Here is a 288,358-nt window from a genome sequence, read left to right as displayed (position 1 = left end):
TTGTATTTAGGAATGTGTTTTTGAGTGTTTAACATCTTTAAGCCTGCATTTTCATCTGCATTTATTAATTTTTTTTCTAACAGTAGTTATGCACCCAGTTCTTAATTTGGTCTACAACCTCACCCTCTTTTTAAACCATCAAACTTTACTTTTGGTGTGTGTGTGTGTGTGTGTGTGTGTGTGTGTGTGTGTGTGTGTGTGTGTGTGTGTGTATCAGTGACGTGCAGTTAAGGGAGGCACATCCTCACCACTGTCAGCATGAAAAGAAAAAAAATGTAAAGGGAAAAAGGCGAGAGCTGAGGTCAGACTGAGCTAGTTGCTGCCTGAGCCTGCCTCACTGTGGATGACAGCTTAACTGTTTAAAAAAGCCTCTAAAAAGTGCCCAGTACCATGAGGCAGGAGAACTGCGTGCCGCTCCTATGTCAGGAATTGTTAGGCTTTTAACCCTTAAGTTAAGCAAGGATTAAAAGCCTAAAAATTCCTGACATAGGGGAGGCACCCAGTTCTCCTGCCTCATAGTAGAGGGTGCTCGTTTGGGTGGGGCTTCTTCAGAGAAGCTTTGTGTGTGTGTGTGTTTGTTTGAGAGAGAGTTTGTTTGAGTGAGAGAGGGAAGGGGGTAGGAGAGGCAGGGAGGGCAGCCTGCCTTACCCGGCCGGAGGGGCGTTGCCTCCGGCTCCAGTCCAGCCTGCGGTGCTTGCAGCCCCTGCCAGCTCCTCCAGGGACTCCCAGGCTCGGCACCGGAGAGCTGCCACGAGAGAGACCGGCCAGGTTGCTCGGGCAGCAGCAGAGGTTCCCTTTGTTCTTTCAGGCGGGGGAAGTGGGGGGAGAGGCTTCCTCTGCTCCATCCATGCCCCACCTGCACTGCCCTCGCCCGACAAGCATGCCCCAGATGCCGCACAGCTCTGGCGGGCAGTGCCGTGGCTGAATCCCAGGACGGAGGGCAGCAGGGAGGCCGGGCCGGACTCTTAATGGGGTGGCTGGCCTCCCCTAAGCCGGACCGGCCTTGGTTGATCCCGACCAGAGGGCTCGGGTGCTGAGGGTGCAGTCGGGGGAGCCGGGCCGGCACCGCTTGGCTCTTCTCTGCGGAGCGAAAGGCAGGTGGCGGCAGGTGGAATCTCAGAGTCCCAAGAGCCCTTCCGCCGAGCACAGCGCTCCCTCACAGCTCCCGTTGTCCCATCTGGCAGGAGCTGCCGGCCCGGGAAGCAGCTGAGCTGGGGAGTCCCAGCCGGCAATTCAGCTTCCAGAGTGGGTGGTGAGGGCGCCGGTGGGCTCCTCCGGCCTCCCACCTTCCCAAAGCGCATCCCTGTTTTTGTGGAAAGCAAAAGAATGGAGAAGAAACGGGGAAGCTTCGGGTGTAAAATGAGGCCGTGGAAGAGAGTTTTGCCCTTTGCTAGTGAACGTGGCTTCATTTCACACCTGAAGCTTCCCTGTTTCTTCTCCATTCTTTTGCTTTTTGCAAAAACAGGGCCGCGCTTTGGGAAGGCGGGAGCCCAGAGGAGCCCACCGGCGCCCGCACCACCCACTCTGGAAGCCGAATTTACACCCATGCTGGAGGGATCCTACCCCGGGCTGGCTTTCAGAGACGTGAAAGGCTCTTTCCTCAGGCAGGCATCTTTTCCAATGAAACAGATTGAGACAGGAAGATCATTTTATTACATTTGAACATTCTGACTAAAACGGATTTTCTCATTCAAAGAGGGAACCCAAAGACCATCTTTCCGTCCCTTTTATCAAAGAAAATGCAAGAGAAAAGCTGATTGGACATGGCAAAAATAACTCCTCTTTTGCACTGTAAATCAGTACATGGAATTAAACACTACAATCCAACGTGTGTGTGTGTGTTTGAGAGAGGGGGGAGGGGGGGAGAGGGAGGAAGGAGGGGAAGGGAGAAGAAAAAGAAAAAGAAAGAAGGAAAACAAATTCTGTCGCTTTAAATCGGAACTGAGCATGCCTGGCTGTGGAATTCTGGGAGCTGAAGTCCACAAGCCTAAAAAAATTGCTGCCTCACCAGCCATAAACCTCACCGCACGTCACTGGTATGTATGTATGTATGTACGTGCACGTGCGCCCGCGTGCATACATACATATACATATATACATATATACATATGTACATATGTACATATGTACATATGTACATATATACATATGTACATATGTACATATGTACATATGTACATATGTACATATGTACATATATACATATATACATATGTATGTATATATATATATATATATATATATATATATATATATATATATATATACATACATATGTATATATATATATACATATGTATATATATACATATGTATATATATATATACATATGTATATATATACATATGTATATATATATATACATATGTATATATATACATATGTATATGTATGTGTATGTGTGTGTATATATATATATATATATATATATATATATATATATATATATATATATATATATATATATATATATATATATATATATATATATATACACACACATACACATACATATGTATATATATACATATGTATATATATATATACATATATATATGAAACTATCCTGCTAGTAAAATCTTAGTGTTGCCAGCAATATTTCACAATTTGACTTTGGCTTACTATCATTACTCTTTTTCAATTCAAAGCATGTGGCCAATTTATAGTTTAAAATACTTTTTCACACGCAACCCATATACAGTATATTTTCCACTGAAGTCTGTGCTTTTTCCGAGACCCACCCAATTCCAGGACAAGATTGGTGAAAATGCTAAGCGTTCTTGCTTCCATGCAGTGAATGGAAAAAGCCCTCCCCCCTTATTTTCCATTGCTGCACATTCTTGGAGAAAGGAGAGAAAAGTATCTAGGGGGATTTGGTTATACTTGTTGTCTGAAACTGGATGCATGAAAGGGCTAGTTTAGCTGCTATCTATGGAAAGATTGGTTGCAGGAAAGTCAAATATTATTGGAAACTCAGTAGGAATTCTAAAATAAAAAGAAGAGAGAGACTCTGCCTTTGAAATAACTTTAAATACGTGGAGAATGAATTGCCATGGATCTTTGTTTCTTTTCAGTAGTATGTCAACAATACCCTTGCTTTTGTTGATGTTTTAGAAAGGAGATGGAAAACACCAAAGTTCAAAAGGAGAAACCACAGAGTACTTTGTAATGAAATTAGAGCTTTCTTGTGCAGCTGCACAAACTTTCATTAATGGAAAAAAGAAAAAGAAAAATCAAGTCAATTATTGGAGATTATCAGTGAAAAATACAGAACTCCACTATCCTTTCCTTATGCCTGAAAAATGAGTTACAATAAAGTGTTATACAGCCTGAGATGAACTAGCTAATACTCCATATTTTCTAAAGACTACACCTTTCCCCACTACCTTTTGAATAGTATCTCAAGGAATGACTACCAGTTGCCATTGACACCGAATTATGAGTGAATACTTGAGTATTAATTGTTGTTGACATCTATCAGACTTGTATTGATGGATGGGTGCTTAATTTTTTAATATATTCTTCATCTGTTGTTGGCCACCCATAAAAAATTGAGGCAATGACATACAAGGATAGTAAAATAAAATAAAAATTTGGTGTGAATATCCAAGTCCTGGAGAAAATCATCTCCATGTTTTTTACTTTATATGTATGCATTGAATAGAGATGGATGCAAACTTCAGTTATGAGCATGAGCCTGTCCTTTAACTTTTCCTCACTTTTGGAAAATGAAACCAAACGTAAACATATATTTCCCATGGAAATAGGCAATAATAAAATGGAAAAAAGTCCAAGGATTTCCAATAGGGCCCTAGCCTAACCTTTTCAAATATCACATCTAAAATATGGGTGGATAATCTACTCCATGTAGATAACATGCAGCACTTTACTACTGCGAGTGTGATCAGCATATGAACTGGCCATCAAGATACTGATAAAAAGCTTTCTTATGCCATCATCTAATTAGCAGTTTGTGGACCAGGTAGCTGGTTTCTGACTGCTAACAGGAAGGCAATAATCTGCAGTATATTGCTTGGAGAGATGGGAACAAGTAATATGTCTGTGTGTGGTGCCGGCAGGGGTGTGTTCCTGCCAGTTCTAGCCTCTTCTATAGAAGAGGTTCCACAAATCTACAGTGCCGTTTAGAACCGGTTCCAGCTCTCCCCCCCCCCCCGTCCGCACATCAGCAAAATGAAGAGTGAGAGGAGGAATTCTGGGAGTTGAACTCCCAGAATTCCTCCTCTCACTCTTCATTTTGCTGATGTGCGGACGGACGGGGGGGGGGAGAGCTTAAAGCTGTCTTAAAGCTGTCAAGTTTGAACACCCCTGGTTTTTTTTTTCTCAAGGATTAGGGGTGCAAGGGTCTTGTAACTTGACAACTTTAAGACTTGCGTGCTTCAAATGCCAGAGTTTCTGAGCCAACATTTTGGTTGCTAAGCAAGAGCATTGTTAAGTGAGTTTCACCACATTTTACAAGTTGGCCACGCCCACCCAGTCACATGGCCAGCAAGCCACTCCCACAAAGCAGGCCACACCTACAGAAGAGGTTCTAAAAAAATTTGAAACCCACCACTGGGTGCTGGGTTGTCTTCTGTGCTTGTATGTGTGCCTCCAGACTGAGCAATCTCTATGGCTTTCAAGGTTAAAAAGTTGGTGTACCCATGACTTCAATAACTTTACACATTCTTCCTTTCTCAAGTCCATGATATCATCCAAAGGATAAGAATTTGAGACTGAATTTGAGGATGCAGTAACTTGGAGTATTTATAAGGTCAACTGAATTGGGTTATCCACTTTTTTAGGCTGTCCCTTAGCTACAGTACACCACAGTTTGTATGACCGGTTTCCAGGTTAGCTGGTTATAAGAAGTATATCCAACTTCTGCATCCTTCCTCACTTTAATATTCTGTCTCTATTCAACTAGAAGCCTGAAATCATAATGTTTTTGCCTTTTTATTGCATTATAAAATTTTTCATTAACAAGCAGGCCAGTAGTTTTTAAAATAAATAAATACACCATTGAGCTGAGATTAAGAAATTTGGAAATATACAAAATATGAGATCACCATTATTGCACCATGTAGAGCAATAAGATCTTATAGAACAGACCTTCTGTTCTTTCTTCTATGGGTCATGTCAAAAGATGTGAAGATTTAAATCAAGAAAAATTGCAAAGAAGCAGAGAGGTATCATAATACTCTTATTCCTAATAGCTCTGCTCAAGTAGCTTTTTGCTGGAGGACAAACAAAGAATTTGGAAGTAAAAAAAAACAGATTGCATGACTCAGGCACATGTGCTAGAAAGAAAGATTCAATATAATATTTATGTAAGTGGGGCAAATAGATATGAGCTTCTATTGCCTTGGTACATACAGCTAGTAATCCTGGGAGAGAGAAATTCTATTGCTTTCCCCTCCTATCAATTCCCATTTAATTGGAGGAGAGAGAGTTTGTTTCATTTTTTTAAAAAAAGATAATTTTGGAGAAATTGGAATGAATGGACAATTTTCTTTATATTTATTAAATTAATTTGCCGTCCATCTTGCTGCAAGGTGACTCTAGGTGACTTACAATACACTGCAAGTGTTCTTACATTTATTTATTTAGAAGGTCTCCAAAATATGTGAATAAACATTCTGTCTTTTCCTGTAAATAACCTCTTTAGCAGTATGCAGCTTTCTGGCTTTGAACAATTCCCTTGAATACCACGTGAGAGCACTATGAGAACATTGACTGTTTTCAATAGTACTGTTATTGTCACTGTTAAGAAGAAGTCCTGCTGTTATCAGAATGGGACCTTCAGGCTCCCAATCTTGGTCGCATCCCCTTCACCTCCAGCCTCCCACCTCAGTCCATTTACAACCAGCGTTCCTCCCCCACTGACCCTCTCCTGACCCTCTCCTGGCAGCCAAGGGTGGGAGCCTGAAAATCCTAGACCCACTGTTATCAAATTGTGGATTCTCTTTCTTCTGGAGAAAATCAGGGAAATGGTCCACCCAATTTTTGGCCCACAAACATTTGTGAGAAGGTTCAACAATCTTTGTGCATAAAATGGTCAATCACTTCAAAATCAGGTTGTATGCCTTTTTCCAGAATAATACATGCTATCACCTGAAGCATCTAGGGCAAAGGATAAGTAAACTTGATTTCGAATGTATTCATCCAGAATGTTGGCTGAATAACCAGGAACTCCACATTTATAGGCAGCTTATATTCTTCACTGAGTAACTAAAATACATATAAGGCAGGAGTGAACTACATACATTTCATTAAATTGAGTCTTAAGCCTTAAAATAGCTACTGCATTTCTTATATTTTTAGGAGGAGGAGCTTCCTACGAATGGCGGTCGTCCTCTGAGCTCCAGGAACACCATGGAGCTCCCGACCGGGTAGGGACTGCTGCCGGCCCCCATACCATCGAAGGGGGTCGAGAGTTGGACAGCCCGACCACCCAGGCATGTTTCAGGCTGATATTAGCCCGACAGGGTGGTCGGTGAAGAGCGGAGAGGAAAGAGGCTCGGAGGGCTGTAAACAGCAAGGAGAGAGCAATGGCGATGGCGTGGTGCGATTGCGCAGACGGCGCTGGCGCCGAAAACGCCGAAAGGAGAAGCCGAAAAGCCAGAAATGCCAGAAGAGGAGTAAGGAAGAGGGGGTGAGAGGCTCCGGAGGCCCCCAGAGACCCAGAGACATCAAAGGGCTTAAGGGGGAGCAACGGGATGCAACAGGACATTGGAATAATCAGCTGATAGGTGAGAAGGGCTGGGAAGCAGCCAGAGGCAGAGGCAGTCGGAGGATCAAAGGGAGATGCCTGCGGCGGCAGACGAAGGGAGGGAGCCGCAGCCAGGGACTCCTGGGTTATTTTATCATTCCTGGCTGCTCCCATACCCCTCCAGGCCCCCCCATCCATCGGGGGGGGGGGCTGTATCCACCTGGAAACAGCTAAGCTGAACTTTCATTTACCCTCCACTATTTTTGCTACCTTTGCCTTCCCCCTACCACCTGGGATATTTAATCATTTCTTGCCCTCCCCCCCCTGCCTCCAAGTACCAAGTACCACCTGGACACTGGAACATCCCCTACCCTCCATTGAGACTCTTCTATTTATTAACTTTCTACCCTCCATTCCACCGAGACTCTATTAATTACTAACTTTGCACCATCTGCACCCCTACCCTACTGGGACTATTACAACGTTTTAATTTATTTGAGGTCTGATCTGCTCCGCCTGCGGGAGGCCCCTCTTTCGCAGGTATGGCCCTTGGCTCTCTCAGGGGCCAGCCTTGATGACGGGTTTGTGAACCCCGAGAGGTGGAAGAAGAGGAAGCTGAGGGGCTTTTTAGCTAAATGTTTTATATTGTTTTTAGGGGGTTCTGGGAAGGGCGGGGGATAACCAGGCCAGGAGGGAAGCCAGTGCCAGACGAACAGGTGAGTCCAGGAGGGAAGTGAGCGGAGTGGGGGGGGGAGAGGGAACAAATTATTCCAGTAGAGGGTTGTTTGATTACAACGGTCGCGGGGAGGGGGGGATGCGAGGACAAAAGAAGATTACAAGATCGGTTGGGAGACCGTGGCTGTTGGCTACGCCCGGTCGTTTGTACCAACCCCCGCAACCTAGGTGGCCAGGAACTACAGAGCCCGGGCCTACGGCTGATGCTTTGCAATGCAAGGTCCGTAACCAACAAGGCCCCCCTCATTAATGAGCTGATCTCTGAGGGGGAGCTGGACCTTGCAGGGATAACGGAGACCTGGTTGGGCCACGAGGGTGGTTTACCCCTCGTGGAAATGTGCCCACCAGGTTTCCGCGCATTCCATCAGCCTCGGGCCCTGGGTAAGGGTGGTGGGGTGGCGGTAGTTATACGGGAAGGTCTAGAGCCGAGGGAGTTCACTGTTCCTCAGATATCCGGGTGTGAGTCCCTTGGTGTGACATGGGGCCCAGGGAGGCAGTTGGGTTTGCTGATTGTATACTTGGCTCCTCGCTATACATCAGCGGCCCTGCCCGAGCTCCTCGAGCTGATCTCGGAGACGGCGGTTGAGATCCCCAGGCTTGTGGTTATGGGGGATTTCAACCTGCCGTCGACGGGAGCAGCGTCTGAGGTGGCTCGGGAGTTCATGGCTTCCATGACAGCCATGGGCCTGACCCAGTTAATTCAGGGCCCCACACACGAAGGTGGCCACACATTGGACCTTGTTTTTGTATCTGAGCAGTGGACGAGTGATCTGGGTATAGGGGACTTTGTTGTTACACCCCTGTCATGGTCGGATCACTCATGTCTCCGGCTGGACTTCCCTGGCGCTACCCCCCACCGCGAGGAGGCGGGACCAGATGGTCCAAGCTGGTACCGCCCCAAGCACCTGATGGAGCCGGATAGGTTCCAGATGGAGCTTGGGCCATTACCTGTAGCCCTGACCCGCGCTCGGTCAGAGGACCTAGCGGCCGCCTGGAATAGGGCGGCGGCTGGGGCCTTGGACCGGGTTGCGCCTTTGCGACCTCTCCTGCGGCAGCGACCCACCCGGGCTCCTTGGTATACCGAGGAGCTGAGGGTGATGAAGCGCCATAGGAGACGTCTAGAGAGCAGGTGGAGGTCCTCACGCTCCGAATCTGATCGAACACAGGTAAGAGCCTATTTACGGACCTACCTTGTGGCATTAAGGGCGGCCAAACGTAGATATTGCGCTCCTCTTATTGCGTCCGCGGATAACCGCCCTGCCGCCCTGTTTAGGGTGACCCGCTCCCTCTTGTCACAGAGGACGCAAGGGGCACCCTTGCAGGGCAGAGCAGAGGAGTTTGGGGAATATCTGCAGGATAAAGTCGCTCAGATCCGGAGTGGATGGGCCCCCCTCAGTGGACCGGACGGGCCGCCAACAGCGAGTCTTGTGAGACCATCCTGGGAGGAGTTTGATTCTGTTGCCCCCGAGGATTTGGATAGGTTGCGTGGACGGCTGCGGCCCACCACATGTTTAATGGACCCGTGTCCCTCCTGGTTGGTACTGGCATCTTGGGAGGTGACCCGAGGCTGGCTTCTGGGCCTGGTGAATGCCTCATTGGGTGAGGGATCCTTACCAGCCGCCTTGAAGGAGGCGGTGGTGAGACCCTTACTTAAGAGGCCTGCACTCGACCCAATGGAGCTAGCTAACTATCGTCCAGTCTCCAACCTTCCGTTTTTAGCGAAGGTTGTCGAGAATGTGGTGGCGCAGCAGTTTCCACAACACCTTGACGAATCCGAGTATCTAGACTCACGCCAGTCCGGCTTCTGACCCGGGCACAGCACAGAGACAGCCTTGGTCGCATTGGTCGATGATCTCTGGAGGGCCAGAGATAGAGGTTGTTCCTCTATCCTGGTCCTATTAGACCTCTCGGCGGCTTTTGATACCATCGACCATGGTATCCTATTGCGCCGGTTGGAGGGGATAGGAGTCGGAGGTACCGTTTTGCGGTGGTTCGGCTCCTACCTCTCCGACCGGAGGCAATGTGTGTTGACAGGGGGACAGAGGTCGACCCCGAGGCCACTCACTTGTGGAGTGCCACAGGGGTCGGTCCTCTCGCCTCTCCTGTTCAACACATATGTGAAGCCGCTGGGTGAGATCATCCGTGGTTTTGGGGTTGAGTATCACCTCCACGCTGATGATACTCAGCTGTATATTTCAACCCCAAACCACCCCAACGAGGCTGTTGAAGTGATGTCCCGGTGCTTGGAAGCCGTCGGGGTCTGGATGGGGGACAACAGACTTAAACTCAACCCCTCCAAGACCGAGTGGCTGTGGCTACCGGCACCTTGGTTCAGCCAGCTGATTCCATCGCTGGCCATAGGGGGCGAACAATTGCCCCCTGTGGAACGGGCGCGCAATTTGGGCATCCTCCTTGATGCCCGGCTGTCAATGGATGACCATGTGGCAGCCGTGGCGAGGGGGGCGTTCCACCAGGTTCGCCTGGTGCGCCAATTGCGCCCCCTACTGGACCGGGATGCCCTACGCACGGTCACTCATGCGCTGGTGACGTCCCGCCTGGATTACTGCAACGCTCTCTACATGGGGCTACCCTTGGGACGCGCCCGGAGACTGCAGTTGGTTCAGAACGCAGCCGCGCGGGCTGTGATGGGGAGTACGAGGTACTCCCACGTAACACCTCTCCTGCGCGAGCTGCACTGGCTACCTGTGGTTTTTCGGGTGCGTTTCAAGGTGCTGATTACCATCTTTAAAGCGCTCCATGGCACGGGACCTAGTTACTTGCGGGATCGCATCCTCCCACATACATCCCTGCGGCCAATTCGCTCACACAGGGAGGGACTTCTCCTGGTGCCGTCCACTAGGCAATGCCAACGGGCGACACCAAGGAGTAGGGCCTTCTCTGTGATGGGCCCAACCCTCTGGAATGACCTCCCCCCCGACATTAGAACCACTTCTGACCTCCGCTCCTTCCGGCAAAAATTGAAGACTCACCTGTTCCGATTAGCAGGCCTGGCATAATTACAACTGTCCCTCCTGGCAAATGTATTATTATCTGGTTATTTTAGGGTTTTTAATCTGTTGTGTCCGTTTTAGGGATTTTAAAAAAAATTATATTTATTCAGCTTTGTACAGTTCTTTTAATTGCATTTTAACCTCCTCCAAACTGTACATATTTAATATTTAATTTTTTATTGTATTTTTGTGATATTCTCTATGGACTGTACACCGCCCCGAGTCCCTTCTGGGAGAGGGGGCGGTCTAGAAGCACAAATAAATAAATAAATAAATAAATAAATAAATAAATAAATAAATAAATAAATAAATAAATAAATAAATAAATAAATAAATAAATAAATAAATAAATAAATAAATAAATAAATAAATAAATAAATAAATAAATAAATAAATAAATAAATAAATAAATAAATAAATAAATAAAATAATAAATATTCTGGGCTAACTGCTTCTTAATAACGGTGATAGTATTCAGTGTGAATCTTACAATTATCAAAAAGACCAAAAAGTTTTAAAATGTCACATTCCCCCCTCCCCGTGCTTCCAAATTGTAATTAGACATGTTCCATACAATCACCTGGCAAGGTAGAAAGACATAGTGCAGCCCATCCTTGATCTGATGGATAATTGCAAATTATTCAAAACACAGCCAGCTAAGTTTTTTTAAAAAAATTATGCCTAGCAGATATTAGGAAAAATGTATGTCTAATTTTAGATACTTCACCATTTGAATTTGATAAAATTCTAGCTGACTTAAACAGCCATTGCAAAAGACTGAATTTAATCTTACCCATGAAATCCATTGGAAAGAATCATCAGAGTGCAACAGCAAACTTTAATTATATAACAGGTTTTAACCAATTCTCCTTTATGAGGGAAAGATTTGCAATGCTACATTTCAAAGGAACTCAAAATAAAAGCAAATGCATTATAATCAGCAAAATGATGGTGACATGAGGTTTGTTTATTTACATTCTATACTATCTTATCTTTATTACTTTTCTTTTATATCTGTCTCTGCTCAAAAGTTCAACAGTCTTAGAACTTCAGACTGAGACTTGAAATATTTGCAGTCAATAATATAGTCCAGCCCACTGTCGACAAAAGGATTTCCACTTTTAGTAGAACATGGTGATTGCAATTAACCATATGAATAGTTAATCTCTTGTTTCATTAATTTTACATCAAGGAAAGTGTGAAAGTACTATGGCATTTTATAAATCACGTATTGCAACAAAACAACAAATGGTAGCCGGTAACTAATCTTGTAGTATATAACTGGCTGATGATGAATATCAGGTGAAAAATTAGCATAATTCACACCTGAACACTAATAGTGCAATGTTTTTGTCCTGACTGGCAAATCAGCACAGTAAGAAAGGCCATTTATAATTTACAGATGATTGCTAAATCTAGATGTAAGGCACTTGTACTATGAATTGGGTAATCACAATTGTAGAAAATGGGATGGCGGAACCTGGGGGAGGAATGAAAAGGGAAATCAGCCTAGAATCCCTACAGCAGAGATCAACCCCCGGGCCACAGCATGCCAGAAAACCAGGCCATGCAAACAAGTGAGGCTCAATCTGGGAGATGCCGGCAGCACACTTCCCCTCCAGTCCACAAAAATACCTCTCTCCACAGAACCGGCCCCAGATGCCCAAAAGGTTGGGGGAGGGGACACTGCCCTACAGAGCTACAAGAGAACTAAGTTCACCACCACCCCTTGTGTGTCATTGACCCTTATCTAACTGTAAGCAGGTGCCAACAATTAGTTAAGATTATTGTGCATAGGTTTTTAGCAATAAATCTGTTTTCATTGAACCTTCATGTGTGGCCTTCTCTCTCATACCTAACACAATACAGTTTGTATTCAGACAGCACAAATGATCCTTCAATGGTAAGTGATCTGGAATCAATTTATTGGCTTTTCCCTTTGGGCATCTTTTCAGCTTAGGTGCAAACCTGGACAGAGACTTTAGTAGCTGGAGTTCACCAACAATCTTAATCTTCTTTTAATGATATGAAATACGTTAGTCTCCATTTGGACACGTGCATTTTTTCCCTTTTCCTATAAGATGTCACTTATAGGCAATTATAGGCAAAGTAGTTGATGGCAAAAAATCCAACACATTACCCATCTGAAAATCCCCCTTCCTTTTCACATGATATATCTATGTATTTGCTAGGCCAAACCCAAACAATAAACTGTAGAAAATAATAGTGGGAATGCAAAAGGACTTGAGCAAGTAAGCAAAAAGCAAAACCAGAACTAATCCTGGAACATCATGATCCTCCTCCTCCAAGTCATTAGCTGGTTTGACGTTGTGGAAAATTCCTCCCTGACCCCAAATATTGCAATCAATAATGTTCTAAGCAAAAATCATTCATCCACTTTTTTCCAATGAAAGATTTACTCATATATAATGTTAAGCCACTTCAATGCCTCTTGCTATGGAAACAATTGATGCCTTAAAATAAAAGGCATAAATCTGAAATAAACTTTATTTCAGATTTGTCACTAAATTAACATTTTCCACTAAAACCAATAGGATTTAATACAATACAATAATACAATAGTAGAGTTGGAAGGGACCTTGGAGGTCTTCTAGTCCAACCCCCTGCCTAGGCAGGAAACCCTATACCATTTCAGACAGATGGCTATCCAACATCTTCTTAAAGACTTCCAGTGTTGGGGCATTCACAACTTCTGGAGGCAAGCTGTTCCACTGATTAATTGTTCTGTCAGGAAGTTTCTCCTCAGTTCTAAGTTGCTTCTCTCCTTGATTAGTTTCCACCCATTGCTTCTTGTTCTACCATCAGGTGCCTTGGAGAATAGTTTGACTCCCTCTTCTTTGTGGCAACCCCTGAGATATTGGAACACTGCTATCATGTCTCCCCTAGTCCTTCTTTCTCTTAAGCTAGACATACCCAGTTCCTGCAACCATTCTTCATTTAAGTTTAGACAATTTATACTGCCCAAACATCATCTCAATATACAGGCCATGAAACTTGCCCCAGATTTGATAAATATATTAGAGTCAATTTCATTATTTTTATGACACACAAAAATGTGAATACGTGTAGTAGGGAAATGTAGGTTAACTATTGAATTGTATCAAGGTACGGTAAATGTATCACTGTCCATTTTATTCTATCCTGTAACTGGTCACCCTACTTTCAATGTTCCAAGCACATGCAGAGAACCTAAACACATATTTATATCGGTAAGGTGACTTTGTTTCTCTCATTTATAGATTTTAAATTTAATTTAATTTACTCTGGTGACTCATATCATGTTTCTACATGGGTTATTAGTGGGAAAGGGAGGGAGAGAGGGAGGAAGTCTTAATTACAGTACCTAGGACCATATAGATGTCAGGAAAGACCCTAGAATAGTGAGCTGTTTCAGAGGATGTGCTACCAACCCATTTTTCTTATAAATTGTTTCCTCTTGCAGTAGAGTAAAGCAGGTAATGTTGTCATAAATTGCAGTGGTGCGTTGAAAGAAAGAGAATAATCTGAAGCCCACAGACTTGTTTCATGTTGCCCACAGCTTAGCTTTACAAGCCTCTGCAAGAAGCTTTTTTTATAGAATGGGCTTCCCTTTCTCCAGTTTTCTGGAGATAGAAAAATAAAAGCAAGAGAAAAGAACAGAAAGAGAAGTAGCAAAAAGCGAAAAAGAAGGATCAATGTTTCCATTCACTTTTGCTTCTAATGCCCCCTGCAACTGCCGCTGAGACATGACTGCAAACCAAATGTGCTCTTGAAGATTAAAAAGAAAAAACCCCCAGAAAAGATGTACCTGGTTTAAGAAATAATTATCCAAACTGAAACATATGTATTGTTTGAGTTGCATGGTTTTATAAATCTTAAATATAGATAAATAGGTAAAATGTGTTGTAGCACCACAAGGCTATTTGGGTGAGTTGGAAAATATCTATTACTTATTCCCCTTCTCCATAATCACTTGCAGTTCCCACAGAAATGGAAAGGTTCTGCTTGAGTCTCTAATACTTCACTCATGAGTATATTTTCTTTCCAGGAGATTAAGAACAGAACAGTGGAATAACAGTTATCCAGTTTTTAACATATAATGGCTTCCATGAGATTGGGGATTTCATTTTAACTCTTTCATCATGCAAACATGTCTTCAGTATAACATACATCTTTTGTCGCTCTGTGTGTGTAACATACACATTCACATATGCACATGCACATTATTCTGTGTACCAGAAATAAAGAAAATATTGCAATGATCCCAATATGTTCTTAATTGTCTGAATTTTTAAAGAAAAAAAAGTGATTTGAAAACATGTTTGAGAATCTATGAAATAGTTAAATTTCTATTATTTATCTCTCAGTAGCTTGGCACAGTCCGAATCATGGTTTAGGTTTCTGCTAATAACCAGAGGCTACTGACTGTCTGCATTAGCTAAACATCACTCAGGCTGTAAAATTGAAGAAACTGCATTATCTGTAAAATCAAGCAAAAAGCAATCAAAAGAAAGTGTGGTGCCACTCTTGGTTGATGATTGTTATGTTTCTTTGCTTGAACAACTTTAAAGGGTCTGTTTGAACCTGTTTGAACCAAGCCTGACTGTACAGCATGAACCTTGGACACTTCTGGGCCAAAATTTAAAATCTGTGCGCAGGCTTCAAGCATGAGTTTATGATCTTTTTCTAGATTATTCCATGACAAACCCTGATGCATTGTTTTAGATTGGTCTGCTTTGCTCTGCACTTTGGTCACCAATAAACAATTAACCAATACTGTAACTGATTTGAATTACAATTCATATTATTTTTTTTAATCATTGGTCCTCTAAATCCACTGGAGGGAAGGAGTGGATGAGACTTCAACAACATTTAGAGTTCCTGTGTTTGGAATAACTAAAGAGATTATTTGTTCAATAATGCTGCAGGATGCCTTGCCTGAAAGGTAGAGAATAAAATAAGTATGCAGAATTAGAATTAAAAATTTAAGTTGTAGAACTCTGGGTTTTTAGAACTTTGAAATGCAAAGTTGCTGTTATGATTATCTTGGGTGCTTCCCAAAAAGAAATGCATGTAGAATGTTAGCACATCAGGGAGACCTGGACTACATTTTTTCCATGCTATGCTATCCTACTAAGTAGACAGATATTTTCAAAATGTGGCATATAAACAAAAAGGCATTGCTTACCATTTGCCTCATGAGTGGCTAACTTAGGAATTCAGAGACCAAAATATTTTGCATATATTGTATATTTATAATATGTAATGGTTCTTAAATTTTTCAAAGCACATTAATACATGGTGAATGGATAAAATTAACTCACAATGTACATGATGGGGCTGTCATGACATCATCTATGCTTCCAGAAGTGCTGTGATCACAGCAGCCATGCTGATTGGGAATTCTGCAAGTTGTAGTTCTGCGATAACCTGAATTTATTTATTTATTTTATTTATTTTATCAGACTTATTAGTCGCCCCCTCTCCCCACAGGGACTCGGGGCGACGTACACAAGCAACAGTCTACGGACTACAAAGGAGGAGGTAAAAATAAATAAATACAATAATCAGGGAAGTTAAAACCCCAATAAGAATAAAAGTTTAAAAGCTAACATTGACAATTAAAATTAACCAAGGGGTGGAACAGTTGTCGAGATTATGCCAGGCCGGCTAGCCGAAACAGGTGGGTCTTCAGTTTACTGCGGAAGGAGCGGAGATCGGTTGTTGTCCTGATGTCTGGGGGGAGGTCGTTCCAAAGGGTGGGACCCGCACAGAGAAGGACCTACTCCTGGGCACCGCCCTCTGACAGTCTCTAGAGGACGGCACCCGGAGAAGGCCCTCTCTGTGTGAGCGAATGGGCCGCAGGGATGTATGGGGCAGGACACGATCCCGCAGATAACTAGGCCCTATGCCATGGAGCGCTTTAAAGATGGTGACTAACACCTTGAAGCGCACCCGGTAGGCCACAGGAAGCCAGTGCAGCTCGCGCAGGAGAGGTGTTATATGGGAGAACCTCGATCTCCCCATGATTACCCGCGCGGCTGCATTCTGGACCAACTGCAGTCTCCGGGTGCACCTCAAGGGGAGCCCCATGTAGAGAGCATTACAGTAGTCCAGACGAGACGTCACCAGCACGTGAGTGACTGTGCGCAGGGCCCCCCGGTCCAAAAGGGGACGCAATTGGCGCACCAGGCGAACCTGGTGGAACGTCCTGAAGTTATTTGGTTTGGAAAAGTTTAGAGTATTCTCAAATGTTATTTCCGAGTTTGTTACAATAGATTACTTGAATCACCAACTCATTTGAAATTAGATCAAAAAACAAAATTAATCCCAACGGAACTGAAAAAAAGATAATTAACAATAGTTAAATATGATATATATTTATAGGGGGTGTAAATTCATATTTTATATTAAATATTTTACATTCTTAATCTAGAGCAAAATGGAAAATATTAATTTGCCTCTAAATTGGTTTAAGCATAGGTTTTACAGAATGAGTCAAAGATTTTAAAAAGTTGAAAAGGAATAAACGGCATTTACAGTTTAGATTTCATCTTTCATAAGCATGAAATTAAGATACCCGCATTTTCCAGATAAAATTTTGCTCTCATTACAATTAGCACAGAAATCTTGCAGAAAAATTCCTTATTCGTCTAAGGAATAAAGTTTCTGATCAAGTTAAGAAATGCATCCATTAAAGCTTATTTGACAAAATAAAATAAATGCACATGATAAAATGAGACATCTCTTCATAAATCAATGTCACATTACAGTTTTGTATTTGACACCACTTTCCAGAGACATCTCCATGATCAGTAACATGTCATCTTCAAGAAATATTGTGTTCTTTTAAAAAATAGCCCTGCATATCTTTACTATTCTTTTACAACCTGAACCTCATCAGCACTCAGCAGCCTTTCCTTTCCAGGATTGTTTATGTAAATGTCAAAAAAAAAATTAAATCCTTTGTTAAAGCAAATCTTAATATAAGAATAAAACTATGCAAATTGTTTTTCACTATCACCAAAGAATTTTGCATTCCTCTTCAAAATTATCTCTTACCTGTAAAGGAGCAAGGTTCAAGTTCCTTTCATGAATTTATTTTCATGACAAGCCTTCACTGAAAGTGGTAAAGTATGTATGGAGACTTTCAAAAGCCCTCCTTTTTCTCCTTTACCCACACTAACTCTCTTTGCATTCACTGTCAGTCAAAAACAAGTTGGTAAGAATCGGACTTAGAATTACCTGAATGAGGAAATAAGTGGGAGGGGAGGAATTTGAGAGGAGACTTTGTGATGTCAGCAGTATGTCTTAAGGAAACCTACTGCAAAGACCAGGAAACAATATAATTCCTTTAGAATTCCACACCCTTCTATAAGTTTAGCAAATACCTGTTTCAGAATAAACTGATGTACTTTTAGAGGATATCTGTTAATCTTTGAAGAAATTTGATCAAAGTCCTTTCAAGAATCTTATTGCCCAAATAAACATGGAAAAATGCTTAAAACAATTCTTAACATCCCTCTTGAGAAAGACAGAATAATAATGAATAGTGAATACCCTTTTTCTTAAAAGAAGGATGTTGATTCTGAGACAAGTCATACTGAAAATTTTGGAGTAATGGTATCTTATTATAATCATGTAGAGCAGCTGATATGCCAGCAATCTCAGCTGATTACTGGAACCATTGTTTCCAGCTCATTTCTCATGTTTGTCATTTCCTTTGTTATTTACAAGACATCAAAATTAAAAAGTGCAGAGGGGAAAAAAGAGGCATATTTTGACTCACCTAATGATTCCAGTAAATGTTACACACTTTGGATTGTGAGAGGTTTTCCAGAAGTATATCAGTATAAAGCAAATGGGGAAGCACCTATTGCTCAAAATAATCTAATTGGGAAACTGGTCAGTAATACATTTCCTTTCTCATATTAATTCTATATTAAATTGTTTTCTGTTTATAAACTGTGCTGATTTTCAGCCTTAAGGTTCAACAAGGAGAAAAATAAACTAAGAAAAGATATATTACAAGCGTGATCCATGAGGGAAAAATTTGGAAGCTAATCAAAATAAATAGAACTTAACAGCCTTCCTCAAACAGGTGCCCTTCTGTATGGATAAGACAACTGATATATACAACAACAACTCCTACAACATAGTCCTTAACTTATGACCAGAATTGGGACCAGAATTTCCATTGCTAAGGGACGTATTTGTTAAGTCAATCACACCTCGTTTTATAATCTTATTTGCTGCAAGTCACAGGGTTTCATCTTTCATAAGCTGTGCTTGTCAGAAGCCAGTTGGGAAGGTTGCCAGTGGCAATCAAAAGGCCCCAGGATACTGCAATGGTTGTAAATACATGCCAGTTACCAACCACCTGAATTTTGGTCACAAGACGAGGGGACACTGCGACAGTCTAAAATGTGAGTACTGGTTATAAGTCCCTTTTTTAGCACTGTTGTAACTTCAAACGGTCATTAGTGACTGTAAAGTGAGGACTACTTGCAAGCTGGTTTCTCAACTGCACTCTACTTAGACTGGTAAAACTGCCCTGTTTCTTTTGATTGACTAAGAATAATAGTAATTTATACAGTATGAAGGATTCAGAGAGAGATAAACTTTTTATAAGAAAAATCTCTGTAAAGTGAGGACTACTTGCAAGCTGGTTTCTCAACTGCACGCTACTTAGACTGGTAAAACTGCCCTGTTTCTTTTGATTGACTAAGAATAATAGTAACTTATACAGTATGAAGGATTCAGAGAGAGATAAACTTTTTTATAAGAAAAATCTCTGCAAAGAAAACAAATGCCAGGAAAACATCACTTCTTTCCAGGACTGTATCAGCAAAGAGACATGAATAATATCATTAGTATGCATCCATAGGAACCTGGCGGTCTGGAGTACTGCTGCTTTTATAGTGAAATATACTGATTGTGCCAAAATAAGCAGCTGCCTTAAATTTATAAAGATATAAGCATATTGTGACTCCCTCCCTCACTACACCACTTGCTTTGACAGACTTAAAAATATTGATACCATTCACACATGTTCCTCATCCAGCCTCTGAGAAGAGTGGATTTAGCCTTTGTAAAAGCAAGAGGTAGACAATGTAAACCATTCTTTAAAATGGTACAAGAAACACAAGCCAGGATTTTTCCACACTACTGTTTCAAGATTCTACAGTGTATCTGTGACAAATCAATTTAATGTATAATAATGAAAAAAGTAAGAGAATGTTCTGAATATTTCAAATTGATTATTTAAATGAAGGAAGAAATTACTTTGGAAAAAGACACAGATGGAATAAGTTATTTGGCTAGAAAGAAGGGATTCATATTGGTTTTAGGAATTGTAAAAGTCCCCAAAGATTGATGGGTTTGATCTGGTATATGATTGATTTGTTCTCTACATGAGAAACCTGGATAATGGGTTCTGGAGCCAATTTGGCAATCAGAACATTCATAATCAGTTACAAGGTAACGAAAATTCTACAAGGGTAAAAAAAGGTTGATGCCTTAAACTTAAAAGAAACACTTAAATATATGTTTATCCCTGAAATGAAGAATGGGTGAATGAGGTTGAGGTAGCACAATTATAAGTAAAGCTATGAACAATTATCATTGCATTTTTTACAATCAGCGTTATGTGGAAGTTTGATTCTAGATTAATGTCCTCTATGCTATGATGCCATGACCTTGTGTACTTATTTTTCCTATCCAACACTAAGCTTACTAATGGCAGCTATCAATGTAGCGTGGTGGAGCTCATGGAATACAAAAGGAAAAAAGCACACCATTTTGTCAAATGCTGCACTGTAAGATAATTTGAAGCTGAAATTGGGACAGAGTGCAGCTATCCACTTGCTTATCAGCATTACTGGTTCAACAACAACAAAAAAAAAACCTCATGTGGAGCTCCACTCTTTTTAGTTACAATGTCTTTGTCTAATTTCAGATCCTGGTAATATTGCATAAAGCTTTTTATGTCTTGTGCCCTTGTTATCTTTAAGGCCATCTTCTTCAATACAATCAGCCTAGCAACATGGCATAGTTGGAAGTAAATGCTAGAGAGATCAGGCAGAATGGACAAGGTCATTCTCAGTGGTCTCTCCCTTAATTTGGAATTCCCAAAGTTGTCTTTTAGCCTTCTTCCTTAGGTCATTCAGGGATTAATAGTTTAATTTAAGGCAGTAACATTTATTGCTGATTTTAATATATGCATGCTGCCTAGAGTAGATACCATACAAAATAATAATGTAGTGTATATGTTCATAAAATAACCTTAGCCACATGTACATTTTAGTTCAGGTTTTATATATCTAGAAAACTGGAATGCTATAGTCTGAAATAAAATAACACTTAAAATAACATAGAAATTTAACTCCAGTGTCCAAAAGAAAGAATAAGACAGACTACTATAGAAGTCTGACAAGAAAATTCACTGTTTATAGCAAACACCTTTGTCTAACAATCTAGAAAAAAATACTTATGGATGTTGATAGACAATACTGAAATCAAAGTGGGTATAGTCTCATTAACTAACCTCTTGCAAAAATTACAAATAAAATAATCAGACCAAAAACACCATAAAAACAGCAATATATCATATGATTAGACAGTGAAAATAAAGGATAGATTAAATGACATTAATTCAATAAATAGAGTATTCAATAAATAGAGTGTTCAGAGACGCATGGAGCAAAATTTGGATATCATTAAAGAAAATACAAAAACATTTCCAGATGCAAAAAGCAAACAAAGGCAAAATGGCTATTTACTGACATATTGGTAATATGTGAAGAAGGGCAGAAAAGATACAATAACAGAGACAGAGAAAAATGTGCCCAACTAAACATTAAATGTTAGAGCAAAACATCTAAATAAGTCATTCAAAGAAGTTAAGGAAGACACTAAATGGGAAAGATCTGAGATTTATTTAAGAAAATTACAGAAGCATGCTAAAATAAATTACATAATAAAAACAAAATAAGGTAAATACTGTATATGCTGAGAAAAAATGTATCAAGAGACAGCATGAAAGGACTGTATAAAAATGACCACAAATTGAAGATACATATAACAGTTGATCACTGGATTAGAATCAGAATTCTAAAATGTGGCATTAAATGGATGCTAGAAAAATTTACTAACAACAAAGCTGCAAAACTTAATGAAATGCTGACAGAACTGTTTAAATTCACAGAAGATTTTGCTCTTAAAATGCTTAATGTTTTTATAAGCAGATAAGGAAAACTAAACAGTGACCAAGGGACTGCAAGTTATCAATTTATATTCCAATATCCCCAGGGGAAAAATGTTCAGATTACCAAATTGATGTCTTAGTTCATTTTCTGGTAAGATAATGCTCAAATGTTGCAGTTCAGACTTCATTAATACACGGAATTAAACTCCTAGTTGTACAAGTCATACATTCTAATAACTGATGAGTAACTGAAAGGTAACAAAGTTCCAGAACAATGTCTATTTTTGTCTATTGATTATATAAACCCTTTTAAAAAGTAGACATTATTGGCTGGACAACACTGAAATCAGATTAAATCCCCTCTGAAAACAAGAATTGAAATTTTTCTATTCAGTCAGCAAAAACAAGTCCTGGTACTGGCTTCAGTCAAATCTTCTTTGAGCAAAACAACAACATATTTTAATGTATACATTTACTTTCCTATAATATTGTAGTCTGAGTACACCCCTCAGCAGAGATAGAGTATCATTCTATTATCAAATATTGGATTCCCAAATTCCCCCCTTTTAGTTTACTACAGTGAACAATGCATTCTTATCAGCAAAGTTTTTGTAGACCAATTAAAATGGCCTTTGTTCTCACTTCTGTCTTTATCATCATCAGCTAGAGAAGGAGAAAGGTTATCAATCTTTCTAAAAATGAATTTAGATGGTTAAGAACCTACCTCAAACTGGGGATTAAAATTAAATTAGTGATTTTTGCATTCTGGGAGTCTCACTACATGTGTCACTTGTAGATTAAAAGGAAGCATTTCCTTAAAAAAGAAACAAATGAACAAGGGGTCTGCAAAGTTTGTGATGTTTGAACTGGAAGACAAAATGGTTGTGAAAAAGCCCTTCCACAGTAGATTTTGTGGAGCCTCTTTTCTGTAAATGAAATTCTACTTCACTATTCATTAAATTCTACATGTTGATCCAGCTCATTGTGAATGCCTCAGAATCCAAATCAAACACAGAGCTAACCAGAGACAGCACCAATCCTCAACCAACCCACACAAGCCCCCCAACCAGCAGTTCATCTCCCAATGACTATCACCTGATCAGGGCCGGATTTTCCTATAGGCTAACTAGGCTTCAGCCTAGGGCCTCAAGATCAAGAGGGGCCTTTTATTTTTATTTATTATCCGTGCCACATTTTTTATAAAGGTTAGTACCAATTACAACATGTTTCATTTAATATATTGATATATATCACAGTAATGATGTATTTTATTATCTCTCATGTAATTTACAAACTTAAAAATGGGAGGTGAAAGGACCCCATAAGTGGAATAGCCTAGGGCCTCTTTTCATCTAAATCCGGCCCTGCACCTGATGTTACCTCCCCATCACAAGACCCACCACAAGACTCCAACTGAGGACTCACATCTGATCCATTACAAGACCCATTACAAGAACCCCACTTGACACACCCACACCTGACCCATCACAAGGCCTATTGACCACACAAAGCCCTTATAAATACTGACACTGACATCCCCTAAACTCCACTAAAGATGTTACCTAGCCTGGTAATGAAATGTTCAAAAACGAACCTACAAGCTCAGAGAATGAACTTTCACCCTCATCATTGCCTTTTATTAATGAGGTTCTCTCCGTTTGAATTCCCTCCTGGTTATCTGTTTTCTAGATTACTATTATTCACAGAGTAGCACTCAAGTGTCATCTATCTGCTATTTTTCAGAGTTGATCCAAACGTTTCTACCTGTAATGAAGATCAGTAGTGTCTGGAATTGTATTATTTTATCTTTCAGCAAAAGTTGAAATTAGGGCATGGTTTGTATGACTAAAGATTCATTTCCAACCTCAAGGTCTAACATAGAGCATATTAATCAATAAATATGATTCTTTCTGGAAATTTCAAATGAGCAAAAATAATATTTTTTCAAAGGAGATACTTATGCCCTTTGGACAAGATTAGGCAATGGCACTGCAGAAGCAAACAATCCTTGATATACTGTAGCTTTACAAGCAAAGTATAGTAAGCCCTCACATTTTCATGATAGAATGTTATGTTTAATTTTTACTGGCAGACAAGGACCCCCAAGGTAATTCCTGTCATTGCAAAGTTTGTTTTTGCATCTTGTAAAACTCATACAGCAAAACAGTGCAAGCATGATTGTATCTTTTTTTTTTTACCTTGAATGACTTATTTTATTTTATAACTATAGTCTGTAGGTTTTATTTAGTAACTCTTATTTAGTCCGAGTTGCTGACCTGTAACGAAAGTTTTGATTTGATCTGATCTTTTCTGAACTGCATTGCATCAGTGTTCACTATTATTAGTGTTGTCCGGCAGCATGGTCAAGATGAGAAAGAAACTGGAAATGAGCAAACAATTGCAGGAATTAATTGCTAAATTAAATTGAAAAGAAAGTAAACAAGGCAAAATAAAAGGGGAAAAAAATCTACTAGTGGTTATTGCTGCCAATATCTTAATTTTTATAGTCAATAAAAAGGCAGTATTTAGTCATTATCTAATCACTGAGAAGATTTATACTACTGTGAAATTAGCACACAGAAAAAAGAGACAAGTTGAATATGCTATGATGTAAAGAGGAAAGCTGGATGTGCCATGATGTAAAGCTATAATCTCCCGACTTCTTTAGACTAATTTACTGTGAGTGAAAATATCCTCATATTATTTAAAAACTCTAACCTCCAAGGAGTCCTAGTCATTCTAGTTCTAAGCCAGTGATGGCGAACCTATGGCACGCGTGCCACAGGTGGCACGCGGAGCCATTTGTCAGGGCACGCGCGCTGGCCAGCTGAGTTCACCTTTTTAAAAGCCATTTTTCGCCCTCCCCAGGCTCCAGAGGCTTTATAGGAGCCTGGGGAGGGCGAAAAGAGCCTCCGGAGGTTTAAGGGACCGTCCGGGGGCTTCCCTGATGCCTTCGGAGCGCTTAAAACAACCCTCCTTGCAAACCGGAAGTCACTTCCGGTTTGCTCGGAGGGTGGTTTTAAGCGTTCCAAAGGCTTCAGGGAAGCCTCCGGACGGTCCCTGAAGCTTCCAGAGGGCCTCCGGGGGGGCGGGGGAGGCTCTGTTCGCCCTCCCCAGGCTCCTATAAAGCCTCTGGAGCCTGGGGAGGGCGAAAAAAGCATGTAAAAATGGGGGGGGGTCGCGCGTTGCATTATGGGGGCGGCACGCCCGCGCACGACCCCCCTGCACTCCCCCCCCCTTGTGGCACCCGAGCCAAAAATGGTTCACCATCGCTGTTCTAAGCCATGCAAACATAAGTCTCCTAGGTATCACTAGAGCTGTGGTGGCACAGTTGTTAGAATGCAGTACTGCAGGTTAACTCACTGCTCACTCCAGGATCACTTCAATTCTGAGTGGATCAAGGTTGACTCAGCCTTCCATCCTTTCGAGGTTGGTAAAATGAGGATCCAAATTGTTGGGAGCAATATGCTGAGTCTGTAAACCATTTAGAGAAGGTTGTAAAGCTCTGTGAAGTGGTATACAAGTCTAAGTGCTATTGCTATTTTATTTCAGACCTGCTAAGGAAATTTGAAATATGCTGATACTCCTCCATCTTCAATCTCCTTGCATTGAGTCTTACTATCCTCCTCCAAATAATCCCAAATGGGGGAAACTTGTATAGTGATAGCTCCATCTATCTACATTATTTGTCTCTTTTCAGAAGCCCATGCATTTGTGTTAAAACAATGGAAATGAGCTGCTTGAATGAAAAATCTTAGGCAGATTTTTCTGATTTAAAGAAATCAATTACTCACTATAAAAAGTTCCCATTTTTAACTTCCTAAATAGAATCAACATATGCAGAGAATTATATATAGATGTACCCTCTTTGTACAGTATGTATACCCCCCCTCTCTCACACACATACATGGGAGAGAGGGAGGGGGTGAGAGAAGAGCTGAATGCAGAAGTAATATTAGAGATCAAACAAATCCAGAAATATCTGGCTGCCAATTGTTTCTATTATAAATTATTTCTAAGACACTGGAAAATGTTGACCTTAAGGGCATACAATATTTGATCAAAACATTTCAGGAAGCCAACTTTCTGGTTCTGATTATTGCCAGACATGCTTTTTTTGGGGGGGGGGGGCAGATTCTGCCCATTTCTTATTAATCCTTGGAATGAAAGTGCTGAACATTAGGAGAGGAAACTCATGTACAAATGAACAAATTTCAGAACAAATAAAAACTTGAAGTTAAAGTTTAGAAGTAAAGATAAGTTGGCCAGTAAAAAATGCCTTTTCCTGTATTACTTTACAATCTCTAATTAAATCTCACTATTAAATCTCACTAAAAATATAGAAAGCAATATACATTCTGAGTGTCCTGAAATGTTTTAATGAGATCAGTAAACTTCATGAAAGCACTTTTGGATTGTTTCCAAATTAAGGTATTTGTAATACAAAAATAGATTTCCTGTATTATGTTTCCAGGTCTTGGTATCATTCATGAATCCAAAGTTGATTCTTGTGCATATTTCATCAAGATCCACACTTAACACCGTTGTTTTGAAAAGGATATCAACAAGGATACAGATTTGTTCACATTTAATCACATTTGTCATTTGTGTAGGATGAAGCATATTATATGTCTTTGATATGAACAGTATTCATGGTAGAATTAAAGATCAAGGCTCCTTCTCCAGTTGTTCAAACACAGGTACATCAGAATGAAGGAAGACATGGTACATAGGAAACCAATTAGTTTTTCTCTCAGCTATATAAATTGTCTTCAGAAAGCAAAATAGGACTTCCAATTGGCACTGTTAAATTTAGTGTACCAAGTTTGACAGAAGTCAGGTTCCACTGGTTATTTATCTAATTAATTCTATCCACTTTTTAAAATGGCCCTTTAACATAAACAGCAATTGAATAATTAAGTAATAAAGGAACTGCTGCCTTTCACATAGCAACAGGACAAGAACTGTATGATTTAATTTCTTGTTAAATGAAGCAATCTGCATGGTACAAAAGGTTGCTAACTTTGTGTCAGAGTAACTGATAAGAATGTTCTCAGGGACCAGTACTAGCTCTGCCTCTGTGTTTTTCCTCTCCAGTTAAGGCTTGTAGATCCTTGTAGGTTGGTAAAAGGAGAGGCAATAGCAAAGAGTGCAGACATTCAAACAGGCCGCTCCCATTGTAGACTATCATTTTTGAATGCTTGCAATATTTGAAAAGGTTTGTTATCTCCATAAACCACCCCCTAATCTCAGAAGATATGACCTTACCTTCAGCAATGGGTCAGCCAATAGTTTCTGATGGAAAAAGTGGTTACAGTTGATTTACTAGTGTATGGGGGGGGGGGATGCTTAAGAGCATTTTTTCATAAGTATAAGTAAATTTTCCTCTGAGTTATTGTTCAATAGATGAACAAGAATAGTTATGAAGGGATTATAACTGCTAGATGTAATGGCTCTGGAAATGTGGGTGCTTGTCTGAATGTTATCTATGACATTGTGGCTTCCAAATTGGCCTTCCCAATCTAGGGGAGTCTAAGATTGAAAATCCAAACACTTGAATCATACTAATCTGAGGAAGGCTTTAAAAATAACAACAACAACCACAACCAATGTGATGGCTAAATTCTATACTTTTATTATGGAAGATAGTCCCATAGAGTTGTTTTCCTTGCTAATCATCTTATGGGCTGACCCTAGAAGTCCACTATATACAAGGTTTCATCAGAATGTGTATCTCTACAAAACAAATGCTTGCTTTCTCAATTTGTCTTCATTTACCCTAATCAGTGAACATCTATGGCACTGGTGGATAGTTAATCTGAAGAACCTGTCTAGGAAGCAGAAACAGAACACCTAAAGTTTCATCATGCATTGGTTCTGCTCAGTTTGTGACTTCTAGCCAAATGATCTTTTGTCAGAAATAGGTATACAGGAAGCACATGAACAAAAGAATGATATAGGCAAAGGTGGCATTGGACTCCAAGTCTAAATCTGAAAGCATTGACTCCTAATCTAGAAAGCTCTATACCATGTTTTTCAAACTTGCAACTTTAAGATGTGTTTGGAAGCTGAACCATGCCAACTTGACTTCTTTTCTTGTTGGTTCAAAACATTTCTAACCAACAAGAAACGAAGTCCAGTTGCCATGACTCAACTTTCAAACAATTCTACCTGGATGACTGAGAATCACCAACACAACTTTCTTTAAAAGGTGCATATTTCAACTCCCAGAATTCCCCAGGCTTGCTTGGAAATTCTAGCAGATGAGATACACACATCTTAGTTGCCAAGTTTGAGAAGAACTGGTCTCTACTGAAGGCTAATTTGATTAACAGCTGCAGCTCTTCAGACATGCTAGCCAGTGGTGAATTGCCAATTTTTTTTACTACCATTTTGGGCGCACTCCTGTGCACATATCCAGAAACATCTGGGGGGCAGAGCCTCCCACCACCGCTACTACTGGTTTGACTGATCTGGGCCAAACCGGGAGCAACCCACCTCTGATTCCAGCTGAAGATCAAATTGAATCCAAGAGTATCTTCATAAAATGCTTGTATTCTACCACTAATGTCTACCTTTTTCTTTAGCATTTTAAAACATTTTAAATTCTGCTCAGGCTATCAGAAAAGAACTGTTAGATTGTGGATTAGTATTATCTGGACATAACTGCTTTAGTTGTTCTTGTCTAAAACTAAGTTTCTCAAAAATTGAGAGATTAAATAATAGCAATACTTCATTTCTATGGCATCTGCATGTTCACAATCTAATTCTTCATAATTGGTTGATGTCCCAGTTTTGACCAAATGAAGATTGACTATAAAGTTTTCCAAAATAATTTTGCAAATGTATTTGAAATACGACTTTGTGTGACAAAAGATAGTGTTTATCTTGAAAACTATGCTCATTTTAAAAGAATTCCCACAAAAATGCATAGTAGATCATGTTTCTTGTTATTTTCAGCACCTTTGGCATTATTGCCAAGAATAATGAAGTTTGCTGATGAGGTCTACATTGTGGCACATTGTAGGATATTTTGTTGAGAGAGGGGCTTTTTCAAATGTATGTCTCAGCACTGATACAAAGTGTGTGTGTGTGTGTGTGTGTGTGTGTGTGTGTGTATGCTGGTCTTGTTGTATTCGGGTCTTTTCCCATGTACGAATCTTACACGGAATCTTACACGGAATCTTACATGGAAAAGACCCAAATACAACAAGACCAGCATATCTACACCCAAAGTTTTGACTGGATACATCTTGACTATATTGTAGATATTCCTGCTTTCCCAGTCTTCTTTTGTCCTGAATTGTATGTATGTATGTATGTATGTATGTATGTATGTATGTATGTATGTATGTATATATATATATATATATATATATATATATATATATATATATATATATATATATATATATATATATATATATATATATATATATATATATATATATATATATATATATATATATATATATATACACACATACATATACATATACACATACATACATACATACATACATACATACATACATACATACATACATACATACATACATATAAATATATAATCAAATGGCTAGAATTTGGTGCATTAGAGATAGAAATATTCATCTATTCTGGTCTTTATCAAAGAGTGAGACATAAACCTAATCCATAATTTTCCATATTAAAGAAATTAGCAAGTCTATTGAAATACTTTCTCAATAAGAATTGGGGGAATCTCCCATGTAGGCATCTCTAATTATTCAATCATGATTTTAATGAATGCTAGTTTATTTATTATGTAAAATAATTCACCAGTAGAAAAGCTAAACCTGCAAGTTCTCAGGGACAGTGTGCTACAAAACACACACAGTCAAGCCAACTAATAAATCTTAGCAGATGAAATATGATCCCAAAGCACTGAGCCAATTTCTTTGCCTTGTCTAGTCTACTTTATTATATTCAGTTGTTTATCAGTGTTTTTTCTGAGGTTTGTAATTTCCACTACGGAAAGCCATAGCATGATGAACCATATTTATATGGTTTTCATGTTTTATTTGTACACTGCCCAGAGTCATTCTATGAATGAGATAGATGGGCATTCCCCAGATAGATGATAGATGATAGATAGATAGATAGATAGATAGATAGATAGATAGATAGATAGATAGATAGATAGATAGATAGATGATAGATAGATAGATAGATAGATAGATAGATAGATAGATAGATAGATAGATAGATAGATAGAATAGGCAGACAGATACAGATAATCCTCATTCCTTGCTTAAGACAGCCATTGCATGAGAAAGAAAGGAAATTCTAGGGAAAAGGATCCTAGGGAAACTAGGCATGTAAGACAGGCCAAAAGATCTTGTTCTGTTTATCATGTTCAATTGATTTTTTTTCCTGTGCTTCTTTGTTACAGTTAGCAGATTCACTCATTCAGCTTTCAAATGGACACAACTCTTCCCAGTCCTGATGCCTCTAGTGTCAAATAGCAGATTAGGCAGTGAGAAATGTCATGCTAAGTAATTTTTACCAAAAGCAGTGGTAAGGAATTCTGTGTACAGAACAACCTAAAGGCAATTTTAGGACTCAGAAACAAGTGAAAAGGAATACGAGCACTGAAGTTCTAAATTGAAGATTTAGTATTTGGCTGTCTAGCCCAAATACTGTCCATTGAGACGGAATAGAGGCAGGGGTCGACACTGAGCGTCAGAGGAGCTGGTGTGTCCTCAGGGGGTATGACATGTCTGCAATGCAAGAGTTATGTATATGGCTGGAAAAACACACAAAAAGAACATATTTTAATTTCTCATATTTCAGGTAACACATCTTGTGACTATGGCTTCCAACCGGCTGTATACTTACTTGTTTGGGCTTGCTTTTTCCCCAGAATTGAGTTTCTGATCTTGCTAATGACTTCTGAGGCTGGTTAACTGGGGCACTGGGCACTCTTTATTTTTCTCAAAGCCTGCCTTTCTAACAATTGAGATGAAAGCCCCAGCAAAATCCATCCTCCCAATTCTTAGTCTCTAACTGATCCTCACTGCATCTTTGTCTAAAGTTTTGCAGACTTTGTGTCTCTGTGTTTATCAGTCTTCTGGAAACATGCTTACTTTTTGCTCAATACAAGCTAATACAATAACACTAGTAAGCGTGCAGAGAAGTCCAGCAGACAACTGCTTTATTTACTCAGGAATTAAATTACACTGAGGTGTAATGGGGTTCTGGGACCCTTAGCGTTATTCTTCACTTCAGCCAAAGAACCATGGAAAACCTAAGACTGCAGGTGTATATTTTCCAATCAATAAACTTGGCAGTGAGAAACACTGAAAAGTAACCTGGATAAGTAATACCGTTGCCTGTCATTCTAAATCTTTGCCTTCCCTCTCTAGGATTTATAATAATGGGAAAGTGGACATTAACCAGTTTTGACTCTCTTCTGATGATGATTATCTGCTGGACTGGAGAAGGAACTGAGGGAAGAGTAGAGCTTCAGCACCCCATGCTGAAGGGATTGGCTTCCACTTCAAATGTTCCACTACCACTATAACCTTAGTGTTTCATCTATTTTCTCTCCTAAGATTACTTGATTCCTTAGAAAATACATCCTTTTCTGTTTCTTTGAAGCCTTGCCCAAAAAGTCTTTGCCTCTTGAAGTGTGGATACATAAGGAGGAGAAAAATAACCAGATTCTTCTTTACACAATAAGAAACAGGGAAGAGGGATGGGTTGTGATGCTTCCAGGTCTAAGTTGACTTTTTGCTGCATTCTCCCTGCTAGACATGTTTTTTTTTAACACACAAGTCTAGTTTTTAAAAGAAAAAACCATTAAATCTATGTCTATAAGGATTCAGCATGAGATCTGATGTATGTTTTGGGAAGTGCTACTTAGGAATTATAAGAGTTAAGTATTACTTCGGCCACTGCCTCAGTGGAGTCCAGGTATCCAGTCTCTACTGCAATCCAATTCAAAATGGCCATTTTGATGCCAACAACCAGCTCTAATAGGAAAAAGGCAGATCCCAAACCTATCAAACACTGCCACTAAAGCATCTTAGATCATATAGAAGACAAAAATTCTGTTTGGAGATAAGGAAAAATACCAGTTTAAACTGGAACAGCAAAAAATGACTGTAAGCTGCCTCTGCTGTGGAGTGGGAAAAAGACAAAACAATGTCATAAAGACAAATCAGTAGAAGCTCAGGTTGTACATTGCTTAGAAATACATGATGGTGAACCCTATTAAACCACTGAAGCCCCATCCTCTGGCCAACACTTTGTCAACCACTTCTCCTTTGTGGTCCTTTTCTTTTGAACAGATTATTTGTACAGATTCTTTTGTACAGATTGTGTGACTAAGACAGACAAGGAGAAAGATTCTGATTGTATGTGTGGATTAAAGCTACTACTATTACTGTTTATATTATTTATTTATTTATGTACAGTTACTTTGTTATTACTACTGTGATTGATGTAACGTGGAGTGCAGTTCAGAAAAGGGAAATCAAACTTTACCAAAACAATAATTGTTGAGTTCCTGCTTACATAGTAACAAAACACCATGGAAAAATAAAATCTTTTTTACAGAAATTTGAACTGTACAGTGAGAGATTCGAGAACTTTTATTTGCTGTTAGGATTTTGGGACCATAGAAGGAAAATAGTTTTCTTGGAGAGTGCCACTTTATTACTAAGAAAAACCTTAGCAGCAACACTAAAGATTGCTACTGAACTCTTAATAAGAAACAATGGAATGCTAATGGAATTAGGTGCATCTTCAATTTACATAGAAAGTGTGTGGTATTATTGAGTTGTATTGTTGACTTTTCCCTTATTAATATTGCTTCATACAATTACTTGGGCCTATACTATTGTGTCCAGGCAGATGACGTCAGGGAATTCCCCCTAACAGCCGGCATCTGCACTAGCAACAGCCAGGTCGCGTCTGATTGGCTAAGACGCGACCTGGCTGAGAGCGGGGAAACTCTGGCTTGGGGATTGGCTGGTTCGTCTGACAGCTTCGTATAAATAGCTGTCAGACGAACTCTGCATTGATTCTCTCCTGTATATTTGTCGAGACTGTTGTGTTCAATAAAGACTGGTTAATTCTCCTCACGACTCCGCTCGCCTTTTGTGTCTATTTAACATATACCTCTGCTGTCAGTAGTCAGTTTCATTCCACCTTTGTTAAGGTTGGTAGTATTTCTTCTTCTTTTGTATAGAAGGAATTAAGAGACTTTGTCTTATGAAATAAATATTTATCTTTAGGCCTGGTTTAGGATTATGTTAATGGAAACTGGACCAATGTCTGTCATGTCTACAAGGGCCCTAATTGACCTTTGCATTCAAATCAATAAATAAAACAAAACTTGCTGTCATCCATCAATGACCTCCAATGCTGGAATTCAGCTATGCATTCAACTGTCATAGGTAAGTAAAAAAGGGTAGCGGGACACTTGGAAACAGGTAGTTTGCTTCTCCTCCTCCTCCTCCTCCTCCTCCTCCTCCTCCTCCTCCTCCTCCTCCTCCTCCTCCTCCTCCTCCTTCTTCTTCTTCTTCTTCTGCCATTTCCGTCATCGGACGTTGGTGATCATGTTGGCAATCCTATTTTTCTCAACAGCTGCATGAAAAAGTGCTGCTAAGTTTTGTCTAAACCAATCCCTAGGTTTTGAAACCATGATGTTCTTCTTCTGCCTCATTTGCCTTTAATCTTTCCCTGGAGGATTAAGTGAAGTATGCTCTATTTTTCTGGGTGTCACATCACATGTCCAAAATATTCTAACTTTCGCTTTTAATGGCTTTGATGATTTCCCTTTGCTTTCCCAGGCAGCTTATCACCTCCTCATTTGTGATTTTGTCAATCCAATTTATAGTAACAGTCTGTAAATTTCAAATATTTCTAATCTTGCTTTCTCTTACAGCCATCAATTACTAAGAGAACAAGTGTATATACACATACAACAACAAAATAGATCTTGTTCAAAGGGCAACTTGTTTTCATATCATCCATCAATAATACTAAAACAAATTGATTGGTGATGTACATTTCTGCACATCTTAGGTGACTGCTTAGAAAGCCTACTTACTCAGAAAGCCTACTTGCTTTGAACAACCTATTCCCATTGACCTTTACAAAGTTCAAATGTGTTCCAAACTTACAAAATTGTTCTTTGTTATTGTTTTTGTCCAATCTGAGAGGAGAAGGTAAAATCAGATAAGAGCTCAGAAAGTCAGCTATGTAGCTCAATAAACCATTAGTTATTACTTCTTGCCAGAGTCATATCTTGTGCAAGAAAATCTAGTTGAATACTAGTAAAAGGAAGATTAGAAAAGAGATATTCACAATTTATATCCTGTCTTTCTGTTCACAGGGTATATTGGAAATGCTCACCTATGCACTTGTTCTGTGAAGGTGAACTATGATCCTGAGGTCAAATATGCTCACCATGTCTTATTGCTCTTTGATGCCTGAAGAGCATCTTATCAAAAGGTGGCTCTCAGTAGCCCTTCTTATTTGAAAGGTTTTTAAATTAGAGGAGATAGATGAAGCTATCACGCTTGTCTTCCCCTCTTCTCCTAATATCCCTGTCTTGGCCTCACCCTTATAAAGTCCCCAGTGTGTTTTACAGTCCCATGAAGGGCTCTGCAATTCCAAAAACTGCATAATATACATAAATATAGCTTTCTCCAGCCCATTATCCCCAAGTGCAGGACTCAAAGGAAAACAATTTTGCAATTCGTTCTTGATGTTAATTCCTGTTTATTTAATGGTGGGGATACAATCATTAAACAAGACTCCAATGACTCGACAATAGTAAGACAACAAACACACTGTTCACATGCTTAAATACTTGTCTTTAATATAACTTCACCTTATATCTCAGGAAAAAAAATGCAAATCCATATACCTAATAATAATAAATAAAATAATAATAATAAAATTTATTTCTTAGCCGCACCCTCTCCCGAAGGACTCGGGGCGGCGTACAATAAAACACATAAAAACAATATGGACAATACACACACAAAATAAACGAATACGTGTACATGGAGGAGGTGGGAAGATGAATAAAGACAGTTAAAACACAATTTAAAATCCCCTAATAAAATTCCAAAAGTCACAAAATTAAAAAACCCGTCAGGAGCAGTGTGAACGAACTATAGTTGAGCCAGGCCAGCTACTTGAAATAGGTGGGTCTTGAGCTTTATCCGGAAGGCGCGGAGGTCAGAGGTAGTCCTAATATCCGGGGGAAGGTCATTCCACAGGGCTGGGCCCGCAACAGAGAAGGCTCTACTCCTAGATGCCGCCCCCCGACATTGTCTGGTGGACGGCACCTGGAGGAGTCCCGCTCTGTGCGAGCGAATTGGTCGCAGAGATGTATGGGGCAGGATACGATCCCGCAAGTAGCTAGGTCCTGAGCCATGGAGCGCTTTAAAGATCGTAATCAAGACCTTGAAATGCACCCAGTAGACCACAGGGAGCCAGTGCAGCTCGCGCAGGAGAGGTGTCACATGGGAGTACCTTGTACTCCCCATAATTACCCACGCGGCCGCGTTCTGGACCAACTGTAGTCTACGAGTGCATTTCAAGGGAAGCCCCATGTAGAGAGCGTTACAGTAGTCCAGGCGAGACGTCACCAGCGCATGAGTGACTGTGCGCAAGGCATCCCGGTCCAATAGGGGGCGCAATTGGCGCACCAGGCGAACCTGGTGGAACGCCCCCCTTGCCACGGCCGACACATGGTCATCCATGGACAGCCGAGCATCCAGGAGGACGCCCAAATTGCGCGCCCGCTCCACCGGGGCAAGTTGTACGCCCCCGATGGCCAGAGATGGAATTAACTGGTTGAACCGGGGGGCCGGAACCCACAGCCACTCCATCTTGGAGGGGTTGAGCTTGAGTCAGTTAACATGTCATAACAAAATAAAAGTGCCTTGCATTGCATTTTAACTTTGCAGTAGCTAAAAATGTATCTTCTCTATTGATGAAAAAAAAACCTTTGAGTCAGGAGTAGGATTGTCAAATGCTTACTGTCCTGAAAGGAGACAAATTTGCAAAGAGTCTGCAAGAAATATTAGATCCCAGCAGTGGTGGGATGCTGCTGGTTTAATAACCAGTTCGGTGAGCGCTGCTTGCACACAGCACTAAAAATGGAGCAATTAGAAACTCAGCTGTTTACCTTCCAAGTCAACAATGGTAAATAGAACAGCAAGGGGGGTGGGGAGAAATCAGTTGTGCCGCGCAATTGAGAAGAGCTAGAAAGCAGGAAATAAAGGACAGAATAGGACGGGGGCGGTGGGTGGGGCCAACTGATAATCAGAGCTACCGGTTCTCCTGAACCAGTCTGAACTGACTGAATACCACCTCTGGATCCCAGGCATCAATCTTCTTCTTATTGTGCCATGTCTGTCATTAGACGTTGGCGATCATGTTGGCGATCCGAATTTTATCAACAGCCTCATGAAAAAGTGCTGCTGAGTTGTGTTCAATCCAGTCCCTTAGATTTTGAAGCCATGATGTTCTTCTTCTGCCTGGACCTCATTTGCATTCAATCTTTCCCTGGAGACTTAATCAATCAATAATCAAAATAATCCAGCATACTGCACAAGATCAGAAGCAAGAAAACCAACAGGATGTCCTCCCAAGCTATACTAGCAATTTGGGGATCCAAACTCTTCTTACCCAATAGACAAAAGAATGCCTGCCAGAAAAAAATAGTTTATTGGACTGATATTTATTGTCTTTTGTATGCTTTGTTATATTATAAAAGGCAATAGGAACTTTCATCTTTTATATTTAATTGTTGCCAAGGAAACATCTGCCAAAACTCCTTAGATAAAAACAAGATAGGGAAAAGTTTGAAAGGGAATGATATAGGTCACTGATGGCAAACTTTTTTGACACCAAGTGCCCAAACCGGAACGAGCGTATGTGCATGTGCGTGTGCCAAAGCACCAGAAATGCAAAGACCAGCTGGCTGGTGTGCAGGTCTTCAGGTTTCTGGCATGTGCATGCATACTGGCCAGCTGGTCTTCGTGCGTGCCGTAGCATTTTCAGGCCGTATTTCAGGCCATTTTCACACCTTTTTTCGGCCATTTTGGGGCATTTGTTTTGGCCATTTTCGGGCCATTTTCAGGCCATTTTCTAGCGCTCCGGTGACCACAAAGACCAGCTGGCTGGCACGCATGTGTGCGCCAGAAACCAGAAGAGCAGCTGGCAATGGCGTTTGTGCCCACAGAGACGGCTATGCGGGCCATCTCTGGCATGCGTGCCATAGGTTTGTCATCATGGCTATAGGTCCTCTGACCCTGAAGGATTTTTTAAAAGAATATCAACTGTCCACTCATTCCAACCTGACAGTGGGGCTGTCAGATATGGGGAGGATTCTTTTTTTTTTTTGCGTCCAATGTCAAGTTCATGTTACATGAGAAGCAAGAGTTGATAGAAATATATTGGCAAATGCAACATTCCCCCTAAATCTTCTCCACCAGGTTATGATATGCTGCAGTTGAGAAATGTTTTCCTCCAAGTATTCATGGGGGAAGCCTCAGAGAGTATCTCTGTGAGAGAGAGAGGTGGAAATATTGATGGGATTTATCCTATGGAACCATGATGGCAGTTGTATCTTCACTGTGTACTCTCAAAGGTTGAGAACATTTTGTAATATTTCAGGCTGTTGAAAAACAAAACACTGAAGCCTGAATATAGCAACATTTTTCCTTCATTTAAAAGCAGCAACATGATGCCTGCATTTTTTAGAAAATGATTTTAAAGACTAAAAAATAAAGCATTTCAGTAAACCTTTTAGGATATAGTTTTGGCAATCTAATCCTCTTCCAGATATGACAAATTAAATTATTATGAGGTATAATAATTTTAATACATATGAAATGCCTACACTGGAATTTTAAAAGTGCGGTGCCCAAACCAATATTTACTCTTCTCACCAACAAGTTAATTATTAGCCAATCTGGATTTATTAACAAAGGTGAAAATGTTTCTGCATGAAAAAGTTTATCTTGCTCTAAAAGTTGATTGCCTAACATTCAACCATCATATGACATTTAAAACTTAATTCTAGTTTTAACTAGACGGTAGCAGCTTCCAACAGTTTTTTTGTTAGAATGCATTTCTTTATACATTTAAAAGATGTGCATGTCCACCGCTATGATATAAAATAATCCTAACAAATGATAAAACTATCTCTCTCTCAACCCCCACCCCCATTTTTAAAAAATTAAGCGTTGTTCTTAATTTGCATTTGGTTATTCCCAAACAATTGCTTTTGAAAAGGAAGTTACCAATGAATTAAATGACAGGCCATGTTGCAAAGATGCCAGAACAGTTTGATTGATTATGTACCAGCAAATCAGTTTCAACTCCTAGTGACCACACAGATATTTTTTTTTAAATCACAGTCAATCCCTAAACTAGTCTTTCAGGTGTTCCAACAGAGCACTTACTACCATCTATCTGAGTCCATTCACCTGTTGCTGGTCATCTCCTTCTCTTTCTCTCCACCTTTATCAGCATTACAGATTTTCCAGAGAGATAGGACTTTATGTAAAGTAGGATAATTGGATCCTGGTCATTTGCTAATAATAATTGACAGATCTGATCCTGACTTCCGGTTCTTGAAGGCGACGGACGTGCTGTCTGCTGCTCGTCTCCCCGGTGGGCTCCTTTTAGGAGCACAGGGGGTCTTGGAGGGATCCCCTGCCGTAGGGCGGCTTGCTGGAACCCCTGGATTGGTGGCAGCCATGGGGGGGGTCCAGCTTTGCCCCAGGAGCCGGGGAGCGGGGGGTGCATGGTGTAGCTGTGTGCCTTTGCCGAATGGATTCTGGAAGGAAATAATCAATTGAAGTTGCAGCAGAAGTGCTGAGGGTGAGAAATTTGCTCTGATCTCTTTTAACACCATTTAATTGATGAACAGCAGCTTTTTTTTAAGTTGTGGATTCAATCTATTTGAAGTTGCAAGATTGGAGGGGGATTTTTCACCCCCCTCAGGCAAAGCGGCATTTGGACTGTCTCTCTCTCGGAATGGAGAGAGAGAGTTAAAAGTTGAATTAGCCATCTGCATTAACTATGGAGAAAGATTTACATCACAATTACAAGAGGTGATTGCTGAGTTGTCTTAAAAAAAAAACCTTATGGAAACTTTGGATGTTTTGCTCCCTGGTTCCCTGTGAAAGGGAGAGCCAAGATGGCCTGCTTCCATATTCTTCTTCGCTCTTATAAATGAAACTTGCCTTTTGAAACTACATTTGAAGAATTTCTGGCTTTATACTATATTACCCCCCGAAGGTCTCTTGGAGCCCCCCTTGTTATATGGCCTTTCTGCATTTGGATTTGGATTTGGAACATTTGATTTTCTTCTTTTGGTTTGGAATTGTGATTGAGGATTAACTTTCACTTCTGGGCTTGTCTGCCTCCACGGTCTCTCTCAGCTGCGCATTCCACAGATGCCATATTTTTTTTGGGGGGTATAAGATTTAAAGTCATCTCTGAACTTAACAAATGGGGCCCAGAAAATCACCTCCTGGCAAGGTGGCTTCGGCACCGACATCTTCTACGTCCAGTCCAACGACTCGACAGACAAAAATATCTTCATTTTTACAACAGGAAGGGACTGGAGAGAGTGCAAAGGACTTAACTGTTACTCAAATGTTCCAGGCTCTTATGAAGGGTCAAATTGAATTGAAAAAAGAGGTGGCAGACTTTAAAGTTCAGCTCAGAGATGTACAGCAGCAAACAACAGAAAATAAACAAAAAGTTGGTGTGCTGGAGGAAGGGGCAGTTGGGTTGAGGGAGGAGGTTAAGGCAATTCAGAAGGGGAATAGAGAATTGGAAAATGTTATGGTAAAGATGGAACTTGAAAGAATGTCCCTTTTTCTCAGATTCCAGAACCTACCGGAGACAGAAGATGAAGTCTTTAAGGATACTATGTGTACAATCTTAGCAGAATATATTAAGAGAGATAAAGAACAGGTGCAGTGGGATATGGATCTGGTTTATAGGATTAATTCAGAATATGCCAGAACACACAATGTTCCAAGGGAAGTACATGTTAAATTTCTTAGGAAGACCACAAGGGATGAGATTTTAGGAGCCCAAAAGGGGGGGGGCACTAAAATACAAAGATAAAGAAATTGCCATTCTTAAACAAGTTCTGAAAAAAATAAGAGATAAGAGGAGGAAGTATTCCTCCTTATCAAAGAAATTATACAACAAAGGAGTTTGGTTTAGATCAGTGTTTCTCAAACTTTTTTTAACCATCGCCCCCTTAAGACACAATTTGATTTGCCACTGCCCCCTAAAGATTATTTAATTGTATAATATACAAAATGTATTAAATTGCAAAATGTATTACATGTAAATAAATTTTTCACCGGTAGATCTATGAACATGATGTCATAGAAGTATTAGGAAATTCCATTGATAACTCTATGGCTTTTTCTTCATTCTCATCGATGAATCATAGAAAGGTGACTTTGCAAGCGCCTCCAGCTGCATGCAAATTTGCGAACGGCTTTGCAAGCGGATTGGAGGTTTATGTTACATTGCCAAAAGCAAGTGGTTGCATTTTTTACGTTTGCGTGTGGCTATGCAAGCAGTTGCAAGAAAAGACGTTTTATGTTACAGGAATGTTTGCAAGTGCTTGCTATATCCTAGTTTGCAAGCAGCTTAGCTTTTATGTTACGAGCCCCAGAAACAATAGGCCAGCTTTATGACTGAACTCTATTAATTTATAACAAGATATTGAAGCACGGATGTTGTAATCTTGTACATCGACTTATACGAAATATTTATTTAAATTCTATATCAATAACAATAGTTCTAACGGTTAGAATGACCATAGAGGTGGTCAAACACTCACCTTATCTTAGGATGGCTGATAGTACAATTAATTTGAAAATCCGTCGATTAACAACATCATCATCCCGGTGGAAAAAGCCATAGAGTTATCAATAGAATTTTACAATATTTCTATGGAAATCTATTCATAACTCTATGACTTTTTTCCACCGGGTATATGACTCAAATTTCTGAAAAATCCCAGTAAAAAAATATTCATAGAAATATCAATAGAATACCACAGAAATTTGATGAAATTCTATTCATAACTCTATGGTAGTAATTACTGGGCATCTCCGACGTCTGACACACAAATGACGATCTGTAACGTGATTGGCTGTTCACACAGAAGGGAAGGACGTATCCGAAACTGGCATTTTCGCTCGTCAGATGTGCCAAGGACGCCTAAACTCTAAGGAAGAAGACCCAGCAACCCCAACAGCACAGCCATAGAAATTTAAATAGAATACCGTAGAAATTTGATCACCTTTCTATGAGATTCTATTGAAATTTCTATTCCTTGTGCTACTGGGGAAGCCTCCATTCCTGGCGCAGTGAAAGGAGGCTGACTCACACTGCGCGCGGCAAACACTAGACCCCCAGTAGCACAGCCATAGAAATTTGAATAGGATATCATAGAAATTTGATCAGCATTCTATGGGATTTTATTGAATTTTCTATTCCTTGCGCTACTGGGGACGCAATGTTAGACCCAAGACTGACTAAGGAAGTGCACATTCGCTCGTATGAAAGCCATGTTTCCAACAGCAACGATCGGTGTTGCAGGTTTGCCCACGTGCCGCGCGCAATGACTGCTGTGTGAGTCCGGCAGAACAAGTAATAAATAGAATTTGTTCAACGCCCCCTTCTGTACGTTCAACGCCCCCATGTAAGGCGGAACTTCCTACCACCCCCTTGCACTTCTTTAACGCCCCCCAAGGGGGCGGTACGGACCACTTTGAGAAACACTGGTTTAGATGGTTATTGCCAGAAGGAATGTTGATCTTTTGTGAGGGAAACAGAATTAGAATTAATACAGTTGTGGAGGCAGAGGTCTTCATTGTAAGCTCAAGTTGACAAACCAAATTAATGCAGTGACATTCATTAAAAAATATAGTGCCCTCCTAGAGGACGAAATTATAAGTAGTGAAAAAGGTGACAACACACAAGATATGAAGGAGGGAAGGGCCGCGCCTCTGCCAGAGGACAGGGGGGAGGGAGCAATATTGAAAAGACTCAGGTCACAAAAATAAATGTATCTGAAATAATTGTAATTGTTGATATACTAGAAAGTGGCAAAAGAGATGATTGAACATATGGTTGATACAATGTATAACAAGATGCTGCTTTTGTTTATCTTTTATCTTTTGTTTCTGTAAAAGGTGTGAGATTTGGAGGGATTTCTACCCATAGCACAATGTAGCTGCCAAAAGTTTTTGTATATCCACCTACCCTTTCCCATAAATGTCTAAAAACCAATAAAATTCTTTTATATAAAAATAATTGACAGATCTGATTGTAATATTTTTAGCTAGAACAGCATTTAGCTAGGACGCTCTCACACATGGCGGAAAACGAGGAGGCGGATTGGGATGCTTTCCTCAACAAATTTCAGGGCCTGCAGTGGTACGAGGGGGCCTTCGATCCCACGACGTGGGACCAGGAATTTGACCAGATTCCAATTTTCATGAAGAATGCTCCTACTGAAATAAATCCGAAACAAAATCCTGATCTGGCATGCCTTCAGTCTATCATTTTTGATGGAGAACAGAGTTCTGAAGAGCAAGCTAAGATGTATAAGAATGAAGGTAATGATTATTTCAAAAGTGCATCTTTCCTCAGTTTTAAGATCACTATTATATAAGCCTCATAAAATGAATCTGGTAGTTTCTTCATTTTTTTAAGTGCTACCTTATAAAGAACCAATAAAAAACTTTTTAATTAAAATATTTTTGAAAAAGATTCAATTAGGACTTGTTAGCAGACAAAATTTCACCATAATTGGAAGGAAAACTTTAATTTAAAAATAAAATAAACTAGGAAGGATGCACTAAATGAGCATTTCTCCCATGTTTATGTCCTTCCAAAAAAAACACCAGTACAGATAGTCCTCAACCATAACTGAGCCCAAAATTTCATTTGTTAAGTGAGTTTTGCTCCATTTTACAACTTTTCTTGTCACTGTTGTTAATGGAATCATTGCACTTGTTAAGTTAATAACCCGGTTGTTAAATGAATCTGTCTTCCCCATTGACTTTTCTTGTCAGAAGAGCGCAAAAGTTGGTCACATGATCTGGAACACTGTAAATGTCATAAATATGAACCAATTGCCAAGCATCTGAATTTTGATCACACGATCATGGGAATGCTGCAACGGTCATAAGTGTGGAAAAGGTCATAAGTAACTTTTTTCAGTGCCATTGTAACTTGAAAAAGTCATTAAATGAACTGTTGTAAGTTGAGGACTATCTGTAATAATCACCATGAACTGGTGACAAAATGGACAGAAGTAGTGCACTGAAAGATACCAGGATGATAATAGAGCGGGCCTCTCGGCAAAATGGAGATTAAGCTAAGGTTCACTTGGTGCCTGGCAAGGAGAGAAAGAAAGCGGGAGGGGGGAATGTTAAGCCTTAATAATGTATAGTCCAATTTCAGAACAGTTCTCTTTCTGTTCCTTATAGGATATAATATAGCTGCAGGGTATATCTCATTAATTAATTCTAAAGTTATTACCTGATGACGCTTTAGTGTAAGAATCCCAGTTGGGTGTTTACATCTGTAATAGTGATTCTACAGAGCTAAAAGCTTTTGTGTACTTGAATGTACTTTTGTTCTAAGATCACAATTTTATGTAATTCATGAATTACCAGACAGAATATATACATGTCCAGGGGAGAAGATATAAAATTCCATCTAAGTATGAAAACAGCATACTGTTCTATTGATTTTTTTTTGTATCAATTCCATATTAAAGAGTACTGTGAAATAATAAATGAAAAATACCAAACGTACTGGTGTCAAAAATTTAAAAGTTTATTGCAAACAATACTTAGGATCACATTTTATTTATATATTTATTGCACTTGTTTTCCTTCCTAAAGGGGTTTTTATTTTTATATTCCAAAGTCTCAATTCAACCTTCTAAACTCTCCAGGACTCCTTTCATTTCCTACTAGTGGTAAATGTGGCCATATATTTTAAATCATCACTAAGGAATTTTAAAAAATAATGAACAAAAGTAAAATTAAAGTTGCATTAATACATAATGCTACGGTGGTTTTTTCCTAGCATGGCTTGTTGAGTAGTAGCTTATTCTCGACATAATGCTAAACAATAATGTGGTTCATATATCACATTAAACCAAAAACAAATCACTTTTTGGTGATTTGCCCAAAAGAACAAAAACAATGGTAAAGATGATCAACCTAAAGAGTGATTGGTTGGTTAGTTAGCTGTGCCTTCTGTAAGTGACTTTTAGTATTGAATAAAATTGACTGTTGACACCAGCGAAACACTCAGATGTGTCTTGTAGTGATGGCTGATGCTGCTCAAAATGTATGAATTGCTGAGAAGAAGTTGGGGAAAGATATATTTACATCTAGTGATGATGGACTTAAATTGAGACTAATGGGACTTTGTTGGCCAGAAGTCAACAAAGCAAACATGAAGGGCAAAGATACATAAGATGGGAACAATTGAGGAAGATGGATCCACTTATTGGTGCAGAGTCCTGTCTTGCAAGTCAACTGCTCCTCTGGCAAATATTCATTTATACCATGACATAGATGAATCTGTAACCCTGGCATGTATTTCACAGATATGTTTGGGAATATATCCCTACCAGAAATATACCCTCCTACTTGTCTATGGTTGAGAAAGTGGTAGGAAACCAGCTACAAAAGATACTAGAGGAAGCGGAGATTTTCCCTGATCAGGATTCAGATTTAGTCATATAACAGAAATAGAGCTGGCCATTATGATCAATGATATTCCTACCTTTATATCCCCTTAGAATTCTTGGCAGCATTCATTATCATCATCATCACCTTCCTCCTGCTAGAATACATTTACCTTGAGGTATGCTTAGTCCTAACCCACCTTGTATTTTGTAAAGCTGTCTTTCTCCATTTGTCTTGGCTGGCTGAAGAATTCTGGGAGTTGAAATCAAGTTGAGAAACACCAAAAAACCATTCTGGTTTTTGCTTTTGATTTGGGATTGTTGTGGGATAACTGGCCTTATGTTTTTTGTATTGTGCTTTAATTGTCTATTTTAAAAGTTTTGGCTTTATGCATTTGTGGTACACATTCCAGATAGTCGGGGTGGATTATACAAGTGTTAAATTAAATAAGTATTACTATATAATATCAAATCTGTCCTGAAAGGTGGATCTAAATTCACTCTTGATGTCTGAAAAACTTCCTTGCTCACCTTATCTCCTATTAATATACTTTCCAAATTAGTATATCTTCTCTTAGGCAGTTTAAATGCACACATTTTCCTTGCTGTCATATTTCACAAGAAATGCAGTGGTGCAAGGGAGCCAAGGAGATGTGATCTTTGAGAATGAAAAATAAGCTGTGTGGACCATAGGACAAAACAAATCACTGAGCCTTCAGTCTTTCAAAGCCTTCTTGTTTAAACTCTTGGCAGCCTCCCCCCAAATATTAGAAGCCTTTGATTTTTTTGAATTCAGCATAAAAATTTTTGTCTGGCCGTTCCAGACTCAGTGCAAGAGTCACAAATGTCTGAATTATTTGCGCTTCAAAATTCTGAGCACAGCACATTATTTTAAGCAACTGCAACAATCTTAGTTGATAATGGTCATACTAATGAAAATGAAATGAACAGAAAACTAAACATTCAGTAATAGTACAATGAGCAAAAATTTTCCTACGCATTCAATGCAAAGGAAAATTAATAGTGAAACAAACTCTCTCGTACACTGAATTCTGTTTACAAATTTCTAGACCATAGGTACAATTTATCCTCAACTTCCACAGGATATGTTTCCACAGGATATGCTCCTTTCGCACAGAATGGTACATTGACGTCTTTAAAATGCTTTTTTAAAACACCAGAGTAATTATATTATTCCAGCTACTATCCACTGGAACCATAGTGTCTTTTTCAATCCATTTGAATGTTTCGATAGATAAACAGTCTTTAAAATAAGCTGATGGCTTTTTATATGCACTTGTTAACCACCGTGATATGGTAACATTACATTTCTGATTCCAAAACTGATTCCAGCAACTTTTTACAGAGATTTCAAAGAAGGTTACATTTTAATTTAGTTTTATTATTATATCTTTTACTCATAAAACACATCACAGCTTCCTGATAGCACTGGTTGACTAGAACAATAGAACCCTGAACAAGTCATGGCATATATCTCTTATCAACTATTCAGCGTAGGCATGGACAGAAGTGAATTTTCCTCAGGCTCAATAATAAATGAATATTAAGTTGCTCAGAGTAAAGGCTGAGTTCTAAGAGAATTGGGGTTGAAGTCTCCTATTAGCATTCACTTGTTATAGGAAATGTTTTTCTTTGTGCAAAAAAGTGAAGAAGAAAATGCAAGTGCGGAAAGAACTAATTATAGAATATTGAAAAGCAAAACTGGTGATTTATTTTAATAAATTTTAAAAGTTTCCTCTGACTATCTGTCTTATTGGGTTTGTTATGCAACCAAGTGACACTGAAAAAAATTGCATTAATAAAAAAAGGATTCCATTAGATAATTAGTGGTAAAATTAAAAAAAAAACAGTTAAGAGAATATCAGAGTTAGAAGGGACCTTGGAGGTCTTCTGATCCAACCCGCTGCTCAAGCAGAAGATCTTACGCCATTCCAGACAGGTTGCTGTCTAGTCTCTTCTTAAAAGCCTCCAGTAATAAAGTCCCCACAACTTATGAAAGCAAACTGTTCCACTCCTTAGTTGTTATCACTATTAGAAAATTTCTCCTTAGTTCTCTTAGGTTAGTTCCCTCCTTGATTAGTTTCCATCCATTGTATATTGTCTTGCCTTCTGGTACTTTACAGAATAGCTTGAACCCCTCTTCACTGTGGTAGCCCCTCAAATATTGGAACCCTGTTGTCAAATCACCTCTAGTCCTTCTTTTCACTAGACTAGGCAAACCCAATTCCTGCAACCGTTACTCACATATTTTAGCCTCCAGCCCCCTAATCAGTTGGAAGAACTCATTAATCTATGGGAAGGAAACTAAAGCATGGACAAAACTGTCAGTTCAACCTTCTTTCCCAACTATCAAGTTCTTTCCTAGCTATGAAGAAACGTGCATGTTTTAGATGGCCTATATGTTTAATGAACTAAAAGAATTTCCCAACCATTCCAATAAAAAAATTGGCTACTGAATTTATTTATTTATTTAAATAGATATCTGATGTATCATTCAGTGACTTGAAAGAATTGGTTGGATATAAATCATCATGGAGAAAGTCTATGTGGTTGCTAGGGATCAAAAAAAAAAAACAACTTATGGCACATAATCAATCAATCAATCTGTAAAACACTGTATTCTATTTGTCTTTCCACGGCTATATTGTTCCAGCCTGCAGAGATGAATTAAAACTGAACTGCCAGTTAAAAGAAAAAACAAGCCAACCTAAGATTTGATTTTTTTAAAAAAAAGTTCTTGGCTACACAGTGGTTTACAAGTCAGTCCATTCTTTGTAATTTGACATCTCCTCTGTTTTTGAAGAAGTTTGTGAATGTTGTGAAGGAAGGGAGGTATGATAAGCTCATGCTGTTCAAGTCAGAATTCATTCAACTTGGAAAAGTAGACCAGTTCAGTTATTAAACACAAGGAAGAAAAATAACAAGTGCTTAGTGCAATCATCACTGATGCCTAGATGGGATCAAGCAAGAAGAATAAACATGGGACCCAGGACTTGTCTGCAGCAGATCATAACTGAGTGGGTCAGAAAGTTTCCAGAAGGATAAATCTAAAACCACATGAAATTGATTCTATCCCTCTGTTAATGCACCCTAGGCCTGCATTGGCTTTTTTGGCAGTGCAGCTATTATAAGAGCTAAAATGCAAACTATAAAGGCCAGAGATGCCATCAAATGGAAATTACATCACATTAACAAAGGGTTTTCATTAAAAAAAATAATAGCAAGGAAATCTTAACAAAGTCAGGTATAGTTTCCCTCAAGCATAGATTGGTAATCAGTTTTGCTTCTGAGCAAGTAGTTAAAGAAATGTGCCAGTTTTGGTTTGTTCCTGGAACAGCTAGTATATTTTATTATATCTAAGTTCCACCTTTTTCTACCACTGTTATCACAGTAACATTTAAATAAATACAGATTAGCATTCCAGTCTCCTTGAGACTTGGTATATAAACTAAGAGGAGGCAGACTTTTGTGAGTTCCTTCCAATTAGTTTAGCAATGGGTGACTCACAGGACACAATTTAAAAAGTCACGATTGTGGCTGTGTCCAAATGATCAAAGCCCCACCAATTTCACATGTGACTCTAGCTGCTATGCTGGTCTTTTGACACCTGCTTCATGAACATCCTGCTGTGATGGTGATCATGAGAAAAGTGTACGTGGAAAAAAATATTATTATGTCTTAAGTAGGTTAACAAATCACAAAACGATACAAATTTGCCAAAAGGAATAAAAAAAGGGGGGTGGGTAATTGGTTGTACAAACATGAAAGAATGTGTTTGAACAGTTTTAACACAGGATGTCTTTCCTCGTTCAGATTTCTACTGGAGTTAATGTTAGATCGGTGAAAAGCAGCAGGCGAGGGGCGCAAGTGAGTTTCAGCACTTTTTATTTCAAGAGTAAGTGACTGCGCTCTGCCGGCTGGGCTGCCAGACTCGCCTTTTAAGGAGCTCCGTCAGACCAGCCGGCCAATGACAGTTGTCTAAACTTCCCGGGGTTTGGACAACCAATCCCCGGTGAGCATGTGAAAACATGTAAATTTAACAATGTACGTCTGTACGTAACAGTTAACATATTTCTATAATAGATGCTGACAATAATTCCCAGTTACTGGTGATAAAAAACTTATCTATACTTATTTGTATTCTTCAGATTTATTTCTTAAATTTCCCCCAACTGCACAGCTGAATGACACACAATTTCCTCACTTAATAGGACTATTGTTGGAAAATTGACTTCATACTTATCATTTTTGTGCTGTTAAAAGTGAGTATTGTTTAATCCACAGTTAATAGGATGACTTCTAAAATTCACAGTAAAGGCAGGAAGTGGTGGGCTAACAAAAAATTCATAATCATTGAAGTTTTCTAAATGCTTCAACAAACTGACTATTGAATTTGAATTTGAATTTATTAGATTTGTTAGCCGCTCCCTCTCCACGAAGGGACTCGGGGCGGCGTACAATAAATAAAAGCACATATTATACAATTAAAACATTTCACGGAGGAAGTATCAAAGTCGCACAATACAATACATAGAAATAGTCATAATAGGATTAAAAATTAAAATACCCCAATATAAAATTACAAATTTAAAAGATTGCCAGGAGGATAAAAATGGAACTATAATTGAGCCAGGCCAGCTAGTTGAAAAAGGTGGGTCTTGAGTTTTGAACGGAAGGAGCGGAGGTCGGTAGTAATCCTAATGTCGGGGGGGGAGGTCATTCCAGAGGGCTGGGCCCATCACAGAGAAGGCCCTGCTCCTGGGTGCCGCCCTCTGGCACTGCTTAGTGGACGGCACCCAGAGAAGTCCCTCTCTGTGAGAGCGAATTGGTCGTAGGGATGTATGGGGCAGGATGCGATCCCGCAAGTAGCTAGGTCCTGTGCCATGGAGTGCTTTGAAGATGGTAATCAACACCTTGAAACGCACCCGATAGACCACAGGGAGCCAGTGCAGCTCGCGCAGGAGAGGTGTTATATGGGAGTATCTGGTACTCCCCATAATCACCCGCGCGGCCGCATTCTGGACCAACTGTAGTCTTCGGGTGCATCTCAAGGGGAGCCCCATGTAGAGAGCATTGCAGTAGTCTAGGCGGGACGTCACCAGCGCGTGAGTGACTGTGCGAAGGGCATCCCGGTCCAATAGGGAGCGCATTTGGCGCACCAGGCGAACCTGAATAAAGATAAAGAGAAGCAAATTGAGATGTTACAGTTTAAAGCAGCATAGAGATGGAAGTGAATTAGATCTTCCAGTTGTGCAATTTTGAGTTACTGTGTCAGACAAAAAAGTAATGGTTGATATTCCATTTTTTCATAATTATAAAACATAGAGCTACCTAGATTTGTCTTCAGTCTTAAGATGCCTTCTTCTGAAGAGGAAGAAGTTAAAAAATAATAAAAAAAGAAAAAAGAAAGGTGACATTTATTTTAGCAAAGTTTTAATGCAAATTGAAGTTGTACACTGTTAACTTTTTATAAAAAATAAAAAGTCAAAATAGACTACAGTTGTTACCATTTCCAAAAGTAGTACAAAACATAACCATCAAAAACTGATGTTAATTCTCAAGAAAATATTCCTTTCCCTTTTCCTGAATAGGCTTTGACGAGATTTCTCATTGAATGCAGGTTCAGTAGTCTTGAAATAATCCACTAGATGGCACCTCAGTTCTTCAACCTTCGTATTAATGTTTTCTGTAGTTTTCTAGATCTATTTGCATAATCTGCAAGCTCTACGCTTTCATTTATCATTTAAAAGCCTGTCAAATGCCTTCATTACTGTTTCTGTGCTCAAATACTACATCATCCTTGATAAATGACTTTGCAATATTTTTTCTTATGAAGTGAAACACTGCTCAGACTATCTTCTCATATTTAACCAGAAGTAATGTCTGTAATTGGCAGTTCATAATAAAATCATTTGAAACGTAGGTGCTTACCGAAGATGGCATCCTTGCAAGATATTTTATTACTTACTCTTACAACAAATGAGCTGTACATTCAAATTTCTCATTCCAAACCATTAATTTTTTCCCTTCTATACTATTATGAAGGAGAAGGATGTTGTTATAAGTTTAAGTTTAATATGGTTTTCTTCAGAAGACTAAAAAGGAATATATAATACATTTTGCTTATCATAAAAACTGCAAATACACATCTATATTCATGATGGATTTGATCCTGGGCATAACACCCAAACTGCTATTACCCATTCTCTCTCTCTCTCTCTCTCTCTCTCTCTCTCTCTCTCTCTCTCTCTCTCTCTCTCTCTCTCTCTCTCTCTCTCTCTCTCTCTCTCTCTCTCTCTCTCTCTCTCTCTCTCTCTCTCTCTCTCTCTCTCTCTCTCTCCCCTCCCTCCCTCCCTCCCTCCCTCCCTCCCTTCCCTCCCTCTAACATTTTCCAACAAGCAGAGGGTCTATTTTTTTATCAACTGAATATTCATATGTTGATTGTGATTAACCAACCAGCTTGATTAACCAACCATGGGATCAAAACTTTCAGGACTCATAGCAGAAACTGCAATGCAACATCTAGAAATTACAGCATTCCCACGAATACAACCAAAAGTATGTAGATGACAGCTTTCCCATAACAAAAAACAAACAACTAGAGAAGACATATGAAACTATTAGCAACATATTCAAAGGGACAAAATTCACAAGGGGAAGAAGAAAACAGCAACCCATTATCCTTCCTGGATAGCCTTCTCAGCAGAGGAATGGGGATAATTAGAAATACAAATCTATGGAAAAACCACCCAGACTAATCAAGCAACCTCCCATAACAGGAACTGTATATGAACATTGTTCAGATGGGCATAAAGACATTGCAGCAAGCCAGAATACCAGAAAAGGGAAATAGTTTGCCTATACAATATTTTCCAACAAAATGGATACCCATGCAAATTTATCAAAAGATGCTTGATGGCTAAACGCATTATAGCACAGGGGGTAACATGAGAACGCTATGAGAAGAATAATACTGCCATACATCAAAAACATTTCAGAAATAACCAACAGACTGTTATAATCACATGACATATCCCATTCCAAGTGGAGTCCCATGCCCTAGCTCAGCCCGTGAAATCCTCTATCCTTCCTTCCTAGATACACAGTCCTCCGTTTCACGGACATATATCGTAACTCCTCCCAATTTGCACCTGGTTACACCTTCAAGATCATCTCAATGGTCTGGAACCATCCCTCCCTACTTGCTTTTTAAGAGGCCTTTGGTCACACCCTTTATACTGGTACATTCACCCTCATGTTCTTATCACCTATGCCAATTCCACCCCTGGTTAGCCGTTTTTATCTTTACCTTTCACCTGATACCTCGATGCTCGTTACCGTTACCCCTCACCGGGGTAGACATCCCAGTCCGGGTGGCCCATGATTCTTGGCCAGGCATATTCTCTATATGGATATATAGCACATGAACCAACTAAAGCCCTCCAAACATCTCAAGTAAACAAAAGGATTGAATAGCCTAACAAGAAAAACCAAGAGTCATCTACAGCAGGGGTGTCCAACTCACGTCATCACTGCAGTGTCATATGATGTATCAGGACACTTTTTCCCCTCACTAAACAAGGTGTGGGAATGGCCAGTGGTTGACGCAACTGGCCCGCAGGCCGGGAGTTTGACAGCCCTGATCTACAGCATACAGTGCAAGGATTGTAACAGCCATTTTGTAAGGTAGACTAGCAATGCACATTCAGAAGGCTTGGTGAAAGCTTCTTAATTTCCCAACACATGGACAGATTTAATCATAGTTTCAGCTAGTAGACTGGAAGTATCCTAGACCAAGCTAAATCCAAAAATTCTAGAAAATTCCTGAAACACTGGCAAGTCAGACGTCAGCCATCAACATACTGTACAAAGCAGTACAATGACAATGGGAGACAATGAACAAGGAGGAAAGGAGAACAATTTTATATGAATACAATTTAAAATAAATCTTTAACATAATTTCTTGAGTTACAGCAAAAAAAAAAACATTCTGATAGGTCCTTTCATGTATCAAGCTATTTGCCAATTAATTTTATTTTTAATGATACTTCATTAAACTTGCATACTGTCCAACTTTGGCATTTCTTCTCTTACATATTTGCCAGGAAAACTTACAGAATTGTAGGATCTATCCAAGTTGATCCTATCTGGGATTGATTAAAAAGTGAAGACTCTGAACTGAATTGTTTCCGAGATTTTCTCTCTGGATGCAAAATGCCCATATTCTGAGTAGCTACAAAAAAGATCCAGCCAGTACTGTTTTAAACAAACAGGAACTAATATGCAGTAACTAATATTATCAATATGCAGCAGTAATATTTCTATATTATACAGCTATATGCAAAAGGTGAAATCCCCACATGCCAAGCCAATCAATCTCCTATATAAAATTCCGTCTCAAGTCTATTAAAGAGCAACTTATATACTGTATGTCTATAAGTGATACAGAATCAGGCAGATGGAGGAGAATAGAAAAAAGAAACCTCAGCCTAGACTGTCTTTAAGGCTCAAAAATACTTAAATACAAGAAAGAATAGAGGGTGGACCAGCCTGGGAACGTCACTCTTCCAGTCTTCATTCCCAGATTGAGTAAAACCTAATCAGTTTCCTGATTGAAATTCAGGACAAAGGACCCCAGTGCAACTGCACTGCCCTTTAAGAGTAATCTTAATGTTAAGAGTAATCATTTCACATAGTCAGAAGACGTTCAACTCACTTCCTCCTCTTTCTTACTTTGAACTTCTTTTGGTTTTAATTTGAACTTAATAAATTGTGATAAATCTGTTCAGTGAACTATGAGAAGATCATTCCTATATAACATTTAATATTCCTGGGGGCAAAAAAATAAAAACCCTTTTAGCCCATCCACGCCCATTTCTTTTCGCTGTGAATTCTTCATTGCTTTTCATTCATTAATATCAATGGCTCAAAATCAAAAGTGTGTGGGAAAGCCAAAAAATATTAAAATAATTTGTAGAATTGCATCTGAAGTTATTACTTGTACACACTGAATGAAAAACATCAGTTTATGTTAGCATTTTATATATTAAATCATACCTTGAATGGAGTACTTCTAGTGCCTGAACCAAGAACTGCAAGAAAATTGTCACTTTGAATGTGTATTTGAAGGACAGGTGTGATGAGTATATAAGGCATCCTCTGTTGTCTACTAGAATACATTTTCCATTTGGCTGGGAATTCTCTTTCTTAAAGAAGAATTTACTCTCCATTTAGTTGGAAGTTCCTCTCAAATTCTACTTCAAACTCTCCTAATTCATTGTTATGACAAGCTTTATTTCTAGGAAATAGAAGAGTACAAATACTCTCTTATATATTCAAAGAACAACGTATATGTTAAGCACTGATGAAATCTCTGAATTTTGCAATGATTTGTATTAAACATTGCATAACTACAATTCTGCCTAAACATTTTCTCTCTTTTTAAAAAAAGCGATCTTTTCTCATATCTGCCAAATGTTTGGAATAATCGAAGAGCCCAAGTAAAATTACAGGCTAATACTTGAATTAAATCCCAAAGTTCTTCATGATGACTAACCAATCCACACAATCCAGTGGCAGGCAAAACTATTTTTTTTTCAAATATGTTTACTATCATATAATATGATATTTGGAATTAATGATAATTTTAAGAAACTGTGGTTTTAATGTTTTCTTTAGTGTGGAAAGGAGCACTCTGAGAATAGTAAACACTGGTTTATCCCCAGTTGTTAATGTCTCCTTGGGCCAAATTCCTCCATTTAGGATCTGATAGACAGAATGGCTGATGGAAAAAGGGGAGGAGCTAAAATAAATCAATACGTTTTTGCAACTATCTGTGCAACGCAATTAGAAGCAGAACAACAAAACCAAAACCAAATGTTGTTGCACCATGACAAAATCCCTGTCACTTTTGTGAATGTAATGTACACAACCTTGACACCAATGAATCTGTTTCTCATCCTAAAAATTTGGCAGATATGTCCTCTCCACAAGAAGGCATTGATGCAATAATGTAACCTGAAACATTTTTCATAAGCCTATGGAGTAAAGATCCATTTTGAAATCAAAGGTTATGCTCTTTGGTGAATCAAGATCTGTGTTTCAAAGCCTCTGAAATTAGTTTGACTTTTCAAGTGAAATCTTGAAAAAATATTAAAAACATAATGAAGGAAAATGTCACCATCTGCTTTCCGATTGGCTTGGAAAGTGAAGTTGTTAATGGAATTTCATTCCTAAGTGTTATTTAATATATTGAGTTAAAGCTAAAGCATAACTGAATAAATACAAATGAATTTTATTCAATGCATTTTATCTGACCATAGTACACAGTCGGTGTAAGAAACAAAATCATTCCCTGAACATTTTTCAATTAGTTATACAGTCTTCAAGTATACTTTAGTCAGCTTAATTTTATCATTTTGTGTTGTACCACTGCTACATCTTGTACCCAGGTAAAATATTTTATCTTATCTAGAATCTGATTGCATTGAAAGGCCATATCATTCAAGATTGCCCTTTTGTCCTATCAGCAAATTAAGTATTCTTAACACTCTTTGCATTACAAGCTTGAGCCAGGAAGAGGCAATAGGTCCTTGTAATGGTAGAATTTATCAGCATGGAAAGAGACTCCAATTTCTCTTCATAAAATTGAACAGAAAACTACAGGCACAGAATTTAAAAACATGTTCCTGCATCTACATTTGTTTTTATCTTCATATAACAAGTAGATAAATGAGAAAACAAAGGGATTACAGGTATATGTGGGAACAGGTGGCTTGAAAAATGTATGACTTGGTTGTGACATATGGAGAGATTTACCTAAACGCATCTGAATCTGTTGTCTTTTGGCAGCTACATAACATTTCTACTGAATATCAGAATTGTGTATCTTCAAAAATATTTGCAGACTATTTAGTGCTTTTTAATACTTTTTAGGTTTTTCAAAGAAACCTATTGTTGATATGAGTCAGTTTATGCATGTGTTTAATACGTTAGATGCATTTATGTGGGGAGCATAACATCTGATTATGTTCCTAAATACAAGTGTCTTTTCTTGGTAGCATTACTCCAACACAGTGACATGTTTGTTTTGTATCATCAAATGTCTAATCTCAGGGACTCCAGAAATCTATTCCCCAAAATGCTATTCTTGTCACTCCATGTTCCAATGATAGGCACGGATGGTAGCTGTGCTGCCCACCAACAGAGGTGGAACAACAAAAGGTGAGCAGATACATGTGCAAAATTGGTTGTGCAAACTTTGGGATAATAAATGTCCAGAGTTGTTTCAATACGAAATGGGTGGCAAACAAATTTAATAAATAAATAAAAGAAACTCATTTTTTCATCTTTGTAAACTAATAGAAGGTGGCTTACACAGGATCAAAATGAAGAAGCAAATATAACCAAAAATTCTAGTTTGAATACATGGACACCTAAAGGAGTGTTTAATGGTGTTTAATGTTAACATAAGATATCATTGCCATATCTTTTACTGAAATAACAAATTAACTTTAGTTAATTTGAAGACATGGACACCTAAAGGAGTGTTTAATGGTGTTTAATGTTAACATAAGATATTGTTGCCATATCTTTTACTGAAATAACAAATAAACTTTAGACCAATTGTTGCAGGTTCGTGATGTATGTATTCTGCTGGGCTATATTCATATTTTTGGGATATATTTTAGATTGTATCAATTGATTGTTTCCTGATTGCTTATTTGTACCCTGTGAGTATCATTAAGTGTTGTACCTTATAATTCTTCACGAATGTATCTTGTCTTTTTATGTACACTGAGAGCATATGCACCAAAGATAAATTCCTTGTGTGTCCAATCACACTTGCCAATAAAGAATTCAATTCAATTCAATTCTTCAAAAACTGTGTACCCAGAATAGTCAAAAGAATAATTGTAAAATGGTGCAAGTATAGATTTATATCTGATTTGTAGAAATGAACTATTGATATGAAGTGCCTGTCAACTTTGAATTGGGTTATTTACAGAGAAAGTAGGAAAGAAGAGGACTCTCAGGCAATTGGTCAAATTTCAAGGATTTTTCTTGTTGTTTATTAAACCATTTTCAGTTTTTTTTCCCCTTTTAATTTTGAAGTTATTTCTTTAAGGTGAAGAACTGACTGGTTAATTAGTTTGGTATAATTAAATAGTGATTTTCAAAAAATGCCTTGAGGCAGTTTGGGATTGAAAGTACAAGGAAGGGAATAATGCCATTGGGACTTGACTTGTTGTACCTTTTTGCAGCTACAAACACTGCTAATATGAACAGCACACTGTATGATTCACAGTTTGTATTTCTCATAACTAAGCATGCCTTGTGTTGCTCCAGATGATGTATGACCATAGGATATGGCCACATACACAAAAGTAATGTTATACTGACTTGTTGCATTATGTTTATTACTCCATTTCTCTAAACAATGAACTGTGTTTTCCACAATAATGTAAACAAAAATATTTTCTTTTGCTATATTCTCAGGGTGTTTCCTAGGATGTTCTTTCCCCCAGCAATGACTTTCTTACTGTGCTGATGGATTGGATTTTGTTGATATATTATTTCTGTAGATAAGGGGAAAAAATGGAGGCACCTAAGAAAGCAGACACAGAGCACTGAACAAAAACGCATATACTATTGTTAAGCTCAAATAATAATAGCAATGGGTTGTCACCTGGGTCAAGAAGGACTGTGCTAGGGGTTGGATTTGCTGGACATTTGGTGACAAGTGGTGTGTAGAACTCGGGGCTGTTGACTGAGCAGCCAGGGCCAGCAGCTACAGGACTGCTGGAAGAAAAGTTGCTTATCATCGCAAATATACAAAGACATAGAAACATAGATATAACAATAGTAATGCATGGGAATAACTGCAAGAAATACCTTTTGCTTGCAAGCAAGAACTGGTGAGGACACAAAACAGACTAAATAATAGAAAAGGAAGAAACTGAAGTGCTCTGCAACTTTAGAATTCAATCAGACAAGCACATGCCACACAACACTCCAGGCCTAATAATTAATAATAATAATAATAATAATAATAATAATAATAATAATAATAATAATAATAATAATAATAATAATAATAATAATAATAATATTTTATTTGTTAGCCGCACCCTCTCCCGAAGGACTCGGAGCGGCGTACAATAAAAACACATAAAATACAAATATAGACAGTACATACACATAAATATAGACGTATACGTGGAGGAGGTAGACAGATAGATGGAGATAGAATTAAGATTGCAATTTAAAATCCCCTAAGTAAAATTACAAGATTAAAAACCCGTCAGGAGCGATATGATCAAACTATGGTTGAGCCAGGCCAGCTACTTGGAAAAGGTGAGTCTTGAGCTTTGCACGGAAGGAGCGGAGGTCAGAGGTGGTCCTGATATCCGGGGGGAGGTCATTCCACAGGGCTGGGCCCGCCACAGAGAAGGCTCTGCTCCTAGGCGCCACCCCCCGACACTGTCTGGTGGACGGCACCTGGAGAAGTCCCTCTCTGTGCGAGCGAATTGGTCGCAGGGATGTATGGGGCAGGATACGAACCCGCAGGTAGCTAGGTCCTGTGCCATGGAGCGCTTTAAAGATCGTTATCAAAACCTTGAAACGCACCCGATAGACCACAGGAAGCCAGTGCAGCTCGCGCAGGAGAGGTGTCACATGGGAGTACCTTGTACTCCCCATAATCACCCGCACGGTCGCATTCTGGACCAACTGTAGTCTCCGAGTGCATTTCAAGGGAAGCCCCATGTAGAGAGCGTTGCAGTAGTCGAGGCGAGACGTCACCAGCGCATGAGTGACTGTGCGTAAGGCATCCCGGTCCAATAGGGGGCGCAATTGGCGCACCAGGCGAACCTGGTGGAACGCCCCCCTAGCCACAGCTGTCACATGATCATCCATGGACAGCCGGGCATCCAGGAGGACGCCCAAATTGCGCGCCTGCTCCACGGGGGCCAGTTGTACGCCCCCGATGGCCAGAGATGGAATTAACTGGTTGAACCGGGGGGCCGGAACCCACAGCCACTCCGTCTTGGAGGGGTTGAGCTTGAGTCGGTTGTCATCCATCCAGACCCGTATGGCTTCCACACACCGGGACATCACTTCGACGGCCTCGTTGGGGTGGTTCGGGGTGGAAATGTACAGCTGAGTATCATCAGCGTACAGATGATATCCCACCCCGAAACCACGAATGATCTCACCCAGCGGCTTCATATATGTGTTGAACAGGAGTGGCGAGAGGACCGACCCCTGTGGCACCCCACAAGTAAGGGGGCTTAGGGTCGACCTCTGCTCCCCTGCCAACACACGTTGCGTCCGGCCGGAAAGGTAGGAGCCGAACCACCGCAAAACGGTGCCCCGAACCCCCAACCCCTCCAGTCGGTGCAACAGGATACCATGGTCGATGGTATCAAAAGCCGCCGAGAGATCTAATAGGACCAGGATAGAGGAACAACCCCTATCTCTGGCCCTCCAGAGATCATCCACCAACGCGACCAAGGCCGTCTCCGTGCTGTGCCCGGGGCGAAAGCCGGACTGGCGCGGGTCTAGATAATCTAGATAATTGTTGATAAGAAAGTCAAGAAAGTTTGAATAGTGGACATTGCAATACCTGGGGACTGCAGAATAGAGCGAAAGAATTGTAAACAATCACTAAAGATCCACAAGTAGAAGTAGAATGACTGTGTGAAAAGAAAGCAAAACTAATATAAATAGGCACCTTGCGTACAATCCCAAAACATCTGGGGCACCAGCTAAATACCACTGGCATTGACAAAATAACTATCAGTAAATTGCAAAAGGTGGCTTTACTTGTAATAGCTTATATTCTACAACAATACTTTTAATACTATCAAACAATATATTGGGAAGGACTTGATAGATGACAGAAATGCCAAATCCAATCTAAACATCTGACTGACTATGCGACCAATCAAAATAATAATATTTTTGCAATATTTACTTTTGTCTAAATGGTAAATTGAATTGAATTGAATTTATTAGATTTGTTAGCCGCTCCCTCTCCACGAAGGGACTCAGGGCGGCGTACAATAAATAAAAAGCACACATTATACAATTAAAACATTTCACGGAGGAGGTATCAAAGTCGCACAATACAATACATAGAAATAGTCATAATAGGATTAAAAATTAAAATCAAGTGAAAGAGCTGAGACACTTTAATGGAGGACCTGATTGAGCTAGTGATGGAAATTATTCAATTAAGAAGTAGAAGACTTACCAGCTTTCTAAATTAATCTTTTCCCCATGCTCATACAGATATTGATCATACAAATTTTGTACAGATTAACAAAAGAGGTAACTTTTAATAACATGAAGCAGAAAAAACATTATAATAATTCAAATGAATTCTCCTCTAGAAAGGATCCATGAACAGTTTTTATTTTCATACTCACATTGTTATTGATCATTCCATTCTTGTGAAGGATTTAAATTTCTACTCAATTTCAGAGAGACTAGATGTTCTTCCTGTATTGTACAGGGGACCAAAGACAATATCAGATGAAACAACAGATGTGCCAAGCTAAACGCAAGTGCAGTACTTTTTTTTCCTTTTTATCCAAAATGATCTTCTATAGTAAAGACATTATGAATCAGGCTCTTTAGGTTGGCAGTGGATGAAATACTCACCTGCATAATCTTGTTTTCCTCTGTTCGTTGCCTGTGGTTATGTTAACTGCTGGGCAGAAAAATCCAAAGCTCTTGAAGGACTCTGAACAGCAAGCCGCCAAGAAATCGAAAGCTTGCAATAGATGGATGGAGTAGACTGACAAAGAAGTGGTTCTTACATTTATCTGGTTTGTCCTAGAATCTTTTAAAAAATCCTCCACATCAGATTTAACATTTTCCACAAATTGAAGATTACAGAAGAGAAAATTCCATAAAATCCACTATAGGATTCTAAAAATATATTTTCCCCAATCCATTGTTAGAGTTTCTGACATAGGGAAAATTGAATTCCATGGTTGCAGGGGGAGAAAGGCTTAGTGGTAATGTTGGATCTCTTTCTGTAAAATGTATACATTCTCAGTTTCATTTGACAAGTGGACATCTGATTAATCCTCTATGACGTAGGTCTATTTCCATTGTTCTTCATTCCCAGCCTTGTCTCCCATTAAGTAACAACATTGGTTTGCCTTCAATTTCATCAGTTTTATGGACAGTGCTCATGTTTCCTCTGTTCCCATATCTGTGCCACTCCATTTGCTCTGAAATAAAACTACCCGGGAGACCTTCATCCTTACATTGTTCTCACTTCATTTCTTTCCTTCATTCCTTCCTCAGTAATAAGCTCCTTTTTTTTGGCAGTGCCTTTCCAAAACTTCTACTCTTTCTCCCATATAACAGGCCAGTATCTAGTATATTTACAAATCACCAGGACAGAGCTATCTGATTTGATACATTAAAAGGAATTCTGTGGTTATATCAACATGAGGTATGGTGTAAATTCAAGTGACATTTGAAAACTCTGCTAACCAGGCAAACATCCAGTGGATTAGAAAAACCTATCACTTGAAAATAGAAGGAAACATAATTTAATTAATGTGAAAATGTCTTCTATTCCTAATCTTTTTGTAAAAGAGTGAGACTCTTTAATGGAGGGCCTGATTGAGCTAGCAATTATTCAATTACATTTCATGCAGAGCTAGAAGATTTAACAACCTTCTAAATTAATCTTTTCCCCCTGCTCATACAGATATTGATCATACCGATATTGAACATATTAACAAAAGAGGTTTCTTTTAAGAACATGAAGCTGAAAAAAAGCTAGTACAACTCTTAAAAGAGAATGATCATCTGAATGGTCATTTACAGTCCTTGGGCTTCATTTATAGGATATTCCCATTACAATTAGGAAAAAAATTGTTTAAAACATATTAATACCTTCAGCACATTTTCTTTTAGAAAATTATTGCAACTTTCTCTTATATTTTTATATATGGAATAATGTTTAATTTAACCATGAGATGAATGTGTCAAAAAAGAAAACAAATGAACACGGATAGGGTAATTTAACATCATTATAAAAAGGAAATGAAGAAGTCAATATGTTGTACTGTAAAGATTATGTAGGAGAGTATCTCCAAATTGAGCCATAATTTTGATATTTCTTTAAAAACTCAAACTGAGTTTGACAACCATTAGATAAAATTGATTCATTATGAACTGCTCAACAATTCACAGTTCCATATTCCGCTATATTATTTCACAGTCCTTGGGATAATTTACTTTTTTCGCACTGCTTGCTCATGGCTCTCTGAGAAAACAAAAGAAAATTTAATGTTTGCATACAAAGGAGGTTTCAATCACAGAAACATTGACGTGAACCAATTTGGATTATTTCCAACTTTCATTGCAAACAAGTATAGATACATTTAATAACTCTTCACCCCTATATGGTTAGAAACAGATATCTCCACATCCCATATCCCATTCTTTCTTTGGCATTGGTGACAGCTCTCCTATTAATGAACTTCCCCGCCTCCTCCCACACACCACGCCCCAAAGGCACTGTGATGGATTTTCAAAAGCTTGTAGGTTTTTCCAAAAGGCTTTTGGAGCTAACTGTAGAGCTACAGAAATATATGTATATGTATAGGTGCATATTATTTTCTTGTTATTTGATATTACTTACCTTTTTGTTATTAAAGTTTATTTTTTTAAAATTCCTGTTGCTAGTCTAGAATCCACAAGGATTGACATTGTAGATGAATTTTGGTTTTTGAGACATCTTTCTTTCCTGAAACTGATGAAACACTTTGATGAGAGTATGAGGATAAAACTTTGCAGTGAAGTAACTTTTCAGAGTGCCACGTGCTTTTAAATATGTAAGGTAATTTCTGCTTTTTGCTTTCACAACTGATTTTTGTGCTATAGATTTATGTGTGACAATGCTTATTCATTCAATTAATCATTTTTATCCTAATCCAAGTATTCTCTCAATCCAATTTGGATTACTTCGTGTTCTTACCCCATTCTTTGTTTTCATAATTTACCTATTCCATTTTTAATTCTGTTTAAAAATAGTATTTTCAATTGTGATAATTTTCACTTAGTCATTCTCCCCCCTTTTATCCTACATTAACTAGCTTCTGCTTTGTTCAGGGTTCTTTATTATGAATTGGTTTAAAATATATCTTTGTCTCTCTCCTTTGGTCTTTTGGCCTTGCCAAGGTGTTCCCCACAATCTGATCTGTCAGTCAAATTGAATCAGTCAAACTAATAGTCAGAGAAAATCAATTGCTAAATAATTTTTAAAATGTGAGAAGATTCACTAATTGGGTGAACTTTGAAACAAAGGAAGGGGTGGATCCATTTTGTCTTTCTGGGCTAGCTCAAATCAGATAAAGATACACACACACACACACACACACACACACACACACACCAAGCACAGAAAGTAAGTTGGACATTCAGGAAAAATATAATAAATTTCTCTATAACACATATGGAGAAGTGGAGCTAGATGCAAATTAGAATTGGGGGGTTTCATTCTATAGAAAATTATTTGAACAGTGTGCCTTAGTTGCATTTTCCTATTTGGGGAGTGAGTCTGTATCTATGTCTGTATGTATTCTTGGTTCCAGTTATTTTTTTTTCTCTTCTCCTTTTGCTTTTCAACTTCTGTTCCTTAAATTATATACTAATATTATATACTAACAGGGGTGAAATGGCTGATGGGGTGGAACAATTTGGGGAAACAGTGACCATGTTATATTAGAATTCACCACAATGCAGGCGCAAGTAAATGAATAAAGTCAGACTAGTGTCCTAGAGTTTAAGAGAGCTGACTTCAATAAAGTTAGACAGAAAATAGGAAATATTTCATGAGTGGTGATGCAGTAGTTAGAATGCAGTATTGCAGGCTAACTCTGCTCACTGCCAGAAGTTTGATCCTGACAAGCTCGATTAGCCTACCATCCTTCTGAGGTTGGTAAAATAAAGACCTAGATTGTTGAAGACAATATGTTGACCTGTAAACTGCTTAGAAAATGCTATATAAAGCACTATGAATTGGTATATAAGTCTAAGTGCCATTACTAAGTCCAATTCTTCTTCTTCTTCTTGTGCCATATCCATCATCAGATGTTGCCGATCATGTTGGCCAATTGCTAGAGGAAAAAAGGATACTTGGAAAACTCTGAAAACAAGATAATAAAGGCCCAAATAAAAACAATACCACAGAGGGGGGGAAAACAAGAGACCACCACAAACAGCTCTCTGACGAATAAGGGACAAAAAGGAAAAATATCAAAATGGAAAAAGGGGCACATAATTTGAACACAATACCAGGAAATAGCCTGAATCTGCAAAGATGGAATCAGGAAGGCAAAGGCTCAGAATGAACTATAATAATAATAATAATAATAATAATAATAATAATAATAATAATAATAATAATAATAATAATAATAATAATAATAATAATAATAATAATAATAATAATAATATAATAATCAAACAAATGCAAGTATTAGAAATAACAACTGAGATGGTCAAAAATCGAGTAAAAAAAGTAAAGAATTGGACATCACCTGGAAATGACCAATTACATGGTTTCTGGCTCAAATATCTGACCAGTTTACATGCAATATTGGCCAGGCAACTGAATGAAATTTTACAAAATGGTCAAATTGATGAATGGTTGACAACTGGAAAAACATACTTGATTCAGAAAGATGCAACTAAAGGAACAATACCTAAAAACTACAGACCAATAACATGCTTGCCAACAACCTTCAAATTACTCATAGGCATTATGGAAGATAATATTATGGATTATTTGGAAACAAACAACATCTTGCCAGTAGAGCAAAAAGGCAATAAAAGAAGGAGCAGGGGCACAAAAGATCAGCTCCTGATTGATAAAATGATATTAGAAAATTGTAAGAAAAGAAAAACAAACTTGAATATGGTCTGGATTGATTATAAAAAGGCATTCAACTCATTGCCACATAGTTGGATCATAAAATGCTTAGAAACAACTGGCATTAGCAAAAATATTACATCCTTCACTGAAAAGGCGATGAAACAATGGAGAACTGAGTTGGCAGTAGGGAATGAGAACTACGGAATGGTTAATATCAAGCGAGGAATTTTCCAGGGTGATTCACTTTCACCTCTTCTCTTCATCATCGCGATGATCCCGCTATCGGTAATTTTTTAAAAAATGAAATTAGCCTACCAAACAGCCAAAGAAGCTGAAAAAATTTCGCATTTATTATATATGGATGATTTGAAACTCTATGATAAGTCAGAAATAGAAATCCAATCACTGACAAACACAGTCCGAGTATTCAGCACCGATATTTCAATGCAGTTTGGCATGGAAAAATGCGCCACTGTATCCATAAAAAGGGGCAAAATCACTGCGTGTGAGGGAATTGAAATGCCCAATGGCCAACTAATTAAATACAGCGAAAATGAAGCCTACAAATACTTAGGCATTCTGCAGTTGGATAACATCAAACATGGAGAAGTAAAAACTATTGTCAGGAGAGAGTACACCAACAGAGTTAGGAAAATTTTGAAATCTAAATTAAATGGTGGAAATACAATCACGGCCATAAATACCTGGGCAATACCCGTTATAAGATACACAGCTGGTATAGTTAACTGGACACAAGCTGATTTGGACATTTTGGACCGAAAAACCAGGAAACTAATGACAATGCACTACAGTTTACATCCACGCGGTGACACTGATAGACTATACCTGCCCCGAAAATCAGGTGGCAGAGGATTATTACTGTCTTCCAGAGTCGTCTCCAGTGGTAGGCGGGGCGGCATGTCAGCCCTTGGGCTATCATTCATGGGGGAGCCTGTTCATTGCCACACCCGCTTGGCCATGCTTACACGCCACCAACACTGCCACATTGATGTTGACTCTCTGATGTTGGCGAAGCCTGTAGCTGCATGTGGCTCTGCAAGGCTTCCCTCACTATTCTGCAGTCACTCTTCTACTTGGGTGCAACTGCCTCCTCAGAAGTAATTCTTCTACTCGAGTGCAACTGCCTACTCTGCCATAACTCTTCTGCTTGGATGCGACTAACTAGTCTTGGGTGCAACTGCCTCCTCAGAAGTAATTCTTCCTCGAGTGCAACTGCCTACTCTGCCATAACTCTTCTGCTTGGAGGTGATGGGAGTGTATCTGGGTGAGCTGGGTGAGGTAATGGATATGAGTGATGGTGTTAACTTCTTACTTGGATTTGCTTAACTGTAGTGCATTGTCATTTAGTGCTGGTTATCACGTAATATTAGACAGAGATAAAGTTTTTCACCAAACAAACTGATTCTCTGTTTGTATTCAATATGAATGCCGGAACGTGACATCAGTATTCAATCATCTGATGGAAAACAGTTTGTATCCAATAGAACAAAAAGGAAATTATAAAAAATCAAGAGGAACAAAAGATCAGCTGCTCATAGACAAAATGGTACTAAAAAATGCAAAAACGAAGAAAAACAAATTTAAATATGGCGTGGATTGATTACAAGAAGGCATTTGATTCATTACCCCACAACTGGATTAAAACCTGTCTGGAAAACTTTGGAATCAGCAAAAATATCTGTACATTTTAAAGCAAATATGCAAAAATGGAAAACAGTTCTAATAACAAATGGGGAGAACATTGGTGAAGTCAACATCAGACAAGGAATCTTCCAAGGGGATTTACTTTCACCACTACTGTTCAACATTGCATTAATCCCACTGACAATAATCCTATGAAACACAAAACTGGGATACCAAATCTCAAGCCAACATGGCAAGATAAGCCATCTACTATACATGGATGACTTAAAATGTATGCTAAAAGCCCCACTGAACTTAAATCAATATTCAACACAGTTCAACTGTTCAGCAGTGACATCAAAATGAACTTTGGGCTTGAAAAATGTGCTATATTATCCATGCAGTGAGGAAAAATGGAAAAAAACAGAAGGAATAGAACTGGGAAATGGAAATATAGTGAAAGCATTAGCAAAGGATGATGGTTACAAGTACCTAGGCACATTGGAAGCAGATAACATCTTGAATGGAAAAGTCAAAGAGTCAACACAAAAGGAATACATCAGGAGGGTCCGCAAAATATTAAAATTAAAGCTGAATGCTGGAAACATAATTAAAGCCATTAATAAATGGGCAGTTCCAGTGATACGTTACTCAGCTGGAATCATCAACTGGACTCTGGCTGAACTGGAAAATCTAGATCAGAAAACATGCAAACTTTTGAATATATACCACGCTTTACATCCACAAAGTGAAATTGGCAGGTTGTACCTGCCAAGAAAAATAGGGGACAGGGGGCTATTGCAAATCCACCAAACTGTAGAAGAAGAAAAATGAAGTTTGAATGATTATGTGAACCAAAGTACAGAAAAATTGCTGCAGGCTGTGAAAACGGAGAACAGCATAAAAACAACAGAAACAAACACAGAATATAAGGAAAAGCAGCGGGATGACAGATTAAATAGATGGAAAACCAAAGCTTTGCATGGACAGCACTTGAAAAACATTGAAGGAAAATGTGATGACAAGTTGACATGGACATGGCTTGAGATGGGAACTATCAAGAAAGAAATGGAAGGTTTAATACTGTCTGCTCAAGAACAAGCACTACAAACTAATGCCATGAAAGCGAAGATACCAAAATCCATGGACAACCCAAACTGCCGACTTTGCAATAACAAAGTCGAAACTGTTTCACGTTTAATATGTGAATGCAGCAAAATTGCACAAACTGATAACAAAGCTAGACATGAGCGAGTTGCTAAATTAATCCAGTGGTCATTAAGTAAAAAATATGATTTACCTGTATCCAGAAAGTCATGGGAACATAAAGTGGAAAAGGTTATCAAAAATGAGAAGGTGAAGATCTTGTGGGACTTTCGAATACAAATGGATCATCATTTGGAGCACAACACGCCAGATATCATAGTTGTAGAGGGCTGAAGTGTACAGTTTATTGATATTGCTGTTCCTGGAGATGCCAGAGTCGAAGAAAAAGAACACTACTACTACTACTACTACTACTACTACTACTACTAGTAGTAGTAGTAGTAGTAGTAGTTTTCTTTCAATAAGGAAAAAGAAGAAAATCAAGGGAATGTGCCAGTCCACTAAGCTGAGCTGTTGCTTCAATCTTCCAAAAGAGGAAAAAAGTGGACCCAGGACTGGATCCCCATAGACTGAGGTTGGCAATTAGGTTGACATCAATATCTGGAAAAATCCTGGAAAAGATAATTAAGCACTGGATTTGTGAGTACATAGAAATGAACAAGGTGTACAAGGTAAAGTAACTAAATTAGTGAAATGCTGGAACATAGTATACTTGGACTTGGACTTCAGTAAGGTATTTGACAAAGTAGATCACAGTCTGCTTCTTGGTAAGATAGAACAATGTGGGATAAACAGTACCATCACCAGATGGATTTGCAGTTGGCTGACCAACTACACTCAGCATGTAGTCCTCAGTGGAACTACATGGAGGAAAGCATGTAGTAGGCTACCTCAAAGTCTTAGAACCAGTGTTCTCAACATCTTCATAAATGACCTAGGTCAGTGATGGCAAACCTTTTTGTTGTTGGGTGCCAAAAATGCAAGGGTGCATGTGCCAGAACCCATAACGCAAAGCGTGCCCCCACATGCACATGCATGCACATACACCCCTCACATGCGCTGAACTGCTCCCATGCCGGCAGAATATGGCTCCGTGTGCCACCTGTGGCACGTGTGCCATAAGTTCGCCATCATGGACCTAGGTGAAGAGATTGAAGAGCTACTCAACAAATTTGCAGATGACACAAAGCTGGAGGAAAATGTTAACACTTTGGAAGATAAGTCTCAAAATCCAGAAGAATCTTTACAGACTGGAGCATTGGATCCTATTCAACAAGATGTAGTTCAGTGGTGAGAAAATAAGGTCCTGCATTTAGGCATTTTATTACAGTCAAGACCAGCTTATAAAAATTAAAACACCCACATGCAATTCTAAAACCCAACAACAACTTATAAATTATGCAAGATATTTATTTGGTTATTGGGTCTGATGATAGAAAATCATTATGACAGGCACAGAATTTAGTAATTGCATGGGGAATTTCAGGGTGCTTATCTTTTTTTTAAAAAAAATCTAGATACCCTTTGTCTGCAAGGGCTATCTATTAATTGGGAGTGCAATTCCTTATAAAATATGTATCACAGAATGACTTGTTCTAAAGTTCAGTCTGGGCAGAGTCACAAAAGCATCTTCTTTGTGAAAGGCGTGTCTGGTACCATCCATGATTGCAGACAAAGAGCACTGAAGCTCTTTTTCTAGAGTTGGAGTTGGATAACTTGGATAATATGAAGGGTCTAGTTTTCTTTGTTTCATTACAGAGTTAGTATAGCCTTGAAGCAGTTGCAAAATTGTTCTGGAATTCCATAGTACCTATTTAATGACCTCTTTTAATTGATCAAATCTCCTGGTTAAAGGCAATCAAGAGACAGACTCAAATTAGGCAGCTTGCTGGTTACTGTTTTGTGCTATTTAGATTGGGGAGTTTGTCTTCTCTTTTGGGAGCATGTAAATCACAGATATGGACTTGTTGCATACTTTTTCTCTGATATTGAATTGGTTAGATGCCCATTGGTTCTTTGTAAGACTCAAGCTCTTGTTTGTGTGTGCAATTTATAGATAAACAGCAATGAGAGCCTATCTATGGTGTATTATGGGATTTATTTATCAAAGGCCATTTTCCAGTTTACAAAGGTTACACACAATTGTGTGTGAGAGCTACATGTATATTAATCAGCTGGTGTTGGAGGAGAAGAAATGATTTAAAGTTGATCTTCCTTCCCTAAAACTTGCTTGCTCATCTTCAGGATGCTGCCTTTCTCCAGCCAATTGCACTACTTCTTGCATAGATTTGTCTACAATGTGTTGATTATATTTAGAAAATTTATAAGCCTATAATTATCAGGGAGTGCCTCATCACCTTTTTAAAGATGGGCACAATGATAGCTTTACCCCCATCCTTTGGAATGTATGCAGAGGCATCTGGAATAATGCTCATTTGACATAAGTAGGAGTTACTTAATAACAGCTTTATGAAAGGCAGGCATGCCAAATATGCATATTTTAATACCATTGAAATGTGCTATCTGAGGAAGCATTAACCTGCTAATTTTATGCTTGTCAGCCAATTTTTAAAGGCACAGAACCTCTTCTGTCTAAGGATGGCAATAGTTCCAACCTTCCAGCTTCATCAAAATCCATGTAGTATCAAGTAAATTGATTGTATATTTTGTGGCTTTATCAAGGGAGCATCTTAAGAAAGGGAAGACTTTAATTTATTGGGGGGGGGATTGTTTAAAGAAAGCCAAGTCAATAGGAAATAGATGAAGAATGGGGAATCATCACTGAACTGAGCCTTAGTCGTAATCCTTGGAGCATACTAGAGAAGGAAAAATAACAATGCTTTGCAATTATATAAACACATCAGAGGTGGGTTGCTGCCAGTTTGGCCCAGTTCAGCTGAACCGGTAGTGGTGGCGGTGGGAGGCTCCGCCCACCCACCCGGATGCTTCTGCACATGACACAGAAGTGTCACATGCGCGAGTGTGAGCGCGAGCATGAGCGAACCGGTAGCAAATCGGTTAGCAACCCACCACTGAAACACACAATGGGCTTTTGAAATTCTACACTACATCAAAAAGAGTCAGCAAATGGGTGGTTACCTTTTCCTTTGAACAATATGAGGTCCGTTTGCTCATTCAATCCTTTGGCATGAATAACAGGACACATTAATTACTGATTACGGTGCAGTGTCAATCCTACTGCTGAAAATGGCTTAGAGAGGGGGAGATGATATTCTGGGCCCACACAGTCTTGGGATGGAGATAAATGTCAACAAGAGGCACCATTGGAGGAAACCATTATATTAGTTTAAACTTCTTTAAACTTTGCATGTTATACTTTGAGAGAATGCAAACACACAAACGTTTTAGTGAATTATCATCTGTACCCTGTAATCTGTGGGGTGGACGTTAACATTTTTCTTGTTGTTGTTGATATCTTATAGAAAGCTGTTTTTCTTTCTTGATGGGAAAATTGCAAATTATTATGTCGGGTATTATGTATAGTAATAATTTTCACAACTTCATCTTAAATTCCCTTACTCTGAATTTGAGAACAGTATGCATGAGGACAAACAAGTTAGCATATTAATGTTCATTTCCCATCTCTACTCTTTTCATTCCTTATGTGCAAATATGGGGGAAAATGGAGACTAAAAGAGCAGTTAAATCTACAAAGGAGATAGAAGCAAATCTCTTTGCCTATGTCATGTATAGTTGGAAGTTAAGGGAACATGATGCAGGCTTTGCAAAGTGCTGCAGTGTACTGCAGCAAATTTCAAAGACGGAAACAGTTTCCCTCCAGAGCAGAAGATGTACATTTCTCAATGGTGAGGAGATATGGTACATGAATACAATATAAGGATAATCTTTCTAACATCACTGGAGGTATGGAGAAATGTATATTATATTCTTTTAAAAAAAAAAAGTCCCTCACAAGTGCTTACAAATCCCTCATACAGATTAATTGATAATAAACCTCGCATCTAAGCCTTTTTTTAGGAAATGTATGTATCAAGAAATTACTCTGCTGATCCTTGGGCCATGCCTTTTTGCATTCCCACTATTAAGCCACCTGCCTATTTTTAAACTTCTATTTAACTAATTGAGGAAGGCAAAGGAAGGCAACTTTAAATGGAAAAGGATGTAACTGGATTATGCCCCAATGTTCTTGAAGTGGAGGGGACATGAAATCAGATGATCAGGGTGAATGTCATATAGTTATAACCCTGATCCTTGTATGACTCAGGTGTATCTTGCCACATATCACTATAACTGCATTCATTGTGACTTAATTCCTCCATAGATCTATCTACCAGGTTTGTACCAGGAGGAATTTTTGTACTGTGCATCCCATTGTCTCAGATTGTTTTTTTAATTTTAAAAGTGCAGCCTAATGGCGAGGTAGGTGGCAAATAAATTTAATAAATACATACAAATATATTCCATACATTTAAAGTGGAGTATTCTGTGCTCTACACAATGCAAAAGGACAGTCACAGTTTCTACTGATAGCTACCACAACAACCTCCATTCCTATATTATATGTAACATATCTCATTGTGCATATTTCTGAGTTCTAAAGCTTGACTATTTTCCATGATCCTTGTGTAAGAATCAAAAGATTGTCACTGCGTTAATTGTTTGCTAGCCGAGCTGAAGATATACTGCGCAGGTCATAGGTCTTATCAGCAAGTGATTTACTGTGCATGCTTCTTAACACGTTTCTTAATACATCACACATTCCAGAGACTTTTGATCTTTTGTTCGTCTGCCAAGAAGGTGGGCGACAATTGCTCTTGCCAAAATGTAACAATTAGATAGATTTGTTTTATTTTATTTTTATATTAAAGTTTGTTTTCATTAGAACATGTTATCAGGTTTTTTATTTCTTATCTGAGATATGCTAACAAGGAGGGCTGGCGATCCATACCTCGATCGAGGGGGAAGGGAAACTTTCCATTCCTTCTCAAAGATGATGTACATAGAACACTTGACAAGAAGACAAATTTTTGACACATACCTCAGTGATTACATGATCTTGCATGGAACAAATACTAATAGAAAACAACTTTCCAAAAGCACAGTTGCTTTGCCACCCTTGGAACATGCTGGATATGTTATATTTGTTTAATGACCACATGATTTTCCTCATGACCACAGCGACTTGCTTTACGATCTTCATAAAAATTAAATCAAGTCAGGTCACAGGATTATTAATTAAGGACCGCAATGTAATGACTGACAAGCAACATTTTGGGCTCAGTTGTGATCGTTTGTCAAGGGCTAGCTGTAATTCTGCAGTCTAGGCAGCTCATCTTGTGCAAATAAAAATCTATGTTCCTCTTGGAGGGAATTCTTGCTTCACCCCCTCCCTCACAGGCTGCAGTTAGCATTCCACACGAGGGAGGTCACACCTTGGACCTTGTTTTTGTCTCTCGCCAGTGGTTGAGTGATCTGGGAGGAGTGAATTTAACCATCACTCCTCTGTCATGGTCAGATCACTCACTCCTCCGTCTTGACTTCCCTGGTGCTACTCCTCGCTGCGGGGAGGCGGAACCGGAGAACACTAGATGGTTCCGCCCCAGGCGCTTGATGGAACCAGACAGGTTCCAGACGGAGCTTGGGCCACCTCCTGCAGCCCTGACCCGCCCTCGGGTAGAGGACCTGGTGGCCGTGTGGAATAATGCGACTACCGGGGCCTTGAACCGGGTGGTGCCTTTGCGGCCTCTCCGGCGGCAACGATCCACCCTGGCCCCTTGGTTTACCGAGGAGCTAAGGGTGATGAAGCGCCGCAAGAGATGCCTAGAGAGTCGTTGGAGATCCTCCCGAACCGAACTTGACCGAGCACAGGTACGAGCCCATTTAAGGACGTACCTGGTGGCATTGAGAACGGCCAAACGTCAATATTGTGCCGCTCTCATTGCATCCGCAGAGAACCGCCCTGCCGCCCTGTTTCGGGTGTCCCGCTCTCTTCTGTTTCAGAGGCCACGGGAGGCCCCTTTACAGGGCAGGGCAGAGGAGTTTGGGAAATACCTGCAGGATAAAGTCGCTCAAATCCGGAAGGATTGGGTCCCCTTCAGTGGCCCAGTCGAGACGCCAGTGGCGAGTCTTGAGAAACCTTTTTGGGAGGAGTTTGACTTGGTTGTCATCGAGGATTTGGACAGATTGCGTGGGCGACTGCGACCTACCACATGTTTGTTGGACCCGTGTCCCTCCTGGCTTGTACTGGCATCCTGGGAGGTTACACGCGACTGGCTCCTGGACCTAGTGAACGCTTCGTTGGGTGAGGGGTCTCTCCCGGCCGCCTTGAAAGAGGCGGTGGTGAGACCCTTGCTCAAGAAGCCTTCCCTGGACCCTATGGAGCTGGTCAATTATCGTCCTGTCTCCAACCTTCCCTTTTTGGCGAAGGTTGTGGAGAGTGTGGTGGCTTCTCAGTTTCCACGACATCTGGAGGAGAATGATTATCTAGACCCGCGCCAGTCCGGCTTTCGCCCTGGGCACAGCACTGAGACGGCCTTGGTCGCGTTGGTAGATGATCTCTGGAGGGCCAGAGATAGGGGCTGTTCTTCTATCCTGGTCCTATTAGACCTCTCGGCGGCTTTTGATACCATCGACCATGATATCCTGTTGCACCGACTGGAGGGGTTGGGGATCCGGGGCACCGTCTTGCGGTGGTTCGGCTCCTACCTCTCCGGCAGGACGCAACGTGTGTTGGCAGGAGAGCAGAGGTCGACCCTAAGCCCCCTCATCTGTGGGGTGCCACAGGGGTCGGTCCTCTCGCCACTCCTGTTCAACACATATATGAAGCCGCTGGGTGAGATCATCCGTGGTTTTGGGGTGGGATACCACCTGTACGCTGATGATACTCAGCTGTACATTTCCACCCCGAACCACCCCAACGAGGCCGTTGAAGTGATGTCCCGGTGTGTGGAAGCCGTACGGGTCTGGATGGATGACAACCGACTCAGGCTCAACCCTTCCAAGACGGAGTGGCTGTGGGTTCCGGCTCCCCGGTTCAACCAGATAATTCCATCTCTGGCCATTGGGGGCATTCAACTCGCCCCCGTGGAGCGGGCGCGCAATTTGGGCGTCCTCCTGGATGCCAAGCTGTCCATGGATGAACATGTGACAGCCGTGGCCAGGGGGGCGTTCCATCAGGTTCGCCTGGTGCGCCAATTGCGCCCCCTATTGGACCGGGACGCTCTATGCACAGTCACCCATGCGCTGGTGACGTCTCGCCTGGACTACTGTAACGCTCTCTACATGGGGCTTCCCTTGAAATGCACTCGGAGACTACAGTTGGTCCAGAATGCGGCCGCGCGGGTGATTATGGGGAGCACCAGGTACTCCCATGTGACACCACACCTGCGCGAGCTGCACTGGCTTCCTGTGGTCTATCGAGTGCGTTTCAAGGTTTTGATTACGATCTTTAAAGCGCTCCATGGCTCAGGACCTAGTTACCTGCGGGACCGTATTCTGCCCCATACATCCCTACGACCTCTTCGCTCGCACAGAGAGGGACTTCTCCAGGTGCCGTCCACTAGACAATGCCATGGGGCGGCGCCTAGGAGCAGAGCCTTCTCTGTGGCGGGCCCAGCCCTGTGGAATGACCTCCCCCCGGATATTAGGACCACTACAGACCTCCGCTCCTTCCGTGTTAAGCTCAAGACCCACCTTTTTCAAATATCTGGCCTGGCCCAACCATAACTTCGTTACGCTCCTGAGGGGTTTTTAATTTAGCAATTTTATTTAGGGGATTTTAAACTGTGTTTTAACTGTGTTTTTAGCTGTGTTTATTGTCTTTCACTTACAAGTCTACTCTCCTCCATGCACAAATGTAATTGTCCTTGTTTTTCGTATGTATGTGTGTCCTATGTGTATTTTATCCTTTTGATTGTACGCCGCCCCGAGTCCTTCGGGAGAGGGTTGCGGCTAATCAAATAAAATTTGATTTGATTTGAATTTGATTTGATTCCACTTAATTTAATAAGATGCTCTTGTAACTTTTGCTTCAGGGATAAGGCTTCCTGTGCAACTTTGCTGGATGTCAAGAGTTTACTGCCATGCCAGGCTTCACAGGGATTGCTGGAATGTAGCCTTTATACAGTTGATGCTATAATAGAGACCGGGCACCATTCTGAACTAAATGTTTTTGAAACTTTGCAGTGCATTAGTTACTAGCTTTAAAAATTAGTGTTTTGTTGGATCTATACAGCGCAGAACATCTTAATCATTGATCCCACTCCCTATTGTTAGGGTGTTTTCTTAATATTGCAAAACATCTCTTCTCACAAATACTTATCAAGAAAATAATTCCCAGCATAAATACAAGGATAGAGAGATAGTCATCCTGAAACAAATCCCAAAGAAAGTTAGAGATAAAAGAAAAAAAATATTCGCTTTTAGTGAAGAAACTATTTGAGAAAGGGGTTTGGTTCCAGTGGCTGCTGCCAGAAGGCATGCTGGTATTCTGGGAGGGCAGTAGAATCAGAATTAATACAACTACGGAGGCGGAGGCCTTCATGGAAAAAAACAAAGCTCTCCTAGATAAAGCGGATGACACTACACAAGACACACAAGACATGGGAGGTGCCAGAGTTTTGCTGGTTGGGGGGGGAAGAGGCAACATCGAGAAAACTTAGATCACAAAAGTGAGTTCGAAAAATAATGCAATTGCTGATACGGGAATTTTTTTTCTGTTTGATATAAAATAGATTGAATTTATTGGAAGATATAAGGTAAAAATATACTGTCAAAAAATTGCTAAGTAGTAATTATCTAATGTATTAACAAGTGAAAGTTATGAGAACCAGGGGGAGTGCAATTTCCTGCATAATGTAGCTGTCATAATTTGTAATTTTACCCATTACCCTTCTTCCTAAAAATTTTGTAAAACCAATAAAAAATTTTGTTCAAAAAAAGAAAGAAAAGAAAATAATTCCCAGCGTGATTCTTTCTTGGCTGTAGAAGAGAATGAAAGAATCACAGAACTATTTGTTTATGGATAAAAAACCCCAATTTGCTTTGCCCTAAAAAATCTGTTTGAGAATGTTCGATCATATTCAAAATGATTTGTGTTCAACTGTACAATGCCTTTGACCGAGCAGTGATGTCTGTCTAAGAGCATTTCTCCTAATGAAGACAAATTAAATGTTCTGAAACAGCACAGCTGGTGGGAGTGCAAAATATAGGAAATTCACCTTTGCAAGACAAGCATGCACGCTGCTTGAATACTCTTTCGAGGAGAACCTTCTGGAATTAAGTTGACAAATTTTACAACACGACAGACATGAAATCCTATGCTGCCATACTATAAGAAAGATAAAATGTACAGGAAGATTAAATAATGCTATGTTGTGCAAGGCTATTAGTTTGGTAACAACAGTATTTAACCACAAATGCTTATTTCCCTGATTTAAAAGGTTTCCCCAACATATAGATGTACTATAAATATTTCGCTGCAACATTTTCATAAATTATAACTAAGATTATCTTTACTAAATTGGCATACCACTAAGCAGGGATAGTTAGCCTTCTAAAATAAGACTTGAAGAATTATTTCTAGTTTTATAATTGGTGTAAAATAAATAGCAATGACTAAAATAATAGCATACGTGTGTGTGTGTGTGTGTGTGTGTGTGTGTGTGTGTACAAACACATACATATCCAAACTCGGTGCACTGCTTTGATTATCTCTGACATAGGGTGACTGCCTGAAATTTTTTAGTTCTCCATATGCATCAAGCAGCTGATTACAAAAAAATTGATTTAGAACTGAATTTTCCTTTTACTCCTATTCATTTCAGTCTTGGGTAGCAAATACTAGAAAATAACAGGAGGAATAATTGCAAGGGAGAAGAAAGAAACAACAATGAATTGTACCATTTTCTCTGTTCATTAATTATTTTGCAAATATTTTCTGCATTCTGCATTAAATATTGTGTGTGCATGTATGACCCATGCACACACAATATAGAGAGGTTGCCACTAAGAGGATGGAATAAACTTATTTTCCAAAGCATCAGAGGGCAGGACAAGAAACAATGGATGGAAACTAATCAAGGAGGGAAGCAACCTGGAATTAAGGAGAAACTTCCTAACAATGAGGACAATTAACCAGTGGAAGAGCTTCCCTTCAGAAGTTGTGGATGCTTCATCACTGAAGAGACTGGATAACCACTTATCTGAAATGGAATAGGGTCTCCTGCTTCAGCAGGGGATTGGACTAAAAGACCTCAAAGGTCCCTTCCAGCTCTATTCTGATTGATTGATGTATTTTCATGTCAGAGGTGGATTGCTCCCGGTTTGGCCCGGTTCAGCCCGGGTCGCAGAACCGGCAGCGATCCAGGCTGGCCACACCCTGATCCGGTTCCCCGGTCTCTTCTGCTGTTGTCGGCATGTTTCTGAGCATGAGCAGAACAATTAACAGTCAACGGCCCATACAGCGAACTGGTACCAGCTGGTACAGGAACTCACCCCTGGTTCATTTATGCAAGCAGACATTCAAACAGCCTCTGCTTCTTCCCTGCAAACAGTCTTTTCACTATCACTTTCATTTATTAGAGAAAAAGTAGCTGAAGTTTTCAGAGCAATATCTCCGAATATATTTCAGCTACATTTTAGAATCAGAGATTGCATTGATGATCTTCACATGAGAAACAAACTGTCATAGTTCTAATAAGCAAATTAAAATGGAAGAATATTTTCAAGCCCCTTTAAAATGTTTATTGCAGTTTTATTTCTTTGGATAATTGTGTTTTTTTTTAATGCTAGAGCCATATTTTGTTGTTTGTACCTGCATTGCATCCTACGTCTATTCAGCACTGCCTGGCTGACAGCTAAAATACTTTTGTGTGGGAATACTTCTTAAACACTGCGCATGAAATATATAATAACCTTGTCTACTAGGAGATGCAATTAGCTTGTTCAAAATAGAGTGCAAATGTGTTTTGAAAAAGTATACTTTAAAGTCTGGGCACTGAGACGAAGTTCATCTTTGTAGCTGTAGATTGTTTTTATATTGTCAATAAATAGCTGTTACTTCTGGCTGCAAGTTGGATTTCCTGGATAGAAGACCTAGAGTAGGGGAAGCCCCCTATACATTATTGGGAGCCTGCATAGGTCCTTTCTGTTAGAAGGCAAATTTTAAATTAGCTGCTTAGACAGTAGGCAGTAAGGTTAATGCTAGTCAGATTCTTTGTAGAATAAACTGCTGAAATGTATACTGTGGCAGCAGAGAAATTGCAGGAAAAAAATCTTATTAGCTTAATTCTTCTACAAATAGTTTTAAAGAACAAAGTAAGGTTTAAAATAAAGGTGACATTTAAATTGAATTCAGTTAAATGAGGTGAGGTGAGGTGAATTAGTTGGTTCAACTAATAGTATTTGGTGAATTACATTAGTGTACAAAGTATGTTTTACTTTTCATACTACAAAGCTATAGTTATTGATGGAGCTGATTTATTGCTCCCAGCTGACACAAAGCAAATTGATTAATGGACTCCCGCTCTGCTGCTTACCCTCACAGACCAATGAATTCATTTGTCAGTTTCACATTCTTTCACATTATTTTTTAAAATCTCAAGCTTTTTTATTGTTTATTACCCAAAACAAAACAGGATTCTTCCATAAGTTCTTATCAAGAAAAGGCACATTAAAATTCTCATTAGTCAAACTGCTAAGATCTAATTAAAATGGCTTTACAACTGACTGACACCATATAAACTGGATAATTTTACTTTCAGAAAATCCTTAATACTATACATTATAATAATACTTTATTTACAGTCACAGACCAAAACACGACCACTACAAAAGAGACACAGCAGCCAGTCACCAAGAGCCCAACTAAGGGAGGTTACAGCTCTCTCCTCTAATGGTCACAGCTCTCAAGAAAAACCTGGAAACCTGAGAGGTGATGTACGAGGAGACATCCCCAAGGCAATGCACAAACAAATCACAGCCATCAGGACCAGAAGGGACGATTTCAGGAAGAGACAGTAACCTAGATCTGTCCGCGCTATACATAGGGCAAAATAGAAGGACATGCTCCGCTGTCTCAACCTCGGCTCTGTCGCAAGGGGACAGCTGCTTATTAATCGGGAGCCTCTTGAAACGACCATCCAGAAGTGCTGAGGGCAAGACATTGAAGCGAGCTAGGGAAAAAGCTCTTCTATACTTGGGAATGGTTAGGGTATAAAAATAAGAAGCCATCCTCAATCCATAGTTATTAACTTGGTTGATACTATACATTTGTGGTTGATAGATACAGATAGCAAGGAACAAAACATTCATAATAAGTCTTTCACAACTTGGCATCCTTCAGCTAGAAAGGGATTGCAGCACTCAAAATTCCCAGGCATTAAACATTTAGTGCTTCGCTCTTACATTGAGAACATTCTGCAATCTCCCACTCATATATTCCATACCAGGGGGGGGGGGATTAATATTCCCAAAGGCCACAAGAGAAACTGAGAGTGTTGTGAAGAGCTGATACCCCTCCCTCCTCCTGTTCCCCATGGTACCACGGGCCAGACAGGGGCAACCAAAGGGCTGGATGAGGCCTGTAGGCTGTAAAATGATCAGGTCTGATCCATAGTATGCTATCCACAGAGATACTATATATAAGGAAGGATAAAGGTAACACTACCCAACTTCTAAGCACCCTATAATTAAACTTTTCCTAGGAATTTGGGTTATTTAACTTTATTTAACATAAAGTTAAATAATTCGGTGTGCTATGTATATTTTTCAACAAAATTTCTTTTTTAAAAAATTACCTGTGTTCTGGTAGATTAATATTCAATTGTTCCCTGCTGTCATTACAGCTCCCCACTTTTTAGTTTAAACGTAATATTTAAAAGTAGCGCATCTCCCAATATTTTTTAAAATTAAATACTAGAAGTTATCAAGCAATGCCTTATCCTTAATACAAAAATGAATATAATTAAATGTGTGAACAAGTATGTTAAAACTGAGAGGAAAAAGTTGTTTCACGCCTAGTATGTTTTTTTTTTAATGTGCCATTACATGCTCAATTTTCTAAACTAAAGCTTTGATAAAAGAACCTACATTAAAAATGTAGTATTTATTTTTTAGGAATCAACTTTCTGGGTTAACAATTCTTAAAACAAAAGAGCTCATTGGTCTGCTGAAGGCCAGATATCAAAGAATCCATTTCATTTGAGAAAAATGTTGCTTCATTCAAAATATAATATGTCAGTAAAATGTGAGTTCTGCCAGATAATGCAAATCAACCCACCTGAAAACATGTTTATTTATTTATGTATTTATATTTTGTGTTTCCAGATCACCCATTTCTCTCAAGGAGGGAATCTGGATGGTGTACGAGGAATTGTATGAAGCTTCTCATTAGAATCCATTACTTTGTTAAGTATGCTTACATAATTTATCCTCATTGTCTGCATCATGTTGTATCTTTTGCTTTCAGGACAGGAATGTCAATTATGTCAAGAACCTATTATTAGCTATCACCAAGCATTGGAAATGGTATTTATGAAGTTATGATAAAAATGGTAAAATGAAGCATTGAATTTACAATGCAGTGGTTATAAGAATCCTGATACTGACATGGGCAATCAACTATTGAAAGTACAGTAGCTTCATTGTAGTATGCAATAAAGATTCCTATCTAGCTGTGCCAGGTTGAGTATCTAGGTAATTTCAGCCACATTCAGTCCAGGGAAACTGAGAACACAATGAACAACAAAGAAAAAAACTAGCAGAGAAACTGAATATACAAGACTAAAGAGCTAAAGACATTATCTTGCATTGTTTCATTGCTGAAGGGACATTGTGGGCTTTGCTTTGCAGTTCTCTGGTCCCTATAAGATTTGCTTTCCTTGAAAACAGAAAAAAATAATAAATATAAAAGTATAGCTGAGCAAACTATATTAAGCATGTCAATAGATGGAGCTCAAATACACCTTGCAGCTCTTCTTTTTGAAATATATTTTTAATAAACATGTTTATGTAACTCTTGGAGATGATATAAAATTTAACATTTGTTCACCCTATTCCATTCTGCCAATTCATTTGCAAAGAAAAAACTGATATTTGATTCTGAGGTAGTATGAGGTCTGGAAAGCTGTCTGAGAAACAAGATTGAGGAAACTGAGGAAAACAAAATTAAACAGAGCTCTGTGAAATCTTGGAGACACCATGAAAGAAAGAGGTGTAAGAGATGTACACAAAGATATCTTAAGACAAGCTGCTAAGCAAGTACAAATGAATTTTGAGTAGAAGACATTTCATTTCAGGTTACTTGCGGATTATTGTTACATGTAATTGAGAGTGTTTCTAGAATTATAAAACAAGAAATATTCTTAGAAAAATTCCTGAAATAGTTAGATGCAGAAAAAAGCAGAGATCAAAGTTCTAAAGCAAATATTTTGGAAAGATACAAATTGGGATTTTCCTTATACTAGTTTCTTAGGCATAAGTTTATTTGATCTTTCTCATCATGATCATTGAACTGGTTTTAACAACTTTGCAACTCATCTTCAAAGCATATTTAATACACGGGATGTCCAAAGTGCTTTCACTTATGTTATCCTGACAACCAGCAAATCCAAAATATGTCCAGGGAAAAGAAGTTCAGACTCAAACAGAAAGACAGGGAACATGGTCAACAGCCACTCTTCCAAATGAAAAATAAAGGACAAGCACATGTGTTGCATGAGTAGAAAAGAAGCTGATCTTTTGGGGAAAGCCAGACCCCAGGATTTTCTCTAATCCAGTATTTCTCATCGTTAGCAACTTTATGATATACTAGCTTAGTAAATAAACTGTCTTGCCTTTGATTTCTTCATTTTATTATTCATTTTAGCCTTCTCGGAAGATATCTTCCCTACTAAACTTCAGATTCATTTGGAGAATTAGTATTTTATTAACAAAAATACCTGAGGGTATAAAAAGCATCTATCTTCTTGCAATTTTGCATCAATGGTATTTGGCATTCTCCCTTGTTGAATTCTAGAAATGATCCATTAAAAAGGAATCATTTGTAGTCCAAGCCTTTGTGCTTGGAACATCCAAGAGCTTTCCTTAGTGATATATTTACTGGTCTGAAGTATATTCCTAATTTTGATTTTAAATGAAATCTATTAAAAAAGAGTTGCTCCATTAAATATTCATTTTCAAACATCAAAATATCTACATTTTCTAATAGACCTTTATTAATAGACTAGCTGTACCCGGCCACGCATTGCTGTGGCCCAGTCTGGTTAAATGGAAAAGAAAGAAAAGAGAAAGCGCAAGTCCCCTGGCAGAGGCAGCCCCCAGATGGAAGTGAGCCACGGTGGCCCCTGCAAGAGCCGCCACGGAGGACGCTCCCACAGGCCCCGGCCTGGCCGAGCTGAGGAGGAGAGGAGGAGGAGGAAGCCGCCGTCCCCGACCTGGCTTCCCTCAGTGGTGGCGGTGAGAGGAGGCGGGCAGCATCCCCTGAGGGGTAGGAGGTGGAAGGAGCCGCCCTGGTGTTATGGACGCGAGGCAGCCCCTGCTGGCCATGGCTCCATCTAGAGACGCTGTTGGCACTGCAGTCGCCGCCTCACGGGGCACCCAGTGGGTGCCCCAGCCCCGCTGCACCTCAGGCTGACACCGCTGCCACCCCGTCGGAGCAGCCTTGGCGAGGCTATAACTGGCTCCCTGTGAGGGGGGTGGAGAGAGTGCGCAGCCAGCCGGGCTGAGGAGATACTCTGCCTCCACCTCCTCTGGAGCTCCACTGGGCTGGGCGGGGGGAGGCCAGCTTAAGGGTGGGAGGAGGGGGCCGAGGGATGGGGCAGGTGCTGCCCCACCACAGACAGCAAAGGCCTGGCAGGAGGAGAGGAGAGAGAGGGGAGGAGGAGGCCGAAAGGCTTCGGCTCCCCTTGGTGGAAATGGCACCCCGTCGGAGGAGGGGCGGGAAGGGGAAAGGGTGCAGCCGCAGCCTAGCCACACATATAAAGGGACCGTTGGGATGAAGCTGGAGAGAGGTCCGAACTGTTCCAAATATACTATACTCAAGAAATGAACGCTATACCATATACCATAGCATGTGTTGCTTTTATGTCCAGCAGATGGAGCTGATTTTCAAAAAAGCATGTTTTTACAAAAAAACATGTTTTTACCTGTCACAGGTGTGACATCTATATAATATACGTATATAAAAACATGCACGTAGTCGAATGCAACATATCAAAATTTCAAAGCAATTGGTGAAGAACTTTCGGAGATTTGAGATTTTGAACAAACAAACATTACATTTTTATTTATATAGATGCATTTCAATACCTAGCCAACTTCCATCCTACCTCAGACCTCCACCCATCTAATCTATAAGGTGCCAGCATTGTTTACCATGCAGGTTTTATGAATATATCAATTTTCTGTGTTTGTGTGGTGTGTGTGAATGTGTGTGCGTAAATTAGAGTGAAGGTCTCTGTATTTAACAAAGGAAAAAGTAGAAGGAATTTGAACATTTCATTTTAATTAAATTCCTTGCAAGCTGAAAGCGTATTACAATAATTCATACTTTCACTATTTGATGCCAAGGGATATAATCCTTGCACAGGTGCATTGTCTTCACATTACAACTTATTAAACTATAATTATTCATCTATCTAGTGTTTTTATAATGTCTAGAGGGACAGCTAAACTGATTTGCTCGAGAGAAAACAATGCCTTTTCAATAACTTGAAGTTTAGTAGGTTTCATAAAGCAAAGGTTTTGTGGACTTGTGCCATAATAAACCTAGATGTCTTAAAATTTCTATAATCTTAACAAAGTCATATAATTTGTCTCATGCCTTCCAGGCAGAGAAGAAATAAATTCATAAGCAACTACAAAAGAATACAAAACAATTATCTGGATAAACAATACACATAAAAATAATATTTGCTAACTAAAAAAATTAGCCTATTGAATAATGTGCTGGCCTGCAAATCAAGACATATTGCAAATATGTTCTATATATTTTGCCACTTTTGGTTTTTTTTCATTACTATTATTATTATTCAGATTAATTTTGTTTTATTTTGTTTTACAAGATTGGTTTGCTCTAGTTCTAGTAAACCATCTTGCAGGATCTTTTACTGTAGCTATTATTGCACTCTGTTTCTCCAACTCTGTTGTATTTAAAAATTCAGTCAGTGTTCTTTTTACCATGCCGTTTTAGATTTTATGCTGTTTTATAATGGGATGAGTTGCTTTCACTGATGGGGATCCTATATGTAATTATTTGCTCTTCATTTTGTTCATAGCTTTAATGCTAACTATTTATATATTGTAGGCTACCAATGTGATTGAAATTGAGGCAGCCCATAAGCTTGATTAAATAAATCTGACTCTTTGCTGATTTAAAAAAAATCAGCAAGAACCAAGAGCATATCACAATAACTTAGAAAAATAAACACCCCTGAACTCAGCAAAACGTTCTCAATATGCATTAGATTGATCGCGCAACATTATATGGTGTACAGTTTGGAGGTGTAGGAAAAAATAGTAATACTTTCTCATACTTCCAAAATTAAACTAGGCTATTGAATCAATCTGAAAGCACTGAAAGATTGAATAATAAAACTTGTCTTCAATCATTAAGAATTTGCAGTTGGCCTGACAAACAAAGCTTTTCCCCCCAGTGCCTAATAGTTAGACAACCTTCAGGCTTGTTATTAAGAGAGGATTGCATTGCATTTCTACAAAATGAAAATATGTCTCATATAGTTTTACTAAGAATTTAATTATGAACAATGTATAGGAGCTGTGAAAAAGCCAAACTTTATGTCTAGAACAGTGATGGCGAACCTATGGCACGTGTGCCACAAGTGGCACGCGGAGCAATTTGTCAGGGCACGCGAGGCGCTGCCCTGTCAGCTGAGTTCACCTTTTTAAAAGCTATTTTTCGCCTTCCCCAGGCTCCAGAGGCTTTATAGGAGCCTGGGGAGGGCGAAAAGAGCCTCGCTCCCCCCCCAGAGGCTTCAGGGACCGTCCGGAGGCTTCCCTGAAGCCTTCGGAACGCTTAAAACCACCCTCCGAGCAATCCGGAAGTGACTTCCGGGTAGCTTGGAGGGTCGTTTTAAGCGTTCCGAAGGCTTCAGGGACCGTCCGGAGGCTTCCCTGACGCCTTCGGAGTGCTTAAAACCACCCTCCGAGCAAACCGGAAGTGACTTCCGGGTTGCTCGGAGGGTCGTTTTAAGCATTCCAAAGGCTTCAGGGAAGCCTCTGGACGGTCCCTGAAGCCTCTGGAGGGCCTCCGGGGGGGCGGGGGAGGCTCTTTTCGCCCTCCCCAGGCTCCTATAAAGCCTCTGGAGCCTGGGGAGGGCGAAAAAAGCATGTAAAAATGGGAGGGTCACGCGTTGTGTGTGCATGCGCACTGGGGGGGTCACGCGTTGCATTATGGGTGCGGCAGGCCCGCACACAACCCCCCTGCGCTCCCTCCTTGTTGCACGCGAGCCAAAAAAGGTTCGCCATCGCTGGTCTAGAAAGTCTTTTATCTGATGTTCTTCAGTGAGAGAAGAATCTTCGACTAAGGGATTTCAGTAGTGCAGTTTTTGCCCATTCTATCCCTTCTACATTTCTTCAACTTATGATCTTCAGCCACAGTAACCATATTAGTGCAAGATCAGGCTAAGGAGAGAAGCAACCTAAAACTAAGGAGAAATTTCCTGACAGTTAGAACAATTAATCAGTGGAACAACTTGCCCCCAGAATTTGTGAATGCTCCAACACTGGAAGTTTTAAAGAAGAGATTGGACAACCATTTGTCTGAAATGATAGAAGATTTCCTGCCTGAGCAGGAGGTTGAACTAGAAGACCTCCAAGATCCCTTCCAACTCTGCTATTCTGTGAAACCTGACATACCATGTACCTTAATTCCAATACATTTAACAAGGAGATAGCACATCCAGGTATACATAATGGATTATACACTAGCTGCTATTTATTCATAGATAAATACATGGGTCCGCAGAACATTTTGTACAGCTGGGTACATGGCAGAATGCATTACTAGCAGGGCTTTTTAAAAAGAACAAAAAGGGGAAATGTCAAACTCCAAAGTGATTTGAGATTCATGGACTGGTGTGCCTGCTCCCATGACATTCTTGTTACACACTTGAATGCTGGACATAACTCAGCATTCATGAGGCAGTGACTGTAGGCTAGCATTGACGCACTGAAAACAGATGAACTTTTTGCAAATGTTTCCCAGTCTGTAGAAACAAGGTTTTCTTCTTCTTCTTTGCTTCTCAATCAGAAGAAATGTTTATATCTCTTCTGTTAGTTCTTTGAGTGGGAAAAAGTATTTCCCTGAATGTCCCTCTTGGCCAGCAGTAGCAAACCTCTGAAAGCATTCATAAACTTCAGGTAACTGAGAACAGTCCGAAACAAAGCAGACTGGGGATACTGTTAGATCTGGGCAACGAGAGACAGACTGCGGACACGACGTGACTTAACAGCTCTTTATTAGTAATAGTAGTGATCCAGCTTACTCTGTGGTCGGAGGGTTCCCCTTTTATAGGGATGAGGCACGCCCATTGACCAATCAGAGGAATACCTGTTTCCCGCTGTAGGAGCGGACCTGAGGGAAGACTTATCCCGATATATGCTAATATCTAACACCCCTCCCCTCCTAGATGGGACGTTGCGGTAGGTGACGTAGTCCTTTAGGTAGGTGGGTGTTTGTCTTGCTCGGGAGGAACGTCGGAGTTCAGGTTGTGTTGAAGTACTTGCAGGATTGGTTTCCTGTTGGGTTGAAGTAGTTGCAGGATCGGGTGCTTTTTCTGTTTCTGGAGGTCTTGCGTTTTCGATGCTCTTTTCCCTGGTATCTTGTTCGGCTGCGATGACGGGGGTTTGCTCAGCGGCTGTGATGACGGGGGGTTGCTCAGCTGCGTGCGTGATGTCCTGTCCCCCGCTTAGCTCGCCGGTGTCGTCGTTTCCTGGGATGAAGTTTCCCTGCGGTTGTCTTTCTGTGGACAGGAAACTTTCGCCCTCATCCCTTAAGTTGGAGTGTGCTAGGCGACCTCGAAGCTGATCGATGTGCCTTCTCCAATTCCGCCCATCTTCAAGCTCTAACAAATACGATCGAGGGCCCATGATGCCAATGACCCTTGCCGGTATCCACAATGTCCCCCCTGTGTAATTTTGAGCATAAACAGTGTCTCCTTCTCTAAAAGATCTGACCTTACTTGTAGAGTCTGGGGGAGCCGAGGTAGAATAATTCGGGTGGAGCCTGTCCAGGTGAGATCGTAGGCGGCGACCCATTAGTAGTTCAGCGGGGCTTCTACCCGTCGTTGCGCTCGGGGTAATGTGTTGAATGAGGAGGTAATGGTCAATGCGTGTTTGCCAATCCCCCGGGCCCATCCTGGCGAGGGCCTCTTTCGCGAACCGCACCATTCTTTCTGCCTGACCATTGGACGCTGGATGGAATGGCGCGATGAGGGCGTGTCTGATTCCCAACCCTGCTAAAAATGTTTCGAACTGCATGGCCGTGAATTGGGGCCCGTTGTCCGATACTAACAGATCTGGTAGACCATGGGTGGCGAAAAGCCGCCTAAGAACCTTTATAACTGCCTCTGCCGTGGTTGATGTCATTAGGACTACATCCAACCATTTAGAATAAGCATCTACAACTATGAGGAAGGTTTGACCCTGGAATGGCCCTGCAAAATCAATATGAATGCGTGACCAGGGTGCCTTGGGTTTCTCCCATTCTGTGGCGGGCGCTTCCGGGGGTGCTGGTCTCGACTCCTGGCATGGATCGCAAGTGGCCACCCACTCCTCTATTTCTTTGTCCATATTGGGCCACCACACATAACTTCTCGCTAACGCTTTCATTCTCACGATCCCCGGATGCCCCATATGTAAAGCATTCAATACCTTTTTTCGTAGCGCAAAAGGAATAACAACTCGATCCCCCCACAACAAACATCCCTGTAACACGGAGAGTTCGTCCCGTTTAGACCAAAACATTTTGAATTCCGGGCCCACATTTCCCTTTGGCCACCCCCTCCATACCCAAGTTTGCACTTGTTTTATTAAATTGTCCTTCGAGGAGAACCTTGCAACGTCGTAAGAAGAAACCGGTCCCGAATCCAAACAGTCAATGAGCAATACCGGTACTTCTGGAGTGGGGTCTGGCAAAATGTCTGGTAATGGGCAACGGCTGAGCGCATCTGCGTGCCCTAGAGTGGAGCCCGGTCGATGAATTAACTTGTAAGAGTACGCAGCCAGGAAAACAGTCCACCTGGTCATACGTGGAGAAAGGGAGACCGGAGTGGGGCGATTTCCCGCCAAAAGTCCTAACAGCGGTTTGTGATCAGTAATGAGTTCAAAATCGCGGCCGTAGAGGTATTCATGGAAACGTTTCACACCTGCAACGGCAGCCAATGCTTCTCTGTCCATTTGGCTGTAGTTCCTTTCGGCCGATGAAAGAGTTCTGGAGTAGAAAGCAATGGGTGCTTCTTTCCCGTCGGGCATCCTGTGGCTGAGGACTGCTCCAACCCCGAACGGCGATGCGTCGCAGGTCAATACCAGCGGGAGGGTCTGACTGTATTGTACAAGTAGTGAGTCAGTGGTGAGCAGGCGCTTTACCCCGGCGAATGCTGCAGCTTCTGCTCGTCCCCATCTCCATGGTGCGTTCCTCTGGAGTAGACGGTGTAGTGGCTCAGCAACGGTCGCCTTCTGTCTCAGAAAAACGCTGTAGAAATTAAGTAGTCCGAGGAAGGCCTGCAACTCGGTTTGATTTCGTGGTGTGGGGGCGTCCTGGATCGCCTTAATTTTCTTTTCAGTGGGGTGAATTCCCTGACCATCAATTCTATAACCCAGGAATTCTACGCTAGGCACGTTAATTTGGCATTTTTCTTTTTTCAGGCGGAGACCCTTCTCTCTGATTCTGGCCAAAACCGATCTGACTCTTTTGTTTAGTTGCTCCTCGTTTGCAGCGGACACCAAGATATCGTCAAAATATGGGACGACTCCCGGTATCCCTTGCAACAGTCGTTCCATGACGCTCTGGAACAATCCTGGAGCAATACTTACGCCGAATTGTAGCCGGTTGCATTTAAACGCTCCTCTGTGCGTCACTATAGTCTGGGCCTCCGCTGTGGCGCTATCTACTGGCAGTTGCTGGTAAGCTTGTGCCATATCTAATTTAGCGAAAACTTTTCCTGGCCCCAATGAGTGCAATAGGTGCTGTACTACGGGCACCGGATATGCGCTCTGTTGTAGCGCGACATTAATTGTGCATTTATAGTCTGCGCACAAGCGGACTGATCCGTCTGACTTAACTGGGGTCACGATAGGTGTCTCCCAACGCGCGTGATCTACCGGCTCCAGGATTCCTTGTTCCACTAACTTATCTATCTCTTTATCTATTTTTGGGCGGAGTGCAAAAGGCACTCGTCTCGGTTTAAGCCGGATTGGCGCCACATTTGGATCTAAATTGAACGATATTGGTTTGCCCACATACTTACCAAGACCGGAGCTGAACACATCCTCGAACTCCTTAAAGATCTTTTCAGCGCTGCTGTTTCTCACGGCGTTGATTCCGGTGACTTCTAATCCCAGGGCTTCAAACCAATCAAGCCCCAGGAGGTTCTGCAATGGCGCGCTGGAGATGGTCACGGGCAGCTGGGCTTCGATGTCCTTAAACTGGATGTGGAATGTGCCTTGGCCCACGATGGGGACTTGGTTCCCCTGGTAGTCTCGTAGCAGGACGTCAGGAGCGCGCAGTTGGCTCTTTCTGAGGCTGGGAATGGCCTGTTTCATGGATGCCCATGAAATGATCGTCAGGGTTGATCCTGTGTCAACCTCCAGCTCGCAGGGTGAGCCCTCCAAGAGGACTGTGACTTTCAGCCTTTTGGGCCGCTTAGGGCGGACCTGATGTATCGTGGTGAGATACGTTCGCAACTCCTCTCTCTGGGTCAACTCTATCTCATCGTCTATATCCTGAAAATACTCTCGTTGAGCGTCTTGGTAGAACGCTCTTTCGGCTCTCTGTGTGAATTCTCTCTGGGGATACGCTCGCTCACTTTCTTGTGAGTAATCTCTCTGGGAATACGCTCGTTCAGCTCTTTGGGGAGTTTCTCTCTGGGTAAACACTTGTGGATTTTTCTCTGGGCGCCCTTTTTGATTTCGCCAAGCCCCTGGGTTGGGCTTCTGTTGGCGGTACATGGGTGGCTGCCGTGAGGCAGGGACTCCGCTCCGGCACACTCGTGCGATGTGCCCAAGTTTGTTGCAGTGCGAACAAACAACGTTCCTGAACCTGCAAGTAGACCTGGGGTGATTCCCTCCGCAGCTTGCGCAGGGCGGCAAACGGGATCCGGGTTTCCCCCCAGGCCTCCAGTGACTGCTCTGCATTAGGTGACTGTCCTCGAACTCGGGATCCACGTAGTCGGGGCTTGCGTCTTCGTAGTGGACTCTGGTTTGTCTCGGTGCTGGCTGGGTTTCGTTGACCCTTCGTTGTATGGTCACTGCTGATTTCTCCGCTGATTCCGACGCTCTTGCTTTGTTCAATGCTGACTGTAGGGTTAGATTCGGGTTGGCTAACAGTTTCTTTTGCAACGAAATGTCTCTTACCCCACAGATGAATTGCTCTAAGATATGCTCTTCCAAATCCCTGTATTCACAGTGGGCTGCTATTCTTCGTAGAGCTGCAACAAATTGGTTAATGGATTCTCCCGCCTTTTGAGTCCTCATGTTGAACTCTTTGCGGCTGACATGGCGGGACGGTTTTGGCGCGTAATGTGTTTCCAAGGCTTGTTTCAGCGTCGCCCATGGTACTGCTTGTATTGGAGTAGGCGCGGTGAGGTCTCTGGCCGTATTGAAGACTTCCTTTCCGCAGTAGCCGAGGAAGATATTTTTCTTTCTTGCATCGGTGATCCCCGTGTACTCATTTGCTTCGAGGAAACACTCGAAGCGAATCATGAAGGCTTCCCATTCGTCGGTTGCTGGGTCGAAAGGAGCGGGGGGAGCATGCATCGCCATCTTCTCAGTTTGAATTTGCCGCGCTGCGGTGATCTGAGATGGCTGCCGGAATTTCTGCCGAATTCCTGGGCTGGATCAAATCCGGAGATTCTTGAAGTAGCGTTCTTCGTCCTATCTGTCTCTCAATCCCATCCTCGTCGCCAATGTTAGATCTGGGCAACGAGAGACAGACTGCGGACACGACGTGACTTAACAGCTCTTTATTAGTAATAGTAGTGATCCAGCTTACTCTGTGGTCGGAGGGTTCCCCTTTTATAGGGATGAGGCACGCCCATTGACCAATCAGAGGAATACCTGTTTCCCGCTGTAGGAGCGGACCTGAGGGAAGACTTATCCCGATATATGCTAATATCTAACAGATACAGTGCTTCTAATATGAATTCTCAGCCATATCAGTTATACAGCTAGTCCTCAACCTACAACCAAAAATGAACCGGAATTTCTGTCATAAATCCTTGCAGTGGAAATTAAGTTGAGATGGACCTGATTTTACTATTTGTACAGAAGTTGTTAAGTGAATCACATGGTTGTTAAGCAAATGCAGCTTCTCCAATGTACAAATGATAAAAGATATGACAGAAGGACACGACAACCTTTTGTAAATGTGAGTTGGTTGCCAAGTACTTGAACTGCAGTTATTTAACTGGGACTGGTGTGAGTGCAAGTATAGGTCATAGGTCACTTTTTCCAAGCTTGTTGTAACTTTGAATTGTTGTTAAATGGATACTCTTATGTTAAGGACTATCTGCAGTACGACAATACCCTTAAGCTGCAACAACAAATTAAATTGGTGCGATTAACTTGGTACAGGTGGGGGGGGGGGAAAGAAACAGCTAGAATATGAAAAATATAGGTAGAGCATTGTTAGTTCTAAAATATATTAAAGACTGATCTTTGAAGTATCACAATTGCCTGTTAATTCCTAGTTTTCTCAGGGCATATTAGTTATTGCTTTAATAACATTCAGTGGGTTTTGTTAAGATTCTACTTGCCATCTTATTGATGCAGGCAAAGCTCTCTCAGGCTAGATATGGAAAAGAATTTTAGGGATTCATAAAATCCTGACCTAAAAGGTTATGAAAGCTTTTCTACAGCTTTTTCTACAGCTTTTATTGAAAACTTTGTGAGGAGGAAAGTGGCACTCTACAAAACAATCCCACTCCACAACCTAATAGCCAGCCTAAGATATATGAAATCTTCTTTCATTTGCTAGTATTGGGTTTTGTTGACTTTTTAAGACTTTTGTCCTCCAGTGCAGGCCAATGGAGGTGAAGCTACTACACAGCTTGTGTGTACCTGTTATTAGACTTATGACCACAACTAGAGTTGAACTTTGGTTGCGATACAGTCACTAAGTATAAGTACAGACACAGACATAATGTGATCACACCCTGATTTTATAACTTTTTTTGGCATGATGTTATAAATGAATCACATGTTTACTAAGCAAATCCAGTTTCTTCCATTGATTCTGCTTATTGGAAGGTGAGTGGGAAAGTCACAAATGACAATCACATTATCATAAATACACACCTGTTGCCAAGTACCGAAATCATGATCATGAGACATTGCGAGAGGCATCAGTGTGACCACAGTCTAAGCCACTTTTTTCAGCAATGTCATAACTTTGAATGGTTGCTAAATGAGTGGTCACCAGTCAATAATGCAACAGGACTGAATATGTGCATCTTTCCAAGACCAAAACTAAAAAATCACCTCATGCCCAACATGATCTTGGGGAGGTTGCTTCTTTTGTCAGTCTGGTCACCTGTATAGCAAGTGGCATTGAGCTTCCTCTGTGGTAGCCACTCATTGTCCAGTGCAATAGAGGAACTGTCTTCCTTATTGGCCATTTGTGCAGCAAATTTTGTGCCATATGAATACCACTTACTGTTCCTACTAAAGCCATAACTTGTCAGTAGTACCCAGCTGCTCAAGTATTTTAAGGAACAATTTGTCATCAGTCTCACACCTCCACATTTTCATAATCTGCCTGATAGATTAGTGGCCCAAGAATGAGACATGAAACATCTCTCAATATATGTCATGAGGTGACATTTCATTATATCAACATTTCAACATGGTCTACAGCAATGTCTACCTTCCTTAGTATTACAAAACATAAATTTTCTGAAATCTGCATTCCATTCGTTGCACATTCTCCTACCTATCAATTACCCATTTACCCACAGATTAGTAAGCAAGTAAACATTATTACACTGTCATTTTCGTAACTCCTATTTATATGCTTTATATCCTTAACAGCTGCATTGTTTATCCAATATAAATTGCCATGGATCATGAAACTGAATAGACAATTTAACTTATCTTTGAATTCTGCCTTTTAAGCCAAAACGTTTTAACTTCATCTAGGCTTTCAAACCAGCATAAATTCTTCAGTCTAGAATAAATCAAATGGAAGTAATATTTTTATGTTGAAATAATTTTTATGAAATATAATAATATGCCATAGAACTGGATTCTAATGAAATCTCCTTTTGAGATGAGAGCTTTGGCGATTCAGCAGAGAATTAGCAGGGTGCAGGAAGAACTGCCCTTTCACTCAAAAGAATTAAGACTCTTTGACAATCAAAGAGCATCTCCACTGTTGATTTCTACCACTGCTTCTACTCTCTAGTCTCACAAAAAAAGCAGTGTGAGCTGCTTATGGCTGTCCTTATGGCCACCAGCTTCAAAACATAAAGAACCATAAAGCTAGAGGCAGGAATTCTTGCCAACGGAGTATTAGAGGCAATGTTCACCAAGAAGAAAACAGATTGCTCCAAAATTCTGTAGAGCTTCAATTTTGTAGTGCGATCTGAGATGAATTCTAGTTTATACTTCCTAAGGAACTGGATAAGGTGTTTTTTTTTACTGTTAGTTCAGGAAAATGTTTCAGAGAGATCATCCCTAGTTTTGTAGAATGTAAAGGTGAGTGGGGAGAGATGTACATTCAGACTTGCAAGATTCTGTTAATGTGATTACAATAAAGATAGAGCTAATACTCCTGGGTGTGCTCCTTGTCTGGACTACCTTGTAATAGTAGTCATCATCTGTGAAGGCCTTCATGGCATTCAACCAGGTTATTTGAGGGACTGCCTGCCCATTGGTATCACTTGTTTGTACCTTATGATCTATGATTGTAACTATGATTTATTATCTATGACTTATTACTTGGTTGTTTGTATATACTGTATACTGAGACCTTATGCACCAGAGACAAATTTCTTGTGTGTCTAATCCAGTGGTTCTCAACCTTCCCAATGCCGCGACCCTTTAATACAGTTCCGCATGTTGTGGTGACCCCCAACCATAAAATTGGTGTCTCGGTTCCTAAGGCCATCAAAAAAATGTGTTTTCTGATGGTCTTAGGCGACCCCTGAGAAAGGGTCGTTCGACCCCCCAAGGAGTCCCAACCCACAGGTTGAGAACCACTGGTCTAATCACATTTGACCAATAAAAAAATATCCTGTCCTGTCCCTCATTATTTCTGCCTGATGGGTATGTCCAGTTCAGTTGACTTGCTCCTGTTTCCTTCAATTAAACAGTGCCATCTCTCAAGACTTAGGTCTCATCTCACCTGACCTTTGAAGTAACATTTCCCCTGAAATTCATGTGACTCCTATGGTTTCCTATAAGATCATGAAGACCTGCTTGTACTCCCCTATCTTGGGTATTAAGGCAGATGTATATTTTATTTTATCTAAAATAACTGGATCCCATCTTCTTTTTTATTGTGTTTTTATTGTTTATTATATTGTGAACAACCCAGTTTTAAGTTGGATGGCACCTAACTATACATACATATAAATTACATGCATACCTAGAACAAGTTCCCTTCCTTCTCTCAAAAAATTACTTAAATTCTCCAATATCTTCAAGTATACCTTATCTTCGTCAGACCAACATTGATGTTCGAAAGGTCATTAAACAAGCAGTATAATTGAAAATTGCTTAACAAGTGGTAATTATTTATTAACTAGGACTTAATGATATATCTGATTAGCAAATGTTGAAAATGTTTAAATCTGTCTGTGAAGGGGTTTTCCCCCCTTGACCTTTGGTGGAACCCAGAATCTAGATTACATGAACTTTTATCTTATCCTAATAAGGCACATCTGACATTTTAAAATAAAAAAGCTAGATCCCATCCAATCGATATAGCCTTTCTTCTGAAACAGAAGAATTATCTGTCCATGCAAACATAGAAGTTTATGACTTTGAAAATATGAGCAGACAACACACAAAATCCAAATATAATCCAAACACAAAAAATGAAAATTGAATATAAATATGACCTTTTTTCATTCAGCTTTTTTTATCAACAGATCAAAATTTGGATGAAAATCCTTCAAAGTTCCATTATTTAAAATTTAGATAGTAATGGAGAATAGATTTTATGAAGAAAAGTAAACCAGAAATGAGCTAATAAAGTGAGACTGATACAGTTAGATTGAAGTATCAAGATGGTGCAATATCATAGACTGTTCCTCAGGATATTTGTCTGATGAAAAGGATAGATACATATTATTGAGGGGCATAGATGTTAAGCCCATGTATGTCCCAGTATCATTTGATATTGATCAGGATTTAAAGTGTTAAACTAATACTTGGGTAATCCATTTGGAATGTGTTAATGGACAATTAAGGAGCAGGAACTAGGAAATATGTTTGAGATTATGTACTCAGTGGAGATGAATAGGTGGGACACGTGAAATAACAATTTTTTCATAAGATATGCAGTGATAAATTGCCATGCTTTGTAGCTTTTTATGTAGCTTACGTCATTAACTTGTAACAGATCTTTACATATAAACATGAACCAGCACAAATATGTCTAATATAAAACAAGCACAAAGTCTTTGAGTGGAAGGGGAAATGTATAGCTAAATGGCAAATAAAACAAATATATTGCTTTTATTGTTTCACTGCTTTTTAAGCCCATTTTAAGAATGCTCCATTTCTTGTAGTAACACTTTATGTCTTTGAAAAAGAAACATTGAAATTATTCCACATTTTGTGCCTGTCTAATCTATGGATTTTTACAAGCAGATTTTGATAATAAAATGCTGCCTCGTCATTTTTTTCCACATCTTTGGCTACACTGTCCATGATATATATGCATCCTCAAATGCAAGTTAGATTTAAAAAAAATACAACAAAACAGTCTTAGTGTGAATGCAAAAGTCCTTACCTTTCCATTTGCCTATTGATTCAGAAAATGTTTTGTGTGTATCAGGCGTGGCTTATTCTCTGTAGCATGGTTTTGTTTAAGATTTACTGGTTAGAAAGGAATGCAGATGAACATTCACTGATTCTTATGCACCACCAGCCCAGTGAAACCCCAATATATATTGTTTGAGAGAATCTCCCAAAGTTAAAAGGGAAGGACGGTAAGAGGAGGAGAGAATTGCTCCATCAGTGAAATTTTCAATTCCTTACACATGATTAGAAGAAAGAATGATATTATATGAAAAAATGCTAAAGCAGAGGAAAGATTTCAGCCCAGCTTGCAGCTTTAAATTTGCTTATATATCAGAAGAGAAAGCAATAACAGCTTTTTCTGCCAACTCCTTCCCCCAGGTTCTCTCTCAATTTTAATAACAAAATTTCAGGTGCACTACATCTCCAGGTTGCAATCTAGTAACTCCATCTGTTCATTTATAAGTTGTCACAAGCGTTGGCTGCAAAAGAATTATTTACAAATGAATATAAATACAATCTTTTCTTACCAGATACCTGGCTTCAGCATCCTATGTTATTTAATATGAGAAGTGTTTAACAACTAAATAAGATGCCAAGGTCCTTATTTCAAACTGTCCATCACTAGTCCTTAATTATAAAATCAGGCTAATTAAATGTTAAAGCATTGCATATTTTGATTATCACTCATGCTTTGGAGATCCTAAAATGGCATTGTTGTCAAAGTATTAGCTAAAGGAATTACATTTAAATCTGTCTCAGCTTAAAACAAAAGCATTTATTTTTTGCAGCAATATTCTTTTTTACTTTAACTTGGGCAGTTTGGTAACCCTGCCCAAACTCAGTCTTACTCATTTTCAAGACATGCATTCAGGAAATTTTGTAAGAAAGGAAGGGAAAATACATTTGATTTTGCCAAAAGTAGTTGAGTGAACTACATAATCATATTAGTTTTGGGACAACAATAATATTTATCTCACTGAATCTAGGGCTAGCAGTCTATTCAAAAATGCTTCAGCATGTAGTTCCAATGGAATAACATACAATAGGATATATATTTAGATCCATTCAGTTGAATTTTTAGCTTGGAGCCAGTTTTAGTTGCAATTATTCACTGCCTGTGGCATAGCCATCTGAGACTAGTGGTCAATGTGGGATCCTTTCAAAGGCTCAGCTCTTGCACAAAGATCAGATAATAGTTCTGACCAAGAGGTCTTTGCATAAATATATATATTGCACCACATGTATGGACTGGGAGGTCCATCAGACCTCATGCCTTGATCAACCAAGATTAAAGTACTATAATGGGCTCTACATGGAGCTGGTCCAGAACTCAATGGTGCAGGTGCTGTATTATATAGAAGTGACCCCACTAGTTGGTGAGATGCACTGGTTATCTGGGTATAATTCATCATGCTGACTGATGTAATGGGAAAAGAGAATTACTTGAGGGACAGGAGGAAATACTTTTACCAAGACAACAGTCAGATAAAAGAAACATGAGTCCAGTGCAAAACTGTAACCTGAGAAAAAGTCTCAGACATGACCCTTCCTAGTTCTTACAAAGATAAAGGTCATAAGTGTTTTCAGACTATAAAGTTTCTGTTATTATAACCTTATAATAAAAGTAGTTTGGCCTGCAAGACTTTGGTTTTCCAGTCTGGTAAACGTTTACAATTATTATAAGATAATTATATCTTATAAATTTTATATGTGGGCCAAAGCAATTCCTTTTGACTCAATGCACTCCAGGTAAGCCAGAAGATTGGATACCCTTGGTATAGACCAGGGGTGTCAAACTTGCATCCTGCGGGCCAGATGCATCGTGTGCTGGCCATGCCCACCCCCATTTTAGCTAAGGGGGAAAAGTCATGATATGTCACATGACAACAATGTGACGCCACAAGTTTGACACCCCTGGTATAGACCAAAGACATGAGCTGCCAAGGAGTTGAAGGGGACACAAAAAGTATTATCAGTGTTTAACCTTTTCTTTCAAAAGCTGACTATGGTTCTTTATCTAATCATTGTTTCTTTTTGTTAACATAAGAGCATGAATACAATCTCTAATAATGGCTTTTGCTGTATTCCATACTGAAACAGTTATAATGTCAAGTCCCTAGCATATGAAAACAAACCCTACCATCTCCCTTCATTTGCTTAATAAAATCATTGTTATTCATCAAAACCATATTTAAAGTCCATTTGAAAAATGTGTGTGTGTATGTATGTGTATACACACACACACACACATATGTGAAAATATCCGAAAACGTTTATTTATACTTATATTTATATTATTTATATTTATATTTAAGTGTTATTTTCATGAAAACATGATGGTGGTGATGATAATTATATGCCATCAACCCAGATCTTACCAACTGCGTAGATCCTTTTTCTCCAGAATTACCTGTTCTTAACCTGGTCCTTCAAGTCTTCCAGTTGTGCACCCATCACCTGACAAAATTGTGGTCTGAAATAATTATAATAACGATATCAGATGACTTTAACTGCAATATCAGGAATAATTTAAATGAATCAATGTTATGTGCTGAAAAAGGAAAGTTTACCTTCACGTTGAAAATAAACCCTAAATATCCATTATGTTAAATTCATACATAGAATCCTGCAACATATTATTTTATATATATACACACACGGGGGGGGGGAGGGTTTGTCATGCACACATGTGCAAGGGTAGGGGCACACTGGGGGGGGTTCTCATGCACATTGTATTATGGGTATAGGCACGTACGCATGGCTATCATGCCTGCATGTGTGCTTTCAGCACGCGAGGACAAAAAGTTTAGCCATTACTGGGTTAGCGTCTGCTAACATTGTCAGAGTGTAAAAATTACCATTGAAGAAATATTTGCCTTTATCCATCATTGATCAATTTGGCCATTGCATGCTAGTCCCATCCACCCGTCTCCCACCTGTAATTAGTTCTATTGTTTTTATTTCAGACATGCTATTCGATGGAGGCTTAGCTCCTGTTGTTTCCTCCCCTATCTCATACAGCTTGGGCTGCTCATCCCCTATCTGGCAGTAGTGATCGACAGCATGCACCCTGCTTTGGGCATGCAGATTTGTCCTGCGGAGACAAAGCCAATCCGGGTAGAAAGCTGAGGGGCCTGGAAGAACTGCCTCAAGATGTAATAGACATGAACAATGAGGAACGAGCCACCCGGGTTACAAGATCACAGGCAAAACAACAAATGAATCTGGTTGATATATCAGATGTGCCTGTGAGGCAGAGGATGGGAGATGTGTGGGAGGGGGCTGGAGAGAATGGCTTTAAAGCAACATTGGACAGCTCAGCATCATTTCTTGGGGATGAGCAGCCCAAGTTGTATAAGATATGGGAGGAAACAACAGGAGCTAAGCCTCCATTGATTAACATGTCTGAAGTAAAAATGATAGAGCTAATTACAGATGGAAGGCAGGTGGATGGGCCTATCACACACGCAATGGCCAAATTGATCAATGATGTATAAAGGCAAATATCTCTTCAATGGTAGTTTTTACACTCTGACGATGTTAGCAGAAGTTAACGAAAGCTAAGTGGATAATATTTTTTAAGTTCCAGAGATCGCAATGTATGTCTCTTCTCTTATAGCTACACCTGGAACTCGTATTTTTAGGATAATTCACAGTGTGTGTGTGTGTGTGTGTGTGTGTGTGTTCTGAAGTACTCATATTTTTGTCTATCAATAACTCACACAATATCACATTCAACAAGTACTTACAAAATCAGCCCTCTTCATTTGAAATTATTTTTCAGTTATCAGCTTGGGACAAAAGTTGATTCATATAGAAAAATATTGCATGTTTTGAATTACCACATAAACCTATCTTCCTCACTCAAGTGTTCAGTAACAGCCGATTATCATTTGTGAACCTCTTTTAAGAAAACAATTTTATTTTCTATTTTTTTTTTACTTTCCAAAAGTTAAAAGTTACAAAAGGAACTGCCATTAAAATAATGTAATATTAGAAATAGAGAGCAAGGGAGGGAAGAAATTGCCAGATCCTTCTTGAATGTGCAAAATACATCAGTAAAATTATTCCACACCCCACATGGAGTGCTACAAAAAAAGGAAAAAAATTAAATACAAAATATATTTAAAACAAAATGACATTTAAACTATCCAACTGTTGTAGAGTTATTTTAGAAGACATCCTTACAGTCCTTGCACTCTTTAAGAAGATGAGTAGTAGCAGAAGTAGTAATAATAGTTATGCTATGGAGGCATTATGGGGACATTATGAACCTAAGGAGAAATTAAAGAGAGAGGGATAAATACCTTTTTTTCTGCTAAATGACTAATTAAAATTTACATATCTTTCTGAATTCAGGTGAGGAAAAAAAGAACAAGGAAAGGAGAAGGTGAAAAAAATCAAAATAATCCGAGTTGCAATTTTTTTCATTGTTTCTTGTTAGCTAAAATCAAGTATGCAAAATAAATAGATGCCTAACTACAAGCCAAAATCTTCCTTTATTTCCAAGGAGGACAAAATGTCTCCTTCCAATGGTATCTGGATGGGAATAGTAACAACAACAACAACAACAACAACAACAACAACAACAACAACAACAACAACAACTGATCAAAACAAATACTATTTTGAGTTTCTAAGATTTTTATCTGTAAACCACCAAGAATAGTGAAATGGCCAGTGCAGTGGTGGGTTTCAATCTTCTGTAGGTGTGGCCTGCTTTGTGGGAGTGGCTTGCTGGCCATGTGACCGAGTGGGAGTGGCTTGGCAGTCATGTCACTGGGTGGGTCTGGCCAACTTGTAAAATGTGGTGAAACTCACTTAACAACGCTCTTGCTTAGCAACCAAAATGTTGGCTCAGGAACTCTGGCATTGAAGTGTGCAAGTCTTAAAGCTGTCAACTTACAAGACCCTTGCATCCCTAACCCTTTAGAAAAAAATCTCCAGGGGTGTTCAAACTTGATAGCTTTAAGACTTTAAGGTTTAGATAGGACACTTAGAGGCGGGTGGGGCGACTGGTGAGCCAGCCAATCAGTGAGCGGTGGGCAGGGCAAGCGTGGTGCGGACGGGCAGGGGGAGGGAGCTGGAACCGGTTCTAAACAGCAGGGTAGATTTGTGGAACCTCTTCTATAGAAGAAGTTAGGGCTGGCAGGAACCCACCCCTGGGCCAGTGCCTAAATAAATAAATAAGATTCTTTAAAAATATTTATTTACTCCCCTGTAGCAATCCAGCTATTCTCTCAAGTCAGTTTATTGTGGTAGCTTTGATAAATGATTATCCAATTCTTTTAAATATGTACATGTTTACACACACACACACACACACACACACACAGCAAAAGTATTATTTTATCTTTTTGCCTAGTTTTAGAGTCCAATGCAGCCTAACTAGCTGCTCTCTAAATGTGTGAATTTCAACCTAGTGGATCATAGATTTGTGAAATTACATGAGTCTTCAAAGATAATCTTGTCCAAGTCTTCTATCATTGGCAATTCTAAGACATTCTGATTATCAAGACTTCTCAAGTCACTTTAAATGGTAGGCAGAGCCTTTATGCCTTTTACACACAAATTAACCCAAGGGGAGGCCTGGATCCAAACTGAAACTTATATATGTCATTTTTAAAAAATGACGTGCCCAATCCAAAAGACTTTGGTTGGCATATAATAAGAAAAATCATACAACCAAAATATAAAAATCCTACACATTGCAGAAGTTGAGTTTACAATCCCTTCCACTCCACAGTTTTAAGATTCAAAATAATTGTAACAGATGATACCATTCAATCACTAACTGGGCTAAAACATTTTTGGGGGTAAAAAAACAATTATTCCCTTCCAAAGGAAACTAAAGTAGCTAATGCAGAGAAGACACATCACCTTATATACCAACCCCTACACACACACACACACACACACACACACACACATTTCTCTGAAGGGAGGAATGTCTCAGTAGACCCTTTCTACATGATTGAACCAGACAAACAAATTCAGGTATATTAAAGTGTAGTCTGATATAGCCTGGTTCCATTAAATACTATTGTGAAAGAGCAACAGGTTAGCTTAATGAAGTAATATTCAGTGTATATGCACAACTACTACTTTATGGTGATTTTTGAATCAGTTATTCTGAGATAAAACCAAGACTGCAATCTATCTACACCAAATAGTAATGAATCCTGTTGAACTCATCTGAATAAACTTTCTGAACAGACATTAATTCTGAGCAAGAATTTGAATAAAGCTCTGTTTCCTGGTAAGTATATAAACTTTACCGCTGAGCTTTCTTAATACCAGTATGAGTCTTCTGAAATTTGTTTAGACCTCAATCTAGTTCACAAGTTTTCATAATTTCTATCGGTTTCTTCTTTAAGGTTAGATTCTTTAAGGTTAGATTCTGTTTCTATTTAGGAGTCTAGGCAGGATTAATTAGGCATGGATAGAGTTAAACTATTTTGAAAGCATGTACATTTTTTTTCAAAATCTTAAAATTCAGAATACTAATATTGTCAGGTTATATCATGTTTCTTCTAATCTTGTTTTGTCTTTGTTCCAGAAAATTCCTAGATAAAAATCTTAAACATGTACCTAGATTTACTAACAATATGTAATGAAGATGGAACCTCATGGCTCAAATTCAAAATTCTGCAGCCTAAACTGGGCCAAATAACCAAATATGAACCAAAAAAATGTATTGATATCCAGGGTGTAAAAGTAGTTGGAAAAGCATGCATAACGATGCAAGTAAGTGTGGAGAGCTTAAGAACAACAAGACTGGGATTTAAAATTATCTAGCTGTAACAGTGTTTGCTAAGGCAAACTTTTGCTTAGTTTATTTAGCTGACTGGTGCTTAGTCAGCCTCCTTCTTGGCAGAATATCTTTCCTGTTTTTGTCACTGCAAAGTAACTGATATGATACTCTATTTTACGTAAGTGCTTCTCCTGATAACCATTATCCCAAGAAGAAAATGTTAGCTCTCTAATGAAAATGAATTTGACAACGAAACTTGAATCTAATGTTAGAGTCAAAGAACTGTGGTTTTTTTGGGATAGAATTCAGGGGTAGTTTTGTTCCTGTAACTCATTGTTAGTAACATCCATATGATCTGTTGTATGTTTTCTTTTCTAATGCCCCCTCTGCAACCAGATGTCTGGGATTGCGGTTCCCAGGACATAAATAGCAGAGGCTATGTTGTTATATTTAAACGTTGATTTACAGAATTCCAGTTTCCCATTTTTAAATTACTTCTTTTTAAGTGAAAGAGTCAGGTGCGGCAGAAAACCAAATGAATACCAAAAACTCACATTGGTTTCCTATGGTCACTAGATTGGGGACCTCAAACCTAAGACAATCATTTCCAATAATTTTTCTCAAGGAATCTTACTCAGACACCTCTATAAATGATCTATTTACCCCCATTTAAATGTTTTAATACATTCCCCCAGTCTAAGGTCAAGTATTATATTACAGTTTCCTGCATGTGGTCTTTAGTGCACTGTTCTGTTTGTCTCTTAGGACAGATTTGTACTTCCTGCTTGGCCCATTACCACTATGGGCCCTTATTTCACTTCCTGTATACAAAAGTGGGTGGTGTTCTGTATGGGATCATACCAGTTGTTTTCTCAAATTTCTTCTTTTTCATCATCATCATCATCATCATCATCATCATCATCATCCAATGAAACAATAATCTGTGAAATCAATTAACTATCCTGACCCTAGAAGCTTGTGTTCCTTTTACCCTTGTTATCTCCCAATGAACGCCCTTTTTGTTTCGTCCCAGACTGGGTGAAATTTGTTTTTCTTGCTCCCCCACCCCACTCTAGTACTGTAGTTTTTCCTCGCTTAATTTAAAAAAAAACATCTTTACGTTGCACTTTATTGCTTTGTATAGTATAGCATTGGAGTCCCAATGGCACCATAAGGGAAAGAAACCCCCCAAAGAAACTATTTGTTACTGGCAAAGGGGAGATGTACAGGATGTAAAGGCTTGTATGCAAACATCTGGCAAAGCAAAGGAAGCTAGTGAGGAGGAAACAATTGCCAAAGGAAAAAGCAGACAGTAGTAGACTGAAGTTAGCTAGACAGCAGGACTTGCCTTCCCTGCATGGATTGGAAGGATAAGAAACAAGGGAATAGCCAATCAGGTGTTGTAGTGGCTAAAGTCTGGATAAAGAGCCAGACCCATTGTCAATCCAATCCAACTCATTCCAGACTAGAATTTCTGAAGGTGACTTAAGAAATAGTTGGGAGCAGAAAGGATATTTGACAGTGCCCTCTAACCTTTTGGGCTGTTCTGGTGGAGCAATTTTGTGGAGACAGTTTTTTTCCATGGACCAGAGGGGGCATGGTTTCTCATGCTGCCTGTGTCCCACAGTTGGGGCTTCACTTGTTTGTGCAGCCCAGTTGCTGGCATGCTGTGGACTAATACCAGTCCACAGACAAAGAGTTGTGGGGCCCTGGCATAAGATGCTGCACAGAATTGTCCTTAGATTGTCACTCAGCAGCTAAAGCAATACGATCACTTAATTTTCCTTTCTCCCTTGTCTCTTGACAGGGAGTTCTGCAGCAGGGACAAAGGCCAGCATTACACATTTGCAGCAGATTGCAACATGCCAATTGCCTCCTAGAATTTGCTGCAGGATCTACAAAGCTTCCAGTGTAATCAATAAATAATCATTCGCAGCGGCATAATCAACCTTCATTTCATCTAATGCTTTTCATCTTCAGTCCAACTTAACAGTCCTCTTCTGTCTTATGAATCCCTTTGAGGGTGTTCTGAATTTGTTTTGGTTATCTTTACAAAAAAAATTGCTTGGCAGGCTGCCAAAAGGATATTAGCAATATGAACCTCTTAGGCCCAAACTTTTTGTGTTCCCATATGCTCAATTAATCAGAACTGCAGCCTAAATATTGCTGAATTCTGCTGAGATTGTTGGCGAGTTCATTTTAAAAGGGGGAAAAAAGTATTTTTAATGCCCATGATACGAAGTTGTTTTTCCCGAAGGGAATTTTTCCACTGACTTTTTAATTTCCAGCTGTTTTCAAAATAAATAAGCTGAACCTTAAGAGTCATATGGAGCTGCTCTTAAAAGGTGTCTAGAAACTTCAATTGATATCCCAATGTTGCAATTCTAGTGCTGCCTAGGTCTGGCAGAACAGGATGTACTTTACATCTCCAATATTGAACTGACCAAACCAAGTTTATTATTTCAGTCAAATGTCTGCATGGGAAAACTTCTCAAATAAAAATAACAAAATAAAACTAGTGGTATGAATCCAATTTGACAATCTGTCATATTTGTATCAGTTGCTGCCACGTTTTCATTCAGCCACATAAAATATGGCTGAGTTGGTTAGAGTCTGAGACTTTACTATAGTATGTTTCTGCCCTCCCTGGGAGATGTTGCAGCAGGTCTATTCTCTGTAAAAATTACAATGAAACAAAACCTGTTGGGCAGTTTCTATCCCCCTAGAATCATATACAGTAGGCAGAAGTGGGTTTTTGGTGAAACTAAGCAATAGAAGCACATTGTGACCAGCTCTAAAAATACCTCCCATAATCTGCGGAAGATTAATATATACAAATAACTTTCAGACTGCCATGTATCTTTTTCTATCAGAGTTTTTATTTTGAAAAATGAAAATCATAAATCAAACAGAGAAGGGAAAAGTTGTGGGGGAGAGAAACATACTATACTACAAATAGAAAAAAGAGCTTGGTCAAATTTTTAGTACATAATTAAACTTTGACCATTCAGAATAATACTGTTAAGTCTTTCCATTACACCAACAGAGAACCACTATACAGTCAGAAAAATAAATATATATAATCAATCTAAGATTTCAATTTAGAGGTTGCACCATCTTTCCCAGTGGTGGGTTTCAATTTATTTTACTACTGTTTGCCTCCCGCCACCACCACTACCGCTTCGCCTGATCCGGGGCAAACCAGCAGAAACCCACTTCTGATCTTTCCAAAATCAAAGGATGCTTTGTTTGGTTTGGTTTTGTACTTGTTAAATCCACAGTTCATCACAGGGTGATACTTCCCATTTTTCAATATATGGTACATTTAACAGTTTCAATATAATACCACAGACAGACAGCTTTCTCCGAGGTATACAATAAACATGAAATACTATGTTTTTGAATTAATTTATTCTTAAAATAATGAAAAACATACTTTATCTGTTTATATGTTCTCCACTTCAAAACAGATGGTAACGTTGAGAATAATTCCAGAATTTTAGAAGTAGCTAATTCATCTGCATTAAACTGTGAAAACAAGAGTCCTTCTAAACAACTATACTGCTATTGATCTAAAGTATTAATAAAAAAATTACCTGCAATGTTCAGATTCAATTTCTTCCAAACTGAAATTAATCATGCAAATAAGGATCAATGTTATGCTTCCATCTCTACATCTCCAAATAATTACAGTCCTTCATGCAAGAAAAGCATTAACAATATTGCTTAAAAAGTGAATAGAGGCAGTTTGCTAAACCATGATTAAGCTGCTGGGCTAGAAGCTAGGAGACTCTGAGTCCTAGTCCTTCCCTAGACATGAATCCAGCTGGGTGATTCTAAGTCTGTCACTCCCTTTCAGCCTTAGAAAGAATGCAATGTCAAACCACTTCTGAAAAATCTTGTCAAGAAAATTGCATGTCAAATCTGTATATACTGATCTAAGTCCCATGATATAGAAGGGCTCATACATAACTTTCTAATTGCTCCTATTTATATCAAGTCGAATCAAGTCAAAATGTGATAAAACCTTACTTCAAAAAGGTTATAATCCATTATTAGATGCTGGCTATAATTTACGTAAAGAAAATCTAGGAGGTTGTCCTTCCTATAGAAAATGTTTTCATATCCTATTTCATCTTTATTTTTAGACATAGTTGTAAGTTTTATATGCTTTCTTAGAAAATAAGCATGATAGATGTGGCTGGAGCCAGGATATTGTGTTACCATTATATCTGGAAGGAAAATTGAGCTAAGCAAAAGCATCCAGAAACCTTTTAAATAATAGCAAGGTGTGTTGAAGTCAATCAATGCTTTGTGACTGCACTAATGGCATCCATTTGAGGAATAAAGAAAGTAAATAAACACACTAAGCAAGGCAGAGAATATACATTAATCATATGACATGCCCTTATAATTCAAAATGTGCCCACTGGCCTAAAAATGTTGGGAACACCCAGTTCAAGCCATAGTTTTAAAAAACAAAATTGTCAGGACAACAAGCATCTTAATATCAGAATAAACTATATTCTGGTAAAGTATGATATAAGGCTGACACGCTCTCTTATTCTTTTTCACTCCTGCACAGAGATAACTCATAGACTTTTTTCCAACACCTTTTATTTCTTATTGAAAATATGTTTAATGCAAAAACATACTTGCAGTGTTTATTATAAATTTCTCAGTACAGCTGCTCATGTCGCTCAGTATTTGTCAAAATTATAAAAACAGATTCCCCTAGTTTCATGGGAAAATGTGCCAATCTGAGTTTTTCTAAGGTGGTTCATACCTGTAAATGAAGATTATGCTAAAAGAAAATATATGCTTTATGATTTAAACAGTAAAAAATGAATCAATGCTAATGGATTGGAAAAAAAATCAAGAGGTCAGGAAACACAATGCCGACATAATCTCTCCTCATACCAGATTTATAAGCAGTCTGGTAGAACTTTTCCAACTAACAACTTTTATTTAAAGGCATTAAGCTTTCCTGAAATGCAGCCTACTTAGATATCAATAGCTTATGCCTTTTTAAATACAATGTATTAGTCAGAAAGGTCCTTCCAGACTCTTTTGAGGTAAGCCATAAATATGAATGTTTCTGAACCTTCTGATTATTTCATTGGATTTTGCAGCACAGAAAAGGGCAACTAGGCTCTAATTTGTATGAGGGATACAGAGATATCAGTGCAAGTTTTGAACTCCAGTACTTTTCCAAGTCACTTTTTTCCTTCTGTCATTGAAGAAAAGGGTGCACCACATTTTTAAAAACCCATAAAAATAAGAAGAAATAAAAGGTGCTCTTTTTGTCTTTTGCAAATAGGACAAACCATTAGAATTTTTAAACAGCTGAAATATATTCTTGCCTTTGTGACAGAAATAACTAGTATCTTAATAGGATTTCAAAGCAACTTTCCATGGAAAAATTAAGGACATTGGGTGGGGGAAATACAAATTCTGGTCCATTTCTGAACTTTCCTGCTTGAAATATGAGCATTCCAGACATCAGTGACGTGCGGTGAGGTTTATGACTGGTGAGGCACTGACACAGTGCTGGGTTTCAAATATTTTTAGACTTGTGGACTTCAACTCCCAGAATTCCACAGCCAGGAATGCTCAGTTCCAATTTAAAGCGACAGCATTTGTTTTTCTCCTTTGCTCCTTCTTTCTTTTTCTTTTTCTTCTCCTTCCCCTCCTTCCTCCCTCTCTCCCTTCCTCCCCCTCTCTCAAACACACACACACACACACACAAGTTGGATTGGACTATCTCTCCTACCCCTTCCCTCTCTCACTCACTCTCAAACAAACCCCCACATACACAAAATTTTGGACTGGATATCTTTTCCAGTGGCTTGAAAGCAGCTCCTTTGCCATCCCCCCCCCCCATTCCCCTGCTGCATTTCCCAAACAACTCCACCATTGCAAATGCAGCCTGCTGTCTGGGTGGGAAATGCCTGGAACACAATAAAGCCCACCCACCACCTCCTGCTGGCAGGCTGGGGTGAGAGGAGAGGCAGAGAAGCCGGAGGGGAGCCGAGCCGAGCCTTCCAAAAGAAAGAGGCTGGGGGGAAGTGTGTGTACTACAGCATGGCTCTTTGCCTGGCTTCCTGCCTCCTCCTGTGGTCTCCTCAGTGCTCGCTTGTGCTCTCCCTCCCCAAGTGTAGTTTGAGTGCAGGTGGAGCCACGTTGCCTTTTCAAACTTGTAATCAGTGAAGCTGGGCTAGATTTTTATATAGTTTTATCCAGCTCTGTGTGTGAGAGAGAGAAATGAATGGGGGCCTGGGGAGGAAGTCACTACACTTGGGGAGGGAGAGCACCAGTGAGGTTAAGCAGAGTCATCCACGGTGAGGCAGCAACTAGCTCAGCTTTTTCCTTTTACTTTTTTTTTTCATGGTGAGAGTGGTGAGGCTGTGCCTCACTTGCCTCACCTGACTGCACGTCACTGCCAGACATCATGTAGATGTGTTATTATAAATGACGATCCAACCATCCATTCTTACACACACATGAACACATGTACTTTATTAATTTTTTTCCAGTTTTGTGAGACTTATAATTGTGTGTGTTAAAGTTGATTAAGTATTCTTTTCTCTGATTTTTTCTTTCACACATTTTTATTTGTTCTAAAAATGTAAAATTAGCATGTTCAACCATTGTCGTAGGAGCTTGCTACAGCAGAATGTCTGTTTCAGAAGAGTAGAAATTACAGCAGAAATTGCTTCTGAAAGCTCTGTAGTTGGTTTATTTTTATTTTTTTTATATAAAAAGACAAAAAATAATAATTCTTCTACTGTGAGAAACTGAAACAAATAAAAAAATATATAATAGCTTAAAATGTACCACAATTATCAGCATGACAATTTTCCACAGCTAAATATAGTACACCCATATTGGTGAAAAAATTAGCTGAAAATGTTCTAATAAACCAGACTGCCCCTGGATGTGTGGGTGGAAGTTAGATAGAGAGAAAAACTGAATGCCTTTTTAATTAGTGGCTTATCTGCTATGTATATCAAACATCACAAAGCAGCTAATACAATCATAGTGTCAAAAAAGAGACAGATGTTACATTGATTTTCTTAGATTCAGAGAAAGCCTTTGACAATTTGAACTGGGGTTTCTCATTCAAGGTTTTTGAAGACATGAATTTTGGAGATAACTTTATGAAATAAGTAAGATCAATTTACGTTTCACAGAAAACACAAGCAATTATTAATTGAAATCTAATCAACACTGTGAAATACAAAAAGGAACAAGGCAGATATGTCCACTGTTTCTTTTCTTGTTTATTTTGATTCTTGAAATGCTGAACAGAGATACGTACATGACAAGATTAGAGGATTGTGGAAGTGAAGATTTAACATAAATTAAGGGCTTTTGCAGATGATCTGGGGCTGATTCTCAGCACAAGAAGTATTTTATGGCCAAGAAATAATAGAAAAACAGAAATGACAAACTTATTCTAAAATATTAGAATTGGTCATGTAAAATTACGTGTATAATGTAAAATAAAACTAAGAGGAAAAAAAGGTGATATACAAGGTAATTTTCAATGGTTTGTTCATTTACAGTTATTAAAAAGATTTAGACAAAAGAGTTTATGATTTTGAGAATTGTAAAAGTTAGCTTCAAATAGAACCATATGCAAATGATGAATCTGTAAATGTTAAAAGATATAAACTTTTATTGAAATTTGAAACAGAAGCAGAACAAGGGAAAGAATCTATGATGAAGTATTCTAAAGAGCGTTCCTAACTACTATGCAGCATTTATAGAAAAGCACAGTGAGAGCCATTGTACAATAGTGTCAAACCAAGGAAATTTAGCATTTTCTCAGCAGCTCAGTCCAGGCAAAAATCTTCCTAAAGATAATAAAGGCATTTTCTTTACTGCTGAGTTAATATGCTATCCACTCATTACTGTTGGTTTCCCATCTGGCTTTGCTGCAGTTTTCTTTTAGTAGCCAGAAGGGGAAATATCCACCAATCAGGACACTGCAGCAGGGATGGGATGACTTCAGCCTGCCTTCTTTAGGCTGTTTATACCTTTCACGGGAAGACTCCAGGAGCAGACTTCAGGAGGCTTCCTCTAGACAAACTTGGCCATGATAGTACAATTACAATTGGTTTTGTGTGCTGCCAAGAGTCCATTGGAGTTGGGCAGCTGTAATAAATTTAAATAATAAATAATTTATTTTTATAAATTATTTATAATTTATAAATTAATCATTCTGAATACTGAAAGAACCAAAACTCTGTTTGAGTTTGGGGGAAGAATTAAAAGTGATAAATATATGAACTCTGGCAAATAAGCCCAGAGTTATCTCTTTTTCCCCCCAAATGAAATAGTTGACATCTGCTTTCTTTTCCTCTAGTTTGTTTGAAGCTAGAGAGAAGTTGGTATCAAAGCAGGGGGAGATGACAGCTAGGAACATATATTGGAAAGTGAAATATTAATGGAGAAGGCAACAGAGGGGAGAGATTCGTTAAAATGGAGGCTGGATAGTGAATGGAGTGGACAGAAGTATACCCAATTCTCTCCAAACACATTTTCGATCTAGAATACTAGGGTATTCTGCTTTCAGCCCCATGACCAAGTGGCAAAGTATAACACATTTTTCTTACTTTGAGACTGTAAGAAAGTGTCAGAAAAAGAGAAAGAATATTGCTTTATATACATGTCACAGAGAGAAGGCAGGATATTGCTCCTCTGAAGGCAAGATTGTGCCGTGGTTCATTGTGAGGGAGGACAGGCTCAAGAGCTCACATTTGGGGAAAGAAAAGAAAGAAAGGAATATCTGCTGAGTTCCTACTGTGCTAGAAATGCATTTGCAAAATAAAAGGTTATCTGTTGAGATTTGTCCTAGGCTGCACTTGTGGTTGTATAAGTGATGGAAGACTCTGGTTCTGATAAAAGGAAAGCCGCAGAGCTTAATTCTAGAGGAGTCAAATGAAACAAACTGAATTCTTGTAGCAAATTGTTGTTACTACTGCCCTCTGATATCCATTTGAAAGGAAGAAAGGAAAACTCTCTTTCTTTTAAACCATCTCAGAAATACTCAGGATTTATTTACCACAAGGACTATAGAAAGCCACAACTGAAGGTTGAAAAAAGAAAAACAATAAGTTTATTCAAAAAAAAATATGCAATTATTCAGATGCAACATGAAAATGTTGGACATGCTCACCACACTTGTCAGCCCCTCCTTAAGGAAGCCATGCCTTTTCCTGGGCTCTCATTTACGTTGGATAAGTCTAGAAAAATAGACTCTTGAATTAATGTTGCAGTGTTACAAATTTGTTGCACTCTTTCGAAGCAGCCGCTGTTTTATTGTCTCCTGAATTCAAATGCAGTGCCTCCTGCCAGCCCAGGAAAAGGACTGCCCAGGTCCCTAAGGTTGAGCCCCTTCTTCATTTCCATGAAGTTGTACACTTAGAGAAATAAACCTTGTTTCACCACAATCATGTTCCAAATGCTCAGCAGGGCATTCGGCACTCCAAACCAGTCCCCTCCCTCCATGTTGCATTAGGCTGTTTCCCCCAGTTACAAGCAACTAAATTTAAGGCAGAGATTGCCTACCTTAATCCTATCTGATGCAGCATTTCATGTTTATAAGATAAAAGTATCTTTGATCACTGTGAAACATGTAAAGAGCAAAAGTCTTCTTTCTCAGCCCCCAGCAAAAGCTACTCTGTAATTTCTGGAGTGCTGGAAACTATGGGGAAGGCAACAGGGCAAGAATTAAAAGCAGGCAGTAGCAGTATTATGATTCCTGCCAATGCCTGAAAGCAATCCTCATATGTCTTGTGTTTTCAGAAAGTAGGTTCACAGCTTCCTTCTAGATTGTTGAATAAGTCTGGGCCCTGATCACCTCTGTTGGAAGCCCTTGGCTGTGGCTATGAATAGCCCAACTAGCAAGTGGCAGGCATTAGTATGGGAGAGGGACCAGGAATTAGTTTAAATATCTGATTGGCACAGGAAAAAGAACCAGCTAGAAAGATCTGGACTCTCCCACTGCCCAAGCAGAGGACAATTTCCAGAGAGAGAAGTATGACAGCAGCCTAAAGAATTGTTGGTAAAATATTCATAGAAAAAACAAACAAACAAGAGTAGAATAGAAAAACAACACAATTCGAAACTAGTATTTTAAAAGGTCTGTTGTTCTTCACTCAGGACAAAGTTCATAGAACCTATAGGCCAAAATTTTCCCTCCATTCATAATACTAATACTAAAATACAGTATTTTCATCCTGCTGCTTAAGGTAATTTGTTTCATGCCACCTTCTAATAGGAATTGATCAACAAATAAGTTATGGGTACCTTTTGACCATATGAGAATCTATAAACATTTGTATTGCTAGAAAATTTGTCATGTTTCCTTTTTAACAGAGTTATTTCACTGATACTTTTATTTGAACTTCCGGTAGAACATGATCAGAATGCAACAACCTAAACCACATCTAACTATAGCACCCATTGTTCTAAAAGGCAGCTTATGCTAAATGAGGCCACGTATAAGTAACAGATATTTAGATAAGAAACAAATGACAAATTCACTAGCTCTCATCAAGACTTGAAAAGGGAAAAGCAATGATGGACAAGATTCATCATCAGAAAATACAGCACATCTGTAGTTAGCACAATATGGAGGCCAACTCTCACCTTCTTTCACCATCTTAAGACTTTAATATAGCAATAAGATCAAAAGGTGAGAAATATCACTTCAAATATGAATAATCTGATATATGATTATGCGACATGTCTGTCAACTAGAACATAGGAAAACTATATGAGAAACAATTTTCCCCTTAATTTATCACCATTTAACCTTAATCCTGGAATGAAAAGAGCCAACCTTCTTTTCATTATCTATTAATGGTTGGTTAAGCTTGATAGGAAAGCAGATGGATTCTGTCTTTTTACACTGACAATATAATTTCCTAAGGGGTGAAACACATAGCCAGGTTATGGATATTTAATGTGGAACTATGGGAAGAGTTTAACTCTTTATTTGCATTCAATCATCATAGCAAAACTCCTAAATTCCTCCACAATTAAACACAAAAAGTAGATAACCCTGGAATGAAAATGTTTCCATGGTTCACCTAAAATATGGGGTAGATGTTTAAGAAATAATGGACAAAAGATTAAGAAAAAACCTTCTTGTACATTGTTGGAATCTGGATTTTCCTTTATTCTAGATATGATACAATATTTAAAATAGTCTAGGCCAGAGACTGAAGGCAGATATTTTAAGACCCTAAATAAATTCATTCACATTCTCCCTTTGCAAGTTTATAATTCCTCTTGTCTTTAAATATAAATTTGGGTGAAATAGAAAATAGAGAATCAGGATAAACAAAGCATTACTTACCTTTGAAGCAAAATCTGATAGGGTTTGCTTTTTTGTAAAAATCTGAAAAAGAAATTCCTAAATGATGCAAATTATCATATCATCAATTATGGAAGAGAATAATCTTGGAATAATTCTGGATTGATAGTTATCTAAAACATAGTGTGTGTGTGTGTGTGTGTGTGTGTGTGTGTGTGTGTATAATCCAAATATCTTGGATTAAAGCAGTTAACAGAAACAAAGAGTAAGTCCTACCAAACAAAGATGGCTTTTCTCCTTTTGCTGCTACTTCACACTTTGGTCAAACTTACAACCTTGGCTGCAGACCATAAGTGACATACAGTAAACAACAACAATAAACCCTACCCTCTTTCCCACACTTCTTCATTCCTCCAGTATTTGTTTTTGTTTTAGAGAGATTGACTGCTTTCCCTATCTTTGTTCAGTCAGAAACAATAAGGTCCATAAAGTTGTGGTTATCTATATTTAGCAAGGTGAAAATAAAGTGATTTACAGTATGTTGGGTTGCAAACAGAAAAATAGTGGTGTAATAGGGTTCAACGACTATAAAGTTTCATTTTCAAAAAAAAAAGTTGCCATTCAATCAGAGGGAAATGGTTGAATGGCAGCAAATAAATTTAATAAATTAAATAAATAATGAAAAACAGAAAAAAATTGATGGATCTAACCTTTTTTTCCCCTACTAACAAAATGCTTCAGGGACATGGTGGCTCAGTGGCTAAGATGCTGAGCTTGTTGATCAAAAAGGTCAGCAGTTCGGTGGTTGGAATCCCTAGTGCTGCATAATGGAGTGAGCTCTCGTTTCTTGTCCCACCTTCTGCCTTGAACCTAGCAGTTCGAAAGCATGCAAGAATGCAAGTAGAAAAATAGGAACCATCTTTGATGGGAAGGTAATAGTGTTCCGTGTGCCTTCAGCATTTAGTCATGCCAGCCACATGACCATGGAGATGCCTTCAGATAGTGCTGGCTCTTTGGTTTTGAAATGGAGATGAGCACTGCCCACTAGAGTCAGGAATGACTAGCACATATGTGTGAGGGGAACCTTTACCTTTTTAACAAAATGATTCAGTTGAATTTCTGCAACAGATATTTGTGTTTTTGCTCTTCAATGTTTACAATTATTTCTGAATAATGTCTTGTTCCTGTTTCTTTCTCTGGCAATTCTTCACTTTGGTTTTGATGTCAACTAAAAAGAACACAGCTCTATCTCTGACCTTACAGTGCAGCTCCAAAAAAGGATGAGTTCCGAGATAAATTCCTGCTTCTTTCTCTAGCTCCAAGCAAGCAAAAAAGTAATTTTAGACTTGAAGTTGGCAAAATGCTTATTTTTTGTTGTGTGCTTGCTTGATATATGGCACTAAATGGGTATACGTCCAACACAAGATGAATAGGGAAGACAGAGACTAGCTTTGTTTTGTAATCTCAAGGCATTGAAAATTCCAAACAAAGCCAAACACACCGGGCAATTACCAGAGGCCTGGAAAAGAGCTGATGTGGTTCCCATCTTCAAAAAAGAGGGAAAAACAGACCAAGAAATTACAGACCAATCTGCCTAACATCAACACCTGGGAAGATATTGGAAAAGATAATAAAAAAAGATCTGGAAATGAGTAAAGTAATAACTAGAAGTCAGCATGGGTTTGTTAAAAACAGATAATGCCAAACCTATCATTTTTCAAAATGATTAAATTAGTGGACCAGCGAAATACTGTGGACTTAAACTTCAGCAAGACATTCAACAAAGTATACCACAACCTACTTCTTGGTAAGCTAGAAAAAAGTGGGATAGATAGCATCCCCATCAGATGGATTTGTAACTGGCTGACAAACCATACTGAATGAGTAGTCCTTAACGGTACTACGTCTACATGGAGGGAAGTAAGCAGTGGGGTACCACAAGGTTCCGACTTAGATCCAGTACTCTTCAATATCTTCATAAATGACTTAGATGAGGGAATAGAAGGGGAACTTACCAAATTTGCAGACAATATTAAGTTGGCAGGAATAGCCAACACCCTAGATGATAGGCTCAAGATCCAGATGGATCTTGAGAGACTTGAACACTGGGCCCTAATTAACAAAATGAAATTCAATGTAGAGAAAAGTAAAGTCTTACACTTGGGCAAGAAAAAACAAAAGTACACATATAGACTGGGTGAAACCAGGCTTAATGGCAGTGACTGTGAGAGAGATCTTGGAGTCTTAGTAGACAACCAATTAAATATGAGCCAATAGTGTGTCGTAGCAGCCAAAAAATCCAATGCAATCCCAACTTGCATTAACAGAGGGATTCAATCAAGATCAAGTGAGGTACTAATGCCACTCTATAAAGCCTTAGTAAGACCACATCTAGAATACTGCATCCAGTTTTGGTCACCACACTATAAAAAAGAGTGCAAAGAAGAGCAACAAAGATGATTAGGGGACTGGAGGCCAAAACATATGATGAATGGTTGGAGCAACCAGGCATGGCTATTCTAGTCAATCAATCAATCAATCAAACTTTTATTTATAAACCGCACCCTTTCCTAAACAGGACTCGGGGCGGTGTACAGTCATTATTAAAAACCATATACATATCAAAATAGATGTGCATAAATATACATATACATAAACATAGACATAGACGGAGGAAGTAGAAAATATACTGTACCATATTTAGTTAAAAAATACAAATAAAATTAAAATTCCCTTAAAAATTCCACAATAAGATGTTTGCCAGGAGGTGAAAGATGGAGCTATAAATCGGCTAAGCCAGCTAATTGGAACAGGTGGGTCTTAAGCTTCTGTCGGAAGGAGCGGAGGTCATTAGTAGTTCTAATATCGGGGGGGAGGTCATTCCAGAGGGTTGGGCCCATCACAGAGAAGGCTCTACTCCTAGGCGCCGCCCGTTGGCACTGCTTGGCGGATGGCACCTGGAGGAGTCCCTCCCTGTGAGAGCGGATTGGTCGTAGGGATGTGTGAGGTGAGATGCGATCCCGCAGGTAACTTGGTCCCATGCCATGGAGCGCTTTAAAGATAGTAACCAACACCTTGAAACGCACCCAAAAAACCACAGGTAGCCAGTGCAGCTCGCGCAGGAGTGGTGTTATATGGGAGTATCTTGTTCCTCCCATGATGGCCCGCGTGGCCGCATTCTGAACTAGCTGTAGTCTTCGGGTGCATCTCAAGGGGAGCCCCATGTAGAGAGCATTGCAGTAGTCCAGGCGAGACGTCACCAGCGCATGAGTGACTGTGCGTAGGGCGTCCCGATCCAATAGGAGGCGCAATTGGCGCACCAGGTGAACCTGGTGGAATGCCCCCCTCGCCACGGCTGTCAGATGGTCATCCATCGACAGCCGGGCATCAAGGAGGACGCCCAAATTGCGCGCCCGTTCCACGGGGGGCAATAATTCGCCCCCTATGGGCAGTGATGGCGTCAACTGGTTAAATCGGGGCGCCGGTAGCCACAGCCACTCAGTCTTGGAGGGGTTGAGTTTAAGTCTGTTGTCCCCCATCCAGACCCGGACGGCTTCCAAACACCGGGACATCATTTCGACGGCCTCGTTGGGGTGGTTTGGGGTGGAAATGTACAGCTGCGTGTCATCAGCGTACAGATGGTATCCAACCCCAAAACCACGGATGATCTCACCCAGCGGCTTCATGTATGTGTTGAACAGGAGGGGCGAGAGGACCGACCCCTGTGGCACCCCACAGGTGAGTGACCTCAGGGTCGACCTCTGCTCCCCTGCCAACACACACTGCGTCCGGTCGGAGAGGTAGGAGCGGAACCACCGCAAAACGGTGCCCCCTACGCCCACCTCTTCCAGCCGGCGCAATAAGATACCATGGTCGATGGTATTGAAAGCCGCTGATAGATCTAATAGGACCAGGATAGAGGAACAACCCCTATCTCTGGCCCTCCAGAGATCATCTACCAACGCGACCAAGGCCGTCTCCGTGCTGTGACCGGGTCGGAAGCCGGACTGGCGCGGGTCTAGATAGTCTGTTTCCTCCAAGTGATGTGGGAACTGTTGTGCCACCACACTCTCTACAACCTTCGCTAAAAAGGGAAGGTTGGAGATGGGACGGTAATTAGCTAGCTCCTCCGGATCCAGGGAAGGCCTCTTGAGCAGGGGCCTCACCACCGCCTCTTTCAAGGCGGCCGGCAAGGACCCCTCCTCAAGTGAAGCGTTCACCAGACCCAGGAGCCAGCCTCGTGTAACCTCCCAGGATGCCAGTACAAGCCAGGAGGGACACGGGTCCAGTAAACATGAGGTGGCTCGCAGTCGCCCACGTAACCTGTCCAAATCCTCGGGGGCAACAGAGTCAAACCCCTCCCAGCATGGTGTCTCAAGACTTGCTTCCGACGTCTCCCCTGGTCCACTGAAGGGGGCCCATCCACTCCGGATCTGAGTGATTTTGTCCTGCAGATATTCCCCAAACTCCTCTGCTCTACCCTTCAAAGGGGCTTCCCGCGGCCTCTGTGATAAGAGGGAGCGGGTCACCCGAAACAGGGCGGCAGGGCGGTTATCGGCGGACGCAATAAGAGTGGCACAGTGTCTACATTTGGCCGCTCTCAGTGCCACAAGGTAGGTCCGTAAATAGGCTCTTACTTGTGTTCGGTCAGATTCGGAGCGTGAGGACCTCCACCTGCTTTCTAGGCGCCTCTTGTGGCGTTTCATCACCCTCAGCTCCTCGGTAAACCAAGGAGCCAGGGTGGTTCATTGCCGCAGGAGAGGCCGCAAAGGCACTACCCGGTCCAAGGCCCCAGCAGCCGCCCTATTCCAAGCGGCCACTAGGTCCTCCGTCCGGGAGCGGGTCAGGGCTACAGGAAGTGGCCCAAGCTCCGTCTGGAACCTATCCGGTTCCATCAGTCGCCTGGGGCGGAACCATCTGGGACTATCAGGTTCCGCCTCCCCGCGGTGGGGGGTAGCGCCGGGGAAGTCGAGCCGGAGAGATGAGTGGTCTGACCATGACAGGGGTGTAATAACTAGATCCCCTATTCCCAGATCACTCGTCCACTGTCCAGAGACAAAAACAAGGTCCAGTGTGTGCCCACCTTCGTGTGTGGGGCCCTGAATTAATTGGGTCAGGTCCATGGCTGTCATGGAAGCCATGAACTCCTGAGCCACCTCGGATGCTTCGCCCGTCGATGGCAGGTTGAAATCCCCCATAACCACCAGTTTGGGGGTATCAACTGCCGTCTCCGCAATCAGCTCGAGGAGCTCAGGCAGGGCCGCTGATGCATAGCGAGGAGCCAAGTATACAATCAGCAAGCCCAACTGCCTCCCTGGGCCCCATTTCACACCAAGGGACTCACACCCGGAGATCTGTGGCACAGTGAACTCCCTCGGTTCCAGACTCTCCCGTATGATTACCGCCACCCCACCACCCTTACCCAGGGCCCGCGGCTGATGAAATGCATGGTAACCTGGCGGGCACATCTCCACGAGGGGCAAACCACCCTCATGGCCCAACCAGGTCTCCATTATCCCTGCAAGGTCTGGCTCCCCCTCTGAGATCAACTCATTAATGAGGGGGGCCTTGTTAACAACGGACCTTGCATTGCAGAGCATCAGCCTCAGGCCCTGGCTCTGTAGGTCCTGGCCACCTAGGCTGCGGGGGTTGGTACAAGTGACCGGGCGTGTCCAACAGCCACGGTCTCCCAACCGACTACGAGATTTTGTTCGGTCCTCGCACCCACCCCTCCCCACCGTTGGAATAAAACAACCCTCTATAGGAATGTCATTTTCCCTCCCCCTCCCCACTCCGCTCACTCCCTCCTTGACCTCACCTGTTCGCCTGGTTAGTGAAAAGAAGGACCAGGGGAGATATGATAGCAGTGTTCTAATATTTGAGGGGCTGCCACAGAGAGGAGAGGGTCAACCTGTTTTCCAAAGCATTGAAGTCCAGACAAGGAATAATGGATGAAAACTGATCAAAGAGAGATTCAACCTAGAAATAAGGGAAATTTTCTTACAGTGAGAACAATCAACCAATGGAACAGCCTGCTTTCAAAAGTTATGGGAGCTTCATCACTGAAGGCTTTCAAGAAGAAACTGGACTCCCATCTTTCAGAAATGATGTAGGGTCTCCTGCTTGGGCAGGGGGTTGGACTAGATTACCTATAAATTCTCTCCCAACTCTGTTAATTTGTTAATCCATACACTATCTCCTTCCACTAGTTCAAAGTTAAAAAATCAAAGGCAGAGATCTGCTTGTCTCTGTGTTAAACAACAGCAAGCAGTGAACTAAAACAAAAAAAAACATCATTACAGGTAGTCTTTGACTTACAACCATTTGTTAGTGACCGTTCAAAGTTACAATGGTCATGTATAAAGTGACTTATGATTCTTTTCCACACCTACGACCATTGTAGCTGTCCCATGGTCACATGATTAAAATTTGGAAGTTTAGCAACTGGCATGTAGTTGTGACAGTTGCAGTGTCCTGGGGTCATATGATCACTTTTGCCACTTTCTGATAAGCAAAGTCAACAGAGAAGCCAGATTCACTTAACAACTAGGTTACTAATTTAATAACTGCGATAAGAAAGGTCATAAAATGGGGCAAAATTCCCTTAATAACTTAATAACTGTCCTGCTTAGCCATGGAAATTTGGTACTCGGTTATAGGTTGTTAGTCGAGGACTATATGTACCTTTATCACCACAACACAGGACGTTTCTGCATGTTTGAAACTGGGGAAGGGAATGATTTTTAGAGTTCAGCTCTAAGGATTATGAAAGTCAAATACTATCATGCTCACTGCATGTGACTATTTACTCTGGTGAGCAAAACTCTGGCTCATACTCTCCTTATCAGTAACTCATACTTTCATGTTTCACTCACATGGTTTCATGCTTAAAAATAGCAGACACCCACCAGCCTTGTTATATTTACATATATTTTTGAAGCTTCTTGGGTATAGGAAAAGATTAAAAATATTTTATAAGGTAAAAACCAAGGTTTACCATCAAAAGATAATTTATGTATTGTATAACTCAGCATGTGTGATTTATAGGTTATAATACTTCAAGCTATATTACATAATTCAAAGTAGGTTACATGATTCATGATATAATGATAGCTTTTATGTTCATCTTCTCTCTAATATGAGTGTCAGGTATCCAATCTAGACTAAAATTGTAATCTTGTAACAAGACATAAAAGAATATCTTGACTTGTATCTGCACATTCATACAGAATTATTCATCAGCACATTCAGAAATTTCTTATGAAATCCAAATACTTAATGAATTAGTTATTGCTAAAAGAGCTAAAATAATAGAAGATCTTGTGCTACCCCAGATATTAATCAGAATAAACAGTTGCATGCACATTTATGTGAAAGTATTTGCCACATTTGTTGAGTTACTCAGAAGAATTTTCTGGGGATTTTATAGATAAAATCACACATCTAAAATAGATCACACTTATCACACAAATTTTGTTGAGGTAACAAAGACTACATCATGGATCCCCAAACTTGGCAACTCTAAGACTTGTGGACTTCAACTCCCAGAATTCTCCAGCCAGAGTTGAAGTCCACAAGTCTTAAAGTTGCCAAGTTTGAAGACCTCTGGACTACATCTACTGAGGTTATTTGCAATGAATTTAAGTTTGTTGCTCCTTAAGAAGTGAAAAGAGTTCTTGTTCATATTGGCCCTGCCTCCTGTAGTCAGAATTTATGGAGAGTAAGGAAGAGATAGATCAGATCCAGTACCAAAGCAACAAACGTTGGTTTAAGTCCAATACAAGAAAAAGGTGTGCACAAGCAATTCAGGCAGACATTTTCGTAATTCACATGAGGTTGGAGCAGCAAGGAATAAAGCACAGTCAGACTTGCCAGACTCTGTTACTAGAGCCAATATTCATAAAAGTAGTTTTAGCTTTCTTGTGTAGTCAATTTCTTGGTTTGGTTGATATAATGGAGTTGACAGGATTGTTTTCTTTCCTAGTTGATTAAAGCATCCAGAAAGGTGATGAGAAACTGTTTACTACTGTTATGATAAATGCTTCCATAGTTGAGAGCTGGTATCATTTGGCTTTAAGATATGCAGTGGTTTTCCCTCTCGTTAAGAACACATTGTTCATACCAGCAACTTTGGAGAAGACCTATCCAGGTCTTGAGAAGGAGGTGGGCCTGCAATTACAGAAAGTTTTACATATTATCTTCAGACTAAACAGCCAACAGAGTCAAAGTTTTACCACAATGCCTGAAACGTTCAGGGTCTGGATGAGAAGTTGTAGTCTTAAATTCAGCAAGTTCCAGTAGGATAGCTATGGGTTCAGAAGCCATCTAACTCCAAGCATTTTTCACTTCCTTTTTAGGATGTAGTAATAGTTTTGAACTGAACAGATTTATAATGTGAGGGGTCTTTCAGGATTCCGTTCCTGCATGAAGGACTTATCATGTGTATGAGTCTTGATTATACCAGTTTTTAAAGTTCTTCAGCATAGGAATGTATTATCATTTTTGTTAATTTTTGTTAATGGTTGCTGTCTTTGGTTTTACATTTGTTGTAATTTAAATCCTTTTTATATACATTTGTATAGAATAGAATCATATGCACAATGTACAAGTTTAGTAAAACAAACAAACTAATAATGTTATCCTTTGGAAGTGTTCATATGTCAAATAAAAGAGTGAGATTGACTTTTCTTGTAAACTCTATCATAAGTAAAATATTGGTGTTCCATCCAATAAACATTTTAAAGGTAGCATAAGACTTGTTTTTGCTACACCAGCTGAATGGACCAAATTTTGGGACTAACTAGGATTTATAACATAAATATAAACTTTGTGCTCTGCCCAGAATACTGAAGTAGGAGAAAAAAGATTTTTTCTCCAAAAAAATAACATTGTTGACTGAGCAAAGAAAACCCAAAGCAAACATTAAGACCATGATATACATGGCATGCTTTCAATGCAGCAGTGTTCATCTTCATATAGACAAAAAAATAATAATCATTTCTTACTTGGAATATATAAATAATGGGCAGAAGGGGAGATGGGTGGATCTTTGGAGAGGGGTTACTTCTTCCCTAAAGGATTTCTCACTGGGACTTGTTTTTTTCTCTTCTCCAAAGCTCCTTCTCCTAACAATTATATAGTCCATTAAGGAGATTTATGAACGAGTTTGAGTTTTTCCTTCCTGATTTACTTAATGCATAGTAGTAAAAAAATGGCAGATGGCAGATAATTGTGAGACACTGACTTGAACTGAATAGCAGCATGATTGTTCCCTAGATATACTATCTAGTGTATGTATATATATATATATATATACATATACATATACATATACATACGTACTTACGTACGTACGTACGTACGTACATACATACATACATACATACATACATACATACATACATACATACATACATACATACATACATACATACATATATATATATATATATATATATATATATATATATATATATATATATATATTGTTCTGTGTAGGAGCACTGCCAAGATGATAACATCAGCCTCTTGTTCAGGATGCTGCTGATGTATAATTATCTGAATGCTTTACCAAGGGAGAAGTAGAGGTTCATTTATTAAGATCATTACTATGATATTATCTGAAACAAGCCAATTTAGTTTCTATAAGACAAAAATGCAACGTGGAATACATGCTTAAAGATCCATAGAACTTTGATTTATTATAAGGTAAATCTTATTCAAAATAAGAACTAGAACAAGTATAAATTATTGTTATACAGTAAAATTCATTCACAAAGAATGCAATTGTCTTTAAATGCTTTGATGAAACTATTCATACAGCTGGGCTAAGTAGAAATAGCTTTCAGAAGTAGTTTTCAGTGTTGAGTTCCATCTCTCATCAGCATTACTTAGCATGGGTAAGGAATGAAGAGACTTGCAATCTAATACTTACTCTTGGTTTATGAAGATGATTTGTAAAAAAAACAATTATGTGCCATCAAATCATTTTTATAAGTATGTGTTCAGATTTATCTTACAAGCCTCTTTCTTTATCTCACTCTTAGTAATGGAAGCATTTAATCACCTAACTAATGATTACACAAATTATGTTACTGGCACCTATCACACATCACCATTTCATTAAATATATGTTGTTGGACCATGCAGAATAAAACATTTTTACTTTATATTGCATCATGAACTCTAACTTCATATCACAAACATCAACTTCCATTAAGAGGATTGTATGTAAATGTCCCTTCGTGGAACAGGTTAGAAGAAGGAAATCTATCTCTTATCTCTTTGACATATACATGGGGTAGTTTTCAAGCCAGCTATTCTCTAGCTATAGTAAGAATAAGCACAATTGTGCTATATATTCCTGAAGTGAATATTGTCATATATATTTTGTTAGTTCAATATTATTGATGCAACTCAATATATATTGTCTTTTTAATAGTTGAATTCATTTTCCCTGACAATCCAATCTTTATAGTGCTATATAAACAGATATATATGCACTTAGAAAAACAACATTCTCATATCACTATTATCACTGTTATTCTCCTTTCATTATAAATACCATATATTTTTCCAGTCTTATTCCTCATTCCTCACTTTGATGTTTTTTTTCATTTTTAGAAAGAAAAAAACTCAGCAAACACTGGAACTTCTGCCACAAACATCTTGTGTTTCATTTATCTGTATTATCTATGTAAAGTTCTTATTAATTCATAAAGTGTATGTATGAGCTGCATGCTAATAGGAGCCTGGGAATTGCACAAAACTGAATGCTATAGTTCTCATAAGAGCAAAATGGTTCATGTTTCAATAAAGCACAAAACTGTTGGATAAATCATCAGTGACAAGATATACATTGGTGTGGCTGTTTATGAACACCAAGTTTTATGTCAATAAATACTATGTTATTTTCTAGCTCTCAAAACTTAGAACCTTTTCTGTTATTTATTTCAATACTGACTCCCTAAATCAAGGTAAACAATTGGTTGCCCTCTAGTCTAGATGTTTCCAGCCAACACTAGATGATATGGTTGACAAGAATGACATCAAGTTATTTCTGACTTAAAATATTGTCAGTTGCTATTCTGCAGCAATTGCCTTATTCTGAGATTCACCTGGGGCCTTAGAACTGAAGGTAGATATAATTCAATAGTCTGAGACTTGGTGAGATGAGTTCCATAATTGGAATATATAATTAAATGAGGTAGTTTGTTCAAAAGTGCAGAACAAATAGAAAGGAAGGAGCAGCTGCATTTTATGTGAAAAGCATCCATTCCATTCTGATTAGATATTCAAGTGAATTAATCTAGCAGCACCACAGAAAACATCTCAGTTAAAATGAGGGGAACAACAAATAAAGCAATATTGTGGTTGGCTACCACTACCATAAGTTCAACAAGGTGAAGATGTGGATGTTTCCTTCAGAAAACAAACTGCAACTCTTTCAAAAAGGTGTGAAAGCAAAGTGATGGGAGTAATGAATAATTCGAATATTTATTGCATTTTAATCTCTACTAGGCATGTTTTTTTCTATTTATGTGTAGTATTTCAATAAACAGCAGGAAACCTATTTTTGCCCTAGTTTTTCCTCAACGTTAGCAAATTGGATAACCCCAATCCAGCTATGATCTGACATGATTAAGGCTGAGTACCACAGCCCTCTAAGATTATGTCAATACCACACTTGCCTGAGATGTATGTCTCTCTGCATATACATCTTTCTTCAGATTTGGGAAGTAAGCTGTTTTAGGGCATATATTCTAAGAGGTACCTAACTCAAATCACTCAAGTCCTAGATAGTAATGGATGGAACTGTTTTGCTTTTCATAATGTTCCCACTTTTCAAATACAAGCTTGTGCCATCAGTGTCTGCATCAATTCTTAGATCCTTTAAAATTGGTATAAAACTTACACGCACTGTTTTAATAATTCAAAATTTGTACGGATTCTTAAATGCATTCTTTTAATGTATTATACAGTTTTTCCTCGTCTATACCAGTTTAATTTTTGTAAATCTCTAAAATGTATATTTTTATTGCAAAACATAAAATTCTGATGTGCAAAAGTTGTGAAACAAGCCCTAATTAGTATACTAATGTAAATTAAATTATTTAATAATGCATACCAAATATTCTTCCTCATCCCTAGTTATAGGAAAACAGCTCTTATTGTAGTCCTGGTTCTAACTGATAATTGGACACAGTGCTTTGGTGTAAGTTACTAATTCAGAAACAAGCATATTCCTCCAAAATGACCTTGTTGAGAAAGAATTCTATTTTAGGTAATTTATTATCATTTCTCAGAAATTGATTTCTTATAGGTAAAAAAAGTTAAACATAGACAACAATGGCTTTTTCAAAGTTAATAGATGAGTAGAACAGAGTAGAAATTTAATGTTCCTAAGAGGACATACAAGAATGCTTGTTGATGGTGATAGTGGTGAGTGGAAGAATAAACTAGAAACGTTTTTTTTTCTCTTCTTCCTTATAATGAGCTTTCCAAAGATAGGGAAAAGAGGGAACAGGAAGGTTTAACATCAAAAAAATAAAGCTGCAAAAAGATGTTTTCTATACTACTTTAACAGGCAGAAGCATAAGAAAGAGAAGTGCAAATAAAAACAGAATCAATAGCCAGTTGTCTTCTCCAGCAAGGCAATATCTGGAGGTTTTTTGGAGGCCTCTAAATTGTATGCTGGGGATACACAGTGGCCAGAGTAAGGGCAAAGTTAAAATAGATGTATCGTAAATGTGCATGTAAATATATAAATTAAAGCAGTAAATATGGTGCTCCCTATATATTTAATCGTTTCCCCCATCTGTAATCTTAAATTTGCACTACATCAGCAGCTTTTGAAAATGTTTTGGAGCATCTCATTCTTTGGAGTACATGACAGAATGGAGCAATTCCCCTGACCATTTCAGGAGAAGAAATGTAATTTTTCTTCTTAGATTAAAATTCAGATGTGTAAACTCTCTTGGTGTCCATAAAATACAAGGGACCAATGTTCTCTGTTGCCCCAAATAGGATTTCTGTTCCCCAAAAGCCTCATTGAACTTTCCCCCCACTTTTTTTTACAAAAGAAATTACCAATTATCCTGTTCAGAATAAGTTTCTTCTTTCAACATCTTTAACTCTTGTAGATAAAAGCAGACAACAATATAAAAATCTCTTCCTTCTCTAAAATTATTCTGAACAAGATCATTGGTAACCTCTCTTGTTTATGTAGTTGTATAGTTTTTATTTTTTTCTACCACCTTCTTTCAATAGCAGAATGAAATGACAGGCTACAAAATTTACAAATAAATAAAGGAAACCACACAGAGAATAAAGCTATAAATACAGAATGAAGAGTTTGCAATGCATATTTACATACAGAAGGTTCTTGGCACCCATTCACCTATGCTGTCTCTTCATCATCCAATATTATTTAGAAAACCTCCTTGAATCTCCAGAGATAAATAGTTTGTGACTGCCTGCTTCTGTAGCTTAGAGGAGGGGATGAGGAACTTTTATATCAGCAACTTCCTTAAGTCATAACTTATTTGACTCTTTAAAGACTCTTGAAGGTAATTCAAAGGAGACAAAAAGAAATGTGACAGGAGAGACGAAATATTGTTCAGGAAAATAATTAAGAAGGAATTAAAAATGGAGAAGGAAGGTAAGATGTTACATGAAGGGTCAGCAAATTTCTTTCAGACAGATAGAAAATGAGGTTGAAAGAAGATGAATATCATTTGAGGAAATTAATGGGAGATAATATAGTAGAGAAGCTGAAATGGAAGAAGGAAGGAATATAAATCTAATGAAGAAAAAACTAGGACAGTAATTTCCCTACAACCTCAAGCAATGGGAGAGTCCAGGAAGCATTAGATTTGCAGCTGCCAACTCATACCCTGTAGTAAGAAAGCTACTAGAACAGAGAAGAAAAATAATTTCTCTCCAAGCTCAAAATTGGAGAGTTCCAGTCCAGAATGCTTCTTAAGAATTTTTTACCACTTAGGGCCAAAATGCTTCTTGGCACACAAGTTCATCCCTTCCTCTCCAGAGGTTGAAGCTACTACCTTGTTAACATGCTTAAGCAAAGTAAAAATTACTTATGTGATATAGTATTCAGAAAGGTAACTATTCAAATCAGTTCTGCTTGTTCATTTCCATATTTCTCTAGCCCAGAAGACGTTTTGGTTCTAAATCTTATAATCACTGCATTTGATGACAGGAGAAACCTTCTGTCCATAGATAAATAAACATTGTTAACATTTCTGTGGAGAAAACTCTGACTTGCTGAATGAACATGGCTCAACTTTTTGAAAGAGGCAATGTTCCTTCCCTTTGCCAGAATCTTTTAACCAGGGATATTCAAAAGTCATTCAATGAATTTTCCACTTCCAATGCCATTTTTTTATCTCATAGCTGTGGCAACTAAAAACTGCAGTATACCACAACCTGACTTGGATACCTCTTCACCTTTGTGGTCTCTAATCCTATTACTGAAAAATTGGAGAGGAACATGAGGCCAAGTTAATGAATGCTGATCTATTGGGGGGGGGGGAACCCACTTCCTTTATTTTGAACCAGTCTGACTTTTCAAATTCGTTGTCTGCAGGGTACAAGCATAATGGAATGGAAGTAACAGAAGATGGAGAATCACATTTTCCTACTGAATAAGGAAAAAGGGGGACATGTCTGTTTTATTCATTTCTGTCCTTTTTTCAACATTAACAAACAGAAAAGAGAATAAACATGGAGCGATGCATCAGTCAACTGGAAGTTGCCAGATTCTGCAGCTGCTGTATTTGGTGTCTTCTTGCCTACATAAAGATGTGGGTTCTAGGCATGGGAAACTTTTCCATCTTAATAGGAGAACAAAAAAAAATATGATTCTGTGTGGACAACTAATTTTTTTTTTAAAAAAAAAAAAAGCTTTCCCACTGTATGCTAAAACTTTTATTTCTGAACATTCATTATTTTATTTGGGATGCGGTATTTTGTTCCAGTCAGGTGGCAAAAATAGTGCTACCAATTTTATTGCACTTTCTGCATACACTATAATCCTGCCTCTAAAAAGCATGCAATCACAGTGGTAGCACTCCAATCTCAGTTGGAGAAACATTTTCACAATAATGAAAGTTGGCTTCCTACAGAATGTGCCATTAGTTTTCTCTTCCAAATGTTTAGAGCTGCATTGTTTATTGCAACATAAACTTTCTAATACTGAAAATCTAATTCATAAACCGTAGCTTAATGGTACTACAAATGCCATTTTATTAAAAGAAAAAACAAATGTTCCTTCAAACTTTGTATCTTTCATCTAGCATTAACAGCTTTAATTATCCATCAGTAAAAATGAACTTGAGTAAGCATGCTGAAATGTAACTGTAAGAGGTAAAAAAAAAACTGTTTAATAGCTCTCCAAATCAATTCCTTGTATTTTGCTTCTATGCTGGGCATAAGTCAGCCAAGTAGCTTTCACATAAAATGCTGTTTTTGGTTGATGACATAGTCTTCCCAAGAATCATTTCCCTTTCAGTAATGCAGAGTACACTTTTAAGAATGCTAAACTGAGACTTTTTTATTTAACCCCAGAATTGCAACTATGATTTAGTTATCTGATAAGAGTCTCAACTATCAGTCCTGCCTTCTCTGCATGGATTGCAAAGGGTCTCGGTTTAATATTTTTAATGGTATATGTTAATTATGTTTATTATTAATTCAGCAAATGAGCACTAAATAGTCAGCATCCCATTTAACCAACAAATCCTCCTTTTCCTTCTGCTTAGAGAATTGATCATTTGAATTGGAGAAAGAAAATATTGCACATAGGAAACTATTACACAGACCTTTTAAGAAGCAGGGAAAGCTTAGAATAACCACATCTGTTCTTTTTAAAATCAGAATGACCACTAGATGTGAGTAAAAGATGTAAAGACTCCTAAATTTTTGCTGCTAGTGGTTATCCAGATTTTAAATTTTGCCTCTGCCTGATATTGCTAGTTGTTCCCTATAAAATTGCTGCTTTCACTTCATTTTTCAGCTATCGATTTATAAACCTGAACTTTATACACACAAGTGTGTGCACATATTCATGTATACATAAATACAAGTCAGAAAAAAAGTATGTTACACATAAATTCTGCCCAAAGAGCAAAAGTTTACTTCATTTCATTTCTACATCCCTTACAAATCAACTTAAAAGTAATCATAATGTTTATACTTGATGGACTCAAAATGCATGAGATCAGGCAGAGAACAATCAGTTCTACCTTCATACACTTATTAGGAGAGTTTTAAAAAAAATATTCCATATTAGGAGTGCAAGTGTTAGGAATGTTAGGAGAATCCAAAGAGTTCTTTATTCAAAAATGTCTCCATTTTTATACTGTATGAGTCAAGGTATCTGTGTTAATTCTCATACAAAATGTTCATTCTCATACTTTCTTCCAGCATTTTGGGTTTCATGTTTTCGATATTTCTGTCAAAGAAACAAATCTTTTTGTTTGTTAGTACTGTCCATTTCATCATGACAGTTGTGGTCTTTAGCTTATTTCATCATCTCCTGGAAATGACAGCCAATAGTTGCAGTCTGCATTCCTTCCCATTTGCTTCCCTTTGGTAGCTGACTTTTGGTTAGCAAAGGATATGTTAGACAAATGTATATATAAATAATATAGGTGAGCAAGGAAATTCTGTGAGTAAAGAATAATAATGATAAAAGTGCACATTTTATATCAGAAGTCGCTCTGCTGTAAAGGTCTTATTCTTTGTTTCTTTTAGAAAATTAATATTAATGTGGATCTTGACTGAATATTGCAACCAAGCGTTTTTCACAATAGCTCAAACTGGTGTACACAGCATCTATGTCTGCAATAATACAATCTATGATGTATAAGCAGGAAGAATCAAGATAGACAAGTTTTATTTTTATTGGAGCTCTTAAGCTGATAGAAGAATTAAGATCAGGTATTCCTATGTTTCTTTCCTAGCACAGATATATTTCAGTGTTTGTTGAAGAAGGTAAAGGGAACTACCTTTGTCATTTCACTTGGTTATTTCTAATCCAAACTGCAAACCATATTCCTGTTACATACTATAATTTTATATTAAAAATGAAGCTAATAAAACCACAATTTTATGTAACTTTCCGAGCACAGTTACTGCTATCAATAATACACAAGATTTGTAGCCCATGGGATGCTGGGGGATTAGTCCATTATTTTTTTAAATGATAACAAGAATAAAGAATTAATATACATGGAAAGAGGAAAGAAGCGACTAGCAACATTGTGTAATCTAATTGCTAGAGCTCTATTTACATGAAACAAAACCCTGCAAGCAATCAGATTTAATCAAACCAAATCAGGAGTGGCTCCCATTTTATATGCCAAAGGTAATTAACAGGGGAAATGATGTATTTCAGGGAATTCAAATATTCAAATATCAAGCTGAGCATTTAGCAGTTTAAACAGGTTTTCTAATCCTCTATTTCAGAATACTGAATTACACACTGATTCAATTAGAAACTGCATTGCAGCGAACAGTTCTTTACACTCAGAAATGTTATGCCTACTCTTGTTTTAGCTATATATATCTTTTATAGATAAATCTTAAAATTATTCTTGATATTAGAATCTTAAAAAAGAAAACCCACAGGCAACTGAGCTGAAAGCAGGTGAAACATGGACCCAGAATTCCTTGAAAATGCATTCCACCAGATGCTCAGGATCATATGTTTATCAGGTTTTTAGGTTTAAGAGAGCAAAGGCTTCAATAAATTCCCCAAAGCACTTAAAATGTAGTTAAAGGTTTTCTTAAAGTAGTTTTGTTTATTTAAGCTGAAACAATGCTGAATTAGTAGTTTAATGTTGAGCAGGAAATATGACAACGATGTTTGATGCAGATAAGGCAATATTGTTGGCTGAGAATCCAAATTATTTTCAATGACTCTTACAATAAATCGCATAATAGTAGAAGGAATATGCATCAAAAAGTTAATGCATGAAAAATTAAGGTAGTTGATTGCCACAGGAAGGCATTTGCAAGTCATACATAAATAGTGAAAAAAATCAATCAAATAGATGAAAAATGGATAGAGAAATTTTAAAGCATGACCTCTGATTAAAAAGGTAGTATATGATCAGTTGTGGAAACTTAATGTTTGCTTGAAGAAATTAAAGTAGCTATATATAAGAACATGTTTCTATCTAATTTGTTACGTGGAAATAAAGTTGGATATGTCAGGAGAAATATAGAATAGGTGGGAATAGGGAACAGCACTATCTTAAGCCTTACGATATTTACCCATGTAGTAGGCTGTATTGCTATTATTCTTCTCATTTTTCCTACTCTCTTCTGCTATTGATATTTTAGGATTTATCACTTGTTGTTTGTATCTTATGACTAATTATTGTAACCATGATTTATGATCTATGGTCTATCACTTTATTGTTTGTATGTACACTGAGAACTTATACACCAGGGACAAATTCCTTGTGTGTTCAATCACACTTGGCCAATTATTCTATTCTATTCTACTCTACTCTACTCTACTCTACTCTACTCTACTCTACTCTACTCTACTCTACTCTACTCTATTCTATTCTATTCTATTTGCAAAGGGAGAGATAGGTGCCAGAATGAATAGAAGCTAAATGAATCCCATTTTGTCCATTTTCATAAGGGAATAATTGCAACCTCTGGATTTCTCTCAGATAGCACCATAAAGAATTACCTTCTTCTTGAAAATAAATACAGAACTCCTCCCAAGAGAACAGGAATCCTGGATCTATTTATTGCATGCAGATATGTAATATTATTAGGCCTAGAATTTTAGGCACATGGATGCAGCGAGCAAAGCCTTGGTTCTTCCATACTGCTGAAAGGAGTCATATGGTACAGATGCTTAATATGGTAAGAAAAAAAACAGAAATAAGAACCCAAACAATGTAAACCTTCACATCCAAAGGGAATTACTTTATTTTAAAATCGATACTCTGATTGTTTTGAAGGTTTTCTTCCTGGCCACCTAGGTGCTTTTTGCAACAAACAGAAATGAATCAAACAAACAGAAAATACAAAGCAGAAAAAGTTGCAAGCAAGCAAATGGATCTTGAAAGAGACTGCATTCACCAGCAGTGGCCTATCACAGCCTGACTGCAGCAATGTGTGGGTGGCTGGCTTGCTCTTCATTTTCCTGCCATTTCTTATACAGCAGCTGTACCACAGAAAGTCCCTCTTCTAAGGTACTCCTGCTGAGCGACTGAGAATGTTACATACTTCAAGGAACACCAACAGCCTTCCTGGACTAATAGACAGCTTGCATCACTCGGCTGAATTGCCTGGCATTCTTCTATAATCCCAGCAATGATCCTTCTGCTTTTTAAATAATGACTTTACTCAAGAGAACTGAACATTGTGGTGCATTTCCGGGAACAAAAAGAACACTGTAATATTATCTTTGCAAATATTCAACTATAGCCCTCTGATCTTTATGTGTTAGAGATCAAAATGTGTCTTTTATTAATTCTCTTATACTAGTGTACTTTCACAATCTCTCCTCTTTAATTCTCAGTGGCAGCCTCAGCCTGCCTGAAAGATGCTGTAGGTCACTTGTGCATGCTGACTTCTTGTATTTACCAATATATTGCCTCTGAACCCAGAGGTTAAGGAATGCAGTAGAAACAGATTCCTGCAAAATGTTGTGTTCTTCAAATATTAGGCCCTGGGAAACAGAAAAGTTTGATATCCATACAGTAGTCCTCAACCTATAACCATTTGTTTAATGAGCATTTAAAATTATGTTAACACTAAATAAAGTGACACATGACTGGTTCTTGCACATATGATCAAAATAACATCCCCACAGTACCACTATCAAAATTTGGACACTGGCGATCAGCATGTATTTACAACATTTGCAGGGTCATATGATTGCTGTTTATGACCTTGCCAGTGGTGCTTCTGCCAAACCAAGTCAACGAGGGCAATCAAGATTTGCTTAATGACCTTGTGATTTGCTTAATAATAGCAGTGATTTGGTTAAAGACAGAAATAGAAAAGGTTGCAAAATCAGACACGGCTCACTTAACAAACATATTGTTTAGCGATAGAAGTTCTGATCCCAATTATCCTTGTAAGTTGAGGATTGTCTGTGTTAATTTCTCACACGTAAAGTATTAGGAAAGTTCTCAATTAAAACAATGGGGTGAATTTGCCTACTATACATGTAGATGTTAAACCTATCTTAGAAAAACAATTCCTCCTCTCTTTCATATTCCATCATGGAGGGACAGCCATTGACCGGACTTTGTTCTCTCCATACCAAAAGGGAAAGCAGTCTTTGTTTTGGGGCGTGGGAAGAGGAGGCTTGCATTTTCACACCCAGTTTGGAAACAGGGCCATCTCTTCATAACTTGTGAAGTATAATAAATCAGTTGATAGTAACTAAGCCAAATCAGCATTGGAGATTTGAAATTTGAAGGTGGCATGATTTGAATTTATGACCTGAAATTCAAGGTGTCAGAACTGCCACCTCACTACCAGTCTGCCATGAACCAAGTGGGGTGGGGGGGACTGGAAGGGAGAGCGAGGGCCTGGGGGAAAGTGAAACTGAACTGTGAGAAGATTTCTCTGTGAGAACTGAGGAAGTCTTCAAGGTTGTTTCTCTGGGAGAAGAATGCCAACATGTAGAGTGACTGTTTTCAAAACATCTTGTTTAAACTTGATTGGGCAATGGGAGATAAACAATGGGAAGGTATCAAGGGAGGAAATCTAACTGGCAAAAATCTGGCATGAATTCTCAGTTCTGGATTTACAATACTGCAATTCACTTGATTTCTAGTAAACTATACCTTTCTCAATAAATGGAGTCAAGGATCATTTTTACTTAGAAGCCCAAGTTGAGGCAGGTCTGACACAAGGGCAGTATGATTCAGTTGGAGTTGCTTTGAGATTCAAGGTTTGGTTCTAAAAAAAAGTTTCATAATGTGGAAACTTCAAAAATCCAGAAGCTGCTTCATTTTGTGGCAGTACTTCCAGGAATGGTAAACTGTTTAAACCTTTAGTCAAGTTTCAGTTGGATATCTTCAGAATTATACTTGCATTACTTTTGCAGAATTTAAAAGTAAGGTCATACTTGAGCCCATATTCAGAGTTCAATGTCAGGAGCCAGTTGCACTGACTTGACAGGACAACCAAAGAGGAATAGCATCCCATTAGCAAAAAGAAGAGCAAAGATTTGTAACTAGTTGCAACAAAGAAACTAAAAGCTGAAAAAAATAATGAAGCCCAAAGAACTGCCAGCAATGTCATTCTAGAGAGTTTAATTTCATTGTCTGACTGCTCACATCAGCATTAGAGGGTCTGTTATACTTTTCAGCCCCTCTCAACGTTTTTGCATATGAAATTATAACTGCAATATTGAATGCTGTGTGTAAGAATCCCAAAAGCTGTAGAAAAGCCTCACATCTCCGAAGTACTTTCTAAAAAGTCCAGAGCACTTTGAAGCTACCCAATCCATCCCTTTGAAGAAGTTTCTGTTTTCATTTACAAACCTGCTTTGATGGATTGATGCAATCAAAGCTTCATCTAATCAAACCATCAATTTACTTTCTTCACACAGCCATAATAGGAATTATGTCATTTTAAAAGATTATTCTATTGTATACAGTGCACAAAGAAGTAGAATAATACGTTTTGGCTTTTACAGGAAGAGAGCTGTGTTAGTCTATAGAGGCAAAAATCAGAAATCTAGTAGCATCTTTCTAACTATCAAATTGCATTAAATGAAAGCTTATATCTTAAAATACATTAGGCAGAATAGATGCTACCAGACTCCTGAAGCTTTGGATTTCTCATTACTGTTCTAAGCTGCAGGGTGCATGGAACATAAAAGCTAACTGCATTTTGGCTTATGCCAGGGTTGGATTTATTTTCTTTTTGGTCAGAATATTGAAATAAAAACAATTCAAAGATGAAATTATAACAAGTTCTAGGAAGGCAGCATGTGATGAATAGGTCAAGAATTACCATTACCAGCAGTTCATTCATAGCTGAGAGGCTTACACAGTGAGTAGCATGAAAAAATGGCTTCCTTTTCCATTAGTACCATTTCACTATTTGTTTAAAAATGTAATTCAGGCTTTATGTGGGCCATTTGCTTTTAATTGAAATGTACATATAAAACCTGAATGGAATAGCTGCAGGTTTGAACAGAGTTATTCATTCAATATAATCTCTGCTTATTAAGATAGACAGTCAAAATGTTCACACAAGGAAGTGTAAGAAACTCTTCTTAAGAAACCTATTTGCTTTTTATATTCTAAGGTGTGAGGAGATGCTGTATAAAATTTCAAAATGGAGTTCTTTGGAAAGTGGGTGTTATCAAAAATATTTGTTTGGTTTTTGGCCTTTCCTGCATTCTTTTTTTTTGTTTCATAAACCATCTAGAATGTAATTTCTCTCAATGGACTGATTTCTGGGTGCTGTGAATTATGGTCAAGTGGCAACATGGGATCTATGCAAAATTGTTCATCAACTGTCTTTTCAGCAAAAGAGTGAAATACTTGGCTGGTGCTCAATATTTAGTGAACTAAATTTGTATTGGTCTTAATCCACCACAGATCAATTGACACATGTAAACCCTGTGAGATCCAGATAATACAAATGTGTGTAAAATAAAACTTCCTTCCTATGGAACGTAATGTAGATGCCATCACACTATCAGTTTTGTTTAAAATATCACCAAGAGCATTATGACTTCTTAGTCCAGGTGCATCGACACAAAATCAATCACAGATACAGTTATAGAGCAAAAGCAATATTTCATCATCTTATTAATCTTCATTAAATTAACCTTCTGAATTCATTCCACTTTTTGTAAATAACTGTTCTGAATAATATTTTTTGTTAATAACGGTTCTGAAATAGTAAAAACGGCCACTTCCCATGCTAATTATCCCCTTAGAGAAGTTAATGTTAAAATAAATTGGCATGGAAAGGAACCACATTAAAAATCTCTTGTCACAGTTGGGCCATGAATGCCAGTCTTGTTGAGTTAGGATTTCCCAAAAGTGCAGGACTAAGAATAACTTCTACAAGACTAAGTTATAGGTGAAAATCAGCACTTTAAATTGCACTTGGAAGCCAGAGCAGTGCTTGCCACACGAGTATAATATGTTCCCAATATCAAGTGCAAATGGCAGATAGACCACTGCATTTTGGACTAACAAGCAATTTTTTGTTGCCTGAGTGAAACTAAATTAAAACCTACCTCACATTACTTTCAGGAGGATCAAGAAATTTCTAGCTTGTGTGGATTGAGACAGTCCAAGATCAGGAAGCATTTCATGAAAAGGATGAAGTCTAGCAATTGGGGGATCATTCCATGGATCAATTGTGCTTTGTGATTGAGCTATAGCTATTTTAATCATGCAGACCTCTAATGAAGCAACTGGGTTATGTTGACTATCAAACTCAAGAAATCTCTTCTGTAATAAACAACGCAGAAGAAAAAGATGACAGATTCTATATGATGGGCAAGATCCTAACTCAAATGGTTTTCATTATAATAATAATAATAATAATATATTTATTTCTTAGCCGCACCCTCTCCCGAAGGACTCGGGGCGGCGTACAACAAAACATTCGAAATAAATATGCAAACAAAACAAACATATAACAAGATACACTAAAATATACATACATATATATATATAAGGAGGAGATCGATTAATAAAAACAATTAAAATACTGTAATTTAAAACCCCTAGAAATTAAATGTAATTAAAATACCCAGTTAAAAAACCCGTCAGGAGCGATATGGTTAAATCAAAGTTGAGCCAGGCCAGCTGCTTGGAATAGGTGGGTCTTAAGCTTAATACGGAAGGAGCGGAGGTCAGAGGTATTCCTAATATCCGGAGGGAGGTCATTCCACAGGGCTGGGCCCGCCACAGAGAAGGCTCTACTCCTAGGCGCCGCCCCACGACATTGTCTAGCGGACGGCACCTGGAGGAGCCCCTCTCTGTGCGAGCGAATTGGTCGCAGGGATGTATGGGGCAGAATACGATCCCGCAAGTAACTAGGTCCTAAGCCATGGAGCGCTTTAAAGATAGTTATCAAAACCTTGAAACGCACCCGATAGGCCACAGGAAGCCATTGACAGACATTGGTGAAAGAGTGAAAGATATATCTTTGAAATCTGTTTACTTGAAAATTTAATTATCTAGACCAGTGACGGCAAACCTTTTTTGGCTTGCGTGCCAAAAGCATGGGGAGTGCAGGGAGGTCACGCATGGGCATACCACAAGCATAATGCAGTGCATGACCCCCAGTGCACATGCGTGCATGACCAGCGCGACCCCCCATTTTTTGCATGATTTTTTCATCCTCCCCAGGCTCCAGAGGCTTTATAGGTGCCTGGGGAGAGTGAAAACAGCCTCCCCCATCCCCCGGAGGCTCTCTGGAGGCTTCAGGAGCTTCCCTGAAGCCTCTGGAGTGCAAAAAACCTGGCCCTACAGGCAAACCGGAAGTTCGGGAAAAGACTTCTGGTTTGCTCGTAGAGCTGGTTGTAGCCCTCGGGAGCCTTAAGGGGCCTTCCGGAAGCTTCCCTGAAGGCTCTGGAGGGCAAAAAACTGACCCCAGGAGAAACCGGAAGTGACATCCGGTTTGTCCATAGGGCCATTTTTAGTCGTCCAGAGTCTTCAGGAAACTTCAGGAGGCTTCCCTGAATACTCCGGAGGACTTAAAATGGCCCTATGGACAAACTGGAAGTGACCTCCGATTTGCTCGTAGGGTCATTTTTTGCCCTCCAGAGCCTTCAGGGAAGCCTCCGGAAGGCCCCTGAAGGCTCTGGAAGGCAAAAACTGGCCTTACAAGCAAAGCGGAAGTCTGTTCCCAAACTTCCAGTTTGCCCATAGGGCTGGTGTTTTGTGCTCCAGAGGCTTCAGGGATGCTCCTGAAGCCTCCGGAGGACCTCCGCGGGGGGAGGCTGTTTTCACCCTGCCCAGGCACCTATAAAGCTTCTGGAGCCTGGGGAGGATAAAAAAATCATGCAAAAAATGGGGGGTCGTGTTGGTCATGCACGCATGTGCGCTGGGGGTTGTGCACTGCATTATGGGTGTGGCATGCCTACGTGCGACCCCTCTGCACTCCCCACGCTTTTGGCACGCGAGCCAAAAAAGGTTTGCCATCACTGGTCTGGATAATTAAATTTTCAAGTAAACAGATTTCAAAGATATATCTTTCACTCTTTCACCAATGTCTGTCAATGAAAACCATTTGAGTTAGGATCTTGCCCATCATATAGAATCTGTCATCTTTTTCTTCTGTGTTCTTTATTACAGAAGAGATTTCTTGAGTTTGATAGTCAACATAACCCAGTTGCTTCATTAGAGGTCTGCATGATTAAAATAGCTGTAACTCAATCACAAAGCACAATTGAATCATAGAAGTGACCTCCAGTTTGCTCATAGGGTCATTTTTGCCCTCCAGAGCCTTCAGGAAGCCTCCGAAGGCCCCTGAAGGCTCTGGAGGGCAAAAACCGGCCCTACAAGCAAACTGGAAGTCTGTTCCTGAACTTCTGATTTTCCTGTAGGGCTGTTTTTTTGCACTCCGGAGGCTTCGGGGAAGCTCCTGAAGCCTCTGGAGGGCCTCCGGAGGGTGGGGGGAGGCTGTTTCCATCCTCCCCAGGCTCCTATAAAGCCTCTGGTGCCTGGGGAGGATGAAAAATGGCCTCAAAAAAAGGCTGATTGCACGCTGGCATGCGCACTGGCCAACTGACAGGGCAGCGCCCCATATGCCCTGACAAATGGCTCTACATGCCACTTTTGGCACGTGTGCCATAGGTTCGCCATCCCGGATCTAGACTGATTTCTAACTGCTACTTTTGAAATACTGTGTATACTATTTTATTATTCATTTCAAATCTCTAGGTGATTACCAAAGTGGACTACTTTAATAATATATATACTACCAGTGCACATAAAAAACAACAACAAAGGAAGTTAGCACCCCACGAAATATCAATTTATTTCAAAACAAATATGATGATAATGATATGCCACCACGTCATATAGCCAAGCAGTCCAAGAGAAAACAAACATCAGTGTAACCTAACCAAATGAAAATGCAATGTGTAACTGCATTTTCCCCCTTCTCAGTAACCAAAGCCTAAATATGCCTAGCTGTTGTGGAATAAAACATGAATTTACACTATTTGTCCGGATTGTCTTTAAAGCAACTCTTTGAGTATCAAGTAGGTATCTCTAGTGAGCATTTTGGAGGCTCTTAGTTCTTGGTATATATGCTTGTTACTGGCTGTTCTACCACAGATCTTTTTGTCTGCTTTCATCGTCTTTTATCTCAAGAAAAGGAGGAAGACCATTAGAGCAAATAAATTTGCTGTGCCCAACATGCTGCAGCCAACTCGCCATGAACAACTTGCCGTGGGACAAGAATTACACTAACATCAAAGAAATAGTGGATTATAATAATTAAAGGAAGGATGCAAAAAGAGGGACAAAATGAAATGTGAATGACAAAAATTAAAATGTGTTTATTTATTTTAAGTAATTAAATTGAATTGGTAAATTGCCCCACTGCAAGTTGTCCCATGGTGAGTTGGCCATGTTATATTAAATAATAATTGTATAAGTTCATTATCTGTTCATTCAAAATTACATTTAAAAAACACCTGATTTAAATAAGAAGTATTATAACAAGACTAAAAATGAATGGCAAACACAGAATACTATTGATGTATTCTTTAAAAGAGGAAAATGAGTACTTATCTCTATCTGTATATGCTTTTTTTTAAACAAAAAGAATTGAATAAATAAGAACTTGGACAAATGTGATCATTCTACTATACTTGATAGCATTTGGCATGAAGATAGAAACAATTCTTAAGAAAGAAAGGATGCCATCTCCCATTCAACAGGTTTTCTAAACCATTTATTTACTGCTAATTCTTACTTTGAAGGACTTATGTGCATTTGCAAAATGATCACTCTAGATCAGATACAAGAGTGATGATGATAGTACGTTTTCCATAACCCACATAACACTAATACTCAAAAACACATCTGGAAGCATTGCCAGCCGAATATAATTCCATTAGTAACAGCTGTGCTCATAACTCACTGAATGTTAAAGTCTGACCTGGGCTTCCAGGCTTCCTACAATTATAGTAATTGAAGCAAATTAGGCAAATGGTTCTCTTTATTAGACCTTTTGGTACATCATTCATTTTGCTTATTAGATGCAACAATTTCTTCCCACTGTTTGAAGAGTTGGTGTATACTTACCTGAGGTCAATGCCACATCAAGTTAGCTAGGTATTCTCTACCTTATGCAAAACTGGATAGCAAAATGAGAGCTGAAGAATATTAGTGACTAACTGATTGAAGAAAAGGAACCCAGAATAAAGGATGCATGTGAAGAATATACAGGGGAAGTATTTTCACCCTGGAACTGAAAATTCAAAAGCCTTTTTTAGTGTCTTTAAATGTCATAGAAGTCTATAAACATGCTATTAAAATAACAAGTATGTAATTTGCTTTTTGACAATCCAGGTGTTATATACATAATGGTGAGGAGGAAGATATATAAACACATAGTTCCCAAGCATGGTTTCCCCCCAGCTCTACATCCTTTTTCCTATCATAATTGGATAATACAAACCCAAAATACTTTCATAAAAACTTAGAGTAATTGATTGAATGGTATCATGTAAGTCTAACAAAATCAGTCCCCCAAAAATTGTAATTACTATTTTAACTAAAAAACTAAAATGTCTGCGTATTCTTCTGGAGTTAATGTATTTTATTACAGTTGGATTGAATGGAAAGTCAAAGCTGAGAATGTATGCCTTTAGTCAGAACATATATTGACTTAAGGGGGGGGAGACTGGGAGGAGTTTAGAAGCATAATTAATTAATGGATTGTCTCTGTGTAAACAGTTCTATTTTTATTGTGCATTTTATAATGTTTATCACAATGTACAATATAAATGGTAATTGTTTTCGTTATTTTTATTATTTCTATTTCTCAAAGAGATGAGTTTGGTTGCAAAGAAAAATATAAAGAATGCTATCTGATTGTTTCAAAAAGCAGTAAGATAGCACAGCAAACCAGAGCAACAATATGTAACAGCTGCTTTTTATGAAACAGACACCCAAAATGTGTATCTAAGGACCACAGATACTACCTTAGAAGAAATGCAGCAGTTAGCAAACACTCCTAGCTACTTTCATTCAATGCAATGATCTTGACATTACTTTAGTTGGCTAGGTCAAGAAATGGACTCCATAAGAAATACTGAAACTACTTTATTGATATGAGCAATAATAAGAGAGTCATGAAAGCCTCACAATGTTTTCCTTTCCTAGCTCTTACATCAAAGAGGGTCACTCTAAGTTTCTTTCGAATGCCTTCTTCCTTCTCTGGGTTTAATTCATGTTTCGCTAACTGCTACATTCCTTCTCGGAAATAGCTGTGGTGGTTCTTCACAACAGGTGATGAAGTTGCATGATGGATTTCATATAAGTGAAAAAAGAAAATGTGTTTTAAAAGGTGTGGGGGTCTTCCAAATAACAAATACTATGTAATTCTTCCAAACAGCAAGATAGTTTTGTGTCAAAATTGTAGTAATACTACCACTTTCTTATACTACAACTGGTATCTAAACTTAGCAGTCCTGATAGAAGTTCCTTCTAGTCTTTGGGAAGATGCATGATGCTCACATGATGAATGTCAATCAGTATTTATAAAAATCAATCTGAGCATCATTTCTTGGATTCTTGACTGTAAACTTCATAGCCTTGACATTCTAACTACCAATCTCTAGACTTTCTACAAAAGAAACGCCAAAGAAAGGGCAAGGGGGATATCCTTCTGGTATGACTCAAATTAGACAGTTTATTTAGCTAGTTTCCACCCACACTTGTCTTTGTTCTCAACTTGTTCTTAGTCTGCTCTGAAAATTTCCCAAACCAGCTGGTACACAATTCCAAAAGATCCTGGAGTTGTGTCCATACAGTAGCAAGGCCTCTCTCCCTCCCTCCCTCCCTCCCTCCCTGTAATTACCTGCCAAAATTATTATCCATCTTAATTCTTTCTAAGTTATCAAATGAAACAAAATTAAGTTAGAGCAAAAATTCAAAGCCAAGTGACAACAAAAACTACCAATTTTAGTACATTCAGACATAAGACATCTGTATGAAACCCTTCCAATTTCATCAAGTTTTCAGCATGTGCAGTTTGCATATTTGTAGCCTTTAAGTTGAAAGTATTCATATGGTAGCCTTGGCTTACAACATCAACATGCTACATATTGTATTTAAAGGTCACATTAGACTATAACAGCCAAATCAAACAATCATTGGTATCTTGCTTATCAGTTTTGACCATGGCAGTAGAACCCCTTCAGAATTGATGATAGAAAATTCCCAGATCTAGAAAGCCCTAAACTCACTGTTACTCAGTCTCACCATAAAGGCCCCATGGCTTCTAGACACTATGAAAAAAATAGATGGCATCACTTGGTAAGCCTGGGTTTGAGAGGTATAGCTAGGTATCAGCATATAGATTATGTTTGACCACAAGCCTTCAGATGACCTCAGCCAATGGCTTCATGCGGATGTTAAATAAGAGCAGATATTCATTTATATTCACACAGCAGAGGTTCTGGGCTAGATCTCTTTTCCCAACTGTCGCTGATCGTGTAGGAAGGAGAAACACTGCAATACTGTGCCTTCTACAATGCCTGAGTCAATCCAGAATACAATGTTTGATGGTATCAAGATCTAAGAAGAGATCAAGGAGATCTATGGGAGTATGTATTTATTTTATTTATTTATTTATTCTTCGCATTTCTAAACCGCCCCCTCTCCCAAAAAGGGACTCGGGGCGGTGTAGAGTCCGCAATAAATAACAGATAAAATACAAATATAAATAGAACTATAAATATATGTATGTATGTGGAGGAGGTTAAAATTAAGAGTACTGTACAGAAGAATAAATATGAGGCTAAAAGCCCTAAAAACAATTAAAACTAAAACATTACCCTTAAAATAACCAGATGAGAATATACTGCCAGGAGTTCATAGATGTAACATTTATAATCATGCCAGGCCAGCTAATCGGAACAGGTGAGTCTTCAATTTTTGTCAGAAGGAGCGGAAGTCCGAGGTGGTTCTAATGTCGGGGGGGAGGTCATTCCAGAGGATTGGGCCCATCACAGAGAAGGCTCTACTCCTCGGCGCCACCCGCTGGCATTGCCTAGTGGACGGCACTTGGAGAAGGCCCTCCCTGTGAGAGCGGATTGGCCGCAGGGATGTATGTGGGAGGATGCGATCCCGCAAGTAGCTAGGTCCTGAGCCATGGAGCGCTTTAAAGATAGTAATCAGGACCTTGAAACGCACCCGAAAAACCACAGGTAGCCAGTGCAGCTCACGCAGGAGCGGTGTTACGTGGGAGTATCTAGACCTCCCCATGATAACCCGCGCGGCCGCGTTCTGGACTAGCTGCAGTCTCCGGGCGCGTCCCAAGGGAAGCCCCATGTAGAGAGCATTACAGTAATCTAGGCGAGACGTCACCAGCGCATGAGTGACTGTGTGTAGGGCATCCCGGTCCAGTAGGGGGCGCAATTGGCGCACCAGGCGAACCTGGTGGAACGCCCCCCTTGCCACGGCTGCCACATGGTCATCCATTGACAGCCGGGCATCTAGGAGGACGCCCAAATTGCGCGCCCGTTCCACAGGGGACAGTAGCTCGTCCCCTATGGCCAGCGATGGTGTCAGCTGGCTGAACCGAGGTGCCGGAAGCCACAGCCACTCAGTCTTGGAGGGGTTGAGTATCAATGTCCAAAACTAGCCTTCTATCTGAAAGACAACTCTGATATATAGAATTTAGCTTAGTGTAGAAAGCATTTTAATTATACAGATTTGGACAACATCCAAAGTTTGGGGTTTTTTCCTAAAATTTGGATCACATTCAAAGTTTGGATTTTCCCCCCTCCTAAAATAAGATTACAATATTTATATTTTAACAGTTTCTTAAACTTGCTACATTATCTTTCAATGAGATTTTTAAAAAATCTTTATTCAAGAATTGAATAATTAGCAACCGTTAATTATTCTGCAATAACCTAATTTTAAGATTGACTTGCTATAGTTCTGACTTAAAGTGACAAATTGATGTAAGATATTCTAATTTGCAGATTTAAATTATTGTTTAATTTAAATTTTTATGATGTTTAATATTCCTTTATTCCTTCTTTCAGTCCTTTCTTGCTTTTTCTTTCTGTTTGTAAAATTAATAGATTATAATTTTTTAAAAAGGAATTAAGAGATCAAAGAGGTCCAGTCTCTCCAGAGATCATCTGACAATCAACCTCAAGCAATGTGTTCCCCATACTATGCACTTGTCTGAAGTCCAGTTAAAACCATTATCATCAGCTTCTTTCAAGACTTTCTGAAGCTGTCACCTGAGAGAGAAGGTTGGAGATAGGACAGAAATAGTTCACTGAAACACAAGGTTGCATATGCATTTCACTGCAGCTTCAGATTCCTTAAACCAGCTTTGCCAATACAGATCCATTCATACAAACACAGAAAAAAGTTGAGGTTATCAGATCTGCTGCTAATCTTCTCCATCCTTCCATTGATAAGTTTGAAGTCAGGGTGTGAAAGTTTGGAGACCCAAAGGGCACCTTTGGCATGCCAGAGGTTCACTCCCCCAAAGTGAATGGGGCCAGAACAAAACATGAAGGTCATGTCATTCCATTCCATTCCAACTCGAAGCTAGCATCCTTTCCTCTCAGACCACACCATTGTACTTGCCCAGAATTTCCCTTGTCCTGAAATACATTCTGCAACACATACATGAAGAGAGAATAGTGTAGAGTGGTATAGCAAACCATGCTGTCTTGGGTAGGCATATATATATAGGCAAACAAAACAATTTTTTGGTCCTTTCAGTACCAACCTTCCCCATCAGGAGAGTCAGTTTGGTATAGGGGCATCAGGCTAGAAACCAGGAAACCATGAATTCTACATCTGGGTTGGACATAAAGCAGGAGGAGCATCATAGCTTCAGCATAACAGCTACTCCCCAGTCTTCTTCTTGTTGTTGTGCCATATCTGTCATCGGACATTGGCAATCATGTTAGCGATCCTATTTTTATCAACAGCCGCACAAAAAAAGTGCTGCTGAGATTTGTCCAAACCAATCCCTTAGATTTTGAAGCCATGATGTTCTTCTCTCTAGAATCCAGCAATCAAGGATTTGCTGCTATTGAATTTGGCGAGTCAGTGTTCATTCTGAACATCAGTATTAAAAGCTGTGAGTTAATGTATTTATGACCCAGGCAGAGTCACACGAAAGTGTACAATGAGGAAAGCAGAGAGCTACTTAAGGGTTGGGATTGGATACCCCTTTCTGTGTTAGAAATTTGACAGTGCTGCATCCTCAGGACTCACTTCAGAAAGAAAAGCCGATTTTGTTCAGTCCAGAGCTTTTCAAGCAAGCTATTAAACCCACCCAGCACATAATTCCTCTTCCTGGATTATGTTCACTTGTGTGGCTTTATTTTACTTTTCTTTTCTAATGTCTTCTCCTTTTCCTTGGTCCTGTGGGACCCACTATATGCAGTACAGAGTTTGGGAGTAGGAGGAGAGGAAATGTGGCTGACTTCCATAAGCCTTATCACACATACTACATATACACAAAGGTTTTGCCTCAGTTCTGTTCCAAGGAAACGGAGAGGCTTGATCGCTCAGGCAGAAAAGTTCCCATTTAGCCTCTTTTTAACTCAAAAGGAAACATCTTACTTTTTAAAGAGGGGCCTGGGGAGCAAGGGGGGGGGCGACTTCCCTATCTTGCATTTCGGCTTGAGCCGCTAGATGGCACTGAATAGAATTTTCTCCTGCTTTGCTTTGTTAAAGCTCTCGCCTGGAGATCCAAGCAGCCACTCGCCTGAAATTGAGTAGAATTCATTGAAACCGCAGGCTTTCGTGACGTGTCCCTGAGTGGTCCATTCTCTCTCTGCCAGCGCTCGGTTCTTCTGGCTCGCTCCACTCCAATCTTTCCCATTCCTGGAGGCGACTCCCGCTGAACTCTGCCTGGGCAAAGCGGGCACCAGTTCTATTCGCCTCGTGTGCCCCGGTCGGCTTCTCGTGGGGAAAACCAAACTGATTGACTGGAGCCAAGACTTCGGCAGGGGATGGAAACTCCCAATAGCAGCGCTGGGTCTCTGTAAAAGCCGGAGATTCTTCCTTCTCGTTTCCTTTTGTTTCTGTTTCTTTCTTAATTTTAACCATTTCATCTTCCATTCTTGAGCGACACATGAGCCTGCTCTGTTCCGAAGGAGAAAAATCATGATCGAGTGAGTGAAAACGTGCAGCAAACAGGTATCGCCGTGCAGTTTATTCCGATCTTGTGCATGTTTCAGAGAAACACACCTTTTGTTCCTGCGACCCTCAACTTGTCATAGTGCACGTGGAAGCATATCCGATCTCAAAGTTATGTTTTTAGGGAAAGGGATGACAGTTACATAACGAAGAAAGCGATCGATTTCCTACTTCTTTATTGACAATTAATAGGACGGGGACGGGGGTGCATGAGAGGCATTTGACCAATTACGATTTCTAACATGTTTCTTCCTTTGTTTGGGAAGCCACGCATTGTTCACCGAAAACAACTGCGTGAAACGGGGTGTGTGCCCTCGGGTGTGTGTACTCCTATCTGTTGTTCTGCTACTGGGGAAATCAATAGTTCCGATCGCTGAACTCCGAGAGCGGCATTTCTGTTTTTTCAGAAAGAGAGGAGGAATCGTGGTTGATTTCTGTCCCCCAGACCCAGCATTGCACGTGGAGGGTGAGAGAAGGGAACTAACCGTTAGAAAATAAATGCAGATAGTTCCGGGTCCGTCAAACTTGTGGTTTTTGACAAAGCCTCTTGGCTTGTGTTCGCCTTGCATGCATACAACATTAAACGGATGTTGTGCGTTTTGGTAATGTAATCGAGGGGGTGTTTCGGATCCTCTTCATTGTTATTTACTTTAAAATCAAGAACAAGTCATTATGATAATTTAGAAGCTGTCAGGTAGATAAGTACCTAAATCAAATTTTATGCAGAGGGTAGGGGAACAAGTAATGATGCAGTTAATGCCAAAAGGCACCTAATGTCCCCTAGATAGGGAAGTGTTTCCACAGGCAGCCTCTACTAGAAAAGATAAGGTTGGGAATGCCACTTTTATTCTGACTAAAGCTAGTGGTCAAATTTTGTTTGATTTCAGCAGTATTGCCAGGCACCCTGAACTTGTGCTGTAGCAGAGTGATCGTTAAACAGTGGGAGAAACATTAAGGAACTAGAGAAGTAAGGCACTGTGACGTAATGACATATAATCATGCCAACCTTAATCCTTTTCTGAATCTTTCAAAGAGGAATTGCATAGGGCTGCAAGCTAGAAGAGTGTTCAGGCTAATGAGGTAGTGCCTAATTTGTCTTGCTCTTAGGAACAGAGCTCACTATCACCATGGCGACCCAGGAATATTAACTTCAGTTCCATGGAACATAGTAAGGACAGGAAATCTTTACTGAGAGCAAATGATGGGGGAATGATGAAATGTTTGCCATCCATAATTTTATAGACACCAACTTCACGATTTAGATATGATGTAAAGTAATAGGATCAAAACAGTCATTAGATATCCAGCCCTCAAGCAAACATAGCAGCGATAAACCAAGGATCAGCACCATGGACAGTGCCAAAAGGAGGTAGCGGTTTTGGTTGGCATACTGTAATTCAATTGCGCATTTCAGACCTGACATTTTCCTAACACTATATGGTAAATGTGTTGATTTCAAAGTAAGTACTCAAATATTTGGCTTATTGCATCTTGTACATGTAGTTTTTAATACACCACTTTAATATAAAGTGATGTAATATCAGAGTAGCTAGCTGAAACTAACAGTAGCTTAAATATCTGGCAAATGAAAACCCCATGAAGTAGAGTTTTTAAGAGTGATAGGAAGATAATTCAGCTGTTCAGTGCTAACTTTTTTTTAGATACCTTCTACCTCTTAAGAAACTGCTTCATTGCACACACTGTAATCACCTAAAGCAGTGTGCATGAAAGCAATGTTATCTGGTCCAATCAAGAAATTAAAAAATGATAATTTCTATTATCAGAGCTACAGGGTTTTTTTCTTTACCTTTGGTAATGGTCACTATGCAGCATTGCTATAAAGATGTTGCTACAACTGGAGAACGACAGGGCCTGGGTGGATAGAAAATGGATCAGAATCAGTTGGACACTTTATCGGGAGATCGGCAAGGACTGGACATTCTAAATTATTTAACACTTTATCAAAAAGGTATCTCTACTCATCTTAAAACCTCAACTGTATACTACTGTATTCTAAAGAACACTTGGGAGAACTAAAAGTGAATTTTGGGCATAAAAGTTATGAATATTGTCCATTGTTGTTTTAAAAAAAATTCTGAGCTATGAATTCTTCAGTACTTAATATTTCCCACATTATCCTCACATTTATTTGTTTATAATATTTATATCCTGTTTTTCCTCCAGGAGGAACTTTTTATTACTGTTACTGCTCTGAGTCCACTTGAATGTATTCAATGGTATATATAATATTATCAGTTTAAAGCTAAGCTACTTACAGGACCTATTAAGTATTTCTCTACAGTTCATCCCATAATCTTGGATGGTCAGTAGGACATCTTTTGCAGATCCTACTATGGATATGCTCAAATTTGGTGATCAGTTGAGATTTCTCTGTCTCGGGACCCATTTTATAGAATAAGTTACTGCTGGAATTGAAGCAAGCCTCAAATTTAGGAGGGTATTTAAAACCATTTCAGATTCAATTCCACAGGTGCTTTTGATTAATAACATAGAACTCTTTAAATTAGTGATATATTTTTCTAGGATTATGACTACAAGCTATTGTGCAATCTAAGTAATAAGCACAACTGCATTAAGGAGTTGCAGGCAAATGCTATTATCACCCTCCTGCAGGCTCTAAATTTACCTTGTTGGAACCGAAACAGAAATGCTGCACAGTACTACCCAAAATGTTTATTATCTGAGACCAATGTTACTGTTTTAACTTTTGTCCTCTATATCTATTATGGTTAGTTTATGTTTTTGTTTTTTAAAGAAAGATAATGAGGTTTTAATGTGCCTAGCAGGTTTCTCATAGCCATTAAGAGAGTAGATGACATAAATGTTTTCTATAAAAATAAATATATCAGGCTCACTTGGTCAATGTCAAAATGCTAGTAAAAAATAAAGAAAACTCTGTGAACTGGAACTCTGACAAACCCCGAGTGATTAAAAACTCACAAGACAAAATCTGACATCTAGATTACTGAAGCAAAAACACAGTGATGGGCAGGAAATACACTAATTGCAAATTACAAAGTAACACTTTCTTTAGATATAAAAAGTAAATATGAAACTATTTTGAAATAACAAAAAATACTTATAGCTCGGGTCTTAGATTTCGGCAGTGATTTGGTCTCCAAGCTTCTTTTAATTTAGTTTCTGAATGTTTCGTTACCAGACAAGGTAACATCAATAGCAGGATATTCTGTTCCTCTTCATCTTAGCTTATAAATGTCTTGTGGCAAATGACTTCTGGCACACAAGCCATTTATAAGCTAAGGAGAAGAGGACAAGAAAATCCTGCTGCTGCCGATGTTACTTACCTAGTCTGATAATGAAACGTTTAGAAACTAAATTGAAACAAGCTTGGAGATAAAACCATTGACAAAATCTAAAAATATTTTATATTATTTTTCATGACATATTCTAGAAAATCTGGAGAAGACTAGAAGACAATGAAATAAAAAATTTTTTGAGGTTACCGCCAGTCTTTTTACTTCTAATTTTTGTCAATTTCTGGACCAAACTTGTTGATTCAGCCATCCTATGATCTTATTACACTGGACTTAAAGATACATCATAGCTGCCCAGAGGAATAGCGAAAGGATCTAATATATGTTAATCTAAGAGCAGAAAAAGAAAAGCACACAAATAAAAAGTTTCAAAATGCCATAAAAACTCATATACCAAATCACACAAATTACGGACTGTGTTGGCAGTGGGACCAGCATGCTACCCACATTGAGAAGAAGTGATGACTCATTGATATATTCATCAATGCCAAAGCAGATGGGTCTAAGGGGATAATCTGAAGACCACAGCAGCAGTTGCATATTACAGTACATTTTCTCTTATTCTTGCTTTGACTTAGAGGATAATCTGCTTTTTCAGTATCAGAACAAAATTTGGAGGATTTGTATCTATAGAGTTTCTGGGTGACATACCTGCAGATATATTGTCAAACTAAGTTGCTTTGCATGGAAAACCAAGCGAAGATTGTATGCAACCTTTGGTTGCCAGATTTTCTTACTTCTGCATCTGTAAATTATATTATGGGACTTGAGAGTTATAGTTGCATACTATGTCAATTTATTATTTGTTTATTCTGTTTTTATACCACTTTCTATTCAAATTATATTAAAGTTAAAGCAACAAATCCATATTTATTTAAAATGGATGGAAGTAAAACAAAATACATGTCCATCCAATAGATATACAAGAAAAGCTTTGATAAACAAAAGGGTCTTCCAGAGATGCCTAAAAGATACCATAGCAAGTTCTTGGGCCCATTAAGAATCAGGAGTTGGGCTTGTTTCAGAGGAGACAATATGTTTTTATCATGAAAATATTTTAGTGAAGAGACTATTCTGAAGAACAGACTCCCAGAAGGGATAACATCCTACAGTTCTCCTCAGATGATCTCAGTGATTAATCATATCTGTACACAGAAGGAGTTCTATCAAATTTTTCAGCCCTAAATTGTTGGGGCCATATGTCAGAAGCAAGACTTTGAACTGGGCTCAGTAGCTAATTGGCAACCAGTGCAGTTGCTACACCACATGTGTAACATGGGCACAGCCATTGTCCCTTTCAGCAACTTAACAGCTACATTCTGCTTCAGCTTTTAACTAAGTACTGGGTAGCTTCTTGGAATGCGTTGCAACACTCTCAAAATGAGGTTACCATCGTCTTTCTTGTGTAAAGCTCTATACGGATGATATTGTGCAGTGATTAAATGAGGCTGATTATCTCATTACATGATAGCTGATGTTCAGTCACAGCAGTATGAAGAAAGTGGCTGGACTGGCTTTTTTCTTTTTTTAGTAAAGGAAAGAGAATAAGAGCGTTTGTGCTAGATTTGGGTGCAATATAATATTGTACTGTCAGTGGGGAAACAACATCAGCATATCCCTTGTGTTGCTCAGAACTCAGTCACAACTCAGTGCTCTTTTAGCCATCTTGCCTGTATTTCTTTTATGACAATGGCATCTCTTCCGTTCTTCCAGGTTAGTAAAGCTTCTGCCAAATCCCCAACAGTTCATTTTTAGCTGGCAAGATTATACTCTTAAGTGTAGCCACAGCAATTTCCCATCATTTCAGTACCACCTAAAAATGCTTCTCAAATGCATTTGCTTCACCACTTCAAACAGCAAAATGGAAGCAGCATAGCATCAGTACTTTGCTATGTACACAACTTGCTTTTCATTTGAAAATAAGGTTCTGGTATAGCTGTCCATGTTGTGAAAGCCAGTGTAGTGGGTAAACAGCATTGGATTTGGATTGGTGAGAACCTGGTTCTTATAAGCTCCCTTAGGAATAGAAGCCAGCTGAGTGATGCTGATGCTGGCAAGTAACTCTTTCATCCATAAACATATATAAAATCTACAAAAATCTACAAAAAAAAACACACACACACACACACACATATGCTGGTCTTGTATTTGAGTCTTTTCCCATGTAAGATTGAGATTTTCTTGGCAACATTTCAGCGAGGTCTCACTCGCTATCTTCAGGCTGGGTTTTGGGCTTAAAGTGTGATCGGAGCTGCCGTATTTCTATAAATCTTGGTGTGGTGGGTGGGTGTGAAGTGCTGGCTTTGTTTCAGTAAGTGGAATGATTGGTTGTGTGGTTGCATCATAATTGGTAGATTGGTGCTGATTGGTGCTGGCTGTGTGTCTATTGTTGTTTCGTGTTGTAACAGCCTGGGTGGTGGGCAGGGCTCGTTTGTTGACTAGGGCTGGTCGAAACAACAATAGACACACAGCCAGCACCAATCAGTACCAATCTACCAATCATGATACAGCAATAGACACATACCCCCACCAAGATTTATAGAAAGATGGCAGCTCTGATCACACTTTAAACCCAAAATCCAGCCTGAAGATGGTGAGTGAGACCTCGCTGAAATGTTGCCAAGACAATCTCAATCTTACACAGGAAAAGACCCGAATACAACAAGACCAGCATATATATATATAACATCAGTGTGTGTGTGTGTGTGTGTGTGTGTGTGTGTGTGTGTTCTAATTAGGTTTTCTATAAGCATTTATGTTGAGTAACTTTCTGTAGCTACTTTGATGCAGAAACAATAACAATGCCAAACTTAATCAACCTAGCCAAAATAAAATGCTTTTTGTTCCACTTCACATGTATTTATTGCAAAGCAGTTTTATTCCAGCACCCCAAATAGTTTAACAAACTATTCTCACCATGTTGTTGTTGTTCAGTCACTAAGCGGTGTGTGACTCTTTGCGGCCCCCATGAACCACAGCCAGTCTTCCCCTGGCACAGTACAGTAAATAAATACTATTTGAGCACAGTGTAATAGTTAATAAATAAAGAGTATTTAGAAATAGAAATGCTGAATTCCAAACTATGAGACCCATATGAAAATGGTTCAAGAAGCATGGCCAAGGATGCATCTAGTGTTATACAGAAAGAACTAGCTGTGGTAGGCAGAAAATTGTGGTTATTGTGGAAAGGCAGCAAATTGTTAGCTTTTATTTGTTGTTGTTGTTGGAGGGAAATATCTGGGCTTTTCTGCCCCTAACGCCAAGATTAATTGAATTGACCTTGGATAGCATTTGTGTTTCTGAGGTGGTGGAAGTACTGTGGGTGGGTGGATGGGAAATCATATGCTTCTCCACTTCAAACAGCAAAATGCCTTAAGTCAGTCGTGACCTTTGCTTCACAGGATTGAGAATAAAGTTCCATTAGAGAAAAATAACAAAGCTATCTGATTGGTGATCATTTTCACAAATTTATTAGAGATAGAGAATAACACCTTGAAAGGAGGTAGTAAAAAGCCAATTTATGTTTTTTATTGTACAGCCTTGCATCCTATTTGAGAACATCCCTAAAATATAGCTGTGAACACAAGTATTGTTCCACATTGACATTGCTAGCTCCATTTCTATTTCTTGCTATAATTATTTCTGCCTATTGTTAGAAATACAAGCCAATCAAGAACAGAAAAGAAAACAAGAAAATAATAGTGTTCATTTAGGAAACAAATCTTTGGATGACTCATTTTGGAGCTATTCTCCTATGTCATTTTTTGGGGTCTTTTTCTTTTGTATTTTGCAAACACATTTCCCTTTAATGCTTTTTCTAGCCCCATAAAACAAGAATCAGAGGATATATCTGAACAACTAGAGAAAGTAGAAGTGATAAACTGAAGATTTATTCAGGAATAAATCAAATATCTAATTTTTGTACTGTAACTCACTGGTGTACCTTATTGCGTAAAATCTAAATATAAAGGATTTCTACATCAAGATACAATTCATTTTCTTGTGGTCTGTACAAACCTGTACAAATAAATTAAAAATCAGAAAAATCTGGATATAAAAACATTTCCAGGTTTTATAAATCAGAAAACAGATTCCAAATTAATAATAAATCACTCTGTCTAAACAATTTTATTCTATCTGATTTGATATTTAGAAGAAATGTTCAGAGTCCATAGCAACAAGATTTGGAAGCTTTTAGTGAAGTGATGAGGAGAAATGCTCATATTCTCATTTTGTGTGGCTGCTGATTATGATCCCTAGTTATAATCATCAAATGTAGTTGTAGTTCCTTAAATAATAAGCTAGTTCTTCACAGTCACTTCATCAGATGCATAGCATTATTCAATTCCATTTACTATAGTCCCAAAATGTATGCCTTCTGTTGCTGCAATAATTCTTGATTATATTTTTTCTGTAGTAAGCTAATATTAGCAGGTATGATTTCATATCGCCTTGGGAAGTAAAAGCAAACCGAGATCCTTGCTGTTCAATCAGGGGCATTTAAACATCTATTTTTCTTTACGGACAAATTTATTAGTGATTGAAGATTTACTTTGAGGCTGCTCACATAATAAATGATAAAATTTTGTTCATCTAGTCCCAGGCAAAGAGCCATGCTGTAGTACACACACTTCCCCCCAGCCTCTTTCTTTTGGAAGGCTCAGCTCGGCTCCCCTCCGGCTTCTCTGCCTCTCCTCTCACCCCAGCCTGCCAGCAGGATGTGGTGGGTGGGCTTTATTGTGTTCCAGGCATTTCCTACCCAGACAGCAGGCTGCATTTGCAATGGTGGAGGTGTTTGGGAAAGGCAGCAGGGGAATGGGTGGTGGTGGCAGAGGAGCTGCTTTCAAGCCACTGGAAAAGATATCCAATGACACTTTTGTGTGTGGGGGGGTTTGTTTGAGAGTGAGTGAGAGAGGGAAGGGGTAGGAGAGATAGTCCAATCCAACTTCTGTCTGTGTGTGTGTGTGTGTGTGTTTGAGAGAGGGGGAGGAAGGGAGAGAGGGAGGAAGGAGGGGAAGGAGAAGAAAAAGAAAAAGAAAGAAGGAGCAAAGGAGAAAAACAAATGCTATCGCTTTAAATTGGAACTGAGCATGCCTGGCTGTGGAATTCTGGGAGTTGAAGTCCACAAGTCTAAAAATATTTGAAACCCAGCACTGTGTCAGTGCCTCACCAGTCATAAACCTCACCGCACGTCACTGACATACTTATATATATATATATATATATTGTTTTCGTAGATTTTCACGGGTGTAGGTATGCTGGTTTTGTTGTATTCGGGTCTTTTCCCGTGTAAGATTGAAATTGTCTTTGCAACGTTTCGGCAAGATCTCAAGATCTCAACATATATATATATATGTTGTATTTGTACTGATAAATAAATAAAGGGAGACTAGTATAGATCTATTTCGAGCTAATTAGCTCTCATCAGCTAGCCATACCCTTACTGGGATTTGAACCTGTGCTGTTATATATCTCAGGCAGGAGCCTTAGATATATAACAGCACAGGTTCAAATCCCAGTAAGGGTATGGCTAGCTGATGAGAGCTAATTAGCTCGAAATAGATCTATACTAGTCTCCCTTTATTTATTTATCAGTACAAATACAACACAAATATAAAAGGCAACATTAAAAATAAGAATATGGTTTTCTGCCTGCATGGTCTTCTGTGATGAAGCCAAAGGACAGAAAGAGGGAGTAGTGACCTTCCTCCCATATTTAGGCATACCAGGGGTTGTAACACAAATATATATATATATATGTGTGTGTGTGTGTGTGTGTGTGTGTGTGTGTGTTACAACCCCTGGTATGCCTAAATATGGGAGGAAGGTCACTACTCCCTCATTTCTATCGTTCGGCTTATCACAGAAGACCATGCAGGCAGAAAACCATATTTTTATTTTTAATGTTGCCTTTTTTATATTTGTGTTGTATTTGTACTGATAAATAAAGTCTCCCTTTATTTATTTATCAGTACAAATTCAACACAAATTATATATATATATATATATATATATATATATATATATATATATATATATATATATATATATATATATATATATGCTGGTTTTGTTGTATTCGGGTCTTTTCCCGTGTAAGGTTGAGATTGTCTTTGCAACGTTTCGGCAGGATCACACCTGCCATCTTCAAGCTGTGGGCTTAAAATGGGAACGGAGCTGCCGTCTTTCTGTAAGTCTTGGTGGGAGGGGATGGGGTGGTGGCTTTGTTTCAGTAAGTGGAATGATTGGTTGTGTGGTTGTATCATGATTGGTAGATTGGTGCTGATTGGTGCAGGTTGTGTGTGCATTGTTGTTTTGTATTTTAACGGCTTGGGTGGTGGGTGGTGTTCGTTTGTTGGCTAGGGCTGGTTTCCAGATGTTTGGTAGGCGGGAGGTATCATCACGTTTGTTCATGCTGTGGGGGTGTTTCTCTATTTCGATGGCTTCCATGATTATTCTCTTGTGGAGGTGTTCTGTTTTGGAGATTAACCTGGCTCCTTCAAAGTTGATTTCGTGTCCTGTAGCTTTAAGGTGCTGGAAAAGGGAAGAAGTTTTTTCTTTTTTTCTTACTGCATTTTTGTGTTCTGTGATGCGTGCATTTATTCTCCTGTTTGTTTGCCCTATGTATATTGCTGGGCAGATTTTGCATGGTATTTCGTAGACTCCTTGGTTTTCTAGCTGGATTTTGTCTTTGGGGTTTCTTAAGATGTTGGCTATTTTTTGGTCAGTGGTGAAGGCTGTCCTGATATTGTGCTTGTGGAGAATTTTGCTGATTTTATCTGTGGTGCCTTTGATGTAAGGGAGGAGGGCGATGCCATTTTCCTGTTCTGTATCTTGGTTTTTTGGGGGAGTCTCCTTTTGGATTAGGTTGGTGATTGTTTTTCTTTGGAATCCATTGGAGACAACAACATAATCATTCTCCCAGCAGACAAAGGAAACGCCACAGTGGTGATGAACACATCTGACTACCAAGCCAAACTATCCAACCTACTCCAAGACCCTGCTTACAAACCTATAAACACAGACCCCACCACCTACCTGGAAAAAACCACCAAATCCAAAATAAAAGCCTCTGCCATCAGTGAAGAGATCCAGCAAAGAATCATCCCCAGAGAGAAATCTTCCAGATGCCCCAAACTCTATGGACTCCCCAAGATACACAAAGAAGGAACACCATTCAGACCCATAGTCAGCTCCATAGGCTCACCTCTCCAGAACCTTGCCAAATTCCTCGCCAAACAACTCCAACCCTACGCAGAATCCATCACCTCAAACGTACAAAACTCACTCCACTTCATAGAAACAATAAAGAAACAAAACTTACAACCCAGTGACCTACTTGTGAGTTTCGACGTCATATCCCTCTTCACCCAGGTGCCCATAAAAGAAGCCTTGGCAGCCATCCAGAAGAAACACAACCCCCCTAAACACATCCTAGACCTGACCAACCACTGCCTTACCAACACATATTTCATCCATAATGGACAAAGATACAAACAGATAGAAGGAGCACCCATGGGATCACCCCTCTCTCCTGTCATTGCAAACTTATACATGGAACATTTTGAAACCAATGCCTTAGACAAATCTGAACACAAACCCAAACTCTGGCTTAGATATGTTGATGACACTTTCGTGATTTGGCCACATGGAAAAGAAAAACTGGACAACTTCCTCACACATCTCAACAACCTACACCCCAAAATACAATTCACCATGGAAATAGAAGCAAACAACCAACTTCCCTTTCTGGATGTCCTAATCTACAAAAAACCCAATGGCTCCCTAGGACACACCATCTACCAGAAAAAAACACACACCAACCGCTACTTAAATGCACAATCCCATCACCACCCTGCACAGATCAACTCTGTAGCCAAGACCCTCATCTCCAGAACCAAACGCCTAGCCGACAAAGACCACCTGAAAACTGAATTACACAAACTCACAAATGTATTAATCTCCAATGGATTCCAAAGAAAAACAATCACCAACCTAATCCAAAAGGAGACTCCCCCAAAAAACCAAGATACAGAACAGGAAAATGGCATCGCCCTCCTCCCTTACATCAAAGGCACCACAGATAAAATCAGCAAAATTCTCCACAAGCACAATATCAGGACAGCCTTCACCACTGACCAAAAAATAGCCAACATCTTAAGAAACCCCAAAGACAAAATCCAGCTAGAAAACCAAGGAGTCTACGAAATACCATGCAAAATCTGCCCAGCAATATACATAGGGCAAACAAACAGGAGAATAAATGCACGCATCACAGAACACAAAAATGCAGTAAGAAAAAAAGAAAAAACTTCTTCCCTTTTCCAGCACCTTAAAGCTACAGGACACGAAATCAACTTTGAAGGAGCCAGGTTAATCTCCAAAACAGAACACCTCCACAAGAGAATAATCATGGAAGCCATCGAAATAGAGAAACACCCCCACAGCATGAACAAACGTGATGATACCTCCCGCCTACCAAACATCTGGAAACCAGCCCTAGCCAACAAACGAACACCACCCACCACCCAAGCCGTTAAAATACAAAACAACAATGCACACACAACCTGCACCAATCAGCACCAATCTACCAATCATGATACAACCACACAACCAATCATTCCACTTACTGAAACAAAGCCACCACCCCATCCCCTCCCACCAAGACTTACAGAAAGACGGCAGCTCCGTTCCCATTTTAAGCCCACAGCTTGAAGATGGCAGGTGTGATCCTGCCGAAACGTTGCAAAGACAATCTCAACCTTACACGGGAAAAGACCCGAATACAACAAAACCAGCATATATATATATATATATATATATATATATATATATATATATATATATATATATATATATATATATATATATATATATATATATATATATATATATATATATATATATATATATATATATATATATATATATATATATATATATATATATATATGTATGTATGTATTTGTGTTACAACCCCTGGTATGCCTAAATATGGGAGGAAGGTCACTACTCCCTCTTTCTATATTTATAGATATATATAAATATATTTATATTCTTCATTTATATATTTCAATTTTTAATTATTTCTCAGTAACAGACAGTATATACCCCACCATTCTTCCAATAACTTGAAGTTAAAAATGTTTTTTCCTGTTATTTTATCCATATAAGTATCCTGTAAGATAAATTGAAGCAATTGAAATCACCCAGTGAATTTCTGATCAGCTCTTGATCCCCCATCTCCTTGGTTTTTATCTGATAGCCTAGTCAATACACTACATTTATATATTTTAAAATACCTAGACTACTTTTTTAATATCTCTCAAGTAAAATGAATATTCAAAAAGTAAGAAATGAATTGTTGGGGGCATTCTGACAATTTCATTTACCATTTAAATCAAAATGGATATGATTTTGATGTTGGTCAGCAGTGCTACAGCTATTCACAAGTGAAATAAACTATGAAAAGAAAGAACACTAAATAATATTGAAAAACCAAATCATGAATATTGCCATTTATATTATCCATTCAGGAAGCTAATATACAAATTGTATGAGTTTATGTTTATTTCAAATCTATGACTGGAGAGATCAAATCAAATTAGCATTTGGATTGAAGAATACCAGATTGAGACTTGAGAAGACAGAAAAAAATTGAGGTTGATTGAGAAGACAGGGGCGGAAAAAGATCCTGAAAGATGGCAATGGCAAATTGGTTTCATACTATTGACAGAAAACTGCACAGATGTGTCCATGAAGCCACCAAAATTGAGCCTGAATTGAAGAACAATTTACTTTATATGTTGAAAGAAGGCTGTCAAAAACATTTGAAAGAGTGCTTTGCAAATGTATTATATTGCATTGGCATTAGTGAAGCTTTCTCATGATCCTTTGGAAGGCTCACATGGCTACTTTGAAATTTCTACAGGACCATTAGTGAAGCTAAGAACCTCAGGAACTTCCTCTGTTGCAATGAAGAAATATTGACATCATCAGCATGAAATTCATGTTGCTTTTTAAGCAGAGAGGGTGCCAGGTAATGCCAGATTGGCATCAAGTATTTTGCACATCCTTATTATAAAGTATATGCATTATACTACATTTCCATATACCCTGTATTTGGAAATCGGGCTGCATGATGCTCTAAAATGGTCCATCTAGTCAAATGCTGCTATATTGCAGCAGTTTTTAAAGTCTTGGTCAATAACTTTTGCCGCCCAAGATGTTTTTTACCTAGAGAAGACAAGAAGTTCCTAGAATATAGGAGCTTCTGCATGCAAAGCATAGATTCTGTCACTTACCTGCATCCCCTCAAAAATTTTCTGAAAATGCAAATTTCTAATTATCTTTTTGTGAATATATAGCACAAGAGTAGATGCTGATAAACTTCAACCTTAAAATATTCATTGTATAAAGAAAGAAATCGTCATTGTTTTGTCCTACTTTCATTAATTTTATTGGATAATCCAGGGTTTTAAAGAAAGAACCTGGGTCTGAATCCAGAATTTTTAAGCAAATTCAGAGTTCTTTGGAATACAAGATGATGGTATCTATATGAATGAAGAACTATTGTGTTTACTATTATTAAAAATATTAAAGATATTGTTATTATTTATTCTAGAGTTTGAGAATTTCTTATTAACTCCCCAGTTTAATTCCTGCTGGTTGCAGGTCATTGGGCTAGAATATTGTCCACGGATTTACGTAAGAACCCCAGTGACAAACAATAGTAACCAACCCTAAATGATCAAGCATTGGATTTAATGTTAAGATCATGTTCATAGAAAATCTATCCACCAGCTACAATTCTTTGGGACTACAGAAAACCAGACTGAACTCTGCAGAGCCTAGGGAATTTCTGTACTGTTTCAAGGCTTTTGTGTTTTGTTGCGTTCCTAGCTGAAAATCTTTGGTTTTTTGTTTGTTAGAATTTGGCTGCGTTGCTTTGTTTAGCTGCTTCCTGGTTCTTTCCTTTACATGCTGTGCTGCTGCACAATTATATAACTAGCCAAGCATGTGGAAACGGCATGCATAGGCTTAAGAGCCAATTGAAGGGTTAGTTCCAGTGTGATAGAAACAAACAAGGGCACTTTTATTAGTGTAAGAAGACTGAGACACCTTCACTCATTATAAAGTAATGAATGAATGAATGAATATTTATTTCTTAGCCGCACCCTCTTCCGAAGGACTCGGGGCGGCGTACAATAAAACATATAAAATACATATCTGAACAAGACATACACATAACAAAGACGTGTACTAAGACGTGTACAAGGAGGAGGTGGGCTGATGGATAAAAACAATTAAAATCACAATATTTAAAAACCCCTAAATAAATAAATAAATTCAATTAAATTACACAAATAAAAAACCCGTCAGGAGCGATATAGTTAGATCATGGTTGAGCCAGGCCAGATACTTGGAATAGGTGGGTCTTGAGCTTTACACGGAAGGAGCGGAGGTCAGTGGTAGTCCTAATATCCGGAGGGAGGTCATTCCACAGGGCTGGGCCCGCCACAGAGAAGGCTCTACTCCTAGGCGCCGCCCCTCGGCACTGTCTGGTGGACGGCACCTGGAGGAGTCCCTCTCTGTGCGAGCGAATTGGTCGCAGGGATGTATGGGGCAGGATACGATCCCGCAAGTAACTAGGTCCTGAGCCATGGAGCGCTTTAAAGATCGTTATCAAAACCTTGAAATGCACCTGGTAGACCACAGAAAGCCAGTGCAGCTCGCGCAGGAAAGGTGTCACATGGGAGTACCTAGTACTCCCCATAATTACCCGCGCGGCTGCGTTCTGGACCAACTGTAGCCTCTGAGTGCATTTCAAGGGAAGCCCCATGTAGAGAGCATTACAGTAGTCCAGGCGAGACGTCACCAGTGCATGAGTGACTGTGTGTAAGGCGTCCTGGTCCAGTAGGGGGCGCAATTGGCGCACCAGGCGAACCTGGTAGAACGCCCCCCTTGCCACGGCTGTCACGTGGTCATCCATGGACAGCCAGGCATCCAGGAGGATGCCCAAATTGCGCGCCCGCTCCACGGGGGCAAGTTGAATGCCCCCGATGGCCAAAGATGGAATTAATTGGCTGAACCGGGGAGCCGGTACCCACAGCCACTCCGTCTTGGAGGGGTTGAGTTTGAGTCAGTTGTCATCCATCCACACCCGTACGGCTTTCACACACCGGGACATCACTTCAACGGCCTCGTTGGGGTGGTTCGGGGTGGAAATGTACAGCTGAGTATCATCAGCGTACAGATGATATCCCACCCCGAAACCACGGATGATCTCACCCAGCGGCTTCATATATGTGTTGAACAGGAGTGGCGAGAGGACCGACCCCTGTGGTACCCCACAAGTAAGGGGGCTTAGGGTCAACCTCTCTTCCCCTGCCAACACACGTTGCGTCCGGCCGGAAAGGTAGGAGCCGAACCACCACAAAACGGTGCCCCGGACCCCCAACCCCTCCAGCCGGCGCAACAGGATACCATGGTCGATGGTATCAAAAGCCGCCGAGAGGTCTAATAGGACCAGGATAGAGGAACAACCCCTATCTCTGGCCCTCCAGAGATCATCCACCAACGCGACCAAGGCCGTCTCCGTGCTGTGCCCGGGACGAAAGCTGGACTGGCGCGGGTCTAGATAATCATTTTCCTCCAGATGTCGTGGAAACTGGTAAGCCACCACACTCTCTACAACCTTTGCCAAAAAGGGAAGGTTGGAGACAGGACGATAATTGGCCAGCTCCATGGGGTCCAGGGAAGGCTTCTTGAGCAAGGGTCTCACCACCGCCTCTTTCAAGGCGGCGGGGAGAGACCCCTCACTCAACGAAGCGTTCACTAGGCCCAGGAGCCAGTCTCGTGTAACCTCCCAGGATGCCAGTACAAGCCAGGAGGGGCACGGGTCCAATAAACATGTGGTGGGTCGCAGTCGTCCATGCATTCTGTTCAAATCCTCGATGGCAACCAAGTCAAACTCCTCCCATGTCGATTCATCAAGACTCGCCACGGACGTCTCCATTGGACCACTGACAGGGACCCAATCCTTCCGGATTTGAGCGATTTTATCCTGCAGATATTTCCCAAATTCCTCTGCCCTGCCCTGTAAAGGGGCCTCCCGCGGCCTCTGAAACAAGAGGGAGTGGGACACCCGGAACAGGGCGGCAGGGCAGTTCTCTGCGGATGCAATGAGAGTGGCACAATATTGACGTTTGGCCACTCTCAATGCCACAAGGTACGTCCTTAAATGGGCTCGTGCCTGTGTTCGGTCAAATTTGGAACGGGAGGATCTCCAACGACTCTCTAGGCATCTCTTGCAGCATTTCATCACCCTTAGCTCCTCGGTAAACCAAGGGGCCAGGGTGGATCGTTGCCGCTGGAGAGGCCGCAAAGGCGCCACCCGGTTCAAGGCCCCAGTAGTCGCATTATTCCACGTGACCACCAGGTCCTCTACCCGGGGGCGGGTCAGGGTTACAGGAGGTGGCCCAAGCTCTGTCTGGAACCTATCTGGTTCCATCAGGCGCCTGGGGCGGAACCATCTAGTGCTTTCCGGTTCCGCCAGCATATAGCCAGCATCTTATACCCGGGGGCGGGTCAGGGTTACAGGAGGTGGCCCAAGCTCCGTCTGGAACCTATCTGGTTCCATCAGGCGCCTGGGGCGGAACCATCTAGTGCTTTCCGGTTCCGCCAGCATATAGCCAGCATCTTATAGGTTTGATATCCTGACATTCTAGTATTAACTAGGAAAAAAAATCTTCAAAATGTCAGGATATCAAATCTACAAGATGCTGGCTAGATTACTTTACAATGAGTGAAAGTGTCCTAGCCTTCTTGTACTAATGAAAATGCCCTTTCTGCTTGTTTTTGCTTTGCATAGAAAAAATGCTGATTCTGATAAATATCTGGTCTGAACCAAGAAACTTTAAACTGTTGGTAAGGAATTTGGGGAATAATAGTCCCAATATATCACACTGGGGAAAATTGTTTTATTGGGAGAGGGGGTTTCCCCATCCAAACTAGGTTCAAGAAACATTCACCCAGAACACTAGCAATGATACTGCTCTCTACCATGGCATTTGAATACAGGTAGCCATCAGTGATGTGCAGTCAGGTGAGGCTACCTGTATTCAAATGCCATGGTAGATTCCATGGTACATTCAAAAAAAATGTAAAAGGAAAAAGCTGAGCTAGTTGCTGCCTCACCGTGGATGACTCAGCTTAACTGTTAAAAAAAGCCTCTAAAAAGCAGGGCGCTTTTACTAAGAGGCAGGAGAACTGCATGCTTCCTCTAGTCTGACTTTAGGTGTTTTATGATCACTCGAGCAGAGTTAAACAAGGGTTAAAAACCTAAAAAATCCTGACGTAGTTGAGGCACGCAGTTCTCCTGCCTCATAGTAGAGGGTGCTTTTTTAGAGGCTTTTTTTAACAGTTAAGCAGAGTCATCCACGGAAGCCAGGCAAAGAGCCATGCTGTAGCACACACACTTTTCCCCAGCCTCTTCCTTTTGGAAGGCTTGGATCGGCTCCCCTCCGGCTTCTCTGCCTCTCCTCTCACCCCAGCCTGCCAGCAGGAGGTGAGTGGGTGGGCTTTATTGCGTTCCAGGCATTTCCCACCCAGACAGCAGGCTGCATTTGCAATGGTGGAGGTGTTTGGGGAAGGCAGCAGGGGAATGGGGGGGATGGCAGAGGAGCTGCTTTCAAGCCACTGGAAAAGATATTCAATCCAACTTTTGTATGTGTGTGTGTTTGTTTGAGAGTGAATGAGAGAGGAAAGGGGGTAGGAGAGATAGTCCAATCCAACTTGTGTGTGTGAGTGTGTGTGTGTGTGTGTGTGTGTGTTTGAGAGGGGGAGGAAGGGAGAGAGAAACAAATGCTGTCGTTTTAAATCGGAACTGAGCATGCCTGGCTGTGGAATTCTGGGAGTTGAAGTCCACAAGTCTAAAAATATTTGAAACCCACCACTGTGTCAGTGCCTCACCAGCCATAAACCTCACCGCACGTCACTGGTAGCCATGGCAATATCCTGCCCATTTCAGGTATCTTCACCCTTAAAAAATGGGATTGTCATATTGGAAGAACATGAAGCATCCAAAATAAGGGTAGAGGAAGTGATGGCATTGCATCAGATTCTGCTCTCCCAACATCTGTTACATCTGTGGGGTGAGTATCAGCAGCTATACTGATATGCTAGCGGAATGGTATAAAGGTTTATGTAGAAGTAAGAGACTTGTTCCTAATAATAATGGGGTTTAGTTATGGAATATAAACCCTTCCTTTCCCCAATATTCTGTCAGAGCTGAAGAAGCTTCTTGGATGAGAAGTGAAATACCTTCAAAAGAAAAAGCAAGAAAGTCCAGTTGCCTCCTGAAAAAGCACCTTTGGGATAGTTCCGGAAAAAGAATTTCAGTCTTCCATGACACTCCTACAGTATATATTATATGTTTATTCATGAATTGGTCCCACTATATTCAGTAGATTTAAGCCTATTGTCTTTAATATGTCAAGTCCTTTAAATAAGAGAGAAGGGGGAAAGAAGTAAAACATGGCATGAGCTTTGAGTTTTAAAAAGCTCCGTCAAATCCTCAATCCTGGTATGTCAATGGGCCAAACAAACATACATTCTTTGTTTACATCCATTTATTGCCTCCATTTCCCTTAACAGAGATTTCTAAAATGATTAGCTGTACAAAAGTTTGGAAGACTTCATATAAATTCATATAAATTAAATTGAAGATGAACTGAGGGAGAAACTTTAACCCTTACATGGGCAATGTTATTTAGAAGCCGTTTACTTTCAAAGCATGTTGTTTAATCACTTTGTACTTATTCCTGCACCATACTGAAATTCAAAGTTATCATTTGATTTTCAGTTTATCAGCAATAGAATTTGCTAGCTCAGGTAACTTAATCTGTCTTCTGGGCTATGTCTGAATCTGATCTGAGAAATAAATTGTGTCTGCAGTGAATCACTGCTTCCAAGCAATCTTCCAACATGTTCTACTCTTCTCCTTTATTGGCACAATTAATATCCAGCTTTAACAGATGCACACATACATACCCACGCACATACACATACACATGGAAAGTTGTGTTGGTATTTGTATGTTGGAGTTGGAAAGCATTAAAGAATGAATATTTTGATATATATTTATTTTTCAAATATTGGCCTATACATATGTCTAGTGGCACTGCACCATATTTTTTAAAAGTGATTGACATTATCGTCTTATACAGACCTCGGCAAAAGTACTTCTTTAGGGAGAAGCAAGACAACAAGTGCTTTTCCCATCATTTGTTTCAATGATACTTCCAACCAGGCCTTCTAAACAAAAATCATATTCCTTTGATTTCTATATTTCAGTGTATTTCAGTAGCTGCCTTGCATAATTTCCCACTATCATCACCATTTGTTCAAGTATGAGACTTCTGCTATGAACTGAGTCCCATTCCATGAAAACAAAACATGCTTCAAGAAGAAAGCATGTTTTTTCCATTTAAATCTTATTTCCTTAGAGCAGTGACGTGCAGTCAGGTGAGGCAAGTGAGGCACAGCCTCACCACTCTCATCATGAAAAAAAAAAGTAAAAGTAAAAAGCTGAGCTAGTTGCTGCCTCACCGTGGATGACTCTGCTTAATCTCACTGGTGCTCTCCCTCCCCAAGTGTAGTGACTTCCTCCCCAGGCCCCCATTCATTTCTCTCTCACACACACACAGCTGGATAAAACTATATAAAAATCTAGCCCAGCTTCACTGATTACAAGTTTGAAAAGGCAACGTGGCTCCACCTGCAATCAAACTACACTTGGGGAGGGAGAGCACAAGCGAGCACTGAGGAGACCACAGGAGGAGGCAGGAAGCCAGGCAAAGAGCCATGCTGTAGTACACACACTTCCCCCCAGCCTCTTTCTTTTGGAAGGCTTGGCTCCCCTCTGGCTTCTCTGCCTCTCCTCTCACCCCAGCCTGCCAGCAGGAGGTGGTGGGTGGGCTTTATTGTGTTCCAGGCATTTCCCACCCAGACAGCAGGCTGCATTTGCAATGGTGGAGGTGTTTGGGGAAGGCAGCAGGGGAATGGGGGGGATGGCAGAGGAACTGCTTTCAAGCCACTGGAAAAGATATCCAATCCAACTTTTGTGTGTGGGGGGGTTTGTTTGAGAGTGAGTGAGAGAGGGAAGGGGTAGGAGAGATAGTCCAATCCAACTTCTGTGTGTGTGTGTGTGTGTGTGTGTGTGTGTGTGTGTGTGTGTGTGTGTTTGAGAGAGGGGGAGGAAGGGAGAGAGGGAGGAAGGAGGGGAAGGAGAAGAAAAAGAAAAAGAAAGAAGGAGCAAAGGAGAAAAACAAATGCTGTCGCTTTAAATTGGAACTGAGCATGCCTGGCTGTGGAATTCTGGGAGTTGAAGTCCACAAGTCTAAAAATATTTGAAACTCAGCACTGTGTCAGTGCCTCACCAGTCATAAACCTCACCACACGTCACTGCCTTAGAGTATTCTTTTCAATTATGCTCCATTAATTCTTCATCTTTCAGTATAACTTCTAAGATGTATTCTAAAAAAAAAAAAAACAGATATTTTTTGAGAATGCACTGAAAACCATTTGAGAAAAGCAGCAAAGTGAATCCAGATCTGTTTAATTTGGATTAAAAATAAAAATATTGATCAGCAAGTTACAAAAGTATGTGTGCTATCTGTGAATATAAAGGACATAAAATCAACAGCCAATGCAATTTCTTGATTGCAGTTGAAGTCTGCAAGGCCTCATTGCATCACTTGCATTTGCTTGGTCTCTATATTGCTCCCTGAGGCAAATAAAAAAACATGACGACTGTAATTGAATTCAATAGGGCTGCAACTTTATTTCAATAGACTTCAAACTATTTAAATAGCATTCTCTGAATTGCTGCCTGACAGATACTGTCCTCAAGCATCTTCTGCATTTCCCAGCTGGAGGATCCTTCAGCATGTTTACTGGGGATGATGGAAGTTGTAATGCCTAGAATTGTTGGGAATTGTAGTCCGACACATCTCAACATCCTCAGCAATTCATTGGCTTTTTAGTAGGTTGTTAATGAAGATGGATATTATGCTGTTCCACAAAAATATATATAATGAATTCCTATGTGTATATCATTCCCGATGTGGTTATGAATGTGAAAAGATTCTAAAATTAGCCAGACATGTTCTTCCCCTGAGAATATTAAAACAAGAGAAGAGAAAAACTATTGCAATTTGTGGAAGCTCTACACAAACAAATCGATTATTTTGTAAAAGGGCTAGTTACACTGGTTATCATTTCAGAAATATTTCCTTACCTAAATAAAAACAGAATAGCCACAGATGGGTAAAAAACACCAACAACCAGTGGAAATGGAATGACTTCCAACTTCCTGCCAACTTCTTCACTGAATTTCTTGGAAAGCTTCCTTCCTTCCTTCCTTCCTTCCTTCCTTCCTTCCTTCCTTCCTTCCTTCCTTTCTTTCTTTCTTTCTTTCTTCCTCCACCTTCTTTCCTTCCCTCCCTCCTTCTCTCCCTTTCCCTTCCTACCTATCTTCCTACCTACCTACCTACAACCTCATTTTGAATTCCATCATTGTGGAATCTTAAGTCTAATTCATTTAGGATTTGCCCTTGAATGATTACAGAAGGATACCACCAGTCCCCACTGGAAGGATTTTTTTTTGTTCTCATGTTTTTCCTGAACTCATTTGCAACATGTTGATCATTGTTATATAAATTGAGTTCATTAGATAGAAGCTTCAAATTCCTCTTTCTCTTCATGCAGCAGAAATTGGTAGTTTCTACAAGAAATATGAACACATGACAGTGAGGGCAGGCTTTGGCCATGAAACCAAAATCAGCAAAAATATTACATTGTACAAGTTGTGAGTTTTGCCTTGCTCTTTCTCTGTTGAATTCTTATTACTAAAGGTGGGCATTGTTGTATTACAGTAATTAGTATTTATCCTATATTCTCTAGTTGATCTTCCCTTTCCTCCTCCATATTTTATTGTCTCCTCATTCTGCACCTTTTCTTCTGATTCTGGAGACATGCAGCCCTTTTATCCTCTATTTCTCCATCTCTCCTCCTCCTTGCCACATCTCTACAACATTTGGTGTCATCTCTTGACTACGACAACCTCCCCCCTCTTTCTTAACAGCCTAATTATGCTGACAGTATGTTATTTTATTTTTATTGGATTTAATGTAATATTTTTAACTTCTATGTTGCCATTCTCGCCTCAGAACATGTGATGGAATGTAGGAGGCACTATTTCCCAGAGGGTAAAGAGACAGCAGAGCTTGGAATCTCTGATAGGCAGGAAGAAGGCAAAGGTGGATCCATCTAACAGCTCACAAAGTATATCTAATACTTATTCAGATAGTTGGTTTAGCCTGTCAGAGTTTGCTAAAAGAGAACAACAATAAAGAACTACTCAGAAGTAATTCTATATGTTGTTCCTGTTCTATGGGCCTGACAAAATAGTTTGGAAACCCTTCTGGCCTCTCCTTTGAATCCTCCTTTGTAGGAAGTATAGGAAGAGACAGTTTAACAATAGGATCATGTGGTCTCCTGAGATCTGAAGTGGGAGTGGTTTACCTGGTCTCTGGTGGCCAAAGGAGGGGCCAATCTACAGTTAGATAGGGAACAGTTGAAAAATGAAAGCGACTGGGCAAGGACTAACACATAGTGGCTAATGTATTTGATACCTGAGAGATTTAGCCACAGCAGCTCACTGGGTAACTTTCAGTCCAATTTATCTCACAGGGTGGCCATAAATGAATATAGGGGGATGGAGCACCATGTATGAGTCCTGAGTTCCTGAATAAAGAGGAATGCAAGCTGAATAAAGAGGAATGCAAGCAGGTTCTGACCAGTTATGGAGAATCGGTAGTGGAAATTTTGAGTAGTTCAGAGAACCGGTAAATACCACTTCAGACTGGCCCTGCCCCCATCTATTCTCTGCCTCCCAAGTCCCCGCTGATCGAGAGGGAATGGAGATTTTACAGTATCCTTTCCCTGCCACGCCCACCAAGCCACATCATGCCCACCAAGCCACGCCCACAGAACTGGTAGTAAAAAAAATTGAATCCCACCACTGAATACAAGTGCATGTTTCTGTGCCAGAAAAGGGACATATAAAGCAATAAAGAATATTCAGCCCTTTCTTCATGTACCTTAAAGTTCTTGCCTGTTTAATAGACACATAATGGGTCAAGTCCTTTGAATTGGGTGGGGAAGGGAGGAAAAGATTGTGAGACTGGTGGCAGGGAAACAGTATGTTGTGCTTTGTTTAGAATGATCATTACATGACTGCAGCAGCAGCCTAATCACAAAAGCAGACAGAACCTCCCAATTTCATTCTCTTGGGAGTCATGGCTCCCAAATTTTGGATGTGTTCTACACTAGCTTATTTATGGAACCTTGGTTTGAAAATTGTTGGCCTACCAGTATAAGGCACCATTTTGCCCAGTTAATGGTAATAACAATGGGAGTCTTAGTAGTATATACAGATGTTATACAGGGGGAAAAATCAGGTTTGTAATAACCACTAGTGACATTTTATATTATTCCATTTCCAAATACACAGGCTGAGCAATAATGAAGGCACAGCTAGTTGATGATTCTGTCAAAAGCATGTTGAAATCAAAGGAAAAACTCCCCCGGTTTCACTATGCTACATATCTTGCAAACATTATGAAAGATAATATATTACCGAATTAAACAAAAATGCATTCCCAGGTTTTAATGCGGTAAGGGCAGGGAGAAGAAGTCATGTTTAAGTATTTGTGGGTGAGCAGCAGGAATAATTGGAATAAGGAAAATCAATATTGGCTTGGTTTAGACAGCCAGACATGTTGTGATTAGTACAAAAATTATTCAATAACTTTAAAACAGCTTGTTTAAAAAATCAGAAATGAAGTCAGCAACACTAATTAAGAAGTTCACCCTTAGTAAAACTAGACAACTGGAAGTCTTGCCAATTATAACAGCGGCCATATTCATTAGCCACTGGAACATCATTAACCTATTTAGCCATTCCACAGGCTAATTAACATGCAAACAAAAAACTCATTAGTAGCCAAACCTGACAGATTTGAGAACAGTTATTCCCCCCCCCCCAATTCTCTTTTTAAGAAGAGATTGGACAACCATTTGTCTGAAACGGTACTGGGTTTACTGCCTGAGCAGGGGGATGGACTAAAAGACCTCCAAGGACCCTTCCATCTCTATTGTTCTGTTATTCTGTTATTCTTTCTAGCTCCTTTCCAATATATACATTCTTTAAAATAACTGGGCAGCAGGTGAGAAGTAAAATGCTGAGCAAGTGCCTAAGGGAGGCCCATGTTTGCAGGCCACTCCATGACCTGATCTCTGTTTCAGAAAAGTTAGAGGGTAACCTTCTCAACTGTTTAGGTATCACAGTTGTTTTGGAAAATTTGCAATACTTTAGCTTCAGAGATTGTAGCTAAAGCCAACTAGCTTCCAGGTATTTTACAGCAGCATACTGCATCCTTTGCATGACCCAATTAACCATATAGTACAGTAGTCAACTATATTCTTTGTTACTAAGCACAAACTTTTATTCACTCAGAAAAGCAAACTTTAATCATTTTTTTAGAATTGGTTAAACGTTTTCGTTTCCCTATCAGGTTTTATAAATTTCCCTGTTAAACTTGGTAAATAATTCTTTTCTTTAGCCCTGTTTAAATTCAAAATTCTGACTGTAATCTGAGATGACAAGCAGTTGTTTGTTTGTTTTTCCCATGTCAAGAAAAATAATAATGCTTGAATATGGGAACATAATTGCACATACTGAAATTACAGAGGTAGCTATCACTAAGAGCTTGAGTGGAAATTAGTTAAGAAATTTGGCCTACATATTCTATTTGATACACAGTATGTAATTTTCTCTCTATTTTCCCCTCTTTTTTTTAGATAGGCAAACTAATTCAGCAAAATATACTTAGGTGCAGAGTGCAATATAACCATAAACAAATAATTTAAAGAATGATACATTTTCATGTAAGTTCGTCATTTTCTTTTTTTTCAAATAATAACATTTTTAAAAGGAAAAGGTCAAACAATTAAAACAAAAACAATGCATTTCAGGAATCTTCCTAAAATCCTGTTGAAATAAAAAAAATCCTACTGAGTTATTATAAGCAGGAAGCCAGTGGATGAATTGAAAATCTATTCTTAGGCAGAATCACTTAGAGAATGCTCTTTAAAAATCCTTCAATTTTGGAAGGTGTTGCTCCTTCAGAAACAGGCAGAGAATGAGAAAAAATGTGATTCCTGCCAGTTCCATATGCCATTCTTCTCAGGCAATTCCCTGCTTCTTCAAGTATCTAGTCAACTTCAAGTATGCTTTTGCCACACTAATTACCTGGATTCCTTTCTCAAAAATAAGAGATTATTGGTGGCAGAAAGGGTAGAATGGCAAATAAATTGACAGGTGGCATAAATGCAAGTAAATGCAATGTCAAATTAGACATTAATTCAGAGAGAGCGATGCCTAATTCAAAAATAACGCAAATTCCCAAACCTTTTAAAACACAGAAAGAACACATCAAATTCCAGATTTATTCCCCTCACAGATTTGTATATAACATGTACAAAAAAAAGCACTTTTTCCCATTGCTTTCATATCTCTGCAGTTACAATGTTCACAAAGAGCTGTTTAATCTGGCTAAGAGGGAAGTATTATGCAGGGCACTACATCCTGGACTGAATAATGGAATACCTGTTGTGTTCCCTATTCACACTATGTTAAAGCTGTTTCTCTCCAGGCCTCCTTCTTGGCATACAGCCCCACCGAGAGAAAAACAAAATTAAAAATCTAGTGGGAGGGATGTGTGGGTGAAAGAACATTCTGACACCATCAAACCCCCCTCCCCCATCTCCTGCTTCCACTGAAATCACACTTGTGCTACTCTGTGAAAATTCAGCAGCAAAGACTGTTCATCATTCTGTGCCATTACAGACTGAGTTTTGCCTGTACATATCCTGGGCCAGGTGATTTATATCCCTGCTTAACAGCGCTCACTCAGTATCACTTCCCTACTTATATAAAGTATAAGTAAAATGAGCTTTACATAGGCTGCTAAACAACAAAGAAAAGAACCTTGGCTCGTTCAACATACAATGTTTGTGACTATACATCTATAGAACTATACATAATTGTTTTGCTTCAAGCAGAGCTTGGCTGGTAAATCATGTGGAGTGGTGACTAAATGTTACAATACCAATTAAATAATGAAATACTGTTGACATAGCTACTAACTGAAGCCACTTTTGTACAATTCAGATTAACAAGCAGAGGGAAGGAGGGAGGGAGGGAAGAAAAATTGAAATGTGCAAATGGCTTTATTTTTGGATAAGGAAACCAATATCTTGTTTAATAGTCATTTTCAAAAGGTGTGCAGTTTATTTGGATAAGCCTTTCCTCCATATCGTATTTAAACTCAGTGTGTGATTTTTATCACCCATATATTTCATATTGACAAAGCAAATGTGAAAAAGTGTGGGTTGCCACCTCCTTCTTCTCAATCACTGAAGTTGACATTTATTTATGACAGAGCATGAAGGAAAATAAAGGAACATCATTCTTTAAGCAATTACAGGAATAACTATACAGTTCTTTTATACAAGTTTTAGGAATACAGAACTATACAGATGCAAGTAGGAGGCAAAGTGCTCATTTTTATCTTTGTTTAATAATTCACTCCTAATGTTAATGACTTCATGTTAATTTAGTCATACTTGAATGCTAGGGGCATTGACCAAATTGATTGATTGATGTGTTTGTCAATTTAACGACTAGGAACAGAGCCAAGGAAAAAATACCAATTCTAGAATCAAAGTCTCTAGTATAAATCACTACATCATTTTTTATTATCCTGTATTATTTAAGACATTTGTTAATACACTGCTTTTAATCCAATATAGAAACACACAATTAGAGGTAGGCTTTCTCCTTCAAGCAATAGGAGCACCTAGCAAGTCAGGAAACCTTGCTGAATAAATAGTGATGCCAGGCAGCATAGATATCTCTAAACATTGGGTGAAGCAACTTCTCTGAGGGACACTTCATTTATGGAAGGCGATTCAATTCTATATGAAGGAATATAATTCCACTGGAAAGGTATTTCTAATGTACTTCATGCTATTTTTCCAAAAAATCATATTTTGATCACATTCAGAATATGAATACATTTGGTTTATAAAACTGGGTTTCATTGGTCACAAAAATTAGCCAAAATAAATTCTACATTTTTTCATTATAAAATACAAAACAATAATAGATTACTCACTGGAATGCGGAACAAAATAAAGTGCCTTTTTGCCAGTGCATAATTAACTTAAGAGATCTGCTATTACAAGACTGACTGGTTTATCTATTTGTTTATTTATGCAATCTATTGCTTCAGATGTACTCTACGAAGTGTACAGATATTAATAAATCAAATATAATAAGATATTTGATTTATAGTATCTATATACTTCCAGTATCTCTCCTAATATAATATTTTATAATTAAACTAGTAATCTTCAATGAATCTGCAAAGGTCTTTCAAAAGTGGGGGAGGATTTTACTAACAGGAGGCTGTTAAACTAAGCAATGACCTTGTCTGGGGTAAACAAGTTGTTCCATTGGAGAAAAGCATCTCGAAGATGTGGAAATGGTCATCAAATTGATTGATTGATTGATTGATTATGTATCATCAAGTTGGCAGTTGATATATCATCAAGTAGGCAATGATTCTTAGATAGATCCCCCCCCCCATGATGATCTGTCCACAACCAGGCCCTTCAGGTCTTCACTGGTGCACCCATTGCTGTTGTAATTCAGTCTACTCCATTTTGCTGGTGGTCATCATATTAGATGTCTATAAAAAGAGACTTGATAATTGACAAAGAACATGAATACAATCTGTATAGACCAGTGGTCGGCAAGCCGCGGCTCGCGAGCCACAAGCGGCTCTTTACACATTTTAATGCGGCTCTTCTATGTGCCGGATTATTATCCTCCCTAATCATTGTGGATCGAAAAGAAAAAAGGGAAAGGGGCACTTGTTTTGAAGCGCCCGCTCCCCTCCCTCCTCTCGGGCACTTCAAAACAAGCGCCCCTTTCCCTTTTTTCTTTTCGACCCACAATGATTAGGGAGGATCCTGAAGTCGGGCGGGGACGAGAAGCGAGGAGGCAGAAAAAGAAACGGAGCTCCGTTTCTTTTTCTGCCTCCTCGCTTCTCGTCCCCGCCTGACTTCAGGATCCTCCCTAATCATTGTGGGTTGAAAAGAAAAAAGGGAAAGGGATGCTTAAAGGTTCAAACAGTAGAGCAAACGCTTCAGAGGCAACAGTTTTCACGGGGAATTAGAACAGAGAGCCCTGGAGTTTCGCTGCCCACCCAGTCAGACCTCGCTTTCCTCACATGATTGGCTAATTTGCTACTGCCCGGCTCCCCGGTTAGATTTTTGCTGGGAGGGGGCAGGGGGGAAGCTCCTTAGCCTGCGTTTCTTTTTCTGCCTCCTCGCTTCTTGGGGCTCCACCAATGGGCGAGCAAGGCACAGCACCAGGCTTTGGGCTAACACAGGGGTCTGCAAAGTTGGCTGTTTTAAGACTGGTGGACTTCAATTCTCAGAATTCTGGGAATTGAAGTCCACCAGTCTTAAGAGCCAATTTTGCAGATCCCTGGGCTAATATGATTGATGCCCTTGGTGGACTTCAATTCTCAGAATTCTGGGAGTTGAAGTCCACAGGTCTTCAAGCTGTCAGGTTTGAAGACCCCTGGGTTTTTTTTCTAAAGGGTTAGGGGTGCAAGGATCTTGTAACTTGACAGCTTTAAGACTTGCGTGCTTCAAATGCCAGAGTTTATTGAAACTAAAAACAGTGTACCATCCTATGTATTTTCGGTTTTAAAAATGTGGCTCTCAAAATAAATTTCAATCGTGGTTTTGGCAAGATTTGGCTCAGTTGAAAAAAAAGGTTGCCCACCACTGGTATAGACCAAACAAAAGCACAATGTTAATTTCCATAGAAACCAAGATAAGTCAGTTCACTGTAAAGGATAGTTCAAAACATTTTATTTTATTAAGGGTTTAACCATGGCCAGTTCAGACTAGCAGTGATCAGGACCATGGCTAGTTCCACAATATTCCTTTAGCCAAGTGGGAAAAGGATGTTATTAGTGACATCATGCCCTCTACCTGAGCCTTAAAAACATTGGCTGAAACTACTTTTCATCCCTGCTGACCTGATCCTGTAGGTCAAACCAGTGGCTCCTTCAATCACATGCTCCTGAACAAATGAGTGAGTATGATGCTACAGGAAAACCATACGTCATATTTTATGTCTAATGAGAGAGTGATGCCCTCCGGCAGGGAAAATGTACAAAAGAGTATGAAGAGATCCCTGGAATTAGATGCTTCTTTCTTATCTGAATTAGAGTTGAGTTGAGTCTGTATTCAACAGATAGACACTTTCCAATCAGTTCCAGCATCACTCTTCTTCATTCTTACATTCATTCTTACATTGTTAAGAAATTACAATGAACTCTGCAAAGACTGGGGCCTGGAAAAGGGACATTTGAATAAGAGAGTGCCATGCTTATTAAGGAAAATTAAATGACACACTATTTTAAAAGGGTAATAATGCTGTTGAAGGATTAAAGGATATTATTACACTTTTTTTCAGAAATTGTGCTCTAGTGTGATATGGCTATGAGAATGTAATTCTTGTAAGTATAGAGTCTGTTTTATCACATTAAAGCTATTTTGCAAATATTGTCCCTATATGCATAAAACACAAATTTGGAGGTAATTACAACATTGAGAATTAATGAAACCCAACATTTGGTACTCAAAAGAACTATGGGATCAACCCTGAAGAAGAAACATTATTTATAGTATCCAGCAGCAAAATTACAAGCAATTATAATCTAACTCCCTTCTATGTCCACAATGAATTTGTAGGTTCTGACAGGCAGGTGTCAACATTAAAGAACTATCAGTTCAGTACTAATTGATAGACTTACTAGCACTCTCAGCAGGAAAGATAAATGAGCACAGGAATGTAAGAGGTCAGTATGCTAGCAGCAGTGATAATGTTAGATACCCTGAAGATCTTGAATGGTGCATAAGCTGTAACTCTTCCATTTAAACAATTATATGTTATTCCCTGTCAGAAATAATGTACCTCAGGCTGCCTTTATAAAACTAAAACTGAATGACACAGAAATCAAGCCAACACAGGAAATGCTAATTCTTAGACAGAATAACATATTATTATGCTTGCTTTTTAGTCTGGGCAGTATATTCTGTGGTCATGTTTTTAACTACTTTAATTGTACGTTTTGATTGTATAAGCTTCCTAGAGACTTTTGAAGTGGGTGGCCATAATAAATCTAATCAATAATAAAAAGCTTTGTACTGGACTACTGTCAGTTCTTAAGCATTCTTAAGCATCTTAGAAAGCAGACTTATAGCATAGCAGATCCCACATACATCCAAATCAGTGCTGTCTGCTCACTGGACTCTGTCCCCAATGAAGTAAAAGGCAATAGGGCCAGTCAGGACCTAAGCTCAGAGAACTGATTTCCTCTGAAAACAGTCATGGGCCATCAGCTGGAGAGAAGACTTTGGAAGGCAGTCCACCTTTGTATCCTCAAATCCTTTGATCCTTCTTGACGCATCCTTAACCCTACCACTTCATCAGTAGGAGGGAGGCAAATGAATAGCAGTGGAGTTGGATACATCTGAGAAATTGGCATTATTTCCAGTAGGACTGGTATTAATTTTGAGGCCAGCTGCCAAACTAAGAGAGCATCTGGATAATGTTGCATTTCTCTATAAGTATGCCTTTATTCTCCATCAAATCAAAATTCATATTTCTGTCTTAAAGTAATCAAAATAATAAAGTAGCATGTATTAACATCAATGAGAATGCCACAAACTGATAATAAAGCCTATACAAGCCTAACAAAGCATGTGTGAGGGCGTTTATAAAACTAATTAATATGAACTAATATGCAATACACACACACACACACACACACACACACACGTATATACATACAGTATATGCATATGCATACACACACACATACACACACATCAGCAATTAGGAAATCCTGGAATAACAAAAAAGGATATTTGTACAAACCACTTACTCATGAATATCAATCTTCAGCTTTATCTCCATTCTGTTGGAGATTTGCCTTGTTTTCTCTGAATCCCAATAAGAGGAGAGATGTTCTGTATCAGCCTTTCTCAAATGTGCCCTCCAGAATTCCTTGTCAGTCCTTCCAACCAGCAGACATTTAGCAAAGCTTGCCTTGCAGTGCTATTTTAAATTAAATGAGTATGTATCAGCTTAGTCAGAGGAATTTTGTTCTACTCAAATAGGATTCATTTTTACAACTTTATGTAGGCTACTATGGAAAAAGATAGATTATTGCTCACATTTGTCTACATACCACCACAAAACAACCACGTTCTAATTTGTTTAAGAAACACACACACACACACACACACACACACACACACACACACACACAGACAATTCTATTATTCTTTCTTGACAGCGCATTTAAAAAAATATCCTTTCCAAACAGTTTCCCAGCAATTTAAGAATCCCAAGACAATATTCTATGAGCTTCAGAGAATAAAAAGACCTTGGAGCTCTTCTAATCCAGTCCCCCTCCTCAATGCAGAATTCACTAGAGCATCTCTGATGGATAACCATTCAGCCTCCATTTGAAAAGCTCCAGGGAAAGTAAAGTCATGTAGCAGTCTGGCCCATTGACTGATGGCTTATCTAGCCAGAAAGATCATCCTGGTTACTAGCCTTCTTTATATTTTTAATCCATTTATTCTGCTCTAGCTCTCTAGGGTAATGGCCAATAAGTCCAATCCTTCAGATATTTGAAGATGGTATTGTACTTCCTTCAGCCATCTTGTCTGTAGGCTAAAATTATATAGTCATATCCTTCAACCCTACTTCATAAGGCTTAGTTCCAGACTTTTCATCAACTTAATAAACATACTCTGAATTTACTTCAATTTGTTATCATCTTTTTGAACTCTAATGTCCAGAACTGGACAGACAAATTGTAAATTGTGTCCCACTAGGACAGAGTATAATAGAACAACCACTTCTAGAGAACAATATTTCTGTTAATGCATCCCAAGATAGCATTTGCCTTTTTTAGTATTTATATTGCACTGCTGGTTTCTGTTTAATACATGATTGACAAGGATACTCAGACCCCTTTCACAGGGACTACTGCCCATCCAAGCCTACTTACATTTTTCTACTCAGATAATTTTTCTTATTACCGTAAATTCCAGCCTATTGATTTAGCCCACTGCCCAAGCCTATCTAAATCTTTAAAAAATATTTATTTATCTTTAGTATTAGCTATTCCTCTGGTTTTCATTTGCAAATTTTATAACTGCTCTCTCAATTCTAACATGCAAGTCATTGATTGAAATATTGAATACAAGACCTATTTGAAGCTTTTTTCCAGGAGGAAGGAATGAGCAGTTTGTGAGGTCATTCAGCCAACTGTGAGTCCAACTAATAGCAGAATCATCTAGCCCGTATTTTAACATTTTATGAAAAATATTATGAGGCATTCTGTCAAAGGCTTTGCTGGAGTCCAGGTTCACTGGGTTTATAGTAGTTCTATTATCACTCAGCTAATAATTTTACCAAAGGAAATAAGGTTAGTCTGCTATGATTTGTTTGTGACAGACGCATACTGGCTCCGGTTAATTTTTCATGTCTGTTCAAGGGCTGATAAACATGCAGCTTGATGATCTGTTTGAGAAGTCTTTCATGTCCCCATAGACAAATCAAATTTTAAATCTCTGGTTGAATTCATATGGTTAAAAAGAATGACATTACAAAGGATTCCTTTTCAATTGCTTTAGCCAAATAACTGGCTTTGATATTTTTATGCTTCTAGGGACAAATCCCATTTAGGACTGTGTAACATTTTGGATTTCACTCCAAAAAGGTGCTTTGGAATGTGTGCAAGCACAAATATAGTACCATGTCTGCAACTCTTTAAAGCAATCATGTCTTTTCCTAGGGTAACAGCGTTTATTAGCAGATACTACATTTGATATGCACATACTCTTAAAAAACTGTCTGAAACTGAATCCAAAGAATTATATAACTTAGCCAAAATAGATTGGGCATCAGTTAAGTGGCAACTGTCAGCCTGTTAAAGTAGACCAGGTTAGGAAATACAAAGCAAGGATTCAGGAATGTTTACTTATAAGAATCTTGGAACCCTATCAGTTTCTTCCCTTGTCCCTTCTTATACCAAACACAATCAATATTGTTATGAATGTTTTTCTCACATCTTTTCACTTTCCAGGATTTGAGGTGTCATTTACTTTCTCTTAATGAGACTTGTCCTCTTTCATTAATATTATCTCTATATTCCTGTACAGTTAGTTGCCCACTGATAAATAGCAACATAAATTTACCTTGGGCCTTGATAATCTGGTATAAAATTTATGTAGAACACTTATATGACTCTCCATTATAGCAACATGACTCTGGGCAGTATAAAAGGGATCTAGGATACCTTGGTGCAGCCAGCTCAGCATGGCCAGTTTATCATTGCCAGCTTGCCACCATCAAGTCACCTCTGCCAACTCACTGCTGCCAAGCTATCACAGGACAACTCCACACAGCCAACTCACGTGGGGACAACCTGCCATGGGTGGGCGAGCAAACAGATGGGCAGAGTGCAAAGCAGTGGCTAGGGCTTTCCCATTTTCACACCTCTTGTAGCCACTGCCACCGAGCTCCAGGCCAAAGAGGCCACGGAGGGTGGCAGCAGGATGGCGCCAGTGGGCAGGATGGGCGATAGGAGATGGCAGCAGCCAGAACATCCCATTTTCATACACACCCTGCTGCACTACTGCCGTCTCCAGCCTCTTCAGTCCAGAACTCAGCGGCAGTGGCAGGTGTAAAAATGGAATGATCTAGACTCCACCACCTCCCCAGGACCCTATATTGAATTCATAAGCTTATAGGTAGTCAGTGCAGCTCACAGAGTAGAGGAACTACCTGTGGCAAGGAATGTCCCAACTATCCACGCTGATGTATTCTAGACAACTGAAGATTTGGGTGGTCTTCAAGGGCTGCACCATATAGAGTATATTGCAGCATTCTAACCAGGAGCCAAACAAGATATGAGTGACCTTAAGCATATCAGTCTCAATCCAGGAACAGATGTATTTGATGCACATGCACGAGACAAAGGTGCAAAGACTCCCTTTGTCATAGTTATCATCAGGTCTTTAAGCAAGAGCTTTGTCCAAGAAATTCCCAAATTGTGCACTAAAACCAAACGGGGTAGGGGAGAGAGAGGGGGGAGGGAGGGAGGGAGAGAGAGAGATTAAAAAGGGGCTGTTCTGTGGCTTCAAGTAGCTGTTTAAAAGGAAACTGGGGAAACTGCAATACTACTTATGTACAAGTCAGCCATCAGTTCTATGGACTCAACAAAGCTATCATTACAGGGAAATTTTTCATTATTCAGTAGCTGGCCGAAAATAAGTGTCAGATTTTCAGTCTGTCTAGACCATACAAACCTGAACTGAAATCAATTGAAATGAGAGTAAGACTGAAGCAATGGTGTCATAAATTCCTTGCTCTAAAGCAGCGGTTCTCAAATAGTGGGGCGCGCCCCCCTGGGGGGGCGCGAGGCTCCGTAAAGGGGGGGCGCGAAGGCTCCCTTTCCATCTGGGTGCAATGGCGGCGAAGGCGTGGGCGAGGCATAATATATCCCGCCTGGAAGTGGCAGCACTTCGGACTGTGGATTTTCATTGGAGCCGCGGGCTGGAGCTGTGCAAGAAGCCTGCTCGGGCGGGGGTGGGAGGAAGGGAAGCATGGGACCGCCCGTCTTCGCCACCGTGTAGCTCGCCTCCCCGCCAGCAGCTCCACCGTCAGCATTCCGTCTGGAAGCGGAAGCGCAACAGCCGCTGTTGGGGAAGGGACAAAGGGGCAGCGGTCGCCCGATCTTGCCACCGCCACCCCTTCGCCCCTGGTAACGGCGACTGTTGTGCTGCTGCTTCCAGCTGGGATGCTGGAGGAGCTGCTGGCAGGGAGGGAGGGAAGAAGGGGAGGAGGGAGTAAGGATAGACAAGCAAGAGGGAAAGAAAGCAGGAGGGCAGAAGGGAGGTGGAAGGAAGGAAAGAAAAGCAGACACGCCGGAGGGAAAGAGGAAAGAAGGCAAGCAGGCAGGAAGGAGGCAGAAGGAAGGAGGGAAGAATGGAACTGGAAGGGAGGCAGGGAAGGAGGGAGGGAGAAAGGAAGGATAGGAGGATAGGGAAAGAGGAAAGAAGGCAGGCAGGCAGAAGGGAGGGAGGTGCAAGGAAGGAAGGAAGCATAGATAAGCAGGAGGGAAAGAAGGCAGGCAGGCAGGGGGAAAGAGGAAGGAGGGAACTGGAAGAGAGGCAGGAAGGAAGGGAAGGAGGAAGGGAGGGTGGAAGGAAGGATAGACAAGTAAGAGGGAAAGAGGAAAGAAAGCATGTGACTACGGTGGGAGACGAGGAAAGACCGGTGTGCTATGTTATGCAGAGGTGTACTTATAACAATTTTATAGACAAATGATACTATTTACAGTCACGCGGGGGGGGGGGACGAAATGTTTTCTTCTTCCTAGGGGGGGCATGACAGAAAATAATTGAGAAGCACTGCTCTAAAGTCAAAGGGAAATGGGAGTTTGTTCTTGTAAAGGATTTTATTATTTTTGATTACACTACCTTTAATATCGCCACTCTCAAGACTAATGCAGCTTTTGTAAGAGTAAAAACTTTACCTTAAGGATCTAGATCCCTCCAGTGCCTCAAGTCAAAAGTATTGAAACAGGCCAAATTCAGAGATCTGCTTCTTTCCAGAAGAACTTTTGTGTGTTTATTGAAGGCCAGCAAAGTGTCATATTTAACAAAGTGCAGCAACAGGGCTAATAACTGGTTGCAAAAGGAAGAAAAATAAAGAAAAAAATATTTTATTTTTAAAAAGTACTGGTGAAAATTATTGCTGGAATGCTACATTCTATTTTAGTGAACATTTCTGGGGAAAAAGATCAGACTAAGAAAATGAGATTTGCAAGAATGCAAAGCTATCATTACAGGGATTATTATTATTATTTTGCATGAGTAGAATTATATATTTTTGGTTCTTTAGAAATATTTAAAAGCTTTGTTGGGCTCCAGTTATTGATTTCTAGATGATATACAGGAGATCATCAAATATTTATAATTTCAATTAAACAAGAGGCTTAAGAAAATAGTTCTCTTATCCTTATAAATTGATTGATTGATTGAATTTATATGGCCTCCCACTCACTTTCAGTGACTCTGAGGAGCTTAAAAAAATAAAAATCTAACATACAAACAATAAAAATACCTCCCACCTCCTTGGTGACAACAATCAACAAACAAACTATCACTTGATGGGCTCCTACCCACTCTGGATTTCCTTGGTCCATTGGCAAAAACCATCTTTTCAGGTTTTTCATTCAGGTATGTGCAGTCAGATATTTTGCTGAAATAAAATTGAGAAGCAAAAACTAGATTTTTGTGTGTGTGACAGGATCATGAGGTGCTTTAAAAAATGCCTGAACTCAACATTTTTTCCTTGGAGAATTCAGTAGTCAGCAATAATTATACTGCTGATTCAGTGAGGTCCATACAATGAACAAAGTATCTACTTGACTTTATAACAGTGACGTGCGGTGAGGGTTATGGCTGGGGAGGCTGGTGACGTCATCAGGAAGGCGGGGAATGGGACCACGTGTGCAGCACATGTGGTCCCATTCTCCGCCTTCCTGAGAGAACATTAATTATTTATTATTATTATTTATTCACATTTCTAAACCGCCCCCTCTCCCAAAAAGGGACTCGGGGCGGTGTACAGTCCACAATAAATCACAGATAAAATACAAATATAAATAGAGCTATAAATATATGTATATATGTGGAGGAGGTTAAAATTAAGAGTCCTGTACAGAAGAATAAATATGAGGCTAAAAGCCCTAAAAACAATTAAAACTAAAACATTACCCTTAAAATAACCAGATGAGAATATACTACCAGGAGTTCATAGATGTAACATTTATAAACATGCCAGGCCAGCTAGTCGGAACAGGTGAGTCTTCAATTTTTGACGGAAAGAGCGGAAGTCCGAGGTGGTTTTAATGTTGGGGGGGAGGTCATTCCAGAGGGTTGGGCCCATCACAGAGAAGGCTCTACTCCTCGGCGCCGCCCGCTGGCATTGCCTAGTGGACGGCACTTGGAGAAGGCCCTCTCTGTGAGAGCGGATTGGCCGCAGGGATGTATGTGGGAGGATGCGAGGACCGGAGATTAAGAGGACTGGAGTGCACTGATCCGCGTAGCATTGCTTCCTCCACCGGCGCCAGTCCCTCCCCCCCCGCACTCCTTCAAGGTCTCCCACCAACCCAAAGCCCGATCCCCAGCTCCCTCGGGCAAGGCTTGAGCGGGGTGAATGGGAAAGCAACATAAGGGGCTGCGCTTTCACCCCGCTCAAGCCTTGCCGCCTGCAGCCACCGCCCGCCCTCACTGCCCCTTTCGTTGCTTTCCCGCCCACCTCTAAGGTGCGCCAAAGCCTCCTTCATCCCCCCCAGCGCGCGCCCTTTTTATTTCCCGAGATACCCCCCCCCCATTTTGGGAAAGCTTTCCCCATTGCCTGGGGGGGTGAGGGGGCCGGCTCCTCTCCCCCCACTCCCTCCGTCCCTGCCTCTCTCCTCAGCCCCAAAGCTCCGTCCGTGCGACTCACTTCCAAGGCGGTGGCTGGAGAGGCGCGCAAGAATGGCGAGCGGTTTCCCACCAAAGCGGCGTTTTGCGTGCAACAAGGAAAAGTCCGTTTTGTCGCCCCGAGCTCTTGTTTGCGCTTCCACCCCTTTTTCTTCGCTCCATCCCGCTCCGGCTCTGGAAGGGCCGGCGAGGTTGGCTCCAGCCAAGAGCGACAGGAAGGAGAGGATGGGGTAGCTGCGGGCTACCTTCCGCCCCTGCCGTGCGCACCTCGCTCTTGTCGGAGCCTCGGCTGCCCGCAGCTTCCACTGAGAACCGCAACTCCGCCCGCCTCGCCAAACCAATTTCGAAATCATTCTTTATTCCAAATGCGCATGAAAAGCTGGAAAAGACAGCTGGGTAGATGCGTGTTTGCGTTCCAGCTACCTAGTGCTCTTTTCCACCGATCGCGGACGCTTTTTGTGCGCATTTGGAATAAAGAATGATTTCGAAATTGGTTTGGTGACCCTCTCTGCAGTCCCTCACTCTCGCCAGCGAAGGAAGGAGGGATACACTCACTCTCTCTCTCTCACACACACACACACAAATGGCAAATCGAGCAGCCACTGTTGGGAGCCCGTCACATACATTCGGGCAATGGGGGGGCCAGACTAGAGGGACTGCAGAGAGGGTCGCCTTGAGTCTAGGGCTGTGAGTCATTTGATGGGAAAGTTCCCTCTTCCTCCGCCCAGCCCTCCTTTGCTTAGGCTTCTTTGTCAAGAAGCGGCTTTTGGGGCTAATGGGAGAGGAGAGTGAAGAGAGAGAGAGAGTGAATGGGAGAGAGAGAGAGAGAGAGAGAGAGAGAGAGTGAATCCCGTCAAATACATTCGGGCAATAGGGGGGTTGCATGCCTTCAGAAGCTTTCTGAAGGCGTGCAAGAAAGCCCCCCCCCCATTGCCCGAACATACGTGACGGGATTCTCTCTCTCTCTCTCTCTCTCTCTCTCTATCTATCTCTCTCTCTCTCTCTCTCTCCCTCTCCCTCTCCCTCTCCCTCTCCCATTAGCCCCAAAAGCCGCTTCTTGACAAAGAAGCCTAAGCAAAGGAGGGCTGGGCGGAGGAAGAGGGAACTTTCCCATCGAATGACTCACTGCCCTAGACTCGAGGCGACCCTCTCTGCAGTCCCTCTAGTCTGGCCAGATGAGAGGGACTGCAGAGAGGGTCTCCGCAGTCTAGAGCAGCGAGTCATTCGATGGGAAAGTTGCCTCTTGGAAGGAATGACCCGGCTTGGCTCCCACTTCGTCTCTCCTGCCTCTTCGCTTCTCCGTTCAGTCGTTGGGCGGCAGATCGAAAGCGGGAGCCAAGCCGGGTTATTCCTTCCAAGAGGCAACTTTCCCATTGAATGACTCGCTGTCCTAGACTCTCTCTCTCTCTCTCACACACACACACACACACACACACACAAATGGCAAATCCGAGTAGCTGCTGCTGGGAGCCCGTCACATACATTTGGGCAATGGGGGGGCTTTCTTGCACGCCTTCAGAACCCCCCCCCCCGCCTGAATGTGTGTGATGGGCTCCCAGCAGCGGCTGCTCGGATTTGCCATTTGAGAGAGAGAGAGAGAGAATGTATCCCTCCTTCCTCCAGTCCAACACTCTCGCTGGCATCCCGGCCAGATGAGAGGGACTGCAGAGAGGGTCTCCTCGAGTCTAGGACAGCGAGTCATTCAATGGGAAAGTTGCCTCTTGGAAGGAATAACCCGGCTTGGCTCCCGCTTTCGATCTGCCGCCCAACGACTGAACGGAGAAGCGAAGAGGCAGGAGAGACGAAGCGGGAGCCAAGCCGGGTTATTCCTTCCAAGAGGCAACTTTCCCATTGAATGACTCGCTGTCCTAGACTCGAGGAAACCCTCTCTGCAGTCCCTCTCGTCTGGCCGGGATGCTTTTTTGAGCCTTTTTTTAACAGTTAAGCAGAGTCATCAGCAGCTAGCTAAGTCTCGCCTCAGCTGTCGCCTGAGAGGCTGAGCGGGCTAAAACCTCACAGCAAGCTCTCATATGTTTTTTTTTCATGATGAGAGGTGAGGCTGTGCCTCACTTGCCTCACCTGACTGCACGTCACTGCTTTATAAGCACCAGTCCAGAAAGTATTCTATATAGTGATTGATTGCAGCTTGTCTTGCAGTTTGGGACACTCAAATTTGGGGCGAAAAAAAATCACCAATCCGTGTCCAGCACATATTTGTGCAAAAGTTGTAGTGAATGAATTTAAATTTATTTCAAATTTATCTTCTTTGCATTCAATAAGCTAGAAAGATGAATTGGTCTTGTCTTTAGTGATAATAAAAAATAAATCATAAATATATGAGTATACCAGTGGTGGGTTGCTAACTGGTTTATTACCGGTTTGTTCATGCTCGCAAGCGTGCAACGCTTCTCTGCATGCGCAGAAGCATCCGGGCAGGTGGGTGGAGCCTCCCACTGCCGCCACTACTGGTTCAACTGAACCAGGCCAAACTGGGAGCAACTCACCTCTGGAGTATACATGTAAAAAATATATTTTCATAAAAATGAAAACACTGGTATAACACAAGATATTCAGATAGGAATACAACCGTGTCCTTTTGCATTTCAAATGTTACAGCATTGTTAACTTGTTCTGGACCTCATGATTCATAACAAGGCAAACTACACAGAAATAGATTCACTCTTGCCTGTTATATAATATTTAACAAAAGGCTAGCTAGTAACAAAGAAAGGGGAGAACAACTCTGCATTTGGTTTAGTTTTTTTTTTTAACAAGGAGCTATGAGTTCTAGAAACAGGATAAAGGGACAGGATTGAAGGCTGAGACTGATAAGAAATATGGAAAGGGAATATACATTTATTCTGAGAAAGTTTAGTTCCCTGAGACCAAATACAAAACATTTTGAATTTGATGATAATATAGTCAAAACTTTTTCCATGTCGGATCAAAAATAGGAGAAAAAAGTATCTAGGGAACAAGTGAATCAAATTTTAGTATCTGGGAAATTTATAGACTTAATCATAAAGATATCATTCTGTAAACTCATTGAAAAGAATAATACCATAACTGCTAGAAGTCAGCATAGATTTGGCAAAGACAATCCTTCCAGATTGGCCTTTTTCAAAATCAGATAATTTCTTTAATAGCCTGTGGAAATTCTGTAGACACAATCTATACTCATTTCATATCCCATGATAATCTGATTGGAAGTGGAAGTGGATTAAGTCAGGATTGCATGCTGTATTAATTATATGAATACATAGATATCTTGAAAATTATAATGAAAAAAAGAAAAATTAAAAAAGAGGAAAGTTAAGTATAAGCTATAACCTATTGTGTATCACAGATTTTTAAAATATATATATAGCTAATTGATTCAGGCTCATTATGTGTTAATAAGAAACCTCATAACGCTATTATATAAACTGATGTGAGCTTATTTAGTCCTTCAGTGCTGAATGATTCATATCAATTTCCACAATTCCATTTAGGAGTAAAAGTATATGTTCTTATTTATATTCTTATTTATGTATTTGTTTATTTAAAGACTGCAATACTCCCAGCAATTTGCAGTGATTTATATAATATAGCCAATAGAATATACAAAACCAAATAAAATATTATACAATAATACAATAATACAATAATACAATAATACAATAATACAATAATACAATAATACAATAGTAGAGTTGGAAGGGACCTTGGAGGTCTTCTAGTCCAACCCCCTGCCTAGGCAGGAAACCCTATACCGTTCCAGACAAATGGCTATCCAACATCTTCTTAAAGACTTCCAGTGTTGTGGCATTCACAACTTCTGGAGGCAAGCTGTTCCACTGATTAATTGTTCTAACTGTCAGGAAGTTTCTCCTCAGTTCTAAGTTGCTTCTCTCCTTGATTAGTTTCCACCCATTGCTTCTTGTTCTGTCCTCAGGTGCCTTGGAGAATAGCTTGACTCCCTCTTCTTTGTGGCAACCCCTGAGATATTGGAACACTGCTATCATGTCTCCCCTATTGTTGTTTAATCAATTAAATTGATTAAACAACTGTACTCAATAGTTGTCTTTAATGGATCTATGACTATATGGAAGTTGGTAAGCAAGCACCTCAGAATTTTATCTGGTCTCTTCAGCATTTTCATAAATGACTTAAATGAGGCAGTAGAAAGGGTACACACCAGATCCGAAGATACCATACAGCTGAATGAATTGATAAAGCTCAGAAGCCAGGCTGAAGGTTCAAAAGGATCTTGATATATTTGAATATCTATCAATAATAAGTAATCCAATGGCAAGAATTGTAATATCCTGGAGTTAGGTAAGAAAAATCAGATACACGGCTACAAGATAAGTTATACTGGCTTCAGACATTTGACTTGGAGAAGTATCTGGGCATCCTAGGAGACCACAGATGATGCATGAGCCAGCAATGTGCTGCAACTGCCAAAATAGCCCTGCAATCCCAGACAATATCAAGAGAGGTATAAAGGGCAAGGAAAATGATAGTTCTATGCTATTGTGTCTTAATTCTGGTCATCATAGACAAAAAGAATGCTAAGGAAATGGGGGGGGGGAATTCAGGGAAAAATGCAAAATTGAAATGTGTGATCTCTAAAGCCTATGAATAAAAGGAACTTGGGATGCTTAAAAAGAGAAAGCTAATGGGAGACATGATAGCAGTCTTCCAATACCAGAAGGATTATCATAGGGAAAGGCTGTGGATTTACGCTCTAATGCCTCTGAAGATAGGATAAGTACTAATGGGTGGAAGTTCTACTGGGGAAATTCCAAACATAAAATACAAAGGAATTGCTTGATGACCATGTCTGAATTTGTTTCATTTAGAAATAATTCCTATATGTCTTTTTCTTTTAACTTCCTTCTGCCACCTGCCTCCTCCACCTTACTCCCTTTCACCATTATCCAAAGTCCAACCCAATCACATGGTTTTTTTCTGCAGCCATCCAGCAGCCATCCAATTTTAACCATCTTTGCCAGTCCTCCCCCCTTCCCTTCTCCTCCTCCTCTTCTTCCTATATTTATTCTTGCTCCCTTCTTTTCTTATTTGACCTCTACAATGGTTCAGTTTCCAGCTGTAGCCTATATTCCAGTCATCTGTTCCAAGTCTATATACCTCAAGGACCAACTGTGTAATATCCACAGTTAATCATCATATTTTAAAAACCTCTGCCCTGCAGTCTTCTTTCTAAAATGTGGGCACTTCCCATAAAAACTGAGTTCCTACTGTTTTTCATCAGGCTGAATTGTGCTATGACAAGCATTAAAATAAAAGTGTATCCATGACACCGAACAGATGTGTCTTTGGTTCCAAACTATTACACCTGAAAAGAATAAATTGCTTGCTTAAAATAGTTAAATATTTTTCTAACAATTCCTGCACATAATAGAGGATATTGATTAGTTAGATGCAGTGCTTTACCTTCTGCAATGATCTATCAAAAATACAAGAAAATGTTATACAATGCAAATTATGTGGTTTTAAAGTTTGCGTGTTAGCTTATTTGTTCTTTACTAATTGCCCCACTCTTTAATGTTATTTAGTGACTCTAAAATAGCACTCACTTCCTTTTAACTTTTCAAATTAGAAGTTGAATTATTCATAAAAGTAGCTGAATTTTGTGAGGATATGAGAGATAAAACACTTAAAGTTCAGATAGTTTGATTTTGAGAGAGATTTTTATTTTATTATTATAAATTTATAGTACTATGTGATTTTGCACTTTAGTATATTTATGCTTTTATGAATAATTCATTTTATACTTATTGTCTTTTATACTTCTGTTTTTCTGTGTTATGGTCCAAGACCAAAACAAATAAGAGTGTTCATAAAAAAGGCCTTGTCTAAGAAGCTGTTTCAAAAGGGGGGAAAAATCCTCATTCTGTAAATGTGATAGAATCGTATAATTGTAATACTTAAACTAATATACAAGTCTGCAAGACTTCTGCTTTAAAGATAACCATAAATCAAAGTTAAAGAACAACTTCTCAAATAATGAATTGGTTCAACGAAGACTATAAAAACTCCCAGGATGTTTTCTCTCTTTTAAACATGTCATTAATACTTCATTTTTCATATGAGCTAGAGCAGGGGTCCCCAATCCTGAGGTAATGGCCCACTACTACTCATACGAGGAATGGAGCTGTGTGGGTACCCGAACCATCCCCTCTTCCCCCCATGCCAAGTCCCCCCCCCCAAGATTGGGGACCACTGAGATAGAGCAAGGTTCAGAAATATGAGAATCCCTGCCTCCAATGTTATTTTATAAAACCTTTCATAGTGTTGTAATCCTATGCTAACTTGCCTATGATGCTAACCTGCAAACTATGACTATCAAACCACGATGGCTGAGTAAACACATCATGCAAAGTTAAAACCCCAAAAATCACATTATAGACTGATGCAACATGCAAATGAAATTACATCAAAAACACCTTAGAGGAAGGACAAAATTTCAAATGCAGAACTTCCTAAGTTTACCTTTGGTATCTCCAAGACTTGGGAAGAGTCCTGTCTGAAGCCTTGGAGAGTTACGGTGGTGCAGAGATTGTATTGAGCTATATAGACCAGTAGTCTAATTTAATATATTAAGCTTCCCATAAACATTTATTTGGGGTTATTTTTATTATTTGCTTTCTTCCTCTAGGAGAATCTCAAACAGAAAGTGAAAAAGATGGCCAAATTGACAGAATCAACGAGTGAGTACATACAGGAAGATCAATTCTTGATTTTGCTACAGTGGTTATATTTAGGGGGAGGGAATTACTCTCCTGGAGATAGGTTCACCCAAATAATGCTTTTCTCCCATTCTATGAGATGCCTCTCCTCACAAAAGGTGGCATCTTTTGTTACATGTTACATAGATGCCATGAATAATTTAAAAACCATAAATAGGGAGTCATATTTCATAACTTAAAATGAATATAAGCCGATCATGGCCAGTCAAGGTTCACAGCCTCCTGTCACATATTGAGTTGTGAGCTATGAAAGAATTGCCAACTAGCAATTGCTTTTAAAGGTGAATGGTATAATGTTTCTTTTTCATATGACTAAAGAATCCAAAAAGAAATTACTATTACAGGATGCAGCTCAATGTAATTAAAAACCAAATAAAAAACAAATGCAATAGTAGAGAAAACTTGATAATTGCATAATAGTAGTCACTGGCTAACATCCACATCAGTAAACTCTGTTTTAAAGATAAGGCAAATAGGGATTTAGAGAAACTGATCCCAAAGGTAAAATTTAACCATATTCCTTTTTGAAAGGCAAGAATAGTTTTTGAATCCTTTAAATCAGTGAAGCTGCACACAGCTTAATACAGTTTCACTCTTGCAGAAATGCTATTTGGATTATGGAATTTGGGACATAATTCGAGTGAAACATTAGCATTTATGTGACTAGAGATATGCTCTTTTTTGGCTTTTAGCATAGTATGGGGCAAGCTACTAACTTCTCAGATCTAGAACAAATGGTATACTTTTAGAAATAATGACATTCCTTACAAAAAAATCATATACATTCCATTCAAGTTTTTTCACAGAGGCTAAAAAGTGAAGTATACGTGTTCAAATCTTAGCAGTTTTTCCTAATACCAACACAGAAAGTAAACCATTGCTTTCACTCTTAATTTACTTAATTGGTCAGCAAAACACCAAATGTGGTTGATGAAATTCATTCGTAAAGACAGGAAATGCTAACTTCATTCTTCTGTGTTCAGGTGTGTTTGGTTACATAGCTTGACATTATCATGATGACAACCTTGGCCTTTGGCCCACTGATAATAAGAAGTTAGTGATTTTGGAGGTGGGGGGATTCTTAAAAAAACCCCAGAACTGATCAGGTATCCAAAGAGTAGGAATTTCATCATTTCATCAGTGTGCTTCTGGTTGCTAGCTTTTAAAAATGTACCATCTAAGAACCTAGCTTTGAGTTTTGCATGATCCAAACACAAAAACTATGAATCCATTTTTGCATTTCACTGGTACCTTCAGGCTTTCAGCTTCACCTTTTGTTGTTTCCAGTATGGGGTTGGTTGGTTGGGGACCTAAGGCTGCTTTTTCTGCTTTTAACTCATTTTTTATTCTGCTTCTGCTTTTAAGTTCTGTTTTTCATTCTGTTTTAACTGCACTTTTAATTGAATCTCTTTTATATGGTTTTATAGCTGTATTTGTAAACTACCAAGAATCCCTTGGATAGTGAGATGGACTGTGTCTATATTTGATAATTAAATAAGTTCTGGTGTTAAATTTTAAAGCCCTTTTTGGCATGGGAGCGGGTTGAAGGATCACCTTTCTCCAATTTCCTTTGTCCAGATCCAGCAAGGAAGGCTTGTTACAAGTTCTGTTGCCTAGAGAGCTATATTTGGTGGGCCCTAGGCAGCAGCTGGCCTTTTCTGCTGTGGCACCCATGCTAATGAATCTTCTCCCTTATGTGTTGGGATTGGTCTTGCCACTGTTGGGCTTCCGGAGGTCAGGAGATCCCAAGCAGGCCTAGGGATTCCAGGGGATGGATGAACTAGCACAGGGATTCCACTACTTTGAACATCCCTTCATCTATTATTCATTGTTTTAGTTTGATTTTTATATTTTCATGTATTTATTAACAGTTTTTCGTTCTGCTTTATTTATTTATTTATTTGACTTATCAGTCGCCCCCTCTCCGCAAAGGGACTCGGGGCGACGTACAATCAAAACAAATATACAGATGTGGCATGGAGGAGGTGACATCAATGCTTAACAAATAAGATTCCAATAAAAAGCCACTAGGTTAAAATAAATAACAATAAATTAAAACAGTTAAAATAATTTAAAACCCCAAAATTTACATTTACTGTAATTAAAATTGCAAGGGAGGTTAGAAAGTTCTAGTTTAAGCCAGGCCGGCTAGTTGGAACAGGTGGGTCTTGAGTTTCGTGCGGAAGGAGCGGAGATCGGTCGTTATCCTGATGTGTGGGGGGAGGTCATTCCAGAGGGCTGGGCCCATCACAGAGAAGGCCCTACTCCTGGGCGCCGCCCTCTGACACTGTCTGGTGGACGGCACCCGGAGGAGTCCCTCTCTGTGAGAGCAAATTGGTCGCAGGGATGTATGGGGCAGAATGCGATCCCGCAAATAGCTAGGTCCTGTGCCATGGAGCGCTTTAAAGATGGTAACTAACACCTTGAAGCGCACCCAGTAGACCACAGGGAGCCAGTGCAGCTTGCGCAGGAGAGGTGTTATATGGGATAACCTCATTCTCCCCATAATTGCCCGCGCGGCCGCATTCTGGACCAGTTGCAGTCTCCGGGTGCATCTCAAGGGGAGCCCCATGTAGAGAGCATTACAGTAGTCCAGGCGGGACATCACCAGCGCGTGAGTGACTGTGCGGAGGGCATCCCGGTCCAATAGGGGGTGCAATTGGCGCACCAGGCGAACCTGGTGGAACGCCCCCCTTGCCACGGCTGCCACATGGTCTTCCATAGACAGCCGGGCGTCTAGGAGGACGCCCAAATTGCGCGCCCGCTCCACGGGGGCCAGTTGCTCGCCCCCGATGGCCAGCGATGGAATACACTGGTTGAACCGGGAGGCCGGTAGCCACAGCCACTCCGTCTTGGAGGGGTTGAGTCTGAGTCTGTTGTCTCCCATCCAGACCCGTACGGCTTCCAAACACCGGGACATCACTTCGACGGCCTCGTTGGGGTGGTTTGGAGTGGAAATGTACAGCTGTGTATCATCAGCGTACAGGTGGTATCCCACCCCAAAACCATGGATGATCTCGCCCAGCGGCTTCATATATGTGTTGAACAGGAGAGGCGAGAGGACCGATCCCTGTGGCACCCCACAAGTGAGCGGCCTCAGGGTCGACCTCTGCTCCCCTGCCAACACACATTGCGTCCGGTCGGAGAGGTAGGAGCAGAACCACCGCAACACGGTGCCTCCTACCCCCAACCCCTCCAGCCGGCGCAGTAGGATACCATGGTCGATGGTATCAAAAGCCGCTGAGAGGTCTAATAGGACCAGGATAGAGAAACAACCCCTATCTCTGGCCCTCCAGAGATCATCCACCAACGCGACCAAGGCCGTCTCTGTGCTGTGCCCGAGCCGGAAGCTGGACTGGCGCGGGTCTAGATAATCAGATTCCTCCAGGTGACGTGGGAACTGCTGAGCCACCACACTCTCTACAACCTTCGTTAAAAAAGGAAGGTTGGAGACAGGACAATAATTTGCTAGCTCCATTTCGGTCCAGAGAAGGCTTCTTGAGCAAGGGCCTCACAACCGCCTCTTTCAAGGCGACTGGCAGGAAACCCTCACTCAATGAAGCATTCACAAGTCTCAATAGCCAGCCTCGTGTAACCTCCCAGGATGCCAGTACCAGCCAGGAGGGACACGGGTCCAATAAACACGTGGTGGCTCGCAGTCGCCCACGCAACCTGTCCAAATCCTCGGTGGCAACAGAGTCAAACTCCTCCCAGCATGGTCTCTCAAGATTCGCCTCGGACGTCCCCCCTGGAACACTGAAGGGGTCCCATTCCCTCCGGATTTGAGAGATTTTATCCTGCAGGTATTTCCCAAATTCCTCTGCCCTGCCCTGCAAAGGGTGCTCCCGCTGCCTCTGTGACAAGAGGGAGCGGGTCACCCGAAACAGGGCGGCAGGGTGGTTCTCTGCGGACGCAATAAGAGTGGCACAATATCGACGTTTGGCCACTCTTAATGCCACAAGGTAAGTCCTTAAGTAGGTTCTTACCTGTGTTCGGTCAAATTCGGAGCGAGAGGATCTCCATCTGCTCTCTAGGCGTCTCTTGTGGCATTTCATCGCCCTTAGCTCCTCATTAAACCAGGGAGCCAGGACGGTTCGTTGCCACCGGAGAGGCCGCAAAGGCGCAACCCGGTCTAAGGCCCCGGCAGCCGCACTATTCCATGCAGCCACCAAGTCCTCCATCCGGGAACGGGTCAGGTCCACAGGAAGTGGCCCAAGCTCCATCTGGAACCTATCCGGTTCCATCAGACGCCTGGGGCGGAACCATCTAGGACAATCTGGTTCCGCCTCCCTGCGGCGGGGGGTAGCGCCAGGGAAATCGAGCCGGAGAAGTGAGTGATCTGACCATGACAGGGGCGTGATGGCTAGATCCCCTACTCCTAGATCACTCGTCCACTGGTCGGAGACAAACACAAGATCCAGTGTGTGGCCTCCCTCGTGTGTGGGGCCCTGAATTACTTGAGTCAGATCCATGGCTGCCATGGAAGCCATGAACTCCCGAACTGCCTCGGATGCTTCTCCCATCGACGGCAGGTTGAAATCCCCCATAACTAAGAGTTTGGGGGTCTCAACCGCCATCTCAGTGATCCGCTCGAGGACTTCAGGCAGGGCCGCTGATGTATAGCGAGGAGCCAAGTATACAATCAGCAGGCCCAGCTGTCTCCCTGGGCCCCATCTCACGCCCAGAGACTCACACCCGGATATCTGCGGCACAGTGAATTCTCTCAGTTCCAGATTCTCCCGTATAATTACCGCTACCCCACCACCCCTGCCCTGGGCCCGTGGCTGGTGGAATACACGGTAGCCTGGTGGGCACATTTCCACGAGGGGCAAGCCTCCCTCATGGCCCAACCAGGTTTCCGTTATCCCCACGAGGTCCGGCTCCCCCTCTGAAATCAGATCGTTGATGAGGGGGGCCTTGGTAACCACGGACCTCGCGTTACACAACATCAGCCTGAGGCCCTGGCTCTGTAGAACCTGACCACCTAGAATGCGGGGGTTGGTACAAATGACCGGGCGTGTCCAACGACCACGGTCTCCCAACCGACTACACGTTCTTCGACTGTCCTCGCGCCTGCCCCTCCCTACGACCGTAGGTATCACAGAGCCCTCTATAGGAATGTTATTTTCCCTCCCCTCCCCCGCTCCACTCACTTCCCTCCTGACCACACCTGTTCGCCTGGCTCTAACCACACTCCTGGCCTGTGTAGCCCTCCCCCCCACCCTGGAATCCCCTAAAATATTTTAAAAACATTTAACTAAAAAAACCCTAATTCCCCGCTTCCTCCACCTCTCTGGGTTAATGAACCCGTCATCAAGGTGGGCCCTGAAAAGGGCAGGGGGGCATACCTGCGAGAGGGGGGACTCTCGCAGTCGTAGCAGGTCTGACCTCAGGTAAATCGTGATCTTCCGGCTGTGACAGGGTTTAGCTCATAATAGGGTATTGCAATGTTGGTATAAGTTGGTATAAGTTTATAAGTCAGGGCTACCATAAGAAAGAGGGGCTATACCATTGCTTGTGAGATGGGCAGATGATGATATAGATAGATGAGAGAGAAAGACAGACAGACACACAGACAGACAGGCACACAGACAAGCCAAAAAGTTAGATGAGTCTGTTCTTATCTACATGATTAGTAGTGTTAACTAGGCAATCATAAGTGAAAACAATTGAAAACAGTACTTCAGCCACCAAGAGGAATATAAAGTGCATGTAATTGATGCATCTAAATATCTCTCTCAGGATTTAAAAATGATGCATTAGACAACATGATGTCATATTATATCTTGGAAATGTCATGAGCATACAACCCCTTGATAATACATTATCTCTCATTTATATGGAATTGAGTGTCACAGCTATTATGACTTATGGTCTTCTCCAGAGCCAGGCAATGCATCAAGCTAGTATTTGCTCTTGGGAAGCTCTAGGACAGTGATGGTGAACCTTTTTCTTACGATGTGCCAAAATTGCATCTGTATGCCCACTCAATCTCTCTGCCCACCTATGCATGCAGGGCCCCCATCCCTGTCCCCAGCCTCTAAAAGCTTTCCTGAAGCCTGGGGAGGGCAAAAAACGGCCCCAATGGCCCAACCGGTTGGCTCATTGGGGCTGTTTTTTGCCCTCCCCAGCCTCTGGAGGCTTTCCTGAACTCTGGGAAGGGTAAAGACAGCCTCCCCTGGTCCTCCAGAAAGGCTAAAATCAGTTGGCTGGTGCACGCACATGCGCCGGAGCTGATGACTGGCGTGCCACCAAATGTGGCTCCATGTCCCACCTGTGGCACGCGTGCCATAGATTCACCATCATGGCTCTAGGTTGTCATCTTGTCAAATGTCACAAAGGACTTACTCCTTTTGCAATAGGACACGGATGGGATAATTATCTTCCAATTAATTTTTCTTGAAACAAATAATTTCATGTTCAGAAAGCTAGAATGCCTCTTACATTATTTAGAGCAATACTTTAATTAGATCTTGTTAGTGAACCTACATAACCAAGTGATCATTTAAACAATTGACTGCAGTATGTGTGTTTTTAATATATTCTGATATTTACGATTTTAGAATAAAATAAAAAATTGCTATAGCGCTATGAAATTAATTTGCCATCCTTCCAAGTAGTGTTTTGATTCTTTTTTTCTGCTGGTGTCTTTGCTCTAAACTCAGGACAATATTCCGTCATTTATAATAACCAAATTGCTTCATCCACCTTGAACTGTACCTAAATGTGAAGTTGTTTAATGCCTGGGACAGTACAAAGATATAGTCATCTTTCATTCTCACTTCTCTCCCAAAAATAATCGATGTAAAAATGTCGCAACATTCCCACTGTATCTGTTAGGTTTAAGGAATTTTAGTAAGGTATCTTTAATGCAGTACCTTGAAAACTATAATAGGATTCTTCTAGTCTTATTTATAGTGAGTTATTTATGATAAAGTCTCTGTGTGATTTGAAACATTTTTTTCTCAGATGTCTCCCCACTTGGACTAAATTGCTATTTGTGGTCAAAGCTATCAAGTGACTAAACCACTGTTTCTTGATTATTTATGTCTGTGTTGTCTTCCATCCTTTTCCTGGCCTTCCCATGATCTCTTATTGGATCCTTCTGCTGGATGCTTGGAAGACCATGAAAGACAGTGTTTCCAACTCTTAAAATACAGTTTTAAAAAAGATGGAGCAGAGAGAAAAAGAAAGCAGACAATTTTTATTGTTTCTTTTAAGAAAAGTGTAGTTTACCTACTACCCCAGATTATTAATTTTTAAAGACTGTCCTTTCTCTTTTTCCAGTAGCTCTTGTCCTTTCCACAGAATTATTAGAAAAGTTATCTGCTGAGTGTTTTCACAGTTAACGATGATCTTTTTTTGCTTCATAGGAATTTGAAAGGAATTCTTCAGAACATGGCATTATTTCTCAACTTCAGCAACTTTAAGACCTGTGTGTTTAAATTCCCAGAATTCCCCAGTCAGCCATGTTGAAGTATACACATCTTAAATCTGCTGATGTTGAAAACACAGGAGCCTGGTGTGTTCACTGAACTTCTCATAGCAGAGTATACCATCTGGCACAATCACATATGAACTGTAGAATGACATTTAAAAACAATTCACACATGAGAATTAACATTCCTCTTCTTCTTCTTGGTTTCGCTTCTCCTCCTGCTGAAACTCATCTCACTTCTCATGGAGCTCTTCGTATTCTAGACAGGACTATTCACAATAATAGTGAGCCTGAGGATGAAAACATTTGGATTGAGTGGAAAGGGAGCAGGAGAATATAGCATCGCTTTCTTGTGAGGGGAGATCATTTAAATCTAGCAGTGATGTTTTTCTTTTTCCTTGTTCAAAAACATGAAAAGAATAGGGGGGCTGACTTTAGATCAGCTTGAACCAATTCGCATTCCTAAATGAAATACGAACCTCTGAAGGTACAAATGGAAGTACTTCTACAAAGCAATCTCTGAAATATTTCCACAGAATTTCGAAGCCATCTGTCATTCTTGCCATACTCTTAATGCCGAGAACAGTCAGAGAACATCAGGAGCCAATTAATGGTCCTTTTGGCCAACATAAAAATGCAAAAATTGTCATTCAGTCATCGCCTGATCCTCTGAACTCTGACATCATTGTAAACCAACGGAAGGCTCTCATTTTTGCTCCACGCAGAGAAAGAACAGTGCTAGTCTGCACCCCCTCCCCCACCAACAGAGCGATATGTTCAGTACGTTTTGTGTGCATTTATGTTGAAAAAAATGCTGGGCTGTTGGGATGAAGGAATTCTGCTTGGCCTTCATTATTCCTCTATAGAAATAGTCACTGAAAGTTGTGATGACACCATCATGGCCTCATAGTTTTATGATTAGGCCCTTTACTCAAACTGCAGCCAAGAGTCTTTAGAGATGTATGGCAGTAGAAAATAGAATGGCTCATTTTAGACCAGAGTCAGAACTGGGTGATCCAGGAGCTTCACACACACTCTTTATAGGAGCCACACACACAAATATCAAGGTAGACAGCTATTCTAGTGATTCAGTCAATTAGTCAAAATATTTATTAGTCAATTGATTATGCAGAATAAACAAACACAATTACAAATGTTAATTCAAACTACTGATGGTCTGGTATCAATACAACATTTAAATCCATCCAGGCAACTAAAAGCTAATAATTAGAACAACCTATCTGCAATTTTAGCAAATGCTACAACCTTTTCTTAGCTTCTCTGTAGAATGTCCAAGACTATGATTGAACTCTACCAACTTCCACAGGCCTCCTCCCCCTCCCCATTTGTTCACATTGTGCCTAATGAAGAGCAAATGTAATATGCATAAATTGATGAACTTTATTTAACTGTTATTGCTGGAAATGGCCACATATATGCATAATTAATTCTGAAATCCTAAACTGTCCTAGCAATCACTGGAATCCTGGAAGATTGTTTAAATGTTATGCCCTAGATTATGAAATGTGTGATGATTTTAACTATAATGGGAAACCTGTCTTTCCCTACAGTTATTAGATGAATATTTTTTTTTAAACCCTGTAATATCAAATATATAGAAAATCACTTTTAGAGTAACTGATGCAACATAAACCCCAATCTTAAACTGCTTTCAAAAAATGAAAATAACTCTTTTAAAATTATTGTATCATTTACCAGAATTTGATGGTCAGCCTGTCACCATAATGGCAAATCAAAATGTCTTTTTGTAAGTCATATTACACATTGTTGGAAGAAATGTCCTTCTGGGTTCGGCTCCAAGTGGGGAAAAAGACACTGGAGTCATGGAGGCTGCTTGGAAAGATGGTTTAATGGTGGACAGGACCACATGGCCTGATCCCTGAACAGCAAAGGTGATCACATGCTTCAATGTTGGTGGAGAAGAGAAGAGAAGGGAAGAGAAGGAGAAGAGCAGACAAGAAGAAGGGCTTGCAGGGATTTTTATAATCTGTTCTGTCCCACCTATCTGTTTCCTGTTCCTGTGTAAGAAATGTATTCTGATTGGTTGCCAGACTCCCATGGGCCCGTGCAAGGGCAACCCTCTAGGGTGAGTTTTGAATTCAGGTTTGATTGAGTTTAGATGCCATGTGGTCAGTTGAGTAAAAGGCAATATTATCCTGCCTTCATTGCCATCCCCCCTGGAACTGAAGGGGAGAACTCTTTATTATGTAAAGTGGACTAGCTTGGCCTTCTTAATGGCCCATTGACAAAGCGGGGAAGTTGCAGGAATTTACTCTGTGTTTAAAATGTGTTTCTCCCTTTTTCACATCCAGGAAAATATAATATTCTGCCTTATCAATATTTCCTAGGATATTTCATTTTTCTGGGAGAGGGCTGGGTGATAACTTCCTACAACATCTTCATTTGTGTGTAAAGATTACAATTTCAAATTAAGCCAGTAGCCTGTGTTACTATAGAAACCCCCATATCTGACATGTTTGCAGGCAAAAAGTCAAATGATCCATTTTAATAGGGTTTGAGAGAATATTAGTTTCTCTAGAGATATTTAAAAATAAATCATGTCATTGAGAACTGGGGAAGGTAAGCTAATCAGGTGTACAAAACGGACATTGTATTAAACGTTGTGTTAATATTGAACAGTAGTCTTCCCTGTACAGGTCATGTTTTAAGTAAAGCAGGAGACTGATAGATTGAAAAACATGTTTCCATGGAGATATTTGCTGTTTTCCTGGTATTCCCTACAGAAAGTAAAGGGATTTTTTTGCCCCCCTTCTCAGTTAGACAAATTAGCTATATATAGCCAGAGATGTTAGAAAACTGAAACAGCAGCCTGGTGGGGGGTGGGAGGCAACTTGGTGAAAGAACTAGGCAGCATTTATTAGTTGAAAGAAGTAGCATATAGCAGAGCTGTTAAGGATGAGCAAAAAAGATGGGTGTATTATTTATAAGTTTTTCTTATTTGAATGAAAGACAGCAATAGAAAAAATGCAGTATTATCTAAGGATGTTGCAGCTGCTGTTGGTTTCTTCTGCTTGAGCTGGTTTATAGCTGGAGGCAAAGCTAAAAGGGGGAAAAAAGCTCTGTGTGATTAAGAAAACACAGAGTAGCTGTGACCAAAATTCTCTATGTAAATCACTATGTCAGTTTCAGCTATAATCTCTTCCCTTTGTTATTATTACTAACTTTTGGAAAATGAACTGAATCCAAGCTAAAGCTACAATGGAATAAACCAGGAAGTAATTCTCAATGAATACATTCTCAGTCTGACCCATTATATATAAAACATTGATCTGAAGCATCTTCTTCCTTAGGCTAACTTGGGGTAACAGAATAATACGTAAAGGCATTGTCTCAATTTGAATCTTGTATAGGTTAGTTTCACTGAATGCTCATTAATTCCAGTTAACGAAACCTAAATCATAACAAGTAGTTCCATTAAGCTTAACTGAACATAGTCTGGAAACAATATTTTTCTGTGATATTTCTATTCAGTTTTTTTTAAATAGAATATTCTGAATATTCAAGAACACATATAGATTTTAGCCAGATAATGAAAATACTGTATATAAAATGTGGAAGGTTTTTTATTTGATTCAAATATTTAAGCCAGCTTCCTCAATGGCAACACGTTCCAGGCATGTGAACGTCAATATCCAAATATCCAAGCTAGAAAACCATTGGTAAGAGTTGAAGACCATACATCTTAAGAGAAACCCACACTGGGAAATGCTTCAAACAAACCAATTTATGTCACAATTAAAGTTTTCCAAATTTTGCATAACAGTTGTTAACTCAGAAAGTGCATACAAAAATGTATACGTAAGGGAAGGTTGCACCCCAAATGTACACATTTGAGAAAGTTATATAATGATATCTAAAATATGTATGTTGGTGAAAACTGCATGTACAGTAAGTATGACCTTTCTAGGCTTTTCTATTTTAATTGTATGCTGCTGTAATCATTGAATGCAATTTAGAAATGAATGCATGGAATAGCTATAGTACTGAGCATATGAGAATGAACTTATATTTGAATGGACTGGAGTAAATGTGGGTATCCAATCATACAAAAATTTCATTGTTTCATCCATTTCTGACATATATTAAGACATCAGGAAAATACCCCATGGCTGATTTCATTCATCCTGAATGAGTTCCTGATAGTCACCATGCACAAAACAATAGAGATCATGTCAAACAAATCTTATTTAATTCTTTGACAAAGTGACTAAATTAGTGGACAAACTATGGATATAGCTAGTTAGATTTCATCAGAACCAGAAGGATTTGTAACTAACTGAAACCCACACTCAATGTGTAGTCCTTACTAGATCCACATCTACACAAAAGGAAGTAAGCAATGGGGTACCCCAGGATTCTGTTTTAGGACCAGTATTCTTCAATATCTTCATAAATGATTTAGATGAAGGAATAGAGGAGGAACTCATCAAATTTCCAGTGACACCAAGCTGGCAGGAATAGTCAGCACCCCAGAAGATAGGCTTCAGTTGGATCTTGATAGACTTGAACATTAGGCTCTATTTAATAAAATGAAATTCAATTGAAAGAAAAGTAAAGTTTTACACCTAGGCAAGAAAAAACAAATGTACAGGTACAGATTATGTGAAACTTGGTTCAATAGCAATAACTGCGAGAAGAATTTGGAGTCCTAGTGGAAAGTTGCTTACCATATTTTTCAGAGTATAAGGCACACCTTTTTCTCTCAAAAAAGAGGGTGAAAATCTGGGTGCGTCTTATACACTGAATACAGCATTTTTGGCCTACCAAAACCCCGCCACCTTTGCAAAAATGGATGTGCAGAGGGTTTGGGAGGCTTGCAAAGTGCTCCTGGGGGCTGGGGAGGGCAAAATGAGCAAAAAACAAGCCATTGAATACTGTTTCCAGTTTTGGTCATCACAATATAAAAAAGATGTTGAGACTCTAGAAAGAGCACAAAGAAGATCAACAAAGATGATTCAGGGACTAAAACATATGAAGAACGGTTGCTGGAATTGGGTATGTCTAGACTAAAGAAAAGAAGGATTACAGGTGGCATGATAGCAGTATTCCAATATTTAAGGCACTACCATAAAGAAGAAGGGGTTAGCATTCGAAGGCAAGACAAGAAGCAATGGATGGAAAATAATCAAGGAGAGAAGCAACCTAGAATTAAGGGGGAAAAATATTGACAGTGAGAACAATTAACCAGTACAATGTCTTGCCTTCAGAAGTTGTGAGTGCTCCATCATTGGGAGTTTTTAAGAAGAGACTGGACAATCATTTATCTGAAAAGGTATAGGATTTCCTGCTTGAGCAGGAGATTGGACCTGAAGGCCTCCAAGGTCGCCTCCAACTCTTGTTATTCTATTATTCTGAGATGCCTTGATTTATCATAACAATTTATATTAAGCTCTATCTCACAACCATAATCTAGATGGTGAACATATGACTAAAAACCAGCAAGCCCAAAATAATGAACAGTATAAATAATAAGATAATAATAACAATGGCTGAGGCAATCACCTCAACCACATAACCACAGACATAGCAAAGAAAACCACAAGTAGGGGTTCAGACACCTACAGGCCCTTGAAGATATCAAGGCCTTGAAGGATTCACCAATGCCAGCAGGGTGGAAACTGAAGAGAGATGAAGGGGCTCACCACAATCATTCTTGTAGAGTTAGAAATGTTTATTGGAGTTTGGAAAGATACTATTAAATAGAGGGAATCATACCCACACCATTAAATCTGATGAGCTAGGCAAGAAGCCTTCAGAGACAGGAAGTTTTATCTATTTCTTTGTCGTCTTCTTTTATTGCAAACTATGAGTCAGCTAAAACTTGCAAGAAGTTACCAACACTGTCGTGTCATCAGGAGATGCTTCTAATCCCCCAGTTACAAATGCACACTCTTGATAGATAAAAATCACTACAGCCCACTTTTTGACTCAGTCCCAACTTGTTTGGGTCACAGATGTTCCTGCAATGATACTTAGAAAATGAAATAAGAGGATGAGTTGAGAGATTGGAAACTATATATTTAATATCACTACAGTCTTTGTTACCATTATTTTAATAGTATGCCATCCCATAATTGAAAGCTCAAGGTATACAAAATATTTTTTAAAACTCAGTTACATCTACAATTATTACCAGTCCAACTCAAATCCCTACCCAATGTCCTAACCAAAAGTCTTGATTACCTTCTTAAAACAGAAGCTAGCTCCTAAATATATGATATAAATCCCAGTCCCATTTTCTGTTGGAATATGCAGGACATTTGGGTATTCTCTAATCTTGGTTATTTCCCTGCAGATATTTTGTGATAACATCACCAGTGTATGGGAGAGTGGTTCTGGTTGTTGATATACAGAAGCTTACCCTTACAATAGTCTTAGTTGGGGTGTGGTTTCTTCCTTGATGAGGAAATTCTTTATTCACTGATTGTTTATTGAATGCTGTTTCCTGCTCATCTAAGAGTTTTTTTGCTGGGAAGAATGTGCTCTGAATTGTTTGTTTCTCTCCTCAATTGTTGATTATATTTTTAATATGGTATGTTAGTAGGGTTTATCTCTATGTGTCTGTTGGTGGCTGATTTGTCAAAATGCCAAGCTTCTAGGAATTCCTTTGAATTTTGGGATTTGGCTTGATCTCAATTGTTGACAGTTTCCCAATGGAAAATGTGGTTGTTTTTGTCTATGTGAATGAAGGTTCAAGGAATGTGTAAGTCTTCTGTCTGTCAGTTAATGCTTATGGATGCATTCTTCCAATCTTTCACCTGTTTGTGCTATGTAGTGGCTGTTACAGTTCCTGTATTGTATGTTATCAATGACCCCTGTTCTTGCTTCTTTGATTACAAGATATTTTTGTTTGTTTAACAGATTTTAAAGAGATTCTGTTGGCTTGTGTGCTACAGTGATGTCAAGAAGTTGTAGTGGTATATTAGTTGTCTCGGAGATGTTTTTGATGAAAAAGAGAGTTAACTTTTTCATAAGTTGTGATACAACCTATAAGTTTGAAAATATAATGCAAGCCCATTAAATGCTAATTTTATCATATTTTCAGGTGAACTCAAACATCTTATGGAAGTAGCAACATATGGTTCATAATGTAGAAAAGGAATACACCATGCCATCCTGTATCCCCCCCCCCCCATATGGAAGCCCAGGGAAAGATAATTGCAATGGTGACCTTTACTGAACTCTTATAATTTGGAATCAATTTAGAGTCCCTGCTATTTGGGAACATTATAATTTACAAACTGTCATGGAAATTGTAATTTGATTGTGATATATTGACTGGCAAGTTAAACAAAATAGGCAGATATGTGAACGATTTGAATTGCAAAATCATTGTTCATATGCAATCACAACTTATCCCAGGGTTTTGAGATTCAATTTGTCATCCTTATTTTAGTTGGACAGCTATTATTTTGTAAAGTGGATAGAAATGAGGGAAACATTTTGTTACTATATTCTCTGAAAGCAGAGAAAGCTGTCAATATTTCATATATATTTGGCAAATTGCAAAGACCTATAATGATTCATCTGGATCCACATTTAGGTAAAAGCAATGGGGCTGGTGGAAGTGAAATGCGCTGCCTGCCCCTCCCATGTGGAAACCCCTCCAGCACTTTAGAAATGCCTCAGACTAGGAGAAGCCGGGATGTAAGCTAAGGAGAAAGAGAAATTGCCAAAATCAGATATGTACTCTTTTATTATTTTAATGGATAGGGCTGTGCAAATAAATGTACCATCTAAATCTGATTTTTAGAGTGCAAATATAAAAAAAAACATCGATGAAGATTCATATTTAAATAATCAGTTCCATTTCCAGGGAACTTTGACGGAAAGGAATCGAAAACTGATGGCCCATATATGAGATTTTTCTGGCTTTACCATGAGTGCTTATGTAACACAAGTCCTGATATTTAGGAAAAGAAGCATTGCTGCCAAATGTTGCAGAACACCAGTATCACATCTTGATGAGCACTGGGCTTAGTCTCCTCAGAAACCAACATTCCCTAGCAATATACTTCTGTCATAAATATCATTAAAATGTCTTTATTAGAAAGATTGCTTGTTAGTAATCCAGAGCACAGATTGCTTCCTCAGTGCAGATTGATTGGGAGGCAATTCCCATTTGACAAGAAAGTCTCATGAATAGGGTTACCAAGATGATTTTGCAACCCACATATGGTAAATGTACTCATGATTGCCAGATAGAGGGCTGAATGATAAAAACGAAAAGGTGATGTGGAAAACAGAACAATGAAGTGTTTATTTTAAGAGCATATATATAAAGATAGCTAGGAGTTAACATATTGGCTGAACTTTCTTACAGTCTACAGATATATCTGTAAATAAAATAACATTTACAAGCATTTTCAGTACCCCTTTATTTGGAGGAAAACAAACCTGGCCTGACCCATCCTTCAATTCTCTTACTCAATGTTTCTCAACCTTGGCCACTTGAAGATGTATGGACTTCAACTTCCAGAATTCCCTAGACATAATTCTTGAGTGAGGGATTCTGGGAGTTGAAGTGCACACATATTAAAGTGGCCCGGGTTGAGAAACACTGCTTTTCCAACTGGGGAAACCCAAGACCTGTGCCCACATTCATCAATTGCCATGGAATGGGGATCAGCCTAAGGTTTTCTGTGGATACAAGGCACAAATTGGCATCTTCCAGCCCAGGGCAAGATGTACTGTATTCAAAGCTAGCCAAATTATTTCTACAACTCAAGCAGGAAACCTCACAATCTCATTGCACGCTAGAAATGTAACAATAACTTTTTAAAAATTTGCATCATCCCATATCAGTTGCCTGAGTCAGATACCTCAATATGTGAGGTCAGCTCTGCTTGGAACCAATAGAATTGGTATAAATCAGCAGCAGAAAGAAGCATTTCTATATTCAAACTAATTTAACAACAACAAAAACCAGAATTTTCTTCATCAGAGCCTACACCAAATCCTTTGAGAAATCCAACACCACCACCACCCAAATTATTTTTGCTAGAGTCAATGATTTTTTTAATTTGTGTTTTTTTTTTACAAAAATACATAATATTTCTTGAAACTTGAATCCACTAATTTTGTGATTCACTAGTTAAGATATCTCATGTATTATTCACATGCTGGATAATGTTTTAGAATTTCTGAAGCTATGGGACCTCAGGGAAAAATAAGGTTGCCTAACAAGTGTTTTAGCTATATATTGCCATTCATCTGTATTAGGTATTGTAATGCTTAAAGGTCTTAAAAAGAACGTTCTTTTATCCTATTGATATACTGATCTGAATGTATTAATTGTTAATTGTATATTGCTCATAATTCTTATTTGTATAGTGCCCAGAGCTGGTTATAACTATTCCAGGTAGTCAATAACTATTCCAGAGATTCAAGCACCAAATTAAACATTAAATGAGATAAAGATCACCTGGATGTATTCCCTTTGTGGAAATACAAAGGAAATACCACAAAGGAAGGAGAGGAGAGATCACATGTTGTCCTACATTCAAACATTTATCTATGCTGCCTTATATACATTAAAAAGGTAAGGCTGAAATAAACAAAAGCCATTATCTTTGGGACGCCCCAGTCTACTTGTCTGCAGTATTGTTCCCAGTAGCTCTAGAAAGTTCTATGCCTTTTGATATACAATATTAGTGTAAATGGTTGTCTATTACTCATGTCTCCCTTTCCCGGCTTTTATCCTATTTTTGCCAGATAAGTGTTTTTATATGTATGCTGAATTTTTAATAAATAAACATGAAGTTATATATTTTGCTAGCTGAACTGAGTAACACATGTTCTTGCTTGTATAGGGATGTAGGGATTGATTGGCAGGATGCTGGGTGAAAACTAAACTAGAAATTACTCATAGTAATTTTTTCAAGTGTCACATTTTGATTTGAATAAGAATATTCCCATTCATCTTTACCCAAGAACTGGAGTTGGAAATTGAACATTTTTAATCCGAGAAATATATTTCCAAACTTCATCACTTGTAGCAGAAAATTTGATTTTTACCATATTGAAGTGTTTTCTGCATCTCATAATACCAAAATAGTTGTAGCATTCACAACTAAACAAAAAACGAGAGTCTAATTTTGTCTACAACTTCGCACCCTTTTACAAAACCAAGTTTCAATAGAGAAATTATTGAAGGTAATAACATTTGTGTTGTTCTTGGTAGAATGGCTGTTTAAATCTTAGCATCCACAGTTAGCAAAGATACTGAGGGCTTTATAGGGCTTTTATTAGTTTTCAAAGTAACTGTTACATAAGTTTCATTATATAAGGCTGACTGGACCAGTTTTTCAAAAAAAATGCTGACATATGTCCAGCTACGCTTTCCTAAAAACTTATTGTATGTACCAATTGTCAATCCAAATACTTAAAAAATTACTCAGTCTTGAATATGTATCCTACAGAGAAAATATAAAAGAATACTGTTGCTTATTGGAGTTAAACTGTTGCCATATGTCCATTAAGTTAACTTCAGAGATGTATGCATGGAGAATATTCCAAACCCTATCATGTCTTTTTTTCCCCTTGAAATCTTATTTCAATCCATAAATGGATCCAAAATTAGACTAAATCCCACAGGAAAAGTTATCTCTCCATCTGTAATTCAAAAAGATTATCAAAACAATGATTTAAAATGGAAGGTACCCATTTGGAAGAGGCATAAATATTTATTCAAGCCATCCAGCTCCCTCAGTTTTTAATTGTCTGACTTATAAAATATCCTTCAAAGTTCAAAACCACCTGTTCAATAATACAATAATAAAATTATTTAATTGTTACTTCTCTGGCAAATTTCAGATTTCCATTTCTTAATATCTGATCAATCCAATTTCAAATTATTTTTTCCCCTCAAGGGAGAGAAACTCCCTTCAGACTTCATGACTTCAGTTTATGAAAAATCATCTTCATTCAGCTACACCTCTCAGCCTTTTTACCCTTCCATGCCAGAAATTATATGATTTCCATTTCCATGGGAGACCTTTTGTAAAAAAAAAAAAATCAAAAACATGGAAAATAAATTATTTTGTCATATTACAATGCAAATTGAAATGCTTAAAAATCAGAATATTGAAACATTGTCTTAAACTTTACAATATTCCATATTAATGACAAAATAAACACATAAAGTCTCCTACCTATAAACATCATCTATTCTTACATCTCAAAGGTAGGAAAATATGGCAAATTCTAAATAGTAAACAGTCAGATCTACTATATATGTATGTTTTGAAACACAAATGGGAGGAAAAGGAAAACTGACAAAAGCTGAAATGATAAAAGATAAAAAACATTATTAGGCACTCTCAGATAGAATGTGGTAAGTACACAGGGACCCTACTTTCTCTTATTTTAATCTGGAAAAAAAAGAATTAAAGATGATAATACAAAAGGGGAGAATATATCTCCCTTTGCATCGAGTATGTATAAGTATGTATCTATTTGGGGAGAGGCTCGAGAGAAAGATCTAATATCCTCCATAAATCCTCCAACCAATAAATCTTTTCTGAGTACACTTAGTGGATAAATCTGCAACAATCTGAGTATCCATCTGTGGCTTGAGATAATTAAGAACAGTTTCTGGATTAATTACCTTGCACCAAGTAATCCAAGGATAAACCAAGGATCCAAGGATAAGCCAAAGATTGCAATAGATATAACCTGTCTTTATCTCTTGTTTTTGGGCTATAAGGCTAGTTTTAGGGACTGCTTCGTGTTTCTTATGAGCCCTAAGCACAAATCTGGAAATTACATGCAAGGGTTCTTTCCCCCTTGATATTCCAAAACTGACATTCCTCGCTGCTTGTAATATTTTAGCAAACTCAGATCTGCAAATAAGTTTTTAAAAAAACAAAACAATAAAATGGGGAGATTGTGAAGACCTTGAAGACACCGATTAAACTGTGTTGATTCTATCAGTAATGCATTTTGCATGCATTTAATATTCCACATAGGGAAAAATCAATAAAGCAACTTTTTTTTTCATGCATCACTTTGGATCTAGTCCAGAGCATCTTGGCAAGTCATCAGCACTTTATATTTTGTTTTAGCTTGAGAAATAAACTCTGTAGACAATTTTTCATTTCCCTCGTTCTTAGCTGTTTTAACTTGTTTACAGTATACTTCTGGGTCTTCCCCCTTGTGTTGGTTTTGCCCTGATATACCTGGAACTGGGCATTCGATCGGTGGAATGTATGGCCTGGATAAACACCTTTAAATGGTGGTTTCGGGTGCTCTTTCTGGCAGTTCCTGACAGCTACCTCTCCCTGGTGTTCACGGACTCCCATATTTCTCGCTGGGAGAAAGAGCTGCTGAAGAAACTTCATCTGCTAGGTTTCACGGAGGATGCCTTGGGAAACTACAACCTCAAGGAGGCCCAATTTAGGATAGTCCAACGGCTTGTGGACATTGATTTGCAATATCTACAAGCCAGAGCCAATAAAACTTGGTCCCCCCTGACTCTCAACCAAGTTAATAACTATGGATTGAGGATGGCTTCCTATTTTTATACCCTAACCATTCCCAAGTATAGAAGAGCTTTTTCCCTAGCTCGCTTCAATGTCTTGCCCTCAGCACTTCTGGATGGTCGTTTCAAGAGGCTCCCGATTAATAAGCGGCTGTCCCCTTGCGACAGAGCTGAGGTTGAGACAGCGGAGCATGTCCTTCTATTTTGCCCTATGTATAGCGCGGACAGATCTAGGTTACTGTCTCTTCCTGAAATCATCCCTTCTGGTCCTGATGGCTGTGATTTGTTTGTGCATTGCCTTGGGGATGTCTCCTCGTACATCACCTCTCAGGTTTCCAGGTTTTTCTTGAGAGCTGTGACCATTAGAGGAGAGAACTGTAACCTCCCTTAGTTGGGCTTTTGGTGACTGGCTGCTGTGTAATATATAATTTGTTTTTGTAGATTTTCACGGGTGTAGGTATGCTGGTTTTGTTGTATTCGGGTCTTTTCCCGTGTAAGGTTGAGATTGTCTTTGCAAAGACAATCTCAACCTTACACGGGAAAAGACCCGAATACAACAAAACCAGCATATATATATATATATATATATATATATATATATATATATATATATATATATATATATATATATATATATATATATACACACATACATATACATACATATACATACACGGGAAAAGACCCGAATACAACAAAACCAGCATATATATATATATATATATATATATATATATATATATATATATATATATATAAACAAATATATATATATATATATACTGTATGTATGTATGTGTGTGTGTGTGTATGTATGTATGTATGTATATATATATATATATATATATATATATATATATATATATATATATATATATATATATATATATATATATATATATATATATATATATATATTTCTCCCAATGATATACTTTGACAGCACACCCTGAAAGTCTGAAATGTGTTACTTCCAATAGCACCAAAATCTCCAAAATGGTCTCCTCTTAACCATAAATCAGTAACAAAATTTCAGAAGTCAGAGAATGGCTCTGTGGATCAAACACTTGAATTGAAATTTCATTTGGAGTTCTCCAAGGTAATTGGGGAAAGCTATTTTGTTTTACTTGGAGCGTCGCTTGTCAGGGGTCAGAACCAAAATGGATGGGAACACCTATTCTTTAGTGACACACCCTTTCCCCCCTCTTTCTGACCCCCATCCTTTTTTGTTCTCATTCTCTTTCTGATACATTCTTCTCCCCTTCCCAAATAGCAAAAAAAGCTCACATGCATGACCCAATTTGATCTTTTTAAAATCAAATACAGTCTCAGAGCTGAAGGATATGCATTCACAAATTAAAGAATTGAATTGGGATCAGAAAGGACATAGGATGATTATCATCTGAGAATCAGTTAGAGTTTTCCGGGGTGCTACCCCTCCAGATGCCCTTATATGCCTCCCTTGTTTTGTGAAACAGGCAGTTGTATAAATTTGAAAAATTAATAAATCAAATTGATGAGAGTGATGGTGGTTTAAAAGAGCACTATATGACTCATGTTGTGGCAAATAAATGAATAAAGGTATTACATTTAGAGGGCTTTCTTTATCCAAAATAAACCATGTCTAAATTCAGAGGAGTTTGAAATATTTATTTAATCATTTTAAATATCTGAGAATGTGATTATTGTAAACTGTAGACTTTATTGATAAAACTGTGATCCTGAAGGTTAGGAACATCAGCAACAATTTTCAGTCACAAACTCTTAATTTCTTGTCCCCGTCCCCCGCCCCCGTACAAACTACAGGGGAAAATGCCAACCACGCGATAGGATTAAGCACATCTGTTTTTACAAAAACTATGTTGTTGTTAATTTGGATTATGAATACGCTGGTGGGCCTCTGCTCTCTCCAAGGATGTATGATATTGGGGAGAATAAAATAAAACCAACATTAGTTGGACAACTCAAAAACTGAAATTTGTACCTAATTCAGGTCTCTGAAATGCTGTGCAGTAACTACTGCTGGTTCAGTTAGAAATATAAATGTAAAGCTTTCACACTTTTTTTTTCATTCATTAAACTACTTTATTCAGACTTCCTTGGCAAAACTCAGAGGTGGAAGCCCTTGTCCTTTCTGTTTTCTTTAACTATTGACTGACCTCCACTGTTAAGTATGAATTCTCTATTTTTAATAAATATGACTTGTCATCTTAAAGGCAATAATATTCATGCGGCAAAGAGGAAAGAAGCAGTGTATTAGTACACTTCCTTCTCTTTTACATGTTCCTAAATAAATGCTTTATTTAACTATTTGTGTCAGAAGCAATATTCTGTGTTTGTATTTCTAAATCCAGCCTCTGAACATATTTTCCTTGCTCAATAAGAAATGCTAATATTGATGTATGCTTTTTCCTGTCTTGATGTTGAAGAAAGGGCCCGAGATATAAAGAACACAATATAAGAATCTGGGGAAATCAGAGGAATAATAGCAATGGCAAATAGCACTTAGATTTATATACCACTCCATAGTGCATTGCAGCCCTCTCTAAGCAGTTTATAGAGTCAGCATATTGCCCCCAACAATTTTGGTCCTCATTTTACTGACCTTGGAAGGTTGGAAGGCTGAATCAACCTTGAGCCATAAGGATCGAACTCCTGGCAGTGGAATACTGCCTGCAATACTGCATTCTAACCACTGCACCACCACAGGAATCCTCCACACACATTACCCTATCCATTAGTTGGAGCAGTTATAACTGACTTGTAATTTTTGGTTTCCATCTTCATAGAGACTTATGAAAGATAAGAATGTGGTAAGTAACATAAATACTGCCTTTTGTCAGAGATAAAATTAGTAAAAATTATTCGGAATGATTTTGCCTTTCTCATGACAATTCTTTTTGGATCACTTTAATTTGATTATACTTGTCTGTAAAGATGTTTATTCTGCTACTGTCTCCATTGCTGGCTGACAGGTATCTTATGTTGACAAGTTTCTGTTGCTCATTTGCATGAGCCCAGAAGTCAAAAATTCAAGAATTTGATTAAATAATGAGTAAGCCACATACAGGTTGCATTAAAAGAACAGGAATCTTGTCATCAACTCCTTTGACTTCTATGCAAATGGTAGGCTTTTTTAGAATACCGAAAGGATCCAGAAGGATTCCACAACTTCTGGAAGGTAATTTGTTTTTGATCTCAAGAATCAAAAGAAAGGCAAACACTGTAATGCTCCTGTGAGGCTTCCTTCCATTTATTGATCCCAACAGGCTCCTCTGTTTACTGAGAAGCTGAAGAAAATGATGGTGAAAAACCAAAAATGTACCTTACCAAGCCCTGGTAGAAGTTTATGCTGTGCCTACACTGTGGTGACAAGTCTCAGGAGAAGAAGAGAAAAAAACTACTTTTAACAGCAAAAACCATATATAATCTATTCTGTGGAAGACTAGATATGAAACAAAGGGGAAGGCCCTGGGGACACATCCTCTAAGGACAATTAGGAAGGTAGTTTTATGCCATAAAAATGACAATGAATCCTAGAGCTACAAAGAGTGACAATCCACCATGTCTAGAAAGATGTATTGGTAGAATCTCGGTTCTAGTTCCTCCAGTTTCTCAACTCCTACAAATTTCTCTCCCTGGGTTCTAGATATTTTTATCCAGTTCATTTTGATTGAGGGTTCATTGCTTGATACATGAAAATGACTGATTGCAAAACTTCATGACCCACTGTCAGCCTTCATCTTCAAGTTCTTTTCAGCTATGCCTAATAGGAAATTATATAACTAGGCTTCTGGGTGAAATATGGCATCATGTAATCGCTATTCAAGAAAAGTTCAAGGACTCCTTACATCTTTCTTTAAATCCTCTGCATTTCTTCTGTGATGTGAGGATTGATGTGCCATTTAAAACGTTAGAAAAAAATTTATGAAATTACATTCTGCATGTTTTCGCTATTTGACATAAATGTCTTGCAGAATTGTGAGGTGCAAATCACATTGATTGATTGATTATGTGTCATCAAGTCATTATCTAGTCTTAGAAACCACATAGATTTTTTTTCCGTCATGCAAATCAGACTCCATGTAAATTCTTATATTCTAGAAAGGATATTAGTTCCAGGTCTATAATTTCTTTACTATTTTTCTTCCATCTATCTCTTTGGATGTATATAGTTATAGAATATTTGTGATTGACAATATAAATAAATTGCAATGATTATTCATACATTTCTTTTATTTAGGATCCAGCAGGTCCCAAATTACTGTACATGTTGCTATTTTTGAATTGTCCTCCCCAATTCTCTTAAACTTCAGATGTCATCAGCATAACATAGCAAACTGTACCTAGGTGTATGAGGGTGAACAGTGCCTCCAAAATTTCATTTAGGAACCATTCTAATTCAGTGATTTTACACAAGCTTATACAAGACTAAGCAAGCTGCAAAAAAACAAACAAAACAAATGCTGTTGCTTTCAAGAGTCAGTAGCAATAGCACTTAGACTTATATACCACTTCACAGTGCTTTACAGCCCTCTCTAAGCAATTTACAGAGTCAGCCTATTGCCCCCAAGAATCTGGGTTCTCATTTTACTGATCTCGGAAGGATGGAAGTTTGAGCGAACCTTGAGCCAGTGAGACTTGAACTGCCAAATTGCAGGCAGCTAGCAGGCAGCAGAAGTAGCCTGCAATACTGCATTCTGACCACTGCACCACCACGGCTCTTAAGCAGTTATATCTGTGTTTCTCAACCATGACAACTTTAAGAGACGTGGACTTCAACTCCCAGCATAGCTATGCCAGCTGAGGAATTCTGGGAATTGAAGTCCACATATCTTAAAGTTGTCCAGGCTGAGAAACACTGAGCTATATAGTTTTCAGGGTCCTGCAAAACCTGGAAAAGAGGGTTGCTTTGATGAACTTCACATACATAATGTCTGAAGCATCTTTTCTAAATCATTTTTATATTTTTATTTTATTTTGTACAGAATGAAAAAAGAAAACAAGAATTGCAAACAAGACACAAACAAAGAAAAAAAGTCTATAAAACAAATATAAGATTAACAGTAAGCATATGACCTCCACCCTAGCTGAATGCTGATACCTGTATCACACACAAATCTAATAGGTTGGCTCCCTTGCATTGCAGGTCAACAAGTAGTATAATTTTTCATATATGCTTTTCTAAATTGATATTAATCCACGTAAAGAATTTTAGCTCTAACATATCATAATACATGATGTTAGATGTGTCTAGAAATCATTTCTCAAAATTAGAAACAGATGACAGTGTTTAAAATTAACACCGTAAAAAATTATTCAGAAGTTTTGTTGATGATGGCTTCCTTAAGAGTTAAAATCTTAAAGTTACTCCCCAGTAACTGTAACAGTGAAGATAGATTAGATTTTATAAATCAAATCAGCATAATTCTATACATTACATTCAAGGGTAGGTTAATCCACAGATGCACTTTCAAAGCAATAGCAACGTAAAATTAGTAAGTTCCTTTTTTTAAATTGAAACCTGTAAATAGTGCAGTCCGTGAAGTTTGTAGGTCAACTTTTGGAACTATGGAGAAATTGTAAATAAATAAAAATTTTGTGTCATTTAATGTGCTATAGCAGAATTGTAGAAGAAAACCCTAATTGGTATTTTGGCACTGCAAAAATACAGAAAACTTTTCCTTGATGCTAAAATATAAAGGTAGGGAAAGCTGTTAGAATTGTTTCCAGTCCTTTAATAATAGCAGTTTTTAGCAAGATGTTTAGAAGTGCCTTATCATTGTCTGCTTCCTAGGGCTGAGTCTCTCTTTGATGTCTAATCCAAAGTCACCTGGCTGACTTCATGCCTAAGGTAGGATTAGAAGTCATAACTAGAAGTCATGATCTCTTGCCTTCTAGTCTTCTGCCTTTAATGAAGTATATGATTATACACACACAAAACATACATACATACAAGAAATGTTACCCTGCCTTTCATTTTGTTTTCCTTTCTATTCATGCTGTAGTTATAGCTGCCAAGAAAATTACATGGATCTATCTATAAAGTTACCAGAATTAAAGCTCGTCTTGCAGAAAATTTCACCCATAGAGTTATATACATGGGCAAAGTTGCAACTATCTGTTTCTTTCCCACTTATTTTGGATGAGGAGGCTCTGCTCTTATAAAGCTCATGCTATGGGTTTTTGTGCACTTTCCATATTAAATGATGGGGAGCCATATTGTCAATTTTCAACAATTGCATTTGAATTTGGAAGACTTTCAGTACTGCCAAAACAGTAGAACTGGAGTTTTGTAAATTGCTTGGGTGTTCCCCCTGATATTTCATGTTACAAGTTAGTAGGGATGTCATTCCTCACAATCCTTGTTCAACTATTATTGGAAACATTATTCAAATTATTTATTTAGTAAAGAACTGCCTTCTCTACCACAAACAAAAGAACCTCCAACTCTTAAATTAATCAATATACATCAAGTATTAAACAAAAAATGTGGCAGCATGTCATTGAATTGTTAATGTAGGTGTATTTGAAATCCAGTTGAAATCATGTTAACTCTTAGTCAGGTCAGAGTATATCAGACAGAATTACAATACAATACAATACAATACAATACAATACAATACAATACAATACAATACAATACAATACAATACAATAGCAGTGTTGGAAGGGACCTTGGAGGCCTTCTAGTCCAACCCCCTGCCTAGGCAGGAAACCCTATACCGTTTCAGACAGATGGCTATCCAACATCTTCTTAAAGACTTCCAGTGTTGGGGCATTCACAACTTCTGGAGGCTGTGAATGCCCCAACACTGGAAGTCTTTAAACCCCAATTAAACCCCAAGGAAGTGTGCATAAGATTTTTGTCTTCATTATGCTTTTTACTACCTAAATTTTGATTCCTCCTCTAGTGCTGGTCTCTGGGTTTGTTAATGCAAGCACTGACTCTGCTAACAGGAAACTGTTGTTCTGACTTGAGCAATAGCTTCAGTGATCACACAGGCAGAGACTGTTACCTGCTCTCTTATGCCACACTCTTTTTAAAGAGCAGCTCATTTACTTCATGCACCTTCTGGTGTGGATTTTTCTCTCTCTTTTTTGGTCATCTGTCATCAGCTGTCAGGGATAGGTTTGGCTGATTATGTTCAAAGAAATATTTGTTGCAGAGGAGATCAGTGGGGAGGAGAGGGAAAGGGGGGAAAATCTGAATCAGGTCAAACAGTCCAGGAGACGGGAAATCAATATTTGGACAGCTTACAAGACCATGAATTAATCCTGACTTCCTGTGAGCGGTTGTGTGCTTTCTGGCTGTACAAGTGCCTGAGAACATTAAAAGTAACACGCTATTGCAACCCAAGCCTGCCAGAATGCTTGTTTAATTAGGCAGGAAAATGAGCAGGAGCAAAGAGATTGAAGCTGCTCCCTAAGATAGCTTTCCTGCTGGGTTTTGATATTTAGAATTGATTTTTTTTCCTTTTCAACTAATGCAAAGTTAAGCATTTTCTGCATAGCAAATAGAATGCTTGTTCTTAAATATAGTCAATGGTGGATTAAGACTCACTGGTGTTCTAAGCACTGACAAATCTTGGTGCCCCCCTCCTTTGTACATACTGTACAAATCTTCCTTGTTGTTTTTTTCTTTCTCACCCTTTTGTGTCCCCTTGGGCCTGGTGCCCTAAGCATGTGCTTAGTCTGCTTAATGGTTAATACACCACTGAGTACAGCAGACAGTCAGCAGATAGTCTTATTGCCCGATTGCCATCAGAGTGGGCATACTTCTACATGCATCCTTTGTAGAAGCCAAGTATATCGGCATAAGCTCTACTACTTTGTGCATGTATTAGACACTCTAAACAAAATGAATAGATAATATGCTTGTTTGAATCACTTAGGTTGTACTTTCTTTTCATTATCACAGCTTTTAGTGAACATTAGCAATTGCAGGGCAGTTTTCAAATATATTTATTATTATATTTGGAGACTGCTTGACTCCCCAATGACTCTGGGTTCACAATACACTCGGTGAAAAGCTAAACAATAAAAAGACATGAGTCTGGAAAAGTAAAGCAACTGAACATACCCAAGACAATAAAAAGAAAAAAAAGACTAATACAGTAAAGGCTAAATTCAGGGCCTGAGAGCAACTTTAGGAAGAAGTATAGGGCGAGAACTATATGAATCACCAGGGGGATGGTATTCTAGAGACCAGGGGCTGCAACAGAGAAATCTCATTGCCTAGGTCCAATAGATGTGACATGGTTTGATTTATTGTGTTTGAATGTACCACTGTAACACCCCAGTGTAGTGTTTCTCAACCTTGGCAACTTGAAGATCAGTGGACTTCAACTCCCAGAATTCCTCAGCCAAAATTCTGGGAGTTAAACTCCACTCATCTTAAAGCTGTCAAGGTTTAATGCTCTAATGCTAGAGTGCATCCTCACTGTTTAATCTAATGTTAGAGTGTACCCTCACTTTTCAATCTCATTGGGTGGGCAGAAGCTATGCAGGGTTATGTCAATAGCCAGGGGGCACTCCTGAAGTAAGGTACATCAGCTCTTCTGCTCCTCTATTATAAATATGACAGTATGAGTCAATAGCCAAAGTTACTCCAATATAGATTGGATGGTATCATATTCCAAAATCTTAATTTTATGTATATTTTATCAATCCAAATCCAGCATCGTATTGCTTAATGGAAAATATTTTGCGGTCCAGCAGTACAGATAATCTTCAAGTTACAACCACAATTGAGAGTGGAATTTTGGTCATAAAATCTTTGTGGTCATACATCGAGTCACCATGTAACCATTCAATTCTCTTAATCTTCCTTTTGCCTTCAAAATAAAGTTTATAGCCTGATTGTGTAATCTGCTACAAGTTTCTCTGAAAGTACCATGCAATAGCATATATAAAATACACAATTGGTAGCAAAATTAAATTCAGTAAAAAAAATAGATATATTATAAAGCAAACAACTTGATAAAGAATTGTTTGAAACTTAAGTATGTGGTGTGTGCATCTGAGTCTTTGACTCAGTCCTGGTTCCTATGATTGCCTGGCTCATCTTTGGGGTTTCCTTGGCATAATTTTCCATAGTGGTTTTGCCATTGCCTCCTTTCTAGAGTTGAGAGAGAATGACCTACCCAAGTTGGCTTTGTTCCCAAGGCAGAACTCACAGTCTCCTGGTCCCTTAACCACTACATCAAGCTGGAAGGGGATGGAGGGATGGATAATAGAAAAAAAAAAGTCCCATACCCTTTTATAACTGTTTCTGTTTAATACTGGAGAACAAGAACTATAAAGTTCTCTTAAAACACAATTAGTGGACATCAGCACTGCTTGTTAGGACCAGACAAAAAATGTCATGAATTCGTGATCAAAAGCAGCAAGATGGGCCTTACTAAGTAAAGAAGCAAGTCTTGTTCCAGGACTCTAACACGAATACTTACAACAGGCTGCAAAGAAGTCTCTTTCAGCTCCTGTATTGCTTTACTTGTAAGAATAAGGTGGCCATATTGCTTTGCAAAACAGGTTCAAGACCTCTTTCACAAAACCTTTAGAAGATCCATATAATCCTGTTGCTTATTATATTCCATCTAAATATGGTAATCATCACAATTATCTTATGGAGAGGACATAAGAAGGGCAACAAAAAAAATACTGCAAATTCTAACTTAAAATAAAATGCATAGTTTGTTCCTCTTACCATTTAGTATCCCTGTCTATTTCCAGTCAGTGATAAGGCAAGATGGAGATAATTGTATTTAAGACTGCAATCATAATAAGATATATGTTTTATTTATCAAGTAAAATGAGACAAAGGTTTGGCACATTTACTTCACAACAGTAACACAAGGCAGTTCAATAAAGATAATTTATGAAGATGTATTTTTTTTATTAATAGTATGGGATGCAAACACTGCATTCTGATGTGATAGGCATTCCCCCTACCCATGCAAAGTTTTCAATTAATAGAAACATGCTAACAGCAAAGATATGAGACAATATCATATTTAAAAAATAATCACATAATAAAAACATGGAGAATCAAAATTCTTCTTCTTAAAGAAATCATGGAAAACATTGGTTGGAAATATGCAGAAGAGGCCATCATCCTGCAGTGGATAGACAATGGTTAGACAAATGATGAGGAGTCATGGAGAACATCAGTCACTCGCCTGACATAAGCCAAGAGCAGAATGAATAAGCCATGATTAAAAGTTAGCTCCACTGAGGGATATATCCCCTAAATAATAATAATAATAATAATAATAATAATAATAATAATAATAATAATAATAATAATAATAATAATAATAATCACACTGGTTGAGAAAAATAAGGTTACAATCATAGACATCACAATACCAGGTGATAGCAGGGTCGCCGAGAAGGAATATGAAAAAATCGCGAAATACCAGGACTTAAAAATCGAAATTCAACGATTATGGCACAAACCAACAGTGGTAATTCCAGTGGTAATCGGCACACTGGGTGCTATTCCAAAAGCACTGGAATTACATTTTAAACAGTTAAACATTGACAAAATCACCATCAGTCAAATGCAAAAGGCCGCACTGCTTGGATCCACACACATATTACGAAAATATGTTATGACGTCCTAGGCCCCTGGGTGGGGCCCAACTAGTAATTAATGCCAAATCCAGCGAAACAACTGGCCGCTGTGATACAATTCTGTTGATGCGATGATGATGATGATGATGATGATGATGATGACGTTGTTATTATTATTTATTTATTATTTATTTATTTGTGCTTCTAGACCGCCCCCTCTCCCAGAAGGGACTCGGGGCGGTGTACAGTCCATAGAGAATATCACAAAAATACAATAAAAAATTAAATATTAAATATGTACAGTTTGGAGGAGGTTAAAATGCAATTAAAAGAACTGTACAAAGCTGAATAAATATAATTTTTTAAAATCCCTAAAACGGACACAACAGATTAAAAACCCTAAAATAACCAGATAATAATACATTTGCCAGGAGGGACAGTTGTAATTATGCCAGGCCTGCTAATCGGAACAGGTGAGTCTTCAATTTTTGCCGGAAGGAGCGGAGGTCAGAAGTGGTTCTAATGTCGGGGGGGAGGTCATTCCAGAGGGTTGGGCCCATCACAGAGAAGGCCCTACTCCTTGGTGTCGCCCGTTGGCATTGCCTAGTGGACGGCACCAGGAGAAGTCCCTCCCTGTGTGAGCGAATTGGCCGCAGGGATGTATGTGGGAGGATGCGATCCCGCAAGTAACTAGGTCCCGTGCCATGGAGCGCTTTAAAGATGGTAATCAGCACCTTGAAACGCACCCGAAAAACCACAGGTAGCCAGTGCAGCTCGCGCAGGAGAGGTGTTACGTGGGAGTACCTCGTACTCCCCATCACAGCCCGCGCGGCTGCGTTCTGAACCAACTGCAGTCTCCGGGCGCGTCCCAAGGGCAGCCCCATGTAGAGAGCGTTGCAGTAATCCAGGCGGGACGTCACCAGCGCATGAGTGACCGTGCGTAGGGCATCCCGGTCCAGTAGGGGGCGCAATTGGCGCACCAGGCGAACCTGGTGGAACGCCCCCCTCGCCACGGCTGCCACATGGTCATCCATTGACAGCCGGGCATCAAGGAGGACGCCCAAATTGCGCGCCCGTTCCACAGGGGGCAATTGTTCGCCCCCTATGGCCAGCGATGGAATCAGCTGGCTGAACCGAGGTGCCGGTAGCCACAGCCACTCGGTCTTGGAGGGGTTGAGTTTAAGTCTGTTGTCCCCCATCCAGACCCCGACGGCTTCCAAGCACCGGGACATCACTTCAACAGCCTCGTTGGGGTGGTTTGGGGTTGAAATATACAGCTGAGTATCATCAGCGTAGAGGTGATACTCAACCCCAAAACCACGGATGATCTCACCCAGCGGCTTCACATATGTGTTGAACAGGAGAGGCGAGAGGACCGACCCCTGTGGCACTCCACAAGTGAGTGGCCTCGGGGTCGACCTCTGTCCCCCTGTCAACACACATTGCCTCCGGTCGGAGAGGTAGGAGCCGAACCACCGCAAAACGGTACCTCCGACTCCTATCCCCTCCAACCGGCGCAATAGGATACCATGGTCGATGGTATCAAAAGCCGCCGAGAGGTCTAATAGGACCAGGATAGAGGAACAACCTCTATCTCTGGCCCTCCAGAGATCATCGACCAACGCGACCAAGGCTGTCTCTGTGCTGTGCCCGGGTCGGAAGCCGGACTGGCGTGAGTCTAGATACTCGGATTCGTCAAGGTGTTGTGGAAACTGCTGCGCCACCACATTCTCGACAACCTTCGCTAAAAACGGAAGGTTGGAGACTGGACGATAGTTAGCTAGCTCCATTGGGTCGAGTGCAGGCCTCTTAAGTAAGGGTCTCACCACCGCCTCCTTCAAGGCGGCTGGTAAGGATCCCTCACCCAATGAGGCATTCACCAGGCCCAGAAGCCAGCCTCGGGTCACCTCCCAAGATGCCAGTACCAACCAGGAGGGACACGGGTCCATTAAACATGTGGTGGGCCGCAGCCGTCCACGCAACCTATCCAAATCCTCGGGGGCAACAGAATCAAACTCCTCCCAGGATGGTCTCACAAGACTCGCTGTTGGCGGCCTGTCCGGTCCACTGAGGGGGGCCCATCCGCTCCGGATCTGAGCGACTTTATCCTGCAGATATTCCCCAAACTCCTCTGCTCTGCCCTGCAAGGGTGCCCCTTGCGTCCTCTGTGACAAGAGGGAGCGGGTCACCCTAAACAGGGCAGCAGGGCGGTTATCCGCGGACGCAATAAGAGCAGCGCAATATCTACGTTTGGCCGCCCTTAATGCCACAAGATAGGTCCGTAAATAGGCTCTTACCTGTGTTCGATCAGATTCGGAGCGTGAGGACCTCCACCTGCTCTCTAGACGTCTCCTATGGCGCTTCATCACCCTCAGCTCCTCGGTATACCAAGGAGCCCGGGTGGGTCGCTGCCGCAGGAGAGGTCGCAAAGGCGCAACCCGGTCCAAGGCCCCAGCCGCCGCCCTATTCCAGGCGGCCGCTAGGTCCTCCGACCGAGCGCGGGTCAGGGCTACAGGTAATGGCCCAAGCTCCATCTGGAACCTATCCGGCTCCATCAGGTGCTTGGGGCGGTACCAGCTTGGACCATCTGGTCCCGCCTCCTCGCGGTGGGGGCTAGCGCCAGGGAAGTCCAGCCGGAGACATGAGTGATCCGACCATGACAGGGGTGTAACAACAAAGTCCCCTATACCCAGATCACTCATCCACTGCTCAGATACAAAAACAAGGTCCAATGTGTGGCCACCTTCGTGTGTGGGGCCCTGAATTAACTGGGTCAGGCCCATGGCTGTCATGGAAGCCATGAACTCCCGAGCCACCTCAGACGCTGCTCCCGTCGACGGCAGGTTGAAATCCCCCATAACCACAAGCCTGGGGATCTCAACCGCCGTCTCCGAGATCAGCTCGAGGAGCTCGGGCAGGGCCGCTGATGTATAGCGAGGAGCCAAGTATACAATCAGCAAACCCAACTGCCTCCCTGGGCCCCATGTCACACCAAGGGACTCACACCCGGATATCTGAGGAACAGTGAACTCCCTCGGCTCTAGACCTTCCCATATAACTACCGCCACCCCACCACCCTTACCCAGGGCCCGAGGCTGATGGAATGCACGGAAACCTGGTGGGCACATTTCCACGAGGGGTAAACCACCCTCGTGGCCCAACCAGGTCTCCGTTATCCCTGCAAGGTCCAGCTCCCCCTCAGAGATCAGCTCATTAATGAGGGGGGCCTTGTTGGTTATGAACCTTGCATTGCAAAGCATCAGCCGTAGGCCCGGGCTCTGTAGTTCCTGGCCACCTAGGTTGCGGGGGTTGGTACAAACGACCGGGCGTAGCCAACAGCCACGGTCTCCCAACCGACCTTGTAATCTTCTTTTGTCCTCGCATCCCCCCCTCCCCGCGACCGTTGTAATCAAACAACCCTCTATTGGAATAATTTGTTCCCTCTCCCCCCCCACTCCGCTCACTTCCCTCCTGGACTCACCTGTTCGTCTGGCACTGGCTTCCCTCCTGGCCTGGTTATCCCCCCCTCCCTTCCCAGAACCCCCTAAAAACAATATTTTTGTTGTTGTTACAATCATAAACATCGCAATACCAGGTGATAGTAGGGTCGCCGAGAAGGAATATGAAAAAATCGCGAAATACCAGGACTTAAAAATCGAAATTCAACGATTATGGCACAAACCAGTAGTGGTAATTCCAATGGTAATCGGCGCTATTCCAATACTGGGTGCTATTCCAAAAGCACTGGAATTACATTTAAAACAGTTAAAACTTGACAAAATCACCATCAGTCAAATGCAAAAAGCTGCACTGCTTGGATCAGCACGTATATTACGAAAATACGCTACGACGTCCTAGGCCCCTGGGTGGGGCCCGACTAGTAATCAATGCTAAATCCGGCGAAACAACTGGCCACTGTGATACAATTGAATAATAATAACAACAACAACAACAACAACAACAACAACAATAATATATTGAGGAAATTACTATTGAATGCATTTTACAACCGAAAGGAATATTATACGATTGAGATTTGCAGTCAGGATCAATGGCTGCCCCTATATGATCTCAGTTGTTGGTGCCAAAGCTGACATAAATAGGCTAAGTGCAAATGTGGAGCCGATTCTTCGCGGAGGTTTGCTGTCCCCGTCATTTACATCTCTCTCTGGGAACTTTCCCAGGTTTAAAAATAGACTTCGAAGTCCATCTGCAACCATGGCACACTCCCTTCCATTTCTGCTTTCAGCCTTGCTTTTCCTTTGCTGCTACTCTTCTAAAGAAAGGCCCTGATGCTTGTATGTAATGTGTAGTTCAGCTGTCCTCCTTTGCAAATACAAAGACTAATTACAGTATGGGGAAATACTTTTGTGGAAGAAAATAAGTCATTGCCTTTTTGTTGACTGTGTAGTGCTGTGTAGATTTTTAAATGAAGCCGATATATCATCTATTGTGGTTGGTTTCAAGTCACAAGATATAGTAAAATGGATTTATTTGAATAAATAGCTACAATATTTATTTTCCTTTTTCATTCCCTTTGTTGTATAACATTCCTCTCTGAGATGAATGATGCGCTAATTGCAATGGCCACAAAACATGAAGTAATGCAACAGGCCTGCTTATTTTCAGAGTATAAGGATAAGGAGATTCATGTTTCTTAAAAGCCAGGATTGTGGCTGTTCAAATACAGTTTGAAATACAATGGGTTTGGAAATATAATTTGCAAAAGTTCACATTAAATACAAAAAATGTTTCAAGGCTTAGTGTCCACCAAAAGGGGTCTCTTCAGCTCCAAATTGTCTTGTCACCGTATATATAATATGAAAAAAACAGCTCTTTATTCAAGCATTTATTATGCTTTTCTACTTTGCTATGCTCTGAAAAATGTGGCCTATATCCTGTACCTATATTGAAGATAAATATATTCATATAAGTTCTATATACTTGGCATATTCATACGTTTCTACATCCAACTCGTTATTTCAAGTTGATCAGGAAAATAACATTCAGGGTATTAAAATTAAAGTTCCTTTTCTGAACCCTAAATATAACCTTTTAAAGCAAGAGAAGTAGCCTCGGAATAATGTTCTATTATTAATTTAAAATAGGTATTATCGCTCTTCAGAACCTTCTAATATTTTCAATTTTTAATTTTTTAACTCGCGTTATTTAGTACAAACAAATTTCTTATCACAGTCCTGCAGTAGCTTTGATATAGATATTAAGGCTGCCTGAAGTTTTATGTGAAAGAGATTAAATCAAATTAGTCACCCCTTCAAATGGAATTATTTGCATTGATTTGATGCATTAAATTTGAAATTCCGAAACTGAACTGGTGGTGATTAGGTATGTACACAAATTGTCTTGATCTATCTATTTGATTTGATAATTCATGTCAAATTTGCTGATCTACCGAAAGATGGACAGTTTGAAATTCATTTAAACCATTTTGTGGCTTCTTAGGAAACTTTAATGTATTTTGCAGTTGTCACTTTTAACAGAACATTCTGCATTCTTTTGAATAGGTTGATTTGAACAACTCAATGGTGCATATTGTGCACAGTGGCACAATGGCTTAGTGATGCTGGAGATGGTCTCAGCTCCAACGGTTCGAGCCCTAACACTGTGACAGAGTGAGCTCCTGTCATTCACCTCAGCTTCTGTCCACTCAGTTTGAAAGCATGTTTTATGCAAGTAGATAGATAGGTACTTCAATAGGGAGTGTGCTGTGCAGACAGTCAGATTCCTGATGGCTCTGAACCTTCCCAGTTGCAACAACCATTTGCCAGGCAGCTCCAGGAAGGGAGGAAGCCTTGAGTGATGCTGCAGGAAGAGCCAGTTGGTAAAAAGCCAAGTGGGAAACGCACAAGCATGTTCTATAACAGGGCCAATACCTTGGCAAGCCAAACCACTACCCTACAATAGCATTGTGATCTCCTGGCTATTGTAACAAACATGTCTATGATTTCTTTTCCTCCCCCCTTCCCTCTGACTCCATAAAGTTGTGCAGGGTACCTTATAAATCCTGCCATTTATATATTGAATGATTGTATTACAGCTAGCGCCTGGCAGCTGATGATAGAAAATAATTACATGATGGGCAAAAAATGACATCGTGATTTCTACTTAACAGTAGAACTAGGCAAATTTATCAAATGAATTGTCAGATTCATAAATTACATACAAAAAAAATGCTACTATCCTTCTGTCTGCCCAATAAGATGCCTTCAAATACTTTCCTGAAATTCACTTCTCCATGTCTCATCTTGTTTTTAAAGATATCTTTAACTAAAAAAGAAGGAAAAGAATATTTTTGTAAATGAAAATATAATTTTGATTTATTAGGAAAATCTCAAGTTTCTGTAAATGTCTATGGAGATTCTGAGTCATCTCTAGGTTATGGTGTCCCAAAGGTGCTTTTTCAAGACACAAGTGGACTTGTTTTTTCTTTTTCTTTTTTCTTTGAAGCCATTTCACTTCTAATCCAAGTAGCTTCTTCAGCTCTACCCTGGATGGTGGGGAATGGAAGGATTTATACTCCTTGCAGACAGCTGGTCACTTGCATTCTTGTAGAAAGTCGTTGAGGCCACCTGGAGGTTTATCTGTGTCCTCAGGGTCACCTGAGTAGTGAAATGGGTGTGGAGTCTTCCTGAACGGCCAAATGGAATGGTTGTAGACAGGAGATATATGATGTCCTAATAAAGGAGAATATTTGTAGATCAGGGTTGACATGAGGGGTTGTTGGTGCTCTCTGAGCTTGTTTTCTTGCAGACATTTCATTATCCAACTTGGGTAACATCATCAGTGCTAATAAGGAGTACCGTTTGCTGTCAGTTTACATTCTAGTGGCTTCCCTGTCAGTGTTGGTGGGGGTGGTCTTAGAGATTCTTTGATTAGGCTATTTGCTGTTGGCTTCTTTGGCAGTTTCTTGATTGTTTACTTGATTGTTGGTCTGATGTTAACTTTGGAGTTAATCTATGCCAGGGGTGTCCAAACTTGGCAACTTTAAGACTTGTGGACTTCAACTCCCAGAATTCCAGAGCTGGCTGGGGAATTCTGGGAGTTGAAGTCCACAAGTCTTAAAGTTGCCAAGTTTGGACACCCCTGATCTATGCTGATCTGAGTGGTGATTGCTGGGCGGAGAGGTGCTTGGGTCTTGTCTGCTGAATCTTGTCCCGATGTGTTTGTTTTCCATGGCACAACATAGGAAAACAAACCCATCAGGACAAGAATTAGCAGCCCATCTGCATTTAAAAGATAAAGGCCACTCTTTTTAAGATAGTTAATGTCCACATTTTGGACAGAGAGGACCACTCATTTGAAAGAGGGGTCAAAGAGGCCATCTATGTCAAAATTGAACATTCCTCTCTCAACAGAGGGGAAGGAATACCACAACATACAATGCAATTTAAAAAACAAAAAAATCATATATCTCCTGTCTACAACATAGTCTTTTCAGTATTCCAAGAAGGCTCCACATCATTTGCACTATTCAGGTGACCTGAGGACACAGATAAACCTCCAAGTGGCCTCAATGATTCTCTTAAAAGAATGCAAATGACCAGCTGTCTGCAAGGAATATAAATCCTTCCATTCCCCACCATTCAGCCAGAGCTGAACAAGCTTCTTGGATGAGAAGTGAAATGTCTTCAAAGAAAAACCAAGAAAGTCCAGTTGCCTCTTGAAACAGCACCTTTGGGTCAAACTTTGCAAGTATTCTTAAACAATCGTCCAATATCTAAGGGGCTTTCATAAAGAAGACAATCTATTCTCCAAAGCATCTGAAGGCAGAACGAGAAGCAATGGATGGAAACCAATCAAACAGAGAACTAACCTAGAAATTAGGAGAAATTTCCTGATAGAATAATTAACCAGTGCAATAGCTTGCCCCCAAAGGTTGTAGATGTTCCATCACTGGGGATTTTTAAGAAGAGATTGGACAACCATTTCTCTGGAATGGCATAGGGTTTCCCGCTTGATCACGTGGTTGGACTAGAAGATTTCCAAGGTGCCTTCCAATTCTGTTATTCTGTTAAATCTGTTTAATGAAAGGAGATTCATGGCTGACATTCACAGCTTTGTTTAGGCACTAAATCAGCCCAAGAAGAAATCTTTTACCTTCTTTGCCAGCAGTAGCTATGAGAACTAGCTATGCTTTCATGTATGCATGCATACACCAGGAAGCTCAGGGTAGTCTATGTATGGTCAGCTCTGAATCATATGACTACAAAGTGGGAATTGGCAGCATGTTCAGTCCTTGTCCAAGAATTCTAGAAATGAATTGGGGGATTTTGTTTTCCCCCAGCAGACTCAAACAAAATTCATCCTTTTAAAAAATATTTCTTTCAAATCATTCTCTCTCTTTTTTTGTTTGCTTCCTTTATTTTCCTCCATCATTCTAAATTTGGCCCCACTTTGTTCAGTTTCCTGAAAATTATGCTGCTGTCAAACAGATTCCTGATCCCTTTACATAATATCTTATCAACATTCTGTTAGATTGAAAGAATAAATAGTAAGTTGAGACTGCTGGAGAACATTCGTGGACTAGAAGTGCCAGTAATGTACAACCTTTATAGTTTATTTCTGGTAATTTTGCTTTATTTTGTGAACAGCCTTGCCAATCAAAGCAACCATTTTAGAAACTGCAAACCTCCCCATGGCAGCAATGTTCTGTAAGTAGCTACAACACATTCTCAAAATACAGTATTACATGTGCCTGCTAGCCCCTAAGTTGGGGACTCTTGGGATAGCTAATATTTTAAAATGTTAGCTCAAATGTTTTTATGAACTAAATATCCACATTTAATTGCACTGAATTTGGAACAAGAACTTCTTGTATAATTTTGATTCATGGTTCCATGAAACTTTGGGTTATTCTACTGGAAAAGTTATTTTAAGGCCACCACCAGTAACTCCAAATTTCAAATTTAGAAAGCGGTCAAGGCTCTCTATCAAATAATTAAAACCATACATTCTCTGAAGTTTCCAACACTTAGTAATTCTGAAACCACATCCCAGCATATCGGGAAGGAACAAGGTTGGGAAAAACTGCTGGAGTCTCCTGGGTATTCAAAGAATAATTTTCAGGAAAATTCAAGAAACCATGGAAACTGCAAGAAACAAGGCATAATTCCTAGCCTTCTGGCAAGAAAGTAGGCAGACACATATTACTTGTGATGATACTAACCAGTAATGGAGTGAAGTTAAATATATGATCTTCTTTGTATTTTCTCCTTTTGGCATTGACATTTCCGACATTTAATTTTTTCATATACCCATTTAGTAGCATCATAATAGAAATATAATTTAAGTCACTGTTTCCTCTATGTTGCATAAACTGGTTGTTTATTAGTCTAAAGAGTGCCATTAAAAAACTGCATGACAAAGAGTGAAAGAATACTGTATGTATGTGCAACCCTGGAGAGTTTTGGACAAATTAGTAACAGGAGCTAGTCTACCTGCTTAGCTATCTAAGCAGGGCTATATTGCATATTAGGCAGATGTAATTGCCACTAAAGGGGGAGTAGTGAGCTCCCTCCCATATTTGGGCATACCAGGGGTTGTAACACTAATACATACCTATTTCCCTGGCCTAGCTGATAAGGAAGAGAGCCTGTGGCTTAGTGGCAATTACATCTGCCTAATATGCAATACAGCCCTGGTTCGATTCCCAGTAATGGTATGGCTAGCTGATGAGAGCTAAATAGCTTGAAATAGATCTATGCTAGTCTCCCTTTATTTATTTATCAGCACAAATACAACACAAATATAAAAAGGCAACATTAAAAATAAAAATAAAATATGGTTTTCTGCCTGGATGGTCCTCTGTAATGAGCCGAAGGACAGAAAGGGGGAGTAGTGAGCTCCCTCCCATATTTGGGCATACCAGGGGTTGTAACACAAATGTATGTATGTATGTATGTATGTATGTATGTGTGTGTGTGCGTGTGTGTGTACATATATATATATATATATATATATATATATATATATATATATATATATATCGATCGATCAATCAATCAATCATCTGTCCATTTATTTTGTTAAAGAAATTTTGAACTGTTGGCAAAGCCTCCAGTATTATATTTATTAAAATGCAAGATATTATTACACTATAGAATATTGGGAAATAAGTAACCAATTGTTTTTGTATGTAATTTATGAATTTGTGTCCTTCTTTAAACTTAAATTTATTTGGTACCACTGTGAATTTGAATAACTATTAATTCCTGTCTACTGTAGTATTTCATCTCCTTCATGCTATCCTTGTTATATTTAAGGCACTTATGTAGAGATCAACCTTACTTGTAGAATTTTACAAGGGGTACATTAGTTGAATCTTTTGTTTCCTCGCTCTGCAATCTGCTTTTTTTTTAACCACAGAAATTCACAGAGGAAGCTCATCTAGAATTGAAAGTTATCTTTTGAATGCCAGCATTAGAAACCTTCTAATTTAAAGTACCCTCAGTCCTATTATTTTATCAGATCAACTCTATGACATGACCTTGTTTTCCTTTACTTTTAGATCCAAGCAAGCTAAAGTAAAGGCTAAATTGCTGTTACATAACTATTTGTCTAATGCCAGATTTGTTTTCTTTCTGGTACCAGATAAATTTTATTCTCCAAGGCTTGCAAATAAAAATGGCAGAATGAAATTTCTTATTTTTTATTGCTAGTTTCAGTTTTAGATATGTTTTCCTTTGCCTACGTATGCAAATATTAATTCAACAGATTTTTTAATGTTGTGTTTGTAATGAAAAAAAACCCATGTACTGTGTGTACTGTGAATAAAATAATGCAGCATGGAACAGCACAGTGCTTTAAAATCCAGTTTGTTCAAGGAATGAAGACTTGGGATTTTTGCTTACACAGTTAAAAATCTAATAGAAATGTATTATCTTCCTTAATCAGAGGATGCAGTTAATATAAAGTTCTTGTTCTACAATTAGAAGCAGCTTGTCTCTTTTAAAAACACTCTTTGATCTAGATTAATCTCCCAATTAATTTGCAGGAAAAGGATTACCCAATGGTAATCACTCATGTTTGAATAATGTAGTCTCATGGAGAACGCTAAAACTGTGCTGATCAAGACTGCTAGTAGCAATTGAAAATGGCAACCTACTTACTGGGATTGTTGAAAAGGACAAAGTGACACTCTCTGGGTGTAGAGGTGAAGGGGTTCACACAATATGCTTAGTCCAATCAGAGAAAGACCTATACATACATACACTTTTCCACAACATTCTGTGTTTGGCTAATATTAACATTAGCTAGCTATCGAGTGGCTCTTTATGGGTTATATAAACCAAGTCCATTTGGGTAGTTTTGATGTATTCTATTCTGTAATTCCAGAAAATTAGATAGATCAGTAAGAAGTTCAAACATAGTATATGACTACAACTATGACAGAAAAAGAAAATATATACGATATTTACTCACTAAGACTCTCTAGAATTTTGTACAACCCTTCAGATCAAAAAGCTTGCTGACTTTTGTTCTAAATACTTCCTTGCTTTCAGGTTATTTTTTACAATTGCAATACAAATAAGTAAGTAAATAGGCAACCAGATAGACAAAATATAAAGCAGTGATGGGAGTTATACACCATTAATAGAGGATTTTTAATTCTTCATCAATCAATCGTTTCTATAATTAGGTGAAGTATATCAAGAACTATCCATTAATTTCTGTTCTCCTCTTCTTATGCTTTAATCACTAACCAGCACCTACCAAGGCATGTATGTTACCCTGTAACAGAGAATATTTTCAGGAGTTTTTAATTAGGGGTTTTGTCTAAAGTTTTGATCAACACTGAACATTTATGATAGGGTAGGCTATTCAGAACAATACTATCAAAGTTTGAACGATCAAGAAATGGCATTATAAAACTTGGGGGCAGTCATCAGAGACCAATTTCAAAGCCTAGTTTCTCATCCCCTGTCCAAGATTCAATTGTAAGCATTAATTCTGGTCTGAAAGAGACACGTATTGTCATGGAAGACTTTGGGCTCAAATAGTTCTATTACAGTAAATGTTCAGTTGTGCACTCAAGTGCTGAACAACTGCTTGAGTTAGCTTTCTGCTCCTTGCACTGTTACATTGAAAGAAAATTCAGCAAAGCTTCAACTTTACTCAATCTCAGCTGTGCAGGTTTTCTAAGGCAAGCTGAAAATAAATGTTAAAGATTCTCCCAGGGCATTTTATGGAAGTTGACCATATAAGATGATTCCTAAGCTATTGCCCCCAAAAATATTCTTAGGCCAACACTTGAGACCTTTTTACTCTAGAAAATGTTTGCTTGAGTGGAAAGAACTTTGGTTAGCAAGGTAGTATAGATAGAGGATGGGGATCATCACACAGAAGATCCAATATATGATACGAATCATTTTTGCCAAGACAGTAATGTCTTGGTGATGTATTAAACCACTAGTCAGAAAAGAAAACACATTGGTTACATCCTTAAAGTATGTCCCCTTATATTATAGCCTGTAACTCAAGTAAATAATATACAGTTATACACAATACACAAATTATACACAAACACACACACATGTATGCATATGAATGTGTGTGTGATATATTTCAGTGTCAAGTATGCCTGCATATATCACTGCAAGTCATAGTGCTAAATTGGAATTCATGTTCCTAATGAAGCATGAAAAAAAAAGCACAGGTCATAACACCATAACAGCTGCCTAGCCTATTTTATGACCTTGAAGCCACTTGACGGACTATCTGGTTTGCTTTTATTTTATTGTCCCTGGTCCAGACTTCAGTTCCTATGGACTAGGAATGTGTTGGCTTGAATGTAACGAAAACAAGAGATCACATCCTTTCTCACTGATTTTAGGCAGCAAAAACCAGAAGTACAGCTCTTAACATAGCCCTACCATAAATTAATATTTCTCTAGTTTGTATATTTTTTTTCTCTTCAAATTAAGATCTCATTTGCCTCCACTGCAGTGTGTCAGCACTACATACTAAACAAAGTTTCTTACAGCCTGTCCATTCCACAATGTTCTAAATAACCATTTATTTTAATAATACAATATGCATTGAGTCACAACTAGTCTAGGAGCAATTAAATTCTGCCATTTCATTTCGGGAATTAGGCAAGTTCTGTAGTTTCTCTAGGGAAAAGCCCGCAACTGAACTTATCGTATGTGAGAAAGAAAGATCTATACATACCCAAGCATGCAAAAGCATGTTGTGTAACAGCTTAGAAAACAGCAGCTTGATGTTTTCTCTGCAGTGGCTATCTGACACCTTTGTACAAGCTATATTGAATCCACAATTCTTTTTTAATAGCGTAGCGTCCTATCGGGGCTGGGGGCAGGAGGTCATAGCCGTGGTGCTGAATGATCAAAGCAACTAAATATTAAATCTTTTAAGCTTTTATATTATTACATGCACAACAATGTGAGCTGCCAGTTCTTTAGTTCTTCACAAGAACTAAAGATGTCACTATGTGCCGGCATAGTGTACGCATACTGTTGCCTTTTGTAATTGATAGATAGAAACCAATGAATTGACAAGCATTTCCAAATGCCAACCAAGATTCTTTGGTATGGCATCCAGTATGCCAATAACCACTGGGACATGTTTGTCAGGAGGCTTTAATCATTAAATTTGATATTGACCAAAGGAATCAAAATCTTTCTTTGTCCATGTCTAGCAGCTAAGACTTTCATTCTGGCCCTCTGTTTCCAAGCCTATTGAACAAACTCTCATAATTTCTCAGCTTAGTTCCTTAGTTGTGCTGGCTACATGTTGGAGAAGCCCATACCCATCGGGAGCACTCCATGTTGGAAAATACTAGCCTAGCAGAACTGAAGCAACTATTCAAACCTTAGTGCAATTTATGAGATTCACACAGGAGCAGGCCAGAGACAGTAGTTACAGCTGACTGATGCTAGAGATAAATGTGGGATCTCTTGAGTTGAAACCTGAAAGAATATTATATTAAGATTAATCACAAAGTGGTGAAGTATTTAGTGTATAAATATGACAGTAAATCTGTTTCAGGATTGAAATGTTTAGCAAAGGGAAGGTTTGTAGACTAAAGTGTTGACAAATGCCAATCATTTACTAACTCCATTACCTATTAGATAAAGAGTTACAATAATAATACAATAATACTTTCATCATGACAGTGAAGTGAAGATTAGTAATTCCAGTGAAAAGCAAAGAAAGCAAGATATTATTGAAGAATTTTCCCCCTTATCATCAACTAAACTTCTCTTGAGTGCAATTATTTTAATAGCATCAACAGTGTGCCATACAAACCTTATAGTTTGAATGAAACTCCTTCAATTCCCCAAGCATATTCAACAGACCCCCCCCCCAAAAAAAATAGATGACCCTCAATTCAGATATGTTTACATTCTTCTGCTCTAATTGTTTTTAGGATCTGTTAGTGTTAACATGCTATTGTAAAAGCTCTGCTACCCCCATTGTTAGTTCCCCAGCATCATATAACCTCCACACATAGGGAAAATTAGTACTACTTGAGAATTGCTGATGCTTAACTAGTTTATAAAATACAGTATATGTGGAAACAAGCATATGGATTCTATCATGCCATTTTGTACACTGGGTCTCCAAAAGGAAACAACATATTTCTAGTCTTTTCTATCTTACAGCCCTTTTTAGTTCAATAATAATAATGAAGTTTATTTTGAACTTTGTTATTAAAGAATATAAATATATTTGGTATAACATTATGATTATTATACAAAATATTGAAAAGAGCTGTTTATTTATTATTATTTATTTATTTTATTAAATTTGTTAGCCGCTCCCTCTCCACAAAGGGACTCGGGGCGGCGTACAATAAATAAAACACATATTATAAAATTACACATTGTACGGAGGAGGTATAAAACACAATACAATATTATAATAACATAGAAATATTAAAATAAGTTAAATTAAAACCCCAATGGAAATTAAAAGTTTAAAAATTGCCAGGAGGAATAAAATGGAGCTATGGTTGAGCCAGGCCTGCTAGTTGAAAAAGGTGGGTCTTGAGTTTTGAACGGAAGGAGCGGAGGTCGGTGGTAATCCTAATATCCGGGGGGAGGTCATTCCAGAGGGCTGGGCCCATCACAGAGAAGGCCCTACTCCTGGGCCCCGCCCTTTGGCACTGCTTAGTGGACGGCATCCGGAGAAGTCCCTCTCTGTGGGAGCGAATTGGTCGTAGGGATGTATGGGGCAGGATGCGATCCCGCATGTAGCTAGGTCCTGTGCCATGGAGCGCTTTGAAGATGGTAATCAATACCTTGAAACGCACCCGATAGACCACAGGAAGCCAGTGCAGCTCGCGCAGGAGAGGTGTTATATGGGAGTATCTCGTACTCCCCATAATCACCCGCGCGGCTGCGTTCTGGACCAGCTGCAGTCTTCGAGTGCATCTCAAGGGAAGCCCCATGTAGAGAGCATTACAGTAGTCTAGGCGGGACGTCACCAGCACGTGAGTGACTGTGCGAAGGGCATTCCGGTCCAATAGGGGGTGCAATTGGCACACCAGGCGAACCTGGTGGAACGCCCCCCTCGCCACGGCTGCCACATGGTCATCCATGGACAGCCGGGCATCCAGGAGGACGCCCAAATTGCGCGCCCGTTCCATGGGGGCCAGTTGCTCGTCCCCAATGGCCAGTGTTGGAATTAGCTGGTTGAACCGGGGGGCCGGAAGCCACAGCCACTCCGTCTTGGAGGGGTTGAGTTTGAGTCGGTTGTCACCCATCCAGACCCGTACGGCTTCCAAACACCGGGACATCATTTCAACGGCCTCGTTGGGGTGGTTCGGGGTGGAGATGTACAGCTGTGTATCATCAGCGTACAGATGATATCCCACCCCAAAACCACGGATGATCTCACCCAGCGGTTTCATATATGTGTTGAACAGGAGAGGCGAGAGGACTGACCCCTGCAGCACCCCACAAGTGAGAGGCCTCAGGGACGACCTCTGCTCCCCTGCCAACACACGCTGCGTCCGGTCGGAGAGGTAGGAGCAGAACCACCATAGAATGGTGCCCCTTACCCCCAGCCCCTCCAGCCCCTCCAGCCGGTGCAGGAGGATACCATGGTCGATGGTATCAAAGGCCGCTGAGAGATCTAATAGGACCAGGATAGAGGAACAACCCCTATCCCTGGCCCTCCAGAGATCATCTACCAACGCGACCAAGGCCGTCTCTGTGCTTTGCCCGGGTCGGAATCTGGACTGGCGTGGGTCTAGATAATCATTCTCCTCCAGGTGACGTGGGAACTGTTGGGCTACCACACTCTCTACAACCTTCCCTAAAAAAGGAAGGTTGGAGACAGGACGGTAATTGGCTAGCTCCGTTGGGTCCAGGGAAGGCTTCTTGAGTAAGGGTCTCACAACCGCCTCTTTCAAGGTGGCCGGTAAGAACCCCTCGCCCAATGAAGCGTTCACTAGCACCAAGAGCCAGTCTCGTGTAACCTCCGAGGATGCCAGTACAAGCCAGGAGGGACACGGGTCCAATGAACATGTGGTGGCTCGTAGTCGCCCGCGTAACCTGTCCAAATCCTCGATGGCCACCGAGTCAAACTCCTCCCAGAATGGTCTCTCAAGACTCACCTGGGGCATCCCTCCTAGCCCACTGAGTGGGACCCATTCCCTCCGGATTTGAGCGATTTTATCCTGCAGATATTTCCCAAATTCCTCTGCCCTGCCCTGTAAAGGGGCTTCCCGCGGTCTCTGCGAAAGAAGAGAGCGGGTCACCCGAAACAGGGCGGCAGGGCGGTTATCTGTGGATGTAATAAGGGCGGCACAATGTCGACGTTTGGCCGCTCTTATTGCCACAAGGTATGTCCTTAAGTAGGTTCGTACCTGTGTTCGGTCAAGTTCGGAACGGGAGGATCTCCATCGGCTCTCTAGGCGTCTCTTGTGGCGTTTCATCACCCTTAGCTCCTCGGTGAACCAAGGGGCCAGGGTGGTTCATTGCCGTAGGAGAGGCCGCAAAGGCGCCACCCGGTCTAAGGCCCCGGCAGCCGCATTATTCCAGGCGGCTACTAGGTCCTCTATCCGGGGGCAGGTCAGGTCTACAGGAGGTGGCCCAAGCTCCGTCTGGAACCTTTCCGGTTCCATCAGGCACCTGGGGCGAAACCATCTAGGACATTCCGGTTCCGCCTCCCCGCGGCGGGGGGTAGCACCAGGGAAGTCAAGTCAGAGAAGTGAGTGGTCTGACCATGACAGGGGAGTAATAGCTATGTCCCCTATTCCCAGATCACTCGTCCACTGGTCAGAGACAAAAACAAGATCCAGTGTGTGGCCTCCCTCGTGTGTGGGACCCTGAATTAACTGAGTCAGGTCCATGGCTGTCATGGAAGCCATGAACTCCTGAGCCACCTCAGATGCTTCTCCCACCGATGGCAAGTTGAAGTCCCCCATGACCAAAAGTTTGGGGGTCTCAACTGCCATCGTTGCGATCAGCTCGAGGAGCTCAGGCAGGGCCGCTGATGTATAGCGAGGAGCCAGGTATACAATCAGCAGGCCCAACTGTCTCCCTAGGCCCCATCTCACGACAAGGGATTCACACCCGGATGTCTGTGGCACAGTGAACTCTCTCGGCTCCAGGTCTTCCCAGATAATTACCGCTACCCCACCGCCCCTACCCTGGGCCCGTGGCTGGTGGAATGCTCAATAACCTGGTGGGCACATGTCCAAGAGGGGTACACCTCCCTCGTGGCCCAACCAGGTCTCTGTTATTCCTGCGAGGTCCGGCTCCCCCTCCAAAATCAGGTCATTAATGAGGGGGGCCTTGTTAACAGCGGACCTCGCATTGCATAACATCAGCCTAAGGCTCTGGCTCTGTAGATCCTGGCCACCTAGCGTGCGGGGGTTGGTACTAGCAACCGGGTGTAACCAACAACCACAGTCTCCCAACCGACTGCAGGTTCTTAGTCTGTCCTCGCACCCACCCCTCCCCACGACCGTTGGTATAACAGAGCCCTGTACTGGAATGCTATTATCACTCTCCTCCCCCACTCCGCTCCCTCCCCTCCTGACCACACCTGTTTGCCTGGCTCTACTTTCCCTCCTGGCCTGAATCCCCTTCCCCCCTACCCTGGAACCCCTTAAAACTGTTAAAAGATGATTAATTTAAAAAACCCTTAATTTCCGCTTCCTCCGCCTCTCTGGGTTAACAAACCCGTCATCAAGGTGGGACCTTGAAAGGTCTGAGGGCCATACCTGCGAAAGGGGGGACTCTCGCAGTAGTAGTAGGTCTGACCTGGAATATATAGAGTTCATAGGTTGTCATAGGGGCGAGCTCATTTTCGGGTGCTGTGGTTAAAATCATGTTTGTTCGTGAGCCAGGGTTCCCCTACAAAAGGGGTATGTAGATGGTGGTTATCCTTACCCTGGATGGAAAGGCTAGGTTGGTGAGCTAGCAGGCTAGCCAGAATGGTCTACAAGTGGAGCCTCAAGGGGGAACTGGGGAGCAGTTTGTAACAAGATGGCACTAAGGAGCAGTTTGTAGCAGGGCATTAAGGTAAGCCTTAGTCAGATAGTAATTTGAATAGAGGAAGGAAAGTTGTCAGCAAGGGTGAGAGGATAAAAAGTCAGACCTTCAACAAATGGCCACCAGCCTTCCAAGCGTCTCTCTCCAGTCTCAGACATGAGTGGCCATTTGTCTCCTCAGCAGCCTGGCCGCCCAGGGTTGTTGTTTCTGAGCCCGCAGGGCTGTCTCGGCTTTCCTGAGCTTCCCTGCAGTCTCCGCTGGTCTGCTAGCGTTCTTTGGTTCTTTAGCATTCTTTATTTTGAACTTTGTTATTAAAGAATATAAATATATTTGGTATAACATTATGATTGTTATACAAAATATTGAAAAGAGCTGTTTAATTAAATCCAAGTCAAAGGCCAGTTTCTATCTTCTTTAAGTATTTTTTCCTTCAAGCAGTTTTTCTTCTGTCTATGATTAAGGGTCTTCGTAACAGAGATGGAAGAACCCTTCATTTATTCATTAAAACACAAAACCAGTTACCAAGGGTTGCTGGAGTAATTTAGCACTGCAGCAAATAAATACGGACCTCTCATCTACTCCAGAATGTTTATCAGAGAACTGGCAGACTGAAAGTAAACTGACTGCAGTTGTCATTTAAAGCAGAAAAAAGCCTTCCAAGCCATAAAAGTAAAATTCTGATAGTTTAGACATATTTCACCTATGAAATATCTAGGAGTGGACAGATTTTAGTTTGTGCTCATTGTCATGTGCTCATTTATAAGTTTGTTATTTCTTTTTCATATTAAAGGATGAATGAAAGATACATATTTCAATATATATTATGTACAGTAAATAGGCAAAACATGCATACAATATTGAGAGAAAACATTTCTGAATATAATTTACCCCCAAATTGCATATTTTAAAACATGAGTAAATATATATTTTTGCGCAAAAATCCAGGCATTATACTGGAAGCTGCAAATCACCTCCATTTACATCACAGCAGAATGATAATAGACTAATTAATCAAGTATCCCCAGTGAGAGAAAACATATTTAATTCACTCGCTTCTCTCCCTTACAAGCATGCTGTAAAAGCTCTAAGAAGTCCATACAATATTTGCAGAATGAGCTGCTACATTGCTAGTTTTCTGCTAGCAGATGCTATTGTGTATCAAGTCATATAAGAACTATCAGATCACATTATGCAGCTGGTGATAGCATAATCATTTTGCTATGAAATCCTCTTTGAATCTATTGTTGAATATGGTTCATAACAGAATTCACACTAGTGGAGCAACAATGCTGCTGCTTCAGCATTGCAAGGCGCAGCCTCAGTCTGATGATCTTCATTGCCAACATTCTCTGCCAGCTTCCCACAAGTCAGTGGGGAAACCTGCACTCCGTCATAGAAGTAGAATAACAGAATTGGAAGGGAGCTTGGAGGTCTTCTAATCCAACCCCCTGCTTAGGCAGGAAACCCTCCACCATCTCAGACAAATGGTTATCCAATCTCTTCTTTAAAACTTCCAGTGTTGAAGCATTTACAACCTCTGGAGGCAAGGGGTTCCATTGATTAATTGTTCTAACTGTCAGGAAATTTCTCCTTAGTTCTAGATTGCTTCTCTCCTTGATTAGTTTCCATCCATTGCTTCTTGTCCTATCCTCAGGTGCTTTGGAGAGTAGCTTGACTCTGTCTTCTTTGTGGCAGTCCTGAGATATTGGAACACTGCTATCGTGTCTCCCCTAGTCCTTCTTTTCACCAGATTAGACAATTCCAGCATCCGTTCTTTATATGTTTTAGCCTCCAGTCCCCTAATAATCTTTGTTGCTCTTCCCTGCACGCTTTCTAGATCTAGAGTCTCCACATCTTTTCTACATCATGGTGACCAAAACTGGTCACCATGATGTAGACCAACGTGGTATTCCAAGTGTGGCCTTACCAAGGCATTATAAAGTGGTATCAACACTTCATGTGATCTTGATTCTCTCCCTCTATTTATGCAGCCTAGAACTGTGTTGGCTTTTAGAACTGTGTTGGCTTGATTCTATCCCTCTGTTTATGCAGCCTAGAACTAGAATATGATTGCTGATGTTCCCTGCCAGCTTCCCACAATCAAAGGCACCCTTGTGATCTTGCCATACCATACACCTGCATGATCTCCCTTTGGGGACATGCCAGGATGGTGAGTGGGGATGCAGTTTTCCTAACGGTCTGTAGCTCTTTTTGTTCCCTCTTCCCCAAGCAAAGTGGCAGGTGGTTCCACATTTCAGCCAAGAAAAAGGAGGAGTAATTTTGACGCACCCTGCCAGCTTCCCAAAATGAAGAAGTTGCCAATAAATTTTTTGCCAGCCTAGAGTCATCCTGCTTCTCTATTGAATTAAGGAAATATCTCTCAATGGTCATAGGTTGTTTAGTTTTAATTATATTTCTTCATTTGAGGGAGATAACCAGTCCATTTTCCACCCCTGAAAGAGATGTAATTTGCAGACATTTTGAGAATCAAGCAAGGTTCAAAACAACGACCTGAACATTTCCAGTCCAAAGTCCGAATTATACAGTAAAAGTATAGCAGAAATCCCAAAGTAAGAATATGGCTCTTTGTTTAGATAAAAGCTGGTTTCTTTGTCCCCCTTACAGTTGAATATGGACCTGAACAATTGATTTATAGTTAGAGGACATTTGTGATCACCAACTGCCAATTGGAAATTCTTTCAAATTAAATATTTAAGGCTCCAATTCTCTGCTTCAATTCAGCTGAAGTTTTATTTAGACTAAGGGCAGAAAGTGGCAAGGAAAGATTACAGTTCTCCAAATCATTGTTATTTTTTTTTAATCAACATTATATTATATTGTTAAATGTTTACATTAATTCGTCTTACCATCAATTCCCAAAAACAATTATTGGCTCTTCTGCTCTCCATACATCATATTTATACTCTATCCATCACTTTCTTCTCCCTCTCTCCTCCTCCTCCCTACCTCCTTTCTTCCCTCTGTCATCCTTCTCTTCTCTACTTCCCCTTCCTCTCTCCTTCTCCTCTCTCTCCTTTCCACTCCTCCTTTCTCTCCTTTCTCTCCTCCTCTCCCCCGCCCCTGCCCTCTCTCCTATCCCTCTCTTCTTCCCTTACCTCTCTCCTCTACTCCGCATTCTTCATCTCATTTACTTGGTGTATTTCAGTCTCTGAGCGAGCTCGATTTTATGTTGATGGTATTTATAATTCCATTTCAATATACAGCTTTAATTTGAACATATATCTTCCTCTTTCTTTTTTTAAAAGAAAAAAAGTATACATATATAGTAATTATATTTTTAAACCCACAATCACCAGCCTATTTTTGGCCAGGATGTAGACCTGGTTACGATTCCCAGCTATTCTCATCATTATATTTATATAGTTATGCATCCTTACAGGCCCCAAATTTGTAGTTCTGTCTTTATAATCTCAATAATTTTCCATTATAAGTATATTTCAAGTTCCCCCTCCATTTTTTCATATCTTGACTTAGCTTATCCTTACTTGACTTTAAATAACAATCCTTACTGTTCAATGTTCATTACAATTCCATTAATCTACTATGTAGAACAACAAGCAGTACACACCTCACATTGTTCATCATCTTAAGAGTTCTATATGTGTTCATATTTCATATATTTTAACCTATACTTAATTGTCCTTCCATTGTCGTATTCAATCAATTAGCAACTCAGTTTAATTATCATGTATAAAAGTGAATCACATACCTCTGCTTTACAATCTCCCCATCTCAGTTTCATATTTGTCCATATTCCATATATTTTAACCTTTATTTAATTATCTTTCCATTATCTTATTCAATCAGTTAGCAATTCAGTTTAATTATCATATATATGAGTAAACCACATATCTCAACTTTATATTTTCCATATAACAATTTATAATTGTCAGATTTTTTCCTAGTAAGTTTTTTGTCCTACTTCTCTATTCCTGTTTTCTCCCTTTTCTTTGTTTTAACATTTCCACCCTCTTCAATTTTCCCCAAATCACTGTCAAACCCAATGAAACCTTTTGTATTTTCCTTTGTTGGGGCATAACCCCCCTCTTCAATTTTCCCTATACCACTGTCAAACCCAATGAAGTTTTTTGTCTGCTTTTTATTTTCCACCGTTTCTACCGCTTCATTATCCCCCCCCCTCTTCTTCCTTCACTTCCTGCTTCTCCACCATATCTAACTTCAAAATTCTATTTAGACTTGATTTTAATGATTTATGCATATTTTTTATAATTTCATGTAGTTCTTCAAATTCCCACCTTTCCATAATGTCCTGTTCCAAAATTACAGTTAGTTATACAGTTCTTATTTCAGAGTTCTGGTCCATCTTAAATTTAGCTAATTCAGCTAATGTGAAGAGGAAGATTTTATTTATTTATTTATTTTCTTAGATTTTTAGACCGCCCCTCTCCCAAAAAGGGACTCGGAGAAAAGCAGGAGCCATCTTGATCCTTTGTTTTCCCTCTGGAAAAAAAAACAACCTTCGTATTTTCCCAGCTCTTGATTTTATTTTCCTGCTCAGAGTTTCACATTCCATTCGTTGCACAGATAGGATTGGGTTATAAGTGAGAAAATAGTGCTTTTTTCTTGATTTTTTTCCCCTTGTTACATTCCAGCTCTCATTAATTGGAGTTGCTTAAGATATGTTATTTAGAAGAAACTCAAACGAAGCAAATCTACTCGGTATGTTTTTAGTTTCCGTTTCACCCTCCTAATCTCTTTATAAACACAGTCTTTTCAAATCCAGATCCAGATCCAAATTCAAAGTTTGTGTTTGATGGGTTTCTCACTTCTCTGCTTTCTGTCTTTCTGTCTCCAAGTTGTTTAAAGCAAATGGCTCTTTTTGGGCTTGTGATTTAACCCTCCTTTTTTCCCCTTCTTTCTTTTTTTCTGCCAAAATCCAGATCTGTCCATCAACATTATTTATACTCTCAAGTTTCTTTGCATTTTACAAATTCTGATTTATGACTGTTGGTTAAATAAATCTTCTTACCAGGCTTTTCATCCCATCTCCTACATGCTCCTGCTCAGTTGCTTTGGCCATGTTGCCATGCTGCCTCCCTAACGCCAATTCAGAGAGCAAATCTCTGACCTATGTGGGACCTGTTGCACTCCCTCTGGGTCTGATGAGACACTGCCCCTTCTTCACAAAAACACCCCACAGGGAGGTTCTGATCCAAAAGGATCTCGGCATTGGTTTGTCAGACAGAGTTCATGTGAGGCTCTTCAGAGCTCACGCCTCCCTTGTCTGTCCAGCTGAAGAACTTCCGGTCGACTCACCAAGTCATTGTTAATTTATCTCCTTAAAGTAGAGCTGAACCTATGTAGCAAGATGACATGGATCAGGAAAGTTCCCCAAAAGACTTGTTTCAGCCAGAATTTAAGTTGGCAGACTTTTATTTAAGCCCAAAGAAGACTCTAACCCTAATCATTTTAAAGCATTAGAAGTCACATCCAGTATAATTTCTAAGCATGTTTATTGAACAATAATGTTTACCAATGATTTAATTAATTGAATAAATCAATTTGAACCCTTGGCACAAGCAAAGATGGCTCCAGAGACAAGTCAGAAACTGCAAATAGTTGAGATGCTCCATCTTTTCTTCCATTGCAGGAAACCTCTATCATAAACCAGCCAACAAATTTTCGAAATAACTATGTACCCTTTTTCCTGATAATAGTCTTTTCCCAGCTGACCTCAAGGCAAATCAATGTTTAATTATCCTGGCCACTGTCTCTCTGGTTTATTCAAATTTACATGTCATCAATGAAAAATTGAAGTCCTTTTATGCTTATTAGGTCTGCTCCCAAAAGGCTTCTTATTTACAGAAGAACTTCTCCAAATCCCCTCTGAAAACAAATCCAATCACTCCACATACATATACATAGATCCTTTTAGAGGTAAGTAAATGTATGCAAAGCATAGACTGGGGATTGGAAACACTAATCAAAAGAAGCTAAAAGCATTGATAAAAATAATTTTTTGCTATTCTCTTTCCAAATCCTTAATTCCATAGAAATCCTCCAAGACTAAATTTCTATTTTTCTGTACAGGGGAGAGAAATCTTCCGTTCATAGAGAGAACAGCAACATGTCTACCAAGGGAAAGATTCAGGGTGTTCCACATTGCTATTTTGCTTCACTTCCAAGTTTGGCTCAGATGGTCAGTTTCATGTTACCATCTGTTTTAGAATCTGCATTGATTTATTTCTGACACTTATTCAGTATATTGCAATCTGCAACAAATCTGATATTTAGAAGGGGCATTTCACTGCATTATGGCTTCCAAATGGCAGTTGCCATTTCACCATTATAGAAGCCTTTCTTGTCAAAACTGATTATGCAACTGATGCATATCAGTTATGTCTTGACTTTTTATCAAAAAAATGGGGGAGGAACTTCACTGTAGTCAAGTTAAGCATCCTCTCAAAGCATCCTTATTTCCTGAAGAAAAGAAGTGATACATAAACCCCTAGTAGGGTCACTGTTGTTTGATAGATTTTGTGTGTAGTTCACATTCTTATAGATGGGAACTCTTAATTTAACTCACCTTCTGGTTCTTAGACTCCAGTCAGGTATTAGCCTACTTCCACTCCTATATAATAATAGTTTGGCATCCAATTTCTGGAGTGTTTCTTTCTATTGTCGTTGTTAGTTGCAAAGTCGGGTCTGACCCATCACGATTCCATGGACAATGTTCCCCCAGACCTTCCTGTTCTCTACCACCCTCTGGAGTCCATTTAAGCTCCCGCCTATTGCTCCATCCAGCCACTTCATTCTCTGTCATCCCCTTCTTTTGCCCTCAATTGTTCCCAGCATGAGGCTCTTCTCCAGTGAGTTCTTCCTTCTCATTAGGTGGCCAAAGTGTTTGAGTTTCATCTTCAGGATCTGGCCTTCTAAAGAATAGACAGGGTTGATCTCCTCTAGGATTGACCAGTTTGATCGCCTTATTCTTTAGAATACATCACCCATCTCAACCCTGAATCCACCCACTACAGCAGCATGAAGAACTGCAAGTGTGCCTTTAGAGGAGTTTAACATTTTCACTGACATTTTTACAACTGATTTACTCACATATAGTAGCTTCACCACACAACAACTTCTGTTTGTCATTAATAACATCAAGATTGGTAATTTCTGAAGAAAATTCAAATAAGGATTTGATTATTAAAATTCAAACTAACCCCTTGATGATAGCCTTTAGAGTAATGAGTATAACATAACTATTGTAACTGTATATCACTACTGTTCTGCTACATATGGGATGCATCAGATAACTTAGTGCTATCTCCAGAGGGAAGCAGTTGGCTGAAAAAAATTAGGATTACCTTATTCATTTGTTCATTGATTACATCAATTTATAGAACCACCCATTTTGCAATTATGACTCTGTATAGCAAATATAAAACTATGACCACACAAAAACTATAATTAATAATATAGTGGTAGATAGAGGAAAAAGATAGAGACATAGACAAAGTCAGCTCAGACCATAAAAGCTGCAAACTCACAGCAATGGGTCATCTAATCTCCCAATACCCTACCCAATGGAAATCCAGGTCTTTGGGGACTTACAAAATGGTAGTAGAGTCCTGAATCTCAGGACTTTGATGCTCCAGAGTCAGGCATTCGTCATATTTTTGCAATGACTCACCATTTCTCTATCTGCTGCCTCTGCACTGCTACCTTTTGAAGTCTGAGTAAAATGCGTATTTATGAACTGAATTAAGATAACAATGGAATCCATCAGATTTTTCTGAAGTTCAGCTATATGAACCACAAAACTCTCTTCTGGAAAAAAAAGTGATGACAACTTGAAATATATAAATAAATTATGAAGGCCCTGGAATAAAAACACAAAAAATAATAAATGGCAAATAATCAAATGTAACCATATTATGTCAAGCACACAGGTTAGAAGCCAAGAGGTGCTCATTTAGCTTACTTCAATGGAACTTGTCTGAAATTTCAATATCAATGAGACAGAGAGTTTGATTGCTCAATACTAGGTCAACCATGTAATGCTAAAATCAGTTTCAGCTAATAGAAATTTAACAGTCAGCTGATAAATTAATGGCTTGCCAGATGTTGCTTGCAGAACTTATACATGGAGCTATATATTTAGGAGCAGCAGATTACAACCGTAAATATATAGAAGAAACCAAGATATGCTGAATGTTATTCTGTTGAGAATGCACCATCTGCTCCATTTTCATAGTCTTGTGTTCTGCCACATATTTTAGCATCAATATTAGCCTCAGAGCTTTTAGCTCCTGCATTATTAAGAGATAAGATTATCGGTCAATGAAAAGTACATTGTACATTCTGTACATTGGATGTACAGAACTATTTTAACTCTTATTCTTTTAGCATTTTATTTATAAATTTGCATCTTAGTATTTTTAAGATACTTATGCATCAAATAATTATTTTAATTCTTATTAGGATATCTGGCAGTAAAAGAAGACAAAGCTCTTGTTCTTTTAACAGTCATGTAGAAGAACAAATTTCTGCAAACAGGTGGCTCTAGCTCAGTGGTGGGTTCCAGATCCCGTTGCAACTGGTATGGTGCAATGGGGCCCGGCGTCTCCCACATGCACATGCGCAGCACACACAAACACACGGACGCAGTGCATGCATGCATCCTTACCTCCGCAATGCCTCCACAATGCTCCAGCTGCTCAAAGCATCGCGCAGGCACCATATGCTCCATGAGCATGTGCCGAAGTGCCAAAGAGGTCAAAGACAGTTAAGGAGCTTGGGCGGGCTAATGGGCCCTCCAGAGCACTGTACCGGAACGGTACCCGGTGCTCCCGGCAGGCACCGGTATACCCGTACCGGGGCATACCACCTGCAACCCACCACTGCTCTAGTTACTTCATAATCTTAATCTGTCCATCATTTTATTGGTACTATTGGAGGATTCAATGTCTGAATTATATTTTTTAAAAAGGAAAAAAGGAATATTACCTAAAACATGGAAAGTACCAAGAGAATATTAGGATAACTTTTACTCCACAGCATACTTTCTTTCAACGAGAAAAAACAATATGTCAGAATTATGAATCAGGATCCTGTAGTCTAATCAAGCCAGGAAGCTTGAAGTCTGCTTTTTCTAGCATATAACGTAGTACAGTATTTGTCTAAAAAAAGAAAGAAAAAATCAAATATTTGATATAGACTTCATTTTCCTTTTGGAAAAACATTTATCTTTGGCTTAGGTCAGGGAACCAAGTAGACTTTTTCTTAAAATATAACATTCATTTTTCTGCATGGCTCTCTCTGAACACAGTATATACTTTTTTTTTAATGCAATTGGTCCTTTTTATATAGAATTTATAAAACTGGAATTTTAAATTATCTGTAGCCCTGCTGTGAACTGGATGTGTTTTAAGAGATATACTTTGAAAAGATCATGAATCAGTATAAAATTAGAATGATGCTAAAATATACCGGGTCAGCCACTTCTCCCATATTGTAAGAATGTATGTGAAAAACATCATCCAATTCAGCAATAGTGAAGTATTTTTAGAAAAGCTAAAGCATGCTGATTTGTCTACCCACATATATAGGCATATATATATATTTGCTGATAAATAAATAAAGTATAGATCTATTTATAGATCAATTTCAAGCTATTTAGCTCTCATCAGCTAGCCATACCCTTACTGGGATTTGAACTTGGGCTATTTTACATGTTAGGCAGTTATAATAACCTCTAAGCCACAAGCTCTCCTCACTTATCAGCTGAGCCAGGGGAATGATTAGATGTTTTGTCAAGGCACCTGGTATGCCCCAAATATAGGAGGGAGCATACTGCTTCCTCCCTAGGAGTCTTCCAGGCTGTATATACTGGACTCAAGCAGAACTTAAAGCAATGGATAGGAAGTCCAGAAAAATAATGAAATTAACCATGCCGTTCATTCTTGCAGCAACATTGGCAGACACTACCTACCAAAGCAAATAGGTGGGGAGGAATGTTGCAAATACATCAGATGGTTGAAGAAGAAAAAAGGGCTTTGGAAAATATATGAAGGACAATGAAGAAGGTGCACTGAAGTTAGTATACCAGAAAGGCTTAGTGACTACTGAAAAGACCAAACTGGCCTACAAGAAAGACCAAATGAAGAACAGAATGGAGGCATGGGAAGGCAAAGCACTACATGGCCATTACATTACAAAAAACCAGGGAGAGCAGATAATAACAAGACCTGGCAATGGCTAAGAGTAGGAAAGTTAAAGAAAGAGATTAAGGGTCTAATTTTGGCTATACAAGATCAAGTCTTAAGGACAAAGGAATACAAAGCCAGAATTGAGAAGACAGCAACAGACAATAAGTGCTGCCTATGCAAAGAAGTTGAAAAAACAGTGGACCACCTGATAAGCTGCTGCAAGAAGATCACACAGACTAGCTATAAACAGCGGCATGACAAAGTAGCAATAATAGTGCATTGGAAGATCTGTAAGAAATGTCATTTGCTTGCAAGCAACAACTGTAGGGCCATAAAATAGAGAAAGACATAGAAAATGAAGAAGTTAAATTGGTCTGGCACTTTAGAATTCAGGCAGACAGAAGCACCTGCCACATAACACCCCAGACTTAACAGTTGTCAGTAAGAAAGGCAAAAAAGTCTGGATAGTGGATGTGGCAGTGCCTGGAGACAGCAAAATAGAAAAGAAAGACGTGGAGAAGATAACAAAATACAAAGACATACAAATAGAAATAGAATGACTCTGGCAAAGGCAAGCAAGGGTAGTACTAATAGTAATAGGCACCTTGGGTGCAATCCCAAAACAACTGGACCACCACTTGAACAACATTGGCATTGATAATTTGCCATCAGTCAATTGCAGAAGGCAGCTTTACTTGGAACAACTTCCATCCTGCAACAATATATGTAACACCATCAAACACCCAGATTTGCCTATCCCAAGTCCTTGGTAAGGATTTAATAGGTAGACAAGGGCTGGCTGACTGTGCAAAATAATCATCATCATCATCATCATCATCATCTCAAGCCAACATGGCAAGAGAAACCATCTACTATACATGGATGATTAAAACTGTATGCAAAAAGGCCCACTGAACTTGAATCAATACTCAACACAGTTCAACTTTTCAGCAGTGACATCAGAATGAACTTTGGACTTGAAAAATGTGATACCCATGCAGTGAGGAAAAAAAATAAAAAATAGAAGGAGTAGAACTGGGAAATGGAAGCATCATGAAAGCATTAGCAAAGGATGACCGTTATAAATACCTAGGCATATTGGAAGCAGATAACATCTTGAATGGAAAAGTCAAAGAGTCAACACAAAAGGAATACCTCAAAAGGGTCCATAAAATATTAAAATCAAAACTGAATGCTGGAAACATAATTAAAGTCATTAATACATGGGCAGTTCCAGTGATACGCTACCTAGCTGGAATCACCAACTGGACTTTGGCTGAACTGGAAAATTTGGACCAGAAAATGCGCAAACTTTTGAATATGTACCATGCTTTACATCCATGAAGTGACATCGACAAGTTGTACCTGCCAAGAAGAAGAGGGGCAGGGGGGTATTGCAAATCCATCAAACTGTAGAAGAAGAAAAATGAAGTTTGAATGATTATGTGAACCAAAGTACAGAAATGACTATGCCAGAAATGTCGCACTATGTCCAATGTTTTTAATGTTTATCTAATAAAAACCTTTTTAAAAATGAAGCAAAGAAACAAAGCAGAATATAAGGAAAAACAGTTGGATGACAGATTAAGTGGATGGAAAACCAAAGCTCTGCATGGACAACACCTGAAAAACATTGAAGCATCAAGGGAAGAAAGATTAAGGAATTAGAAAATAATTACAAATCCGCATAAATAGATATGATATAACATGTAAGATGTATTGTATATGTTACGGTGAAAGACCGAAATCTGGTGAATGTCGACATTCACCGGTGAAAGACCGAATATTTCATTACATTGTTTTACATTCGGACCTTCACCGGTGAATGTCGACATTCACATAGTCGCTTGGTATATGTCCGAAAATACCCTTATCCTCTCGACACCCTTACCCTAATCCCCTTACCCTAATACCTCAGCTCCTCGCTTCCTTTTAAGCGTCTTCTATTCGCGGAGTTTTTTTTTTTAAACCTGTGATCCTGCGCGGTTAGAACGAGTAGTTTCCAGGACCGCGAATTAATTTATTTGTGGAACACTTCCTTTTGCAATGACAGGAAGGAAGTGTTCCACAAATAAATAAATTCGCGGTCCTGGAAACTACTCGTTCTAACCGCGCAGGATCGCAGGTTTAAAAAAAAAACTCCGCGAATAGAAGACGCTTAAAAGGAAGCGAGGAGCTGAGGTATTAGGGTAAGGGGATTAGGGTAAGGGTGTCGAGAGGATAAGGGTATTTTCGGACATACACCAAGCGATGATGTGAATGTCGACATTCACCGGTGAAGGTCCGAATGTAAAACAATGTAATGAAATATTCGGTCTTTCACCGGTGAATGTTGACATTCCCCAGATTTCGGTCTTTCACCGTAACATATATAAATTAGTACATTTGTAGATTAATATGTATAAAAGAAGTATATGTACACATGTATGGATATAAAGGGGGAAATGGTATAACTGAGATATACTGATGGGGAAATGTTGCAAAGATGACAATGGTATTATAAAACTGGGGAAAAAACCCTGTTCAATAAAAATTATTTTTTAAAAAAGAAAATGTGACAACAACGTGACATAAAACCATCAAGCTTACGATGGAAACCATCAAGGAAGAAATGAAAGGTTTAATACTGGGCTGCTCAAGAACAAACACTACATACTAATGAACACATGAAAGCAAAAATACAAAAATCTACTGACAATCCAAACTGCCGACTTTGCAATGACAAAGTTGAAACTGTTTCACATTTAATATGTGAGTGCAGCAAAATCGTGCAAACTGGTTACAAAACTAGACATGACCGAGTTGCTAAATTAATCCACTGGTCATTATGTAAAAATATGATTTACCTGGATCCAGAAAGTCATGGGAACATAAAGTGGAAAAAGTTATCGAAAATGAGACAGTGAAGATCTTGTGGGACTTTCGAATACAGACAAATCGTCATTTGGAACACAACACACCAGCTACCACAGTTGTCAAAAACTGAAGCGTACAATTTATTGATATCGGTGTACCAGGAGATGCCAGAGTCAAAGAAAAAGAACTGGAAAAAATATCGCAACCTGGCCATTGAATATGTGTTTAACAGCATCTCCTTTGGTGTTTGACAGGGCACAATAATACATATTTCAACAATTATTCAAATCAAATAATGGGTGGCTTGCATTGCTGGGATATTTCAAATATTATTGGGAATACAAGTCTTTCAGTTTTAGATAATGACATAAAAAGCACTGCGCTGAATCAGATCAACACTGACAGTTCAGCTGTTTTTCTCTGATCAAGCAGATGCTATGGAAAAACCCAAAAGAGGGTGTGTGCCCAATCACCTAACTAGTAACCAATAATACTATCCTTCAAAGATTGTTTAAATATATTTACATAAATATATGTAAATATATTTATTATATTGTCTTCATTTCATGTGCAAGGCGAACCCCTTTAATTATACAAAAAATTACATAGTTGTAAGGTGACCAACTTTTTTACAATGAAAATGAGGACAAAACAGGTTCTATTGTCCAAAATGCTAAGGTGACCAACTTTTTTACAATGAAAAGGAGGACAAATAAATTGGAAAAAATATATCGTAAATAAAAGAAATATTTTATTCATTGCAACAATAATACACTAAAATATGATGTATGCATAATAAAAACATTTGCAACATTTTATATTAGCTTACATGCCTGTTAATTATTATTTAAATGAGTACTTTTCCATTGAATTAATATTTTTTGTCAATGTATCATCTTCTAACAATATATTGGAAATATCTGAATAAGAAATATCCTTCATATTGAATTTTACGGAAAGTGCTGCAGCTAGAATATCAACATTCAATCTCGATTTCTCACCTGTCGAAAAATCATTGGCAATTAAAAAAACTCTTTCAACTGCTGCATTAGTTCCAGGGCAGCACAACGTAAATTGAACAAGTATAAATAAATGTTCACATGGAATATGTTCATTTTTGAAATGGCTGAAAATATCCACCCATCTTTTATCAATTTCAGCATGTTGATTTTCCCATTGTATTTTTTTTCAGAATTTAAATATACATTCAGTCTTCTAATTTCTTCAAAGAGACAATTGTCGTCTATTTTAATGTCTAGCATTTCTTTAGATAAAAATTCAACACAAGTTTCAATATCTGTTCAAAATACTTGCGATGAAGTAAAAAAAACACCATTAAAAACTGTTTAATAAAACGTGAATTGTACTTACCTCTGTATAATTGAATATTCACTGAGAAAGAAATAATTACCGTGAGTCATTCAATTGCCGACGTGCCGTGAGTCTACTGTGTGCGTATGTGCCGTGTTGTGTTTCGGTAAGAAGTAAACAAAGCCACTTGCACGCGGCGCTCTCTCTCAAGGTCTCCCGTGCGGAGCGCATGCGTCTCATAATCGCGTCTTATACCGCACTATACCGAGTCTTGACGAATTGTCATGTCAAATACAAATCCGTCACATAATGCGCAACAGATTAGTCTTCAAATATCGAAAAGGAGGACATGTAGGAGGACACTTTTCGAGGGAGGACAGAACTTACAAAAGAAGGACTGTCCTCCCTAAAGGAGGATGGTTGGTCACCTTAATAGTTGTCTTCAGGAACTTTAATATCTTCTGAACTTCCTGGGTTGGGGATAATGAGGAAGAACAATCTCTCATTGCAATTGCCTCTTTACCAGATATAATTTTAGAAAAAGTAATGTGTCTTAATTACCTTTTCCCTTAAACTACAATCTGTCAAACCTACTAATTTTTCTAGTTTGGCAAGCTGATGATCACTTGGCAAGACATTTTCCAGCTTTGTGGTTCCCTCTTTGAAATACATTTTTTTAAATTGGCGGGAGGGGGGGGAGATATTGAAAAAAATGCTCTCAGGAAAAGGAAGAGATACATGCTATAGTCTTGAATTCCTATGCACAAAACTTTCCCTTTTAAAAGACCTTTGAGATAGGAGGCAGGTGAATTCTGTCTTCTGCCTGAATTACTTCCCACCACAAAGGATTTTCCTAGGGAAGCTCTGGAACATGAGTGGCCCACTTGCATTTTTAAAGGATCCTAAGGGAGAGAGCATGATCTAAGTGCATAGCCTGGTTGTTGCACTGTGTTATTATGCAACTGGGGGTTCAGTTGAATGGCCTCTCTGATTGCTTTCCAAGTCAGTGATTCTTGACTTTGCAATTTCTGTGAATGGCTTTTCTTGGAATTGAAAATATGCTGGCAGCATTCTCAGTAGGGAGATTAGCTGATAGCTTTTTGTAATTGGCTAAAGAAATAACCAATGACTGCTCAGGATAACAGCATGCCTTCTGTTTCCATGTCATGGTTAGAGATTCCACGGGTGTAAACGTGTATGCAAACAGCAGAAAATGTAGAGTTCTAGAGCTGTGAAACTGCTAGCTTTTCTCCTGGAAATATGATTTGCAGGTGCTGATTTGGATATCTGCTGGGATGTTCAATACTCAGTTTACATTCCTTCCAATAATATAATATAAATATCAATGTATAGAAAGTAGGAACTCATGTTCTGTCATACTTTTCAATTTGCAGAAAACATTGCAAAATACATATGCAACACAGTAGCAACACACATCAACAAAAATGATATTTGCAGCTGTACAGCTCATTCTTTTAAAAACAGTAGACAATATTGTCCCTTGCTTGGTAGTTTGCTGAGAACTGATAACTGGCCACTGCGGAGGTAGAAAACTGGAAATCATTACAGGAAATCATTGTTTTAACTGAATGCAATAACACAAAGTACAAAAGATCACACCAAAAGTCTATTAAATAGGATTCCCATTCCCCACTTTTTTATGTGTACAGCTTTCCTAGATTAGAACGCTTACTGATCAAATCTCCTGTTCTGTAAATACATATACAGCTGCGGGCACACAAAACAAAAACGCTCTTCATCACAGAAACAGAGTCGGGAGCATGAAACATCTGAGAAAAGGCCCTGTGTTTTATTATTCTATACCCCTTTCCAAACTTGGAAATTTTAAAATGTGGATTTCAATTCCCAGAATTCTGCCGCTGCCACGCTGGCTGAGGAATTCTGGGAATTGACGTCTACACTTCTTAAAGTTCCTACAATTGGCAAATTCTGCTATACACAATATTCAATGACTGAAGATGGCTTTGGTTAGCAAAGCATTACAATGACTAAAATTGAGCAATGTTTACTCATTCTCCTAAATTAGATTAAATGGGAAATGAGAATCCCATAATTTTCACTATACAGTTAGTTCACTGCTAATTTTAGCAAGACAACTCATTGGCAAGTTATACAGCACTCCTGGGTTTGAGTATGCTTTGTTTAGGACAATTATAACATAAAATAATTATAGGTTAAATATTTAAGTTTAGCTGTCATGTAAAAGGGGATTTCACACATAGTGATGGACAAACTTCTGTACACCTGAAATTGTGAATCTATTGTGAAGTATATCCACTGTTAGGTAATAAAGCCAGCATAGACCTAAAAAACCACTTGTTCCAACTATTAACTGGCTAAACAGCAAGATAATTAATAACAAAAACTTCAAATGAGTAAAATATATTGGGACACTTTCTTCTAAAGTAAATATATAAATTACTGAAAGGTAAAGTCATAATAGTAGCCTTGGCAATCAATTGATGTACATTTTGCAGATCAGTTATGTACAGGTCTAACATAATCTTATATTATTGTGCAAATCTAAAGAAAAAAACAATATATTGACTATGTTCAATCTGATTGATTGCTTGAAATGAGAAGCTTAGAAATACGGCTGTCTGATTGGTTTAATTCAACTGAATGGTAGATTTATAACAGCCTGTAGAATAACTTAAGAAGGATAGATAAATTTATCTTGAAACATGAATGGCATGATCACCACTTTCAACTATAGAAACACTGTCTCATAGATGAAGCAAATTTATTTTCAATTTTTTCTAAAGAATCACCCAAACAATGGGTTTAATCTGAAAGAAATGAGATTTTCACTAAATATTAGGAAACCTTCCCAATGGTATAATCCAGTGATGGCGAACCTTTTTTGGCTCGCGTCCAAAAGTGGGGGGAGCGCAGGGGGGGGAATGCATGGGTGTGCCACACCCATAATGCTATGCGCATGACCCCAGCATGCATGCATGCATGACCAGCACTCCCCCTCATTTTTGGCATGCTTTTTTTCACCTTCCCCAGGCTCCAAAGGCTTTATAGGAGCTTGGGGAGGGAGAAAACAGCCTCCCCCACCGGAGGCCCTCTGGAGGCTCCAGGAGCTTCCCTGAAGCCTCCGGAGTGTGAAAAATTGGCCCTATGGACAAACCAGAAGTTCGGGAACGTACTTCCTGGTTGCTCGTAGGACCGGTTTTAGCCCTCGGGAGCCTTCAGGAGGCTTCAGGAGGCTTCTCTCCTCCGAAAAATAGCCTCAAAAGAAGGTCGAAGTCAGCTGACCAGCATGTGCGTGCGCACTAGCCAGCTGACAAGGCAATGCCTCGCGTGCCCTGACAAATGGCTCCACGTTCCACCTGTGGTACGCATGCCATAGGTTTGCCATCACGAGTATAATCTGTTCTACAATGAAATGAATGTGGCATTAGGCTGATTTGCAGAAAAGCAGACCACAAGGAACCACAGAAACACTAGTGTTATTGTTAAAATGCATTAGTGCTAGAAAGTATACGTAAGTAGCATGCATAATTTATGTTCTGTATTAAGGATTGCTTAGGTTAATTTTGTTAGTTTAACAGACAATAGAGAGCCATAGTACAGTATAGTAGTTAAAGTGTTATTTTAGAAGTAGGGAAACCCAGGTTGTAGACTACACTTACCTACAGAGTTTCACTGTATGATTTCAGGCTCTCTCTCTTTCCCAGATGACCCTATATTGTATTACAGATTTGAGGGGGGGGAGTAGGAGGAAAGACTGCAGTGTATACTACCTTGAGATCTCAGTGGAAAGGTGGGCTATAAATTTCACTAAGAATTCTTAACACTGATTATCTTAATATACATCTGGAGTGATGCTTCTTAAACTGAAATGTAGTAAAAGAGTTCTATGATAAAATATTATACAATTATCATTTTAGTATTATTACACTGTTCTCCCCTTAATATTTTATAATCTGGAGATAAGAGGATGCTTCCTTGTTTTCCTATTTTATTATGCAATATAGAGTAATCCAAGTTATGTCACCAAATATGCAGTATTTACAAAGAACTATTCGCTTCGTGTAATAGTCTACAAGCAGCTGTCGCAGCTGAATAGAACCTCATGAAATACTCAGGTGTTGATTGATGCTATCCAAATCATTGCATACTGAAGGTTTACATCCCTACTTGAGTGAAACATCTGTTGCCAAGCAGGTTTACGTATAACAGCTGAAAAAAAATCTGAGAGCAACTGAAAATTTATAGCATATCTTTTTGGAAGAATGAGGAAGTCTGTTTATGCAGAAATTGAAGCTAGATTAACCATAGCATTATAATATACAGTTACAAAAGAATAACAACATTCAGGCATCTGTCAGTTCAGTATCCCACGTACAGAAACAAAGCTTTCCAAGGCTACTAAGTTTGCCTGAGGTAACACTGTTCATCTCAGTGAAGTACTCAGCATCACGTCAGAGATCTCCAGCAACTCCAGTAGCTCATGGAGAAGCTGCAGAAGTAACACAACACAACATAGCAGCTTTATTTCATTTTTTAGAAGGAGAAGGAAGGGCGTGCCTTGCGCAAGACAACTTTGAAGTGTGCTTCACTTGAGATATCATTAAAACGTGCCTTCCAAACTTGAATAGTCCTAAGGCAAGGGTGTCAAACTGGTGACCCACAGGCCTGATATGTCACATGTAGGCCACACCCATCCCGGCTCTGTGAAAGGAAAGACATCATGATATGTAATGTGACGGCAACGTGACGTAGCAAGTTTGACACCCGTATCCTAATGGAAACATCAACATTCTGTCTTGACAATAATTTGCTGCAAAATACACATTAGAGTTACTTTGTTCTTCACAAAAATTGCTTATGTGACGAATCATCATTGTCTCTGCAAAGTCATCAACTTTATCATCTCAAAGTCTCAAAAGTTGATTTAAAATGCTCCTAACTATTCTGTGCACTATTGAGTTACCCAGAATTGTTGAATATCAACACACATGATGATTAGGCTATGGAATTTGTGGAGTGAAGAAAACACAACCAATATGCATATTTTCCCGTCTTCCAGACCTAGAATTTTTGAATAGGCATGACTGTGTGAATGCCCATGAGGAAAGTAGTTATGAAGAAATATCCATATGCTGTATATACTCATGAATAACCAAGAATTTTAGGTGCCTATATGCACCCCAAAATTGTGTTTGGCTTATGCAAGGATGGACTTATCTACTGTATATGGTAGTATCTTTTAAAGCACCTGTACATCACATATATACTTGTGGATAAGCCTATTCATGGATAATCTGACCTGAATTTTTATCAAAATACTATGAAAAATGTGTAATCCATGTTTTATCCACAAATGACCCAACTGGGAATATTAAAATGTGACTTGTTTTCTAGAATTGGCTTATTTGTGGATGGCACATTTTCATAGTATTTTGGTTAAAAACTCAAGGCTTGGTTTATCTCTGATAAGTATATTTTTTTATTTTTTTTATTTATTACTAAGTTTATATCGCCGCCTATTCACCCATTGCGACTCAAAGCGGCTTACAGAATATAAAACCCCCATCTAAAAACAGTAAAACTAATTTTTTAAAAAATCAAATAAATGAACGTAATAAAATCACCCCCACCCCCCACCTCCAACCCCCACAACAGCCAATCACGTGAGCCATTTATTGGGCTCCATCCCACTCTGGGTTCCCCAGGCCCACTGGCAGAACCAGCATCCCCATGGTTACTTGACCAAAATTCAGATGCTTGGCAAGTATACATATTTATAATGGTTTCATTGTCCTGAGGTCACATGATCATCTTTTACAACTTTCTGACAAGCAAAGTCAATGAGGAAGCCAGATTCACTTAATAACTGTGGCCAAAAATATCATAAAATGGAGCATTTGATTAATTGCCATTTATAAAGCTAATCCGTTTCAAAACTCTGAGCAATTTGGAAAAGACAGTTCTGTATGTTACCCAGACTCCTGCTTAAGAACTTTTGCATATAACTGCAAAAAACCGTTTTTATGAATATTAAATTATCCTACTTATACAAAGTAAAAGTAAGAGATTATTTCAAATAACAGAGATAACACCTGTTCTTTCTATTGGTAACAAATGGTAAGTTCCAGTAATTTTCTGGTGGTGTTCAAAAATATCTCAGATGCTTCATGTAACTGATATTGCAAATCTTATTTTGCATTGTCACCATTCCTATTTATTTCCTCTCTTTCTTTCTTTTTTAAATAATAGCTAATGTGCTGGAAGGACACTCAATGGAGCAGGACGTGGAAAGCCCTGTTACAATTCACCCACCCAAGTTGCCCAAACAGGCCAGAGAAGATCTGCCAAAGCATTTAAGCAAAGAGGATGCCAAAAGAAAAATCCAGAGGTATGTTAGGAAAGACGGAAAATGCAACGTCCACCATGGAAACGTGAGAGAGACTTATCGCTATTTGACCGATATCTTCACTACCTTGGTCGACCTCAAGTGGAGATTCAACCTTTTCATATTTGTCTTGGTTTATACTGTGACTTGGTTGTTCTTTGGATTCATCTGGTGGCTAATTGCTTACATCCGAGGAGATATGGAGCACATAGGAGATAAGAAATGGACACCCTGCGTTAGCAACCTCAATGGATTTGTCTCAGCCTTTTTATTCTCTATAGAGACAGAAACTACAATTGGGTATGGTTATCGGGTTATCACAGACAAATGTCCTGAAGGAATTATCCTGCTTTTAGTTCAGTCTGTTTTAGGGTCTATTGTGAATGCTTTCATGGTTGGCTGCATGTTTGTAAAAATATCACAGCCCAAGAAGAGAGCAGAAACTCTGGTGTTTTCTACCAATGCTGTAATTTCTATGCGGGATGGAAAGCTGTGTTTGATGTTTCGAGTTGGGGATCTTAGAAATTCGCACATTGTGGAAGCATCAATACGAGCCAAGCTGATCAAATCGAAACAGACAAAGGAGGGAGAATTTATACCTCTCAATCAAACAGATATCAATGTAGGTTATTATACTGGGGATGATCGACTGTTTTTGGTTTCACCACTGATCATCAGCCATGAAATAAACCAACAGAGTCCTTTCTGGGAGATTTCCAAAACTCAGTTGCCCAAAGAGGAATTAGAAATAGTTGTGATCCTAGAAGGAATGGTGGAAGCGACAGGTAACCATTTTTATTCTCATATTCTACATAAATTAACTTTCTTTTTTAAGAGGCATTGTAAAAAAAAAAGTTTAAATGTAAAACACTCGGCATTTATTTACATTCACCAGAAGTTTAAGTATCCAAAATTGTCTAATATATATCCATGCAGTCTCATGGTGCAAAAGATAAATGGAATAAAATGGAGCAAAACCAAGATGTGCTGTGACATTGGGGCAATTGGGACAAATGGGGTAATAAGACAGATATTCATTGTGGTTAGAGTTTTCCTATCATTGTTTAATATAAATCTCCTATCACTGTCACATGGAAATGCTTAACAGAACAAAGTTGGGACAAAAAAATTCCCCAGTGTCAGTACATTTTAGAAACCTTGTGTTATTATGTTTATTGATCTTATTCCTACCAGGAAAAAGAGATCAGGTACATTTACTAGAAGCATAAGGCCCAAGAAAGATGTAATTGCCAACCCAAGACAATTTGACAGAAATTACATCATTGCTTTTAGTTTAATGTCTTCTCAAAGTTGTTTCACGTGTTCACAAATTTTCCAGGCTTAACCAGGTGCTAATATTTCTCTACCATAGTAGAACCCATGTAATTCTGAACTCAAGCCCTCAGATTCAGTCCCCCATTGTGTGAAAAGTGAAACATTTCAGACAGCTTTACATTGATTCCTTCATGAACTTTGAAAACTATTGCCCATTGGATTATACTAATGGATAGCAGCTGCTAATTAGTGTCGGGCTACATAGACCAATGATCTGATTTAATAGAAGACAAATTTTATATACATATTGCTATGTAAGTCATTCTTACACAGATGTGATCTCTATTTGTGTGATATCATTATCTCATCTGCATGGCTTGACGTTTGGAGACAGAGCCAGAAAACAGGTATCACCCTATTCTCTCTGTTGGTCTCAGTTTAAGGAAGTCATTTATAAGATGGTCCTGGTGGCCTCTTGCCCTCCTCTGATGCAATAATCACATAAATCAGTGGAATGAAAGGCTATTGACATAACAATACTTTTAAACTACAAAATATGATGTAACCATAAGCTCACATTACTACAGCCAGGACATGCCATGCTTCAAAGCAAAGTAATGATAGGATATATTTTTTTGAGATTCACATCTGTCAGAGAAGTTCAGGTGAGCTGCTAATGGAATCTATGAATTATGTCAGAGAAATGCCCATATCAGTAAACTAAAAATGAATAAAATGACCCAAATGATTGGGAGCTGTCAGTCTAGACATGCATCTAAAAGACAGAAGGCATGCGTGGAATTACTACAAACTGCCCTTTCCAATAAAAAACATTAATAGGTTTTGGAAATACAGAAGTGCATTTCATCAAAAATTCATAAAAAGGGACTACAGGAAAATGATGGGAATAATCTGGTGTATTTATAGTAAAAAAGAAAAGCAGCCACAAGCACCATAAATTAAGTTATCAAGAGAAGGGATATAATCAGAAAAGCAGCCTTGTTGAAAAGATGTGTTGCTTTAAAATTGCTGGAAGGAAATAAAAACTATTAAATATATAATAAGGTTTACAGCAGAGAAATTGTGATGATTATGGTAAATGTGGTTTGGAAAGAATTATTTATTCCCTTAAATCTTACAATATGAATTCCACAACATTAGTTCACACTCATAGGCAAATGTACCAAAATAAATTACAAGAAGATACTCTATATGCCCAGCCATAATTGCATTACTTATATTTAATTCGAATGTGCTATAGACTAGTATTAGTTCCTGAATAAGTATGATTCCAAATACATTTCTGGCATGATGCATCTAGCTGCAAATAAAACATCTCAAAATAGGATAGTAGAGTATAATCTAAATGTTTGATTTTCAGTAGATTTTTTTTTACATGATTGGCATAATTGGCATAATTAAGGAGCTCTTAAGGAACTCAGGCCCAGCAACAACCCCTGAAGACTCTAAATTCTTTCTCAGCATCAAATCTAAGAATCTGGAAGTGTAGAATTTTAAATATCAGTGTTGGAATTTGGAACTAATCTCTATAATTTCCATCTACCAGCTGAATTCCCAAGCAATAAAGTATGTCATCATTTGATGAATGACAGTTTCAACCATCTAAAATTACAGGAGGTCACGGATTTAGTTCAGAAAATGTCATTACATTTTATTCACTAGCAGAGAATGAGTTTAGTTCTGTTTAAATGGAGCCAGTAGATTGATGTCGCTCTCACTGGAGAAAAACAGTCACATTCTTGTCAGGCTTCCTGATTATTACATTATGTAAGCCTTCCACAGTACTGATTCTTCCCCAAGAGCAAAATAGAAGTAGTATTCTGAACAACCCTTTCTTCCCTACAAAAGAAAGATATTTACACATTGTAAAAGAACAAAATATCATAAAATCCTTACAAGATAAATTACTACTTTACAGCTAATCTGGACAAATCTGTTTGTGATTGCATTTATGCTGCCAACAGATGAACAGTTCAAGTCCAGTGTTTGCAGAACCATTTCTGCTTACATTTTTTAAAAGAAAAGCACGCTTTAGCAGCTGCAGAAAATGTTCTGAAAAGCACTAAACTGCATAGAGAATGCTATTTAGATATTTAATGAGGCTATCAAACAGATTACTATTTACAAAGCTTTTTTGACTTCTAGTCTTGTGGATTGATTGTTTAGTCATATGCTGGCTACATTTAATTTTCAGACTCAATGGTATGCTTTAAAAATTCACAACATCTACATTCAAATTCCACCAATCGTACTTTAGGCTCAATTTAAATTCTGATTTATTTTGCTTTCACCATATGAAGGAACAGGAATGTGTGTGTGTGTGTGTGTGTGTGTGTGTATACACTATATTGCCAGAAGTATTCGCTCACCCATCCACATAATCAGAAGCAGTTGTGAGCTAACACTTTTGGCAATATAGTGTGTGTGTGTGTGTGTGTGTGTGTGTGTGTGTGTGTGATTGAGATTGTCTTGGCAACGTTTCGGCAAGGTCTCACTTGCCATCTTTAGGCTGGTGTTTTGTGCTTAAAGCGTGATTGGAGCTGCCGTCCCTCTACAAACCTTGGGGGGGGGAGTGCTGGCCCTGTTTCAGCAAGTGGATTGATTGGATGTGTGGCTGTATCATGATTGGTAGATTGGTGCTGATTGGTGCTGGTTGTGGGTCCGTTGTTGTTTTGTGTTGTAATGGCCTGGGTGGTGGGTGGGGCTCGTTTGTTGCCTAGGGCTGGTTTCCAGATGTCTGGTAGGCAGGAGGTATCGTCATGTTTATTCATGTTGTGGGGGTGTTTCTCTATTTCGATAGCTTTCATAATTATTCTCTTGTTGAAGTGTTCAGTTTTGGAGATTAACCTGGTTCCTTCAAAATTAATTTCATGTCCTGTATCTTTAAGGCGCTGGAAAAGGGAGGAATTTTTTTTCTTTTTTTCTCTTACTGCGTTCTTGTGTTCTGCAATGCCGTGCATTTATTCTCCTGTTTGTTTGTCCTATGTATGCTGCAGGGCAGATTTTGCATGGTATTTCGTAGATTCCTTGGTTTTCTAGCTGGATTTTGTCTTTGGGGTTTCTTAAGATGTTGGCTATTTTTTGGTCAGTGATGAAGGCTGTCTTGATATTGTGTTTGTGGAGAATTTTGCTGATTTTATCTATGGTGCCTTTGATGTAAGGGAGGAGGGCGATGCCGTTGTCCTGTTCTGTGTCTCGGTTTTTGGGGGGAGTCTCCCTTTGGATTAGGTTGGTAATTGTTTTTCTTTGGTATCCGTTGGAGATTAATACATTTGTGAGAGTGTGTAATTCAGTTTTTAGGTGGTCTTTGTCGGCTAGGCGTTTGGTTCTGGAGATGAGGGTCTTGGCTACAGAGTTGATCTGTGCAGGGTGGTGATGGGATTTTAAGTATGGTTGTGTGTGGTTTTTTTCGGTAAATAGTATGTCCTAGGTAGCCATTGGGTTTTTTGTAGATTAGGACATCCAGAAAGGGAAGTTAGTTGTTTGCTTCTGTTTCCATAGTGAATTGTATTTTGGGGTGTAGGCTGTTGAGGTGTGTGAGGAAGTTGTCCAGTTTTTCTTTCCTGTGTGGCCAAATCACACAAGTGTCATCAACATATTTAAGCCAGAGTTTGGGTTTGGGTTCAGATTTATCTAAGCGTTAGTTTCAAAATGTTCCATGTATAAGTTTGTGATGACGAGTGAGAGGGGTGATCCCATGGGTGCTCCTTCTATCTGTTTGTATCTTTGTCCATTATGGATGAGGTACGTGTTGGTTAGGCAGTGATTGGTCAGGTCCAGGATGTGTTTAGGAGGGTTGTGTTTGTTCTGGATAGCTGTCAAGGCTTCTTTTATAGGCACTTGGGTGAAGAGCAATATGACATCGAAGCTCACGTGTAGGTCGCTGGGTTGTAGGTTTTGTTTCTTTATTGTTTCTATGAAGTGGAATGAGTTTTGTACGTGTGAGGTGATGGATTCTGCATAGGGTTGGAGTTGTTTGGCAAGGAATTTGGCAAGGTTCTGTAGAGATGAGCCTATGGAGCTGACTATGGGTCTGAGTGGTGTTCATGCTTAGTGTATCTTAGGGAGGCCATAGAGTTTGGGGCATCTGGAAGATTTCTATCTGGGGATGATGCTTTGCTGGATCTCTTCACTGATGGGAGAAGTTTTTATTTTGGATTTGGTGGTTTTTTCCAGATAGGTGGTGGGGTCTGTGTTTAGAAGTTTGTAAGCGGGGTCTTGGAGTAGGTTGGATAGTTTGGCTTGGTAGTCAGACGTGTTTATCACCACTGTGGCATTACCTTTGACTGCTGGGAGAATGATTATGTTGTTGTCTTTCCTGAAGTTGGTGAGTGCTTTTTCTTCTTCTTGCTGTAAGTTGTTTCTGGATGGATTACTGGAGCAAGGGACGTTGGTGATTGCAAGTCTGATTTTATTGGCTTCATCTGGGTTGATTTTGGTAAGTGTAGCTTCAACTTCGCATACAATGTCTTCAGTGGGGATGTATTTAGGGGCGACTGCAAAGTTGAATCCTCTGGAAAGGACATTGGTTTCAGCTGTGGTGAGGGTTCTGTCTGATATGTTGTGTACTGTTTGTTTCATGAGTTGCTGGGAAGGGGGGTTGGGCTTCTGTTGTTTTTCTAGTCTGTGGAGTTTGTTGATGTGTTTGTCTGTCTTGTAGGAGGTTGCTGTGTCGGGTCTCCAGAGGGCTAGTTGTTTGGATTTGTCCCAGAGTGCTGGGTGGATTTTGTTGCTGAGTTTGAGGTGAAGAGTGAGTAGGTCCCGGTTGGTTTGGTCTAGTAGGAATCTTTTCCTGTGAAGTTCATTTCTGATTAGGGCTAATTCAGTTTTTTTCAGGAACCTTTAGGTGGCTGAGGTTTTAGAATGGAATATTAGTTGGAAGCATGTGAGGATCAGGCTTTTGTCTCGGCAGTTGCGTAGGAATGTGAGGTCACATAAGATGGTGGCTCTTCGGACTTCAAGTTTCTCATAGGATCTGGTGAGCAGGAAGGTTTCCTCCCCATAGAGGTAAGATATTTGTTTTCATAGATTTTCACGGGTGTAGGTATGCTGGTCTTGTTGTATTTGGGTCTTTTCCCGTGTAAGATTGAGATTGTCTTGGCAATGTTTCGGCAAGATCTCACTCGGCATCTTGAGGCTGGTGTTTTGGGCTTAAAGCGTGATCGGGACTGCCGTCCCTCTACAAACCTTGGTGGGGATGTGTGGAGTGCTGGCCCCATTTCAGCAAGTGGATTGATTGGAAGTGTGGCTGTATCATGATTGGTAATCTACACACACACACACACATACATACATACACACATACAGTAACTGAATATCCCATTATCTAGGGGTATTTAGCTCACACTTCATATAGTTTATCTTTCTAATATTAAGAGCTATAAGGGTGAGTCTATTTCACAGAGAAATTGTTCTCAATGTGCAGAACTTGTGCTTTTAGAACATCATGTAATTTATTTTCTCTATAAGTGTTATCTAGGTCCAGTCCCAACTAATTTTGAGCATTCTGTTGCTTCAATCTTCATAATTACTGCAAACCTTAGCAAGTGTAGTTGCCTGCTTCAATCTCACCACATACATAAGGATATAGTTGTAGTGAGATACATTATTTTAAAATAAGATAGTTTAATCTGCTTCCAGAAACAATTGTCATAAGTGTAGTTATTTTAGTGAAAATATTTGACAACTTATCAGGGGGGAAAGTGTTGTGTAATATATCCACAGCAGTAGAATTTATCATTGACATAAAGTATTACATATTTGAAACACACTGTCTATTTGAAACTCAAAAAAAAAAAAAAACCCACTGCAGGAGGTGAATTAATGTTAAAATTTTCAGAGAAAAATAATTACTGTAAAAGGAGCTGACATAACTGTTCTGTGTGTCAAAGATTATTGCTAAGCATAAGAGAGTTCTTCAACAGGAAATGTGCTTAGCCTTGCCAATCCAACTCTGCCCCCTATCTGTTTCAGAACCTAATGTCTGGTTTGGAGGCCTCCTGCTCGGTTCTTCAAAATTACCAGAAGCTAACAAGTAATCAAGTTTACAAACTAAGAAGAATTATATGGAGGTTGGAACAGGATAGATACAGAGCAGTGTCAGACAAAACCTGGAATCAGAAAAAAAAAGTCTGAATACTCCCAGTCTATGGCGGATTGTCTCGTTCTCATACATATCCAATATTTGAGATGTTCTACTGTTACATCTGGTGATGCAACAATACAGTTTTCTACTGCCTCCTATAATGTTCCTTTGCATCTTACAGTATTTTATATTTGATTTTTTTCACTTACCATGCAACTTAGATATATATATTTCTGCCATTGTTTAAATGGTACATCGATTTTCATAATGGTATTGTTTGAAACAAAAACATCATTATAAAAACATTCATTTTTATCACAGAAATGCTACTCAGCCATGACAACGGTAATTTCCCCATCTTAACCTGTTCCCAATTTCATTCCGTGTTGTAACATAATAATCTGGTATAATATACAATTCATGTTAGACATAGTGATACTCAAGTATTTCCCAAAATTTTCAGAGTAACGGAGTTGGAAAGGACCTTGAAGGTCTTCAACCCCTTGCTCAAGTAGGAGACTATGTCAGAGAAATGGTTGTCCAATCACGTCTTAAAAAACCCCAGTGATGGAACACCTATAACTTCTAAAGGCATGCTATTCCACTGACCAATTGTTCTCACTGTCAGAAAATTTCTCCTTATTTCTAGGTTAAATCTCTCCTTGACTAATTTCCATCCATTGCTTTTTGTTCTGCCTTCAGGTGCTTTGGAAAATATATTGATCCCCTCTTCTTTGTGACAGCCCCTTAGATACTGGAAGACTTTTATCATGTCACCCTAGTCCTTTTCATTAGACTAACTCTCCAGTCCCCTAATCATCTTTGTTGCTCTTCTCCGTACTCTTTCTAGAATCTAAACATCTTTTTTATATTGTGGCAACCAAAACTGGATACAATATTCCAAGTGTGGTCTTACCAAGGCATTATAAAGCAGAAGTAACACTTCACATGATCTTAATTATGTCTTTCTGTTAATGCAGCCTAGGACTGTGTTGGCTGCTTTTGACAGCTGCAACATACTGTTGGCTCATATTTAACTGATCGACCATTAGGACTCCAAGATCCCTCTCACAGTTACTACTATTGAGCCAGGTACCAACTATTCTGTATCTGTGCATTTGGTTTTTCTTGCCTAAATATAAAATGTTACTTTTCTCTACATTGAATTTCATTTTGTTAGATAGGGCCCAGTGTTCAAGTCAAAATCCTTCTGTATCTTGAGCTCATCTTCCAGAGTATTGACTATTCCCGCCAGCATAGTATCATCTATAAATTTGATGAGTTTCCTTTCAATTCCTTCATCTAAATCATTGATGAAATATTGAAGAATACTGGGCCTAAAACAGAGCCTTGGGGTACCCCACTGCATACTTCCCTCCATGTAGAGGGAATGTAAATAAATATATATTCATTGTTTCACAGAATATTATATTGGATAGGGTACAGTGTTCAAATCTGTCAAGATCCTTCTGTATCTTAAGCCTATTTTCTGGACTGTTGACTATTCCTGCCAGGTTGGTGTCATCTGCAAACTTGATGAGTTCCCCTTCTATCCCCTCATCTATATCATTTGTGAGGATATTGCAGAGTACTGGGCCTAAGAAAGAACCCCACTGCATACTTCCCTCCATGTAAATGTAGTCCCATTAAGGACCACACATTGAGTGCGACAGTGGTAGGATTCCAAAATTTTTACTACCAGTTTTGTGGGCATAGCTTGGTGGGCATGGCATGGCTTGGTGGGCATGACAGGGGAAGGATACTGTAAAATCTCAATTCCCTCTCCACTCTAAGGGAAGGTTACTGCAAAATCCCCATTTTCTCCCGATCAGCAGGGACTCGGTAGGCAGAGAATAGATGGGGGCGTGGCCAGTCAGAGGTGGTATTTACCAGTTCTCTGAACTACTCAAAATTTCTGCTACCGGTTCTCCAGAACTGGTCAGAACCTGCTGAATACCACCTCTGGAGTGCGTTTTCTCAGTCAGTTACAAATCCATTTGGTGGTGATACTTCTAACCCACATTTTTCTATTTTATCAAGTAGTAAATTGTGGTCTATTTTAGCAAAATCATTACTGAAGTACAACAAAGCTATATCCACAGAATGTCCACTAATTTAGTCACTTTGTCCAAAAAAAAAAGCAATAAGATTTGTCTACCATAATGTTTTGGACAAAGTCATTTTTTTTTCTCAATCTTAAAAAAATTTTCCCATTGGATTTTTCATTTTCAAATTCATTGTTAACCTCTTTGAAAACAGTTAACCCCCAACATTGTTTTCCATTAATATTTTAATGGATATTTTTCTCTGTCAGCCAAAACATTGGGATTAAGGATTTTTGTCAACCTAAGGAATAAGGCTGTGACTTGGTTTGAAGCCATTTAAATGTTTTATGTAATCTCAGTGCACCCTAGCACAGCAGCTCACAGTAATTTGCTATTCACTTCCACCATGTGCTTATTATTACGCACTCTACCCTCATTCCCCATTTATTCTCTTGCAGCAAACCTTAATACTTCTACCGCCTCACTCATTTTGCCAGTTGGCTCCCCATTGCTGAGATTTCCCTCCTTCTCCCTGCAAAGCCAAAATCAATTTCCACATTATGGTAATGCAGCTCATTTCATTCAATATTGTAAGAGGCCCAGAGGTGGCATTCAGCCAGTTCTCACTGGTGCGCTCAAACCTGTGGCAGAAATTTTTCCACGTCAGCAAACTGGTAGTGATGGCTAGCTGGTCACTCCCCCCCCCCCGAATTGATTCTCCTGTGGCCGGTATTTCACCCCACCCACCTAGTCGCCACTCGCTTGCAAGGCAATGGGATGTGCATGTACGAAGAACATGGCAGCAACCACAACAGCTTTTTCACTGATTGGAAAACTTTTCAGCGGCATGCAGCCAGCCCCCAGCCACCACCTCTTTGAGAGCTGCTTTGCAAAGTGGCTCTCAAAGAGGTGGTGGCTGGGAGGCTTCTTTCCCAGCCAGCCAGTTCCCAGCAGCGGTGGGTGGCTGGGGGCCACCAAAAACTCCAGTCAGCTTGCCTTCCGGACTCTGGAACAGCCGCTGTGGAAGGTAAGCAACCAAAGAGGCAGTGGGGTTAGGACCGGGGTTTAGAAGGGGAAACGGGAGTGACTGGCGAGCAGGGGTAGATAGGGAAAAATTCTAAACATTTTCCTACCTTTTCCTGTAGGCCTGGGTTGGTGGGGTCATGTGACTGAGTGGGTGTGGGCATGAGTGATGTCAGGTTGGCCATGCCCACTCAGTCACATGACTCCCCCACCAAACCGTTAGCAAAAAATTTTGAATCCCACCACTGAAGAGGCCCAATCATCTTGATTGTAAAGCCAAAAGCTATGCTGTCTGGGAATTCTGGGAATTGAAATCTCAACATGTCTGGAAGGAAGTTAGAGTAGGGATAGTTGGATAGATTAGACCCAAACTGGTTGGAGATACAGATATATTTACCCCTTGGCTCACTGAGCGATCTTGCAGTCCTACAAGCACAGCATCCATGAAATTCATCATCTATATTGGATGAATTGTTATGACACCACTACCACTGCTTAGCTAGAAACATCAATTTATCATTCTAACTGCTAAAAAATGGAATCTGTCAACAATAAATGTTCCTAGAATTTCAAAAAACAAAAAAAATGTCTCTCTGTTTCCCATCAAAACACAAAACTATCTTTTTGAAAATGACAAAGGGAAACTTTTAATCTAAGAACAATACTTTGATCAAGTTAACCACAGGAGTCAACAGAAGACATTTTGCATCCCAACTATTTTCATATTATAGTGCTAGGATAATGTCAGATGATAAAAAATGGACAAGCACAGCCATAGGTTGCATGTGGCAACCCATATATCAATGTTAACATTGATATATGGGTTGCATGTGACAACCGTAATGAAGTACTAAGACAGAAAGTGTATAATTTTTGGCATGTTTTGTCTTTAAAGAACAGTGCTATTTGTTCTCCATTTCTGTGAAAAAAAGAAAAAAAATCAAGGAAATTTGAAGAAAATGAATTAAAACAGTGAAGGCAACATTTTGTCATCTGTCGTCTACTTTAAATTCTACTGATGTATCTCTTTTCAACGTGGAGTTTTTCAAAGCTATCCTGGCTGGGGTATTTAAGGATTTTTACTTGTCCTTTGCCTTTGGCAAGTAGAGAAAGAAATGTTAGTAATCTCTACTTAATACCCCTTCGTAGGCATTCTAGTCCTCGCTGAAACCCATGGCCAGAGTATGTCTCACTAGTAACTTCTTCCCTACCAAAGAAACTTTGTTTCAATGAGTTTAGAGCAGGGATGCATCACACACTAGCCACGCCCACACCCAGTTTAGCGAGCAGGGGGAAAGTCCTGGTATGTCATGTGACGCGAGTTTGACACCCCTTGTTTAGAGAGTTATTTCTATTGTACCTTAAAATCCTCCAAATAAGGCTTTTCTAGTTAGAAGTAACATAGTGAGGTCATTTCAACAAACACCTGAACTTCTAAGACCATATTATTTGTGCCAGAAATACCAAGTCACTTAGTGTACAATAATTTTGTGACACTCTTTTCAATCTATCATTTTCCAGAATGATTAACATTCATTTCACTCCTTCCATCTCAGTGATTTGAAATAACTTTTTGAACCCTCTCCTGTGCCTTTTCATTTTTCACAGGGTTGCCTTGCTTCAAGTGATATCTGTATTTTTTTAAACTGCTGTACTGAAACCTCAGTGGGAGCAAATGGAAAGCTGAGCCAGGAGATTTAAATCAGCTGTTATTATTACTATGAGAGTCTTATGGCAGCTAAACTATTGCCTGGAGAGATAGGGAGGAGACATCCACAAAGGGAATGATACTCAAGAGATTTTTCCAGGCTGAAAAATTAATAAAGGAAATGCAGAGTTGCTCAGAAATAGCAAATCCAATCAAAGTTCCATGGGACCAGAGGTAATTTAAACCAGTGGTTCTCAACCGTGACAACTTTAGGATGTCTGGATTTCAACCCCCAGAATTCCCCAGTCATCATATTGCCTAAGGAATATTGGGAGTTGCAGCGCTCCCACCTAAAAGTAACTAAGATTGAGAAACACTGATTTATACCACTCATCCCACCTTACAATAGCTTGTACGCATGCACAGAATCAGGCCCTGAGATACTACACTATGTACTTAACAAAATAAATCACTAGGAAAAAAAATATGGGATGCACAGAAGAAAGCACTATGAAGCAAAATATAAGTCTAAGTTCTATTTCTATTGGGGACTCGGCTTTGTCCCACATTTTAGATTTGTGATATATTTCACATTAACACCAATGTTTTACATTTTCTGTTCATTTTGATAAAGTTACACTTCAAATAAATATGCTAACATTTCAGTATATTGTTACCTCACAGCTTATATCTTTTGTACGCAAGATACCTGCATTTTCTTTTTATTTACCGTATATCCCATCTTTATTATTTTTATAACTAATTCAAGGCAGCAAATAAACCTAATACTCCTCCTTCCTCTTATTTTCCCCTACAGTTACAACCCTGTGAGGTGGATTAGGCTGAGTGACCTAAAGTCACCCAGCCAGCTTTCATGCCTAAGACCGTACTAGAATTCAGTGACGTGCGGTGAGGTTTTTGACTGGTGAGGCACTGACACAGTGATGGGTTTCAAATATTTTTAGACTTGTGGACTTCAACTCCCAGAATTCCACAGCCAGGCATACTCAGTTCTGATTTAAAATGACAGCATTTGTTTTTCTCCTTTGCGAAATAAGTTTCCTTTATTTCATTTTCTTTTTCTTCTCCCTTCCCCTCCTTCCTCCCTCTCTCCCTTCCTCCCCCTCTCTCAAACACACACACACACACACACACACACACACACACACACACACACAGAAGTTGGATTGGACTATCTCTCCTACCCCCTTCCCTCTCTCACTCACTCTCAAACACACACACACACACACACACACACAAAAGTTGGATTGGATATCTTTTCCAGTGGCTTGAAAGCAGCTCCTCTGCCATCCCCCCCCCCCATTCCCCTGCTGCCTTCCCCAAGCACCTTCACCATTGCAAATGCAGCCTGCTGTCTGGGTGGGAAATGCCTGGAATGAAATAAAGCCCACCCACTCACCTCCTGCTGGTAGGCTGGGGTGAGAGGAGAGGCAGAGAAGCCGGAGGGGAGCCGATCCGAGCCTTCCAAAAGAAAGAGGCTGGGGGAAAGTGTGTGTGCTACAGCATGGCTCTTTGTCTGGCTTCCATGGATGTCTCTGCTTAACTGTTTAAAAAAGCCTCTAAAAAAGTGCCCTCTACTATGAGGCAGGAGAACTGCGTGCCTCACCTATGTCAGGAAATTTTTAGGCTTTTAACCCTTGCTTAACTCTGCTCGAGTGATCATAAAACACCTAAAGTCAGACTAGAGGAGACACGCAGTTCTCCCGCCTCTTAGTAGAGGGCGCTTTTTTAGAGGCTTTTTTTAACAATTAAACAGAGTCATCCACGGTGAGGCAGCAACTAGCTCAGCTTTTTCCTTTTACATTTTTTTTTCTTTTCATGATGAGATCGGTGAGGCTGTGCCTCACTTGCCTTACCTGACTGCATGTCACTGCTAGAATTCACAGTCTCCCCATCTCTAGCCTGCTGCCTTAATCACTAGACCAAACTAACTCTCCAGTTTATTACAGGCATTCTATATTTAGTGAAAAATAATTATGTTTTGCATTCTGATTTTTTCCTCTTCTTGGCTTGATGTTTGAAGCCACCTATTAAATCCCATGGAAAGCAAAATGCAACCCATGAGCAAAAAGCAGCTACTCACCTGTTGATGAACATGAGATAATATAGTGTAATTAAACAAAGCACAATCACATTGCAACACTATGCCATCAACTCAGATGGAATTTCAATATGTCCCCCCCCCCCAAATCTCTCCATTCCTTCACTTTCAATATAAAAGTTAATTCTGATTGTCTCATTACCTGACTCTTGTAAGGCTGGTATTAAAATTAACAGCTACATTAGTATAACTAAGCAATTTCCAAGAAATAAAGAAGGCAGCCAAGTTAGAAATGCTGGCAATAATCAGAAACGTGACTTTAACATACCTTGCTGCATTCACATAGCTGCACTCAGGTAAGGGTCATTTCATTCTTCTGTATTGCCTTAGTACAGGGTCGTCAAACTCCTGGCCCATGGGCTGGATGTGTCACGAGCTGACCATTCCCACGCCCAGTTTAGCACAGGGGAGGGAAAGTCCTGATATGTCACGTGACGCCGCCGTAGTGATGTCAGTTTCACATCCCTGCCTTAGCATATTTCATTTTTGGATACACAGTATCATCTAATGAGGATTAGAGAACCATGAAAAAAAGATAAAAGATTTATCACAGCAAAGAAATTAGCAGGAACCCTAGTTGTGTGAGACATTGCACCATAAATTAACCCACCAACCTTTAGCTAAGCCAGTTTGGGAATCCAAGTGAAGTTAGTTTATGGTTTAATACAAACCCAGAGAAAGGAACTAATGGAAAGCATCAGAGGTAGTTTTACTATAGGTAAACATGTCTTACAAATACTGTGCATCCTGAAGTGTTTGCCTTTCTTTCAAAAGATTATTATTGTGAAAATATGAATGTGGTTAGGGATGGAAAGTATCATAAAAGGAAGGATGATTATATACAACATGTCTTTTCCCACCATGAGACACAACTCCTAATGAGGGGTGATTTCTAAGTTTATAGTCAGGATGATTGAGATTCAAACTGAAATGGGAGAAGTTGATAGCCTCATTTAACTCAACTTCACTTCTTGATATTCATAATCAAATTTACAAGATATCCTTGTAAATTTCTGAGGATTTTTCAGAACTCTTTTGAGAACTGAGGAATATGTGCTCCTATATCCATCTTCACTGCCTTTGGGGGTTATATTCCCCTTGCACAGCTTCTTTAATCAAGCCAGCTTCCCATGAGATCTTGGTTATGTTTTGTATTCTCTCCTAGCCCTCCTCATTTTTGTTACTCATTGTCCTCCTTGAAAGGCCCTGAACAGCCTAATTTGCCATACTAATAGCAAATATTGTTGTACAGTTCAACTGAGCAACAGCTGAAAGCATAAAGCATGATCTTGGTTTCATGCCACTTTCAAGGCATCATGTTTCATTAATAGCTGTCTACTTGAATGAACCCTTCACTACATTGAATTGATTAAAGCCAGGCTGCTATAACAACATACAGAAGGACAAACACAACTTTAAAAATACAATACAATTTTCGGATATAAAAGTTGACTATATAATGTAATCATCCTGAACCACATAACAAGCTCCCCTGTTTTTGAACCACTTACTGTATAAAAATGTAAAACAAAAGTTCTGATTGCATCTGCAATTGCCAACCACTTAAATTTGAGAAGCACATCTTCTCATAGTGGCTAATAGCCCTTCACATTTCTAGAAGATACTGTAAGAGTTAAGCACATAGTCTTTTCAACTAGTATAACTGCATTTGGATGTTGCTTTTATAGAATTGCATAAGAGGTAGCACTTCACTGAAACCTAGCATCTGATGAACACATCTCTATTATTATCTTTATGTATCTTTTGCTTTCTTCCAATCTGGGAGAAGGGGGTATTTCCTAGTCCAGTGTAAGAGAGAGGGGGGAGGGGGGAGGGGGGAGGGAGAGGGGGGGGAGGGAGAGAGGGGGGAGGGAGGGAGGGAGGGAGGAGAGAGAGAGAGAGAGAGAGAGAGAGAGAGAGAGAGAGAGAGTCTTTTACAGGTACCACCTATTCTATATCTGTGTGTGTTTGTGTATACACACACTCAATAGTAGTAACTGTGAGAGGGATCTTGGAGTCCTAGTGGACAATCAAATATGAGGCAACATTGTACTGACCTGCTAAAAAAGCCAACACAGTCCTAGGCTCCATTAATTGATAGATAGCCTCACATGGAGTGCTAATACCACTTGCTATGAGCACCCTTGAAATACTGCATCCAATTTTAGTTGCCACGATATAAAAAAGATGTTGAGACTGTATAACAAAGATGATTAGGGAACAGGAGAATTAAACATACAAAGCATGGTTGCAGGAATTGGGTATGTCTAGGGGCAATATGATAGCAGTGTTTCAACTTCGCATAATCCCCGACCTCCGGTCCTTCCGACGTGCCCTAAAAAGTTGGCTTTTCCAACAAGCCGGCCTGGCCTGAACAAAATAAAATAAATGATTGATTTAATTGTTAATTTTAATCTAATTTTTAAAATGTTATTGTTAATATTAATTGGATTTGTTTTTGGATACTCTTATCTAATTTCTTTTTCAACTTTTGTAATATATGTTTTTTTAATGTTGTACACCGCCCTGAGTCCTTTGGGAGAAGGGTGGCATATAAATCCAATAAACAAACAAACAAACAAACAAACAATGTCTACAGGGTTGTCACAAGAAAGAGGGTGTCAACCTATTCTAATCAAAGAGAGAACCAACGTAGAACTAAGGAGGGATTATATGATAGAACAATTCATCAGTGGAACAACTTGTCTCCAGAAGTTGTGGGTGCTTCAACCGCTAAGATTTTAAAGAATTTGGACACCATTTGTCTGAAATGGTACAGAGTTTCCTGCTTGAAGACAAGAAGACCTCCAAGTCCTTTTCAACTATGTTATTCTATTATTCTATATCCTGCCTTTATTATTTTTACTAATAATTTAAGGCAACACATATATCCAACACACCTTCCTCCCCCTATTTTACTCACAACCACCACCCTGCCAGGTGAGTTGGTCAGAGAGAGAGTGAGACTGGCTCAAGGTCATCCAGCTGACTTTCAGTGACTAGAATTCACGGTCTCCCATTTCTAACCTGATGCTTTACTAGAGCAAACTGGCTCTCGTAGGGTGATATTTCATTGGCTTCTTATTAGTTTTAGTTTTGAAAGCGGGTATAACTAAAGTGTCTACTTATTTGTGTTGTTTAACCAGTTACCAAATAATGATAAATCTTCCTCTTAACCTACACTTAATGTTACTTCAGTATTATTTTGCACAATTGCTCATGTATGAAAATTTGCATCTGCATTCAATTTCCGGGGGAGGAGGATTGCCTACTATTTGAATTTGCAGGTCTACTGAGTCTCCAATAAAAGAAAGGGGGACTTAAGTAAAATCAACCTATTATTGATTTTTATTAGCAATCCCAAGTATTCCAAAATTAGACAAATTTAAACAGATGGCTGGAAACAGGAACATTGTCTCTCTTTATTCCAAAGATTAAATGCAGTTAACCATTATCATCCTGGCATTACTATCCTTTCTAATATGTAGACATTTACATGGAAGTGGGTACATCATGATTCTGCAAGAGAAACTATGACAGAAAAAACATTTAGTAGAACATAATTTCTTTTTCTGACCCTTCTCCTAATATAATGATCCTAAGAATAATCTAATGAGTATAAAGCAACATAGAGAAAATATCTTTGTTAAATAATGAATGCTGACTCCACTCAAAAACCTCATTCATCTGAGCATGGGACATTCCTTGTGAGGAAAAGGAAATGTCAGGGTTCCAAGTAACACCCCAACAGAAGTAAAACTCCAAGGCAGGCATTTTCCTCAAAGTTCCATTTTACTAAAGATGTCATATTGGCACATCTGGGAAAACCCGAATCTGAAAGGCCCCAGGTTTTCCCCACCCAAAGTGAAGTCAAAGTCCCTTCCCCTGAACCTACATGTCCATCACATGGACCAAACAGGTCACCGTCCCAACTGGAGTTGTTTCCCAGTCATGCCTCTCCAGGTGCAAGCTAAACATCCTTGACTCCCAGGGAAAAGAATGTTGTTATGGCTATACATCTCACCCTGTCTCCATCCAACCCCCCTCCCGTTTCCCACAGCATACCCATTCACTGAGTGTGGCAGCCCTGAAGATCCAAAGTTGAAGATGGCCTCCAGGGCTGACAGGAAAATGCCAAGAATCTGTTTAAAACAAGGAATATTCCTTCCACCTGGCAGTGGTGATTTTGGTTAAATAAGGCTTGGGATGGAACAATAGTGTAGACTAGACCTGAGATTACGGACGATAGCTTGTTTCTGCCTGCTGCCCTGCTAAGGACTCTCCACTTTTCTGATAACCAATACAGCTATATATACTGGTACCCTCTTCAACTAGAGTCTGGACTACTCCAAACTCTAAGCACCAACTTTGTGAGCCCTCCCACTGTTGCATGCTATTTTATCTTTACTGAAAACAAGATAGTCCTACCTTATATCTATACCATTCCCACAATCTTTTAAGATAGTCATCCAATTCATATAAGAGAGGGGATTAATTTTGACAAATTCATGCTTATGCTATTTTCAGAGTTCTTTCAGATTGATTTCTTTATAATTTGTTACAGAATTGTCTTAGATCCAGTTTCAAATTTATTGACAATCAAAAGATAGGGAAATTTGTTCCACAAATACAAGCATGCTACCTGAAATGGACTGAAACCTCAAGGAGAAAACATAGGACAGTAAAGTTGACCTGAATCTGCTTTTGGTGGTCAGTGGGAAATTAGTAGAGGGTGTTGTTGTATTTTTCTGCCTCCAGAAAGGGCTATTGGATCATTCAAACAATATGGCAAGCAACTCTGCCTTATTTACTTGTTAGTATCAACATAAGAATTGAGAGAGGGGGAGAGTCGCTCAAATCCGGAAGGATTGGGTCCCCTTCAGTGGCCCAGTCGAGACGCCAGTGGCGAGTCTTGAGAAACCTTTTTGGGAGGAGTTTGACTTGGTTGTCATCGAGGATTTGGACAGATTGCGTGGGTGACTGCGACCTACCACATGTTTGTTGGACCCGTGTCCCTCCTGGCTTGTACTGGCATCCTGGGAGGTTACACGCGACTGGCTCCTGGACCTAGTGAACGCTTCGTTGGGTGAGGGGTCTCTCCCGGCCGCCTTGAAAGAGGCGGTGGTGAGACCCTTGCTCAAGAAGCCTTCCCTGGACCCTATGGAGCTGGTCAATTATCGTCCTGTCTCCAACCTTCCCTTTTTGGCGAAGGTTGTGGAGAGTGTGGTGGCTTCTCAGTTTCCACAACATCTGGAGGAGAATGATTATCTAGACCCGCGCCAGTCCGGCTTTCGCCCTGGGCACAGCACAGAGACGGCCTTGGTCGCGTTGGTAGATGATCTCTGGAGGGCCAGAGATAGGGGCTGTTCCTCTATCCTGGTCCTATTAGACCTCTCGGCGGCTTTTGATACCATCGACCATGGTATCCTGTTGCACCGACTGGAGGGGTTGGGGATCCGGGGCACCGTCTTGCGGTGGTTCGGCTCCTATCTCTCCGGCAGGACGCAACGTGTGTTGGCAGAAGAGCAGAGGTCGACCCTAAGCCCCCTCATCTGTGGGGTGCCACAGGGGTCGGTCCTCTCGCCACTCCTGTTCAACACATACATGAAGCCGCTGGGTGAGATCATCCGTGGTTTTGGGGTGGGATACCACCTGTACGCTGATGATACTCAGCTGTACATTTCCACCCCGAACCACCCCAACGAGGCCGTCGAAGTGATGTCCCGGTGTGTGGAAGCCGTACGGGTCTGGATGGATGACAACCGACTCAGGCTCAACCCTTCCAAGACGGAGTGGCTGTGGGTTCCGGCTCCCCGGTTCAACCAGATAATTCCATCTCTGGCCATTGGGGGCATTCAACTCGCCCCCGTGGAGCGGGCGCGCAATTTGGGCATCCTCCTGGATGCCAAGCTGTCCATGGATGAACATATGACAGCCGTGGCCAAGGGGGCGTTCCATCAGGTTCGCCTGGTGCGCCAATTGCGCCCCCTATTGGACCGGGACGCCCTACGCACAGTCACCCATGCGCTGGTGACGTCTCGCTTGGACTACTGTAACGCTCTCTACATGGGGCTTCCCTTGAAATGCACTCGGAGACTACAGTTGGTCCAGAATGCGGCCGCGCGGGTGATTATGGGGAGCACCAGGTACTCCCATGTGACACCACACCTGCGCGAGCTGCACTGGCTTCCTGTGGTCTATCGAGTGCGTTTCAAGGTTTTGATTACGATCTTTAAAGCGCTCCATGGCTCAGGACCTAGTTACCTGCGGGACCGTATTCTGCCCCACACATCCCTACGACCTATTCGCTCGCACAGAGAGGGACTTCTCCAGGTGCCGTCCACTAGACAATGCCATGGGGCGGCGCCTAGGAGCAGAGCCTTCTCTGTGGCGGGCCCAGCCCTGTGGAATGACCTCCCCCCGGATATTAGGACCACTACAGACCTCCGCTCCTTCCGTGTTAAGCTCAAGACCCACCTTTTTCAAATATCTGGCCTGGCCCAACCATAACTTCGTTACGCTCCTGAGGGGTTTTTAATTTAGCAATTTTATTTAGGGGATTTTAAACTGTGTTTTAATTGTGTTTTTAGCTGTGTTTATTGTCCTTCACTTACAAGTCTACTCTCCTCCATGCACAAATGTAATTGTCCTTGTTTTTTCGTATGTATGTGTGTCCTATGTGTATTTTATCCTTTTGATTGTACGCCGCCCCGAGTCCTTCGGGAGAGGGTTGCGGCTAATCAAATAAAATTTATTATTATTATTATTATTATTATTATTATTATTATTATTATTATTATTATTATTATTATTATTATTATTATTATTATTATTATTATTAGAACTTTTCTGCCCAACTCTATGTCCTGAAGCTGAATGGTAGCCAAAATATAATTCCACCATTTGTTTTAAATTGTTATAAAGGTAAACTGTTTTCACTTGTTCTCAATTTATTTTAATCAAGCTTGCTAACCTGGATTTATGTTAATCAACTTAAATCACAACTTGTAGTTGTGGCTACTTTTAACATATAGTACCATGTTTCCCTGAAAATAACACAGGGTCTTATTTTCTTTTGACCACTGAAATAAGTGATTGGCCTTATTTTTGAGAAGTCTTATTATTTTTGAGGCGCAGGAGGCGATAAGCGTGGTCACCTCATGGGTGCTGCTGTGTTGCAATATTTTCAGAGAGGGCTTATTTTTGGGGGAGGGCTTATTTTAGTGCATGTGTTCAAAAGCCCGATTGGAGTTATTATCCAGGGAGGTCTTATTTTGGGGAAAACAGGGTACATTTTATCATTTTCTATTGCTTTTGAACAAATTGTATTCTTAATTGTTGTCTTGTAATCATTGTTATTGTTCTAATAGGTAGAGTATGCCAATTAAACCTGTATTAAAATTTCAAATTCTTCTTATTTTCCAGAGTACCAGTATTAGGGTATGTTCAGTGAAGTCTATAAACTTTATATTCTTTCACATCCTTTATTGAATAGTTTAGTAACTATTGGAGTAACCATCCTCAGTAGAGAAATCTTAATCTGAGGTCCTTTGTGTAGGTTTTTGGTCACCAACCCTTATTTAAATAAATGGAATTTAAAGACCTGTATATCAAACTCATCAGCAATTTTGGAGGCAATGAAATAATTAAAATTAAGAGACATCGTGAGCCAAATATAGAATTCTCACATTTCAAATGAGAGGACATAAACATAGATCAGGGAAAGTTAAGCTTCTCCAGCTTATTATTGTTTTTAGCCATTCTCAGATTTGGTCAGCTGCCTTTCAGCAGTAAACTCACGTACAGAAACAATGATTAGTTAGAAAAAATAACTGTGCATCCACTGTTTGCTATTGGTGTTCTAGGTTACTAGAATGAGATGCCAGCGTCCCATCTGCCCAGTAGATAATGATGTACTTCGTGCATCAAAATGGATGGGTTCCCAAAAAGACCAGGTGGTAATTCACCTGATCTTTAGACCTTATAGAGTTAAGTCCCTGGGCATAATAATAGAGGGCAGAAATATTGGAAACAGTGGTTATTACCATATCTACAGCAATCTCCAAAGTACAATTATATGTTTCCAATAGAAGAGAATATGTATGGCTCAGAGTTGAACTGTAGAGCCCTTGCTGCTCTGAGGTTGGTGCTTGTTCACTTGCAAATGTTTCATGCCTGACTAAGTATCTAGTGCGAGTGAGTGCTCCTTTATTAAAAAAAACATTTTTTTTATTTTTAAACAAACGTACAGAACAAAAAACAAAAAAACATAAAAGCATCTTCCATTACAAATTATAGAAAGTGTGTCAGTTGGTTACAAAATTTCTGTACATCTCTTCCACAGTCATCACTTGCAATTCATATCAAATCACATATTTTTAAATCAAATATATTTATATATATTACTACCTTATTGTACCTCAACCTTCATTTGACTATGATTGTTTTTACATCCTTTTATATGAAATATTCTAAATCTAAAGTAAAATTATATAATGGGATTCCATTAGATCTTCCTAAAAACATCCTATAACATGTTCTAAATAAAAATTGATTATATTTAATAACAAAGCTTTTAAACTTCTTCTCATAGTATCCATTTGTAGTTTATATAAAATTTCATATTGTCAAACTAATATGTATATATGCATTATTATCATTATTAATCATTTATTTGATTATAACTATTATCACTTCATTTTATGCATACTCTAAATTTAACTAAATTTAACTTAATTTTTATTATACACCTTCATTACAACAACATGTATCTTTTCAGTAATAGTGTAGTCTCTTTTGCCATTTGTAGCATTAGTATTCTGATTATTTTCTTGGTAAATCTTGTATGGACTTCTCTTCGCAAGTTGTTCATTTCGTATCTCATAAAAACTCGAAACCCTCCATCTTCTCCTTCCATCAGCTTGTCTTTGGTTATCACTGGTGCTTCTGTCAAGTTTTCTCTCCTTACCTCCATCAATGTTTCTCTCTTTTCTTCTTCTATACTTTGAAATCTGGGGTAGAGTTCCAATCCATCTATCTCCCCTTTCCTTATTCCGCTCTTGCCATTTCCAACCATGCTCAGTTTGTTGTCAGTATCCACAATTTTCTTATCTCTTTGCTCATTTTTTTCTTCAATTTTTAGAACTCTGTCCTCCACTTTTTTCATTTGATAAACATCCTCAATATTTCCATCAAATATTTCTGTTTTGTGGTCTACATTCTCCAATCTCTTCTCAAATTTCTCTGTTACTACTAATAATTTTTGAATTTCAAACATAATCATTTGCAATGTTAAAGTTTCTTTTTCCTGCTGCGCCATTCTTCCAATTTGTAAACATTGCCACTATTGCATTCAATGCTTTTTATTAAATTTCAAGCAAGTTCATTATAATCTTTCAAGTCAAGGTTTTGTCTTCCCTCCAATCCAGATGGTGATAGAACTCCCAAAGAACACCTGTGTAAACAATCTGTGCTCTTCCTACTCTCACTCTCAATAAACAAGCTGAGAAGCCTTGAAGTGTCAAATGATCAAAGAGAAAGAAGAAAAACAATGTTTCCAAGCCTCCAGCCTCTAAGTGGCAGTGTTACTTCTTTTCCCTCTGTTGTTACAGCCCTCTTTATATTCCTTTTTATATCTTCTTTATGTTTCAAATTTAAAGGAAAAAAATCTTAAATGGAGAAAAAAACCCCAATCCAATCAAGCATTATACAAAAAGAAAAAGAAAAATTTTAATCCATAGGTATAAGAAAGAATAAAAAGTAGTAGAAGAAAAACTAATCCATTCAGTTTAAAAAATAGGAACATTTGCAAAAATTCCATCCATAAAAAGAAAAATTAAAAAAAGATAACAGACTAAGTTTAATGTAGCTTAATTTCACCACTTACTCTCTTCTGTCTTCAATTTTAATTTAGCTTTGATTTTTTTGGGGGTAGTCTCTTTTCTAATGGCTGCGTTTCTGTCATCGGAAATAAAAGCTTCTCTTGGATCAATCAGGGACTTTGGGGTGTCCCTGAGATCAGCAGGACATACTCTTCTCTATCACTGTCTCAGTGGGATGGTTTAGGTCCAAAAGGACTGTCCAGCCAGCGGCAGAAATATCGACTGCGATCTTGGATCTCCAAGATCGCATGTCGTGACGTTGTGATGTCAGCTCCTCCTTTATTTGGCTTTGCTCCTTGTTTATATACAGTAGCTTTCCAGGGTTGGTGGAGGTGATTGTTAGGGTTTTGTTTTCAGCTCGACTATTCGCTGAGTGTTAATCCCTGTCTAGATATAAACTGCTGGAGAGGATTTATTCTGATCTTTTTGTTTCCTTCTTAACTTTGTTATTGTCTCTTTTGAATGATATGTGTGGTGTGTGTGTGTGTGTGTGTGTGATTTGCTATTGGTAGCCACAAAAGATGAAGAGGTGGAGCTAACACCTCATCTCTAATGCAAGGACCTGCTGGGAAGAAAGAAGAACTGAGCAAAAGATTATTGGCAGAAAGAACCTCACCCACCAAAGGAACAAGTCTGAATGCCACTCTGGCATTTTCCAATACAGGATAATTTTCTTGTACTGGGTTTACAAAAGAGGCATGTTTTTAAGAATATCATGAGAAATGAGAAAAACAATGAAAAGAAATAAAGTTCTACAACACAATTTGAATGGGTTAAAGATTCTTTGTTAGAAGTAAAACAATATATAGTTGGCTTATTTGATCAAGATTAAAATAAGTATGTTCTCATCCTCAGTAAATCTTTGTGAACTTTTGCTGGCACAAGAACTCAAATGTCTGTGTTTTATGGAATATGGGAAGAAGAAATCATTTGTTGTACTTTAAGAGAAGATGATAAGTTATTAAAATTGTTCATATTTGTGGTGAAAGTGCAAAGTCACTTCATATATTTCTTTTATTTTCTTTACTATAATTTTACTTGTTTTGTGTGTGTGTTCCTAAGACATCATTTTTGCATGCTACTAAATCTTGAATTTTTAAAATCTTCATGCTTTTCCTTGGAGTTTAGACTAAGTATAAAACCATAGTAAGTATAATTATTTTACAATGTTTTTATCCCACTTTTCCATGAAAAAGCATTCAAAGTAGCAAAAGCAATTAAAACCAATGACAAAAGATGTACACTGCCCATCGTGTGAGATGGCCAGCTATATAAATGTGATTAATAAATAAATAAATTTAGTACCACTGAGTCTAGCTAATCCTTCTAATTTCTGTCTTCTTTCTTTGCAGGGATGACATGCCAAGCCCGAAGTTCTTACATTACCAGTGAAATTCTGTGGGGTTATCGTTTCACACCTGTTCTCACCCTAGAGGATGGATTTTATGAAGTTGATTATAATAATTTCCATGAGACATATGAAACCAACACCCCATCTTATAGCGCCAAAGAATTGGCAGAGATGGCCAATCGAGCAGAGTTACCCCTTACTTGGTCTGTCTCAAGCCAGTTAGATCAGCATGCAGAAATGGAGGCCGGAGAGGAAGCTAAGAGCCATGAAGAACAACAAGCAGAAAGGAATGGTGATGTGGCCAATTTAGAGAACGAATCCAAAGTTTAGAACTGAATGAGGGGACAGAAAATATTAACACTTTCAAAAGAGGGGGAGGAGGGAAACAGCAGTCTAAAATGTTTACTGTCTGTCCATCCATCAATAAGATCAGTGAAGATTTGGGTTAAAGCTGCAATATTGTATATTGTCCTATTTTATTTTACCTTTGATTGTTCCACTTTTTAGTTGGAGAAATCAATATTCTCATACA

General features: G+C 39.6%; 1 protein-coding gene across 1 annotated transcript; it reads left to right on the top strand.

Annotated features, from left to right (window-relative positions):
* Positions 1-147,559: 147,559 nt before the first annotated feature.
* KCNJ6 (potassium inwardly rectifying channel subfamily J member 6) lies at positions 147,560-288,156 on the top strand (the record flags this gene model as incomplete). The annotated part of the gene is made up of 3 exons (XM_081952198.1): positions 147,560-147,764; positions 262,240-263,160; positions 287,828-288,156. The coding sequence occupies exons 2-3, from the start codon at positions 262,263-262,265 to the stop codon at positions 288,154-288,156; spliced, it is 1,227 nt and encodes a 408-aa protein (XP_081808324.1). The 5' UTR covers positions 147,560-147,764; positions 262,240-262,262.
* Positions 288,157-288,358: the final 202 nt, after the last annotated feature.

Source organism: Natrix helvetica (genome assembly GCF_964273705.1).
Source record: "Natrix helvetica genome assembly, chromosome: 4".
Lineage (NCBI taxonomy): Eukaryota > Metazoa > Chordata > Lepidosauria > Squamata > Natricidae > Natrix > Natrix helvetica.
This window is presented reverse-complemented; position numbering and strand designations above follow the sequence as displayed.